Here is a 288,358-nt window from a genome sequence, read left to right on the forward strand (position 1 = left end):
CCTACAGATCATGTTAGGCCAGCTCCCCAATTTCCTCTAAGTAGAACAGAGGCTTTTGTTGCCTTAGTTACTGGAACGATCTAGTAGTCAACAGCAGAATCCCAGTCTCCAGACAGAACATCCTTCTGCATTTTTGATGGCAGCATAGGATGGGAAATATTTACTTTTCTATTTCTTTTGTTGTAAAAAGGAAAACAAAAGAGTGGGTTATTTTATTTTCTGCAAAGATTTAAATAAAAAAAACCCCAATGCTTGCAAAAAAAATCTGCGAGGTCACTGAGTGGAGGGAGCGTTGCCTGGTACAGGGTTAGAGCTTCCATTAAAGCAACATTCCTGGATGCTTTATTTTCTATTCCTTTCTTAAGAAAGGAGCAAGCACTGGAAACTGCATGCTAAGTTTCAAGGCTTAAATAGACAACAGCAGCTACATTTGTAGAGCCAGATTACTGAAGCTTCTCTAAAACTCACAGTTGCTCCAGACAGGATTTAAAATTGTTCTTCTCCTCACCAGAGGTGTAGCTATTGTAGTACTATCATCTTTTCCTTGGACACAGAAGCTGGAAAACACAACACATCTGTTTCCCCTGTGAGGCATAATCAAGTCCAAATTCTTCCCTTTAGTTTTGAAAACAAGAATTTCAGTACAGTGATACTTGGGTGATAATTTACACTGAAATGGGTAACCATAATAATAATTTTTAAGAAAGTATAGAGTCCCCCAAAAATGATGGATTCTCTTCTTTCCCAGAATGGTGTGATATGAAGTAGTGGTTCCGTGGTACCTGAAAGGTATCTTGCCTTGTGTGGCCATGGGCTCCCTTGCCCTGCTAATCATTCTTCTCACCCCAAAGTGGTCCCCAGATACTCTTCACTGAAAACATTTATTTTTTTTTGGTGGGATTAAGTTTTGGCCATTTTAACTCTGTGAGCTGATAGTGGAGCAAGATGAACACCAGCACCAGAGCAATGAAGGGCTCGGGGTGGCTGGCTGGGATGGTGTGGCTGAGGCTAGGGTGAGTTCAAGGAGCTTGAACATGGGAGTAACACCACAGAAATACTTAGGCTACTCTAAATGAAAAAGGAAACATTTTCTACCATATGTCATTGTCTGCAATACAGGTCTAGTCAGAATGCTGTTGATTTGTATGATTTTGAGTAAATCTGGAATTTTCATTTAGATGAATTCAGATTTTAGAAGTTAAGAGAGTTCTTTAAGAACCTCAGATTACCATAAATCAACACTGAAGCTGAGAACACTAGGATGCAATTGTAAAGCATTTTAATAAGTTTATGAATATTTACTTATATCATAGTACTAGTATAAACTATACATATTAAGAGCGTCCAAACCTATTTCACCATTAACTCCATTTTAAAATACTTGTGCTTTGTTCAGCTTGAAGGAAAATATTTTTATTGGTACTTCCAGTAGTTTTCTGACATTCATGCACTACAGTGTTGTTACATCATTCAAACTGCAAAGTATTGTTTAAATCTACCCCCCTGCTGTTGTTTAAATGGCAACGTATTTAATACAAACATCACAAATGCGCATTACTTCAATTATTTTAATGTCAATTTCTACATATGTTTTTTTTTTTTTTTCCTAAACAGAAACTTCAGCTGAAGTGACCTGTCATAGTTCCTTTCCAAAACTAAGGGTTGATTCAAGGTAGAAAGTTTTTCTTTATTTAATGACTGGCAGGATTTAAATTGTGGCAAAATCCTTTACAGCAGGGTGTACAGTCCATTTCTTCTGCGAAGACCGTATGTGGAACTGAATGTCTGAGATGAAGGGGTTGTTGGGGCATTGTGTTATTTTATTTCTGGCTAATCTATTTTGTCACAAAGCTGCTTATTTGTACTAAAGCCAAACATATCAAGTTCGACTGACAAACATTTGAGAAGGAAAATTCATGCTCCTGAGCTTCAGATTGAAGGCCTGAACGTACAAAGCCTGTCGTTATGCCCGTTTCTAAAAGTAATTTACTACAAGCATCTAGCACACATTTGTTTTCACTGTTTCTTTTTATTTGCCTCGTTTTTATTCCTTCGTAGATGAAAGCATAATAGATGGCTTCTAAGGGTGACCTTCAGTACGGACATGTTAATTGGAGCTACATAAAACCGAGCTGCGACAAGCCCTTCTGCAAGTTTAAAAAATAACAACCTCAAACGGGGAGGGTGCCGGGCTGACCCTACAGCTGAACAAAGGAACCCACGAGCACAGCTCAGCCTGCTTCCCCAAACCCTTAACAGTTTAATTTTACAAAATTCGGCTTTTTATGCAGAAGTCAAGAGCCGAGCCGTATTTCTTGCGCGTGGAAACCCGTGTGAAGGCGAAAGGGGGTGGCCGGAGCTCTGCCGTTTAGCTCCTCGGGGGTGAGGGGGGAACTGGGCCGCGCAGCCGGTGGGCGCGCAAGGGCCTTCTCCGGACGCCCGGAGGCGGGCCGTGCACCTGATGACACATTCAAAAAACCCCCAAACCGAACCCAACGAACCAGAGCACCCCAGAAAACCTCCGAAGCGGACGGGTCGACGAGAACTAAGACACCCGAGGCCTTCCCCGCGGCGGCCCTCGAGCCCCCCAGCGCCGTGGGGAAAGGAGGGAAGGGAGCCGGGCCAGGCCCACAGCCCGAGGCCTGCGCCGCCCCGGGCCGCAGGCGCCGCGCCGCGGGGCGAGGGGCGGGAGGGCGCCGCGGGGCGAGGGGCGGGAGCTCCCCGCTGTTCCTGCGCCTGCACTTGCCTCAGCGGCGCCGGCGCGGAGCCCAGCGCAGCCGGGCCATGGGCGGCGGGGCGGCCGGGCCGCGGGCCACCGCGCCGGGGCAGCAGCTCCGCGCTCTCTTCTACGCGCTGCCGCCCGGCGAGAGCTCCTTCCGCACGGTGGAGGAGGTGCCCGACTACGTGGAGAAGGTGAGAGCCCCCTCCCTTCTTCCCCCGGCGGCATCCTTCGCCGCCCCCTCCGCCCACCCTGCGCGCAGCTGCCGCCTGCCTTTCTTCCGAAGCCACGGGCGGTCCAGGGGAACGGTGTCCGCGGAAGGGCACCTAAGTTAAGGTTAAATACCTTGTCTTTCTCTGACGGCTTTCACTCCTGGGCTCTCTGCAAGCTGCCCGTGTAAGCCGCCTAGGTAACCGTGCGCTCTATTTTAGCTTATTTTAAATGGAGGCTCGGATGCTTTCTCCTGATACCAGGCGCTAAAGTTTTCGGAGGAGCGCCCCAGGCACCTGGGCACCGATGCTAACGTTGTTCAGCTTGTCGGTGCTGCTGGACATAGTGACAGCGAGCTGAACGGAGTAAACCAGAAAACATGATACTGTGTTTGGCTGTTACAGTTCTCAAAGCAAGCAAAATGTCAGGTCTCTCTGTGCCCTTGAGGCAAGCGCTACAAGCTCCGTCGAAAAAAAGAAAAATAAAAATTTCTGTTTAAAAGAAAAAATAAAGATTGTTTAAGAGAATTGAGAACAAATATTTGTGTTGGGACAGTGCTGTCTCCTAAAGCTCCAAGGCAAGAGTACAGAGGTCGGGGTGAGAACGCCCTTGGCAGCAGGCAGCAGCTCTCCTCCCCTGCTGCCCTGCCAGCTTGTCCACTCCTATGAAGGTACCTTTGCTCCCTTCTGTCCTTCCTATTGCACATATCTTGGCACACAGCTCCTGCTGAACCTGGAAGCCATGTAAGCTTTTTATGGAGAGAGCAGATTAAAACCTGTTTTGCCCTTGTCAAAGTAAATTCAGTCCAGCTTCACTGAAGATCCACACTTTTCGTATGCGTCCTGGTAGCTCTCGCTACCTCCTCTGCCAGGTAAACCTTGGACTGCTGCTCAGCAGCTGCTGTTGGGCTGCAATGGAGTTGTCATGGGTTGCGCAGAGCAGTGCAGCACTGTCAGCAGCTTTCTGGGAATCATAGCATGCAGCAGCCCCTTGCTGATGGCTGTTATCAGCAAACATTGCCCTTTTGGATAGGGTAAGCAGGCAGCTGCTGCAAACCCAGCCTGTGTGTGCAGTGTCTGGTCGAGGGACCGCTTTCCTCAGAGGCATTTTGCAACTAAGCTATAGCATCGTGGTCGAGGAAGACTGTCTAGAGCTTGACAGTTTTGCCTAGTCAGCTGTTCTCTCCCTCCAGCTCTTATCTATTGCCTATCTCAATCCCTTTTACTGTTCGCACATTTCCAGCCGAGCATCATTCACTTTCTTGCCAGCAGGGTTCCTTAACATCCCTGGGCTTTCTTCTCCCATGCAGACCTGTGCAATATTCATCTCAGACCTTGGCTAAACCTGGAATCTCTTTTACTTGGGCACAAAACTGTAAAAGTTTGTGGAAGGATTCTTAATACTTCTTCGCATTACAAAAGTGCCTGCAGGCTTCTGCTGTTGTAGAGCACCACTGTGATAAGTTTGTAAGGGAATATATACCTCGCACAAAAACTACACTAAAAAAAGTTTTCCCATTATGGTTATACTTTCCTATAATTGCTATCTTTGGTTAGTTGTACTAGAATCCCCTACTAGTGCCTTTCTTGCCAGAACAGATCTTTTGATGCTTGGTTAGGTTGGTGTGTAAAAATCTTTTAGTGGTATAACTGTTTTAACTCTATGGCTTTGGTCTCAGCGTAGGCAGTGTTCACACCTCTTCTTCTGGACACGTGTTTGTGGGCAGAAGGTAACTATCTACAGTCCCTCTCCAGCTGCTTGTCACTGTTCTGCATTTGAACTACTACTCTGGCAGCTTCGCTTGGACTGTTTAGGGAACAATTGCAAGAGCAGCAGATGTATTGGATTCAGGAGGGCTAGATTTAATAGTGACCTGAGGAACCATTCAAGGGGGACTTTGAGTGGTAACCCCTTAAATTGGTACAAATACAGATGTGGATGTCTGAGCTCAACCCAACATAGAACAAAAAACCGTCTAGTGTAGAGCTGGTAATAAATGAAGGCCTCAGCTCAAATAATTCACTCTAAAAGACAGTAACAATGATGTGGGTGTGAAACAAACTACTGATGACATTGTCTCCTAAATATTTTTTTTCTTTTTTTTCTTTTTTTTCTGAGACACCATGTAGAAGTGGGATTTAGATCTTGGCTCTGTGTTCTATCATGTGTATCATATGGATGAAGGTATTTCTAGTACATTAAATCACATGGCTACAGTTGAGGGGATATGCACCTTCCAACTTTAAGCAGGTGGCAGAACCTCCTAATTCACACAAATATTCATTTTTTTAGTGATCTGCAAAATTGAGCACTTTGGAGATTTACAAAATGTATGCACTTCATAGAAGTAGCTCCCTTGAGCTGGTCAGCTGTGCTGTTACATCTGGGCAGCAAATGACAGCACTGGGTGAAGCAACTCTGATTTTGAGAACAGAATAACTTAGTTTAACTTGTGTCATGTATGTTCTGGCTGTGGTTATACTACTTCCCTTTTCAGAGGCAGGACAGCTCCTGGTCCCTGCATTGTGCTCTGTATGTTGGCAGAGCTGTACATGAAGGCCCCAAGTTCTGTTTAAAACATGAGCTGATCAGCTACCAGTGACTAGTAGCAAAGCTCTGCAGCACTGCCCAGGGAAACATCACCCATCCAAATAATGTCCAAAATTCTGGGAAAAGGGGTCCAAATCCTAGACCATAATCATAGAATTTATTTTTATGTGAGCTTTTGTCACATAGAATTTGAAACCCTTGATTTTCCATTATTTCTAGGAAGAGAAGAGAAAGCATAAGTCAATTTTCTTCCTCCAGGGCAGAACATCCTGACTTTTACAGTGTATACTGGTGGCTTGCCCTGTCGTTTCATGAGCATCCTATTTGCTATGGGTATAAGATTATGCTCTGTTTTTTTGATTCTCTCATAATCTACAGATGGGCAGACGGAGTGCTGCTTTTTGCTTGCCAAATATAGTTTTCATGAACAGTAACAACTTCACTTTGCTCCTTGCTACATTCTGAAATTATCGCTTGTGCTCAGTAAGGACTTTCATGAGTCAGACTCGGGAAGAGAATGCACTGTTCCTTCTGCTGAGAGCCCCAAAATGAAAGCTTTAAATTTAATAATCACTGTTTTTCTTTTCTATTTTCTCTCTGCTTTTGAGAGCCTAAAGATTAAGTTCACATTTACACTCAATTCACATTTTAGGCTTTGCTTCTAAATAATGAGGCACAGAACCTTCGTATTTAGTTTTACATGAAAGTTGAGATTCTTATGTTCTAAGGACCTGGGACTTTAAGAAAACAGAAACTGTTTCAAGACTTGCAATAAACCCATGAATTTATGCTGAGTTTCAACTTAGAATATTATTTTTTGCAACTGTATAAAGCAGAAACTGATTTTAAATGGTCCTTTGCATTCTGTAGGAGTTGGTTACTTTTAAGGGAACTCCTCTTAGTGCCTCAGAGTAAGACTTTCAAGTTACGGATCAGTTATACAATTAAACCACAAGCTAATGCAAATCTCCATTAAGTATTTCCAGTGATGGGTGATGAGAAAGAAACATGAAACAGAGAGAGAGTAAAACATTTATAAACCAGAAGGTATCAAAAGGATCCAGCTTCTGCCTCTGACCTGTGATGCCAACAGTAGCTATTTCTTAACTTTGTGCCATTTTGTTTGTAGGGGCAATTCTTGAAAACTTTTGCAGAGCTACCCATCCTCAACAGGTTCCTTAAATGTCTTCATTGTCACTTTAACTTAAAAAAGGAAAAAAAAAAAGTAATGGTTAGTCTAGCAAGACTATTGTCTGCCTTACTGACTGTCTCCTTTTTTTCCTGAATTAGTCACATTATCCTTCTGCTATATTACATCTCATCCTTAGACTGCAGGCTGTTTGGAATAGGGAGTGACTTTTCCTTCTGTTTGTATGGCATCTAACATGGTATGATCCTGCTTCATGACAATAGCTGTTGGGTGTTACGGTCACATAAATAATACATACTAACCTGACATATTTGATCCCTTTGAACTGCTTTGGACAAAGCTTAATGTGGGTATGTGGGAGAGGGATAGTAATTTCTTAGATACTAAGAGTATGCCATAAATCTTTCCTTTCGCAAGCTCCTTGATGGGCAGGAGGTTAAGGCTGTCTGAATGTTTCTCTATCCTCCTTGCCATGACACTCCCTATTTGTGAGTCAAAAAATGCTGTCAAATGCTTGGCTGTCTCACAGCTTCACAGTGGGAACAAAATATTTAATGAAGTCAATGGGAAAGAAGTTATATTAATGCGTATTAGTATAAAGTCAAGTATTTTAACCATTTCAGAGGTTGCTAGGTAAAGTGAATCACCACATAGAATACAGGCATTGTATATTTCCTATTCACTATTTTAATTTAATGAATAAAGCATCCCACTACTTCTGTCCTGAGCCCATTCAATTTGCTGCGCAGCTTCTGCTGTTCCATAACTGAAACTGCCTGTACTCTGTGCTAGACCTGGCTCCTAATATTGTGGTCAAGTGTTTCTTAGTTGTTCTTAGTAAGACTCTTTTTATCTCTGCTGGAATGTACAGCTGTGGTCATCAACCTTTGTTTGATAAGTTAGGAATCTGTTCTTTAATTAAATCAATTAAGAAAAGTACATTAAAAGTCTTGTCTACTTAGAAATGAAGCAGCTAGAGCAAAACAAGGAGTAATTCATATTTTCCTAGAATGTTCCAGTGTTTTCAAATGGAAGGTTGCGGGGTTTGGTTTTTATTTCTTTATTATTGATTTCAAATATCCATAGATTTACCACATTGCTTTTCTTGGGTAGTGTTTAGGCTTTATCCATAGGTCTTCCTTTGCTTTCAAAGGTTTTTATATCATCAGTTAGTGCATATCCCAAACAGGCTTTTAGATACCTGTTAAAGAGCAAGCTAGGCATCTAAATTAAAAAGTGCCATGTTGGTATTAATCTCTGTTCATCTGCTATTGTAACCTAACCCTGAGCTGCTGAAGTTTATGAACTTTCACATTTCCTAGACGCTATAAATCTCTTGCTGCTTGCATGGTTTGAATCATCCAATTCTTCTTCGACTGAGCAATCTGGTCTATATCCATCTTAGTCTCTTTAGTGTCGCAGCCTGGTAGGAATTCCTGTATCACATCTCACTTGGCAACAAAAATGAGCACCCTCCAAAATGCAGTGGCATTTGCAGAGGCAACATGCTTCTTCCATTAAAATGTTGTATAGGCAGGAGCAGCCTCTCTTCTACAGCAGTGCAGTTTGAAGGATTCCAGTCTGTGAATCTATAGGTGTTTGCAGGTCATTTGAAGCGGGCAGCAGAAGACGACTAACAGGGCAAGTTTGGCAGTGTGATGCCTTCCATAATGGTACAGAAAGTCTCACTGGTCTTGCATTTCTCTTGCCCTGCAAAACATGATGGGAATTTTATGCCTTAATACCACTGAGAAGGAGTTGTCTGAATGTCTCCACAGTCACTTAAAAGTTTTCTACAGAGCGAGGGAGGCAGCTGAAAGAACGTTCATGTGCACAGAGATCTGATGCAAGTAAAACAACTCCTTCCTATTTTTCTTGCCATAGGCTGCCTAGATTTTGGTGGTGGTGGCTGATATGCTGCCACTGCCTCACCATTCCTTCCACCCATGAAGTGCAGGGACTGTTAGGACTCCAGTGTTAGCAAAAAAAATACACTCTATCAATTACTGTTATTCAGTCCTTTTTTCTTGCTTATGCTGATGAAAATTTGAGAACAGCTGTAACAATCTTTCTCCACTGATGAAAAGTTGTGTTGTCACAATAATGTTACCAGTCCTACCACTAGTCACAGCCATACTTTTCTCCATTGGGTGCTGCTGTTGTGCATTTTCAACTTGCCCGTTGATCTGGGATGCAAGATGGACAGTGTGAATTGAATCCTAGACTGAAGCAGTGTTGTGAGTGAGAAATGTTTCAGTCTCACTCCTCATTATACTTTTCTTCAGAAAGGCAGAAAATTATTTTACAGTTAGTACAACCCAAAAGAAAAAAGGGAACATTGTATCATTGCTGCTGGGTCTGGAAAGAGAACATGTGGTATGGCCCAAATCGGAATGGGCTGCATAGTTACTGGGTTCTCTGACGAAAATGCGCACAGAAGAGCTGTTGCTATCTGCAGCAGAAAGCATGGCAACAGAAATGCCGAGTAGAAGGAAACTCACTTTACTACGTCTTTCAGATAATATTGTTGGATGCCAAATTCAGTGGCTGAACACATTCAAAAACTGCTTACATATCAAATCAAAAGCAGATTCTGTTTTACCTTGTTGTTGCTGCTCTCACTGATTTACTTGAATATGAGAAACCTGAGTTTGGAAAGACTTTTGTGTTTTGTTTTGATGCCATACAACAATCTGTGTGTAGAAGATACAAAAGAAAATAATATGGGAGAAGGTTAGTGCACTGGACTTATGCTTGTGTTGTGGATTAAATGGTAGCCTTGGTTGTTCTGATGCTTAAGGTCCACGTGGAGCTTTATCATAGTAGTAGCTAGTAAGGTGCCAGACAACCTGAGAAGTATCTGGCTGTATAAAGTGCTTTTAGGAAAGGTGAATCTAATTCTATTTGTGATGTGACTTCTTTTCTTCAAACTGTTTTTCAGAGTATTCCATTCTTCATTGCTTTTATTGGGCTGGAGTTTGCTGTCAGCTGGGTTCAGAAGCGTAAGCTGTCAGGTCGGATCAATGATGGCATAAGTTCTCTTTCCTTAGGCATCCTGTCTCGACTGCCAGAGTAAGTATATGTGTTATATTAGCTTAAGATTGTTTTTTAATCTCTAAGAAGGAAGAAAGGAGAATTATATATCGAAGTTGTTACTGCTAACCCAAAATGATTAAACAAGGCATCTGGATCTTACTTTGCTAAAATGAAGTTGCATGAAGAGTGTAAATGTCTTTCTAATCTGTAAGGCTAAATATCATACTTGCAGGGTATTTTCCAGCTCCAATTATATTCATCTGTATTTGATCTTGGCTGATTCTGGGACTTCAGCTGACTTGACCATATCTTATGTTAGACTGTATGTTAAAATCTGAGTTTCTTTCATTAAACTTCAGAAAGAAGAAAACAAAACCAACAAACCAAGCTAAGTCCATTATTTTCATTAGCCTTTAAAAATAAAATTGTGTGCATTTAAGCAGATTGATAGAACTGTGACTATGCGTGTGATCCAAAGTTCTTTGAACTCAGTTGTAATCTTGTGTTTGATTTCAGTGGATTTTAATGCCTGAGGGAATTGTTGCAAACATGATCATCTAATCTACTCTCCAATGTAAAGGCCATAAGATTTACCTGAATTAGTTCACCATGAACAGAGTTGTGTTTTAAAGAAATATCCACTGTGGATTACTAAATATCCAGTAACAGGGAATCCAGCAATTTCTTTATATAAATTGCTCTAAATGTTTTTCAGGAGCTCTAATTACTTCTAAGGAATACCATGTTTTAGATCTGCCTTTGTATGATATGAGCTTCCAGATGATAGTTTTTTATTACATCTTTTCTATTAGAATGCGATTACATTTCTATTCCCCATGTATAAATTTACAGATTACCATCAAATTGCATATAATCTGTTCATTGCATGAAGAAAAGTTTCTATTATTTGAATTTGACTATATGGTGTATTTTCAAGTCTTTCAGTTATTCCCACAGTCCTCTTTCTGAATCCTCTGCAGTTTTTCAGCCTTCTTAGTGTTGATGTCTCAAGTGCACTCCATATTTCAGAAATTACTACATCAGTGCCAAATAATGAAGTCATTTGTTCTCTATTTCTACTTGTTGTTCCTCACTTTATATATCCCAGGTCCTTTGAGCCGTCCTTCATCCCCAAATATTTTTTTAGATTCTGTGGCTTACATTCCTCATTCATAGGCAATATGTTCTTATATTTGGCCACATAGAAATACATGGATTGTACATTTGGTCATCCTAAAATACTTTGAATCCATGAGATGTTGTCTTTGTTACTTAGAGATCCCCGGTTTTTGTCATTGCAAATTTTACTAGAAATCTCATCTTTCAATCCAGGTTATTGATAAAATACATTCAAAGAGCACAGCAACAAAAACATTACCCCTTCTGGCAAGTAGCACCCATTTTCTGAAATGTGTAAATCACCCACTTTGTAATTTATTGAACATTTGACATTTACCTGATTTTTTTTTTAAACTTTCTAAGAAAAGTTTTGACAAGATCTATGTCTGTGCCTTTAAATTAGGTACAAAGACTACCTGTGATGGATTATATTAGTTATCAGTAGTAAATACCATGTATGAAGCCTTTTAAGGAATTTGGTAGATAAATAATGTCACTTAAAGACACTCTCCTGAACTCTTCGTATATCTGCAAATAAGAGGCATGAGCTTTCAGCATGAGAAATATTCAAACGTAAAGTAATGTCTAAGTTATTCGAGAATGTCATTAAGCTATTTTTGCGTCTAGTCTACAACCTATATTCAAACCATTTTGTTGCTTTTAATATGACTTGTAAGCATGATCTTGAAGGAAAAACTTTCAATTTTTCATTATATTTTAAGCTGTAATAAATTAAATATTTATCAATACATTAGACTTGTGTGCACCAACACACAACCCTGATAAAAGCTTACTCTAGTTTGCAGGCAGCTAATATTGAAATAGTTCAAACGATGCTTCTGCAACTTAACCCAAATTTTCTAGACAGTCATATGCTTCACAGGTTTACCATGCTAAACACATATTTTTTAATCTGAAATATTCAGGACTGATTAAGTTTAAACACGGGGACTGAGATACACGTAAAGTAAGTTTGAATGGTTTTGCAAAGCCTTTTGGCTTTATTTTAAGAATACTGAAATGCTTCAGATGCACTTATTCATGGAAGAAATGATTGTTAAGAGAACTAGCGTTGCACGTGTGGAATGCAGCTTTGCAAGGTGCTGAGTACTTTTATTATTTTGGCACTCAGTACTTTGCTGTAGAATTTGGCTTGTGGGCTACGCAGTTTTCTTTTGGATAAGAATTATTTTGAAGGTTGTTTCAAGTGAGTGAACCAAATGATCCATAAGGACACAAACTTTGCAGCATCAGGCAAATCTGCAGGATTGGTACACTTAACTCATTGCTACATAAGCACAAGAAGTCTCCTCCAGGTCACTTGTGTGGCTCTCATGGCTGAAAATACAAGACCCTTCTCAACAGTTCTTTCCAAAAAAGAGTTCTGTAAAGCTTTTAACTTTCTGGCTGAATGTGAAAGCAGCAGGCAAAATACAGACTTCCTAAATTATTTAATTGCATGTTAATATCACAATTCTGGTGGTGACTGCTCAGTATAACACCTCTTCTGTGAGTAAGAGGAGTTGTGAATAATAGACTGGCTAAAAAGGCTCTAACTGAAAAAAACCAGAACAGTTTACCGTTCTGTCTTCTGCCTCCATGGTGTGAAAGAACTGGGTCAGATAAAAAAGGGGGGTAGGGGGAAGCACATGCAAAATCTGTTGCTAAAACTTTCACTTCAGTCTTTCCTGTTCAGGCAGAAAAAAGGTAGGGAAAGCTGACAGAAACTGCTAAAACAATATTTCAGCAGAACCCACAGCATCAGGGGAAATACTAGTGCAAATCATTAACAGCTGAAGGTTAGATTAACACACCATTGATTGTATCCTCTCCCAGGGACTAATTTTCATTTTCTCAACTAGCAGCAATGGTTTGCCACTTCCTTAAAAAAATCTGTGGTTCAATCTAAAATGGTGGGCTTCAGTCTATTAGTTAGAATGAAGCTTCAGATGCATCATTGCAAAGAGGTCTTTATATTTAATGAAAAAATTAGGAGTCACAGACCATATTCAGCCTCTAAGTATGTTTTTCCATTTCACAGCCTGTATAACAGAAGTACTGCATATCTTGAGGGAAAACAGTATTTATTCAGTGTTTCTTACTTCATTGTTGGAGAAAATGCAAATCATAAATTGTTGATATTCATATGCCAAATATTAAAAATGTAGGTGTAAGTGGAAAAGTCTAATTGGACAAGGCAATGTGTTTTGTTTTTAGGCTTATTAGACTCAACAGCATACAGTAAGTTGAATTCCTTTATGCGCACATACTGTCTCTTGTAAAATAGCCCATACATTTCTTAAATATAATTTTCTCTGCCTTAATGCATACTATGCATTCCGCTGTATGTATGAACACTAAATGTTATATGCAATGAAAAGTAATTTGGGGGAAAGGGAGAAACTTGAATTGCTAAGCTTACTCTCAGCATTCTAAATGTTGGTGGTTAAAAAATTTCTGAGAACTTTTATTCTAAATAAATAAATAACTTTTCTAACTAACCATTGCCAGGAGACTTGAAATGCTGCTTTAAAAATATTCTCCCAAGAGAAAGTTTATTTTGGGTATAAATATCCACTATACAAGTATGTGCATTATTTCATATTGGCCCATTTCTTCTTTTAAAGCAGCAGAACGTAAATCAAATCAAAAAGTGTTTGGGGGATAACTGAGGTAGGTACATTTTCAAACTAGTTGGGAAAGTCTCCGTTCTTTATGGTCATGCTCAATTGCCAGTTTTTAGTGTTCAACTCTGCAACACAGTCAGACAGTGTGTGAGTGTGTATATATATGTCTAAAAGAGTTTTGTTGGTCAAGCCTGCAGTAAACTTCTCCATTGCTAAAGAGAACATTACCATTTGTATACATTATTTACTTTGGTTTTTGAAACAGGAGATTAGAGTTCTCTGAAGCGTTGAACATCAGAAAGGAATGAGAAAATGCTTTTTGATTGGTTCATGCTATTATGCATCTTAAGATATCTGCACATCAGCAATAATTGAATCAAAAGAGTACAAATCCTGTTTCTGCTGTAGACCAGCATATTCAGAGTTTTGTACACATCTAGATTTTAAATAATCTTCCAGAAGTTAGATTGGAGAGGCAGTTTCATGTACATTTTAGACCAGCACCGCTGCCAGATGAAGCACCTTTGACTTGTATTTCTGGTTGCTCATTCCTGCCTCTGTACCTTCTCTCCCCTTTTGCCAGCATCAGTGTCGTGTTGCCCTGTGGTAAAGTGGCCAGGAAGCAGGTCCAGCACCCACCCATCATATTAACCTGCATCAGTTCTTACTATGGCTGTGCAAAATCTTGTCAGTTGCAGGACAAGAAGTCCTCAATTCTTTTGTAGCATTACTGAGTTATCTGCTTTAAAACATATGTAAAATTGCAATCTGAAACCAGAAGTTTTCAATTCTTAATAGTAGCAATATGCAAAGCTGATTAGAATACACTTGATTTAAGTTGGTGCAAGCAGTTCACAACCCTGTGGACTGGCAGTGTCCTGACAGAACACAAAATAATTGCCTGCATGGATTTATCTATCTAAAGTATGTCCTGGTTTCCTGAAGTATCTACACAGAAAATTATAATCTCATAAATTAGTGATTGCATCTCTCAGAAGAAAATTTGATACATGCAGTTTCTCGTAAATTATATTTTCACTTCAAGACTTATTAGGTACATTTTTTTTTCCACATCTGTTTGACTAAGGCTTTGGACAGATGTTTATTTAGAGCATGGTCAGATGTGTTGCTTCTGATCCAGCTGCCCCCTTAGATCTGCCAACATAACTCCACATTTAATTGCTCCCTAACCTGGTCCTGACAAAGTGATCCAGCTAAAAGCAGAAACAAAAGCCCCCAAGAACTATAAAAGAGGTGTTTAAGCTCAGCTGCATTCATTTTGACGGAGCCAGGTCAGGGAGCAACTATGCATGCAATTACGCTGGCAGGTCTGAGGGCTGGTAACCACCACACTTAGGGTAGTGATGAGCAGATGGAGCCAAACTGGAAAGGTAATCACTTAACCTGATTAAATGGCAAGTAGAGCTGCTGTGCCATGCCATGCCCCTAAACCAGCCTAACTTCTGGCTACTGCACTTCTGTCCTTCCTGTACTTACTTACATAGTCCTCCCTTTCTCTTGTGTTGGTTCAGGTGCTCATCTGATCCCGTGCGGAGTTGATTTCAGTTCACTGTGGGAGCAAAAAGGTATTTGCTTAAGGCAGAGAGATAGGCAAGCAAGTGGGAACGGGGCAGCCAAGAGCTGTCAGGCCCTAGGATCCGGCTCTACTGAACCTGCAGTCATGACCATGCCTGCAGCAGCTAGCTATGGCAATTTAAGAGACTACCTGTCAATAGATGTTTCAAAAAAAATGGGATTTTAATAGGTAACAAGCCTGAAGAGACAGAATCTACTCACTTCCCCATTCCTCCCCACTCCTCTCCAAGTAGTGCTAGGTAGTTATATATTTCATAAGAGCATCCCTCTGGCTGCACTGTCCCATATACACCACTGATTGTTCCCACATTTGCCAAAGGTCACAGCCCTCACAGCTCTGTCAGAAGAATAACTCACTAGTCTTCTGTAGGTAAAGCAGTCAGAGTAGGATAAACAGTTTCAATACGGGGGTAGTACTGTGCAACAGGAACTGGTAGCATTTTCAGCAGGCAAACCTGACTCTGGAAGGGGATTTTCTAAATCAGTTCAGTTAAGCTTGTGGAAGTGACTACATGAACAGTCTTTGTTTGGTCTAATTAGGTGGTTTTGATCTGTTTTGTCATTGATGAATTGAGTGGAACTAAATCAGTAAAGTTAGGATAATTAATCCCCACAAGAGTTACTATTTTCTTACTGCATCAGTTTAACACAGTTTTATAAATTTGGTGTAAATCATGCTGCATCCTCAAGCAAGTCCAAATCCAGCTGTGCCCAGTAAAGATGCTGGTGCTTCCTGCCTGCTGTCAGGTGCTCATCACCACCTCCCCAGTCCCCTGTTACCGTCTCCGCTTCTCTCAGTGGTGAGTCCTCCCCGGGCATATCAGCAGCATTACCATGATTTAAACTGTAGAATTTTGTTAACCTGGTTCATTTTGTTTGAAGCAGGATGAAGAGCACTGGAGTACCAACGAGCAGCTCTAGACAGCCTGGCATGCAGGGAGTGCTACTTTTTGGTGATGACTAAAGAAAGCTCTGAGCCAGAGTTTAAAACTCTGGAATTTCTAATGAAAAGACATATAAGCTACTAACGTTAAAAGGAAGGATCTGGGAGAGAGACTTGGAAGAGTTGGGATGTTCTCAAACTAATTGACTGAACCAACTGGTAGTCCCAACTTACCATAATGTTCTAGAGATTGTTGTATTTCACACAAGCCTGTCAGGGAGCCAATTACTCTTTTAGGTTGTAACCACTTACACAGACACAGCTGTTTACAGAATGCGTATTTGTCTACATCCTTAGTATTGCATCATTGCCTTTTTCTATACAGCGGGGCCAGTAAAAGGCTCGGTGATCGCCCATTCGTGAATCTTAGAACCCAGCTTTGCACCTGCCATGTCTTTGGAAACAAAGGCAAGCTGTCACTGTTTGTTCTCAAATATACCTGTGCTCTTCTGTGAAAGTACAGACTGTGAACTGAGTTTACCCTTATTGGAAGTATGTTGTTAATTAAGTTCAGTAGTCTCTGTAGCTCACAAAATATACCAATTTCTTAAGCCCATTAAATGTTGTGTAGATTTTTATTCCATGTTTCTGTATTTTTCATTAAGATAAATTGTGGCAGTTTGCACACATTTTGAAAAAACTAAGGAACTGCTGCTGTGTAGAGAGTACCCTTCTGACTGAAGCACTTTTGTGCTAAAAGATGCATTAAGCTTAAATCAGGATTCCACTAGATGGAGCACAGGGGTAGCATTTTTAGAGCTGGCCAACCTAGTTTCCTGGGTCAACACCTAGAAGTTACGGAAATGGGGGAAAAATGTCTCTTAACCATTCTGTAAATCAGTGTTACAGATCTGAAAAGAATAGACTTTCACCACTGTGTATGTCACTTCAAAAACAAACTATCATTTTAGAAGTTCAAAAGTATGACCAAAGCAGTTCAATAGAAATTCTCATGTAAATATTTTTCTTCATTTCATCATTTGATGTGCTATGATGTCTCACTGAAGTTATTTCACTGTATTTTTATAGACCATAGGAACAGTCATCCGTTACCAGTTCCTTTGTTCTAGGTAAATTCAGAAGAACTAATCTCAGTTGAATAGAATACCCTTTTATCTTTCCTCATTGCTTCTGTTTATATGTGACCTTTGAGAATATTATTGGCTTATTCCTAATCTAACTTAAACTGTAATGCAAATTTGCTGACTTCAATGGAACAACCTTGGAAAAAGGTACTAAGTAAGCATTTGTATTAGACTTACATGGTACTATTTATGCAAATATTGATGTCAGGTCTATTGCCTCACAGAAGACGACGTTCTAGAATCTCCCAGTATTGTGTGTCCTGAAGTTACTGGAACAGAATTTAGTGCCCTGTGTGCTGGGCAGGTATAAATAGGTCTAAAGAAATATAACTTCCATTTTCATAAAGAAAGAAGAGTAAGCTACAATGCCAGAAGCTCAGCTTCTGAACTGAACTTTTTAAACTAGGATTTGTCATCTTTTAAAGATCACATGTAATTAAATTTACTAGAAGACTTTCCGTAAACTTAGGGTAGAATGTGTTACTACTATGGATTATATTACTAAAGGCAGTGGAACTTCCCATGAAAACATTGAAGTTGTTCTGGATTTTTAATTGGTTGCTTACTTACGTATGAAAGTGCAAAGATAAACAAGAAGTGACTTGAATTATATAGACAGGACTTGGACTTAATAATAAAAAAGCATAACACTGACTTTAGTTCTTTTCCTTCCAAAACCTGTTGTATCATGTTTTATTTCACCCACTACTGAAAATTAATATTAGTGTCTTAAATCAGAGGATAAAAAGTGATGTGCAAAAGGAAGAGGTTTGGTGAAGAAAAGGTCAGTTCTGTCAGACAAAATGTTATGCAATACTGCATACAGTACTGCTAGTAGGGATACCAAATTCACCTCCATTTTACTTCATTTTGCATTTGATAGGTTTTTTTTCTCCTTGAGGAGAACTGGGGATTTGCATTATTTAGGCTAAAATGCTAGACAAGAAAGCCATACTGAGGAAGAGGAGAGGCTTTGATTCAGCTTTTGTGTCTGGTGGGAACATTTTCTCAAAATGTAGGTGCTATTTCCTGTAATCAAGGGCTTCCAGAACCTGATAATCATTTCCCAGCTGTATCATTTTGGTGAATTATTTTTTAGCCTTGGGTTATTTCATGACTGGTTTTGCATATTAAGAATGGGAGAGGATCATATTCATCTTGATGATAGAAAACAGGGAATAGAACTCCCACAGCTCCCTCTCCTTTTCCCTCCACCTTGTGGAAAGTTTGGCTTTGTGCTAAAGCGTGAAAAAAGCCTTGACTGCAGTATGTCAGGCATATTTCAGCTCGATTTGTGTCAACCCTAATAAGTCAGCTGACAAGGTAATAAATTGGGTGTCTGTTCAAGACCTGGCACCTGTACAGGAAATAAAAAGGGATTTCAGTTGCAGGAGGTTTGCTTTGTTTTGCAAATGGACCTTTTCTCAAGGCTCCTCTACCTCCTCCCCCCTTCTCCTCTTTACTGAAATCATGTTATCAAAATGTTTATTTCAATTGTGACTGGAGCCAGTTTTTCATCTGGAAAAGAAAGCTCTATGAGTATCCTTGGAAATGGAAATCCTTCTGCTTTTCACTCTGAAACAAAGGCTTACAGAGCATTTAATTATTCATGTATCCTGCTGTTACATATATGGTCTGAATAATTTCAAATTATCAAGGAGAAACTGCCTTTGTTCAACATTTTGAAACTTTACATTCATGTATTTTGAATCAGGCTAGAAGAACTGAATTTATTTAACCCAGGGAAACTGTATTAGTAATATCTCACTATTTTTAATGATAATATAACCTTGTGACCAGGGTGTCTTAACATGTTTCCCTCTGTGTCTGACCTCCAAGGATGCAAGTCTGTTAGAGCCCTTGAGAGCTGTGCTTTTGTAGGTCCAGCTGTAGAGTTGTGTTTTTAGCTCAGGGGCCCCGGGTCAGTTCCCAGTGTGATGCGAGGTAGTGACTGCAATAGTGGCGAGAGCCGAGGTGGTTTCCTTGAGGTCTTCACTTTTGATACACGGATCTTTCTCCGTGCACAGAAGAGAGACGGCAGCTACTATCTCTGGCCCTTTTCCCTTTTGGTGACTGTCCTGGCCACCATGGAAGAGGTTTCCTAAAACTTTGGTTTCAGGCTCTAAGGCTGATCTGTGCGTTGGAGGAAGCAAAACAGGACCTTGTCTTCTTTCAAATGGGCGGCTGCCGTTTCTTCCAATTGAATTTTCTCCACCTTTTCCCTCCTTCATTATCCCGTAGGGATCTACCATAAGTAGATCTTCATTTCCACATGGAGAGTTCATCTCCCAGAATTTCCTTCTTGGACTTTTTTAATTAGAGGAAGTGATAATCTGACCCAGTGGAAGGAGAAAGGGGGAAATGATTTATTAAAACAAATATTATCACCTTTGAGTAAAGTATGTATGAACTTCAGGAACAAGGAGACGAAAACTCTCAAAGTCAAAACAGTTGCCTAAGTGCATACTTTGCACATAATAAGAAAATTTTCAGCAGAAATGTTAAAAATCCAAGAAGATAAATCTGTGCAATGTATATAATAAGGTTTTCTATACAGTCTGTCTGTTCTAGGATTTATTACTCCTTATGCAGAGGATTGGACTAGATGACAAAAGTCTTGCCTATCCGCTTCTGTCATATTTATGGTTAAAACCTAACATTTAAATGAGGAAAAAGTTTTCTTAAGTTCTCTTCAGTATTTTCAAGAAGTGAAAATGGAACTTGAGGGAGAAAAAAAGGGGCAATATAAACCTTTAAAACTCCAAGTGAACTTTCAGAATTGTAATTGAATGCAAGCTCTGGACTTTCCTATCTATCACACTGTAAATTTTAAAAAAATACTTAGCTAAGCAGCTCTTCTTTCTCCAGCATTGCATAGTGATATGATGGATTACTCTAAATTAATTACAGTAATCAGCTAGTGTTTTGTGCTGCAGTGTTGTGATTCGAGCATGAAGGAAAGAATGTGCAGCAAATCACATATATAAAAAATGTGTTGCAGGGTTAGCTCAAGTTTTACACCTTGGCCTCAGCCTCTGGAAAAAAAAAAAAAGGACTCGAGGGTGAAATACTGAAAGCTGATCAAAAATGGAGGAAATGTACCAGTTCACATATCTTTGGATGTACTGCAAAGGCATTATATGTTAATAAAAGCAAAAGAATAAAGTAAGAAAACAGTACCTAATAATAACTGATACTCTATGTTGCAAGAGGTGTTTTAAATTTCCTGGTCATTGAAAAGATGTTAAGAAATGCCCAGTTCTTTGTGTTTGCATAATATCTGCTCCCTTCTGACCTGTTGTGAAAGGGATTGAGAATTTATACTGAACTTTACAGATGCCTCATGAGGTGTATTGCAAAAATCTGGTTGGTCACATATAATCTTCTTTAAAAATATTTATAGAACACAGCTCTTATGAAAATTAAACATGTTCCAGGTGTGTATGGTCCAACTTCTGGGCATAGCTAAGTTGTTTTCGAAGTGGTAGATACACCTGTCATTGCTAGTCAAGAGAAATTCTTCATCTGCCAGCTGCTAAAATGAAACTTCATGGGTTTTCTTGTGTTTTGGTTTTGTCCAAGAGAAAAACTGGGATGATTGTAGTAAATGTAGGAAGGAGTTGCAGGTAAGGTGTGGCAGCTGGCTGTGGAAAATATATTAGTTCTCTTCTTCCCAAACAACAATTCCTTGTAATGCTTCAGCTTCTTGGGATAAAATGGTGGATGTGACACTATTCTGCTTGCAGGCTAGTATTGGGAGCTTGGAATTTTCAGCTGACTTTGTTCCATGTTAATAGAGAGGCTAGCAGCACAGAAACTCAAGATGTTTCCTTCTAGCCTTATTCAAAACACTGTTATGGGAAGAGGTGCTAATGCCAGAAGTATAAAAGCTCTGAATGGGTATCTCTGCAAAAATACGGAGGCAACCTCGAAGTTCAGTCATAGAATTGGGTGATGGTTCCTAAGCTGAAACAGCCATGTTTGCTGAGGTTCCCTTGTGTTTCAGTGCAGCTAACCAAAAGTACAAGGCATGGCCAGACTGTCCTCAGGGATGTTTTCCAAGTGTGTGAAACAAGGCTTTAGAGGAGAAAGAGTATATGTCCTTTTTTAGTTTTTCAGATTCAGGTGTTTGCGGGCCATGCCATAAACTGTGTGAAAAATAATCTAGCTGAAAAAAAAGGGGGGAAAAAAAAAAGGCAGGGTTTGGGAAGAAGTACCATTGAGAAGTGGCACTGAGACAAGAATGAGCAGACCTAGACAGAGAGATGCATGGAGGCTATTTTAGCTGAGTTCAATATAAGGTGAAGTTCCAGGTGAGACTAAAGTGAAAGAAAGATGTTGGTCTGTGACAGTCTTTTAGCTGAGGTTTTGCAAGGCTGTGACACCTATGTGCAATTTGTTACCATCTCTATTCAAGTAGTGTCTTGCAGGTACGCCATTTGCAATCTCCATTTGAAGTTCCCTGAATCTAAATCCCTCAGTCTTCCTTCAACCATGAATGTGATTTATAGATTACTAAAAATCTTGCACAACTTTGGACAAAGGTGTTGTTCTGCTGATAATTTCAGTCCAATCCCCCCATCCCCCCCCCCCCCCCCCCCCCATATACCAGCAGCAAAACATCTGAGAACTGGATTAGTTTTTTCTGTGTGTAGGTGATGGTGCTAATAAAAATAATCCCATTTCTGACTCTTAGGCCCTAAACTGAGGTGCATTTGATCCATTGATATATAAAAAAGGTTATGTGTGACTTTCCTACAGTTAGTTAGTTTTCCCTACTTTTTTTCTGCTTGCTGCTTTTCAGAAGCTGCCCCAGTTCAGTTCTCCACAGTCCCACAAACATTTTCAGCAACACAGCAAAGGCGGGTAGCAGGAGGGGCTGTGAGGAAGTTGCTGCGGATCATGCTGTGCACTACTCTCTTCTACAAAAAATGCCAGTTTAAATAGACATCAATCTGCAGCTGAGACACCATTTCACAGCTACCTAAGCCAACTGTGACCTGGGCAACCCCAGTGCCCACGGCCTCTCATCTCTGCCACACTGGGGTTAACACTTACCAGTCTGTCCAAAAACTCACCCAGCAAAACCAAAGCAATTTGTTTGGACACAGCTCATCCTCCAAATCAGTGGAACGAGGTGGGAGGTGGTGGGGCACTGAGGAGAAGGTATGACTGTGGCAACCCAAATTTTTCTTAACCTAAGCAGCTGTGGAGAGTTACTGCTGGATCTGGCCTGCCCATCCCAGAGCTACTTTCATTCTCCTTCTCCTGGTCTCAGCACTGACCTGAGTTAGGTCAGAGGTAGATGCTCACTCCCTGTAGTCCAGGAACTTGGCAGCAATAAAAGCTGCTGACTGGTGGCTTTCCTGTCTTTGCAAATTTGTGGCTTTTTCTCCCCCTTTCTGGCAGTCCTGCCGTTTTTCTCTACCAATTTCCCTTTCCCTTCTTTTCAAAGGCACTGGGCTTTGTCTCCTCCTGCTGCATTTATCCTCTTAAAGTGAAGTGATATGCTGAGTAGATTGACTATCTCACTGCTCCTAAAAGTCCTGTCACCTTCCATGCCCTTCCCTACAGTGGAAATAGTCAAGGTATTTTAATGTCATACATTAGTGTTTGAGCATAATTGCTGCTATACTTCAGTCACTTCTGACTTGTGACTTAGCAAGGATGGGTTTCTTCCAGATTTGGGAGAGCAGGATCACTACAGCAACTGCAGAGCACAGGAGTGCTTCAGCCTTTGAGGGTGCCTAATACCACAACACGGGTGGTGAGTGGCTGACGGTTGGTTTGAAAAACCTCGCAGACCTTAAGTAAAGGTTCCATTGAAGTCAATAGTAGCATTACTTGACAGAAGTTGCAGAACTTGGAGACTGGTTTTATGTGTTACAAAAAGACTCCTACCTGATAAATGGTAAATACATAGTAGAAAGGTTCTGTAATTCAAGTTGAGAAGATTATTGATAAAATTTTTTTGATCTTTATTTCAGTGTTTTATTCAGAAGTGTTGACTTAATTAGTTATATCTACATATGGAACAACTACAGACTCTTCGAACTGCCCTGGGACTCACCATGGACGTGGTATTTGACACTCCTGGGAGTGGACTTTGCATACTACTGCTTTCACCGCATAAGCCATGGTAAGAGTTAATGAGTTTTTCATGTATTAAAATACAAAATTTATTAATTATTAATTAATAAAATGAGGTATTTGGTTTTTGTTTCTATACTTAATCTGCTCTAAGCATATATAGCTGCTCTTCTTCCCAAGGGTTAACAAAGACTCACTTAGGCATGGAAAACAGTTTGTACATCATACTGTGTATAATAAACATGATTTTGTGAAAAGATGGAGTATCATTTTGAAAGCAGTACCACAGCGGAAGTGAAGTATCATAGGAGAAAAATAGGAAGTATGTAGAAATTTAGGTGTAGTATCCCTGTATGCCTGTATGAAAAATCCAGTACAGTACAGGTAAATATTTCAAAAGAATGTTGTGGATGTACAAAACGGAGAGCAGTAAAAAAGCAAGGTGGCTGAAATAATGACAGGAAAGCTGGCTAACTTAATTTGTTTCTGTGTGTTTTTAAAAATCTTTTTAAACTTTCAATCACTCTAATTGGTAAATGAATAAACATATTTCTATACTTTATATATATATATGGACATAGATACACATGTATGAACAAGGTATTTTAGAAATCCTGTCTGCAATTAACACTTGACTACATAAACGCGAGCCTTGCCTTGGTTTTTTTAGAACTACATTTTTAACCCTACTTGCTTTTATACATGGAGGAGCAAAAGCACAGTTTAGAAAGGATTTAACTCTTACTTATTGTAACAATGGAGCCCGTGTAAATCGTGCCAGTCATTTCTGTACTTACTTACTATGAAGATGTAATAATATCGATCCCTACGTATCTGTCTCATTACATATTTCTGTTCTATAGTGACAATGTATTTTTGCTCTAGCCTTTTATATCCTATCTGAAAATGCAGTAACACTTTCTATCAACCCTAATTTTGGGCCTGATCTAGAGTCCATAGCAATGAAATAAGAATCTTCTTGTTGTTTAAGAGACTTTGGACTGGGCTTCTCAAGGCAGAGCGCCCACAGCTCACAAAAGCTGTGGGATCTAGTAACGACAGCTTATGTAATGCGCTTTCAGAAAGGGAAAATGTTTTGATGCCAATACGTCAGCGGAATATATGGAAGTAGGTAAGAAAGGAGCCTGAGCTGCTGCGGGGAGTGGGAGGGAGGAAGGGTCCCTCCTGGGTGGGGATGGCAGGCGGGCGTGAGAACAATGCAGGGTGGGTGCAGGGGGACAACAATGGTGGGGGGACAGGGCGGAAGGCGAGGAAACAGGGGGAGCTGAAACAATGCGGCGGGGGGGACATCTCGGCTGGGAGCTGGGAGCCCTGCGTGGGTGTACGCGAGACTGGGAATACGCTTCGCAAACAATGACATTAACAGTGCTGGCAGGGCTACAGCCTCAGGCTGAGAACTGGACCAGAGCGGGAGGCTATTCCTGCATTTTAAAATAAAAATAATTGCCTTCAAGTGTTAGAAAATCACTAGCCTGGCTGTACTTTCACTGGAGTCAGTGGTAAAATTCCCACTGGCAGAGAAGGGAGTAGGGTCAGCTCCGTGCTCTCTAAAGCAATTGCACGTATTTCCCTTCTTGCAGCAACTTTGCATTTACTCTTGTCTGTTTTTCTGTATTTTGAGGAGATTACATACATTGAAATGAATCTCGCCAGCAGTTTTAGAATTTAGAATTTAGACCAATTCTGTCTGTATGTAATGTAGTTGAGGAAACTGCATAAGAAAATGCTGCTGTTGCCTTAAGAAGGTCAGTGCTGAGCTAATCTATAAATGTTAATTTACTCTTCTTCAGGTTACAGAAATACTGTTCGCTATTAGATCTGTGCTGCTTAGCAGGGAACTGATGCAACATTGTAGGAAATCACTCTAAATGGAGATTTTAGCTTAACCAACACTCTTTTCTCTGGTCAAGCAATGATGAAATCCGTAGCACGGCAACACAGCTGTGAAAGTCAGCTGCTTTGGAAGTTGCTAAGGAAATTTAAGTGTAGGAGATGGTTTTAAAAAGTAAAACGTAAACTCCTGAAAAATACCTTTGCACTTTGAGGAGCCAGGGCACTGGAACAGTCTGTAGTACAAGCGGACAAAACACACCCTTGCGCTAGAAAGTAACAGGGCCTGGTGATTCAGGCTTGGATCCTAGAGCAAAGTTAAAAATTAATAGCACATGTATATCCCAGGAAATTCAAGCTGTGTGGGCTTATGTGTGGAGATGTAAATAATAGCACTAATTGTTTCAAACTGGAAAATAAAATTCAGATACATTTTGCAGGTGTTTCTTAATACTTGATATAATTTTGATACAAAGAATCATCATCATCATCATCATCATCATCACGTAGCTTTTCCTGTCTCCAAGCAGTAATTTGATAACTCAAGCCCCTGGCTTTTTACTACCTTATTTCATGTTGTCCATGCTGTAATTGGATTGTCCATTCTGATATCTGAATAAATAGTCTGAATCATCAACAGATTTTAAAGTTTATTCTGTAGCAGAAACTCTACGATACAATATCAAGTTTTTACCCAGCACTTGGGAAGCTATTTTTTCCTCTTCACTATATGTGTGTAATAGCTATTATCATAAACTGAAGTTATACAGCAACAAGAGGAAGTATTTTTAGGTGTGATCTCATTTTGCAAAGGATAGAGTTATTCTAAGTATGTGCTTGTATTTTCCATTGTTTGCAGTAGCCACTAAAAAGTTAGAAAATAAAATGTTTCACCACTTATTCCAGCATTCTTCTGGGCCTGATCCAAAAGCTGTGGCAGTCAATGGGAGTACTTGGTTAGCCACTGCTTTTTCTCCTGGTATTTTAATGACTTTATAAATCAATGTAACTTTTCACTTTGTTTCAGTTAAAAACACCCGTTATGGCTGTACTACTAAGAAAAGTAAGCTGTAAAATCGCAGGTTTTACTTTAACTTTTTTTCAGGGAAGGATATGTGTGGGTTTGAGGGATTTTTACCAGATATTTTAATCTAGCATGTATGGATTACTCCTCAAGTTTCCTCTCCAGGTGCAGAGTCCTTGCAGAGTTACTGCTGCTAGAAAGGGGGATTCAGCGGTCCCAGAGCAGTGCCGAGCCCTAGCCGTGGTGCAGCACACCCCTCCCCACGCCCTGGCCTCGCGGTTACTCCTGTTGCAGACATATGACAACGGCAGTAAGGAATTTGGAGGCTCTGTAAACTAATTTCTTCAGCAGCCACACCTTTTAATCAGGGGAGGAAATCTAGAGACTTCCAGATCCATGCAAAAACAAGAGGGACGCACTTGTTTGGAGCCCAGGTCCCGGCTGCGGGGCAGCAGGGGGTTTCATGGCCGGCTCTGGTGTGGGGGCCTCTGCCGGGCCCAGAGGCACCCCAACTTTGAGCGGGGCCCTCGGCAGTGGCTGTGCTCTCAACCCCGTGCCCCAACGTGCGATAGTGGGGAACCGTGAAACTCTGGTCCTCTGTGTAAGGGAGTAGTTTTTCACCTACGCTTCCCGGGGGATTGCATCCTGCAGAGCAGTGTGGTTTTCTGTCAGCCAGAGGACCATCCACTCCTCTTTCAGGCCCTGGAAGAAGCTGACCAAGTCTGGCAGCCAGCAGGTATAGGGAGCCTGTCTCTTTTTAACGGCAGCTTCCAACACCTCTTCTTTTGTTCTCCTTTACTGCTGGGGAATTTCCATTGCTTCAGTGTCCCTCCCCTCAGACAACCTGGGAGAAGCGCGTTTCCTTCAGCAGGGCCAACCTCCGCAGCAGCTGCATTGTTCTGCCAGGGCCACAGCGGCCCATGTCAGCCGCTCGCCCCCATTGTCCGTTGGCGGCTTCCAGCTGCCCTGGGGGATACGTGACATGGTCCCTGTCAGCGCAAGGCCGAGCCAATATGAGCTGATGGTTTGAGTTATGTGCAGAGGTCGTAAAATAGACCTCAACTGATAAGTATGTCCTCGGCAGATTCCCCAGCTGCTACATAAAATTTTGAGTTAATGGTGTGTCTCTTAATAATTCTGAATTTATTTATGGTGGATGAGCAATAAGCCTTGTACTGCAGCAGGCATATTCTGGAGCAATAGACTCCAAGCTTCTCACATTCTCCCACCCCACAGGACTGACCTTTTGTCCAAGGCCAGCTTCTGAAGGGTCAGAGGGCAAAGAACAGACCCTGAAAACTCACTTCAGCTTTGTCCCTCAATAAGCCATGCCTCAGATCTGTGGCAAAATGTCTCGCCTGAGGATGTTGAGGAGGTTTTCTTTCTAAGATGTCCAAGAATTGGAAACTTTGTGAACTCTTCATCTCTCGTTTCGCAGAATTTTTAAAAAAGGGGGTTTCTCTTAGCCATGACTTACATTGCTTCTGTCTCTTCTCCCAGGAAGCATCTTTTCTTACAGTTTCATGGAACAACTTCTTCAGCAGCAGAGTTGACTTCAGAGGCGTCTGGCTGCTCTTTCCTACACCGTGCTGCAGTTCACTACCCACTCAGTTCTGGAAAAAACGTCCTGCACGGAGACTATGTGCATAAGATCACTGAAACAGTCCATGTTAAAAAACAGGGTTGTGTTGGGTTTCTTTCTTAAACGATTCAACTCAGTTCAGTAGTCATGGGTCAGCTTAGCCATGGGGCAGGACATGTGGTCCTGCCCAGTGGCCAAGTACATAAGCAACACAACCTAGCCTTGCTAGCACAGAATCTAGGGGTTAAACTGGAGACTTCAGAGAGAGCAGAGAGGATTTTCTGCATCAGTAGTGCACAGACAGGTAATTCGTTCTTTTATAAGGAGACAGAGTGGATAAATTGGGGAAGGTAATGTCTCAAGATTCATGCCATTAAAATGACTCAAATGGGCAACAGTAAAACCCAGTCCTATTCTTTCTGCTAATTATATACATAATCTGCAATAATAATCCCAATATGTTAACACTTTCGACACCTGTGCAATGCTATGTTCACTGTTGAACAAGGAGATGAGTTTGAACTTGCAAGCTTGTTAAAGGAAAAGACAGCAGGGCTCAAAGTCTCTTCACCATCTACATTTATTGCTCATTTTTGGAGGATGTATTGGAATCATACGATTGTGCTATATTTATTTATCTGACCCATTCCTGCCTTTGAAGTGCTCCTTTCATCTGCAATTTATAATGTGCTTGTCTGAAGTCAGTATATTAGAATGGACTTGTTAAGTAGATTTTATATTAAGAATTGATAGTATATTGAAATAATTTTGGATTTAAAGGATTTCAGATTTATGGGAAATTCATTATAATAAAATGATGTCTGACTTTTGTTATTGGGAACATGGTCAGAGACACAAGGTTTTCCTTTCAGGAAAATCTGTATTCCCCTAGAAATACAGTAAATGACAATGTATTTTTATATGCCAAAGGCTCCATCCAGAGGGCAGGGGTAGAGGATTGGGTGGTGGTGGTTTTTTAGGCTTGTCCTTGCATGTGGGAAAATGCCACGGTTTACCTGGCTAGAAATTCAGTACCATATTGATTATCCAGCATGAAACAAATTTAATTCCACCCCAGTGAAAGATAGAAAACTTTGGGAACTGTCAAGTGACTGAATGAGGCTCTGCTCTTTTTCTTGTCACAGCTTGTGTTGATTGCAAAGGGAATTGATACCCAGTGATTAAGAGAAAAATATTCTCTTCTTGTGAATTTTAGAGAAAACATTTTTTGCCATTCTGTCGGTTGTTTTTTTTATTTTTTGAACAGGCTTGGGAGAGCAGGATGTTAAAATGCTGACTCTGCTTGCCTCACAAAAATAGCAAAAGCAATAGCTGGTTATCATATTTTCTGTTCTATCTTCTGATTGATTCTGGTCTAATACCTGCAGACAGCATAACATGAATTGAAAATAAATAGAGAGTTCATGTGTTTATGATTCATTCCTTGCCTTCCAAATCCACTGTAAGTAAACTACATCATTTGTTATTCCTATACACTTGTTTTTATAACTATGTCTTTTACCTTTCTCTTACTTTTCAAAATTAAGAGGTGCTCCTTTACCACATGTCATGTAATTTTCTGAGTGGACACTGAATTTGTAGGCGGCCATGGTCAATCTTAGCAAACCAAAATGTTGCCATTCCTTCTGACATTTAAGTGTATATTTTGGTTGAGAAAGTTCACCTGAAAACTACCTCAGCTGCAATTGGGCTTCCTGACGTGGAGTGGTCTAGGGTCCCGTAAAATTATAGGAGCCTGCTTGTATTGTTTTCAGGTTGTTATTGTTCATAATAAGTTCCTGTTGTTTAAAAGACTGATTTCTTGTATACTGGCAAGAATCATGTCCTGATAGGAGGTGAGGTTGACTCATTTAGTCTGCTAAATTTATTGTGGCACATGCAGATATCACAAGCCCCTTCCTGTTCTACTTTAGAAGCTGTGAGATAGTAAGTGACTTTCTGAAAAATCTCCATAACCTGAAGAGCTCAGAAGATGGAAATAAGAGGAAATCTACTACAGAGTTTTTACTTAATTTTAATTTCTGAATATCCAAAAGAGGTTTATGGGTGAATAGATTTTATACATATGTGAAATGCCAGAGGTTATTAAGAATGATGGTAGTAACAAATCTGCCAACAGGTTGGACAGCAGACAAAGTGGTTGGCCATGGATTTTTGGCTCTTTAGAAGTGCTGTAGGATGTGCTCTGGAGTGGGAATATGACGTAGTGGGCGGTAGGACAGGGCTCATTGCTATAGGTGAGGAATTAAACTCCATGGTATGGGTTAAACATCTAGTCCAGGAAGACATAAGCGGCTTATCTTTGGATGATGGAAGGGTATCAGGAGAAAAGTCGTTATACACATGCCATGATTCTTGTAGGTTTTCTGTAAATATCTGGTAATTGCTTTTCTTTGCCACAGGATGCTAGGAGAGATGGATCTCTGTGGTTGTTACGAATTAGGCCTTGATATGAGTATAAAAGCAATCTTTGAAAAATTTTTTTTGACTATGCCAGAGACAATGTATCTTTTAAATATCATGAAATACGTATTCATGAAAGCGTGAGCTGACACTATTATGACAGTTTTTATACCAAAAATTCAGATGGTAATTCCATCTCCTCTCAGCACTGTTTATCTTTTCTCAAGCTCCCACCATGAAGAGATCTGGCAAACTCCCCAGTACAAAATGAAAAAGAAACCATATTCTTCCATTTTCCTTGTTACTAGTCTTTTCTTATGGTTGGGAAAGGGGCCAGCACAAGGTTAATACTTCTCTTAAGTATCACTCAAATCCTGCTTTGAGGATTTACACAGTACATTGGCGTTCTCAAGGCTCTCTATATAGATATGCATTAGCTAGAGGTACGTATGAGTGTCTGGAGGGTAGAATCTCATCTTTTTCCTACCTGCAGTGCCTGGATTGTTCCTGATTGCACAGACTGGCTCTGCTTCCACAAAAGCAAGTTTGTAACATGCTTTTACAGTAAAACATTAGAAAATGTAAAATAAATATCCTTAAATATTCAAAACCTTGGGGAAAATCTCTGCTCTTTTTCATCTAAATTTTTCTTTAAGGTGGTAAAACCTAAACTTTCTGAGGCTTGAAATGAATTCCGAAAGTCATTTGTGAAATGACTCTCTTCTGAGATCCCCAGGAAATGTGCACAGAGTGTGGATTAAACAGGTGGTTGTAATGAAGAAACTGATACATTGCACACATGACTGTTGTGATTACAGTCATGCTTCTGACTAATAAACTAATCTGATACAAGTGTCATTGCACATGAACAACATAAAACAGTATCTTATGGGATGAAGTGGGAGAAGAAAGTTTGTTATAAATTAGCATGGGTTGACCATTCAAAAAGTCGGCTGTCTTCACACATTTGTATCCTTGGCTAGTGCTGCCCTCTAGTCCGTGTGTATGCATTTTAAACAGGAAAAAAAATAATCCCTTTTTAGTCTGAGTGAGTAGAGACATGAGTATGAAAGCATCTAACTCACTGTGCGAAGAAACAGTTCATTTGACATACTTTTCCAAGTGTGTTGCTGAAAACCAATGCAATGGTGCATAACACTTGTACTTCTTAAGATGTTATAGAGCATAAAGTAAAATTAGAATTATCCAAGTTTTGAAGTGAACCTTTTTGCAGTGTGGGAAAGGAGAAACTAGTTCTTCCGCAATAGTTTAAAGATTTTATTTTTATGGAGTTTTACCTGAAAAAAAGGTTTGAAATAGTTCTATTATACACTATTTGACCTCTTAAATATTATGGAACTGCCTTCAATAGAGTGACTTCATAAGTTGAAGAAAGAGACTGTATGTTTGGAAGTTCAACTACTTGTTCATGGAGAGAAGTCCAACTATGTCCGTCTTCTCTTCCTTTTTTGTTTCTGCTTACACTTTGAATATGTATCTTATGCTAGAAACTTATATTTAGAGTAAGTGAAAAACCCACCTGAGAATATATATTCTTGTTCGCCTTCACCTAATTTTAAGCCATGTTATTACTTATGTCAGCTAAAGGCTTCTTACTAAATTGGAGGGAAACATAAAAATGCTCGCTAATATCTATTTCCTGAATAAGTAGCACACAAATCACTTCATCCAGGCTCATTTTAAACATTTATTTCCTAAACCAATTGCAGTGACTTTGGAGATGCTAGCTCTTGGTTTCTCATACAGCAGTTTTGCACACTGCCTTGCTAGAGGGCTTTGTCCTGGGCTGGAGGGATGTTCAAAGAGGGGCAAGGTTCATTTTTTTGTCCCTTTCATGTTTGGCCAATCTATTCAAATCAGCAGATCAGCAATAAAAGGTACCAAATGTAACAACAGTTTTTAATTTGTGATATGAAAATGTGATTGTAAGGAATTAGATTTAGAGTAAAAAGTACACATCATATAATTTGTCAAACAGCAGCAATGGTAATTATTTTTTGTCACTAAGTTTTAAAGTAGAAGCAGAGGCCTAGAGAAATAAAAGGCATTGTTAAAACAGATGGCCCATTGAGATGCTTGTGCTTTTTCTGTTACAAAAAGAAGTTGTTTTTCTCCTGCTGTGCTAGTAAAAATTGCCTGGTCATTATTGCTCAGTTTGTCAGTCTGTATAGTTTTAGCATGGAAAAAGAAATGCACAGAACACTATCTCTCTGCATCACTGCTCAGAAGCAGCACTTTAGCTAATAGGCACTATGAAGACCTATAGTACTCTGCAATTTCAGATAGTTCTTTTGAAATTTCTTTTCAAACTGTGCAGAATTTAGCTTTGGAGCACCTTCACAGCCTACCTGCAGGGAAAGGTAAGGTGGCTCTTGGAGCATGTATGCGGTTCTGTGGCTGGGGGATGCAAAGCAGGGACATGGATGCAGCTCTTCTCCTGGGGAGATGGGCTGCTCTGAAGGGCTTGGGCTCACACTTTTCTTCTTTAGCGGGACATTGCTAAAAACTCCCATTTCCGGAGTAATAGGACCAAGGTCGTATCAGAAGTATCATTGCTATTCCCATTTCTTCCATGCTTTTTATGCAAATTTTTCAAATTTTTCTGCATTTTAAATACAGTTTTCTAGTGTGTATCCATCAATACATGTGTATTTTATGCATGTATGCATAGAATTTTTTTTTAATTATATTTGGTATCAGGTTATGTGACTGACTGAAATATTTCCAAGTGTGTATGTACAATCGATCCTTATCAGAATTAGCTAAAATAAAAAAAAAAAAAGAAAGAAAGAAAAAAAGATTGTTCATTGCTAATTGCACACTCAGTTTTACTCACTGATGGGCACTCCTTGCAAAGAATAGGTGCATGATTACTTGCAAATTTGAAAAGGATATTGGTTTTTTGCTATAAGAAATTTAAAATGATATTTTAAAGCAGACTAAAAGTGCATTCCACCCCAACCCCCAAACGGTGAGCTGTTCCTTTCAGGATATTACTCAGATTTCTAGAAGCTGGATGTCTGCAATCGTTTTCTTTGCATGCTAAAAATCTAGTGAGGCCATTACCATTTCAAATACTTTATTATACATTTCAAGATTGGCAATTAACATTTAAAGTGTGTTTGGAGCACACAAAACATTATTGTGTCTGGACAATGTTCTTTACATGTATGTTTCCTTCAATGCGTCTTTATTGCCTTAATGAAGGTATTTAAACTGCCAAAAATGCTTTTTGAGTGTAGGAATAGCAGTCTTTTCCACATCACACTCTATCTAAATTGATAGCATGCTGGTGGAAGATGTAACTTAATAAAAATCACTAACCAGATTTTTTTCCTTTTTTCTTTTTTTAATAGCTAATATTATCAGTAAATCCTTTTTTTTTGGCATAACTTCTCTTTTTTTCCAACCAAAGATATTTAAATAACCTACAGTATTTTTCAGTTAGTTTTTCTCAAGAATCAGTAATTGTCAAACCTGAATAAAGTCAGTGTGGTTAAATATTTTAAAAGTAAAATAACTTTTTTAATCTTAATGAAGAAATGCTCTAAACAGAATGTAAACATTCTGTTGCAAGAAGATATCTACAGTGTTCTCATCTGTAAAGCTGTATGAAAGATGTATCTTAAATAAGAATGACTCAGTTGTTACAGTATTCATAGTTGGAGTTTGTAAAGCACTTGGATTTGAGCATTGGATGTTGGCCTCTGGGCTACTTATTTTAAGGGCTAAATGGGAACTGAAATATTCTGAAAATTTCTTTCTGTTGCTGGCATGCAAAGATTGTGACTAATCAAATCATGTTGGTATGTATGCATGGGGAAGTGCAAGGTTTTGTAGGGTCCAGGAGGAGGACTTGTGATTCTATCTAGTGATTAACTTCCCAGAAACTCTTTTAAACTTGTCTTCTGAAAAATTCATGAACATGCTTAGCTTCTCTGATGAGGACAAGTATCTGACAGTCATTACGCAGAATATCACTAAAATGGACAGGGTATTGCTTCAGACAATTTAGAGCAACCTGGGCATGTGACCTTGTAAAACACAGGTGAGATTTTCCCTTGCTGCTTTTAACCTTAATAAAATTAGGATAATTCCTTTCTATTTAATGAACATACATCACAAATATCACTGTCTTTCTAAGCATATCTTGCCATTTTGTAGTTGTAAGTTCAGCTGTGCAAAGTTCTTGCTAAGACTCTCAGACTGTAATAACACTATGGCATGCGACATGTTTTCACAAGGAATCATTTCAGAAATCAGTGATGTCAGGTTCATGCCTTCCATCAACTGGAAACTGGCCTATTAAATTGAGACAGAAGGCGGCATAATTTTTTTTATTTTACAGCACAGAGGTGTAAAGAAAGTATATGCTTTATTTGTGCATCGGGTACTTTACATGCTTTTATGTTTTCTTTTATTGTCTTTTAAATTATAGTCACTAGTAACAGTTATGGATGCTGAGATCCTGAAAAGTTTGTAGTCATAAAAATAAAATCTTATGGGTTTTTTTCAGTAAGATAACCTATAGTGTGTTACAGAAATAAAAGTAAAAGGAGTTTTTCACTCCAAACTGTCTTTTAATTTAATATATTTTTGACTTGAAATTACCTTCTGTTTAAAAGAAGAAAGAAATTAAAAAACAAAGAAAAAAGGAACTGTTCCTGAGTTGTGTTGTGGTTTAACCCCAGCCACCAACTAAGCACCATGCAGCCGCTCACTCACTCCCCCCCATCCAGTGGGATGGGGGAGAAAATTGGGAAGAGAAGTAAAACTCCTGGGTTGAGATAAGAATGGTTTAATAGAACAGAAAAGAAGAAACTAATAATGATAATGATAACACTAATGAAATGACAACAGCAGTAATAAAAGGATTGGAATGTACAAATGATGCGCAGGGCAATAGCTCACCACCCGCCGACCGACACCCAGCCAGTCCCTGAGTGGCGATTCCCTGCCCCCACTTCCCAGTTCCTATACAAGATGGGACGTCCCATGGTATGGAATACACCGTTGGCCAGTTTGGGTCAGGTGCCCTGGCTGTGTCCTGTGTCAGCTTCTTGTGCCCCTCCAGCTTTCTCGCTGGCTGGGCATCAGAAGCTGAAAAATCCTTGATTATAGTCTAAACGCTACTGAGCAACAACTGAAAACATCAGCGTTATCAACATTCTTCACATACTGAACTCAAAACATAGCACTGTACCAGCTACTAGGAAGACAGTTAACTCTATCCCAGCTGAAACCAGGACAGTAGTTTTTTGTTGCCTAGAAGTGATGTGAGCCAGGAATGAGTCAATCCGTCAAAGCCAACTCTCAAGTCCTTCGCACTTTTTGCTGCTTTGCTCTTCTGCTGATCTCTCTTATCCACTCATTCTAACATAAAATTTTAGATTTTTTTATTGTAAATGTTGTTCTGGTACTTAAACATGTATTTTATTTGTTGATTTAAAGTTGAAAAATAAATCTAAAAGTGTTATGGAGAAATGCAGAGTTAAGTATGTAAGTTGTTATATCATTAGCAGCTTCCCTTGTACCCTATGGTTAAAATGAATTTGAATTGTGAATGCTTTGCAGCATTCCTATGGGACAAACGGCAGTGTGCAAAGTGCCCCCAGTACACATATAAAATAAATTCATACTGTCGTGGCTTAACCCCAGCCAGAAACGAAGCACCAAGCTGCCGCTCACTCACTTCCGTCCCACCCAGTGGGATGGGGGAGAGAATTGAAAGAAGGTAAAAATCATGGGTTGAGATAAAGACAGTTTAATAGGACAGAAAGGAAGAAAATAATGATGATGATGATGATAATAATAACAATAAAAATAAAATAATTGGCATATACAAAACAAGTGATGCACAGTGCAGTTGCTCACCACTTGCTGACCGATGCCCAGTTAGCTCCTGAGCAGCGATCCCCCCCTCTGCCCTGGCTGACTCCCCCCAGTTTATATACTGGGCATGATGCCATATGGTATGGAATATTCCTTTGGCCAGTTTGGGTCAGCTGCCCTGGTTGTGTCCCCTCCCATCTTCTTGTGCCTCTCCAGCCTTGCTGGCTGGGCATGAGAAGCTGAAAAATCCTTGACTTTATATAAACACTACGTAGCAACAACTGAAAACATCAGTGTGTTATCAATGTTATTCTCATACAAAATCCAAAACATAACACTATACCAGCTACTAGAAAGAAAATTAACTCTATCCCATCTGAAACCAGGACACATACTAAATCACATAATTTTAAGAAGCCATAATATTAATTTTTGCTCTTTTGTCTTTTAATATGGGTATGATTTTTAAGTTAACCTTTCTTCTAAGCGCACTTCAACTTCACAAAGCAGAGTTAAGTTGGAAAGCATGAAGCTGGTTCAAAGAAATAACAAAAGAGAAGTGAATGCAACCTCAGCTAAACAACAGACTTCAAAAAACCTCATTGCATAGTTTGAATTCTTTATTACTTGTCCAAAACATTTTGCTAAGCAATTTCAGGTTAGAATTACTGAATAGTAAGAAAAACTAAAATCATAATTAGATAGATTCAGAAATGATTGATGTTTTCCTTTGCTAAATATGTATCTTTGGTAATAACATTTGAGTCTCTTAGAGTGGTTTTTTTCATAGTTACACTGCAAAGTGTTTTGCAAAGGAGATGAGTTTCATTATGCCCCTCTGTAATAATAGGGGAAGGATGGCACAGGGAGGTGAAGAGACTTCCTAGACAAACTCAGGGGTGAGCTCCTCAGGCTGGTGCCTCCAGTCCAAAGGCAGTGCTTCCATTATGACTATGACAATTCCGTAAGTCAAGGGTTTTTTAAAATTTTCTTTTTTTTTTAAGTGAATTGATACTCACATTTCCTGTTTCGTGACTATCCCAAATCTGAAGTTTAATTGGCATAAGTTTTGCTATATAATTTATTCACAAATCAATCTGTATTCTTACCTGTGATTTGAATGATTTCTTCTGGATGTACGTAACACTTAAAATAAAAAAAAGCCTGTTTAAAGATGTAGGATATTTTGCATGAATTGCAGATATGACTGTGTAATAAATACAGTTGTATATGTATGCTCCCTGTGGCTACAGAAGTACATATTCACAAGAATAAAAGCCACAGTCAGAAGAATCCAGACTGCTTATTTTTATACTTACTGATATCCCAGGGAAAAAGGTAAAAAGCAGTTTGTAAAACCTGGACAAAAGAAGGATGTAACTTTTTTTTGTACTCCCTTGGGCTGAATCTCAGCTGAAATAACTGACAGTTTTTGGACTTACAGAAGGAAATGATGAGTGAAGATAAATATCCAGATGTTTGCTGGCCAGATGTGTAAGGTTACATTTTGGAAGGCATGAATGCTCTACCTGTGTCTTCTGAGAAGGAAGTTGTAAATAGTAAACATGCTAAATTTTTATTTCTACAGTTTGGGGGGGAAAAAGGGGGTTCAGAGTAAAACTTTGCCTTCAATCTAGTGTCTTAAGAACAGATGCAAGTTGCACATGCAAATTTGCACAGCTTACAAGTGGGATTTTTTAATGGCCATTATGTCTGCATGGCTAACTTAACACCCTTTGTGCATTGTTTTTAATTTAGGGGAGATACAGCTTATGGAACTGTCTTAATTTTCCAGCAGTAGGAAATAGGTGTGTCGAGTCTTTGAAAGTTTCCTATTTTCTGTTCCCATGTTTCAAGCTGCTTATTTACGACAACAAAAAATTTAAACCTTGACTTTTTCCACTCTTTCCCCCGCCTACGCTAAGTCTCTCCCTTTCCCACCTAACATACAGATCTGCTTCTTTTCAAATAAATTGTTGGAAGCGGCTGCCTGCTCATACAGCAGCACAGCTCATCTCAGCTTGTGCTTGCTCTCAAACTTGGGAAGAGGAAAGAAAAGTCTTGTTAAAGTCAAGTAAATAACTTAGCTGCTAGGCAGTAGGAAAAATATTGGATTTGATTGTGTATTATTCCCATATGGGTGAGATATATTTAAAATTGAAAAGGAAACCAGCTCCCTTAAAACTTAAAGGGACAGATTTTCAAAAATTGGCAGCCAATTTTCGCCTATAATTGTACTTAATGTGGAAGGGATTTTCCTCTGCCGATGAGGGATAAGAGGGTCTTGCCACCAGACTAACAGTGAGGCAGAGGAGGCCCCTTCCAGCACGTAGATGTTGTTACTGGCCAGATCTTTCTCTCCTTCCTCGGGCTAAAGATCTCCCATGGCCCACAGGGCCCTGGAGAGGGGGGTGAGGGCTGGAGGCTGCCTTAGTGCATGGGGAGGCAATGAACTCATTTATGTGAACTCCCCGCTCCTTTAGGAGCTCCAAAACAAGCATGTCAAGAGTGAAACTTTTTTCTTTCTTTCTTTCTTTCTTTCTTTCTTTCTTTCTTTCTTTTTTTTTTTTAATATTAGAAAAACATTTTTAAATGGGGTTATCCTTCTCCTGGGCAGGCAGTGTTGCAGCATGTTCCAGCACTGCAAACTCCCTTAAATGGCATGGCCTGTAATTTTAAATGGAAACAGCCTTGAAGGGGTTTTTTTGTTTATTGTGTTTATGTAGGCTTGTTTTTGTGTTCCCATTCCGCCAGTGTGTAAACATTAGAAAACATAATAACCATATAATTACAGAAGTCCAGTCTCTTCCTCCTTAGAAAAAATAAAGAGCTTCCAGAAATCCTTGTCTCAAAGACACAGGCTGTCCAACCCCAAATTTCTTCAATGAGTTATTCATTTCTTCCCAGTCGTGTATGAGAACAAATAGGCTCTGGAGCATGATCTGAAGGTCGGCCATTGCAAGCATGTAGAAATAGTTTGTTTCAACTTCAGTGTAATCCTCAAAACATTACTTAGAAGTGTCGTATGCCCAGGACGAGGAAAGATGTTAAAAGCTGCAAAAAAAGTGTGGAGATACCACCAGATGCAATAACTTGCTGTCACGAGTCTTTGCATATATAGAGAGAAGGAGAACAGTTAAGAAGAGAGAACGACTAAGAGGGATGGAGAATGACCACAAAGAAGAAGTGATTATAGAAGTGGTATAATCCTGGTCCTGGGACTTCATCCCTGCTCCTGGGGCAGCTGCTGCTACCCATGAGGAGAGAATAAATTGTCAGGCCCTGGGAAAAAACTCTTCAGCTAAAGGTTGAGTAACCAGGTGGCACTTGGAAGCTGCCCCAGTCCAGGACTGTGGTTACGGTGGGCACTGCAACCCCCCAGGAAGGCAGGGGTTCTGGACCCTGCCACCCACCTGCTCTTCCCACTCGTGGCCGTGGTTTCCTCATGCAGGTGGAGGGATGGAAAAGTGGAGTGACAAAACATGTAGTTCAGGTTTGCTAGTCAAACTAGTTGTTTTTCAAGCATGTCACGGTGGCTTATCTTCATGTGTTGCCAGTGTTGTCAGGTCTTGCAATATTATCATCTGTCTCAAGAACTTTATTTGCGGCGTTGGTTTCAAAATAATTCTGAGGTTATTTTTCTTTGGCTTTGATTTTTGTGCCTATAGGACACATTTACTTCATTTTTTTTCCTGCGTCTCGGAGGAGTGAAATCGTTTTTGTAACAGTGGAAAAGGCATAGACAACAGCAGTTGAAGGACTAAGAGAAATCTTAGATATCACAACAATAACTGTATAGAAGGAGAAGACTGGGACAGGCAAAGTGGGGTACATTCAGATAGGAAAATGGTATGGATCTGCCTGTGTGAAGGGATATAGAAGTACCGCTGGATGTGAGGGAGAGCGTGGGAAGGGCTGGATGGAGCAGAGGAATGTGACAGAAAACAGTAGGCATTGGGGCGGTATGGAGGAATGTCCATGGAGTCAGGATGAGTTTAGGAAGAGTGGTCTGAGGCTAAGGGAGGAAATTTATGATGGATAGATTTATGGCTACTGCATGACAAAGTTGAGGGATAAAACCCTGCCCAACAGATGCCCACAGAAGTTTTGCTGTTAATTACAAAATGAGAGTTTGCACCTAAAAAGAAGGAAAGTCCTCTTTTTATCTCAGGCACTAAGAAATCCTGTATTTTTGTATACAGCTAAAATGAAATTTTGCCATAAAGTTTGGGCAGTCCTCTCTAGTCTGCTGAAAATACTCTAGTCACTTCCCAATTAGTTATGCTTCAAAAGCTTATGATTGTCAAGCAAATATAATGATTTTTCAATGTGTAGACTGTCGATAGTAGTTTTTAGTGGCAATGGCAAGTGCTAGAGGACTGTATATTATCTATACTTTTTGGTATATTTTTTTATCTCTTTAGAGATATCTAAGATTTTTCATTTGCTTATGTTCAAGAAAAGGCTGTATTAATATTTTTTAGTTACACATAGATTTATATCTATTAGTCAAGTAATACAAGCATCCCTTGAGAGGTGCGCTACTGAGTGTTAATATAATTGCTGAAAAGTTTCACACATTTTTTTAGTTGGGAATAATATCCAATATGTAGTGTCTTTTGTGTGAGGTGATAGCACAACATTTTACACATTAATCAAAATAATTCACAGAGCTTACTTCATCTTCCACTCTAGTAGGATATGGTTACTACACAAATAACTTTAGGACAGGAAGTAAGAATATTACTGTAATTAACTGAAATTGCAGGGGAACTTAGGTAGTCAGAATGTAATTATGCAAGGCAGAACTCAGTCAGGAAACAGGATTAACTTTCCTGTTCTTTTGAAAAATGCCAGATGATTGCTAATATTTATAAATGGTTTTTACACATCAACTGAATGATGATGCTGGTGACAGAGGAGCTGCCTTTAAAATTATGCTAAGCAGTTGGTTCCTTTCTGACTCAGTGATAAAGATTCTTCCTCCACAAGCAGCTGTTAAATTTCCTTCTTGCAAGATAGATTTCCTTAACAGTGTCACATCCAAACATTGGCCCAATCTTCATTAGTTTGTCAGGACTAATTTGATTGCAGTATATCCAAAGTAAAGTCAAATTGAAAATGACTGAGTAAAATTGTTTTATTTTAGGGAAAAAAACCCCAAAACTCCAAAACACAGCAAAAGTGCATATTCTATGGTATGTCAGACACTGATACAGGCAAGTTCAGCATGGCAGACACTGGCTCAATAGTGAAATGCACAGTTATCAGTAACTTTCAAAGGATTCCAAGGCCTCTCCTTACTTTAGTAGAAATTGTTTATATAACCTGTATCATTACTGAAAGTATTTGCTATGTGGTTCAGATGTAGCACAACAGAGGTAAAGTTAGAATTAAACTGTGCCAGAAGAAATAGAAAACAGGAGCAGCTACTAAGTATTGTCAATTAAAATCCAAATGCAGGGAATGATACCTCGTTCAGGAAGAAATTCACTGTATCTGTGATTTTCTGTAAAGAGAGCTTTGGAATGCTAATTGAAACCAAAGTCTTGCAGCCCCCAAGTCTGGCTCAGGTGAATGCTGTATTGACAGCGGCTTTGAATGCTAAATACTGACAAGGTCAAATGAGCCACAGTGTAGTCCTACTGTATGCTATCGATTCCCACACATGAGCCACAGCAACTTTAATTGTAAACCTGGGGCTATTCTCCAGGCAAGTCATGAATTTCACCTTTGATTATTTGATTTATTTATTATTTATTTTTAAAATTGTTTTTGCACTACTTTTAAGGATTTTAAAATGAAATAATTGACTATTGTGTTAAACTTTGAAAAATTTTACAGTTTTTAACTATTTTGACATTGGTATCTATTTTAAACTAAAAATTCAATTTCTTCTTCTAAATTTCTTTTCTATCCATAACTGTGAATAACTCTGTGAATTCTTCATAATCTACTAGGTTGATATACTACATTTACAATATGATGACCACTAAATACATTATTTTGTAAAAGAGCGTGATGTTATACTGATTATATTTTGTAAAAGAGCGTGATGTTATACTGATTACAATTTAGTGTAAAATACTTATTTTTAATACTGTAATCTGGCACTTCAAGAATATTATTCTCAATGCAAACTAAAATTGTTAATTGTACACCTAATTTTACAGTGTTGACTGAGTTAGTCTACAGGTAAAATCACAATAAATCCACTGCCCACTTAATGATCTTGAGAGGTTTTTTTCTGCTTTTGACATGTATATTTATATGGAAATAAGATTTCAGTAAGCAGTATTGGTTACATTAGATGCCTAAGTGCCAGTCTTTCTGATCAAATAGCATCCTGAACTCAAGGGCTGAGCTGCAACAGTTCTGTATCTTGCTTTAAGGAAAGCTAACTGAAAGCTTACTTCTGCCTTTTTGGATTCCCATAGTGGCAAGCAGATCAGCAGAGACATACAAAATGTTAATCCTTCATACTCACTAAAGTATGTCTGACATCATGAGCACAATTCTGTGGTATTTCTTAGGCAAAGACTTGCCAAGACTGTAAAGAAAATGTTTTTGCAGGGAGCCTTACTTTGTCCTGACATTTGTGTGAGGACACAATTCGCCATGAACCTTTTAGTCTTCCTATTCCTTCAGAGAATAATGAAAGGAGCCTATTCATCCTGGTCTCTTGGTGTTTTCATGGAAAAATAATAGTTCAACTGCACAGGCCCACTCCTCATCTGAAATATGAGTAAGCCCTGCAGCCGGAGCAATCTGTGCCTACTGCATATTTCTACCAGGATGCTGGACTGTTGCCATTGTTAATAATGTTGAACCTAAAACCAGCATTGACAAATGAAAGAAACAGATAAAAATACTTATAAAAGATCAATGCTTGTAGTATAAATATACCAAAGATCACATTAGAAAAAATATGTAGGATAACTGTTTATTATTACATTAGGTTTTAAAATATTTATGCTTAGGAATGGACTTTGCTCATTTTGTAGTTGGGGAATATTCCTTTGGGAGCAATGGCAGGATGTTTTCTGTTAACCTCATTTTTTTTTTTTTAACTAGAAAAGGAAAACCTTTTCTAGCCAACTTTTCTTTTTTTCTCCCTGTAACTAGGTAATAAACTTGTATCTAAAAAAACACTTGCTAGAAAGTGCTGTTATCTGTTTAAAATTTACGGAAACACTGTAGTTTAATGGTACAATAACTAATGCTCAATTATAGAGGAATTCCTCCGGAAGAACAAGTCATGACTGCAAGTGCCAAATAAATGTGGTGGTGTGACATGGATAGTAAAATTTCATAACAATAGTATTCTGAGGGTTATGTTTTCAAAGCAGATTGTGTTGATATTACTACAGCTGACCTGGCCATGTTTGATTTGATGTGTATGTGAGGTATAATGCTACTAAAATATTGAGGATTGAACAGGGTGAGTCACTGTATATGAGGTGAAGACTGATGAAGTTATAATACATATTAAGTACTTTAAAAAAAAAAAAAAAAGGTATCGTGGCTGTAGAGTTCTCCAAAACCTGAGTCTTTCCTCAGATTGGTATCCTTAACTGCAGTGTTGTAACCCAAATGAATGACTATCAAAGCAAAACAGTTTTATAATGCCCTATAAAAAGAAAAATATCTAAAAATTGAGGGGGAGAGAGAAATGAGGAGAACCCCTTTCAAAATTGGAATATTATCATATTGAATGAATTTAAAAACTGAATCACCACAGGCAGTCTCCAGGTATAATATATAGGAGAAGAGTTGCAACGTCACTACTACTGTGAGTTTCAAGACTGCTACTGTGAGTAGTATTGGAGTTAGCAGAGAATCAGGTAAAAATTTTTAGATTCACAAAGCCCTCAGCCTCCCTGTCCTTGTGGTATTCTCTTTTATTAATGCTACTTCTTTTCCCCACAAAGATTCTTAAAAAGTGAACCCTGTTCTCAGATAACGGGTCTATGTTTAAGTGCTTATATTTTTACTAACACATTTAACAGAACAAAGTATTACTCAATTTATTCTTTCAGATAATCTAGAAAGACTTTCTCTTGCTGAAAGTTCTAAATACAAACCTGCAACAAAGTTTAATGCTCCTATTTTGTTGCTTGTTAATATATTTGCTTTTAAGATTTGAGAAAAAGTATTCTATACCTCTGTTAATGTCGTGACTTAATTTTTTTTCAGAGCATCTGGTAAAAGTGCACAACTGACTTCGTAAAGAAGTCCATTCCTCATTTATATTCTGGAAATATGATAGAGTAAATTACTGAAGTTTTCTTACAATTTCAGATTTCCAATTAAAGGAGACAGTCCCGGCAATTGAAGACATACTTTGTAATGAAATAAGATTAATTGCTTTTAGGATGAAAAGGTTTGTTTTTTTTTTTTCAGATGAGAGTGTTTTCATTGTTTTCATTTAATAAGTGAATCAGAAACTTTAATTTTCTAGTTGACTGAAGCAATGTGCTAAGGTTTTGTATGAGCATGATTTACAACAGTATAAATTCCATACAGGGTGCACAAAATAAGATTATTTTTCATCTTTAAGAAGGTGAAGAAATGAAGGACTGGGGAATTTGTTTAGCACTTTTTAAGTGAATATAGGTGACATAAGAAGCATAAATAAAAACAGTATCTCAGAAGTCGCTCATCATTTGGTTGCCGGAAACATTAATCCATAGTACAGCACAGGGAGAAATTACTACAGTGAATGGTTATTTTGCAGTGTCTTCAATATGGTGATGGCACTGACATTTTAAAAGAACATGAATAGAATTCAAATTTCATTTAACATACAATTTATATAATGTTCAATCATACATTAATTTTAAATAATAAGTAATCGCTCTATAGCAAGATTACAGTAGCAAATACCCAAACCTAGATTTTTAAATTCTACATATCAGAATTAATTATCAAGGTATGTAAGTCTATGGAAATAGCGTCGCTTTGAGAGGTGGCTCCACAAAGTCAATATTTAAACATTTCTGTTCTGGGGGGGTGGGTGCGGGGGGGGTGGGTGTGGGTGTGTAGAGAGTGTGTGTGTGGGGGGGGATGTTGCAAGGATTGCAATTCACATCAATTTGAGAGCCTGGTACTTTAGGACCTTAGTGGAGTAACTCTCCGCTAGCACTACCTCTGTGGCTAAAGTGAAAAACAATTCCATTGTTCAGAGTTCCCATCACTTTGGAAGATTAGGTGATCTGAGGAAAAAGTACAAACTTAGCTGACCTTGTGGTGGATCAATAAACAGGCATGGCAAAGAAAGGGCTGAATTCCTTAAGAAGATTCTAGTTTGCCTCACTTCTTTGGGCAAGAGACTGTGACCTGTTGCAAGGTAAGGACTGAGGATAGTTGCTGCAGTTGCCTGAGGAATTAGGGGGTCATTTGAGTTGGAGCCTCCTTTACATGTGGAAAAGGTCAACGGAAATGTTACTGGGGATGTGCTGAGGCTCTAGCACTTCCCTGCTGGCTTAGCAGGGTGGGCCTTTCCCTTACTGTGCTGTGACTTGTAATGTACTTTACATCCAACCGTGGTGGAGGAAGTATGGAAAAGTCATCTTTGCAGGAAGAAATGTTTTTGAACCTGTGCACATTTAATGGATGTCTATTTTTATATGTTCATAACATTATAAATATATGGAGTGTTTCCTATTTTAAAATGTTTACTTGAGACGAATGAAAAACTTTAGACACTATGAGGGGTAAGGCCGCTAGGGTAACAAAATGTATTGCTGCCTAAAAATACATATTTAAACTTGAGTCATGCAACTGCTGAATGACAAACAACTCCTGATAGTCAATGTCCTGAAAATTTGAGAGCATCCCTGGGATTTTCTGTTAATATATTAACTTTAACTGTTACTAAATTATACAACTGTTGAGTTGTACATATAAAAATATAACCATAAATAATGCCTGTGGATGCTAGTAGATAATATTCTTGCCATAGTTCTTAATGCCATGTTCAATAGATTTTAATTGTATTTAATTATAAAAGATGAAACATTTATTATTATATATTGGTGATATCCTCAATATGGCGATATCTAGAACCAGAACCAGGACTTTCCATTTGCCAGCCCAAAGTGAATTGTCAGTGACTTTTTCAGGTTGTATCTTGGACAGTTGTGGACTTCTGAATCACTAGGCTCTACTTTTTGGTGCAATAACCTGTAAGGTGAGACAGATCAGTTCACTGAGATAAGCTGAAATATGATCAATATAGTTTTCTAATTCATTGGATTGATCCCATGCTGTGATCCTGAGTCAGTATGAGTGTTAAAGGAAAATTTATAGATCAGTGTTTGTCCTGAGCACCAATTTCTCATATTTTTTGAAAAAGCTTGGATTTAAGGGAGAACATTGTACTACTTTCTCATGTCTCTCCTCTGAGAGACTGAAGAACATTGTCTCTTCCAGAATAGCTGTGTTCTTTACTAATTCCACTTGTGGAATTAACTGCTGCTCATGGGGACATCCTTAATCTAGCTGGTTTATTTCTGATAAACATGGAAAAACAGAGCTCATTGCAAGCTCTAAGACTGTTCTGACAAAGCAGGATTAGTTTGTGTTACATTTTGCTGCCTTGGTTTGCAGTTCGCAAAAGAACTAGTTGCAAATTAACTTGGGTAATTCTACCCAACCTGTAGTCACCGAGCAAAGTCTTCACACTTGGTGGCTTTTATCTCATATTGCTTTAAGCAGGAATTAGTCTATCCACCAAGGACACATAGAACATATACACCCTCTGAAAGCATATTGGGCTGGCTGCTGTTTCATTGCCTATGGAAGAGTTTAACCGCGGATTAGGAGAAGGACATACCTTAAAGCAACTTTCAAAATTTGTGTTGCATGGAATGGTGATTAAGTTTTTGGGAATGGTTTTATTTAAGGAAGGCAGATACATAATTGCTAATATTCTCTTTGTAAAGGTTAGCATGATTCAAAAATTTATGGTTTTATGAAAAGATTTTTGTATGTGTGAAATGGCTCAAAAGAGAGAAAAATATGGGTTTGTACAGCAAGAATGTTATTTTACTACTGCCAGGTTCTGATTCAATAGCAGCATGTGCATATATTTTTGAATGAAAGACTTTTTCAGTTGCTCAGTGTTCAGGATGAATTTATTATGAAATACGTAACTGTCATTAATGTGCTCTTTGAGCAAAATAAAAGCTTTTGTGGGGGATCAATGTTCATTCAAATTGTTCCCTTACTCTTAAATTGTCCATCATGTGAAGGATTTGTTTCACTGATCTACTCTCCTACTGGCCAAAAAAAAAAAAAAAAAAAGCAGCAAATTCTAAATTAAGACAAGTTAACCCCCACTTTTATATACAGTAAATGAACGTGACAGGGACAAAATCTTCATTCCCTGTATCTGTCTTACTAGACTTTGGAAGCAGTAGTCTTTAGTTTAATAAAGGCCCTGTCCTCCAGCTGGATTTGTGAAGGGAAATGCTCCAACACAGAGCTGATTGAAACTAATGCTTCTTTTATGTGAACACATTATACCTATCTAGACCTTATGGCACTCAATACAGTGAATGCAATCTACTAGTCATCAGTATTTATAAAAGTGAACAATTTAAACTGTGATGTCTCAATACCCTGTCATATTACAAGCTTCTATTTATCATTTAAATAATTTGCATTGTATAGTGCTCATGGTTTCTTTATGTTGTTCATTTCTGTATTCACTTTAAAACTTGATTTAAATTCCTTATGCCTTTTGCAGTACATTACCAATAAATGCTTCTTGCACATTGTTCAGTTTATAGCAAAGAATATTACTTTTTTATTGGTAATTGCACAGCAGATTATTATGTGGTGAAAAAAAATCCATTCTTTTCCTAAGGCATAAAATCAAGTTCCTGTCTGTTTTGCGGATGTTAAAAATCCCTTGACACTCAAAGAAGAAGAGTGGGAGTATTAACTCTCAGGAACCCTTGGCTGAGTATCCATGAAAAGAGTCTTTCTCCTCCCAGCACAGGGGACTAAGCTTGTTAGGAATGCTTACTGTGAAAGAAACACTTTATGTAATCTGAATAAATAAAATAAATTTAAGAGCATTTTCTGAAGCAGGATGGGAGGAATGGGAACAAGTTCAACTTTTTATGTTATTAAGAAATACACAGTGTAGGACAGATTATCTGAGGATTTGTCCAAGCTTCTAAGCATGAACTGCTTTGCGGAAAATGACTGTAAAAATAATTTTCCCTACCTATTTTTAATATTTGATAACTTCAGTGGAAAAAAAAGAAAAGGTAATTTGTCTCCCTCTTCCAAAACGTATATGCAATAAATAGCCAAACCACTTGCACTGTAAAGGTCATAAGGGCCTTGGAAGTAACTTTTAACATGGTAGCAAAGAATCTCTTAATTATTAGAAATGACAGGAGTTTTTCAGTGTGACTGCTCTACATACTCAAATAATATTAGTGACTGGCACATAAAAATAAAGGGTCTTGCACTGTATTTCAGTATAATCGGAGCCTCTATAATACTTTCATTAGTTCTCCTTGCAAACTTTTTACAGATTTTACAGATTTGCAAATTTTTCCGAATGTGTAAAGGTATAACCCCACCGACTACAAGAGTCAAGCCTTTAGAAACGCAGAGTGGTCCTTGGAGGTAATGGGTTATCTCGGCTGACACAGGTCTGGCAGATAGCAGGAGACGGGGCTACCGTGCCGAGGGGAACTGCTGGCCGCCCTTGCTAGAGCCGAGGGCTTTGTGTGTGCCGGTTGTTAAGACAAACAGGGAAAGCGAGTGCCAAGAGAGACCGCCCTGCAGAGCTGTGGATAGATGTTATTATTTTTAAGAAGAAGCCCTCTGGTGATATAACAGGGCTGACCCTGTTAGCGGAGGCTTCATAAATCTTTCTCAAGTGAAAGTTCCTGGCCGCGCAGGTTGGAGGGCAGACAAAAGAATCAAAAGAGCCAGGATGTGAAGTCTCTGTACTGTACATGTGAGGGCTGCCTATGGGACTCTGCAATAATATAACAATAGCCAAGATTGCAAGGCACAGCTTCAGTTCACTGCCTGCTTTCAACTGCTTCTAATAACAGTTTTAATTTTAGATTCCTCACGACCTTCTGCATCAAATCTTAAAACCATAACGATTCTTTACCCCCCCCAAAAAAAAGAAAAAAAGAAAAACCATTGAAATGTCATCTTAGAAAACTATCTTAGTTGTCTCTTAGCAGTATAGTAATAATTAAAGGTGGTGATTAGAATAGAAAACATAAAAAGATAAAGTGGCTAGAATATAAATATGTTTGATTCACTTTGACTTTCCACACATTTGCCATGCTGTGATGAAAAGAACTTTATATAATGCATTGTCTGTCAACCTACAGGAGACCTTTTTATCTTGTTATCATCTGCTAATCATTTGAGTTAGATGCTTTGCAGTACAGGACCTTCTCAAAGCTGACTGAAGAAGCCTCCTTGGAGCATACTGATGACATGCCAGTCTCACAGTCCAGAATGAAACTGAGAAACTTTCTTTGTGGTTAATACTTGCACCTGTTCAAACATGATCTATGTATATGGAATATACATAGCCTCTCTTACTCCGTCAGTACTGAAGCCGCAGGCCTTGGTGTTTGCCAGCTGTGTACTGTTGACCCTGCAAATGAAATAGACACTTTTCAGGTCCAAAAATCACAAGACTTCTGCCATTTGAGCTAACTGGGCTTACAGAAGCAGTTAGGTGGTTTTGTGTTGCAGCAGGTATTAGAGATGACATAATCCCTAATTCTGGGCTGTACCTGAAGCTTTTCTTTTATCCCTCTGTGGAGTTGTGCATAAACAGTTGGAAATTAGTTGTGTTACCCTGGAATCCATATTTCTTGTGCAAGAAGAAAGGGAAGGGTTGAGAAGTGAAAGTATAATATGCAGGGCCAGCTTTAAGGCCGTTTGAATTGCATAGGGAGACTCTTAGGTTTTTCAACTTGGAGTTGGGACAGGAGCAGAATGTATGTTGGTAGAGTTTATGTGCTGTAGTATTTCTAGGGCAAGTTTTCCTTTCTTTATTTGCTATTTTAACATTTCAGCATACCATCATTCCCCCAAGTGCAAAATTTACATGAGGTGAAACATAATGAAAACAAACGAGCAAGTCTTGATTGGCTTTGCAATTTACGTAAAATGTTGGCAAGAGCTTTGATTAAGAGTTGAAATTCACACAGGCTTAATCAAAAACCAATTAAAATCCTATAAAAAGGCTGCTCAGGATTCCCTTACAGAAACCAGAATTGTCAGAAAGAGCTAATTTTGTGTGTTTATATCTAGACTGGGAGAAAGGAATGGAAAATAGAGCATAATGGGCAGTTGAAGTGTAATTAATACATGTACATCAGTGTACTCCCAGAAAATATGATAAATGATACACTCTGTAGAGCTGCAAGTATGGGGGCAATACTATCCAGTGGAAGACCCAGCCTGATCTGGTTGACAGGGAAAGGTACCGCTCTTGTGGGTACAGCCTCATGACATGAGCTGGGAATGCACCAGGACAACCCTAACAGCTGATAATGGGTGGACTTAATGTTCCTTCGCACTAAATCTGCCCAGACTTTATCTCCTTATGTTATAACCTATGCTCTTTTGTTCAATTGTTCAGGAAATTCTTACCATACATGTTAGAAATTTTTAGGCAATTATACCTAAACAAAATCAGACTATGTTATTCTCCATATGACTGAGTTATCATTCACATTATCCATCATCAGGAATGCAAGTTGTACGTTGCAGTGCATTTTAATTACATGCCAGGAAAGAAATGGAAAAGTCGTCTAATAAGTTCAGAATGAAAGAAAAAAATGGAGAAAATAGGAAAAATTTGAAAAAGAGTTAATGCTGATTTGACAGAAAGATTCTCTGCATTAAAGATTTAGGCAGTCACATTCTTTTACACAATCTTTTACAGCTTAGCAGACTGGAGAAATGTGATTTTTAAAATGAAAGATAGCATGTCAGGAAAAGAACTTCATTATTTCACAAGTGAAGATTGAATTATTTATGCTAGTCATTATTGGTATTTTATTATTGTGGCCTGAGCCATCTATTTTATAGCAAATTTCGCAAAGGTGTAGATCTGAAAAGAATTTGGCCCAATAATTCTCATTGTAGATGCCCTGACACACCTGTGCTTTCCAGTCTTTACCAAATGAAGACTGTTTCCAGTGTGCGGATTTATGTAGGTCAATAAGATGCAAAATGAGCAAGGTCTGTATTCTTGATAACTAATGGTCACCAAAACTTTTGAACTTAATGATGGAATTTTTAAATGGAAAATAAACCCCAATAATTTTACTAGGAGCATGTTATTACAGGGACAACTAATTATTTCCCTTTTGAGGGTGTGAGCCTTCAATATGTTTGAAGCTATTTTGTAGTTTTGGCAGGTATTTCACAATTGTAATTAAATTTGAAATATGCCAAATGTATGATCCCAATGGACTCTAGGCAGACAATAGCTTATAGCAAATAGGAGAAAATCAAGGTCCTACATATTGGCATGTATGTTGCTGCCATACTAGGAGATCTTTATTTAGGCCAGCTACAGACCTTTTGTATTATGGGGAGAGTAATCAATAAATTGTGTGCTAGTAACAACTGTCCCATGTATCACATCATATTTCTGTATTTCAATACCCAGCAAGGGTAGAGGGTCCCCATGTTTTATTATACTGAACTGTACCTGTTCAGTCCTCAAAGCCAGGTTAGGAAGAGTTGTTTTCCAACTCATAGTAATTGCAACAACAAAAAAATCACTTCCTTCTGCCGAAGGGGAACAAAGCAAGGCATTGAACAGAAAACTCCATTTACCCAACATTCTCACTTCCCCAGCGTCTGTGCCTTTACTAAGGAATTGCAAATTGTGCAAAATAAACAAACTGCATTCCTTATAAGAAATCTTCATTAGTAAACTACTCAGATGATAGTCATAGTCCCTTAAAAAGAGTCAAAGGTGCTTTTGACAATAACAGTTTAGATGCTTTGACATTGGGCCTGATATATCTAGACTGATTTAGCAGGAAATCATTTTTATATAAAGTTCCGATTTTTATTTTTTTTACGTAGTTAAGAAGGGATTCAGTGTACAAGCCCCCAGATTATATTGTAAACTGTAGATACCAGACGTGAATGCATATACCATGCATGTGATTCTGCAAAATACATTGACTCTTTAAACCCTGCAAAAAATGGGCAGGGCCCATCATCAGCTTTCAAGGACATGTTCATTTAGTAAGTGTTCAGAAAATACCAGATACGTCAAATCTGGCTTTGGCAACAAGTTTCTTGGAGATGCTCAATACTTTCTTTATGACTAAAGCAGTGAGGCTAGAAGGAGGAACCATAACAAATGCAGAATAAAATGGCTTTTGTTATGCTTTCTATCTAACCTTTAGGTAGTCAGTGTAAAGAGTTGAATGAAGAAAGAGACCATCTTGAGTTAATCAGAGTAATTGCACACAAGTAATTTTTTATTAAAACTGATTTGAAAAAGTCTGCATTTAATATAAAAAGCAGGCTTTTCTGCTGGCATGGGAGTGAGAACAGCAGTGTGATCTGTGATGACAGCACGTGACATGTCCAGTGTCCTAGGATCCAACGGTTGTTTTGCTTGGCCAGTGTCATGCAGAAAATTCCATAGGATTTTGTACCCCATTGACTGTGCTGGTGACAAGATCTGAAGTCACTCAGCAGACAGAAAATCAACAGCTATTCGGCATATTGCTTGCATGTGCTTGACTCTACTGTTTTCTGTAAGGTTTATTAGCTGCTTTCATTATTTTTTGCAGTAAGCATTGCACTTTCTGATCCAGAACAAGTTTAGACAGCAATAAAAAGTGATTTTGTGCTGCTTTGTATGATTTTAACTGTGTTTAAAAGTAGAAGCACATGACAGTTTATTGAGTTGCATTGATTTTAATGAGTTTTCAACAGCTCATCTTGGATATTTTTTTTAAAAAAGGTTGCAATTCCAATGTGAAATTTCCTCCCTGAAGCTTCTCGGTCAGTTGTTCAGCTTACACTGTAAAATGAGAGATTTAATTTTTCTTCTTTACTGGCAAAAGTTGGCATACTATTTATTTCTCAGTGAAAAAATTGCTCAAACAAATATCCATGTTTGTGGAAAATAATTTCCAGTTGTGTGTACTGGAGCTTCTATGGGCACACCTGTAAAAAAGAGACAGAGAACTGTAGTTGAACTCTCGCCCATTAATGAACAAAATTCCTTTTTGAACTGTACAGTGATTCGTATGCAATGTTTTTGTATGGCCCTTACAACTAGTATATCTCATTACCTCACAAATGATATTAAATATTTCCTCCCAAGGGGATATTTTCTTTTCACAATACCTTTTGCAAACATCAGTTTAATAAGAAAATTATAATTATTTAAATGTCTTTCATTTCAGTGTTTTTCTGAAAGAATTTTAACAGACAAAAGCAATTTCATTCTATATTCTGTCTTTATTAACAAATAATGTGCTATTAGGAAACTGAGAAACATTTTAAAGTACCATTTCATGGATGACTTTATCTCTATTGTACTGATCCTGATTTTGATTTATGTGTATAAAGTTGCTGTCAACAGAGGGCATATATATACCAGTTAGATCGAAGGGTTTTTTTTCAGTAAGCAGTAATTCATGAATGCCACTGAAAAATCACCAATTTGACTTGGCAATGACAAAGAATGTCAAGAGTTTTCTTATTGTGGAAGGCCCAGGCATTGTTTTTGTGTTGCATGTTTTCATGCCACGTGTGTATCACTAGCACGTTACTGTCACCTTTAAATCTCGCACAACTGTTTTCCAAAGCACACTTTTCTGTGGAAAAGGAAGAAGCCTTTTCTCTTACGTATTTACTGTCCATGGTGGGAAGTGGCAAACAAGTGCTGGAAGTTAATCTACTCCTCCCACTCACCTCTTCCCCAACAACAAAAAAGCCCCATCCATATATTACTTTTATCCCCTCTTCCACTGACTCAACATATGGATAATTTGTAGGAACACTTATAATTACTCATACTTGATTTCTTTATAAGGAACAGTTGGCTTTGAGTAAGCTCATAGTAATATTCGGAGGGAGAAGTGTGTATATACATGCAGATTTTTTAGGTGTCTAGGTTGATTTTTAACAGTCTGACACTTTTTACAGATGATAAATGAGCGGAGAGTGGTCACCAAAGGACAGACACGTGCATAAACAAATATATCTTCAAGGAATTAAAAAAAAAAAAAAGCACGCCAGAGCGCAGGATAACTTTAATGTGAATATATACACACATCTCTAAAGCTTTTTTTCATGATTTTCAGTGAAATTATGTATTGTCCAATCTGTCTTTCTTTCTCCTTTGTACAAGATCTTTGGCTGCACTTCTGTGATGAGTTTTGAGATGTAGTTCTCTTATTTTTTTGGTCGGTCTTTAAGTATGCAAAATGCTGAAGTTATTAGCTCTTCTACAATGACAAGCAATTAAAATCTTGAGATGCATTTTGGAGGAAGTCTGGACACACAGTCCTACCCAGGACTGGGTAGGGTTCACAGTCCAGGGATCCCTGCACCTACAGAGCTGTTACTGTTTGCACTGCAACACCTCTTGCCATCACACCAGAGAAGAGCAGATCCGTTGTCTGTATCCAACTGGATGACTTAAGTACTTTTAGCAGCAACCTTTCAGGTGAGGGATCCTGCTTTCCCATCTAAGGCACGGATCATGGGACTGCAGGGAAGTGCTAAAGCATGAGGTAGGCAGGGTTTGAAAACTGCTTGTTTGAAGTTTACTTTTTTCAGTTGTCTTAAGTTCAGAACAGTTCCTGCCCTTCTGGACACCCATACCTTTCCCTATGCACGTGATGAGGGGTAGGAGCACTCTCTGAACTTCATGCCCGACTTTGAGGTGTTTCTGTGCTCACTGTTGCTAGGACTGTATTTTTATAACTGGGTCCAAATGCTATGCATCCTGGGAAAAGCAAGGGTTAAAAGGAAAATGAAAGAGATGACAGAGCCAAGGATGACAGTCCCACTTCTCCTCTTGTTTTACAATCCCAGCCAAAAACTAACCCAGTGAGCTGAAATACCCTGCTGAGTTTTGTCGTGAGCGCCAGAGTGAGCAAGAGCGTGTGTGGGTGTACAGGAGGAGAGAGGGGAAGAGCAGCCGAAGAGGGACGTGTGATCGCTGCTTTGGTTAGAGCAAACTACCAGATGGGCTTTGCCGTGTGGTCTGACTTGTCCCTGGAGCTCTGTTCCCCTTCTGACAGAAAACATTTCCTTTCCGTGTCTCCAGATGCAGACTGAAGCGGGACTTTAAGGCCTTTCCGCTTAGGGTGAATCCAGTGCAGCCAGCGTGGCACAAGGGAAATCCCTATGGAGCTGGATTTGGCAGATTTTCATGTCCCTCTGTAAATCCCCGTATTTCCATTATTTTTGATGGATGCACACTATTCAGCGCTGCCAGGGGAATCATCACGTCTGCAGAGAGAGCTCGCAGCTTTCCGTTGCTGCAACAGGCAAGTGCTAACCCCAGGTAGCACTGGCAGAGGTGAAACGTCACCACCTCCTTCCAGGGCTTTGGAGGAGGTGAGGTCAGAAGGAAACCCGTCTCAGGCTTTTGAGAGGGGCTAGTCTGTAGCTGAACCAAAGCTGGTAATTGAAGAGAAGAAGCTGCCAATCCACAGGGCTAGTAGGAAGAAGGGGTGAAAGTAGCTGCTGGCAGGAGCTCTAGGATGGGTGGCAGTTTCCCAGGTACCCAGATATCTTTCTAGTTTTTCTCTTGCTTCCCATTTCTTCCAAGATGCAGTTTCACTGACTGCTAAGCATTTTCCACACAATTTCATTTGCTTTTTTATTACTTGGCTTTCGAGTGAGGAAGTAGGGGGTGGGTTGGGTGGGTTTTTTTCTGTTGTTTGGTTTCTGTTAGAAAAAACTTAAGTGACTATCCCGTTACTTTGTCAAAGTCGTGTCACTGGGGCTTTAAGTCGCTGGCATCCTACCAGAGGGGAGGAGAGAGGAGTTCAGAATAAAAGCTCCATTGATAAATGGCAACTCTGATAGTGTGTTGCCATTTTCTCTTATCCTTAGTAATGCTGCTGCAGAGTCAGCAGTTTTGATGATGTTTGACTGTTGTAAGTTCATGCGAAACTTTTGGACAACGATTTTTAATACATCGGCTCCATAAAACGTGTTAAAGTTAGATTTCTTTCCTGGCTTAAAATCACTTTTAGCTTAAAACCGCTGTGAACTAGACTGGTCCAATACTTTTTTAGGAGTCTAAGTGAATCCGAAACAAAATAGCAGAGCATGATACCCTGGGATGACAGCTTGTCCTAGGTAATAAACTGTATTGGGTTCACATGGCCAGGTTTTAGTAGTCGGGGGGTTACAGGGGTGGCTTCTGTGAGAAGCTGCTGGAAGCTTCCCCTGTGTCTGATGGAGCCAATGCCAGCCGGCTCCAAGGCAGACCCGCTGCTGGCCAAGGCTGAGCCCATCAGTGATGGTGGTAGCGTCTCTGGGATAACAGATTTAAGAAGGGGGAAAAAATAGGGGTGGGGGAAAGGTGTTTTTAAGGTTCGGTTTCACTTTCTCATTATCCTACTCTGATGTGATTGGTAATGAATTAAACTAATTTCCCCAAGTCCAGTCTGTTTTGCCTGTGACGGTAACTGGTGAGTGATCTCTCCCTGTCTGTATCTTGACCCACGAACCTTTCAATGTGTTTTCTCTCCCCGGTCCCGCTGAGGAAGAGGAGTGATAGAGTGGCTTTGGTGGGCACCTGGCATCCAGCCACGGTCAACCCACCACACAAACAAATCATTTTAATTCTGTAGGAGGCAGAATGTTGGCTTGCTGTTTTATCTAATCTAAAATTTTAAGAGTGGAAGGAAGAGCCTCCAGCAAGGCCCAGAAAACATCAGCAGACACTTGTACCTTCATATATTGTCACCGTTTCATTTTCTAAAATCATTTTCTGCTTTACCTCTCAAAGTAGCAGAAGTTTCACTGCTCCACTTCATTCACTGAATGTTTGTATTTAAAATCCTTGATGTAAAACTAAGCTTCACAGAATGCAGAAATTAACCTCGAATAGGACTCAGAAGATGTGTAAGTAGCCAAAATTATTTCACATTTGAAATATATCCATGAAGAATTAAAGAACTGTGAAATGAATCTTGCTTTGTTTCATCATAAATCTTTTTCAGCAGATTGTGGTTAAAAAAAACCCCAACCATTTAAGCACAATAAGTGTTTAACTGTAGATTTCTAGTATGTACTGTTACTATGTTCATTCCCATAACATACGACAAAAGCCTCCTCATAAACTTATAATATGTACTTCTAGTGGCCCAGCAGGATAGAATAAATATATCCACTTTTTGTTAACAAAGTATGTACTAGCTGCTTGAAAAAATTCCTAATATAAAGAGACTCAGAAGGGAAATGAATATTTTGTCTATTTGTTTACCATTTAAAGTTGAAAATGAAAGTGAAACTCTTTCTGTCCTTAATAAATTCGGATTTCCTAGAAGGACATGAGGATTCTTTTGCATTTATCTTTCAATTTTGTATTCAATAACATAATAAAAACCTTTCCTTTACAACCAGGTATTTGTTATTTCTGAGTACTTCAAAACCAGAGGCTTGAGGAATATCCTTCCTAGGAAGATAGGTTCTCTGGCATAGCCACATGTAAGCTTCGAAAGGTCTTCTGTTTCAAGCCTCTGCTTGCTTTTAAATCACTCTAATCTCTGCTGCTAAAGTCACAAAGTAATGAATGTTTTTTGGTGCCGACTGGTGGATTTTGGAGACGGCCAGAATGCCATGATGCCCTAGAAGACATAGTTAGGGGTCAGACTAGAGAAAATCTTGCAAAAAGCTGTTTAAACCATTCAGATTTGAGAAGAAAGCTGACACTTTGTTTCCTTACATCAGTCAGCAGAGCTGGCCTGTGCCATCTCCAGAACTGTGTCCATTCAGATTATACACAAAGAAAGTGTCCTCTCTTCAGAGGAGCGTGAAATTTCAGTTTGTCATGTTTGTACTCCCAGCAAAATGACCAAGTGTTTAATTGCTAATCCAGACGGGTTTTACTCTTCCACACTAGATATCCAGGGCTATTTTTGCCAGCCCTCAACACACCTTTTGTGTTTTGGCAGAGTACTGCACAATCTGCTGAGCCAGAAAGATAAAAAAGTCCAGCTCCTTTCATTTTCCTGGGAGTCTCTGGGATTGCATGTGTCATCACAGAAGGGCTGGAGGACTTGACCAGAAAGCCCACCATGCTGGAAAGATGCTGGAGGAACAGGCTGTGAGGATGAGGAAGGTCTCCTGGGAATGGCAGTGTTGGGCCCCTCTGTGGGGGCCTGTTTGGAGGACCCCCTGTTTCCAAAGTGTCTTCCCACTTGACCCCAGGTATAAGCTGTTTTTCTGTTCTCTGGTTAGGGGAAAGGCTGCAGCAGGAGATTAAAAAAAACCACACCAAACCCAAAAACAATTAGGCTTCATTCCATATGCAGTGGATTATCTGTGACTTTGGGGAGGACAGTGCATGCCCAGCCCTATTTCCAGGGTGTTTCCAGCCACACCAAATACTTTCTAGAGAAGCCCCAGGAGCACAGTACTTTGCAGGAACAGGATGTATTTATTTGCCAGTGTGTGGATTTAGAGACTGATCACATCAGAAAATCTTGGGCTTGACCTTGGGTTACATGCATGTAATTTGTGTATGTATCTACACAATATATATGCATTCATGTTATCTGTGTACATATAACATGTACAGTTCCCGCGATTGCATGTATCTATTTCAGGATAAGAAAGACAACCTTGAGCCAGTGTCACTATTTTTCTCTTACATGAAACTTAAAATTTTGGTAGTACTGCTTGATTGATTCCAGCTATAGCCAATTTGGCAAATAAAAAGTAAATTTTTCCAGTTTTTTAAGCAAGCCCATAGAAACGATGTTGAGAAAGGAAATTGTATCTGGCAAGTTAAAGCAGCCTGGATTGCTATTCTTTACTTCACTACAACATACACCCACACAAACTTTGAACTCCATTGCATCCTAAGTTCCTGCTGGCTACATTTCCAAAGATTCAAAATATTTCTAATAAAAGAAGTCATCAGCCAGCTTTTCCCTCTGAGTTCTGAAATAGATGGTGTGACCTGTAGTTACCAGTTTCCAAAATTAATGGATGAATCATAAGGAGGCATACTTTATTCTTGTTTATAACTTGAAAATGTTGGCCCTTGTGTTTAGGAACTTTTTTTTTTTTTTTTTCATTATTCACAATTTCATTATTATGAATGTGGGAAAAGTTCCTAGTGGGAAAAGAATGCTGCAGACACACACACAGATCCCAAAGCCAACCCCCGCATTGCAATTTTCCTATTGCCTCACATCTGGAATGTGTAACTTGCAAACTCAACCATAACAAGAATTATGGTTGAGCAAGTTAAAAAGTTTGCATTTGATGAGGAGAGGAGTAAAGTTGACCCTGATAAGGACATTTTTTTTCTTTACATGAAGCCACATCTTTTTTTCTTAAAGGAAAAGAAAAAGAAAATACGTGATAACTTTTAGACTAAACCCAGGAAGTTAAAACCTGGCTAATGAGAGCTCAAGCTCACACAGCTGGCTTGTAATCAGGACTGACTGTACTCCACATTGTCTTGCACATATATCCAGTCTTTTTTTTTTCTTCCTCTTCTTTTAAACAATCATCTGTACATCACAGCTGGGACATGGTGATTTTTTCAGTTCATAGTTCATAGCTCATATTTATTGAATAGCATAGTGAAGGGTAAGTTGAAAAAGGGGTATTGGATTGGAGATTTTGACTAGCTTCCATTAGGCATAATTCAGAATTTCTGTACTAATACTTGGATGGAGTAAAACAAGACCCTTGGATGGAGTAAAATAAGACCAAAGGCAAAACAATGTAATTCACCTAAAATGATTATATATTTCAAAGTATGCTACAATCAGCAGCATAAAAAAAATAACAGGTTTAATCTATCCCTGGTATAACTCAACTGAATTGAGTAAGTGTACTTCATAGATTATTTTCTCATTTCATCATTTATAGTTGGATAATTAAGAATTATTATATTTGCAGAAACCTTTGTAAACCTGATGTGTCTGAAATCCTGATTATAGATTTTGTGCAAATTGACAAAATCTAGTTCATTACAGGTGTCCAAATGTGATTTCACATTCCCATGAGCTATGCAAGTATGTACAAAAACTTAATCTACAGTTGAACAGTAATTTTTTATCTTCTCTAACTTACTTTAATAGCTAAACTCTAACAGAATTTATAAACATCCATTACAGGACTACCTGAGCCTGTTTCAACAATCTTACAGTCTTTGTGGAAAAAAAAAAAAAGAAAAAAAAAAAAAAAAAAAGAAGATCAAATGGATCCAATTTCCATTTTCCATGGTCAAAGTTATGCATGGAAAGATTACACAAAAATTCCATGAGATCATAACCACCAAGTTATAAGATTATGATTCTGTTTTCAAGGCTAATACTGCCAAGTAGAGATTTGAGTCTTGCCAGAGATGTACTCCATCCTGCATGAGTAAAGAAATGGAAGATCTGCAGGCTGACAGAAATCAAACAAAAAGCTTGCTAAAGAACTGTAGAACAGTAGAAAATTTTCACTATCATCACATAACAAAAGTCTGTCAGGAAGTTATGATTCAATAAACCCACAAAGACCTACTGCATTTCCAAATAATAGGAACTGGGGAGGTATTAATTGAAAGGTTTAATTATATAAATATAACAATGATGATGATTATAAGCAAGAAATATAATCAAGAAAAGGGAAAAGAAGAGATGGATCAATATCAAGCTCCAGTGAATACTGAGGGATATGGAGGCAGCGCTTTATGAAGTTAGTAATGCTGAAGATGAATACATTTTTACAGATAAGTAAACTATTACAGAAAAGATCTCCACAGCTACAGACTAATCTTTCTATTAGCTCCTGATGAATCTACATGAGTTATTTTGTAAAAAAATTGAAAGATTCCCGACTACTGCAGCTAGACACATAACATGTGTTCGGCACACTTCTTTCAGATGTGTGCAATGAAAGCATCGCTCATGGAATAGCTCCCAAGCAGGAGTATGCTATACTGAGAGCTTAAATCCTCCACTCCCAAAGTGATCAGATCAGCATGAAGAATGATTGAACCATTCTCCCTATCTGCTCCCATTGCTGATCTGTGAGAGAACACTGTAAAATATGGGTGGACATAAGATTAGCTTACCAAGCGCACACTGGAATTTGCTCAGCACCTGAAGTTGAAAATGTTGGATGTTCAGGATAAAGATGTTCACAGCAGACTCCCTTTGGTGAGAGACACTGTATCTTTTTCAGAACAAATGGAGCTCCGTAGCAACCTCCTAAAGAAATGCAATATATTATATTAACCTGGCTGTCACTTCCTTTCAATAGATTCATTTCCAGATTTTTCTCATGTCTTACAAATTCACTGATTTTTGTACTTTATGTAGTTTTGATGTTGGGGGTTTTTTTCCAGTTTAACTGCACAGAGGCAGCTAAATAGTTTAACAAGGGCAATATTGGCTGTGCAATAAACTTGGGCAAAATGAAAATCATTGCACTCATGGATGCCTAAAATGATTGACTGCAAAGCACTCACTTGTGAATGGTACAAATTTCAAGTAATTTGATTTCCAGGTACTGAATCTGACACTTGGCATCTAAACAAATCTGTTGTAACTATAAGCAAGATGGTGAAATGAAGGCATTTCCCTTTTCACCAGGTTTCCTCTTCACTACTTCCAGGCAGGTTGTTGTCATTTAGAAATCTGAAACTGGTTTGTGCTGACAAAGACGTTGAAAACTATTAATAATATTGGCTATGCTCATATTCACGTTGTACTGCAGAAAAGGAGTCAAACTTCTTCTGAGTCCTACAGAGGAGCTGGTTTTCCCAGCTTAGTATGAGCATGTGATGTGGAGATTGAAACACCTGCTTCAGCATTTGACTATTCTCTTGCCGTATGCTCCGATAATGAGGAAGTAGAGACCTAAAGGAATCTAAATCCTAGAAGACTTGGTACTTTCTATATATTTGACAGCCCTTTCCTGATGGCAGGAATTAGCTGCCTTACAAAGAAAACAACCCAAACCCACAAACCAAAAACCTAATACTTACAGATTGTTTTCCATTTTACAAACTTGGATCTGATGATATGATATTACCAATATATCAGTAATTGTCTATGTTTAAATATACATACATAGGTAATGTGATACAGATGACACATGATGATATTTGAATATAAATTGTTTATTGCTCAATACAGTACCTTACCACATAAAAGCAAATAAAATACCCAAAATGCTTACCTGAAACTTAATAAGAACTTTCATTTTCTGTACTCCATTTTCATGTTATGCTTGACATAGTGGAAAAACAGTTTTCTCCCAGAAACTGATGAGATTAGGCTCTGCACTCATTGTGGCTGTTGTCCTTCCATCAAATACGTTGTTAGCTTTAGCATGGGCTTGTGGACAGAATTTCACAACTGGACTGGAATAAAGTTCACATATTTAGCATTTAGACTGATGCTTTGAACCTGAAGGATGCACAGGGTTTGCAGTCCCATAAGGAAGTGTTATAAGCATTGTAACATTTACAGAAACAGTTCCTAACATGTATGTCTAGGTACAAGTAATATTTGTACTTTATTAGTTACCGTACTTCCTCATTCAAACTGTTTAGTTCATTATTTAGAATGTAGCATTGTTAGATTGCTTTTAGTTTTAATTTTTTATTTAACTTGTACAACTTGGCTGATTGCAGGGAATATAAATTGGTTTACGTTAGAATGGATGACATTAAATAGAAGTGACTGAACCTTAAAAAATTACTTTCTTTAAAGGTTTTATTTGTTTATTTGGTTGGTTTTAGTCAAATTAAAGAGCTGAGCAAGTTTTCTGTTAATTTTTATCAAGGTTCTTTTAAATTTGTGTGCCCTGATTTTTAATTCAGGTGTGGAGCCAATACACTGAGATACGCTTGGACCAGTATTGCTCAGAGATAACTGCTGGTGTAGCAGCATCACTATGTTGTGACACAGAAGACGGATTTTACTATTAGTAGGTTCTAATACTGCGCTATTACTAAACTGCATAATTTTGCTACAGCTGATGCAACAATTGTAATATTGCTTAAGCCTTACCCCTTGTTCCTACCAAATATTGAAGAAAAATCTTCAGCCTCAATAGAAATATTTTTTAAACAGTAAAATTCTAGACTTTGTGGTTTCAATAAAAAAAAATAAAAATCGTAGCAAGTGTGACTCAAGTGCATTGTACACATTCTGAAATCCAAAGGAGTATTGTCACAACCCCAAATTAATTGCTTTGTAATCTCATTGATTTAGTGTAATGTTTGTGGGACTTTCCAGAATTATGTTCCTGATTTCATAGGGACTGTTCTCCAAGGATGGGTTAAAATGTCTAAAGGACTACCTTGTGATGATGGATGAAAATCAAACATTGAAGAATTTGATCAATCTCTTTTTTGTTGATTTTTTTAAAATTTAATTTTAGTGGGTTTTCTAGTCTTTTAATTATTGTTACAGTGACAAGTTGATAAGGTAATTCCAAGTCACTGCATCTGTATTTTTATTAATTTTCATCATTTAAAGATGTTTAAAGTTTTGAAAGGGAAATTTTGCCTTACTTAGGAATAATCCCTTTGAGGGAGTTTTTGGAAACTTTAAATCCCTGTCAATAGCCCCATGCACAGGAAAAAAAAAAAAAAAAAAAAAAAAAGAAAAAAAATTGGTCATCTTTTCTGCAGCACTGACAGCTTTGGCTTATGTTAAAATTACAAAAACACCCTTAAAACCACAGCCCAAAATCTGCCACTGGATTTTATTTGGAAAAATAGCCACATGTTCACCATCCCTTGCTATTATTAAAAATTAGATTATTTTAGCAACAACAGTGTTTGCTCATTTTTGGTTGATCTTGATTTTGAGTTCAGGATACAAAACGGCAATGTCATGCTGAGGGAATTTCATTATTTTGAGGCCAGTTTCTGTGACGAGGAAGACACTGGAAATGTTTAACATTAGGTTTTAAATTTTTACAGCAAATTTTACTTCTACAAAGCTTTATACTAAACTTCCTGAAGTCAGTAGAACTCTAATGCCATGAGTTGTTTTGCAGTTTGGATTATAATAAAAAAAATCAAGATAACTATGTTTTATTTTCTGATGTGTCAGAATAACATGAAACTCAAAAGTAAGATTGTGCTTTTCTTTGTTATATGCAAATTTCTTATGGACTTACAACAGTTGTTTGTGTGTTTAACAAAGAATTAGGTTTCTTGGATGCAGGCAAAATGTGCAATGGAAGATACATACTTATTTACTTTTTCTCTAAATTTAGCCAATGTCATTGCCTTGTGGAAAACTGTATTCAGAATTTTAACTTTAAACAATAAAAGTATTTTGATGTTTGTTAGTTTTAGAAGAATATATTTCCTTCCGGTTTTTCTTACCCTTAAAACAAAAAACCCCTTCAATTTCTAGTCCTAGCAAGCAAAGAAGCTTAATACTAAACACCTTTAAATCAGAGTTTTTCCACATATGCATTCCAATCTAAGGAATTTTTACACAGAAAATATACGTTTAAAATACAGTTTTTTCTAAACTAAAAATCAAAATTAGCTGTGCAAATGAAACTGATGCAATCAGCTAGTTTCTTGGAAACGATAAAAAATGGCTGTCAGTAACTAGGAGAAAGATTACACCTGTGTAGTGCTTAACTTGTTGTTGTCATGGTCTCCGAAAAAGAAATCTAAGTGGAAGGCAGAAAACAAAGTCCCATTTCTTTTTCCATGCACCTTTAAATACATCAGTAGCATCTGGACATCAGTTTGATCTCTAAAATTGAAACTGGGTTCAGTAGAGTAGGGTAAAGTGGGACTTTCAAAACGGCAGTAAAAGCAGCTGTTGGATCTCCAGCATAAGGGTGGCAAAGGGGTGCCTCTAAACGCGTTAAGGCTGATTGAAGAGCAGACCAGAAAGTTACTTCACAGAAAGTTTATGTAAAGGTAAATATTGAAACTATTCTTGCTGAATGTGAGGAACACCTGCCAAGTGAATCAGATTTACGTTAGAATGCTCTGTGTGCTGTGGTCTTTGTCACCAGCCTAATTAAAAGATCCTTCTGAATCCACTATGGTACTTTTCTTCACCATGTGCCTTCCAAAGGGAATTGTATGTATGGGGGATGCTGCCTCGATGGGCAGTATGGCTGTGCAGAGGCACCGCAGAGCACAGCTGCCTGGCAGATCCCGCCATCAGTGCAAGGCGGTGCCTCGGGTCAGGACGCAGCCGATGCACTCCTGTACCATGGACATGAGACCTCTGCTTAAAAGCATTTGGATTCATAAGGCTAAACCGGGGAAGTTTGTTTGCGTATATGGGTGGGAAGCATCGTTTTGTGCTTTGTCTGCCTTACCTCTTCGAACTTTGATGCCGCTATGGCTTAGGTACACGTTTGCCTTTCAATGCCATCAGCGCTTACACGGTGTGAAGTCAGGTGGTTACGCTCGGTTTCTAAAGGAGAAGAACTACCTCTTTGTTCTTGCTTCATTTTTCCTAGTCACTTCAAGCCCCGCTCACTGTGAGCTGTCTCTGAAGGGAGTGGCCCTGATCCCACGCTCCCTGTCACCCTGTGCATGGCTGCCCATCGCTTCCCCCACCGCGCGCAGGCCGCTCGGGGGGATGATACAAATCCTCTGCCACGCCATCATTCTCCTCCACTCACGCCCTCCCCTGGCATTTTCTTCTCCTTTAAGTCCAGCTGCCATCTCACCCTGACTGCTTTGTTGCTCAGGTGCGCATCAGCTCTTTCCTTGAGCTGATTCCGTTTAGTAGTCCACTCTACTGTCAAGGAAAGGCATATTTCTAATTTTCGATAGGTGTAAGATCCAGAGATAGAGGAAATCTTAAACTAAAGGTAATATTATAGTTACCTTTATTACCATCTCTGAATCATCTCATCTGGCTAAAACTGTATACATATTAACTTACAACAGTCTTGTAGGAAATAAATGAAAGTTTTTTCTTACTTTAACTTCGATATCCATTGTATTATATTGTCTTCTGTATGAAATGAACAGAGAACAAGTTTTCAATTAAAAATTACTTAACTGCATCACAACATATCTATGATAAATTTCATTTTTACTGAAGAAGCATTAATACTTTATTTAAGTAATAAATTACCACTTAATCTGTATAAATATAATATTAAAAATCTGAGGTTCTTATGTATGCTTTAGTACTTAGTATTAAGTCTGCACAATCCTGCAGAATGCTATCCATTCACGTTAGCAAGATAATTTACTTTTTACTTAATCCTGCTGTCCACAGACAAACATGGTTGATCGTCTGGACACCACTATAGGTTGTTAATATGTATGTTGTTAATCAGCTTATTAGTGCTATTGACAGTTGATCCTGTCATACTTCCTATTTTTAACTTAAATTCCCACAGATTATTTTAAAATAGTAATTATTTTTTAAATATTGACATATTTAAATTTATCATGATCTATTGTAAAATTTGTTAGCAGTACTTTTCATTAAAAAATATCCATTGTCCCTAACATTGCATTGATTCTCCCCATTAACTGCTTAACCAAGTTGTTGATTACTTTTCTGCAGCTATAAAGAAATTAAGATATTTTGGATTTAGTAAGTAAATAGTTAAAGTGCATACTTTATTAAGTTGTTAATATTATAACTGTTAAAGTCTCCTTGGATTTATAGTATTAATGACTTCTTTGTTCTTAAGTTACATCCCCTAGCCTCTTTTCTGGGAGGCTTTCCTTCATGGCTCCCTCAGCAGTACTGAGGCCACACATAGCAAATACGTAGCTGATGATGCTTATTTATAAAGGATTTGACCTATTCCTTTCTGCTCGCCCCTTGCAACTTCTCCCTTATGACCTCAACATTTCACTCAGTCAAGCCCTGTAAAATTCTGCTTGGTTGTGGGAAGTGCTTTTAATGAGAGAATATAGTATCATTTTCCTGGTTTGTTGGTCATTGTCCTCACAATTGCTATGGTAGAGTTGGTTGCACGGATGTTGTATTTTGAGCTGAAAATTTTTCATGACAGTTGTGTAAGGCTGCCTTAATCGCTACAGGCTTTCTCAGCCGTCCCTTGGCTGTGACCCGTGACATCTTCACTCCCCTACTTCTGAAACCATTTCCTAATAGAACCCAGCAGATCTTGTCTATGATAAATTGTAATTCTGGGTTGCAGCTGGAGATCTCATCAGATGTGCAGTGTGTTCTGGGGCTCATTCATTAATCCAAAATAGTGGCCACAGGCAAATCCCTACATGCACGCTTGAAGTTTTAAAGCTCAGTTGTGCCGAAAACTGGCCTAGTAAATTAGGCTGTGAGTAGGATCCATGTTCATAGTCAGTCACCACTACCTGTATACCAATGGGTGACTGTACTGCAGAGGGGATGCCGTTAGATAATACATAGCAACATACTTACACAGAAGTACACAGAGTATGGTATGTTTATGGACTCAAAATCTTATGTGCACGTTGCTCAGCTTCTTGATTTTACATTTATATAACTTTAACTTCAAAGGAGCCGTCCTGTTAAGAGCACAAAATCATACTTAATCTCTTTGTGCGTTGTCCATAGCCTGCCTCTCTTCCATATTTTAAGTGATTTTGTACTAATCTTCTGGGCCGAAGAAGCACGAAATCCGTCTCGACATGCAAAGTGATAGAATGAAGAGCTGAGGTGCAGAGGAGCGTTATTGTTCTTTGTCAAGAGCTTTACTAGTCGGTAGAGGATGGCCATGAATGTAAGGTGATGTTTTTTAACCATGCTCTAACTGCCATAAGCGTCATCTGGATTCATAGCAACTGGCCTAATTCTAAGCCAGAGTTTCCCATGAATATTTGTTGAGGTAGGGCAAAACCATATTTGGGAAAATCAGCAGCAGTGTATGAGTTGGGGCTGGTGAGTTGCTCGCACAGGCCTTGGAGCTGTAGCTTGGCCATTCTAAAGATCTGATTGACACCCAGAGATCAAAACATTAGGCATCACACCGAGAGAATTTGTATAGATTTGGGAAAAATGATTGGGGGGGGAGGAAACTTCAGGGCAGAGCAGCTGTATTTCTCAATAATTATCTCATTGATCTTATCTAGTAAGACCAGAGATTAGTCAGTAGGTTAATTTTTCTTGTCCAGGCTTCCTCTGATATTTTGACATACAACAAAAATGTTATGAAGACAACCGATTTTTTTAGTAGTGTGCCATCAGCAAAATTTTTCTATGCAGAAATAAAAAATTAATGTACGCTTCTGAAAGTGACTAGGAACAATCTTCTGGATCTTTATGGTTGCTGATCTTCTTGATTTATCTGATAATTTAATACAAATGTTTATCATTTGTGGTTCACTTTTTAAGCTGCAAGAAAACCGTCCCACCTGTAGATTTTACGGTGCATGAGCTCATAAACTGCATACTCCTTGGGTAATAAGGTTGGCAATTTATATGTAAGCTCCTAACATTCATAGGACACCAAAGGTATGAAATTATTCTAGAGTTTAAGTTCAAGAAACTTTATTTATGGTCTCTAGAGAGTCCCATTGTTTCACAGGCTTTATTATCTCCTGTTGCTCTAGTCTAGCACTGCAGCTCAAGAGAAGACTGACACAGCCTACTGTACATGCACACTGCTGAGGCCTCAGCACCTTGCAGGATTAAGCCCTATCTGAAAAACTGCTTGTGAGTGAGATGTTTTTCCTGAGCTCGATTTATACGCCATTTTTGTCTACTCTAATTTGATAGAAGAGATTATGATAAAAATACCTAAACTATCTCAAAACTACTTAAGTAATATAAGGGAAAATGCAGAAAAACTCAGTATAATAATGAAACCAGATCACCTTTCTGAGGTTTTTATTTTTTTAATAATAAACATAATTATGGAAAGAATAATTTCTTTTAATCCTTAAACTGGATTGAAATTAAAGCTTTTAAGCAATTTTGATAAAAGGAGACTGCAAAAAAATCTTTAAACGTTTGAAATATGCCAACACTCACAGAAAATCCACTCAGAGAGTTTCTTCAAACAGCTCTTTGTCCCTGGTTATGCTCATGAAACCATGAGGTCTGAGTCTGATTTGATCCATTCACTTGATTTCTCTACTGGAAGAGAAGAGAGTTGAATTAAATGTGAACAGGAAGTTGTGACTATGCTATTTATGTAGTGTTTTTGAGAATTCTCTGAGAAATGTGCTTACTATGTACTTACCATTTTGTGCATGTTCATCCGTTGATCTAAGAGTCAAGTAGAATATTGATACCCTTGAAAATATGCTAGAAGGGTCACAGAAAAGACTGTGGTGGCTGGCATAGAGTATATTGGTTTTGCCCTTGAATCTTGTCACTTTTTAAGTGTTCTTCCGATATTCAGACTGATTATGTATGAGCATTCTGCTCTTCTCTGCTGCATTAAAACAAGGGGACAGTAAGTAGTCCAGAATAAATTTCTTCATTAAAATATGCAAAGACAGAATCAAATCTGCATAAATGAACATCTGTATGTACCGTACACTAACATAATGTTTAGTCAGATGATCACACAAGGATTATGGCTGTGGACTTCAAGAGATGCTCCCCAAAACTACCTCTCTGTGTGTTTTGCTGCATAATAAGCTCTTTCAGCTCAATTTCTTGCATAAATGCTTATTTTATTGTGCTGAATTAATGAGGATGGCATTAATTGATGTAATACACGGATATATGCTGTTTCAGTTGTTCAGTTACTTACACAAAGGCTATCAAGACTGTACATGGTGCAAAATAAAAGAAGCATTTTTAAATCTCTGTGAATCTGATTGAACAAAACATTTGAACAGACAAAGAATCACATCTCCATATGTAGCAGGTCCCAAATTAATGAGACCTTTGAGATACAACTGCTCATCTGACTTTCCTTGAAATGCGAGAAAGCTGGAATATAGTGAAGGCTTCCAATATCTAAAGCTCTGCCTTACCACAACAGTGGATATGTGCATAAACTAGAACAAGAAAACTGTCTGAATACAGATACCCCCAAACTTTGAAATGTGTCAGGCTGGAAAAAGATGTGAAAACCCATGTATTTCCTGCCCACTGTGTCATTTCAGGGAGGGGTGCAACTCCAAGAAGTTTATAGTGATATCCTGATTTGAATAACCCTCATGCAAGGTTTATTCTGTACTCGTTGGAAAGTCTTTCCATCAGCTTTGGCTATACTCACTCCACCTGTTACTCCATTGCCAGGCCAGCCCAGTATGTTTAAAGAAAATGTGCTGTCACTATAAATCGTAAACCAGCCAAAAACCCATGCCATGTATCAATGAAAATGCTTGCATGTCTGCAGAATCAGGATCAAGAAAAAGTGTGAAGTATGTTGTTAAAGCTATTCCTGAAATGTGATCTATACTGGGAGCTGTAGTATAGTTTTACTTTCAAACTCTTCCTCTGGCATTCCTCTGGAATAATTATGAGGAAATGAAGCAGCAATCCATAACTGAATATTAGTAGCTGAAGGAAGTACCATGTTCTATGCCTACTTTAATAAACATATATGAAGAATAGGTATAGCTAGTTTATACATTTTTGTAGTTTGCCCTAAGGCTCCTGATAGATGTGAACTGGAATTTAGCAGTTCACGTGGCCTCATGCTCCTGCACCTGGAATGCTTGGAGAACCGAATCAAAACTCAGACTCTAATCGACCAAGATGACATTTAAAATGTAAATAGACATAAGTGCAGAATAATTTCTAAACTTTTATGAAGTGTATGATAGGCACAGTTTATTCTGTCTTAAATATTACAATGTATGATATCAAATTACATCGGAGAACGCTATTTTGGAAAGTAAAGATAGGTGTTGAGTGGATTGCTCTTAAGTCCAGTTGTAATACTGTAAAGCTTGCACTCCTGTACTGTTTGTTAACTTATTCACTGGATTATTAGAATCTTTACAGCATGAGTATACCCCACAATTGGTAATAAGTTTGCTTTGCTAACAGTAATTTAGGTCTGCTGTCAAGCAAAAGCCATTCTCACTTTAGTTTGAGTTATAAAATAAGCTTTATCTTATAAATGAAAATTGCTTGTATAGTTTTGAAATAAATTAATGCAAATTGGGAGCTTAGAGATGTTAATTTTTTTCTTGCACCTGTGAAACACCTTCCTGAATTTAAATTTATAGCCTCTGAACTGTGACCCATGTTAGATGAAGGAGAGATTTAGACATGGTCGGTGCAGTTGTAGATTAATGTGTCATGCAATCCGTGTGACTACAGGTTAGTCATGCCCATTAGTTTTCCTTCAAAATGTCATCTTTTCATACAGGAAATATGGTTTAACTTTAGATTTTGTTTTTATCTAGTAGCACTTAATCCTCTACATAAAGTTTTTGGTTGTTTTTTTTTTTTTTTTTTTTTTTTTTTTCTTTCTTTCCCTTTTTATATGGTTTGCTACATAATTTGTGTTGTAAAAGGCAAAACTTCTGTTACACCTACCAGTTTCTCCTCTGGGTATGCAGCATTGTAAATTATTAAATACAACTACAGACAGTGTCATGATAACTTTTAATGTGATGGTGAAGTGAGAGCATTGATCTTATGTAATTTGAGTCAGAAAAATCTGAACAGGTAAACTATTTGTAACTTCTTACAGCTGAATAGGAACATAAGTAATATTAGTAACAGAAAAAAGACCATCTGGTCCAGCTTGCCTGAGTTTGTTTGATTGGTTGATTATAATCTCAACCACCTGCTTTTCCACTGAGTTCTACTTCATCAGTCCTATCCTATTCCAGAAACAAATGTATCTGTCTCTTGTACACATTTATAAATCTTTCCTTATAACTTTGATTATTCAGACCTTATGTGGTCTTATAGCACAGGAGATCCCAAAGTCTCAGAAGAGATTGGAGCTGGTAGGTTCTGGATGCTCAATAAATGCACGGAAAGAAATGCTCCTGATCTAAGGGTTTGTAATCTAGTTTCAGAGAAAATATGTGGATGGTTAGAAGAGTGGTGGGCTAGAATTAGGTGAACATCTGTGTGGTGGTATGATATTTTCAACTACAAAATGCAGATGTTTATTTTGCTTTTAGATTTAACAACAGACACCTGTACTGTTTATAATCTGTACTGACATCCTGCTAAGACATTTATTATTCTTTTCTCCCATTTTTACCAAGGCAGTACTACTTTTCTTGCATTTTTGAGGGGGGAATAAGAAGAGTAGCACTCTTAAACTACAGTTCTTTTTGCTAGTAGCAGAGGGAAGTAAATGATAGCCCTGTGAAGTAACACTTAAATTCTATAAACTAATAACCAGAGAAATTTACTGTTCTGCCCATGTCTCTCAATTTCCATTTACTTTATCAGACATACTGCTTCTTTATGGCAGTGGTTAAATAATTGGGAATGTTATTTAAATGGGATCAAAGTGATAAAACAATCACTTAAAAAATTGTTTGATCTGTTTCTGCAAAATAATGTCAACTTTAATATCCTTCAAGTTCTTTATAAGCACACATGAATTTACTGTCCTGATGTGTTTCAGCAATGAAATCTAAATTATGGTCACTTGTGTTCATAAAAATTTCATTTTTATTTTTTTCCCCTTTCTTCCCCCTCCCTGGAGGTGAAATGTGCTATAGCCACTGTCCTAGATTGTGTGATACTGGCACCAGGTGCTGTAAATTATACTACGTCGATTATCTGGGTCTTGATTCCCTAGTGTAAGCTCCTAGCAATTCCTCTGGGGTTTTAGCAAAGGATGTTCTTAGCCTAGAATGGTACTGTTGTGCTGTGCCTCTCTCTGGCTATTTTTCAGCTGCTGCTGAGTGTCTCCTGGCTAAGCAGCTGAAAAAAAAGACTTCATCCATTGCTGGGGCCGTCTACCAAATAATGTAAAGTAGCGCTGGGTTGAATACAGGGTAGTCATTTAACTTACAAGCTTTGAGAGCTCCCATGCTGGGTATAGAGATAATGGGTACTGGCACGCATATAAAATACCCTATGAAATTATACATAAATGCTTACTGTTCGATTTGCCTTAACACACTGTAAAACTTTGTACTTACAAGTATGTTTTCCATAAAAAAATCAACACTTTGCAGATAAAGAGAGAGATTCTCTGTTTCCCTCTCCTCCCCTGCTAACTGTGGGAGGAGGTTGGCTGTGGAGTAACAGGATTTTTTTGGTAACTAGAGTTACGTTTGGCACAATATGCATAAAGAGGCCAACAGCACACTTTCATTTTGGGTCAGTTCTTTTGTCTAGCAATGAATTTTAACCAGAGATCTCAAAGCAGTAGAAAAATCCTATTTTTATATTGAAAATAAAATACTCTACCATTGCCAGATAATAATGACACTTTATAAAATAGAGGAGCCTTTTTTTCTTAGGCAGATCTGTTTCCTATATACAGTTTTAGTGGTTGAGGTAAGTCTGCAGTCCAGTGTCTTGCACTTCATAGCCTTAATGCTTATTTTTGTGTGTTTGGAAAGTACAAAGTACAACAGATGCATCCTGCATTGAGCTTTCAATCTTAGCTTATTTTATAGCTTAGAGCAAACAGATAAAGGATAAAAATTAAGTAATTTACAGTGGGATATATTAAAATGTCATAATTAATCAGTTAAAAATCACTCTTTTCTGTACTTGGTATTTTCTGTCTCTGAAATCCTTTCCGTTCTGTTAGCTCTGCTACTAATTATCCAGCCACTAGCTGTAGGCCTTTAAAGTCAGAAAATGCAACATCAGTCAGGAGACATGTGGCTGCAAAAACCAGTGAGCATGTAGGAGGAGTGCCTTTACAGGTCAAGTGCTATAGCTGTACTTTGACAAATCAGTCTGAATTAGCATCATAGAAGCCTGTTGGTATTGCTGCTCCCCCGCACCTCCAGCTTCATCTGTTAGCTGCTGCTGTTGCCAACCCTCATTTTACGCTCCCAGACCTGTCATCTGTTTCAGTGTTTGCTGGCAGTGCTGGAGTAGCTTCGTCCCCACAAATATCACTACCAAAACTTACGGCAAACGTTGATATGAATTCCGTACCTGAAAATCCACTGCCTATGGCTTCACCAGTCTTCAGCTAGTAATAATTTATTAATATTTTAGGAAAAGAGGAGATGGGCTATAATGTAATTGCTCTGACTGGTGGTCAAAGTTCAACAGATAGCGTCAGTAGCAACAGACACTCAAGTAAAAGGCTTTCTTAAAGGCTGTTTCGTGCCTTTTTTGCTAAATGTGTTTGATCATACTGCTGGTACCTGTATGCCCATGGATGACTCCAATGTAAAGACCTAATTGTGTAGACCCAATTTAGGCATGTGTCTTTGTGCCCTGCTGAAGGGACAGAGCAGGGAGTGGTGGGAGAGAGAACCTTAAAGATAGCATTTTGGTGCTAGAGGCATCTTCTAGATAGTCCTAGATGACACACTTATGGGTGGGCTTTACCAGATGGATCCCAGCTTGGTGGGGTACGGAGGCAAGCTTATATGCCCCCTTTCTTTTTCACCTTTAAATTGAGGCTGCGTGCTTTGACAGTTGCTTGTGTTCTGGTTTCTTTATCTAATCTATCTGTCTATGTGGCTTCCATGTCCTCCTTGTTAGAGTGATAAATGGAAAAGGCTATTAAAGTTTCAGCACGCTTAATAGTGTCCAGAGACAATCTATCTGTTGTATGACAGATGCAGCGATAGGTATTTACTCAATGGACACAAAGGATCTAAGGTTAGCTATATGCTTTTAGGAGTGGGAGTATAATATAAGCACTTACAACACTGGTGCAAATGTAATCTGTGGAAGTGCAGGTTTCTTTTTTTATGCATCACATACGCTATAAATAAGCAGTATGACTACAAAATACAATGGCTCTATCACTGTTAAATAAGCACGTGGTATCTGTTACTGTATTGGCTCTTTTTATCTCTCAGAGAAATAACTTGACACTTGTTAAACAAATACATAAATAAATATGGGTGGCCGATCTCACTAAATACCTGAACTTGACCTCAAAGCATCAACTGTCCTTTGTTTTGAATTGTATAATATATAATGAACTTGTTTCAAAATCTGTTAAAGTTAATGGATATTTTTCAACTGAATTCAGTAAGGTACATGTCCACAGAAAGTACAAAACTCATGTGCATTTCCTAAAGTGCCTGTCTGGGTTTTTCTATCGTTTGCAATTCTACAAAGGAGTGGGACAAAAGTTGGATGTAAATGGTTTTTTTCTAGAATATTTTAAAGTTTATTTAAGGGTGGTGGTGTGTCTTGATGTCCACCAGCTTCCCTGATATCTCAGTAAATTTCAATAGAATCCTTTGCAAATCTTGTCTATATTTCCACACATCTATCATTCAGGAACTTGGCTTAATAAATCACCTAAAACAATCTGCAAGAGAAAACTATGCAGAGCTAATTTTTCTTTTATACTAGAATAACTCCATTGACTTACCAGTGTTAATTTTTACTTTATCTGGCTTGGAAAAATGAAGAACCAAAGAAATGAATGCAGGAAATCAACCTAAAAGGTAAAAGTTACGTGAAGGGGCCATGGATATTTCCTTTGAAAAAGTATGTTTATGCCTTTGAGTTGGAGGACTTTAATTAATTCCAGTTCATCTTTTTTTTTCTTTTTTTTTTCTTTTTTTTGTTTTGTTTTGTTTGTGTGTATTTCCCTAGCATTCTTTGAATGTATTGTTCTGAGGGGCAAAAAGTAAGATTAATGTGGCTGAGTTAGTATCGGTTATTGTTTTCTTCTCAATATCCTGCAGCTTTATGTTGCTTTAACGTATGCACATTCAGAGTTTTGAACATTGTGGGAAAAGGTTTCACTGGCATCCATTCTTGCCATTAAAGTGCTTCCCATCTGAATATTGCCTGCCAAAATATGTGGTATCCTGCAGAGCAAGAGGATGAGGACATAGATTGCAATGAAGCTGAACAGTTTGCACTTCCTAACGGTGACACCAGACATCAATCTTTTGTAGAGACAGCCCAGAATACAGGAGCATAAGAACTCTCACCCCCACTCCCCCACCAAAAAAAACAAAAGGAGAATTATCTTCTCTTTTTTCTATTTAATTCCAGCAGTTTCCTTCTAAGATCCTCCAAGATGAATATGTTCTCAAATTGCATAAGCTGACATTTCAGTGGCTGAGACGCTTATGAGGAAGGAAAAAAAATAAGAATTGAAGTAAAAAATAATGTAGGTTCTCTGAAGTAACTTTTTTTTTTTTAAAAAAAATTATTTAATTTAGTCTCAGTTCTCTTTATCATCAAGCTAAGGAGTAGAGTGCTAATTTGGTCACAGTTAATGTGTTTCACACGTTTATACCACAGTTTGACATCAGTATTCAGTAACACCAAGTTATATTATACAGGTTGGCAATGGCTCAGAACTAAAGATTGCCAGTGCTGTAATCGGCTATATTTGGAGAAGCTTGAGTCAAGTCTGCAGCTTGTATAAAGTGGCACAGATCTGTAGAAGTCACTTTGCACCAGCTGCTGAGGATCTTCTTTACACAGAAATTTGTTGCAGGTTTTTATTTTAATATATAAATCTAATTTCACCAACAGGATGATTTATAGTTGTGCAATTAATGAGCCATATGCTCCTCTTTGTAGTAAAAAAGGTGCAGAAAGAGCTAAGTGCTGTAAAAAATTGCTACATCAATGAGCTGCAGAAGTTAACATATATTGTGTCACTCAATCAAGAGGCTGTAAGGGTGTAAGGTGGATAAACTGCTATAACCAGTAGGAACCCTCACTGAAGAAGGGATGGTTGAAAAACTTGAGCCCAATATTGGTGGGAAATGCTTGACAGGGCTTGGGACTGGGTTCCCAAACAGGATTTCATGCTATGATTTAGTGATCCTTGAAAGTGCCACGGCACCAATTTATTTTTTGGTACAAATCAGAGCTGTTTTCAGAGTCTTACACCTGAAGAATCTCTTACGGAAGCCAGAACTGGAAAACAGGGTACCTGAATCAAGCTTTATACACCCATGAAAGAGAGAAGTGTCAGTGTAACAGCTGCCACTGTCATGGTTTCTCATGATCCAGACTCAGATCTTTGCTACACCAACCATCCGGAGCTCAGACGAACAAAACTTTAACCAGCTGCAGAGCTGCTCCAAGCAACTAGAGAACTCGAACAATTGGCTTCAGGAAGGTGTGTGAAACAGGTTGGTCTGGCAAGTTGGTATAGCAGAATTTGTGTGAGAGACCTGCTGTGTACTGAAAGACTTGCCAAACATTGCACTATTTTCAGAGGTAACATTTATACACATTACTAAAACTTCATTCCTTCTGTGTGTTTCTTCATCTTTTGAATTTTTCCTATTTGTCTTTGTGAAAGTGTCCAAATCCAACATTTGCATGCTAAAATTGCTTTGGATCATTTATCTTCACAATATCTTTTCCCCACAAAGGAATGCACATTCATTTTCTATTAAAACTATGAGTGAAGTCAGAGATTGAGTCACTGTGAATTAATTTCTGAATCCTTACCTAATAACCTTTATTCCTTTGTGGTTTTCCATGGCATGTGTGGAAAGAGGCAGTTTGATTCCCGCCAACTATATGAAAAGCTCACAGGCCATGGGTTGGGACTGTCCTAATGCAATTAGCAGAGACTCTTACTCTTGTTTACATGGATATAACTATGTTGCATGAAGTTTGATCCATGCAGCTTAGCTTCTGAGGGAACTAGTCCTACTAAAAGAGACTGAGTCTTTGGGAAAACTGTGTTTTTTTCTAGCCTTTCCATTGATGTCCTATGCTTATGAGGATGCCAGGAAATAATGCAGGGCACGTATGGGTTGAGAGGACCATTATTTTTGACCTGGCAAAGCTCTGCTTTTCCAACCACTTGATATCTTAAATATTTTATGGATTCAGAAGTGTATCTGAGTATAATTCACAGTCCCCCAGATTCTTGCTAAGAGGGGATATGATCTGGCCCATTGTTTATTCTGGGTAGCATATGTAATACTTTGGCTTGTTTTGATTCTTCCCACGTTTCGCTAGACCATTCTGCATCTTAAGTTTTGCAGATCTTATTGTGGATTTTTCGTGTGGGAGCAGTTTTGTGTTTTCAACTGGTGTGGCAGCAGATCAAGCAGGAGGTTTTGGCTTGTGCACTGATTCTGGAGACAGGTTTTGTAGAAGGTTGCTCCAATTTTTGGCTTGTAAGCCATGGGAGCGTATACCATGTATTACTTGATTATAAGTTAGCCCACTCACTAAATAGTTTGCTGACCACATACAGTAACTTAAGAAGAGGGCTGAAAAACAGAGATAATACTGAACAAAGCACAGAAGAAGCACATCTTGCATCACAGAATGATCAGATACTGAACGCCTAGTGAAATTTCCTAATTCAGCTGCTGGATTGCAACTGCGTAGGTTACAGAGTGTCTCATGATAGCATTATTTTCTGTTTGACACTGGCTGTGTGACATGGTGTTATGATTGCCTATCCTGGAATTGTCTGGGTACCGCAATGTATTTCATTGCAAAATGACCAAAGAGGACTAGATAGTGCTGAGGCTGAAGAGGTGCTTCTGAGTTGTTCCAGTTCTCCTCCTGACACACAAACACTGGGAGAAAAGGCTAACATAGTGTGTTTTTCCTATTATTCTAAACACTAGTGTAACTCTTTACTTTCTAAATGCTGAGAACTGGTCTATGTCAGGTACCTGCACAGATAGGTGCTTCTCAATAAAAATGTGCAGAATAAAGTTAAGAAAATAGTTTGAAGCTCTATAGTGAATCAAGTCTAATTTACCACTTCAACTCAGATCTCCGTACAGCTAGTCTTTTGATTTACATATGTGATCATCCTGAGAATACAAACTGCTAATGCTCACTGTAGCCAAGGCCACAGTGTAAGAAAAATGTACACTTTTTTTTTTTTTTTTTTTTAAGACACATTTCCCTGTATACATACTTCTTTGTGTGTGGTATGTAATACAGTCTTCCAGATAAATTCCTTGGATTTAATCCTGTTCTCATTAAACCCACACAGCTCTAAGCTTACACTAAAGTAACTGAGGAAAGAATTTGTTCCTATAAGAATTATATTTCAAATAAGAAGGAGGCAGAGGCTTTTGGCAAATAACCTATCTTGCAACTCTTATTGAACAATGCCAAAACAAAAACCATAAAGCAGAGTTGGATCAGAAGAGTAACAAATAGGGACTACACCACAACAGACTAAACAGAAGAGTCATGTATGGATCATATCTACTCCTGTAGTGGAGGTAATTAACTAGTCTGTGTAGGGATATTTCTATTTTCATGTGGGGTGGAATGGATTCTGGAGTGACTTCCCAATTTTAATAAAGGCATCCACTCTGGGTCCCAAAATACAGCTTTTTAGCCAACTTTATTAAAACAATCCAGTAATTGTCCCTCCCAGTAACAAAACTTAAGTGGTGCTCTGTCTCGGTGGTTGTTCATCCAATGCAAGTGTAGAATCCAGCAGGGAATAAAAATCTTTGAAAAAGCCCTGCATGAGAAGAGATTTATTCAAACGTTTCAGAAGCATCAATAGAACAGATCAATTAGAACAAGGCAGGAAGGTAGTAGGTAATCAAACAGTTGTTTTGTGAATAAGAAAAGCTAATAGTTTAGTGGAGAAATTATTTGAGTACTATGTATTCTTCTCTGTTTTATCTTTGTAGGAAGGGTTGAAATGCATAGAAAAGGGAAGGGATGACTGGAAAATTTACCTTCCAGGCCATTTTTCTTTCCTCGGTTGTCCTGGGGTTTCTACTAACTCTGACTGGAGAGAAGTAGACCCATGAGGTGATCCTTTTACTATTGCTTGCAGGCGAATGCAGCACAGTGTACCTGCCTCTGAAGCGCTGCAGGTTACAGCTGCTGTAGGAAGCGGCAGTTTCTGCGCTGGGGTCAGCAGGACCATGCCGTGGGCGAGGGTTTTCTTGCCACATGCTTGGCTTTGTGGAGGTCATTGTAATGTGGTAACCTGTGGCACAGTCAATGTAATTTTGCTATCTTCTAAGCTTCTAGCTAGGTAAATAGTAGTTCAGTTCCTCACTGAATATGGAAGGTATCTAACCTTGTAAGAGATGGCAAGCATAGTCAAACTGAAGGTTTTGCTTAAATTTAAGTAGATGCTGAGGGGAAACTTTCACCTGTTCTAGCTACAGTCAGCATTGACTGAAAGAGAATGGAACCAACATGACTCATCATATGGACGTATTTCTAAATAATCTGTATTTTTTTTCCACTTTACTTTAGATCCAGGTCTTATAAAGCTGTGTGCAAAGCTTTAATTAAAAGGTCTATCTAATCTTTTTTATTCACTAAAGATTCATTAAATCTTTACCATTTCACTGATTTTGAGGACTGTGTAAAAAGGTTGTTTTCATTGACCTCACTCTTTGAAATGACTACAGGTTTTTTTGGCACGCATATTTTCTCCTGATGTTAATAAAATGTGTTGGGCTGTGGAAATCACTGAAAGCTACAGAAGTTAATAAAAAAGTCTCATTTTGTACTCTATGCATTATGTATTCTTAAAGAGAAATCTTACATGCACGATGACCAGTTTCTACTGCCACAAAAGAAATGCTTCAGAAGTAGTGAAATATGGCCCAGGCATTGGATCTATCTTTGGGTCTCATAGAAAGGGATTTGATTAGTGTCAAAGAGAAATTTGAAATAGAAAAAAATTAAGGCTAAGTAGAATCATTAGTTGCCATACCAATATGTTTGTGACAGTGTGTGAAACCTTTTATGTATTAATTAGGAGGAGGAGGGAGGGAAAAAGTGGAAAAGAAGGATAACATTGTTAATCTTTATTACTTTTGAAAAACCCAGAAAAGAAGATAAAGTGGGACTGCTGCAAAAAGCTTGGCTCCAACTTCTTGGTAACCGATGCTTAATTGGTGCTGCAAGGCTACTATTATGTTCCCCCCCAGCCTCCTCTTCTCTAGGCCACTTCCTTGAGCCTCTGATTTTCTTTCCTCTATCCATAGAATTCGTATATTGAGCTAATGCTAAAAAAGACAAATCTTAATTTTCCTTCAGAATTAGTATTAGGACACAAATATCTCAATCGCTTGGAGCCCACTGATTTTAGCAGCTGCAAGTCTGACTCTTGAGAGAACTTCATGGAGACTTAAAGAGCTAGAGTGAAAACTGAGGGCCACATGATAATCCATCCATCATCCAGCAGCTCCTGTGTAGCACCAATTTTCTTTCCTTCCTCAACTATCTACATGGCATCATTCATTCTCTTTTGGGATTACATGCTGATTCTTTTACAGTTTATATTGGGTGATGGAAGAAAATATTCATTGGTTCTGTACAATGGTAATAGTAATGTATTAAACAATAATTAACTCCAGTAGCAAGATGTAGTTGTTCTATTCTTCCCCAGATGTGAATAGCTCATCAGGTCTCCACCTATTAATACGAACCTGGGGAAAGCCACACCAGGAAAGGAGGCCCTTGCTGTGCTAGATTATAATAGTATAACTTTCCTCACAACTACATGAAAGGGAAATACCACCTTTATCTTCTGTTAGAGATATTTCTTCATAACAGCAGAAGATGCAGAAGGTTTCCAAGACCCAACTGGGTGTAGTACGCAGGAATGTAAAGCTGGTCCCACTGTGAGCAGGAGGTTGGACTAGAGACCTCCTGTGGTTCTCTCCAGCCTGAATTATCCTGTGATTCTATGATGTTCGCTCTCCTGAATCAAAAATAGGGGGTTTGTGCATGTGTATTGCAGTTATGTATTTTTTTAAATTGTATTTACCAATCACATTTAACTTGGGAAACATCAAAAATTCCATTATAGCATTGTCTGAGTGTCTTCTCCACTTCCATCACCTACTTTTTTCCTGTGGCTTCATGGGAGAATTTGGCTGGAAAGATCTACAAAATGTGGTAATACTTCCCATTTTCTACACAGATTTTTTTACAAACTCTGTGTTGGAATTGGCCATGTCTTGGTCTTGCTCTCCTTTTTTGGTCAATATGTAATAATACGTATGAGAAAGTGCATGTGAGAGAGTCTTTTACAATTTCATTCTCATTCAAATAACTGTTCTTATTTTGCTTCAAGTTATCGTCATTATGAATGAAAAAGTGAAACCACAACTCTTCTATAGACACATACATTTTGGTTTCTGTCATGGGTAGTTGGTGAGCAGTCAGCTGTGTTCCTTGAAGAATGCTTGGTCTGTTTCTTACATTTGTGAGATGTCTTTTAGGCTTTATGATTGTAATATTTTTAATGTACTAGTGCTTACAGACTGAGTTTTGGGGTGAACTATTTCACACTTATTCATGATGTTATTCTTTGGCTTCAAATAAAAAGTTATTGATGATCAATTTCGTCAGTTAAATTTTGAAGACAAAAATTATTTCTGATCAACAACCCTGCCTCCTTAGCCAAGGATTTTAACATAGTCTGTGTCATTGATGTCAGCAAGAATAGGATTAAGGAGCAGGATTTAATTTACTTAGCTGTAACAGAAGTCAAAATCAGCTTTAGCAGTTATTTTACTTGTGGCAGAATTGTTTGTTTATGTCCCTAATATTCCTGTGGTATATTTTTGAATGATAGATCGTTTAAGCTGACTCACACATCTGAAAGATTAACATTTTACCAATATTCAGTTACCTTGTTCCATATTCTTGTTAGTGTAAGAGGCAGTTTAACTTAAAAATGAATGCTAATAAAATGCCTTTTTAGTAATTCATTTTGAAAACCATTTGACCTTAACTACAATGAAAGTAGACTGTAAAAATCATCATAGATTCCCTTCCTTGAACTTTTCATAATGCTGAAAAATGACTGAGGGAAAGAAGCAAGATCCAGTTACTGTACCCTGTTTGCACAGCTGTACCTCATTGAGTGGAGGCTTGTGTTACACACAGTTTGTGATAGGAAGTAAATGCTTTTAAAACAACTAAGGAGACAGGTCTTTAACCTCCACCTTTTCAGATGCTTTGTTCACTCATTTAGCTTCTGTCCAGGTCTTGGGAAACATTTCAAATACAAATTATTGCTGAGTACTGAAGCTCACCTGAATAATTAATCTCCTAGTGAGCTCATTAAGCAGAGATGTATTAAAGCTGGTGTTGGGGTTTTTTTTGAGAGAGGGATAACTAATTCTTGATGTAGTGAACACTTGTTCCTTCAGGAACAAATGCATTTAAAGAAGGAAGATTTCTCAGATTTAGTGTTAAGTGTTTTACGATAGTTGAAATTACAGGTTTAATTCAGCAATTGTAAGGATTTTCAAGGACTTAGAGCACATTCAAAAATGTTGTTGTCATGTAAATTACCAAACTGTCAAAATTCATTAGATTTTAAATTCTCATTTTCTAGCATACAAAACTTACTTCCTGTTTCAAGACTATCTAGTCCCCTGAAATAGTGAAGACACCTTGAGATTCATTAAGAGGATTTTTTGGCATTACTTTACATTGCAAGTACATGTTAATCACCAGACCTAAACTATTTGACGTAAGCTTGGCACCAGAGAATGTGTATGTAAAGTCCTGAAACTATAAGATCATTCTGTGAATGGGGTTCTAGTATCCGCCAAAGGCACTTGTCTAATTGCTCTGGTGAAACAAGTCAGTGCCAATGGGAGCGTGCAGCTGGCAGCCAGCCAGTTAACTTTTAATTTGTCTAATCAGCTGAGGCTTTGTGTATACTTCATCCTCTGAAATACCTGTGACCTTAAATTTAGGTTTATGCTAAATAAGCATTACTCCCGGCTGCAGTAACTTCCCACTTTCTTGTTTTGCTGTAATTAAAGTCAACCTCATAGCTGTACACCTGATGGCCTTGAACATTTCTGTCTTAACCTCCCACTTAAGACTGTCCAGATATCAATATACCATGCAGAGGGGCCACCCAGATCTGTACTTAATGAGAAAATGCCTTGAAATACAGTCGGGATTTTGAAGTATTCTTCTTCGCGGCAGTGTATTAGAGGTATCATGCCTTCAGGGGACATGGCTGACACTCATTTTGCCCTTACTCCAGCAACTCTTTTTGAACTGTAACACGATAGAGCCACTGCTCTCCTTCAGCTGGGTCCAGAGTTCCCAGCAAGTGGCCATTTGTTCTTCCATTTGTCACTAGTGGGCAGGCAATGGCTGTGTTTTGTGGTCTGTGCTATAAGTGGGCTTGAAGATATACATGTTCCAGAAAACTTTAAGCATAACAGCAGACAGCGGTTGGAATATAACTTCAGTGGATAAATGCAGGCATGAAGCATCTTCAGTCCTTGTCCCTCGGAACCCCATAACAGAGCTGCTACTGACTCATGTTACCAGGGCTTGGCTCAAGCTTTCTGGCTGTTTAACTCTCATCTCACACATCCTTCTGCTCTTCCAGCAATGATTTCAGTTCCTGCCACAGCCTCGCCTTCCTCAGCATGGAAGTTACACTGACTTGTGTCCACTTACTGACATTTAACCCAGCCTACCCAAACTCAGCTCTAACCATTAGGTTTTATTACCTGCTATTCTATGGTAAAATAGCAAAGTGTAAGTTGGGGGATTAGTTGCTTTTAGCTTAAGAAAAAAGGCCTTGGGAAACAAATGTTGCTTTGTTCTCTAGTACATACCTCATTAGAAATTATGTGTTTTGCAGAGGTTAATATACTGTGGGCAGCGCACCAAGTACATCATAGTTCTGAAGATTACAACTTATTCACAGCCTTGAGACAATCTGTATTGCAGAAATACACCTCCTGGGTAAGTTGCACAAGATATGACAAACAAATTAATATCAACAAGATTTAAGGTAAAAAACCACTGTGTTTTCACTTTCACTAAAAGAAAAACATATAAATTTTTTAAGATGTTTGACACTGAAATCACAGAAGTTGAAACTGATGAATCTGAGAATCATAAGCTTTAAAAATACATTCACTAATGGTTTTACAGCAAACTTGAAAAGAGATACACTAGTTAAGCTTAAGAAGGCTAATTATAACCCTGCATTTATATTTTCATAACTTTTTGAGTATAATGGGACAATTTTTTTCATTCGGTTATTCATGCGTAAGTACAGGAAAAGATCAGAGTATAACATAACCACTCTAGAATATGTCTGTATAATTGAAAGGAGCAGGGAGGGAAATCGTTACCGAAGATTGCTTTGGACATGCAAATGTATTTATTTGTCTCCACTCATTCATGTCGTGTACTCTAGGAAGTTAGGGCAGTATGCCACTACTTTTACCTAGTGTTATTTCAGAGATAATTTATTTTAAATGGTGAGCTGCGTACACATGCAATATAAATTGAGTACTCATTTACAGATTTAAAAATGTATATTTCCAAATACATTCATAAATGTAACATACTATTCAGTGTTTTGTTTTGTGCCCAGGATAACTGCTGATAGTTCCTTAGTTGTGCTCTCATGTTCTCTTTTGACTCGATTTTTTTAACTCAGATTGTAGTTTGTTTTTTAAAAAAGAATAATAACTTCAGAGTTTGAATTTTCAGAATTAGAGTTGAAAAGCAATGTTCAACGTATTTTTATATATATAAAATATAAAAATGCTCTTCTCCACTGAGGTATAATACTGGTGGTGGAGGAAACCCACACTCTTGTGGCAATCTCTAGAGCTAGCCTGTGAGCAAATGACTCAAAGCCAAGAGTGTGTGCTCACACATGCAAATCCAGTGTAAATCCATTAACTTCAGTAAAGTTAGTCTAGATTTATGCTCACGTAACTGAGCATGGACTTAGCCTGTTCATAACTTTTTCAAGCCCATAACATTAAATGACTTAAAAGTTCTAGGCTCCAGAAAAATGAATAGTTCTTCTGGAAATCATGAAACAGAAACCGTTTCTTAGATTTGTTTCTTAAAGTCTGCTATGTAAATTCTAGTTATTTTTTTAATGTAGAAAATAATCATCTGATGTTAGTAGGAGTGACTCCAATTTAAATGACCATAATGAACAATAGCGGAAGGGATGCATCTCTGTCACAACTCTGCTTCCTGTGTAAATACTGCCATGTTTAAGATTTAACCTTTGCATATTTACCCATTGGGACCATATGTGCAAATGCTTAACAAAAACAATAATTCAAAAAAGACAAAAAGACTGTGTGTATATATGGGTGTGTGCATGAGCACTTTGCCTGCCTGTGTGATTTTGAGGATGATACCTCAGAGAGCATAAAATATTCAGGAAGGCCAAGATGTCTGGCTGCCTTAGATTCTGAAGACCATCCTCAGGACCACACTGGTACCACTTGACAAATTCTATATCGGCACATTTAAAATTCATTTGCTTTGAGCAAAGGGAAACGAACCTAGGACTCCATAATACCTTTGTGTGCAGCTTTTTTTTTTCACCAAATATTTGTTATTAGCCAAAACATTTGGTAAATATAGATACTGGTTTGCCTCCCCCCCCGAACTTTTGAGAGGCATGCCGGTTTTCTTTCTCCAAAGCCTTACTGTGCATGAACACAATTCTTGCTAATTCTTACAGCACTGCTATTTTTTTGGACTGCCAGACTTGTCCAGAACCCCATGGATGCATCTGCCTCAAAGCTGAAAGTAAAGCCTTTAGTTAATCGCTGAGAGTGATCTGATGTTGCCGAATGTGTACTGTTGAATGCAGTTTGACATCCAGTATTATGCGGGCTGTGAGAAAGTCGTGGTGGATGGTTTGGGATTGTGGGATTGTTCTGCTGCCAGCTCTGTATGCATTTTAAGTTAAATGTTTTAAGATAAATAAATCAGCATATTAATCTGTGTGGGTTGTGCTCGAGCTGATTGAAAAGATGTGACATGAAAGAGAAGAGAAAAACATGCCTGAAGTACAACCAGCGGTGTGAGAAGTACTCCTGAACTTGGAACCAAATGTGTATTGCTTCATGTCATTTGCACACACAGTGTTTCCGTTACTCCACTGGAGGGGCCGTAGAGAAGCAGACCTACTGTTAAGACCGAGAGATGGTCTTGAGGGCAATTGTGTGGGAAAAAGATGTGGGAAAAATGTACATTCATTTTTAAGAAGAAACCGGCAATCTAATGCTGTATAAACTTGTGCTTCTGGTGAAATACTTAGTTAAAGTGCAACTATGAAAGGAGAGAGTTGCATATACACCTTGAAAAGCTATGATTTCATTCTTTGAGTACCAGTTCTCAACTGTCCTCCAAGGGTAAGGTTTAATTGCAAATATTAGATCCATAATAATTTGATAGCTTTAGACTGTGCGTTTAGATAAAGGGTTGAATTGTGTCTTGTTAGTTTAAAAGCAGTGGAAACGTCTATACATACATCTGGAAAGGGAATAGGTAATGCTGTTCTTTTCAGCAGAGAGCCACCAAGTTCACTTGTTATCTGCTGAGGAGTCTGCCAGGTCTGGGATCTGTAAGGGATGGGGGTTTGTGGGAGGGTTTTTTTGTTTGTCTTCTTTTTCATCCTTACCTTTAACTCCCGCCGAATCCTCACAGCAGTATAGCCCCCACGAACCAGGTGTCGGCCCCTCCGCGGCCTGCGGGTCAGAGCCGGCCGCATCGGCAGGTGGCCCCAGAGACCCAGCGCGGAAACGGAGGGGCTCAGCGCAGGAAACTCAGCCCTCCTGCTATACCTCAGGAGTTTCAAGGTTTTCCCTTTCTGCAATGGAAGCGTTTATAAGCTTTTACTGGAAATGGGAGGGAGAAAGGTAGAGCATGGCCACGTTGGCGAGCGTGCAGCGGACGCACACCCTTCAAAAGGGGCAATGCCTTAAGTATGAAGTGCAGCAGTGCAGCAGCCCCAGATATGAATCCCTCTCCACCCCCTCGCTGAGCGCCTTTCCCATCAGGTTATCAGTTATTGTGGCACGCTTTTAATCTCCGTTGCTGAATCCACAAGTGGGAAAAGATCTGTGAGTGTGATAAATGTTCTTCTGCAGTGTTAACCAGAAATTCCATCTTGGAGCCGGGAAAGCTTTTCCTCTACAAATTAGTGAAAGCTAGTACATTCGCATGAAATGTTTTGATTTCGTGAATTGGCATTTCCAGTGGAAAGCTATTTAATGATCCCCCCTCCCCCCCCCCCCCCCCCCAACACTGATCTTGCTGTTTCAGAGGAACCACAAATAGGAGAAACCAAATCTTTTGTATGGGGAGGTTTTCATTCCTCCCTATGGGTTCTACTCCTGTAAATGATCTTTGAAATCCTTTCTGTGCAAAATAAAGCTTACATTGCAAGGAGACATGAGGCAGTTAGGAAAGCATTCTCCTTTATCAATCTCAAATTTACCTGTGGATTTATATAAAATTTCCCTCATCTCACCACTTAGCAGGGACATCCTAGTACTGATTGTGAGAAGTAGGTTAGAAAATAAATATGAAGATGATCCTTCCTTCCCCTCTGAGTCATCTGTAAATACCACCAAATTGCTCCTGATACTTTTAGGGAAATAGCATATAATTTTTAACCCTGCTTTCAGTCCTGCAACCACTTCCATGAATAATCTGAAAAGCATGTGTTTGGGGTTTTTTTGTTTGTTTGTTTTATTAATCAACTTCCTTTCCATTCCTTTAAAAAAATTTCCTGCTCTTATCATGTCATAAGACAGGTACAATCAATAATAAGAAAAAAACCCTGCAGTAGCTTTACTTAAATGTGGCCGTTTGTTCTACTCCTTTGTTGGCTTCTTTGTAAGATAACCTTTGAGAAAAACCATGCCAGCCTTCAGGCTGTTGTGGGACAAATATCTCTCAGTCTCTTTCTTTTTTTTTTTTTCCCCTTCATAGCTCACCCACTTTTAATAATTAAATACTAAGGGGGTCCAGGTTAAAGGGAGGAGGAAAAAGGAACTTGGAAAAGAGATTGACTCCATGCTGGTGTTTAGGGCATTTCTTCTAAAGTATGAGACACTTGCACTACATTCCTTTTTCAGAAGGTGGAGAATTATGGGTTTGAAAGTCACTCTTCTGTTTAGTAGTCTTCTGCACAAGGCTGTCTGATCTGCATTTTTAATTCTTAAAGAAGTCTCTTACCCACCTCTACTCCAGAATTTCACGCCTAAATGCCACATCCCCCCAATGGCATTTACTATCTCCCACCTTAGGTAAAAGTTGCTGTGAATTTTTGTGAGTTTACTTAGACTGAGTGATTCTTAGGCATTGAATATGCAAAATTCAAATATATTTTTCTTTCTTTTTTGTTTTATAAATCTTATGCGAACACTTCAGCCTTTGAGGATCAGACTGATTAAAACAAAATAGCTGTTCACATTATTTCCCCAACTTCCAGAATCTTAGCGTAATCCTCCTACCACCTTTGAATTCCTTCACTTCTTGGGAAAGAATTTCCAAGACATACAACCAGAAATGCCCCACTTGTAGTTTGTGGGGCAGCTGTGATCCATAAAGCCTTTGAATGTAGTTTTTGAAATCACAGCTGTCCCAGCCCTACCAGGTGATAGTGCAGTGTCTTAAGGGTTTCTTTCTAGTGCTTCAGTCATTATCTGGGGTTGAAGCCAGCAGACCAAGTTGGGATTGTAGGGCCTTCGTCCTCCATTGGCTTGTGATAGCGAGATGCAGCTGTGATGACTTTCTTGAGAGCATCAGTCACATCATGGGGATGGAGTTTCACAGCCCCAGTGTGATGCCTTACCTATTGGGTAGGCCTTTTGACAAAAACTGAGAGCATATCAGAATTAAATGCTATGTGCAGATTTACACTGAAGGAATTCCTGGCTCAGGAGGCCTGACATGGCTATCAAATTGCTTTCTCTGGTGTTCAAAGATTTGATTTTTGTGAGGACAATAGGAACTTGAAAACAGATTTTGCTAATTTTGCTGTGTTTCACAGGGAGCTCTTATCTGCTGCCCAGATTTTCCTGGAGTGCTAAAGAGATTTAAAGTTTTGAAGATACCTCTGTTACTGTTTGGTTTGGAAAAAAATCTCTGTATTTTAGGGAAGGATTAACTTCTTAATGCAGCTGGTATAACACAAAGTCAGGTAGAAAAAAAAAAAGAAAAAGCCTTTTTCTGAAGAAAGTAGACTGACTTTTAACACATGAAGGTCTTGGAAGTCTTATTCTATTGCTCAGCCAGTTAAGCAATTAATTGTGAAACTCCGAAGACTTTACTCTGTATGTAAGGTACCAGTGTCTTTCCTAAGTAAGCAGTTTTCTGAAGCTGTCTTCACACTAGTACATCTTTAGAACTCAGTAATAAATTGGGGCTTCAAGGGAGATGCCATGAGTAAGTTAGGGTGAGAATTTATAACTAACTTTGAAAGCCAAGTAAGCTGCCTTGCCCTTATGGTGCTCATGTAGAGAGTTTGGATGGAAAAGCTATAGTGTTACACACTGATACCTTGCTTACTCTCTTAATTCTCCCCTATAAGTGAACCCTTCATGTCAAGGATATGTTGCTGTCTGCTCCATATAGTATGCAGAATAAACATCTAAGCTCAGGATTTCTGAGTTCTTTTCTTGATTTTTCTACTTGCTCAGTATGACTTTTGGGAAATCACTTGTGCATCAGTTTATGTTTCATTTGCTATAGCACACCTAGTAGTAACATAATAATCAGTATCTATTCTATCTAATGCCTACATTATGGAGCTGTTAGAAGAAGCAATTATCTTTTGCAGTGCTTTGAGCTCCTGAGATGGTACTTCATTATATCATCATAAGTTTAGAATTATATATCTAACATATATTTCCTTTCTATTTTTTTCAGATTTTCAACTTGCCCATGGCTCTTTTCATTCCACCTTCAGTGTTTACTGTTCATCTACAGTTTAATCTACTTTACCAGTTTTGGATACATACAGAGGTAAACTGGGTTTTTAAACCATGCCTAAACAGTTAGCCTGGAGCAGTATCCTGGAAATCCACTAGCAGCTGATTTATTGTGTAAGAAAAATCTTTGTCTGACTTCTTTAAGGAGAAACATCTGTTCATTTTTATTCCTTTTTCTGAATATATATTGCTAAGTTTATAAGAAGCAATGAGGCCAGTTGGTCCCAATTAAATTTAAAAAAAACCCCAAAACTGTAAGGAATCAAAACTTTTTGCTATTTTAATACTATATTTTCCTATCTTGCAGCTTATTAAACATTTGTGGCAGATACTGAAACGGATTACATTTCTAAGATAAAAATTTTAGGGAAAAATATCCAAACCCCACTGCTTCTTAAAGATCATTTATTGTCGCATCTGAAGTCAGATACTGTTTCCTTCTTAGTGCAAGTAATTGGATGAAAAATGTTCTTTGATTATCTGATGGATATTTGTTTATGACTGCACCTATTTATTTGTGTTTTGTGAGTGCATAGACCATATCTAGTTTACATACATGTACAGCTAGTAACCCACTGTAATTACTAAGCAGTTTCCCACACTTCTGAGGTAGTTGAGGAGCCTTCTGCCTTCTCCCTTGCACTACAGTAGAGGTATTTCAAGGTATGCCATGTCATGTGTCAGAAGCATATTCCTCAGTAGCTCCAAGTGGGTTGTGGGCTAATTATCTGTACAACACTTACTCCTTTGATTATTCAGACTACACAGATACCTTTTTCCCTCTGTAGTTTCATTATGCGATCTGTAGGACAATTCTTTTGGAAGACAATTTTATTTTCTTTATCTGCTATTTTAGATGATTGTGTTGCTTAAATTACAGTTTTTTATTTTCTCTTTTCTGTGTGTTTCCTTGGAAAAAAAAAAAAAAAAAAAAGGGAAAAAGCTACTTACAGTGACCCAATAGCGAACTTCTGTTGTTTAAATTTCTACTTCTGTTGGGCACATTTCTAGAATCATTAATAAGTCTGATGCTCTGCAACACTGCATGAATAGGAAAGGCTTACACTAAAATGTCACACATCACGAGAACTGGCATAAAGTCAAGCAGTACACAATTAAGTCTGTCAAAATGTTTCGAACAAATTTGAACACTTTGAAATTATAACAAGTGAATATTCTGAATCACATGGTAGCAAAGTTTCTATGACTGTTCCTTAGGTTCCCCAAACTGGTTTTGGTGTGTTTTATCACTGAGAAAAATATAATATGCCTCATCTACGTCTTCTCTGCTGTCTGAAGCCATTTCTTCCTTGGCTGAGGGGTTTCTAAGGCTCTGCTGCATAGTAGTAACTCAATGAGTCTCAGCACTGGTGCCATCTAAAGTTTCTAAAGTGAATTTCAGAGGCTTATGAATTGCCTACATCCCTCTAAAGTGCTAAATCCTTCATAGGGCTGAAAAGGAATTTTCATAGCATATGTGCAATGTGCTAACTTTAGACACTAGTCTAAACAAGAATGAATTTCAGTCTCAATGAAAAGATAAGCACTCCTTACTATTAAATTATTGTGCCAGTAGAAAAACAAGATCTTTTGTACTGATCTGGTTGATCCAAACATAGATCTTTGTTTACAAGGGAATTAATTCTTAATGTTGATATTGTTGATTATGTAGCACAGCTGAAATCAGTTGAAGTATGTTGAAGCCATGCTTTAGGGTCAAAAATTATGTCAAAATAGAAATAGGGCTACACCATGTATTAGCAGATTTCCTGCTCTCAAAGGCAAGGGCATAACAGAAAAGAGAAGGGAAATAGTAGCAGCCATTGCAGCCATGCAGGTTTATATTAGCCAATATTTTTGGTGAAATTTATATGATGCTTCACCATTATACTGGGGTTTTTTTGCAACAACTATTACAATTTAACCGTTTAAAGCTGTGGCATCTCTAATTTTTTTTTTTTTTTTCAGCAATCCTTTTCCTGAATTTTAATGGTTCTAATTATCTTGCACAGATTATAGTAAAATGAAAATGCTTTCTGTAAATCTCTTTCTAGCAGTTTCCCAACATATGAAGTTTGTTTGGGGCTGCAGGCCTGGGGTTATATAGAAAACAGCATCCTGTCTCAGTGACTGCTAAGAGCCCTTGCTCTGAGCGCTGAGATTCATCATCCCCCAGCAGCTCTGATGTCCTCTGGGAGCCTGTGGTGGGTGCTGTTACAGGGTGGCAAGCCATGTCTTTAGGGGCCGAGTGGAGATATGCTTCATTATTTCTATTCTGCCAGTGCAAGTTGTAATAGTTGGCTTCTAAAATGCAGTGGCATTTGATAAGAAACGTTAAGTTTGTCCTCAGATTTCTATTGCTTTTAATCAGTATCAATATTTCCGAGTGTGTTTAGAAATTGTAACTTCACAACTTTTGATTACTCATCTTTCTCCTTCAGAAAAAGAAAATCCAGTAAGGTACAGGGAAAAAAACCCCTCTTTTCTTTAACAGGTGATTTTTTTTTCATAGCACTGAAAAGCTTAATGAAGGGTACGTACAATTTATTATTTTTATAAAATAAAAGAATACTTGATATTTAGGTGATAGGAAAGAACAAAAGTGTATGAAATTTTCTGAGAGAAGATGCTTTGTTTGGGGAGTAATTTAAATTTAATTCAGTAATTACAAGAGAAGGGTCATGCTATGCTGAAACTTGCTATGCCATGTTTCAGCCTAGAGCAAAAGTTTACAGCCAAAGTGTGATATTTTCCTGATATTTTCCTATACTTCAATTTTGAATGTGTCCAGTGTTGTCTAAAACAATACTAAGAGAAGTTTCCTGTGTTATAACTTTGATCTTATTTGTTATGTCAGTTTTTGTCCAGCTTTCCTACCAGCAGATCAGACATGGTCTATTTTATGTTAACTCAAGTGGCTTGTATATTCCTGTGAAGACAGTATACCGAATCATAAAGATCAAAAGTACCCACTTGTTCTATCTCAGTTAGACTTCTTTATTTCCTGCATACTTGGTATGCATTAGTTATTGGCCTTTTATATAAAATAGTACAGCATTTTTAACACCGTAAATCTTATACAAAGATTATACTATACCATTCTTTGGGTGCTAGAGATCTTCTATTATTACTAAAATCAGAACGGGCTATTGATACAGGAAAGACATTACTGTAATTAAGAAATGTTGGGTATGTTAGAGTGAAAACATGACTTTGTGACTTAAGTTATGCATTTATATATAACTATATTCTCCCATTACAAGGATTTTTGCAGTCTGAAGTCCACTTTTTTTCCCACTACTTCTGTGCATTATTGCACTGTGTACATGCCAATCTGAATTATATCAGAATTTTTCCAAAGATCTTTTAAAAATCTCTAAGTAGCACCAAGGTATTGAAATAAACTCATAAAAGTTTATTTAAATGAAAAATGAAAAAACACAAAAAACCACAAAAAAACCCCAAACCCAACCAAACCGAACCCAAAAACAACTGAAGAAAATACTTTAATGGTGCATAAAGATAGGATCTCAATAAATCAAGAGAAAACAATTTTTGGTCCTATCCAATACTATTTAGGTCAATGGAATGAGTCAGTAGACCTGCTCTTAAATGGTCTGGGAGAAATGTTTCTATGACTAGACCATTCTCATCTAGATCATAAGGAGAGTAAAAAAAAAATACTTTGGTCAAAGAGCACTAAAAATGTAATTTTTCAAAAGCCACAAAATGTTTCAGGACTGTTACTGACAGACAGAAATACTCCATTTCAGTTTATTTTCACAGGTGATTCGGAAGGTCTATGGCTCATATTAAACTATATCCTTCCGTTATGCATTTATTACAACCAATAAGTTAGGTGTGTTTATAACCTGATAGACACCTGTGAAAAACAGAAATTAGTTTCTGTTGGTTTAGCTGTAATTTTTATGAGATGTCAAATTGCATTTGGAAAGTATCAACTGAATCAATCCCTGTTGGTAGTAATTGCAGCAGCAGATTATTCCTTGCCTGTTTGATCTTTGACATGCATTAGTTTCTGTTTAATTTTCTAATTTAAGGCAAGACTGTAATCTGCCCTTTGCCATACTCATGGAAGTCAGGTTTCTTAAGGCATCTCTTTTTTTTCCCCTTGTTTAAGTCTTTCTACCTCATCAAACTCTGGGAGCACAAAAAGGTGAGCCACTACTATTAACTAGGAGTAACATGGGTGAAAACAGGCAAGGAATGGGAAAAATTTTGGCAACACCTCATGCAGGCTGGAAAAAGAGATGTGAAATTGCTAAAGGTATAGGCCAAAATACATTTGTTTTTGTCAGAAAACACCAATTCAGTAAAACTGAAACTTGCTGTGGAAGTATATTGTATTTGTCAAAAAATATTTTGCACTTATGCACAGTGTGTACTGATCTAAGTTTCTGTCTGTGACTTTCTTTAGCTTTGACTTCTGCTCAGTTTTCTTTCATGAAAAGTTTTGAAAGAGAGGGAAATTGGGGAGGCTTCACGCTTTCATGAGAAGGAATTCTGTTCCTGGCAGGAAGCCACGCACAGCCCATCTGGGCTGCCTGAGTGCAGGTGAGCTGGTGTGGCCCAATCCTGAAGTCCTTACATCAATCAGCTCTTACCTAGGAAGATGGCCAGATTCAGAAAAAAATCTTCTGTTTTGTTTTGGTTTGTTTTTTCCAAATATAAACACAGGTTCAATAAAGAAATTAAACAAGCAGATTGAAGAACTGAGTAAAATTAAGTAAAATACATTATAATGTGATTACTGTATCAATAGCAAAAGCTAGTCTTGAAACTCTAGAGGACATATGTGTCTTTTTAAGCAGAAGCTCTATGAGACGAAAGTCTATTGGATGTTAAAAGAATCATAAAATCTTTAGGACAGTGTGATAAATAAGTGACAGCATGAGAAAATAGAGAAAATATTCAGTTATTAATTCCCAGGCCCTAAGAATTGAGATTGGTCCTCTATTTCTTTGCAAATTTCATTTTTCCATTTTCTTGGACCTACCTTTTCCACATTGTGTGCTGTAGTGTCATTTAAATAAACAAGAAAGGAACACAGGAGTAAACAAGTGTAACAAGGTTTATTTAAAGTATTTTCAGTAGTTTAGTAATTTAGAAGCAATTTAGTAATCATTTTATTAAAACTGAAAGGTAAATCTGATCAAGAAATGAGACTCTGAATTTAAAAAACATTTTAACAAACTTATTTGACTATAATGCTTTTGAGTGTTTGCAGTGGGAAGAAGATGGTTTTAGTTTTGTGGTTGTTTTGTGGAGTTGGAGAAAGATTCTTGGTGATGAGCTAAAATCTTTGATAGTTTGGAAATGAAAAATGGAGAAGCTTTGCTGGTAGGTAAAAAAAACCCTTGAGGCCTTGTTTACAAAGGCATGTATTTATGCTTAATTTAATATACTGTGAATAGTTCCTATAAGGTCAGTAAGTAATGAGTCAAATGTAACATGGAAATTTTTGCAAAATGGTGGTATACAGGTGGTATTGAATGGATCACAATGGAAACAGAGTGTGGTGGACTGATCTGCTTTCCTGGATGAGATGAGAAGTGCGGTTTGGTTTTTTTTGTTGGTTTGGGGTTTTTGGGGTTTTTGGTTTGTTTTTGTTTTTTTTTTTTTTATGAAGATCATCACCAGTAAAAGGTAAAATCAGTAATAATCTGATGTATTGAGTATAATTGTGAAATTGCTGTCTCTTTTGAATTTGATGCTGGAAACTCATTTTGAATTCAAATAGCACATGCCAACAAAAACTTTCATGTTCTGTATTCTAATACATTGGTTCATTTAATGAAAGGACAAATTTAGTTTCTTTAATTCAGCCACTATAGCCAAAAATATACATGCGTCTGTCTGATATGCCCTTTCAAATTAGAAACACACTCATCTGTCCTAGTCAGGTTACAAGGGATCAAAAACTTACCATTCACAAGACTTTTGCTAAAAGTCATGAAAAAGATGAATGTAATTAGGGGTGATTACAGCCGTTCTCCTAGTCTGATGTTCAAGATTGTGTCTGACAACTCTCAGCGATGCAGATGATTTAAGTAGAATTCCTAGAAACAGGTCACATTGTCTGACAGCCTACTGGCTTTTAGAAGCTGGATTTTCTCACTGTTGCAAAGATCCAAGAAATTATTCTAAAACCAATGGGGAATTAACTAATTGCTGATTTGCATAAAGAACAAAATTTTGGTTTACAAAAGAAAGTTCTGGTCCCACTGCTGATAGCTGATGCTTTTATCATTTAGACATTCAGTGTTTGCCTGCTGCAAGCTTTCAACTCAAGCATTTACTGTGGAGAGGAGGAGAACAAATAAATCAATAAATACCAGGGAGATAAAAATACTTTCTTTAATGCAGAGAGTGCCTTTGTAGGTCCAGATAGGATATATATACAATACAGACAATAAAACTCAAACATGATTCAAAGAAACAGATCTCACTGCTTCAATCCAGCCTGTCTGCCAAAATGACTTATTAGATTTTCTGACGAACCTACAGAATGAAAGTCTTGTCATCAGTGTACTTGCCAGAGTGCGGAGAAGAGCAAAACTAACACCACTATCACTAAGCAGGAATGCTAGCAATAACTGCAAAATGTGTTCCACTTTTCTATGTTTCACTCCCCCCACGAGGGGAGAAAAGTATTATCTTTCTAGATATATAAAGCTTATAACTTCGCTTGTGGTTTTAAATAAAAGAAATAACAAGAGGGAGAAAATAAAACATTCATAAGAGAGCACACTGTTCCTGTCCTGCTAAGTGTAAGCGGCACTTGAACACAATTAGGAAAAACATAGTAAGATGAGGTTTGGAGTTCTGTCCTTGGCACCTAGGACCTCAGTGATGATTAGGAGTGCCGACTTTATGCCTTAGTAGCCCCAGAATGAGCCTCCTATTTTAAACCAAAGTGCTCCTTGGCACTTTTAGGTATCCGAGTCTACACAGAAGTGCCTTGACATGGTAAGTTAAGTATTTTATTCTTATCTAGCTTCTCTTTCACCTGAACTGCAGAATAGAGAGGGACTTAAAAAAACATGTAAGGAATTTAAATGAACTGAGTAGCGCTCTGCATCTGGTAGCTCCAAGTTCAACATGCAGCACAAGAGCCGTGATCTTTTTCATTCAAAAAGCGGCTGCTCCACAGTAATCAGCTTACATCTGTGATTTGTGTTTGATGGGCAACAGTCTCGGCAGAGGAACCCTTCCCTTTCCCTGTTGAAGCTGGGTCACTGGTGGGGCCAGAAATGCAAAGTTTATGGGACAAGAATATAAGCAGAAGCTTCAATTTTCATCCTAATTATTAAGTCCTTGAGTTTGAGTGCTGGCTTCTGGTCCTTGCACCAAAGACTGTTCTTGCAAGAGACAGCTGTGAAATCCTTACTTCAGCAGCAGTGTGCCTGACTATTGCTAATCTGTCTGCAGAAACCCTAAACCTAAAAATTGTACTTAAAGCATTTTACTTAGGCCACTTGTGTCTCTGGAGAATTACCAAGATAAAAGTGAAATAAGCTACTTAAGAGACACAACACAGTTCAGTACATTCTGCATCCTGCAAAACAATCTAAACAACTTATTTGCCAAATAAAGTGTCCTGGTTATTATATTAATGAAAGGATGCCACATTAATGTGGAGATAAGCTAGAGATACTGCTTTCTGTCCAAAAAAAAAATAAAAAAAAATCCAATTTTCCATCTTAACATATTGCATGTAATACTCTTGAGTTTTCCTCATAGCTTGTACTCATTGAGAATCTGTTTAAATTAGTTATGGCTTCAAAGCCAACAGCAAATTTGAAAGACCCTTATTTGTTAAAAACACAAATTGTAGGCTGCTGACTATATTTTGATCTATTTAAAGAAGGAGGTGAAGAGCTACATTTGGCTATATTTTAGTTTATTTCAGGACTGGCATGCTGATTTATTACTTTCTGTTTTTTTCCCTGCAATTGCCAGCATGTATTTGTCAAGCTGCTGAAAAATACTGAAATTGTATAGCAATTTTTCTCCTGGAGTTTGTTTAAAATGCTTAACTTGATATATGACTGAAAAAGTGACTTTCTCCATGCTCTGCTATTTGTAATGCTGCAATTAAAACAACCAGTTAGTGTAGGCTTTCTCTCATTTTTAGTGGACAAATTGATTGAAACTTCCTGTATGTGCTCATCTTTCCCACAAGGCTTAACTGGACATTTAAAGAAAAAAAAAAGTTGCATCCACTTACTGAAAGTGTTAACTGAAATATTCACTTAAGATGCCAGTTTGATTCAGACCTTACCTCCTGGCTGAGGTGTAAAACAATGAAAAGTGACAACAGCCTGACTTCAAGATAATTTATTATAAATACATTTCTTAAGTCTGTGTGTTTATTATATAAATATGCCCTAAACCAGACTATCCATTAAAACTAGGCTTTCACCTCCCATTCCTACAATCCAGATTTATCAGAAATTCACTCCCTATGAAACTCTTTATGATCCCAACAGGCCTGATTCCTTTCGCTTGTTTTATTTCTAAACTATAAATATTGTTTTTTCGCTCCTCAGTGTGGAAATTTGGCTACATCCATTTTACATGCTTACTGGAGTAGAAAACTGCCTAATCAGATAGGAAAACAGTTGGCGGTGTATAAATCAGGGTTTGCTGAGGATTTCAAAGTGTGAAACTGGCAGACGAGCACATATCCTAGGAGTTCTGCCTTTCCCCAGCTTCCCTGTAGAGATTTCACATGGCAAATCTGATCACAGGGGCCATCTGTATAAATACATGGGTGTGTTGTCCTGAATTAACACAGCAGCTCTACCGGGGAATGTAATTAAGGTCTTGTTTTTAAATTTCCCCACCAGACTGTCTGAAATATAGTTTTATATGCCAGGAATAAAAATCTTATCTTGATTTTGATGAGGAAATCAATAGTAATATGTGTTTTACTACCAACTAGTCTAACAGAAACCCCAAAGTTAAGTTCAGAGTGCTCCTTAGTGATGCTCCGGGGATGAATTTACTCTCTCCTGTTCTGCAGATCAGTAATACTATGATATTGAAAGTAATGCTGTGCTACAAACAGCTTTTCTTATACTCAAAGAAAAAAAAAACCAAAACAACAGAACTTTTTACATACAAATGGTTTTACTGTAACATTGCCTGGTCTACTCAGTCAACATTCTTTCCTAACATTCATGTTGAAACAGAGTTAAGTAAAGATTCATGTTGTAGTGGTGACAGGAGGAGTTGTTACACAAGATGTAAAGTTTCCCTTGGATTTCATGTCACGATTTTTTCTCATTATTTAAACAAGAACTACATTGAAGTGGTGCAGGTACCAGGCAATAAAGATTTCCCTTGGTGCTGACAAACTCTGAGACCGCAAATGGAGGTGCTTACATGCCGCAAGAGATATTGCATAATGTTCTTTTCCTTTAGGCTAGGGATTGCTGTCACAAAGGAAACATCTTTATATAAGAGCTACTATTATAGGGAAAAAAGCATTTAGTTCTCATTATATATGAAGATTTCACTTCCAGCATGTTTTATTCAGTAACGTATGGAAACCATTTCTAAGCATGTAGCTTTTAGCCTGCCTTATTTATTAAACTGTTCTTGGAATTGCTTCAATTATTGTCAGTAATTCTGCTTTATTATTTAGTGATAACCAAGTACAATGGAGAGAATATGTTGTTTGTTTAAAAAAAGAAAGAAAGGAATACATGTTTTGTGGAGAGATCTGACAAAGCTTTTATATACCTAAGATACCTACATATTTGATTTGTAGGTAGTTTTTCATGTCCATTTGTAAGGGTTTTGGCAAGGAAAAATTTTTTTGTGTGGCTATGGGATGTTAAAAAATAAAGCAAACAGGAAAAGAATTTTGCTGGAATGCTGCAGTTCATCTGTGGGTCACTGGCATGGGAGTTGAGGTGCACATGATGTGTTAATTGAGAGAGGAAAAATTGGAGACGGGAATTGATTTAGAATGGTAGATATCTGTATCAGGGAAACAAAACATAAACGTAACCCCCCACAGCCATATTGGTCAAAATACAGGTAAGGTCATCATTGGACAAGAGTTGGGAATTTCACTCTTTAGGGGATTGGTAGCTATTTTTCTGTATTCCCTAAATCACTGCAAGATGATTATATAAAGAACAAGAATATTTTATATTCACAAACAGACTGTTTTTCCTTTCAATAGTATGAAATAGTGTTTGAAGTACAGTTGATAGGGATATTGAGTAATGACATTTCCACTATTTTTTTTTAATTTTTTTTTTTGGAACTTCTGTCCAGTAAAAAGGTCTGAAACGAAACTTTCTACTGCATAAAAAATTATAGTAGCAGAAAGCTGCTGCTTTTGAAAATGAAAATCCTGATTACAAGCCACAAAAACTGTCCTGTTCCGATATTCTTATCACATTTTGTTAATTTTTTAAAAGATTAATTAAAAAAAATAATTCCTGAAATGTGAACATTGTGAAAGTTCTTATTCTAAAAAGCCATTTTGAATACAAAGCTATTTTAAGCTGAAAAGGTTTTGCTGCCTTGAATGACTGAGACTAGTGGTGTATATGCTTTGGTGACTGGTTGCAACTGCAGTGTGAGCCTGGTTACTGCTACCATGAACACTTATGAACTCCTTTGCAATTGCCATTCTCCAAGGAAAATGTCTGGACACAAGGCACGGAAACAAGGGTAGACTGACAGCTGAAGGGTAGATGGGTAGGTGGAGTACCTGCCACTGCCTTTCTCCTCTCTGTTGCCTGTCAGGCATTCTTTTGAACATGGACTGTTGTTACAGTACATTAAATTTTGTTATGACTCAATTCCTACAAACTTCATTCCTTTCACTGTGATTGCAATAAGTTCCTGTCAGCCTGACATGACAGGGTCAACATCTTGCCTGGCAAAAATTGTCTTACTGTCCTAGCCTTGACAATTTACTTTGCTGAAAGATCTGCTTTTAGGAGTTTTGCCCCTAGTAAGATGGCAGAATATAGAAAAATTCAACAAAATTCAGCTTTCCAGAGGTGATATGTCTCTGTTTGTCAGAATGATATATAGATATAGTTATAAAATACACATTTATAAAATATTTATAAAATTTTTGGCACCAACAGTTTTCCCCTGATAACAGGTTTTTTCTGTTTTTGAAATATATAGAAGTAAACTTACTGATAGCAAAGGAAGTTTCTAGAAATAGCACTCTGTACCATTTTGAATGTCTGGTGAAAAAATATTTTTTATGTGCTTTAGCCAAAGTGTTGATTTATGGTTTGCTAATTTCAGCATGCTGGATTTTTGCTTGGTCAGGTACAGAGTTCTGTACCACCTCTGAGCTTAAAAGTCATGCGGTTATAATTGTTATCTCGGATGATATTTCCATCAGCGTGTGGCTAGTATGTCTTTGCAATGGAGGTAACCTTGGCTGAATAATGAATCGACGTGGGCATCAATCACTAATGATGCTGCAGAGAAGATATATCAGTGGATTTGTAAATGTCGTCGCCCAAAGAAAGACTGTATTAAAGGATGAGAGAGGTTTCATTTTCCAAAGAAAATACTTTCTCTAGGATTAGTCAGAAGTATTTGTTTAAAATTTTACATAAGTTCCTGAGGTCCTTCAGGAGCTCTGAGACACAAAGTTCTACTTTAGCATACCAATGTATTATATGGACTTTCAAAAGGATGAATTTTGGGTTTGAAATATGAATTTAATCAGCTTGATATTGATGACTTGAAGTCATTCATTCTGAGGACATTTTATTATAATCCACCTGTAGGCTAAAAGCAAAGACTGCTATTCCTTAGTGATTCCCTGCTCTCCTAGTGCAGATTTGGTTTATTTTCACAAAAATTGTTAAAATACTGAGCTAAAAATGTATTAAAACCAAGTGGATCAAAGTTAGGTGTGGTCTAATAGATAAATTACTGTGCTCTCAGGTGCTGGACTGCAGTTCAATCCAAGACATTTGACTCAGATTAAATTAATTTCGTGGTCACATCTCACAGAGTTTAAAACAGTGGGATTTTCTGCTTGAGAAAGGTGGGGAATGGAGCTAGCATGAATGACAAATCATTTCTCACATTTAGGTGGTCTTTTCAGGCTTGAACTTATTTTGAGGGAGAACTGAGAAATACAAATGGTCCTATTTATGTTGTCCTTGTCTTCCGAGTTACACAAAACAAAACAAACTTGTCCCAGAATTCTGCTTGTGTACAGATGCATTTTGAGGCAGATGCTCCAAATGTTACAGTTCTCTCTATCTGAAGAATTTGCTCATTTCTATACTCCTTTAATTACAGAAATGCTCTGCTTAACCTATTAAGTTCTTTGAGCTGTTATTAAAGATAAAAATGAACAAAAGGTATTTATCCCTTTTATTGTGATATTTGCCTGAATCATGAAAAATTAAATATATCTGAAGAATGTCCTGTGTCTACTTTTTGAGTCCAGATCTACTTTCACAAGTGTGAATTAAACAAAAATGGAACTGGCATAGTTTAGGACTTTGTTCTGTAAACTTTAAATTAATAAAAATCCTTGTGTGTTTAGTCATTTAGGTAACTGGGCCTGCTCTCATGAGTAATGACTGTCTGCCTCTCTACTTAATGTAGTGTTTGTGAATATTATCTCTGTTACTATATTACAGATCACCCGTTTTGGCAGTATGAGTATTAAATTTACTAATTAAGTTCTGTAAAAGACAAAGTGATAGGTTCTGGGTTTTGTTTCATAATGTCTAAGCATTTTTATTTAGCTGCCTTTCTCCCCCCTGCCCCTCCCTTTTAATTGCAAAACTTTATGGTCCTAATCAGACATGGTGAATAGATACCATTTTAGGATATATTTTGAACATAAATAATTTTTGGTCATGTAGCGATTGCATCTGTTTTGACTGATGGTTTTGTGTTTGGGATTAAGCAATGGTTGCTGTGTTTGGGTATCCACACGCTTCTGTTGAGATAACCAAAGCACAACATTTGAAGTTAATGCTGGATTTCTTCTGACTACATAATACAGGACAGTACCTAATTTAGCATAAAACCTGCTGATACAAACTTAATTTATCAGCAGTTTCTGACAAAGCTTTAATCATTAGAGTGCATTTATGGCAATCAACACTCTCTGTCATTTTTGGTCTGGTACTAAAATGATCAAGGCTGGATTTTCTGTACTGTTGAATCATTGCCTTAGATCGCAGCTCCACTATGAATTTATGCTGGTCTACTTTCTTTTCATGCCTCTGACTCCTGTTGGTGTACTTGTGACGATATGTTGGATCAGATTCGGGAACTGATCAAGTTAAACTAATTTAGAAGAACAAAACAAAATTAGTTTTAAGTCGCATCAGTTCCCTAATCAGGCTTCTTGTGTTACTGCATACGTGCCAGGGTAAAAGAAGGGTATTGACAGAAGGAACAAGCAGTCAGAGATACTGAAGGAGGGAGTATTTGTTTCTGGGTCAGTACCAGCCATTTGCTGATGTAAATTGTTCACATAACCACTATCTTAGAGTTACAGTGGATCCCAAGCAGTGCCAATGGATATGGGTAAAATTGTGAGTGAAATGATCTATATGGAATCACAAACTGATAATAAAAATAAGAAGAAAATGTGCTGCTGGATCAGAAAGAAATTTAATTTTTAACTGGCATTTTACTAAACTTCACTTTTTTCATGAAAATTCTTGTAACAGTAATAGAGTGAAATGGTTCAGGAAAAAAAATTGTGTTCTTGTCTCTTTATGCAATTATTCTTAAGATAAACATCCTCGTAATGCATTTCTTCCCCCTCTTTTCTCTTCTTCTTCTTGATTTTATACACCATTTTCAAATTAATTGAAACATTACTTTTTTTAAGGTTATCACCAACCTTGGACCTCTGGAGTGGATTCTTAATACTCCCAGTCATCACAGAGTTCATCATGGTATGCTAAAAGCGCAAACTCTTGTTCCTCAGTGTGTTTTTTCTCATGGTCACTATCTGTATAATAAGACTAAAATTGTACTGCAAAATTAGTTTTACAGAAGGATTGTAATTTTGATCATTGTTTCAAACCAGTCATTGTTCAGTTAGAAATTTCACAGTATTTTAAAAAACTTTTTTTACAACTTTAAAATTTTAGATTCAAGGTTAATTATTGAGCAGAAATTAAGCCTGGATAATGTGAAATAATTTGAAGACTTTGAGCAAAACAATTCAACATTTGTAAATATGAAGAGTGATAGAAAAATATCTCATCCTTCCCTGACTACTAAAACATCATCAACTTGTCAATCAGTAACAGATGCTTTTGCATTCAAATTCAAGCACTGAACGTGTGAAAAGACATAGTTACCTTTTAGAAGAAGAAGTGTTAAATGTTTTAGTGGAATTTGGTTTCAGCTGCCTGAATTATTGAAAAATCTCACTTTGCACAAGTGCACGATGATTGACTTTTCATCAATATTCAGAGGCATTCAAGACTGTACTGTGTATGTAAATTGGATTAATAACTCCACTGCATACTGAAAAATGTCATGAACATATCTGAGAAATAGAAGTGGATTTCATAGATGCCCTTGGCTCATTCAGTGTGCAGAGATAACAAGTATAAAAGTAATAGGGGAATAGAAGAACAAAATAATTTGAAACAGACTCAAATGCAGTTATACATACAGAGGATGTTATTAATATTTATTATATCCTCCATGTGTAAAGTGTTTATGGCACTGTGTAGACTTTTTAAAAAGACTGTGGTGCTGTAAGTGTCTAATCCTTAAAATTTGCACAAGTACTGGTAATCCTGGAGGGAGACACTCTGCTCTTATTTGCCCTGCTGTAAATCCAAACTAATCCTCTGATCCTGATTGGAGTTAAGCAGAATCACCCTGGAGCTGATCAAGTGCTGTACATTTGCTCCAGACAGTCTCCACAAACTTGGGGATATGTTATCAATGTTTCTTTGCTCATACTTTTGATAGGACAGCTTATATACAAATACATTCCCTAGATGAATAGAAGGATGGGTTTTCCTCACACTGAAGTTAATCATAATAATGAAGACAGGATCAGACATATGGCATAGAAGATAGAGACAACTGAAAGCCATTAATAAGATGATTGCACATAAATATATTTAGCATATATTTTCTTAGGTATAAACTGGTGAAATTATTTTTTGTTTGCTTTTTAATTTGTCTTTATAAATATATTTTGATTTGAGTTTACTCTCCAAATGAATCCTTTTATTTCACAGAAATTTGGGATATGACATGTTTGATTTGTGTGTTTGAATCTGAGTAGAAAGAGGGCAATAAGCCTAGTAAGAAAAAAGAACTTCTATAGATGTATAAGGATTGGTAGGTTAACTACCTTTTAAATTTATTTTTAGATTATAAATTGATGCTAATGATGAAGATTTCCCTTCATAATAGAGTTGCACATATTCTTGTATATGCAATTATTGGTCTCATAAATTATTTTTATTATAGGTAGAAATCCTTACTGCATTGACAAAAATTATGGTGGCACACTCATTATCTGGGACAGGATATTTGGTAAGTAAAAAAAAGGTTTTCTCTCTCATGTTTGGTTAGTGTGGCAAAGTATGTATACTTTTGAAATTGATTGTTGGTTGTTCTTTTTTCTTCTTCTTCCATCAGGAACATTTGAGGCAGAAGATGCAAAAGTTGTATATGGCTTAACACATCCAGTAAATTCATTTGATCCCATCATGCTCCAGGTGCTATAGTTTGTATCACCAACTGGTATCTTCAACAGGCACTCATGTTCAAAAGAAACTCCTCTCAGGCACAGTTGAGGCCATCCTTGCATTGTTGCACAGTCAATTGAATGATTACAATTTTTTAGTATTTTGTTACAAAATGATTATTTGTACTCACTGCATTGAGCGTATATGCAGAGCTTGAAGTCATCACGAAAATACAATACAGTAAAATTAACAACTAATTACAATGGCAATATATCAGGCCTTGGACTGAGTGTTGTGTATTTCGCCATATGCAGAGCAATATGCAGTGAAACACAGACAAAAATATATATTTTCGTCTGTTTGCCTTCTCTAAATATTGCTATTCCATAAATAATCCCATGGTGTAATATCTTTTCTATTTTTTCTCTCTTCTGCATATTTGCTGTTCAAGGTACTCCAGAATGATTTGTGTTGACAGCATTATATAGCAGTCATCACGGTCTCAACAAAACCTCCAGAACAGGTTGAATATAGTTTTTTTAATAAAAAGGAAAAGAAAAGAAAAAAGAAGAAAAAGTACTTAGTGTGGTGCTTCTCAGATTTATTGGTCCAGGCTTCACTTAAGCTGGATAAAAGTTCCCTGTAAAAACCTCAGGGACTGAGGAGAGTTGAAGTCCCCGTTTGCTTTTCATGACTGTTCACCCAAGAAGGCATCTCAAAGAATGAGAAATTCTACCTGCAGGGGTGTCTGGGCTGGAAGCTGAAAGCATGGCCACAGCCTGTGCAATTATATCCATTGCAGTAAGATACTGGATAAGTAATTTAGTTATTGAGAGTATGTCATGTCAAGGTCCCAGAAACCGAATTCTAGTTTAAAACTACCATAAATATAGCTATACAGTATACAGTTGAATACTCTGGAGAAGCAGATTTTCCTCTGGGCAGAAGTCATTGTAATCCTCCCTATAAACCAAGGGCTTGATACAGCTCCTACCTCTTTCAGTCAGGTTGTCTGAACTTCTGACTGTCTTCATCTATTCCTAATTTATTCTCTTTACAGACTTTGAAAAATCATTAAATCATTTACTTGAGAGCTAAAAGTGAATAAAATATAATGTTTTATTAAATTTTATTTTACTAACAATGAAAAATTACTTGCTCTTTTTTTCAGCTACGTCCCTTGGCTCATATTTGGAACACGTTTTGGGCCACACCTGGATTCTGCAATAAGCTTTCTGTCATATTCAAAGGGCCAGGCTGGGGACCAGGCAAACCTAGACTTGGCCTTCCTGAGGAAATCCCAGTGGTAAATAGAACATGCACAGGCTTTCAGTTTTGTGTAATTTACTTGGACCTCTTAATGCTACTGGATCAATGTTAAAAACTCTACGCATGCTATTTTAAATTAGCAAATTAGCAGTCATAAAGCATAGGGGAAGATGAAATGGGAACAGAAACTGAAGGAAATGAATGTTTTAGCTGTGTTTTTTCTTTTTATTTGAAGGAAAAAAGTATATTTTTTATTTATCTTTTCATTATTCATTTCCTGAAGAGATTTTAAAAATTGTTCTATAGAGTATAGTAATTTCTCTTTTTCTTTTAGCTGTGAACATACACACACACACAGAGTTAAACTCTGTCTCACACTAGGTAGTACATAAGTTTGTTTCTAGATTATCTTTGTGCAATTATCTATGTCCCTTAATCTTTTTTGTAAGTATGAAGAATACTAAGGAATAAGAGGCTGGATCAGGTCACTGTTGAAGGCTATTATCTGTTTTGCTTCATACAGATCACTGGAAAAGAAGTTCCCTTCAATCCAAGTGTACCAGCTTATCTTAATTGCTATGCAGTTGTACATTTTGGTGTAATACTGGACTTGTATATTGAACTTCTTGGTACCGTGACTGTAAGTAATTCCTTTCTTTATAAAATAGCGTCTCATGCTAACAGTAATATGACACACAACATGTTTAAATAATAAAGTATTGAGTAGAGGGTCTGCAGCCTGACTCATATCTTATTTAAGCTCTTGTAATAATAACAAGATTATGTAAAAAACCCCAACATAAATGGCTAAATATACAATATAATATTAAATATATAATGTTTGGTATAATTTATTAAACAATATTTAATAACCATAATAATTATTTTTATATTAATATGCTTAAGTTAGGCAATTAAAATAAAAAATAATAAATGTTGCACAGAAGACATATGTGTCTCCTTCAGTTGTTAGGACCTCATGAGAGGAAAAATGTATCTCAGGCTTGAAACTATGTAGGTTTTAAGATGTCAAGGTTGGTCACATTGTTTGATGTCAACAATGTCCAAGCTTTTGAAGGAAGATTGCAAAGGCCTTGTGGTGCTTGCAGGTGGGAAGCTTGGTGTCAGCTTGAGTTCAGAGTCGGAGGAGCACAGACTTAGCGCAAACCCTTCTTCCAATCTTGAACTGTCCTGGTTTCATCTGGGATAGAGTTAACTGTCTTCTTAGCAGCTGGTACAGTGCTATGTTTTGAGTTCAGCATGTGAAGAATGTTGATAACACACTGATGTTTTCAGTTGTTGCTCAGCGGTGTTTAGACTATAGTCAAGGACTTTTCAGCTTCTGATGCCCAGCCAGCAAGAAAGCTGGAGGGGCACAAGAAGTTGGCACAGGACACAACCAGGGTATCTGACCCAAACTGGCCAACGGTGTATTCCATACCGTGTGACATCACATCTAGTATAGGAACTGGGAAGTGGGGGCGGGGAATCGCCGCTCGGGGACTGGCTGGGCGTCGGTCGGCGGGTGGTGAGCAATTGTCCTGTGCATCATTTGTACGTTCCAATCCTTTTATTACTACTGTTGTCATTTTATTAGTGTTATCATTATCATCATTAGTTTCTTCTTTTCTGTTCTATTAAACCGTTCTTACCTCAACCCAGGAGTTTTACTTCTTTTTCCTGATCTTCTCCCCCATCCCACTGGATGGGGGGGAGTGAGTGAGCGGCTGCGTGGTGCTTAGTTGCTGGCTGGGGTTAAACCGTCACATGAACATACAGCAGCATTGATAGAAATACAGCAAGGAGAGGCATGTATTTATTACCTTGCGTTTGGGCTGACAGGATGTCCCTGGTAACACAATGTGGTCCCTCCATGGATACCTGGCAGTCTCTGAAGGTGATCTAGGAGGCCATCTCCACCTACAAGAAGCAAGACATTAATTGCTTCCATGGCTTCACACCCTTCCAGCCTCCTTTTCATTCTTCCTTCCTTGGCAACTCTTTCTGTTTTACTAAAGCTAAAATCTTCTAGTTATGAAGCATAATTTTAATGCATCTGATATTCCCGCAAATGAGTCAAAGACCTACCAAAACACCACAAAAGTCTATCAGTTTGATAAAACACCCTTTGGACACCTTCTTAAACCCTTTCTAAGACCTCCTTGGTTAAAAAGCATCTTCTTGTTGTGTTTGTGTCACCCACCTTGCTACAGGCCTGCTGTCTGTCAGGGTGCCAAGGGCCCCGGGTTCTTCAGCCTCTGCTTGCCCGCGGACCTGCCTTGTCCCAGCACGCTCACCTGGCGATCTCTGACCCTCGGCCTACGGTGGTTGCTGTCCCCTGCCCACCTCGATGGATGCTGCAGGACAGCACCCATCCCGCTGGGGCCACGGCCCTGTCCGCTGGCTGCCACTGCCCCCCCCCCCCGCCTTCCCCAGGGAGCAGGCCCTCCCGCTTGCACCCCGACGCCTTGGCCCGTGACCAACATGTCTGAATCAATCCAGCCAAGAGGCAGGTCTCTAGAAATAAGTCTCTCTTGCATATCTGACCGTGGTCATCCAGGAAGGATTCCAGAGGACTGCAAAGCCATTTCAAAGGGGTCAGAAATCTTGTCCGAACGTTGACGTTTTGGTCTTGCAACTCAGACATTCCTCTTGCGTCCCAGGGCAAGAAGGGCTGGAAAGGGACTCTGCCTGCAATAACTTCTTGGGATATGTGGCAGCAGGTTATAGCAGCTCTGCATGTTCTAGCTGCTACAGCCCTTGTTTTATTTTTTTTCCCCCCACATTTTTGGTTAGATGTATTCTGAGTAGCGCATCAGCCCAGCAGAATGATGCAATTCTTTATTAAAGTTTAGAGTATTTTATATAGCATTCCCAATACAATGTGTAAAGGCTACCTCCGGCATACTCTTCTGATTAATACTAAGTTATTCTACACATCGTGTTCACCTCTATAAAGGGACATGCTGGAACTGCAGGGAATTTGGAGATTACTAAGCCATCTGAGGCTTAGTCTATTCTAAGTAATTTCTGAGAACAGGAAATTAAGCCAAAGATAAGGATAAATACCTCCAATGTATACAAGATATACACTATACATGATTGCCAATGTTCTTACATTGAGAAAAGCCTCTGCAAGATTTTCTGGATATGCTTCTAGATTCCTACATACCAGAAGCAGGTCATATTTGCGTAGGGCTCAAACTGTGGGTTTTTTGTTTGGTTGTTTTTGGGTTTTTTTTTTTTTACTTTGTTGCTGTTGCTTTTAGGAGCAAGAAGTAAGGAGCCTGCTCATGCTTTTTTTCCTATTTTATTCATTTCTCTTTTTGCCTTTTTCTGGTCCTGGAAGGAAAAATGGATGGTCCAAATTATTTTCTCTGCTGATAACTGCAGCTGTTTAAGAATAAGGAATAAGGGAAGCTGAAAAATGCACCCAAGCCCAGATGATCATTAAATTCTTGCAGTCATGGAGGAAACATCCTGAAGATCCACCATTTATGAACTTATTGTGGAAAAACAACTAGAAAATTCCCTGCACAAAACTGCAGGGTAATAAGGTAGTAGGGATAAGAAGGGGAGAGCACAGGGGACTAGAAGCACCTCATCTCAGGACATAAACCTTCAGCGTGGGTGTAGAAAGTGCTGGTCCCAAGGCAGAGTTCCAGCATTGCTCTGCAGTACAGTGGGGAAGCTGTCATGAGAAGGAAGCTTGTATATGAATAACTTTACTTGGCAAAAATCTTTCTTCAATATCAGCTTTCCACTACACTGAGTTATGAAATGTCTATGGATACAACTGGAACTTTCTGTCTGGCTATGAATTATGTCATAACTGTGGCATAGTTCCATAAATGGAGAAAGCTAACTGTTTTCCTCATTTTTAGGTATAAGTTCCATTTCATAATAGCCATAAGACACAGCACACAGCTATTACATTTCTCAAGTGATTACAGTTGCTCAGTGTTTGGTCTCACGCCCTGTAGAAGTGTTAAATTTCTCTATTGGTAAAGAGCAACCATATACCTTCAATCTGAATGACCTACATTTAGCTTATGAAAAGAGCAAAACAAGAAAGAACAAATATATATTTTCCACAGGAGAGAGCATACAGTGTTTATTTTCAATATAGCAATCTGCACTACATCCAGAGAATAAAAATTACTTCTGAGCTCTCCACATCTAGATCTGATCCAAAGCTCATTGAAGAAATGGGATTTGGATCAGTCCCAGAGAGAGTGCTAGGAGTGTAAAACTGCAGTACATTCAAAGCAAAAGTCTCATAGCTCCAGAACTGCATGTATCACATAAATCAAAGTGAAGTGTACTTTAAACACATCTTGCAGTGTCTTTTTTATTGTTGATAGATACTGTAACATTTACTGTGCTAATAATGCTATGAATATGTGAGCAGTTTCAATTAGATGAAAAGTAGTAAGGGGTAAGATAGATCTCTTGAAAGCTGAGAACACAATTAATATATCCATTAAGTAGGATATCAGCAAGTACTGTATATGGAACATTGCTAAGAATTTACAATTTTTTTAGGAATTCTAAGTTAAAATAAATTCATACAAAGACACCTAACAATACAAATTTCATAGCATTGTATTAGCATTCTTCATTTGAATGTCGAAAGTGTCTGATATATGACAGCAGGATATCTGTTAACTTATGAAACATGCTGACATCGTTCCTAGCAGTTCTTTGGAAACACTGAAGACCTCAGGATGAGAAAATGCACCCATGTTATTCTTCAAAAGGAATAAAAGAATCTGAGTTCTTTGAAATCTAAAAGTCAATTTGCAATATTTTGGTGTTCATCTAAATACATATCTGGAGTAACATGTTTCCTTTGTTTAAATGAATTATTTTTTTCATTACCAAAACCCCATAAAATAATAATGCTGTGGCATTCTGTTGATTACAAAGCTACGTAAACGTCTTCCCAAAATGTATAATGGCCCCTTTTTTTTGAGGCTCCAAGGTGCTTTTAAAGCTTCAATGAAATCAAAATCCAACAGAAATATTTTTTTCTGTTTGATTGCAGCCAATAACCACATTGCAAAGTTGTGGCTGACTTGTAATTGGGGAACCTGCTGTGGTCCCACAGGCTTCTTTGTTTATACAAATACTCCAGTATATAAATACTCATTTATTTTATATATACATCCATGCACATTATGTTTAAGTGGAACGAGGATGCTAGCACTAATGAAGGTGTAAAAGGCACATTCTTTTCACACTGCAACTTGCAGTATGTAGATTTAATATATGATGTTTAGTTTAGTGATATAACCCACTGAGTATTTTGTTGATTTTGGTAGAGTAATGCCTAGAAAATGGATGCCTCAGCTGCCAGCATCCACTTCATAGGGTGATACATGTTTGAAAGTAAATAAAAGAATCAAGACAGCATGTAACTGTACCACTGGAGCTGTAAAGAAAAACTTATGGAAGCAAACTAATAATGCTAAAATTTATGCTACATGGCTGATTTTCTAAAAGTTGTTATTCCCAAATGGCATCGTGGTATATTTCACTGCAAATTTCTTGGTAGTCCTTGACTAGGAGCACAAATGAGGAAATTTTTGTGCTGTATATGAATGTGGTTCGTGTATCTACAGTGAAGGGTAACTTATAACTTCTACCTTCATGGTTCCCAGTAAGGCTTTATACCTCATCCTTCATCACTCCAGAAAGCTGAAGTCTTGGGAAGTGGAAGGCTGCAACACTGTACTCGGGCATTACAGTGCCATGCATTTGTGTGAGTCTGATGATAGTGCCATTTTGCAATTAACTGTGAATCTGCAGGTTGTGCTTTAGAGTCTTCCAGTCCTTCACATTCTGAGCCACAGATGGTATTGTTATGGCTCAAGTAGGAGAGCATCTGAAGAGAAATGGAAATTGACCTGAAAACAAAATCTGTAAAACATGATCATACCTGGCTCAGGTAGTTATTATGCCGAAAAACCTCATATAGCATTTTAACCATTTAAAGATAAAGGCTTGTTTATATTTGAGTTTGATTTTCCTAAATTATAAGGTTGCTTCAGTTCTTCTGATTTACTAACATACATTAAAATGTATTTTTATTCTCTCTCTTTTTTTTTTTTTTGTTTTCCTGGAAATCCATCTTTAAAACTGAACTGCAATTTACTAATTTCCTTTCAAGTTCTTAATCTATGCTTTTTTCTTCTGTGGTTAGATAAATGTGGAGAGTCAAATAATAACTCCAGGCTCCAATTTTGCACCTCTTAGAGAAAATGTTTAAGAGATTTTTGCAGGGTCATACTCCAAATTCTTGTATTCAATCCTTTCTTTCTTTGTATAGAGGAAGTTAGAGTCTGAATTACACTATTACACTGTCACTAATATCAAGCTTATCATTATTTCAGGGTCCATCAACAACCATGTAATAGAATAACAATAATAAAAATCGTTATTATTTCCTGAAAATATGTTAACTTTAAAACAGTAATTTTAAATTTTTTTCCTACTCTTCTAGAAATGGCAATTAAAATATATCTTTAAGCAAAGAAAAAATATTGATAGAAGTTATGAGAGAAAACACTACTAAAATATGACCCAGAAGTGTCTGCTTTGGAGAAGTGTTTCCATCATCCACTCAAATCCAGCTCTTAGTGCAGGGACCAAATTTAGCCTCTAGACTTGCAGCCTGGCTGATGGCAAGAAAGAGAATAATTCAAAAAGTGCTCTCTCCCCACTGATTACAGAGAAAGCTTAGGTTAATAACTGGTTTTTAGGCACTTCAGTAAAGGTACTTAATGGAAGGTAGAATGAATCAGCACCTCAGTTTTCTGAAACTGGAATCACAAGGAAACCCAGACGCCTAGGACTTAGTGACTGGCTGTCTAATGCCAGCCAGCTCAGAAACACTGGAAGGGGAGAAAAGTGTGAAATCATGCAGCTCTTTTAAACTGGAAATTGGAGACACCCTTATTCATTCATAGCAGGTACTGCTGGAACCTTCCTGAAGATAAATATTAACATTTGTTGTCTCAAAACCGTTGCAGGTTCATTCATTTTCCATAAAGTGTGATTTTTAGCCATATATTGTAATGTAGCAATTACATGACTTAGTTAACATTTGGATTTGGTGTTCATTTCTCTTTCCTGACTGAGGGGGATACAAAGCCTTACACTCCTTTTCTCAGAGTAGTGCCCTACTACTGTGGGAACAATTTTAGGGCAGTCTGTAGAAGCTAGTGCATTGCACTGGAAACACAAAGCAAAATCAGACCCACCTGGTCAGAAGGACTACATTTAAAAAAAGGTGTAATTCTCCAACTTAAAAGTGAGGACAGTCTCTAAGGAGAAAAGTCTTGAATTTTCCCTGGAAAAATCCTTTATTTGACAAGTGACAATAATTGAAAAACATATCAAAACATTTCTAAGAAATTTATGGGTGAGTTCCCTTATGCCTGTGGCAAATCATGTTTTTCTTTGTCCACTTGAATTTTTGTGTGACCTAGTTTCTACAGGAAGCTGAAGTGGGAGTTGAACCTACTGTGGCTAGATGAGCAGTTTAAGAGCTACTCATTTTATTAAACTGAAATAGAGTGTGTGCCTGATTTTTTATAAAAAAGCTGTGTCCAAAAATTTTGTCACTTCAAATTGCTTCATGTTAACAGTGGAAAGTCTTTTAAACTTAGAGTAGCTGTGGGGTTTTCAGATTCTAGAAACTGAAGTTCTCAAAATGAACACCCTCAATTTAATCTTTTATTGACAAATTTTATAACTTGCACCTGGAATTTGCAAATGTATTCCAAGTGATACAAACTTTGATAAAGGATTATAAGCCCATTAGAGCATTATTGCTTTCTGGACTTGAGCAAGACTCTCAACATACAACTGCTATACTGAGTCCCTCCAGTATTCAATATCTAGCTCAATATACTGTCTCCTGTGATGGCCAATAGCAGATGCCTAGGATAATAGCATAAGAAAAGTGTAAAGAGTATCCTTTCTCAAGGTCTCCATGTAAGTAGATGGTGGTGGTAATCATCAGTCTGTGGTTTTGTAAGCTTATCGTAAGGAGGGATGGAACAGATTGGAAATGTAGCAATGCAGTAATGAGTTTGATCTGTCCTGGTATAAATCTGTGCAACAGAGTGGCTTGACAGGTGTCATTTGTGAGAAGTGTGTTCTGGCTTGTAAACTGGTAAGGCTGCTGTTTAGCTCTCTCATTGCTGGGATTGTGTTTTCTTTGTTCAATAACTGTTTGTTAAAGATATCTAAGTAGGTGCTTGTGATTCTTCAGTAAAACAACAGAAACCTGCCCAGCCTGAGTGTGTGGTTTGATGTGTTTTGCAAACATGGGCACTGTAAGTTCACACAGCTGTAAAACTTGAGAATATCCTCCTGTGGCCTCCCACGCTCACAGATAGTTACCTTAGATCTCTTCGAGGGGTAGGGGCCACCACCGAAGGAAGGTGGGCATGCCACTGAGTGGGATTTATTGAAATCAGGGCAGACATTCATAGATTTTTATTTTTCCAGTGCCTGCAATCTTGAAGTGCAAGATGCTGTTCATAAACCCCATTGCTGTTGAAGCCAGAAAGGATTCCTATAACTCAGCCAGATCCACTACTTTTGTTTTGGGGTTTTTTTTGTTGTTTTTTAAATGAAAAAACAGAGGCTTTTCAAAACTAATATTTGAAAGGAAGTCAGGGAGGGAACAAGAAAAGTGATTAAATATTTGATTTTCAAAGGCAGCTGTGTAGAATACACAAAATATTTAATAAACGAAAAAATTCAAACTTCACAATGAAAAGAATTTCTGTTTTCCTGAGGTTTGTTTATATCATTTTGATGTAAATTTTAAGGACATAAATCCTCATGCTGCTATTCATCCAAGTACTAACACACATGTTAATGTTTAAAAGTGTTTTAAGTCTGGTTGAAGTTAATGGTATGAGTTGAAGAGTTTTGCTGAATTGGGAATCAAGTGTTGAGTTGTCATGAAGGGACAACATTAATTTTGTTTCTTCTTAAATATGGTCATATTGTCATGTCATGTGAATTCTTATTCTTACCAGTGTATTGGTTTTGGTATCCATTGGGATTCATGGATGACTATCGTAAAGACCTGGTAACATAAGATTAAGAAAAAGAACAGGGTTTCTGGGATTTTTATCTAGAAATAAGTTTGTCCCCTCTTGGGTAAAGGCATAAGGGAATCAAGTAACTTTGGGAAAACACATAGTGCGGAAGAGAATATCTTAAACATTATTTTGGAAATACAGCATTCAGGAAACAAGCATAAAGGTGGGTACTCCAGATAAGTGTGCTATCCAGAGCAGATATTTTTGTTGTAAAATTTAAAGTAACGAATTGCTTTAAAAGCAGACGCGAACATCACCGACTGAGGAGTTGAAGCTCCTGTTCTGTTAAAACTCCATTTCTCTTCAGAAAATTACTCTAAATGAATTCTTTGTCTAATTTTAACAGGCGTTATCACAGGGAACTGTTCTCCTGAGAATTGGCTTTATCATTCTGTCCTTGACGTCTTTCGGACTGCTTATGGAGAACAGGTAAGATACAAAACATGCTTTTCTTTTTTTTCTCTCATTATGCATTATTTATCGTTACATGGAAATCTCAAGTGTGCCAGAAACTATATTGATAAAGAAATATAGATACACTCGGACACATATGTTGTTGTCTGTTGTCTAGAAAATAACACATAACTAGCCAGCACTTAAACCCAGGAGTGTTCCCATAGCAACAAGTGGCTATATCAGTGTTGTGCCTTGCAGGAAAATTATGGGATGGGCTACTTATGTCACCCGCTGTGCTTGCATTTGTTGGGTCCGCATCTCTGGATTTGGGATGCTGGCAGGCCAGTGAGACCTGCAGGCTGTCCCAAGGCCGTTCAAGCTCAGACTGCAACCATATTGTGCCAGTCCTGTGTAGCATGCCATAGGTGTCAGATACAGCGATGGTACAGGAAAAGCACGCAGCGTAGCTCAGAGTAGACTCAAAATCATGTGAAGGACGTTGTAGGCTTAAGACTAAATTTAATCAGTATGGATTCAAATCATATTGGAGCTTGAATACACTAGCCCACTGAGGCATACACTACGGAAGTAGTCCATACAGGCACCGTGACCCTACAGAAGAGTAAATAGCAGCTATGGTTTCTTACAAAGCAACTATTTGCCTGCCAGAGCAGAAATCTGGAATAGAAGCTTCCTTTGAGATTGAGGTGCCGCTTTGGCTTTGCACCTGCTGTTCATTATGTTTTCAGAAAGGAATTCCTTTAACTTGTATGGACTGAACAGCTTATTTCAGGGCAGGTAAAAATCTGTCAGTATGCCAGAGAGGTATACCTTAGCAAGTTAATAATGTGAATTAGTAAAAATTTACTAATTTACTGAAAGTAGACCAATGAAAAGATTCTGAACTGCTCATGTAGTAGTTTTCAGAATTTTGCTGTTGTTATTTTTGAGGTCAAAAGACAATAGCTATATATACAGCTACGTTTGTGTTAGCTCATATATAGTTTGTGAGAATGTGTATTCTCCCCTCCCCCAGGAAATTCAGTGTTATAAGTCCATGTAAGGTGTATACTATAAAAACTTAACTATAAGGTTGAGAAAGATGACTTGATCTAAGTACAGGACATCACAAACTGTTTCTACATTCTCTTTTTCACCAAATTTAACAAAGAAGAAAAAATTGGATGTTAATCTGAATTACTTCCTGTTTCTAGGCCCAAAGCAGGAATTTTGGAAATCATCCGCTGCTTAGTCTTCGTAGGTGTGTACAAACATGGTTACTTAAGGAGTCAGTTTTCTTCCTTGGGCTATGCATATGAGGTAAGGCACTTATTTTGAAATGTCAGCGCTGATGACTCTAGATTTTTTATCTGTTTAGTAAAAGAGGAAACACTAAACATTTATATTTTGCTATTTGAATAGAATATTGATTTTTTTTTCTTTTTTTTTTATCTCTTTATTTCTCACTTTTTATGATTAACTTGTAAGCAAATTATTGGGTTTTGCTACCAATTCCAATTTCCATTGCAAAAAAAGTCAGGAAAGTGTATATTTACCATTTCTTGCAAAAATAATATATCAGTGGCCATATGCTTTGAAGTAAATAACAGAAATGTGTTGCTGAATTTGAACTGATTAAGTCACCTTTCATGAGACAATTCTGAAAATGCTTGGAGGCTGGAAGAGTCTTAAATATCAAATATTTTGTTTTGTACTTATACCTCAGAAACAGACTTTTAGCCATTGACAAAGATAGGTTACTGGACTAAATAGACCTTTGATCTGATTACGTATGGTTGCTTTTGTGTTCTTAGGACTTATTTTTACCCTGTTTGTGATTTTTGCTTTTTAATCTACCTTTTTCTTTTTTCAGTGCAGTTGGTATTTCATAATAACTCTCTTAATATTATCTGAATTAAATAACACTGAATTATTAATATGATTCTTATATGAATAACATTCACAAGCTACCTAGTGCTGGTTACCAGCAAAGACAGTTATCAGCAAGGTTATGAACAGGTTGCTAGACTAGTAGAACTGTTATCAGAAAGTTACCTTTTGGCTTAAAACCAGAAAAAATGAAATAAAACAGTAGGGATTGAGACTTAACCAAGTTCAAAATGGTTCCTTTCTTTTGAAACGTCTGCAAAATTTATAGCAACTTTCCTAATTGGATGTTTCTGGTAGGGGTGCTGATTCTCCTGCTTTTCTGAGATGAGGCAATAGGAGAATGGAAAAATATCTTATGCTACTGTGGGTCTTTTTTTTTTTTCTTTTTTCTTTTTTCCTGGGATAGGAAACAATAAGTATTGGACAATATTAAAAGCTAGGTATATACCACTAATCACGAATTGTTTTAATTTTTTTCCCTTATTGTTACATTGTCAAACTTTTAGTTTATAAATCAAACAGTTCTTGAAGTCCTTTGATAAGTCTGACAGAACTCAGCAGATATTTGAAGGATTTTACTTGTATAAATATCATTTGGAAAATTTTTTTATTATTTACTGAGTAGCCCACTACAGTAGATAGGCTTGAAGCAAAAAATTCTAAAATTTGGCAATTAATTCTTAGCCCTTGAGATATAGCTCTCAGACTTGAATTATTTGGGTATTCTAACTGAATTTGGGGAGAATTATATGTCAAAATATACACTCTCACTTAAAAAAATAATAATCATGTGCTTGCCTTGCTGAGCTCTGTGTGTGTGCACATATGTAAAAGTGTCTCTTACTAAGAAACTAGTAGAAGTAAAATTACCAGATTGTTATTTCTATTGTTTGTAGGGAACTATACATTTTCCTACTCTTTCATGAAGAAGGACACAAAATGGAATAGTTCTTATTCTGTTCTTTACATGTATCTGTCATTAAAATTTTAACTTTATTCCCATCCTGAGTTCTTCCCTACTGTACTTTCCTATCCCTTCTTCTGTCTAATGTTTTTCTATTTATCCTTTATATTATACTTCTCTGTTACTCCTTTTTTAGTCCTTTGTTTGGCACTAAGTAGTCCATTTTTAACAGGAAACAGGAGTACCTTGCTCATATTTTTTTCTTTGAAAATACTGAAAGAATAGGTGTCTGTCTTATAAATTGTTTGCTCTCAGTGAGAGCAGAAGAGATAATGCTTCTGAGTAATGCCAATATGTCACCCCTAGAGACTTACATTTTATTATAAATCAACAAGTTTGTGATATTAATAGCTTTTGTGATCATAGAATAACAAAATAGTTTGGGTTGGAAGGGACCTTTAAAGGTCATCTAGTCCAACCCCCCTGCAATGAACAGGGACATCTTCAACTAGATCAGGTCGCTCAGAGACCCGTCCAGCCTGACCTGGAATGTTTCCAGGGATGGGACATCTACCACCTCTCTGGGCAATCTGTTCCAGTGTTTCACCAACCTCATCATAAAAAATTTCTTTCTTATATTTAGTCTAAATGTTTGTGATAAACTTCAAAGGGTCCCCCTTTTTGAACATAAATGATCCACTTTTACTCTCAATGCGTTATACAATTTCTGGATTCATTGTAGAAATGTTCTTATAGGTGGTAATATTGTTATAATGGGACTTAAGATAAAATTCTGAGCAAAGGGAAACTGCCAGAGATTTGTCAATTTGTGTTGAAAAGTCTTCAAATTTTAATATTTTAGCTCAATATTGACCCCATCATTTTGAACCAACAGTACCAGAAAGCATAATAAGTAAACAAATAAATAAATGGTTTTCTCAGAAATTAGGTCAAAAATTTGTCCTAAAAATTGTTTCTGTTCAACATTCAAACAGGTTATCTATCCTTCATAATACCTGTATTTCATAGTACAATAGTGTTGATAAGTTTGAACATCTTGTGAGACTTATAAACATAGATCTAGCTTATAAGCAATTTTTTTAAATTTCTGCTACAAATGTCCTAGTAATTTTTATCTGCTTGCTTTTCAACTTCCTTTGCTCTGTTTCATTTTCAAATCCACTCACAATTTTTGAGAGATGTAAATGAAAAAATTTATTTAATCTTTTTGTTTGCCTCATGTAAATATTCTATCTTTAAAATACACCTAGATTTAGCTGACTTTGATCTTTTTAATGTTACTTTTCTAGTACTCATAATCTGCAATATACTTAAATAACATCCTCCTTACATCATCATCCTTATATGTTACCAAATAAACAATTTTTTTGTAAGCCAGTATTCATGAGCAATAGGAATGAATGCATGACATCATGTAAAAGAATTTCTCTTGACTTTTTTTCTTTGGTCTATAAATTATGCCTTTCAGGACACTGACTTAGGGATGAAGAAAAATGAACTGCAGGAGGCATGATGGCACTACTCAGTGTGTCTAGAATTTAACAAATAATTCTTAAGTTAATGGTGCATGTTGCAGCAGATAAGTGCAAGACTGATCTTGCCAACAGCGTGTTGAATCATTAGTGAAAAAGTATGTGACTCCTGTCTATACATGTTGCTTTTTTCTGTAACTATATTTCATACGTTCATATTTCTCATGAATATTTTAGAACCAGTAGGTAAGATTTCAGAAGTAAATATCCTTGCAGTACTATTTGCAGGTACTCTAAGTAGCAAAAATAGGTGATTTAAATTGCAAATGATTGCATTTGGCTCATAAGAAGGTGTGACAGTTACCAGAACTTCTACATGGGAGGAAGGCCTTCTGGGTGAAAACTAGAAGGAAAATACAGATGAAATGAGAGAAAACTAGGGGAGCAGTGAGAGAGGAGAAAAGAGTTGAGGAAACAAGGAGCCAGGCTTTCCCATTTTGCCATTAAATTAGCTCAGGTGGGTGTGAAAAAAGCAGCTAAGGACTGCAATTCCAGCAGGAGGAGCAGTGCTGCCCGCTGGCTCCAGTCTCTAACTCTCCCTGCCCAGCTAATTGGGTTGGCCAGCTGGTCTGATTTATGCAGCCAACGGTTGTTCTTCAGGTAAGTGATGCAACTTTCTGTGGAGCAAGAAAGATTCCTAATGCTGAGGCTCAGGGAGGGTGGAAGTAAAATGGAGCTAGAGGTGTGTAAGAAAGACTTCTGCTTTTGCTGAAGCTACAATCTTAATATGGTTGTTAACTGTGTCCACAGTCTAGTAAGCACAGCATTGGATCTATTGATACTTTAAAGTTGTATGTTACCAGCCTCGATTCCATGTGAAGATTATGTTATTTTTCTGATCATTTAAAGATATTGTTCTCCCTGCTATTGTATTTGAAGTCCTTCCAAGATATACTCCTGGGGGATCTCTCCTGGTGTCCTTTCCTTCTCCAAATAAGACAGTAATTGGAAATCATCAGACTTAGAAAAGTGATATTTTTTTTTTTCTTACGGGAGGTGGAACAATGAACGTTTCTCAGCGTGCGCTTTCTGTTCGTTGTGCTGTATGTATTTCATATGGGTGGTTAGGTGAAAGAAGCAGGGTTTGTTTTGTGCTTTTTTTTGTTTTTAAGAAAAAAGGCGGTGATGTTTGAGGAAATTTTTAAATCTTAAGAAAATTGTTTCTTGGATGGAGGTCACTGAAAACCTTGATGATAGAGCACAGATCTATTTGACTGGTTATAGACAGTAAACTGAGGAGCTAATGTGTTTCTGCTTGAGGATCCTATGCTAGTTAGTTTCCTTTAGGCTGATTACTTCATGCCTGTGTAATGTGATGATCATGTGTATTACTGAAGCCAAATCATTTTCTGTCAGCCTGGGCCTGGAGTCTCCTAACAACCTGGAGGTAGCAGAAAACATTGCTTGTGTGTTCAGTTATGTGACAGTTCAGCCCGCACGATATGTAAAAATAAATCTGTGATGATGGTGCACCTCTTCAAAGTGTTTCCATCCAACTGCTCTGGTTTGGCATAGGCCAGCATATTCCATGAGCTGATTTTGGTCAAGCACTGGCTGTTATTTGACAGTAGTACTAATGAGGAGCAAGTAGAAATGAGAGCCATTGACATGTTGTTGGAACTCTTGTCTTAAATATTTTCACCAACTCTCATAGTGGCTGCAACTCAGTCCTGAGAAAGACTCTTAAACCAAGGGGCTAGGAGTGAGGAAGCTGGAGGAGGAAATACAGGTGTCTGACTTGATGTGCTTGTTTGCCTTTTATCTTTGTTTCAGCTAAGGCATTGTATCTGGGAGTAAATCTCTTCATCCAGACTCCTCCCGCACTGCAGCTTCCTGGGCTGCCTGGCTATGAAAGCATTGGCAGGCAGTATTAATTTACAGGTAGGAAGGACAACAATCTAGCAAAACTTTCGCTGGGGAAAAGAGAGAAGAAGAGAGGTTGTATGCACGTGTGCTATTTTGAATGAATAACTTGTTTCCTTTTCTGTTTTATGTGGGCATGTGTTGCATTAGAAATATAACCAACTTTGGAAGACACATAAAATCTTGTGCTGCAGGGTATAATTCAGCCCTTAACTAATGGAGGCAGAAATGGACTTCGTTGTGGCCAAATTGCTTATTTACTCCTCCTCAGTATCTAAACTTGGTAGATGCAGCTGTTCCAGACACTTTTGGAGACAGTATTCTGTACCAAATGGACTGCTTCTCTGATGTTTGATGCAATTCTGGTATTTCTTACGAGTGTGTCAGCTAATTTGTCTGGATAAAATATATAATATCTCTTTATTAAAGAACTGATTTGCACTGTATTCTGTGTTCCACAGCAGTCCCTCTTAATGTGATGTATTACCACACTACTTATTTCTCCTTTCATCGTACAAAGACTTGCTGTTACCTCACTTGTTTCTTAGTGTAATTTACCAGCGTTGGAATACTGACTTATGAGTACTAACTTAAAACAAACATTTACTCATAAGAACTTATTTCCACATCAGCGATAGTTTTCTGCTCTGTAACATTTTTCCTTGGTCCCTCATTATGATCATCTGTGCCGCATTTCAAAGAGCAGCATATCCCATATTTGGTTTCCATTAAGGTGAAAGCTCCATGCCCTGTGCTATGATTTACGACCTCAGCATTTAGGCAGTCTCTGTTCCCTAACTAGATTGGCTGGTGTATTTGAAATGTATTTTAGAAATGAAGCTGGGGATGGAAGGAAACTCTACTGCCTTATGATAAAAAGCCTTGTCAACACACATGGAATTAAACAAACAGGAGTTGTAATCTGTATTTTCTATGTTGGCTTCATTCAGAAAAGTCCACTATACCATGCAGTGTATCCCAGGGACTGGACTTTTAATATTCTTGACAACTGCCCTAAGGGGAATAATGTCCCTTAGAAAAAGTCACAGTAAAATCTGGCAGTAGATTAAGTTAGTTTCCACTTAGGTGTGACAGCAGAGTCATTACTGATTTTAGACTTAGCCAGTTTGAGAGTCGGCTTCACCACCATCAACTAAAGACTATGATGTATAGTTCCAGATGCTCTGGCCAATTGACCGTAAAATTGCTCCGCATTTCTGGCAGAGCAGCTAAGCTGGAGCTTTTAAAATCTCCACTCCCCGAGCTCAACACCCTCCCCCCTCTGCTTAAAAGCTGCTCATTATTCTTCTTCTGCCCGCTGATCTTAGCAAAAGAAAAACTTCTGGAATCAATTAGAAGTGTCTGCACTTGATGAGATTTGCACGTGAGTTCGGAATTGCGAGGCTTTGATAGTGTCAGCCAACAGCTGCAGTTTCAGGTGGTAAAATGGGGGAAGGAATTTTCCAGGGTTTATTTACAATCATAAAATAAAACAAAAATCAAGACAAGTTGGAAACCATCTAATGTGTCGTTAAAATGAAGCCTGAATTGGGTTATATATTTATTTTGTCTGAAAAAAGTAAACTGGTGGTTTATTATCAGGATCTTTTCAATTACCTTGCAATTATTAGGCTGTATAGAGTGGTTGTAATAAAATGCAAGCTATGGTCTGTTGCTGTAGCTCTAACTAGGAAAGAGGCATCTGCTATTACTTTTGTCACTTTAATTGCTTGACAAGACAAGGAGGTAGTCATACTTAATAGAAATCAGAAGCATGCAGTCAAAGATGAAGCAAAGGTGTTACTCTGAAGATAGAAAATACCTATTCATGTATACTGTCTGAAATTTTGTGGTTTGCTCTGTCAACACTCACGTTGATAGTCATAAAGTTTATTTTCTGACCCTTCTTAGCCCAAAGAAGTTAGCGGTTGGCTTGTATCTGTATGCAATGTTTGCATTTTAAAGATAACAGTCATGCCAATTGAAATTATTAATGTTCAGTTATACATCCGAGGGCATCTTTGTAAAAATGAAACTGTGCCATTTCACGCACGTTGCTACTAATTTGCATTGCAGACTGGTTTGGTTCATAAGTCAAAGCAAACTTTTTCTAAAAGCCAGTAATGCTGCAAACCCATCGAACTCCATTTTTTTCCTACATCATAATAACACATGGATAATAATGAAAATCTCCATACCAGTGAATTGCTTCACCGATTTTAAACCCTGGTGACAACTGAGATACTCCACATGGGTAGATGTTTCTGTCTGTGTAATTGCAGTTCCAGTACTAGAGTATTAACTGATATCTTTTTTGTAAATGCACAAATGCATATATTTGTTTCATACCTAGATTTCTTCTCCAGAGGTTGTACTGTTAGGAAAAATAAACTGTAGAGTTTTGGTTTGTTTGGGGTTTTTTTAATCCTTTTAAAGAGCTCAAAAAAGTACTTCCAGTGAAGGAGCGCTCAGAGAATGCCTTGTTTGCAGTATTAGTCGTCTGTGTAAGCATGGAGGCACCTCTGCATCGTAACACAGGCAGCACTGGCATACGCCGGAGTGAGAGGCAGGCATACATACAGGCAGACCCTGCACCGTTTGGATTCTGTGGGAGAGATGCAAAGGCAGTTGGAGCAGACTTGTGTTTCCTATGCTTGACAGAGCCAGCACTTACTGATCAGTTTACACTCTTACACGTTTTACGTTCAGAGTTGATTTAAAGCTATAGCGTAAAGCACGCTGCAGTCTCTGACTCAAAGGCAAGGGTAAAATGGTGATTGCTGCATCCCGAATGAAAGACACTGTCCTGCCTGCTGAGGTCTCCCATCCGCGCGCGTGGTGCGGGGAGGAGCAGAGGATACCTTCTGCATCCGTCAGATTGCGTCCTCCAGCCCCGCTGAGCACCCCAGCGCGGGGAGCCTTCCAGCCCCGCCGTGCACAGCTGGTGCGTGCGTGTGCTCTGCAGCCCAGCTGTCTTTAGCCTATCAAGCTCACCTGCGTGTATGTGTTCATTAGGGCAACCTGATATGCAAAATTAGTAGACTTCTTTCCAAAATCAGATAGTCTGCCACCAAAACTATTGCAAATGGCAGGTGGGAATTGTCCTAATCTTAACGGGAGGAGAGCTGTACCGGTGCTCCCAAGACCCTGAAGGCAGATGGCTTAGTCTGAAATTATCCTCAGCGTGACAGGCGGAGGGATTGAATTGGCTTTTAGGAGATGACAGCTTTAATTAAGCTAGCTATTTCTGATGGTGTATAAATCTGGGTTTGGCAGATACAAGGTGACCACAAAGAACCAGCCTAGTATTTAAAGCATTTTGGATATTTTGTCTCACAAGATTTAAATAGAGAAAACGCAAGTGTAAAAAAAGACGTGCAGTGCGGGGTTACTCAATTTATATGTCTTGCAAGGGAAATGGAGGTACAAGATTCTTCTTCCCATAAACGTCCCTTCCCACTTCTGTAACAGTGAGCAGAATGTGACAGCTGTGAAAACTTAGCATTTCTGGAACAGAATGTCCAACATTCAGGACCCTCAGAATTGGGCTGTAATATAGGCCATTTGAAAGCCAAATCAATACCTCTATTTAGGAAAGCAGAAATTAACTCCAAATATTCTATAATATATTTTATTAGAATTGATGATTGAAAAAAAAATATCTTTTGCTCAGTCTATTTTTTCAGAAGCTTATTATGAACAACAAAGAAAGAAAAGCACAGTAAAAGTCAAGCCTCTGTTTTTCTACTAGCAGCACCTGAAATAACCACAGAGACTAAAAACTAGTTCATGACATCTGGGCAATTGCATGCTAAATTCTAACCAGCCAGTGCCTCTTGTCTAATGTGGGCAATAGATCAGTAAGATAAAATCAAGCCATTATCTGTGCTGTGATTTATTACTGCCTTGTTATATCATTCCTTTGTAAGAGTTCTGTTTTCTATGATGTTTAGAGTCAGGGGATATAAAGAAAGCAACAATGCTATATATATATTTATATTTGGGTATTACGCAAGGCAAAGAGAATGTTTTAAAATTTCCTTCTCCTGCCAATGCCAAATAAAAATTGCCTGATGAAAGAAGATTAGCAAATGCTATGTTTAACAACTGATTCCCAAATGCAGAACACACAAAACACTTTGTATGTTTAAAAGTTGGAAATAGGTGTTATGGAGCAAAAAGTACATGTAAAGCTCTAGTTATCACTTGAAACTAAGGCAAAATAATGCAGCAACCCCCTATGGAGTCTGGGAGTGATCCCATCTGTCCTGACAGAATTTGTTTGGTTTATCTTCATGTGGAGCCCATGAAATGCCTGGAATAGGTTGTTTATTTTGTTGATTGGAAGCTAATACACAGTTGAAAATGCCTGGGTTTAGTTTGAACATTTTAGATTTTATGGACAAAAGGATGCTATATTTTGTCCTTAGCTATTACCTGGATTCATTGCACATCTGCATGACTGCAAATCTCTAGATATAGTTATTTCTCTTCTTGTTGGCTTCATGCAAGTTGGCTACAAAGAACAGTCAGATATTAGGAAATGGTTAAAAGTGGTGGTTAAAGAGGATGTTAAGAAGCAGAATCTGGCCATTAACTGCATTGTTTTATATCTACATGTCTCTATACCTATCTCCACTTTCCTTTGCAAACGATCTAGTTAGATTATAATGTCTGCCTTCGTGCATACATAAAAGGGCCTACCCCACTTCTGTGCATTATGTAAGCAGTGAATAGAGCCGCCATCATCCTAGTTAAATTCCTGGTCATTTTTTATTCCTGACTTTCAAGTGAAGCATATTAAACAATTGCCTTGTTTAGAAAACTTGGGGGTTTATGTATACATATTTTTTTAAGTTCTCTGTTGTCTTCAGCTGAGTATGTTCTTGCACAGTATGAGATGTGTTCAGGAGTCTAATTCTAATATCCTGTTGGGCCATCTTCGCTTTTAATGAAAGTGTTGGCATAAACCAAGTCCATTCCAAATGTATTCTCCACACTATTTGTATGGCTGGTAATTAGCTTCTGGGGCTCCCTCAGACTTATTGAAATGCATCCCCAGACTATAAAACATGTAAAGAGCAAGAATTCAACTGCCGGACTTGTAAACTGGACCTAAAAATGTGTTACCAAGATATCAGCAACTGAGAAAAGCTTCATAAATTTTAAAATTAGGGTACAACTGGCTAGATTTGCCATGCCCTCTGGATAGAAGTCTAAAATGTGCAGTTGGCTGAAAAAAAAAAAAGGCATATGCTTTTATATGTTTATATTTCAAAAAGCACTGAAAAATATTTGAGACTTTTCTAAATAAAGGGTTCCAATTTTTAACTTTCCTTTCTCCTTCTCTTTCCTTTTATTATTTTTGCTTTTTTTTTTTTTCCTATGTATGAAAAAGGAAATGGAGAGGACTAATATGAGGACTTACACAGAGGAATTAATTTAAAAACTTGTAAAATAAAAAGCAAAAAAGTAAATAATACTCATGGGGAATTTCCAAAAAGAAAAACTTTAACCAGTTTTAGCAATTGTGTATTTGCATCCTAGGCTAAGATTTCTGACCAAATCTATTTGCTCCAGACAGAATTCTTCATACCATTTTATGGCCCTCTGTCAGTATCTACACAGTAGTGAACATATTTTGTCCTAACAGTGTGCCTAGTATTTGAATTGGTCAATAAAGACTCACTTAAGAACTCTGCTGGAGTCTCAAGCTGCCCTTGCTCAATGTGCTCTGCCCCATTGACTCAAGTAATAGAGAGCTATAGGAAAACTTCTGATTTGCTAATCAAATCAAAATAAAATAAAACCTGCAAAATAATTTGAGGTCCGTGAAAACTGGAAATCTTTTAACTTCTTTTGCAAAAATGGAAGACAAATGCAAACAAGTGGGAGGTTGAAGGTGGGTAATAAGAATGTTTCGGTCTACCTGGGCTGATATACTTTTATTTCACTTTACGTTTTTTTTGTTTCCCCACTATTATAAAATAAGAACAGTCAAATGCCAGAAGAAAGTATTGCCTGAAATAAAAACATCTCATGCAAAGTTCTCCATTTAAAATAAAATCAAGTCTTCAACTTGCTGCAAGTTCATTAATCTTGAACTGACACGCTTCAAGAAATAAATTGATAGAATTCTCCCATCTCTAATTCCAAGAGGTGAGGGAGATTAGTGAGTGTTTTGTCTGAGTGGCTATATGAGCATCTTGCTGTTGGAGTTAAGCAGCTTTCCATTAGCAGAGGGATACTGCATATTACAAAAAACCAAACACTGTGAAGTTTTAACGCAGTCCTTGGTATTGGTAGAATATTAGCACCTGAGATTCAGATCAGCTTTTTCACACCCTGATTTTTTTTTTTTTTTTTTTTTCCTGTCATTTTACATTACTCAAAGGCAGCTCACTTGAAACCAATAGATAATTCAAGAGTAAGAAATTCTCAGTAGAGGCTCTGTGAAGATCTCAAAAAACCCTTTCATAGCTTGAAGGAGAGGTGGGTTCATCTAAGGGGGGACGGGAAAGGGAAGAGTCTCTGTTGTATGTGTATATGTAGTGCATAGCCACCAATGAATTATATCAAAGAACAAGAAACAAATTTAAATAATAGCATGGTGTATTCTTATATAACTTTTTTCCCCACTGTAATGTCAATTTATACAGTGTTACTCTGATTAAGAATAGTGATAGAACAATAATAGTTTTATAGACTTAATTTTTAAATAAATTGATGCCATCTTAACATGATGGTTTTGAGTATCTTATTGGACTATTTATCACCTTGTAAGTGTTTAGTAATTTCTGCCAGGTTCTTGTAAAGGGTCTTAATCCACTAGATGAACCAATTCTGCTCCTTCCAGCGATGTAAAACGGATAGTTCCACTCCTGGCTGTTGGAGAGTTAAGAAAGAGGAAAACAGGATCTTTAGTGGATCCAGGTTTTTTTTTTGGCTTTGTAAACTCTGTGGCTTTCAGAACTTATTAGCATCAAATAAAAATCAAAAGCATCAGATTGCAAAACTAACAAAAATAATAGCTGTGAAAGCAGCATGCAAGCAAAACTGGTCCATTTTTTCCTGGACAGTCCACATAAAATCTGCCTGACAAACTACTTTACATCCTCTGCTGTTTTATTTTGATCTTTGTGAAGATCAAATTGCATGGTCTTCATGATTTTGTTTTGTTTTGTAATGTGCAGTAATCCATACTATTAAATTCTACACAAAAGCATATTGCAACTGTAAAATCTGCGTGTGTTAGACTGTGCATATTTGGGCATATATGTCAGTAATTTTGGAGAACCTGTAGTATGTTTGGCAGTGGAGATTCTGGTTTTCAGAACTGTTTGTGTGTGGACAAATGTTTCCCTCTTGGTTTAGATGGAGTCTTCACAATGCAACTCATCTTTGGAAAATTGTGGTTGAAAGGGAACCATGTTAACTTAATTGCTAAGAAACTGAAGCTATGCTTAATACCATTCAAAACAAAGGTAGGTAGGTCTTCTGCTGAATGTCTGTCTGTTTGAAGGAAAACTCAGCTAAGACAGGTCACACTTTTGCCTTCAGTCCAAGGTATGGTCTTCTTTGTGGGAAGGACTTGGAAATTGGTGACTGCCAAGTGTATTATCAAATGCAACATTATTCTTTTTTTGGACGGAGTATTCATATTCAGTTATTAGCCAGGTTAAAAGTGGAGTGGAAGGAAATGGCGGGGGGCGGGGGGGGGGGAAAGGCAGATATGATAGACCCTCTGCCGTCCATGCAGGGCACAGCTGGTCCAAAGGGTACCTGTAATGATCTGGGAGAGAGTTAGGGTAAGGATGGAAAGTAGGGAGGATCTGTACATTCTCCCAAACTCCTTTTATTACTTCCTTTGTAAATGAACTGAATGATAAGAAGTTGCTTCTGCGATCCCACTTCTGCAATGCTGTACAATTCCAACTTTACAGAGAGAATGGGAAATGAGAGAAGAGCCTTGGGTTTATACAGCTTTATCTGCATAGCTTATATTACATCCTTCCAGCCCAGCTGCCCTGATTTCTAAAGTATTTAGTCATGTCCTTGCAGACAGATTATCTCTTTGTAATTTGGAGACAAGGTCAAGAAACCATGGTTGGATATACTATAGGCACATGCTAATTTTATTTCCCCAGTGCTCATGGGTTCCTGAACCAGTGATTTAAGGCTGAAGGCGATGCTGGATTGTAGTTTTGTCCCAAACTGCAGAGGAGAGACATTGCTATTGTTCATGTTCATTAGCAGAAGTTTTCTCCCTTAAAAATTGTATGAAGTTATTAAAACTGCAGGTTCAGCTAATGTTGTACTAATGCCAGGCAAGAATGCTGCATGACTTTTCTCCACCATCGTTTCCCTATTACGGTTAATGCAGTCCATCTTACTGAAACCAAAAAGCTATTGCCAGTACACCTCTTAAATTATTCTCAAGCTGCCAGCTGTGCCATTTGACTTTGATCCTTTCTTTCATGGTAATTGTCATGCTGAAATGTAAAACTAAAATATATTCTGCACCAAGTGCCACCTTTTCATACTTTCAGAGGATATTCATCTTCATGAGATTTCTGCAGATTTTATGTGCTATTAATAGACTTCTCTATGTGCTATTGCTGCCATCAAGTGTAATTATATAATTATGCATGTGTAACTATTCATGTACAGTAATTTTTAAGGAATGCCAGCTGTCTGGAGCTCATTCTCATCCAGCATTTTCATACTGCTTAGCTTAAAAATAACACTTAGCATTACATGAAACGCATGAAACACCTCATTGTTTTATTTTAATGAGAGCTAAAAAATTGAAAAATTCTGGTTGAATATGCACTTTGAAGTATGTTGCTGAACAGACTAGATTGCCTTGTTATTAGATGAAATTTGGTAGTTTAGTGGCTTGCTTTCCTGGTCTTTTTTGCTCTCACTGTTAAGATGATAGAGGAAAACTGTGGAGTCATCAATGTAAATAAATCCCTCCATTACACAAACAATTATATTCACCTTACAGGTGTTACATGCCAAGAAGAACAGCTCTAAAATATTCTTCTGGACAATCTGGTTTAAAAAAATGCTTTCCAAATATGAAAATTTATATTGTATCTGATGAAAAATATTTAGAGAGGTAAATACTTTTTAACTGTTTTAGTGCTTTAGGGATCTCATTGTTAACAGTTTGGGTGGTTTTGACCTTTGCTGTGTTAAGGAGGTCCTGAAGCACCCCGCTGTCCATTCACTCTACAGTACTTTAATGCACTAATGAGAGGCTGGACTGCAAGTAGCAAAATACTTCTTCACTACAATCCCTGTTTGCAATGTACTGCGTAAGAGTAAATACATCCCTTGTTAATTCTGAAGTCAAGCTAGCTGGCATCCAGGTATTTTAACAGTTGTTCAAGGTACTGTCAAGTCCCAAAACAAAATGATAGTCCTGCTCCAAGGCACTACAGTGTAAACTGAGATAAAAGGCAGCAGATGAATGTGGACAAGAATTGGGGCCAGTGGAGAAATCACAAAGTATTTATATGAAAATCGAGCATGTTGATAATGGGAACTAACAGAATTAGCTCAGGGAACAGAGAGATATGCTGCAAAGATCCTTAAAATGTTGAAACTTATCTTACTTTTGAAAAGGGAGCCAAAGGAAAGGTACCTAGAGAGGAATGACATAGCCAAATGGAAGGTCTAAACCACCCATTTATTTCAGTAGCATTCTGGGTGGACATCAGTGATGTATAAAGGTTACAGCAGAGATCATTGTGATGTTGGAGATATGAGAAGACAAGGGCCTGGATGAGAATCCTAGATGCATGAATGAGTAAGACTAATTATCTCAGGTATGTTATTAGGAAAGAATCTGTGTATGTGGATATGGGGAATCTCAGGAGAGATGGGAATCGAAGATGATATAACAACAGTGATGATGATACCTAGAATTATAGGGAAAGAAGGAAGCAAAATTTAGTGGGAAACAGTGGACATAAATAATTTATTTAACTTAAACTGACAATCAGACACACAATAATATTGGGAAGGCTGCAATTTAGTTGGCAGGGGAGGGGGACAAGACTTGGAGAAGAGAGTGGGATCTGCATAGAGACGATAGAATTTGTGCTGGCGGTATTAATCTCTAGAGGAGTACAAAAACAGAACAAGGACAGAGCTTGCACAAAAACTAGGTATATCTTGAGTTGTACATGATGGCATAAAAACTTGATGTATCTACTGAACCCTACATAATGGCATAAAATAAATTTTCTTTATATAAGATCTACACAACAGATCTTTTCAGTAGAAGAAAAAAAATGATAGAAATATCTTGTATATTTGGACATTTTTCTTTACATAAAACAGGTGAATAGATTTATCCTTGCCGAGTTCATGGTGGTGAGACTTTTGGGGGTTGGTTTTGGTTGGGTTTTTTTGAAGCACATAAAAATGAAATTTTCTGGCAACTGGGACCCAATGTGATCCCTGGTCATGCTGTAGTAGAGTGCTCTATTACTACAAACAGACTTTACTATTGTCGGAGAGAATTGACAGAGTATTAATCTGTGATATAACAATTGTTCAGCCACCATTGTCTTCTGCAAAAGCAGGAATAAATTGAAGTAGTGTTGAGAATTCAGTAAACAATGCTTGTAACAAATCAATAGCCAGAAGAATTAGAGGTCAGGGTGCTAAAAAGGAGTTAAATCTTTGCCATTAGCTGTCCTGGCTAGTGCACGTAAGAACATACGCTTGCCTTTAACCTGGGCAAAACTTCATTTATTAGCTTTCTTCATATGAAAAAGGACCTTCTAAAATAAGCCTTAGTATTTACAAAACATTTCCAGAAAGAAGGAAAGAACAAACACTGTAGAAAATCTGAAGTAATATATGGGCAACAATAAAGAAGGGTTTCGGGAGAGGGCTTCAAATAACTGAAGTGCTACTGAGACATAAGGACACTAGAAGACTTTATGATGGGAAGAGGTGAGGAAAAATAAGGTGATGAAGTTGTGTGAAAGGATGCAATACAAGGAAAGGAAGGAGAAGAGAAAGCAACCTGATTTGTCAAGTAAATGGGAAAATGTTATGGAAAAAAATTATTGCTAAATGGTATTGCTATCACATGTTTGTAGGGATCAAATATTAATTCACTGGATTGTTCTCATGTAATTCTAATAGGTGAAAGCAGTGGTAAAATTAAAGTGAAAATTAAAACAACAACTTCTTGAGAAGTTTCATAACAGTGAGTTTGGTGCAATTTTGAAAAAGTGAGTAGTATTCTGAAGTGAGATAATCTGTGTTGGTGGGCTTTTTCTAAACAAGAGAGAATGAAGATGTATAAGCAAACATTTATGGTAAAAGGGGTACACACTCCCTTCTAAAATGTTTTCATTTTTTTAACAACTGTAACCCAGTGCATGATTTGGGACTATTCTGGAGGATCTACCATGCCTGAGGGAATGTCTCTAAAGTTTCACTATAAGAAATATAAAGATAGTATTATTTTCGCATTGATTTAATATATGTGTACATTTTCAGAGCTGGAAGACATTATACATTGACTTACATTTAAATATATTATAGAACCCAAGATTAGCTTCTTGAAAAGCAGTGCAGCAAGAAAAGACTTAGATAATTATAACATCTACTGTGAAATTCTGCATGTGATATTACTATTCAAAATAGGCATAGTAAGTACTTTGTGTGTTAGTGAAAAACATAACTTGGAAATGTTTGCATCTGACAGTGATCTATTTTAAGCAAAAGAAGAATATTGTTTAGGTGCTAGTGAGAAGTGTGAATATTGTGATTGGCTACTGCACAGAAACTTGCAGACAGGTAATATGTGGAGAGCAAATGAATTGCTACTGTGTAAGCTTAAAACTGTAGATGCAAAACCTAAAATAATATTTACCTATACATGGTATAATGAATCTTTATTGGCAGCTGGTATTCACAGACTATTTGAAAGGTGGTATTGGCCAGACACAAGTTAGTTGGCAGAGATCTTGCCTAGTATATATTTGCAGAGCTTGTCTGCATAAGGATGCTGGCAGGTTTACCCTGATTTCTATTCCAGGTGACAAATTTCTATCCAAGCATATGAATGATCAAATATTTTCCACTGGAATCTGGGCACTGTAAAATTTCTGAAGCCGAGTAGAAAAATTGCAGGATTTGCTTAAACTATAATAGCCTCTGCATACCAGTGTAACAGCAAAATATTTCCACTTGGACAACATCAGGGCAAACTGCGCAGAATTGAACTAAACATTTTTCTGGAAGACTGATGGTATTTTGTTGCCACTTGTCAATGGCATTCTTCTCTTAACCTAGAAGCTGTGATCACTGTAGTCTTCAGTTAATTTCTGCGTGAAAAGTAAGCAACAGCAATGGAAAGTACTGGTGCACTAACTTAATCTACCAAAGCAAAGAACTCTGTCCAAACCAGATGAAAGCTATACCATAACCACATTAGCTTATTTTTTTTCCAATGCAAAGCCGATTAAGAAATAGAACAGTTTCCATTAGTTTATTTGTCTTTCCTGGAGCAATTACAATTGCTAAACTTTCCTAAACTATACAAATGTGGAGTCTCCCCTTGTGACAGGTTGTTTAGATTTATAACTAAAGCTAGCATTTCCATCTCCAATAAAAGCCAAACAGACATTTAATTATGATGCGTGACATTTCTGACTAAAATAGAGCCAACAGAGCCTGTCAGACAGCCCTCATTGTTCATGAATTTTGAACAAATTGGGGATCTGTGAATTTATAGCCAGGTTTTTCTCTACTATTGTTTAAAATAGCACACATGGAAAACACGCCATGGGTGTGTTGTAATTCAGCTTTAATGATGTAACACTTGGTTTCAGTCAATTGTTGGAAGATTGCGGTAACACTGGTTTAGTGCTTCAGACATTGCATGTTCCTTAGCAATTATAGTCCAGCTTTCAATAATGGCTGTTGGCGGGATATCCACAAGTGAAGTCATAGCAATTTTGAAAAAGAGCTAATAAAAATACACCTGCCTTGTAGTGGAAAACGAGCCTTTAATATCTTTGCTTTGAAGTTGAGTGAAGCCCACAGCATTAACTAACAGATACCAGTATTATGATGCAGTAATCCACTCCCCCAGGGGAAGTCAGGGGATTGCAGTATGAAAGGCTACTATTTTCTAGTCACATATTTTTTAGTCACCATAACATCATGAAGGAAGAATGAGCATAATGAGGTGATAATAAAAAGTGGAAGGGGTGTTAGCTGTAAAAATTAGGAATATGCAAAGCCATCACAAGCTGTAATTCAGGGATGCTACAACTTAAGTGATGTAGTTGTTAGTTTTAATACAATTCCTTATTTAAATACATCCAAATCCGCTTTTTGTTTGAACAACGTATGGAATATTAAAACAGTGTTTAAGAAAAAGAATAAGAAATATTTTCTTCACACAACTTCTCAGCTTTCTATTCTGTTTCTATTCTGGATCAGTTTAGCTTTTGACAACATTTTTCACAGCCACTGAATATTTGAGGCCATTAATAATCCTCAGTTGGTTTTCTTCACCAAAAGATCCAGGGTGGATTCCTTTTGTCCTTTTGTTAAATTCTCTTTTATATTCTCTCCTGATACACTTCATATGTTTTGAGTTCTTTTTCATTTTAGGAAGCATGTGTGGTTACGTCTTATGGCATATACAGTCAAGTTACATGTCTTTCTAGGGCAGTCCGTAATGCAGTAGTTATATGCAGTTATAAACTGTTTGGAAGAAGTGTAACAAAATGCATTTTCAATAAAAATGGTGGGAAAAAATCCAACCTCTTTAACTGCTTCTACAATGAGAATAGGAAATTGGAGGATCCATTCCTGCCTATTGCTAAATTAGTGACTGCTTAGGCAAATGACAGAATCTTTCTTTGTGTTGGTTCAACTGAGTGGAAAATGCATCCAAGAATGCCCACATTATAATGCGTTTATTAGGTATGATTACTGTGTTTGTAAAGAGCCTCTAGAATTACACTATGAAAGGCCTTAAGCCATTGGAAGTTACACTGTTGAAGGAAACAGTTCCCTGCATTCTCTTTTTTATTCTGCACAAAACTTTGTTGTCTATTGTGGCACACTTCTCCCATCACAGAGACGGTTGTACTAGTCTTACTGTAGTGAACATGCCTGACAAAACTTTAAGCCAGGAATGTATAATGAGAGCTCATCTTAGGCTTGCAGTTCTGTGTGATATATTATGCAGCTCTTTTGCAATCACTGCTGTTGCAATTAAGATCCAAACTGCAAAAAAATTGTATGGGTGTATAAACAAATGGGCCTCTTGTCATAGTTGGAGGGGAACAGAATATAAAATGATTGATTTCTTAGCACAGCAGGATTAATCTGGAAATCGGCAGAGCTACTTCTGTATTAATCACTAGATATAATTTATGAAAAAAAAATATCTAAAACGTTTTGATCAGGAATTTGTCTGCAACCCAAAGCAGCTCAGGAACCCACAAGATACAAATCCTACAGTTAGACCTTCAGTTTCAGCTGTGTTAGAGGTTCTTCTTAAAATAACCAGAATTTGAACTGTATACCTTCAGGGCTGGATGCTGCTTCTCTCATCCTTATCCTCACCCCCACCAAGGTAGTAGGGTCCTCTAAGTGGAGAGGTGAAAGATAAAGGGCGCTTAACCCCATGCTGGTCTGATCAAACACTGTTCCCTGCTAACACAGGAAGAAACATTCATCAAAGGGATATCACTTGAGTATGATCCTACAAAGACGTGCACACATGCTTAACTTCACGTTAATGGGACTATTTAGGTGCATGAAGTTAAGCATGTGTTTTAAATCTTTGCTGGATTGTAGTCTATATTTTCCTTTCCACTAACCTGAGCCTTTACGCAAGGCAGTTACCTTACTGGTCTGAAATGCTGAAAATTCTCTCTGTCTATGGAGAAGATTTTATATGTCTGAATGTACTTATTGATCTTCCCTAGTTGCCATGGGATTTTAATGTTATTATGTCTGTGTTTTCTATTTTTGTTTAGGGTTAGTAGCACATTTTCACAAATTTCAAATTACTTTTATAAACTTGCTACTTTTTCAGAGCAAGTATTTGCATAATTACTTTTCAAATAAAAATCCAAATAATTCTTGGTTTATATTTTAAAAAAATCTATTAATAAGAATGCGGACTTCTACATTTTGTACTAGTTTTTACTCTTAAATAAGTCTTTAACTTTCTCTCAACCTTGCTGTAAAATAACTAAGGGAACTATCTATTTTACTGATTTCTGTTGTATCATTTTGGGAGTGAGCGAACTTGGGCTGGGATGGGAAGATTTCCTATTCAGCATTCAAATTAGTAAAAAGAATGTAGAGAAGTGCTGAATCAGAGCAAAATATTTAGGCTCTGGAAAGAGGAAGAAACATAGTGAGCTTTTAAGCTATTACAATGCTCAATCCCCTAGCTACATTTAAGTACACTCTGGACTGAGTGCTAGTCACAAAGATTTTGTTGTGCTGGGTAAACCAGATATATCAGGAAGCTGATCCGTGTCACTTCTTGCAAACTTCATAGTACTGTCACTACATATTTTACTGCTGTTCTGTCCTCTGTAGATTTCAAGTGTGTAATTTGCATCATTACTCTGAAAGTAAATTGCTATTGAGTCTTGACACCTGCCAGCACTGGTATTCATTTCAAGCTGTAAAGCACTACTTTGAAATAAATATTGGGACACTCATTAAATGTTGTCAGCTGTATCATCCATGTTAGCATAAACTAATATATAGTGAAATATTTCTGGATTCTATTTTCTACTAAAAAACTGAACAAAACTCTTTTTGAACACTTTTCTCTACTTTAAAAGTATTTTCTAAAGCTAAGTTCTCTAATTTTTATCAATTTTATACACACACTGTTTTTCCCATATGTTCCTATATGAGAAGCATGTACAGTTTCTGGTTTTATACTTAGAAAGTTCAACATCCAATTAAAGGATTAAGTGGGCCAAATCTGACAAGAACTCTGAAAGTGAAATTCCTCTAGCCTCTGTTATTTCCAAATTCGGATATAAACTAAATTTAATGGAACTATAGAGACTGCATAGTGCTTAAAGTCAGTAGAACCTAGATTCTGACCCTGGCTGGTCCTGGATAACTCCCAGTCATTTCAGAGGAGTGGAGTGTAAGTATCCGAGGAAATAGTTTTTTGTTATTTTAGGAGTTGCATTAATGCTTATGATCATTTCTGCTTTACTTATTTCTAACAGAAATCTTCCCTGCCTTGTGAAGCATATTTACCTGCTCCATCTTTAGGTAAACTGTGTCTAACCAGCTTTAGTGAATCTGGCCTGAGATGTGTCATAATGAAAATTACCCCTACAAATGTAATATATTAAAACAAGAGTGTTTGTAATCACACATATTCAGCAGATGATTGCAGCTGAAAAGTGTATATAAATTAGTATTAATTTCCTGTGGTGTTGATAGACTTATTTTTAAGAAGGTCAAAGGGAGAATGTGAGAGGAAGATAAACACTCTTATCATTAGCTTGATGTGTCCCTTCATGCTAGTGGTCCTACAAACCAGAGTCACCAATCCAGTTCAAAAAGATTCTGAATTTTTTTTTTTTTCCCCAAAGGGAACAAACTGCAACATAATAATGCCTGCCAGATAACTTGTGATGATCCCTCTCTTTTCTTGACCTTCCACCAACTGCAATCCTAGTGAGTTCAAACTTGTATCAATCTTCAGATCTTCCATGCAAATTCTCACCTTCCTACTCCATGGTCCTGACTGCATGGAATTAGTTTCCCATCACCTCCCATTTCATCAGGGAGACCAATCTTGAGCCTGTGCCTGATTGTTTAAGTGTTCATTCTATCTGGTTACTCCTCACTTTCGTTGAACTGATCTCTTAAGTTGCTATTTACTAATGTGTCCCTTAAATCCTTTCTCAGGATCTGCTTCTTTCAGGGCTCCTGAAAGACAAGAATCAGCGTGTTAGAGGGCTAGCCAAAAAGAAACGTTTAGATGGCTGCTGGCTGAAGGCATGTGCTACAAGCATACCTCACAGTTGCCTCTCTTATGTGTAAGCTCTTGTTTGTTGTTATAAGATCATGAGAAAAAAGACAGTTTAAGGCTTGTTTGTAGTCCTTCACTTACTGAAACCCTCATCTTCATTTCAGCTGCAGAAGTTGACTGTGGTAAAATAGTAAACTGACAAGGCTACCCAAAATGAATTGCTGAATTATATGTTAGTAGGCACTGTTATGACTTAGTAGATGATTTTCCGCTCCAGATACATTAAGAATTTACAAGGAGGGATCTGACCTCTGCAAGGGCCCTGCCATGGTCCGTGCAGTGGATGCTTTGCTGTACCTGGGAGGGAGAAGACCTGAAAGCGAGCACACAGATTCTAGAGAGCGTTGTTATAATGAAACCTTTGAATCTCTGTATAAGATTAGAAATGGAAATTAGCAGCTAGGAGGGGAGCATATGGCTGAATTTATGTTGGGAGGACAGAAAAGTGTCATAGATAACAGCCCAGTGGCACAGACCTTTCATGCTGAGAATCATGGCCTCAAGCAGAGGTGTTAAATCACCATTCCCAGACTGAAAAATTTTACATTACCACTGAGACAAATTTAAGCTTCCTACCCTGATGGAGCCATCTGATGGAAGCTTTGAGCAGGGAGTTGCACCATGATCATATAAATTAGGCCAGATTTTCTGAAGAGGAAATAATGAGTCTGTATACATTTACTGAGTCATCTTTGGAGTGCAATGTCACAATAAGCTATACAGACAATTTGCAAGTTCCTTTGAGGTATAATTTATATAGCTACTAGGCATATTAAGGAAGGGAAATTGTATATTGAAAATCTAGTAGTTAATATCCAATGACTAAGTATTAACCAGATAGCCAAATAAGAATTTTGCTACTATTGGTAAGTAATTGTGCTTGCAATTTTACATATACAGCTGACTTCAAGCACAAAATGAAAGCCACTGAGCTTCAGCCTCTTAAAGAATTGCATTTTCTTGGATCTATCTAATAAAGCCCCTGCCATTTATGTGTCCAAATCAGTTTAATCTAGGCATAAATCTGTGGAAAAACCCACTCCATATTGTTGTATTTTCAAACATAAATCAGACAGTTTTTTAATGTTTTCTGCTTTAATGTTTTACATATAGAGTGGTATGAATCTCAGTATTGTAGTTTTTCTGTATATTCTGTAGTTTATGCCTGGCTGCCTGACAGAAAGCTGTCAAAGTAAATGACCAGAATTAGTTGCCATTCAGTGGAGTAAAAAATTAAATAGGGATGCATAACTCATAGAGCTCCACAGAGTAATATACTCCTATACAGCTCTCTACGTTATGGTTCATTAGGTATACAAATAATTCTTTTCAACACACTTTGGCAGTATGGAAGTAAATTGTCGTTTTAAATTAAAATCTCATTAGTGAGCTAGTATACACCTTGATATCTGAAATATGCTTATTTTTGTATTGATGCCATGTTATTTACTCAACTGTCAGTGTTCTCTAGTCACCTGAACTGGATAATAATAAGAAAAGATGTGAAATGATTCTATTCATTTTGGATTTGAACTTTCTTATACCTCTTCCCAGTGCTGCATACCCAAGGGAAAAGAATTACTTTATTAAGTCTGAAGCCTAAAATTCCACTGCCTCAGCTCTTAAGAGGATTTTAGAAAATGAAGAACCCCGCCTACAAGAGAGGCTGAAGAAAGGAAAAATAGCCAGTTTACAGGCCTTGGGGGATTAATAAGTCTTCCCATATTCCTTGGAATCCCATTGAACTAAAGTTACAGTGAGGCCATGGAGACAAAGGTCTTATGCCTCTTGCTTTCCTGATCAAAGTGGAAAATATAATTTTTTGGAGAGCAAATGGTATTTTTCCCCACTTATCTCTAAATCTCTGTGCCACTGTTTGTTTCATAGATTGGAAATTCAGAACTTCAGGTTAGCAAATTCATTTACCAAATAAAAAATGAATGATAATGGCTTTGATGCTGTAATGGTTAGGACACCCTACCTATTGAAAGTACAGATTTCTGTGTTAATGTGGGAGAATTTGGAAAATATTTCTGTAATCTAAAAGTACACTGTTTATGTCCATGCTGGAAAGACTGAAACAGATTGTCAAACTGAAAAGGTAGAATAGAAGAATTAAAGAATTTGCCTCTACTTAGACCACTCATCTGAGAACTGACATGATAATACCCCTGGAATGTGATTATTTAAAAAAAAAAAAAAAAAAAAAAAGAATCTACTGAATGCAATGGAAGGATTGGCTGAACTTTAGTAAACCTAGCTGAAAGGACAGAAAAGAGGGGGAGGTCAGTGGAGAGTGGATATTTGGCGGGGGGGGGGGAGATACTTTTGGATAAAAGGAGCCACTTTCAAAAATAATTTTCAGGCTAGCCACAATTAGGAGACAAATACGAATGGGTGGGGAGCTGCAGAACAGGCCAGCAAAGGAAACAAGAAAAAAAAAAAAGTATGAAAAAAATTCCAGGAGAAAGACAATGTTTATAGTCCAACAGGAAATGAACAATAAAATCATAGTGCTTGTGAGATGAGTTGAAAGGAGAAAGTGGAGAGCACAGAAGGGCAAGCTAAGATATTGCCTTAGCTTTCCACAAGCAGCAGAATGCAAAGGGTGGTGAAGGAGTCTTCCTGAATGTAAAAGGGTGAGGGCAAAACCACAGTATGTGTAGCTATGTGCCCATCTTACCCATTTTTACGGCTATGTTGCCAAAGTAAGTTTGGGTATTTTACCTCTGGAAATGGGGCCACCTTTGAAACTGCCAGACTCTGTATTAGACTAGCTTAAATCGTGCCCTTGGAATGGGCTGCAGACTTGTAATGGGTGCTGTGAACTGAGAACAGAATGCAAATCTGAAAGAGCATCATAGGTGCTACTTAGATATGATGGTACCTGATGATCTCTCTTTGTAAACTGCGTGTAGCCACTGTGTCGCCGTTGTGGCTTGCTAGCATTTCTATCTGTTTGCACATGACTTGCACAGATAGAACTAAGCAAGTTACAAAGAGGGCAGAAAGCACCTGTGCAAAGACTTTTTGGTAAGAAAAGCAGGGTATGGAGCAGAGACTATAACACTCCATATGTAAGAGAGTAATATGGGTCAATTTTTGCTTGTGCGTTTGGCCATTCTGATAAGACTTTTTGTATACTTTGCATACTAATAGTGGTTTGGCAATACTGTAAGGTGCAATCTTTTATTCTAGTAACACATCACTTTCACAGAAGTCCTGTATTTTATTTTTTTCTGGAAGTTCCTGAGTTGCCTTATAGAAAGATGAGAAATTAGAAATGTACTGATGGCAAAAGACATAACAGCAGATGTAGTTTTAGCTCAAAAAAGGAAAAAAAAAATGCATAGACATCTTTGTGAGAGATTGTTGAGTATGGTTTGGTGTAGTGACATCTAATTTAATGCATCAAAGTCTTTTATTGGAGCTGGCCCCAAGTGACTTATATAATTCTGTCTGTCATCTCCCATTAGCATGGGCTAGTTGCTAAAGGATGTGGGAACCAACAGTGGATTAAAAATTAAATGAAGCTTGGATCTAATGTAAAGGAAATGCCTCCAACTACCAGAGGGTCCTTCCACAGCAAATCAAAGCCCTTCTTTCCTACTCCCAAAATGTATGTGACTTGTGGCCATTAGCTTATGTCGTTATTATAAACTTGATCTTTTTTTATATAGTGCATACAACTTTAATGACAGTTCTTTATAGAAAGCTCTTTCTGTCAATAACTGTTTTCTTGTTGACGCTGTGAAGTAATTTCAATGTCACAACATAATGTGTACTCTCAACATTGTCACGAAACTTTGAGACATTCTTGTATACAAGACTAAGCAAATTCCAATAAAGATTTAGGAGCAAAATCTTGTCAGATTTTCTTCGTTATAAACTTTTCAGGGAAAATGCTATGTGTCTTTTCATAAAATTTAATCTTAGAGATTTCAAACAGAAAGATTTAACAATATTCTTACCAATATATTCTAGCAATTCAATTGTACATATTCAAAAGGTTTATCAAACAAATCATGAAAATACATAGTGCTAAATGTCTTCTTTCTACTCCTGGTTATAGTAAAAAAAACATCCATCAAGTCACTGACATCATCTTCCCCTTCAGTTGAAGTGTGGTGAACCACTTGTTAAAGCACCAAGAAACGTTTTAAAAATCAAAGGTAAAGACAAGAAGGTCATTCATGGCTATTTGCTCCCTACTGGAATGAATACCAAGGAATGTTATCTGTCATGAAATTCCACTTTTCTCCACTTTTTAAGAGACAAATGGAGAAAATAAAGAGAACACAGACATAAACGTAGAAATGGAATGAATGTCTATGTGTTCACATATATAAAAATAAAATATACATGCATTTGTTGAACATATATAGTAACACACATGTACGAACATGCTGTATATCAAAGAATATAGTATACAATATGTATCATAGGAAACGCATTAAAAATTGACTTAGTATTTGTCTTCATAATGATAAGCCGGATTGTCACTCATCCCTTTTCTTGCCTCTAGACTTTCTTCTGAAGTCCTTTGAGTTTGGTTTTGCCTATCAAAAATACAGAAATAGAGGTGGGGTCACAAATTGCTAGCACTTACAGAGGCATTGATATTTCTGGATATGTTGTTTAGCACCACAGGTTTGTTTTGCCAATATTATGATTGAGAAAGCAAAATCCCTGAAAAATATTAATTAAAATTTAAGTATTTTTTTCAGGGTTTTGCAAAAGAAACATTTTGATTCCTTTTGTTAAAAAATGCAGAAATTTTTTTTGTTTGAAGTGAGCCTGAAATGACCAACTGTTCTGTCCTAATTTTTTTTAATTTCCAGGTGAACTAATTGAGTAATTTATGTACCAATTTACCTATGTTATTTTGTCTCATGATTGTTCATTAATTTTCTTGTTACTGCTCCTGTCTAATCCTTAATCTGCTAGACATGACTCCTTTCTTACTGAATACCCACCAACTGCTGGCTCATCTGTCCAACAGCATTATTTTTATTATTATGGCTATGTTGATCTCGTCTTGAGCTATTCAAGAGGGAATATTCATAAGTATTAAAATGTTATTGCATTCTTGATTTGGGCTTTTTGATTCATACTTCTAGATTTTTAAAAGGATTGCCCTACACACATCTCATTTTTGTGTTTAAAAGAAACCCCTAAAACCCCCCAAAACCAAAATTAAAATTCACATGTTACTCCTGCAAAGCTGCTTTGTTCTATAGCTGTCAGCTGCAGTTATGTTCAACAGATGGGGTAATTAATAAAATTAGATGGGAATAACGTTCAACCTTTATCTTATAGATTAGGTGTGCTTCTTAAAAACACCCCAGTAAACAGAATATTGAACTACTGACACCCTCTGAATACACCCTTAATCAACTTTAACCAATCTGCTGTCAGGTGCATAGATGTAGAGGCTGAGCCATGTGCGTGGGACACAAAAACTAGTGATGGGACATAAAAACTAACAGAAATGAGAATAAATCAGCTGGAGATGGTAGCATATTAATAGCATATTTGCCCACTGGGTAATGTTCTCTAGTCTATAGAGATGCAAAATGTGAGTATTATTGTAAATTAAAAAAGGTAAAGCCCTGAAGTAATATTTGGTGCCTTGTTATTGGTAGTATTTTTAAGTGTTTGGGAGGTTTTTTCCCATCAAACTCTCAAAATTTTCAGCTTAAAAAGTCACTTTACAAACCTCTCGAGTTATAGGGAATCCACAGCTGAGGAACATGTGTTAGCTCAATGTGGCAGTGAAAAATACCTGGTTATGCAGTTTCTATATGTTTGCATTGCCAGGTTCCACGACGGACCTCTGCTTCTTTGGTGCAGCATGTAATGCACTGCTTGCATGGGAAGACAAATGAAAAAGTACTAGACTGCTTATCATTAACTGAAGCTAATATGTCATGTGGTCAATGCAAAACCAAAAAAAGAAAAAAAAAAATGCGAAAGGATGTGGCTGATAACAAAATGTGGTTTTGGCCTTGGAACTTCTCACAAGATTCTGTAAAAACAAAAAGTTCACAAAAGCTTAAGAAGAGACTAGAAGAGTTCACGGAAAAAAAAAAATTCATAGAAGGTTTTTGTATATGTAGAAACTGTGGCTGGTTCAGGGATTCCTTCAGCAAGAAGGACTTGACAATTTAAGATGTGTGATGTTGAATCTCATTTGAATTCTTGTGCATAATATCTGATAATTATTTTTTTACCAACACACAACTAAGAAAGAAGAAGTGCTAATCTGGATTTAGAGGACCTGAAGGCTTCTTTTTATTTGAATTCTAAATATCATTTTTCCATGAAACTTTGCCATTTTGATTTTATATTTGCAGTCAAGAATGGTATTGTTAATTCCTAGCAGATATCTGCTGGTAATACAGTAATTTGTGTTCTGTGAGAAGTGCTGGTATTCAATACAGACAAGCCATCAGTGATGACACTTAAACAAAAAGCAGCTGAAAATTACTGATTCAGAAAAAAAGCCTGATTTCTTTAGGAAATTGATTGTCTAATTTGCACAGCAACACAGCACAACTGGCACTTATAGACAGATGTAGCTATTTTACAATAGTACAAAATGCATTGCTGATTTTGGGTAAGGAATGTATACAGTTGTACCCCAAAAGCTTTTCAAAGCACACAAGAATAGTCAGAAATAGTAAATATCTTAAAGAAAAACACAGAACCCTATTACTACCTTTGCCATTTGTATCTAAACAGCCTACTTTTCAGACAGGAATGTGAATTTTCATTGACTAGTGTGTTTACAGTAAAGTTTATGGTAGCTGCACAGGTGAATATGGATATTTAAAGTACTTCAGATTTCAGATGTATATGTTACTTATAAGAAGCTTTCATATGGAGTTAGAAGTTGTGACATTGTTATTGGAAGGGTCTTCAGATTATTAGACGATGAAAGTCTTGTCCTAAAGTCAACAATGACAGCCATGTAAAAGAAACTTCTATAAGTTTGCAGATACTTAAGTGGAGTTATAGATACTATAGGAGTGTTGTCAAGCTGCACATGGTTTAGGAAATAGTGACAGTAATGATTCCATGACTGCCTTCCAAAATTTTTACGTGGCTGATTGTCTTAAGATACTTTCCATGTCCCTCAGAGAGCTCAGAGTAAGGGAAGGTGAGGCAAGAGAAGGCAATCTGCTGGCTTCCAGAGCCCTGCTGCTCCGGGGCTAGACAGAGTTCAGGCTCTTTAGTAGCTTTATCACAGGGGGACTTGGCAGCTTCAGCCTTGGCTGTCTTCCTTGGCTAAAATGCATTAGGGCCACCACTGTGCACGGCAGATGAAAGGTAGGCTCAGGGATATGCAAGGAACTTTGAGATTGTCCTCTAGCCTCGCACTGTTGTCTCCATTAATCAAGAAACAAATCACTGTTTTTATTGCAACTGCACTCCTAGGGATTCAAGGACACCTAAAATGCATTGCATGTAGTAAACAAAATAAGAAACGTTACAGAAGTCGTTGGGGTTTTTTGGCCCTTCATTAATTGCTTTTTAGTAAAAGATTCCCCACAGACCAAGAACCCTCAGACAAATATTACAGCTATTTAAAATTCCATTGTTTGGCAATCAACCCACTTTTTCTGGAAAGGTTTAAAAACTAAGCAAAAAACTCAGGTATGCGAGACACAACAAAATGCAAGGCTTATTGTCTTGGTGGAATGTCATGCTAACATGGCATGGTCAGTGCTATATTGCTTTGGTGCCTAAGCTAGTATGTTTGAGTTTCCTCAGGCAACACGTGGCCTTTGCCCTTGTGGGCAAGCTCTTTATTTATTGATCACTTCTTACAAACTGCAATGAGCATTTCCTTCAGGAAAATAATAATTTAAAAAACTTTCACGTACTCCATAGCAGTGTGACATAGTTATTCTAGCAGAAATCCAACTTTTAATAAAACCTTCGATCAGGTATTTAAAAAGGAAAACACTGTTCAGTGAACATCATGCACTGCCCTTTCATGAGCAGTGATATTTTTATACCAGTGAATGCATTTCATGTGCATTTGTGTCCTCTTTACCCTTATACACACTCAACACAGAAACTCAACTCCCTCCTTGTTTTCCTTCCCGCTTATAATCCTCTCCAGCTCCTGACTGCAGTATAACCATGTCCTTCTGATGTCCCGTGCCCAGTCTTTCCCTGCCATACAAACAGGGGTATGGGGTACTGAGGAGATAGACCAGGTCCATCCACCCTTAATGTAATACTGGGGGGAGTATGGTGGAGGGCCACAGGTTTGTAGAAACAGGATAAGTGAGGTGATGGGTTGGGCTCTGAAGGGTGCAGAATACCATGCAAAACTGATAGAATTAACAGAAATGGACACTGAACTGTAGGGCTATAAGAATCACAGAAAGAGCCTCCAATCCTTCTGCCTTCCCCAGGGCAGGGTCAATAACACTTCCAAACAGTCATCCTGGCAGATGTGTTTCTAACCTATTCCAAAGAATTTCAGTGGTGGTGATTCCCCAGGCAATGTATTTCAGTATTTAATTGTTCTTGAAATTTAAAACAAAATTACTAAGCCTGAATCATAGTTGCTATCTCTTGTCCTGCCCAACATGGATATAGTTTTATTCAGTTTGTTTTTCATATAACTATGTTATTTGTTATGCTTTACATATGTATTTGTGAGGGTTTTTTTATACATATATGTCTATTCATAAATAGTTGATTTGACCTTTTGTTACAGTATGTTTCAAACATTTCCTGTGCATTCCATCTTGTGTTTGGAATGAGGAAGAGTTCATGATTTAGGAGAACTTATATTTTAATATTCTTTCTTCGTAATGAGGGGGGTTTTTGTTTTGCTGTGTTGGTGTATTTTTTTTTTTATCACTTACTTAATATTGTTTTTTTCTCAGTTATTATGAACTATCCTTAACTCCTTTTCACCTTAAGCAAGTTTTCCTTGAAAACTTAGAACCAGTTCTGTTCTGAGGTGAAGTTTGTTGGTTTTATTTCTTTCTTAGTCCTCCTTCCTATCCCAATCCTCACGAGGTAATATTTCATGGTCATGTGACCCCAGTTGTCAAATTATGTTTTGATATTCTCATTGTGTTACCCCTGAAAGTAAGAACCAAATACAGAAGCTCATTCCTTCTTACTGTTTTTACACTTTCTGTATCAAGAAATCATATAGTAGTAAAAAAGCTTAAAAGACAAGCTAGGTACTGCTTAATTTCTTTTTCCCCAAAAAAATGTCATGATAGGTACAATTTTGTGTTATTACCAAGAGTCATATTATGGATTTTGCCAGTTAGTTGCTCACAGAAAACCTCATACTCAATAAAATAAATTATTAAGGAGATGAGATGTTGGATATGATTTTCAGTAATATCAGCTTGGTCTTGTCGAGTCTTATAAGTAAAATTGACTCAAAATGGAAATGCAGACTTTTATGAAGATTTGGTATCACATTGACTATTTTTCTAGTCTCTTTGAGCAAAGGCAGCAGATTTTCATGTGTTCCAAACCCTTGCAGGTAATTATTTTCTTTTTTTATTTTTCTATTTTTTTTTTCTTTTTTAACACGGTCTATAAGTTAAATATGTAAACTAAATAAAATATTATTCAGAGCAGCTATATTACTCTCTGATTTTGAACTTAATCTTGAATGACATGCTATAAGCAGTAAGAACTAAATCACATGAGAATCAATTAATTGGCATTATCAAGAAGTCTGTAAAAATAATTACTAAAGCAGAAGTCTTTAAGATTCTGAAGCATTGCACTACCTGGAACACAAGCAGCAGGCAGCAGAAATTCTATAAACCAGGAATTTTGCCAAGCCTTCTCAGGCTGAAATCCAAACGAATTTTTTTTAACCCAGCCAGATTTTCCATACTGAACCAAGGAAATTGCAGCCCAGCAGAGTCCTAGGAGCCCTTGCAAGTGAATGTCTGTCTGTTTTGTTGTTGTTTTTATTTAATGGTGTCTGTGTTAGGTACAAACAAAAATGTACATTAACTGGCTGACAGAAAATAAGATGTGAAAATACTGGAAATGGTGCTTGCATAACACAATTTATGATGTGATGTGCATAACGTACAAACTGAGATTTTGGTGCTGCAAAAGTTTACATACATTATTAACATTATGTACATGGGTAACTCCTGAAGGATCAGATCCTACAAGTCTCACTCAAGTCACTTATTTCAACATGTTTATGACTGCAAGTCTCAGCTTGCTTATCGGAAGGAATGAAAGCACAGTAACTTCCAAAGGTCTATAACAAAAACATTGCTCTTTGTTTATTATAATGTTCCTGTAAGCATTTGTTTTCATAATGCCACAGAACAGTTTCCTTCATTTGACAGTCTCATCTCAGCACACTCACACATTTGAGTCCATGATTTAGACTTAGTTGTCACTGATATGCTTTACCAATTATGCTGAAATTCCAAAATAATCCCTAAACAAAACTTAATCATTCTTTGTGTTAGCAGACCTACAATTGTCTCATAAAGTCATCAAAATACGTTAGGTGATTACAGTTCTTAGATCTAGGTTAGAAAAGGGAAGTCAGGCAGGAGCAGATAAGAGAAAAAAAGAAAAAGGAAAATCTGTGTGCAGCATCACCTTAGCAAGTACATCATGATGGCTGAAACTGTGTCCTGACATGATAAATGGGCAAAGACTAGCCTGTTCTGCCGTGACTGCTGGGGCAGAGGTCGCTCACACGGTAATGACTGGGACAGTGCTATCCAATTATAATGGGGGGAAAAAAAAGAATGAAAACCATTGCTAATGTGGCTGTAACCATCCTGTAACAAAGGAGCCTAAATAACCACAGCTTTGATCACTTATTGCAAATGAATCTTTTTGAAAGCTTTTAATGTTTGTTTAAATAACATTATGGAGTAAAAAATAATTCTTTAAATGAAAACCAAACCTGATCCACCAAATGTGAGCCAAGTTGTTCAGATACATAGCTGCTCTCTGCTGCAGATGCTTCTGAAATAATTACCCAGAGAGAGAACAGAGATAGATTTTACTATGATGTGTAACTGATGAGTGATGACTTACTTCAGTGCAGCAGATGATTTGCAGTTTTGACTATAAAAAGGGTACACGTGGCCATGTATACTGGCAGCATTCGTATGCCCAAGATATGCAAGTGTTCAGTATAACCATACCTATAAACATGATTTAAACGAAAATTTTCTTACCCATGGAAGGAGGATGGGGCCCCTTATGGGTGTATGAGTCTGCATGCGTGTGCTTAGGAGAGGCAGAGCTGTGTGGAATGATGAATAGCACAGAAAAGTACTTTTGTCAGAATAGCATAATTTGCTGTCCATGTGTTCTTGGTACAAAGCTGATTTCAAATACCTGAATTATGGAGACTTCTCACCCAGAACTACATTCCAACAGGTGTTGTGGATCAGGTAAAATGATTTAACTGGCACTCTTTCAAGTGGGGGCAGGAAAGCAGTCATACAGCATGGTAGAGTGTCAGGGAGCAGCAGTCTGTAAGATTCCTGCTGGGGATGCCTGTGATGTGAGGAAGTCCTTCAGAAGGTGTAACCTGATTCTTGGGTCTCCTTCCTATAACTAGCGAAACAAAAACCAGGGGGAAGTGTTAAAGCAACTGTTTTTAAAGGTGAGGGAATACCATTCTCTGATAACGTCTGTCAGATAGCGAACATAAAGCCAGTAGTCCTGGCCTGGTTTGACACTGATGTGCGTGGCCAAAGGAGAAACACCCATCAGGTCCTGGTGGTAGGTCTGCATATTAGATTCAGGCTTTTCTGCATGCAGTCATTGCAGCAGCTGAAATATGCCTGGTTCAAACCGAGGTATTATTTTCATACAGTTTGAAGTAAGTATCTTTAAAATGTCATGGCAAGGCAGGGCAGCTTTGGCAAATACAGGTTATCCAAGGATGGGACAGCAGTCTCCTCTCTCTGACTTATTTTCTTTTTTTAATTGCAGGAGTGGTTGGTTGGTTTGTTTTGCAGTTGTTGTTTTCCCCTTCTCACAATTAGTGTGTTAAATTCTAGTGACTTAAGGGGTAAATTCATAGGCACGCTGGCACAATCTGCCTAGCCCTCTTCAACGTGTGAAAGTTTGGAGTGCTCAGTCACAGGTGCTCCTTCAGTAGCCATAGAAAGAGTCATTGCCTAAAAGGTTTTATGTGTTTAACTATTCATGCCAAAAAAGGCAGTTTGTCCATTTTCTCTTTCCTTGGGATCTTTTTTCGTGAGCCTCTGTCAGTTGCCAGAAGGCCAGGACCGTTGCCCAGCAGCAGCACAGGCTGTATTCTTCCCTTTCACAAGCTGCGACAGGTCAATGAGAACAGTGACTTTCCAGCAGCCCTGGCAGGTCTCATTCCTAGTGAAATCTTTTAATTTGTGGAATCGTCTTTCTAGCTCCATTCCTTGGGAATCCTGAAAACATGTCAGTGCAAGACATTGGGAAATGGCGTCTGAAGTGCTTGTTAATGTTATGAGCAATAATTTCATAATGCTGATGATTATTATTATTATTATTATTTCTTAAAGCATCAGCAAAGCCTAGGTAGAACAGGAGCACCACTAGGGCTTAGGATAGATAACTCCATGCATTGCTGGGACTGGGGCCCGGAGTGGCTATGTCTGTGAAGAGCAGCGAGGGGCAGATGCTCTGTGACAGCTCGACCCCCCGGTTCTGCTGCTGCCTTGGTGGCAGGCTGCAGAAAACCTGTGTGTGTGCAGTCTCATCTGTAGGACTTGGGCACGGAAGCTCCGGTGAGGCTCAAGTCCATCCCAGCAGGCCCTTAGTTCATGTGATAGGCAAGTCCGTCCTGTGTGAAGAGCAGCTTCGGGGCCACTCTTGGTTGTCGGTGCGAGCACTCCCAGGGACTGCATCTGTGTTGCCTGGGTGCAGCTCTGAAACTCCTTGTCAGACCTACCCACCCTGCAGGCAGTGAACCTTTCGGGAGACTGTGAGTAAAGATATAAAGAATGCCCTGTGGATTGGTGTATGCAGCAGAGACATTTCACGCTTGGAGCAGTTGCAGCCACTGAAATAACAGTTCTATTAACGTATTAATTTTTACTGAATGAAGATAATTTTTAGAATTTAGACTATTTAGCTGATGTACTGAGTAACAGCCATTGCCTCTAGCAATGGATATTGGGCATAATCATCTTTCAGATAAATCTTTGTCTTCAATTTGTGAATTGGAAATCACTGGAGGCTGGGAGGAGCAAAGATATCACTGCATGCTTGCCCTGTGCTAACACTCTTCCCTAGGCATTAGCTTTTGACCACTGTTATAAATCAGATACTGAGCTAGACAGACTTTGATTTTACTAAGTACTTCCTTCTTAATAATCTTAAGCACTGAACAGATCAAAAAGAAACCTGGCAATTTGTCAGGTAAATTCATTCCAAAGTTACAAATATTTTGTATCGTTTCACATGCGTTGCTTGTTCAGCGTGGTCTATTTCATTCAGTCTTCACGTATGCATCAGGCAGTGCTACTGCATAAAGAAAACCCCCAGAAAAAAACTAAACTACTTTCAAGCGCTGCCCTTCCCCCACCCACACCCCCCACGCCCAAGCTCTGTCCCATATTTATCAAAGACTCTCAAGTCAATTCTAGACTTTTCTCCCTTCTGAAAAGAAATTCCAAATGCCCTCATTCCTAGTGTCTAAAGGTATGCTTGCTTAAAAATAAATAAATAAAATCTTTCTCTTAAAATTTTATTAGGCAACCACACATTATTGGTTTCAGATTTTGGTTTTATTACCAATATTTATTATTACAGTCTGCTTTGAGTTATCCATGACAGTTTATCTAGATCGTAGATGTACAAGCTAGATAAATACAGAGACACTGAGCTTGATGCCTGCAACCTGTATTATTGGCTCAGTCCTGGCTCTTGACAAACATGATTATACTTCTTCTACAAAGTTTTTGTCAAAGAGCAGGATAGCAGTTTTTGCTCAAAGGAGCATAAACCACCAAACCCAGTGAGATGTGGGTTACATAGTGAATTGCACGCATCACCACCTGAGATCTCCCTGCCTATGTCTGTGAGCCAGTGGAGCTGGGAGTGCACAGAGGCGGCATTCCCATGGCTGCCTGGAACATTCCTTAATGCTACCAGTTCCAGGAACACTTGTCATCTGGGCTGTTGCCCTTTTTTTTCACAAGGAGACAGCTCACATCCCAGTTTGTGCCTGTGCCAACAAACCTGTTTTCTCCATAAACACTGTTCTTGGTGAATCACAGTCTGAAAGTACCATGTTCTCTGTAGGAAACTGGTCAAACAAAGAGAAATCGTTGTTTTTTGTGTCTCTGGATGGACGAAGTTTCACCTGGGCTGACCCAGCATGAGCTTGTCTCTGTCTTCTGCTCCTCTGCATTTTTCTATTCCATATGGTATCACAGATGCCCAACATTATTGTATATACCAGAGAGGTGACAGTATTTGTGTTGCCATTCAGTTAGACTATTGGAGTGCTTTCTCAGAGGCCTGAAGAATTCTTAAAGTAAGGAAGAGCCATAACTAAGGGAAAAGAGGGATCGGGACAGAATCAGAGGAGAATACATGCTTAGGCATATTCTTCAAAGTCACCCATAGTATAGAATTGAAGCTTTAATAATTGTTGTCCTAGGGAACTTTTTAAAACATCATCATCGTTGCCGAGTAGAACAGAGGATGTACAAGACTTTTCTAGGTGAGGACTAGAGACCACAGAGACACGGAAAGACCGTTGTTCTACAGTTCTTTTTTCTTAAATACAGGAGATATGTGGGCTCCAGACTTCAAACAGAGCCTGTAAACATGAAAGAGTTTTTCCCTACGCTTCAACAGAAGAAGGTTTTTTCTCTGATGTTTTGATATGGTAGGGAATTTTCGTGGTTGCTGTGTGTGATTTCTGTGCATGTGTAATTTCCTCAAGCTTAATGGCTTTCTTTAATGGCATACATCATTCCATCAGTTGTTTGTAAGTCTTCTCATGTTAATAAGACATTTTCAGTTTGGCCTGTGTAAGAAACCACCATTTTTGAGCACAAACTGAACTTTATGCTGAAGGTCTGTTCTGGCACCTAAGGTTTTCTGTGCACTTTTAAACAGATTTGAGCCTATAAAATTCCAGGTTTTAGATTTTTCAAAAGCTGCTTACATTCTTCATGCTGATAGCAATAGAAAAAATTTCAATTAAACAATTCTGAGTAAACATAACACTTTACGAAGATCCCAAACTGCATGGGACAGCTCTTATCTACTGTTGCATCTACATACAATGTAAAATTGCTATTAATGGGCTTAATAGTAGCCTGTCTTCTATATATTTTGTTGTAAATATTGCAAAGTAATGTCATACACCCAGAGATTTCAATACATTTATTATTTATGTTTACATTAATAAATGAGCAATCACCATATAAGCAGTTTTCCAGAAAACCAATTCTGAAGTTAAAAGAACCTCAATATTTATCATTCTGAGTGATAACAAATGGAACCTTCACTTTATTTTAATAACTTAATACTGTAATGTGTAAACCTCCTTATATACCTTGTATAATAAAATAACTGTTGCTTTTGCATGTGGAATTAGGTATGTGGTGATTATATAAAAATGAACATTCTTCTGATTCTAAATGTGAAAAGCTGACCTTTTAAAAACACTTTAACAACTTTTAGTGTTATCATAAATCTTACCAATTCTTTAATGTTGCAGTTTTTTGGTTGCATATATTACACTAGTTCTTCCACGAGTCAACTTTTGTTACACGGAAATTTGGGCCTGGGGCCAGGTAGAGCTTTGGAGAGCTTTTAAGTTTGAGAGCCTGTTTCACAGCTGGAAAGCTCCCCAAAGTGAAGTGATCCCAGAAGAATATGTTTCCCATTACCCAAATCTCTACCAAATCATGCCTTGTAGCTCTAAAATAATTAAGACTTTGGAAGCCCCAAGAGGTCTTTTTTGATCCATGAATGAAGTTACCCCAGGTTCAAATAACTAAAACCTGACTCCCTCTTAACCAATGAAACACAAAACCCATCCATTTGTCAATGTAACATAAAGAGAATGCTCAAAAATGTCAGAGTCTTTACACTTTAATGGTTTCAACCTCAGGACATGTCAAGAGTTTTGATTGCAATTGTTGGAGATCAGGCTGAGGTGTCTGTGCAAGTCCCCAGGGCGGAAGAGTTAATGTTCTATAAAATATGATGTAAAAAGACACGTTGCTTTATTTTGAAGTTTGAATGATGATGAAATTGATAAAATCAGAAGGAACCCTTCAAGTCCCTTGCATTTCTATTAGTAATACATTCTTTTGCAGAGTAAGAACACCGTGATTAATTTTAAGAGGTAGGCCACTGCTTCTACTATAAGAATAAAATAGGAAATAGGTATTTGTTGGAAAAGGTAGCATACCAAGGTATTATGAAGCCTTTTACTTATTTTATATTCAATTAAAATGATACAAAGACTATGGAAGATATCTTACTGAGAGAACATGTATAACTAGGAAACACTTCCAGATTCACTAGAGGAAGAAATTGACTGGCAGGATTTTGCTGTAAAAGTAACAGGACAGGGTTAATACAGGTATCCAAACTTCACTGAGATTCAGAAGGAGAAAAAGCTGATATTCACAGGCTGTGATTCCTACAAGATGAAATTTGTAGGAAACATAACAACATAACTGTCTTTGCATTTCTTTCAGTATTTATTATAAAAATTCAACACTAAAAAGTTTATTAGAACCTGCTGTGGGATTATGCAATGTCAATGTAGTTTCTAGTCTACTTCTAAAGTCAGTGACTTCAAAAAGGGGAAAATTTTGCAGGATGCTAACTTCTGAAAATTTATTCCTGTATTCTTGTGCTTGTTTAGTGATTTGTGGACAGCTGAAAAAGAAAGTGGGAGATATGTATTGTGAGGGGACAACTGATGTCACTTGAGCATCTCAGAACTTAAATGTGCTCGCAAATCAGCCATCCATATAAATTTAATAATGCTCATTTGTAATTGCTGGTGAAATTTTAATCTCTCAATTATTGGCACCTGCAAAATCTGAGAACTAAAAGTATATTCCTTAACTTGACAATTTTTTTCTGAAACCAGTCTACTGACTAGAATTTCTGCTGTGTAACAGGTGGTATTAATTTATTATACTTCCATATTTTAAAACAGCATAAACACCACAGTAGTTAAAAGTATTCATTTAAACAGCAAAGCTGTAAGGAAACTAATCAGATACAAGAGAGATATTTACACACCTTTCCTTTAGCGTGTGCATATTTATGGTTAGACTACCTACTGGATGATGATACTGAAATAAATGTGGCTTTTACAACATTGTTAAGTTGGTCAGTGTGCCTTATTTCTGGCCAGATGAAAGTATTCTTTTCTTTCTATGTTCACTGCTTAGAATCTATTTTGGAAGAAGGCATGCCAGCTGATGGAGATTTTTTGCAAATACAATTATGTTCCCCTCTTGAATTGCCAACGTTCCATCAATTGGCAGCAATTCCAGATGCTGGTGATTGATAGCTAGACTAGACTGGTAGCTAAAAATTTACAACCTGAAGAGAGACTATCTGAAGCAGATAAGTCCAAAATTGTCATTAAAAATTCCTCCTTACACTGGAAGTACCCAGACTTCAGCTGCTTTGCTTGTTCAATGCTGCTGCAATCTGAACATGCCTAAGTCTGGTGGGGACCAAGACAAAGCTCCCCTGTCTGTACCATGGGGACTCCAATTCCAATATACTTTTACAGAATACTGTCACGGCACTGACAAGTTCAAGCTCCCTTCAAGATGCAGCAGCATTTGTTTTGTTATAGCGTGCATACTGTTGGTACTTCCTCTCTCCCCTGAAATATAATAGGCTAGCAAAGACAGAAGTTGTTCAGGAAGCAGAAGAACCAGATGCAATTATTTTTTCTTTCTGAAGAGACAAATATACATCTTCTACCTTCCAGAGCAGTACCTGAATCAGCAGACTTTATTTCATCTGGTGAATGTTGTTTTAATGCAAAGTTCCTTGCTGAAGTTGCATAAAAAGCAACAAAAGCATGGACTGGAATTGAGATTTCTCAAGTCAGCTGTCTGTGGAGTCATGTTCACCTTTTTTGGTAGACATTTTCTCTCATTTCTTAAGTCTTTTATTGTAATCCTGTGTAGAGGTATAATTTCAGCAGGAGTGAAAGAGTATTTTCCCTTTTTCAGTATGGATTTTAATATGGCAGCTGGAGCATGCAAAAGAATGGATGCGGGTGTGGAATTCCTTGAACTGAGGAGAAAATTGAAGTAATCTTCCTAAACAGTTTATCTCATGACTTTATAATAGATTAATTTTTTGGAGGGCGACTTTGTAAAAGCTTGGTACAGTCATCACCACCTGCTTCTCTACCTACATTTTAAAAAGTGTGAGTCTTGCTCAGCTTTTTGAGGCACCCATTTGTTGGGTGCCTCACTTTAGGAAACAGGCTTGAGTACATGACCCTGGAGATAGACTCATACTATAGATCATCACTTAGGTCCAGAAGTGTTCAGTTGCGCTATAAATTGAAGTATTTATTCTCTGGAGAGAAAAGGTATTTTTCTGTGATTGCTGGTTGCAGTTCCCTGTTTGGTGTCCTAGCCCTCTTGGACCTCCTTTTGAATATCCTTATTTTCTCTGTGTGTTTATAAGGTGTTTTAAGCATCTATGTAGAGTGAGTGACATCTGGGTTACAATTTCTTAGCAAGTGCCTAAAGTTTAGGCATTGCACTGTGGATCCTGCCCTGGGTTACATTTGAACCTGTGACCCAGAGATGTAAAGTTCCATGTTATATTTCCTGTCTTCTGAGTCATCCAGCTCGACCAAACTTATTCTTACTGTTGCTAAAAATGTACTGCATATTGACTGCTGACAGGTTATACTGTCTTTGTCCAATTGCTTCATATATTACCAAGATTTGTACATCAGACCTGGCAGTGTTACTATTTTGTGCTTAATGCTAGTTTCGTGCTTATGTTTCAGGAGTAAAGTATTCCAGAAAAAATAGCTGCAATATAATTAGATTTATTATTACATTCTCTATTTTCTGTTAGGCACTTTTATAATTGGAGGCCAAATTTTCAGCTGGCATGAATTCCTTTAATAAATTCCTTTCCTTCCAGAGTTCCCTTAATAAATTAGCCTTCCTCTTGAATGTGAAAAGAAGTACGTTGATTTGTGCTTTGAGATTGCATGGATTAAATGTGACTTCAGCTTTTCATCTGTTGTGTTGATCATATTTAACAAAAGACCTACACAGACAATATGTTTATAAGGTCTGGATATTAAGCGTGCTGTTTTCTCTACTATAGATAGCAGACATTGTCAATGAGCAACCAATTGTATTTTATTTTACTTTAATATTACCACGTGGGAAGGCTGACAAAATCTCTCATGTGATCATTTTTCAGGAACAGTGTGTTGTATTTATACTGATATTAGAAATATTTATGCATCCAACTGTTGGCAAATAAGAGTGCTTTTTTTTTTTTTTATTTAAAGAAAACGATGAGTGGAATGGGTGGTTTCTGGATGAGAATGATTAATCATTCTCATCCATGTGCTGAGTTAGAAGTACTTAATTTATAATTTGAAGAGTTATACAAATATTATAGAATGCTGATGAATAATGTTCCCAAATAGAGTTAGATTAACATTTCAGTACTTTCATAATTATATGGGACAATATTTGGGTTATTTATTGCTTTAAATTCTATAATTAGCAGCTCTAGTATGTTTTTAAGAGCAATATTAGTCTGAGGAGGGACAAGGAAGTGGCATATTCTTTGATTTGTTTCTAGAATAGAAATAGCTTGGTTATGCGTATGTTTATTTTAATTTTCTTCTTGTGTTTCTTCCTCTTCCTTCTCCATTTAGCCTTTCATACCTACCTGAACAAACACACTTTCACTTCCACAATCAATATTTCATTCTGACTTTCAGCATCATTCATATTCCTTGCATTCCTTTTCAGCAATGCACACTTGCTCACTCTTATAACAAAAAACATGCATTGTGGTTAGGCAGCAGAGGTCAGCACTAGTCTTGTGTCACAGGTCAAACAAGATCACTTACATTCTTTATCAGGGTCATTTCTTCTCCCTGGGTGGGATATGAACTTTTCTTTTTCTTAGAGAGGAAACAGCACAGATGTTCACCACTCCTTGTTCAGAATTTCTGCTGCATGGTTTACCATCATCTTTCATGTAAACTTCCAAAACAACAAGACATGAATCACACATAACTTATCCTACTAGTTATGTTCAATATTCTAACAGCAGAGTAACTGCACAGTGTATTTAAGTACACTAGTGATGTATGCAAAAAGTTAATTCCATATTTTTTAAGATATATTTTAAGATATCTCCAATATTCATAATAAATATTTACGAAATGCTCAAAGTGTTTATTTCTGGATTTTCATAGAGGCATATATTTTTCTGTTGCATATGATTTCACACTTCCTAATATAACTTGACTTAATATTATAAATGTTATTTTTGTCCATTTTTTGCAATGTTTGTGCAACATAATAACATTTAAATGTAATAATTCTAGTTAAAAATGTTTACATCTTTTGTGATCGTTTCTCTCTAGCTAAAAATAAGCTCTTCTGTCATTTTCAGCTGTAGAAATACAATGTTATTAGTATTTCTTATTATTCTTGCATTTCATTGATCCTAAAGGAAATAGGGTATTAATTATGCTTTCACCACCAAGTATTCCTCTTGCATGGATGAATGAGGTAACACATAAGAAGTTATGTTCCTAATCTTCCAATTCATGACTGAATTTTTTGTCAGTATGTTTCAGCAACTTCCCACTTCTAGGTAGTTTTATGTTATAGGCATTTCCTCAAAGATATGTCATTCTCTGTTCTGTTTACTCCGTGCTTACCCTTTTTGTTCCCAAAAGTTGGAATATGAAACTAGCAGTATGAAAAAAACCAAAACCAAAGCAACCAAAGTCACAACAAAACTTTATTGAGAAGTTTCAACATTTCAGATGCTTTCTCCCACTTTTAAAAAAAGTGTTTGGTTTTGTTGGTTTTCCTCCAAAAACAGTAGGTGTTTGTGTTTGCTATTGTGTTCATTTGCTTCAGAAAACATTTCCTATTGGTTTTGAGGCATCAGTACAACTAATGAGTCTTTTGGGTTCTCTCTCGAGTGCCTGTGCACTACAAAGTAGCGCAGCGGGACAGGAAGTGATCTCTAGAGCAAACTGGTTGATGCTGAGGATCTTAGTCTATGCCGTATATGTTTTGCTTTGGCCTGGCTGTAGCATTAGGAGTGCTGCCAGAGGGCATCTTCTAGTTGCGTTTCATGCCAAAGGAATCCAGTTCTAACACTCCAGAGCTGCAATGTGAACCAGACCTCAGCAAGTGGGGATGACCAGGAGTTTTGCTTTTAGACTATACTGACCTCAAATAAAACACTGTGGTAAATGCATCCTTTGCAGCTTAGCATCTTTCTAGGTACAGGAGAAATTCAGTATTTATATCAGCTGAGACCAGAGTTCATTTTTTTTTCCCTTTATGGACATTCAGCTGGGTTTGTCACCTTATATTCTCATATGTTCTGTCTCCAGGTTAGTTTGTCCCTTCTTGCAATCAGGTGCTGAGGAGCTGAGTTTCTTATACTATTTTAAATGCCTTGTCACACAAATTGGGAGTTTTGGTTTAGGTTTTGAATGACCTGGGTTTTCATTCCTTAATTTGGTATTCACAAAGAAAACAAGGGGGAAAGGAGAAAACCAAGGATCATGGGAGGCTGATATCCCACTAATATCCCAGATTACTTCTGGGAAACCATACTCAGTACAGCTGAGCTCATATCTAAAAATTACTGACTCATATAACAAGAATAGTTAGGTAAAGTCAGTTTCCTGACTTAACAGCACCACCCTATGTTATTATTGTTTGTGTTACAGTAATACCTAGGTGCCGGTTAAAGTTCATCATCCCATCATGCTAAAAGAGTCTCTTTTCCTCAGTTCAGGGACAGGACAGAAATTAATGAGTAGGTAAGACAGAGGGGAAAATGGTCAACCAAAGATCCCAACTAATTTTACAAAAGATGCAGTAGTTGTAACATAACTCATTGGCAAGATGTTGGAACAGGCTAGGTGTTAAGAGTAGTTGTTGATGTGAATAGTACCAGGCAAACAACATTTGCATGGACACATTCTTAAAATTGCTGTCTTCAAATCACCAAAAAAAGCAGGGTATGTGTACTATGTGTTGGGAAATATGTGCAAATATTTTCATGAATGGCAGGCTATGTGCATATAGGATTTTGCTATAGGGGAACGTCTGTCTTGCTGAAGTTGTCTTGGTAGGGTTATCAACTCAGACATAGTTAATGGATATTATCATTTAAGCAAAGTATTACTTTTTTCTTATAAGACCTGCTGTCACTGTACAAAACGGTGTAGATGTACCCTATATGAATTATGATGTTCATGTCACCACAATGTGGCACACTTACTTACTTCACACATATGCTTCTTGACAAAATGCCTGTGTCTGACTTCCCTATTTCTTAGTATTTCCCTAACTTGACCCAGAAAGTTACAATGGAGTCAAACTTACCCAGCAATGCCATTTTCTTTCAGGCCAGTATTGCACCTTAAAACCACATGGAAGTGTGAGCCATCGACTTTGTATTTCTACTCCAAACCTTCCAACATTTTTTTAAATTTGTGTTCTGGTTTTGGCTGGGATAGAGTTAATTTTCTTTCAAGGAGCTGGTATAGTGTTATGTTTTGGATTTAGTATGAGAATAACGATAACACACTGATGCTTTCAGTTGTTGCTCAGCAGTGTTTAGACTAAGTCAAGGATTTTTCAGCTTCTCATGCCCAGCCAGCGAGAAAGCTGGAGGGGCACAAGAAGTTGGGAGGGGACACAGCCAGGGCAGCTGACCCAAAGTCTCCAACGGGGTATTCCATACCGTGTGATGTCATGTCCAGTATATAAACTGGGGTGAATTGGCCTGGGGGAAATTGCCACTCGGGAACTAACTGGGCATCGATCAGTGAGTGGTGACCAATTGCATTGTGCATCACTTGTTTTGTATAGTACAATTCTTTTATTATTATTATTGTTATTTTATTATTATTATCATTATTATTATCATTATTAGTTTCTTCTTTTCTGTTCTAGTAAACCGTTCATATCTCCACCTGTGAGATTTACCTCCCCTCACCCCCCCGACTTCTCACCCCGATTTTCTCCCCCATCCCACTGGGTGGTGGGAAAGTGAGTGAGCGGCTGTGTGGTGCTTAGTTGCTGGCTGGGGTTAAACCATGACAATCCACAAGGTTTCAGGGTGCACACGCTTATAATTTGTCTCTAGTTCTGAAGAGATAACACTTCATAACCCATCCATCCTAATATTTTTAATACCTTTTTTTCTATAAAAATTATCTGTGAAGATTTGTTAAATGATCATTAATGCTGGAGTACGTTGACAAATTCTTCTGTTTAGTGAAAATCTAGATGCAGGACTTTGTTGATTTCTGTAAATGGAACAACTATGTGCAACTTTTGAGCACAGAAAAATGAAATACAGATATGTAGGGGAGCAGCAGACTTGTCATCACTCTGCCTAACACTTGCATCACAGTATAATCCTGAAAAAGCTTACTGCCCTATTTCCATTAATTGTGGTAACTTCTTTTGGCAGTTGCATATTCCAAATCTTGCAGAGTCCTAGCATTTAATTTTAAAATTTATGTGCTTTGAAAAATTGTATAAGGCAAGAAATATTCTTTCACTTTTATGCTGTAGATCAGATTTACATTTTTAGAGCTTCCATCAGCTTTGGCAAAAAGAAGATTAGTTTGATCCAACTTCTGAAGCTGGGAGCTAAGCCAAGACTCTGGTAGTCAGAGATCTGCGAAAGCGTATTGCTGCTCTATTACCTGACACTTTTGGCCCTATTTTCAATATTTTTATACACTCTTTTCATTTTCTTGTGTGTACAGGGCTCATATTTTCTTTTTCTCTGAGGCTGGAACCTGATACTCGTTTCACTTAGTATCTTTTGCACATCACTAAATGCATTATGAAGCAGTTCCCCAAGCCCAACTGCACTACTCTGGGGATATGTCAACAAACAAGCGGTTGAGCTGGCTTAACCGTGGACATTCCCATCTCTTATGAGTATTTCATCTTAATTAATAAAACAAGCCTGAACTTTTCCAAAATGCTGATGCTTACAAGGAGTAGCCTTTGTTTCACCCCATCAGTTTTCTCGGCACCTGAACGTTGATTCTGAATGGAAAAAAAGTTTCATATAATATGCAGACGTACACTTGAGCATTAATAATCCAGCTATAATCAGTCAAAGTAGGAATGGTCCAATTATTCCACAAGTATAATTTACTGAATCAGTATCTGTGTATGAGTATTAAGTTTGTCAAAATGTAACTAGCTCTGCTGGAACTATTAAGTAAGATGCATTGTGAAAACACCTATTGTTAAAGGAAATGTCTTACCTGCTTGTTTCCATACTTGCTCTGGAAACAATATTTAAATTAATTTATCAAGATGCTACAAGTTTCAAATCTGAAATTTGCAGACCTGAGTTCCTATTTAGATATATTTTTGAGAATTTCGTCCTAATCTTATATATAATGAAGCATTTCAGAAATGGCTTTGAAGGCCATTTAAAAGCCTTCATAGAGAGCTTAACCACAGAAGCTGTATTATTTTTTTTTGAGGTAGAACTATCTACAGAGATAATAATACAGAGGAGACAAAGGATTTGTTTTTACTATTTCAGCTATGTGTTGTTTAGTTTTTGTCTGCAATTAACTGCAACAAAAATTGTCAGGAGTTGAAATACCAGCAGTGAGATAAGATGCAACCTTTGTAAATGAAAAGTTTTCAAGGTATTTTAGGGATTCTTTTTCTCACACAGAGAAAAACCAAAATGGGGAAAGAAAATGGAGAAGTTGGCAATTGGTCGTTAAACGCTTGTGGTAGTGATTAGAAAAATATCCAGAAAATAAAAAGGTTCGTTATAAAACACACTGAATTAAAACAAATAAATTTGTGTTGCCCTAGTTCTCCTATTCCAAATGAAATGGAATAAGAGGCAAAGTTGCTAATTATAAACTATCACGTAGTTCTTTCAGTCAAAACCATGAAAGAATTAGTGGAAAATTAGGATGCTATTACTTTGCTTTCTGATATAAGTTAATTTAATATCTGATACTTTAGCAGTGAATTTTCTTCCGGTGGAATACTTTGAAAATGTAATATTTTTGAGGTTTAGAATTCTGCAAAAAGGGTATCTTTTTCTTTGGGGTGGGGGAGGTTTTTTTTCCTTCCAAGTTCCGAATTACCATCCACATATTCTCTGATTTGGAGGTTTTCACCTCCTTTTGGTTTTGGGGTTTTTTTTGTGTTTTTTTTTTTTCATAGTGTCAAAATACACTTTTTGAGCTCTAAACCACAGTCCCTCCCAGTTTGTTCCTCTTCCCTCACACCCCTATCAATGCTCATTTTTAGGGAAAGAAAAAGGAAATTAGAGGTATGGGGTGCAGGGAACACTACACACTTTGCAACGCAACAAGAAATAAATCGAACTCAAATGACTTCAGCAATTTGTTGCAAATGTTTTCAGCTAATTCTCCAAGGCTTTTCCCTTGACACCAGCAGAACTTCCCACCTTTTTTAGGTTCACCCTGTTGCAAGTGGCCTACATCACATGCATGTACTTCAGCTTGACAGGTCATGGAAAGTATAGACTAGCCTTTCACCTCCAGCTGCCCCTCCACTCGACTTCCTCTAAGCAATATTGGCTTCTGCAGCTAAAAACTGCTTTTCACATATAATGAAATTCACAAGTGCATTGGAGGAAATGTGATTTTTTTTTCTTTTTTTTTTTTTTTTTCCTCTGCCCCCACAATTTCAATAGCAGTTTATTCCTTTAAAAGGCAAATTGCAGAAGGGAATAACTTTGAAAGCAAACTGGAAATATAAAGACAGGAAATGAGTCTGTGACTGTATAACTGAGTTCATAAATGGGTCCTTTTTTGGTATGAAACTGGGCTTTTAAAGTAGAAAAATCACCTACTTAACAAAACCATTCTCTGTTTCAGCACTGCAGGAGCATGAAATAAATCCATGTTTCTTTCTAATATATCATTCAGTCTATCAAACTATTTCCAAATGACCAGAGTTCTAGCAGTGCAGCAGAAGGTTCCATACCTCTGTTAGGATGGTGAATTTTTTAATATAAGCCCTTGAATTTCCATGTTCATTCAGGTTTACAAAGATGCCTATAAATCCTCCCTTAATCTGAATGTGAGACAAGCAAATTCTTTCTCAAATTATGAGCTACAGACACCCTAACTTCCCTCAGAAACTCCTTTCAGTTCTTCTGTAGCGAGGATGTCTGTATTTTAATGTATTCAAACGTAGTCTCCTATATAAGTCTCAGAATGTCTGTACATACTCATTCTACATCAGCAGTTATTCAGAATCACCAGGATTGTCCCTAGTCACTGCATTACAGTGCTATCATGTCAAATGGCATTGATGGAACACCTAAATCACTTTATTAGCGTGGCATTGAAAAACCTCTTGCCTACACCGTTTATGGCAGCATGTAACCACCATAAACTCTTACAGTTTCTCTCTAGCTTGACTCCATCTCCCAGGTGAAAAATACAAGTAATCAGTTGCTTTGTGTTTCCTCTTCCCCCCTGAATCAGTAAGTAAAAAGCATGTACACACAAGGCATGCACATTGTAAAACAGTTCTGTAGGATTTAGACTTAATTGACTAAGAGGAACATTTTCCTCAAGATTTCTAAATTTTTCTGCTTGTTGAGAAGTATTCTTGTTTCCTTTTTCTGAACTTTAAGATGAGACACTCTCAAGTGTCTTTCTCTAGTCCACTGCTCCATCACAGTTTCTTACTATTCTATGGAAACAACTGTTCTTACAGAGGTTTGAGGAGAAAGAAATATTGCAAAAGCTGTTTATGCTAAACATAAAAAAATCTGAGGGACTTTTGCAGAGTTGGGTTGCCTTAGATTGTGTTGTGCATCAGAAGGTGAAAGTGCTGCATAGCAAGTGTACCTTGCAAGCAAATGGAGAATAAAGGCCAAAATCATTCTGCACATTAGAAGAGTAGGGATGGGTTTTGGATATCCAAAGTCTTTAAAAAAGAGAAGGTGGTGAATGAGCTGGGGATGATGCCTATGTCCTATTCAGTCCATGTGGCTGAGGCTAGCAGCTATGATGGGTCACTGGGATCTCTGCAGATTCAGATATTGTGCTTTCAGTAGAACCAGACTTAACCATGGAGCTTTAGATTTTATTTATTTTTTTCTCCTTAGAAAGCACCCCCTGTGCTCTAAAATGTAAATATACTTTTGATATGCTGTATTTAAGTTATGTGAACTGTAGGGATCACACATAAGGTGACTGACAAAACGATTGAGTAGTTAGGAAGAACATCCTGTATCTCAGAAGATCTCATATTGGTCTTATTTAGTCTTTAATTAGTTTTGTATTTGGGTTTTTTTGTTTGTGTTTTTTTTAATTTTGTAAGGAGCTATGAAACAGGGAATGATAATTAGATTTTCACTCTAGGCAGAGTAACAAAATACACTGCAATCTCAAATCATGATTAGCTACAAAGAAAGAAGCTATAGAAGAAATATCGTGTGGGAGAGAAAGTGGAGGAGGTTGTTAATGACAGTTTTTCTTTGTATTTTTTTTAAATAGTAAAGGTGGCACTGCTGGGTCTACAGTGTATCTTAAAATGGCAGATCAAAAAGCATGACTTGTATTTGATTTGGCATTTAATTACGGTTAGCAAAACCTGTGAAACTATCATATTGCTTCCTCCTTTTAATTTTGTTTTTAAAGGTGATTTTGTCTGTCTATCATATTAGAATGTGGGGGTTTCTCTCTCTTTTGATAGTTTATGTAGGAATGGTATTTTCATTATTCCTGTGCATGGGAACTTTGAGAAACACTATAATTGTCTTCATTGACAGATGAATTATATTTTTTTGAAGGAAAAAAAGAATGGACTGGATAACATCTTAAACTTATTTAAATATAATTCTTTTTTTATGCTGTTATAGAGAAAAAATGTCTTCTTGAGTAAAATAGAATAGACTGAAAACATCTTAAACTTATTTAAATACGATATTCTTTACTATGTCTTATGGAGAGAGTTTCTTTTTTAAATTCTGAGCCAAATTCCACCATGTTACAGTCATACAGTTTGTATTATTTTTAATATTAGTGTATTTAATGCAAAATATAGCCTTCAACAATACATTTTGCATTCAAAATAAAGATACACTACCTACCTCATAATTACCCCAGGGCTAAAGTAATTAGTACTGTTTAAAATTAAATAGTCACTCTTCATCCAGTCTTAGACTTGTTAAAACATAAAACTTTTGAGTGGCTTGCAAAACTCAATCAACTCGAAGTTGATTGAAATATTTTCTTTCATAAGATGTTTGATCTTTTTTTTTAAATGTATTTTCAGTAAGTTCTTATGCTTAATCAAGTGGAAGAATTTTGGTGAGTTTTTTTTTTTTCTGGACAGTTTTCTCTAAAGTGTATTTGAAAGATATCAACTTAAGTTCTAGCCAGATGAGCATGTATGTATGGTAAGTTTTGGACGCTGGAGTAATCTGTATAAGCAGCACTACTTTCTAAATGACTGGTTCTGTTTTCCACTTACAAGAGGATAACTTAAAGTTAGTGTACTGTCTTTCCACAAGATATTTTTATCAGATGTCTAAATTTATTTAAATGCATTCATGTGGAGAATATCACTAGAAATATTTTTGAAGTTGGACAGGGATATATACACATCTGACTACTACCTTTCATGCAACTATGTCCAACTTCTGCGTCTTATCAAAACTCTCCCCTTGCCCTTCTGCCCTTCACTACACTTAATGCTGCAGGGACATTTGTCCCTAAGGCTAGGAGGTAGCCAGCTGGGGAGGTGGCTTAAGGCACCAGCCTTTCAGCTTTGAAATATATACCAGGCAAGTTCAGATACAGCTCTGCTGCTTAGATACAACGAAAGTCTCAAACAAGTTATCTCCCACTTATTCTGCTGGAGTATACTAATTCAGCAAGGTTCAGAGCACAGTTACCTGAATAGCGCATCAAGGATAATCATAAGTTAGTTGACTTACAGCTCTCCATGTCTGCCCGTTTTTTATGTCTGCCAGAGAAGTGAGTTTAGCTACTTTTTTATTGACTACTGGTTTAACCCATGAAACATAACAAAAGGTTAATAGTGATAATGCCCTGCTTAAATTTGTCTAGGACTTGAAAGGAAGATTCAAGTTCACCATGCTTTTCTGCTGTCTGATTTTGCCCATGGTTTTAAAATTAGGACCCCCACCGATCAGGAGAGGGCCAGAGTACCTTCTGGGGATGCTTGCACTCAAGCTTTTTTGGTTGAAGCTCTTCAATTTTGTGTCAAAATCTTCAGTATTCTATGATGAAATTAAACTCAAGGTCTGAGGGCTAAACAGAGCGATCGAGCCACCAAGTTGTACTGCTTGTTCCTCTGGTTCAATGGGCATACTGAGCATATAGAAGGTACAAGAATCTCCTCCAATTTTTACTTTAAAATTAATAACATTTTTAGGCACTCAGATCTGAGGGACAGTTCAGAGTTGAAAATATTGAAGGGTGAGAAAAAGTTTCCTTTGTTCCTACATCTTTGAGAGACAGGCCTTAAGCCTCCTACTGAGCGGCTTAGGTGGATTGCTCCTCCATTTGCCTGTATTTATGAACTGGGTTTTGATACTTTTAAAACTCTGTGTGTTCTTTATGGAGCCTGGACACCTCAGGCAGAATATCTGAAGGTGTATGTGCCTTCAGGTGTTTGGTTCCTAGTTCCCATTATTGTCTATGAAGGTTAGTCCTCTGCTACCTAAAAAGTAAAAATAATCTTTACAACTTTTTTTGTTTGTTTATGCACAGACCTTGCAATTTTTAAAGTTCTCTGAGACACCAGAGAAATGTTTAGTCCCATGGCTTTATGTATTCTAAAAGTTCACTTCCTATCACTGAAGCATTGTATTGCTGGCCGGACTATGCTCTTAACTTCTAACTTGATTAACAAAACTCCCCAAGCTAGCCTGAGTTCAAACCTGGATCCCTCACATAAGCCTTCTTCAAGAATATTATTCCACACCTATTTGCCAGCTGTTTCCTTCTGACCTTCCTGTTGCTGAAGCCTTTATCCACCCTTGAGAAAGCTTGCAGATCATCTTGCACATCTCCCTGGATATGCATTATCTCCTACGCTCCAGGCTTTCTTCCCTCCCATAGCCATCCTGGTCTCCCCACCCAGCAGTGTTATGAACTCCCGGGCTTCAGGACACATTCTCTTTCCATATGTCATTTACTTAGATGCTAGGACATAGTTTAACATTATTAATTGATGTTATTATTGAATAGTATTTCTATGATATTTTAATTTTTTGTTGTTTTTCTTGAAGTAAGAATCATCATTATGCTTAACCTTGCTAAGGAAAAAGAAAAAAAGTATTCTAGGTTTTTTATTACAATATTATGTGCTGAATGAGTCCATGAAGAAAGTATCTATGTAGAGAGAGAAAAGGAAGATAGAGAAATCAAAGATCCTGTTCTATAATTAGGCTTTCATGATGAAATTCAATAGAACAGATTAATTAACTTTAGCCTGATTTTTCAGGGGGGCTTCAAAACTTTTGTGCTTCACCAACACAAACAAACCATGAATGAAAAACATTTTCTTGAATCATAAGCTAATGTTAAATGACTCCAGGCCATCTTCAAAACCTCCACGCTGTTAATGAAGGTATGGTGATCATAAAGAAGGGAATATGGCCAGCATGTCTTGAATATAGTGCTTTTTAACTGGCTGCACATATAACTTTGAGAGCAGTTTATAGGAGAATGAAGTTACTATGGCCCTGTACATTTCATTAATTACTTTTCAGGGCTGTGTGGGAAGTCTAAAGGTTAATAGTAGGTTATGGTTATTTCCGAAATTCTTAAGTGGTGAAAAACACCTATATTCCGTCTAAGAACTTTGTTAGGGACAAGAAAAATCACCCTAAATAGCTTTTTGCCCTCAAAAAAAAAAAAAATAAAAAAAATATCTTTTTTGTGAAGAAAATAATTATCTCAAGAAATAGAAATGAGGGAATATGGCCTGGGAATATCCTGATAATCATTTCAGGCAGGAATCAAATGTTTCACATTAGGTAACTCTTCCTGCCGAGGTCCATTGCACCAGAGTGTCTGTTAAGCAGATGAAGAAAAGTTGCTGGAAGTCATTTTTCTAGAAGATTTTTTTTACATTTCTTCACTGTAATTGGTTACCTCAGTGCACAATAACAAGAAATTGAGAAGAGTGTTCAGAAGCTGTAGTTCTTGGTCCCTTGTTACCTCTATGAGTTGTCTCATTAAAGAGGATGGGACTACAGGCATGAGTCAGTTCAGGATTTTGCCCAGTGGAACACACTAATTTTCACAAGAGAGAAAGGGAATTTTCTCTAGTTTGCTGGTCCTTCTGGTTACTTTCCTACACTCTAAATCTGTCATCTGCTTACAGTTTTGCATGTGCTTATGTGCATCTAGCTGAATCTTAAAGAATTGCAGATGTATGTGTATTTCTGAGAAAGGCATGCCTATCATTCCTCTTTGAGTTAAATGGTCTTTCAGACATCCTTCAAATACACATTTTTCTTCATGGAAAAGCTTTCTGCTGCGTGAGAGTATTTCTTCATTCAAGCTAGGTCATGATTGTAGCATTGATAATACTTAGTTATATAGTCTTAGAAATTGTAACTAATAAAAGTTCTGAATACATGGTATCTTGGATACTACCCTATGTGGAAAAGAAAGTAGGTCTTTTTGATACACTTTTTGTTTCATATACACTGAGCTACCTGATTGCATGCTTTTGTGATCTATACACGGTTCCATTGGCTTGGCTTTCTAGTGTTAAGCATTATTAGAAAAGTTCATAATTGTGCTTTAATTATTCGTGGTTCTATCATTCTGAGGGTTTTTTTCTGACCTTCTGTCATGGGTGATTCCTAGTAATAACATCAAAAAAATGCAGAGGGGGAGGGGGCAAAACAAGATGAAAGAATGAAACAGTCCTGAGAAATGAAAGCTAAAACCTAAGTATATCACCTGCTTAGAACTAATCCCGTTTCAACATGGTATAAAGACTTCTGAGAAATTTGGCGATGGCATTATTTTTCATATTTAGAGCTGAATGCAGTTCCGAACTCTTTTATGCTTGCAGCTTTGGGGGCAAAAATGCCATACCAATATCTTTAGGTATCAAACAGTATTTAACTCTGAATTCAGACTTTATCTGAACTTTAGGTTAGTATTATTTTACTCTGACTCTTAAAGAAGAAGTAAGATGAAATGGAATGAGGCTTAACCATAAAGCTTTTCAGTCACTGAGGCAGGTGTAAAGGAAGCTGAGACTTTGGCAACAAATATGTTGTGGTTTAGTATAACACCTCTGGCTTTTGGCAGTGTCGTGGTTTAACCCCAGCTGGCAACCAAGCCCCACACAGCTGCTCGCTCACTCCCCCTCTGGTGGGGTGGGGGAGAGAATCAGAAGGGTAAAAGTGAGAAAGCTCATGGGTTGAGATGAGGACATTTTAATAGGTAAAGCAAAAGCCGTGCACACAAGCAAAGCAAAATAAGGAATTCGTTCACCACTTCCCGTCGGCAGGCAGGTGTTCAGCCATCTCTAGGAAAGCAGGGCTCCATCACGCGTAATGGTTACTTGGGGAGACAAAAGCCATCGCTCCGAACATCCCCCCCTTCCTTCTTCTTCCCCCAGATTTATATGCTGAACACAATGTCATACGGTGTGGAATATCTTCTTGGTCAGCTGAGGCCAGCTGTCCCACTGCATCCCCCCCACCCTTTTGTGCAGCCCCAGCCCACTCACTGGTAGGGCAGTGTGAGAAGTGGAAGAGGCCTGGACTCTGTGCAATCACTGCTCAGCAACAATGATACCCCTGTATCATCAACACTGATCACAGCACAAATCCAAAACATAGACCCATACTAGCTGCTATGAAGAAAATTAACTCTACTCAGCCAAAACCAGCACAGGCAGGTAGCTGGTATTTTCCGTATAGCGTCTTTGTCCTCTACACTTTTTCACACAAAGTCTCTCAAATCTGATTATGGGTAAGAAAAAAAAAAAAGGAAAAGGTACTATTTCTGTAATCTCACTTTCTTCTCAACCAAAACCTCTTTGCCTTGGGCAAGCCACCTTTTTTTCTAGGGAATTTTATGGGATTTGCAGTTCTAAGCATTGGCAGTGCAGGAATGAGCATGTGTGCCTTACCCAGGGATATTCTCACATACCCTGGAAGCTGATCAGTTTCTTTTGGTACTTCCACAGCTAATGGTATGACCACTCTGCTTTCTACTTCCACCATTTCCATTCCCTAGATAAAGTGTACAGGATTTACTCACATTTAACGTGCAGAAAGATACATTCACTGAAAATTTCTGTGTGCATTATAATGTGTTGGCATTCCACATAGGTCACTTCTGGTGTAGATAATACAAATCAAATATATTTTGATATTATGTCAGTGCTAGTATTTGATAATGAACACTCAAATTAACCTTTGTATTAATTTTTACATTTTTCTACTGTGTTGTATTTTATTAAGATGAGAAGTGCATCAAAAATAGCTAAAAATTAACAATGCATACAGGAAAAGATTAAGTGATTTAAATTACATTTTGTCTTCAATAGCAAATGACCTCTTAGAACATGAAATACCTTTCTGCAAAACTGAAGGGTAAAGGACTGCTGTGAGATCTGCTACTTACAGCCGTCTATACAACGTGAAAAATTCTGGTGCACTTCAACTTAATTCTGAAAAGAACTCATCTGTAATATGTATCCTTTGAGTCAATATCTTTTGATATCAGTTTGTAAAGCTGCTGAGTATAAACTGTTGAATTTGGTTTCTTTGTTTGCCAACAAGTCAACAGCACGTTTTTTAAGTTGACAGAAAAATCGTGACTCGATGGGAGAAAAATTACTTAAGTAAATTGCTAGTAAAAGCAACAACTTTCTAACAAACCTTGCGTCTGTTCTTTCATGTACTTTTTTTTTAATATCTCCAGAACTTCCCATGGTGTCAGATGGCAGAGTTTATAGCACAAGTGATCACAATTTGAGCTGTTCAGCAATTTCTAAGTGTTAGTAAAACAAAAGCACCAGCAGATCTTTGCACAAAAATGTAACCAGACTTTCCAAAACAAAGGCGGCCCTTGATTTTTCTTTTAGTAAAATCCTAATAATGCACTGGGTGAGAATGTGTGCTGTATATCCTTTGAGCACATCTCAGAACTGGCAGCTGGGAGCAGGGCGGCTGTAAGTCTTTGTTAGCGCTGACTCCGGTCTGCTCCGGGAGCGGCACCACCAGCCCTGGCATGATTTAGAAAGTCTTGAAAGGTTGGGGTTACAAGAGGCCTGTCTCTAGTTATATCTACTCTGCCTTATAGTAGTCTGTCTCTGTTTCCTTACGGGCAAGATCATGACCCAGCGTCTCCACGGTGCTAGCAGATTGTCCCGATATACATGTCAGTGGCCCAGCACTATCCTGAGGTAGCTGCGTGATTCTTGAAAAACAACTCAGGAGTGGACTTGTATGCATCTGCCCCTGGGAGAATATTGCTGGTTTATGCTTTATGTTGTTTTATACCTGGGATGGAGAGTGGACAAAAAGCTGGTCCTTTTTTAGCATTTTAAGTTTTATGTTAGTATGCAGGCAAAATATATATGTGCCAAAGAAAAAAGCAGAGAGTCATTCTGACAGGTTCTGAATTTTTTTTTGTTGGGCATCCTTATATTATTTTGACTTATCTGAAATAATGGAACTAAGCTTGAATATTAAGTGGTGCAAGAGGTGCATTTGCAAGCTGCTGTCCTATTATTTAATAATAGTCAACTAATTAAATTCTCTCCCTAATCCACTTTGTCACTCACTCAAATTGTGAGGGGGGGGAAAGATAGCATTTTGAAAACTCAGTAGATAGAAAGCACCATACCTCGGCTATTGTATTTTGTAACTAATACTAATGGGGTAATGTATCACACCAAAGCAACTCATGTTGAATTTAAACTGTTTCAGAAAAGGTAATTTAAAGACGTTCACACAAAACCACTGATTTGTGTGGGCAACCAACTGTGCAAACCAGTGAATTGCTGCATAAATTCTGGCATTTTCAGTCATTCATGTTCAAAAGTATGACCACAAAACTGAAGTAATGGAAACCAGTGAAGGCCTTAATTCTCAGAAACAGGTAATTAAATGGTCTACTGAATTAATATTTGGGGGACCTAATCTAGAGAAGTGACTGGTTGGTATTTGCCAACTTTGTCTGTTCTTAACAGGACCTCTAGCAGCCTGCCTGTATTACTCACTGCATGAGCTTCAGGGCAGACTGTTCATTTCCTCTTTATTCCATTATATTTTTTTAAGAGATGAAATAATTTTCTTACAGCAGATCCTAATCTCTTATCAATAGAAGAAATAATTGGGTTTGATTTCAGCTTCTACAAGTAAGTATTATGTTATGATTTGCCTGTCAGCAAACACATTTGTAAAGGGGGAAATACTCTAAAACTAGGCAAGAGAGAAGATGAAATCAAGCGGAAATGCGTTCCTCACAGGAGATAGGCTAGTTTTTCTTTTTTCTTTTTTTTTTTCTTTTTTTCCTAAGCAGTCGTTAAAATCTGTTTCTGAAATCTTTACTTTATCAACTGCAGATAGGAGGGTGGAAATATGTGTGGAGAAATTCTTTTTTGAATTAGTTCCATTTTCCCATAACTCCAGTTGGGATGCATGATAAAATTATCAATGAAACGTCCTAATTTGATCCTTAACCAAAGAGATGTTGTCCTATGAATCATCTGTGTTTGTGGGAGGCAACGCTGAAGCTAACAGGGCAGGAATGGGACCCAGATGTTTTCTGGGAAGCTGGTTGCACTGTAGGCTCTGTGTATTACCTAACGTAGGCGACCATATGGAAGAAAAGGTTGGAAACATCCCATTACAAGTCATATATCACTGAGCTGACAGCAAGGATTTCAGCTTATTTTTATTTAAATCATGAAAGCAGCTGCTCAGCTGTCCAGCTGTATTAAATTTAACCCTTTTTCTTAGCAAATGAATTTTGCTTTATGAAATGGCAGCCGAACAGTTGGTGTGCTTGCAGAAAAACCCAGGTTAGACGGTGCTGCAATAACCTTTGCCCCGTCCAGCAGGACAGCACTAATGATGGCTAAGTCTGGCGCTGGGTGACAGTGTAGCCCCTCGATATACCTGTACTTCATGAAACACCAGCAAGACTCTTGCCCTGCAAAGGTTGCAGAAAAAAGGTATACACACTATATAGAGTGTTTGTAGATTTTTTTTTTCCTTTTAATCTACTTATTCTTCAGTTGTTGCACACCTTTAGAATGAGTAATATTTTGTTTTCATTTCTTATGCTCTTGCATTTTCTATTTTTCTTTACTGCTATTATTGATTCTTCCTTTCCTTAATTTTCCTTCCTCTTTTCTTTTTGTGTTTTTACATGGTGTTCATCTCACTCTGTCTCCTGTAGCCTCTCTTCTCTCCTTTTCCTTCTCCTGGCTCTATCCTTTTTCTCTTCCGCTCTCCCCCATGTTGTTTTCTGTGTGTCACTAGTATATAAGTTCCTTTCAGGGATCGTCCCTTTGCTGCTTCTCTGTCCCCTTGTATACACTGTATACACTTTACTGTGTCTTTTAAAGAATTTCCTCTTTCCATAGTTTTGATATTTATATAAAAAAGCACTTAGTTTGCAGAAAGGCTGTTCCCATCAGTAGGAAACAGTCTTTGGCCTCCAGATCAATCCTTCACCACATGTGCCTCAAGCAGTTTATTGATTTGTTATTTTTTAGCACTCTTTTGCTGAAGAAAGAGACTTTAACTGAAGCCTAACAGTTACAGTTAAGTAACAGCCATACAGTAAGTACAGACTTTAATTTCCTGTGTAGAAATCTGTAGAAGAAATATAAGGAGTATCCAGCATAATACTAAACCAGATTAGTAGTTTTGGCATGCTAAAGTGTGCTAAAGTAAGTTTGTCTCTTACTGTTTCGGAGGCTTATTCTGTGCCATGTCTACCCTGCTCACCTCCATGTCAGTCCTCTCTTTTTCTGTCAGAGCATGAAGGTTTTCTTATTTTACATTCTTCGTGTTTTATATTTTAAGACTATAGAATATTTTAGAAGGATTTCTTCCACATCCGTCAATATGAGGCTTTGGCATAATGAAATGGTTAGTATTTGTATTTGATAGAAATATTTACAGCCAGATTAATTCTCTCTTCCTTAAATGCAGTGGAAACACAAGGAGCTCAGGAGCAATGGCTTCCAACCAGTGCTTTCCCTCACTTACTGTAAGAGCTCCTGGTGTAGACACAGCCTATAAACCTCCACTCCGGCACGGAGGTGTGGCAGTATCAAGGCCCAGTTAAATTGGGGAAAGAGGTACGATCAAGAACTGACATCTTCCACTCCAGCTAAGAGCAACAGAAGGTGTCCTTACAGGCCTTGCACCTAGCCACAGGAAGGTTCTTCATGCCCAGGTACTGGACAGGCAGCCAAAACACTGCCCTCTTGCAGGAGAAGTAACTTCTGTAATAATGATCTGTCGGTAATTCCACGTGATTTCTCTAGTTCCTGGAGGTTCAGCTTTCTTATTATTGAAATAACTTGATTAGTTTTTTCTCTCTTTTCCTGTTTCCATTTCCCTTTCTATCTCCGTAGGGTATTCTTCTGAAACACCCAGCTGTACCTAGGGCATTATTTTCATGCCTGTAACAGGTGGTCTGTTTTCTGCTAAAACCTACTGTTCTGACTTTCCAAGATTTTCCTCATTGTTTTATCTAGTTCACACTCATCCACTATGTAAAACATAAGGTTTAAATCTTTCTGTTCCATAAGACTAAATTTTCCCTTCCAGCCTGTTAGTCAGACCTCTGATACCACATTAACCCTCTGCACCTGTGTCCAACTTATGGTTTGTCCTCGTTTCATCTGGGATAGAGTTAACTGTCTTCCTAGTAGCTGGTACAGTGCTATGTTTTGAGTTCAGTGTGCGAAGAATATTGATGACACTGATGTTTTCAGTTGTTGCTCAGCAGTGTTTAGACTAAAGTCAAGGATTTTTCAGCTTCTCATGCCCAGCCAGCGAGAAAGCTGGAGGGGCACAGGAGCTGGCACAGGACACAGCCAGGGCAGCTGACCCAAAGTGGCCAAAGGGGTATTCCATACCATGGGACGTCCCATCTAGTTTAGGAACTGGGAAGTGGGGGCGGGGAATCGCCGCTCGGGGACTGGCTGGGTGTCGGTCGGCGGATGGTGAGCAATTGCCCTGCGCATCATTTGTACGTTCCAATCCTTTTATTACTACTGTTGTCATTTTATTAGTGTTATCATTATCATTACTAGTTTCTTCTTTTCTGTTCTATTAAACCGTTCTTACCTCAACCCAGGAGTTTTACTTCTTTTTCCTGATCTTCTCCCCCATCCCACTGGATGGGGGGGAGTGAGTGAGCGGCTGCGTGGTGCTTAGTTGCTGGCTGGGGTTAAACCACGACATGGTTAAAAAGCATTTTCTTTGCATTCAAAGTAATAATCCAATCACTAGTTGTAGTTATCTCCTGGACAATTCTGATGGGGGATTTGTCACTCATACTGATCCCCCTCCTGCTGAAGCAGCCTTTCTTCCCTGGTGCAGCAGTGTCATCTCTGTGTGTTGGGTGGCATCTGCTCTTTTCACGAATACACCATGACTTGACTCTGTGGGAAGACTGTGATCTGCACTGATTAACATGTATCTGCTTGACCAGCTAGACTTGCAACCGAAATATGCCTGCAGTATTATGTTCCTTCAGGGGATAAATGGAAAAGTTTTCAAGTTTTCTGAAAAGTTTTGCTTCTTGCAAATATGGCAGTTTTGGTGACAACAGTTAAGTTTGTTTCGTGCTATCACACATTATTCTCTAGCTTTCTACAGAGTGACTGTATTTGCATTATTTTAAAAACTTTTTGCTTTGTTCGTTATAAAGGGCCTGTCTTTATAGTCATTCAAAGTAGCATCATCTTATTTTCCTTCCCAAATATGATGTCTTAAGGGTATGTTCTGGAGGTCGATATATTCCTGAAGTTTCATTTTTCCTAGGGATGCAAAATTCTTCAAATCTCTGTTGCTCAACCTGATAGCATGTTCTTCCTCACTTGTTTCCCAGTTTTTATGTAAATCTAAGGCCTCAGAGTAAGCTTTAGTTACAAAAAGCTACCATTTCTTTAATATTTAATCAGAAGGGGGGGTTGTTTTGTCTTTTTGAAAAACAGACCAAATTCATGACTGAATTTTTTCCAGTTATTTGCCACAAAATTAGGTAGTCCAGCTGAACTGGAACGCTTAACTTCTCTGTCTTGCCATTCATCAGCTTTCAAGGATCTGTGTTCTCTTTTTCTCAGCTTCTCATATGTGGTAACTAACTGTGAGCTAGTGTCAGACCTTTATGATTAAGACAACTAATATAATTAGTATGTATGCTGAGATACATATTTCTATATATAAATAAAAGTATATATAAGTATGTATGCTGATGTAACAATTAGTAATTCAACAAATACATGAGAAAAGACTGTGGAGAAGAGGGGAAGTTAGCGAAGTCTATCTCCTATCTACACGGATTACCAGATACCTGGTTAGGTAACTGGACATCTTCCAGGCTGTCTCTGGACTTTTCAGGGCTCCCTCTTGCAGGAGGCAGTTGGAAGCCACGGTGGGTCTTCTGCAGCACAACAGGCTGCTTTAACACAGAATCCCACCCAAGGAATTCAACCTGATTTTGCTGTGAGGTCCTCCAGGTGGCAATGCAGACAAACTAAAAGGTCAGAGTGCCAGTTTAAAAATACTGAACCGAGAACATCTAAAGTTTAGATTACTAAAGGGGTCATTTTAATTGTGTTTCATTTAAAACGTTCATCATGCAGACAGGATTGCCAAGTTCATGTAAATGAGAATTGGGCACAAAACAAGAGGGATAAATTTGGGTTGTGTAATCCCATTTAACATCATTAGCTGCTTCATAGCTAAGATTAAAAGATGAGGTATTTTTAATGTAGAAAAAAACCAACCAAACCCCACAAATAATCACATTTGAAGGCACTAAAATGAGTCACTTTATTTTATTTTATTTTTATTATTGGTGCTTAATTCCCCACAGTCATGTATATTGGTAGTCATTTATCCCTTGAGGAATGCATACAAAATGTTGCTATTATGATTTTATGACATTTGTACCAATTTTACAAGATAGAAATATGTGTGTAGTCATAACAAGATGAAGATGCAACTTCTAGATCATTTAAAAATTTTAAACATCAGGAAATAAAAAGCAGCTAACATGTTTACACTAAAGGTTTTCAGACAATGAAATTCAGTGTGCGTATATTTTGCAAATTAATTTTTATGTATCAAAAAGGTCTGGCTGGTGACAGGATGTTCCATGTCCTAGTTCATAAACTTTAACTTGCAAGAAAGCCAAAACCAAACTCTTAACAGTAAGAAAACAAAAACTCAACCCTAAGTTACATAAAATAATTAAATAAGACTTTTCTCTGTACTCGCTATAGAGATGTTGCAACAGCAAACAAAAATGAAAACAAGCCCCCAGGGCCAACCTACAGGAATTGATGACTTAAATGACTATTAATTTTTGTGATTATGTAAAATGGTGATTAATTTTCGTAGCATGCCACAATGTCCACTCCTTAGAGTACCAACTTGGCAAGATTGCTTTGTTAGGGAAAGGAACTTTACAGGGAATTTAACCCTCTCAATGAGACTTATATTCCAGATGCACCTATTTGAAGCTACCTGTAAACCTTTTTCAGAAAATAAAGTATTCTGGAGTTTCATGAAATGATATCTTATTTCTTAAAGAATCTTTTGCAACCTGATCTACCATCTGTTTGAACTGCAATACTAGTTTCTCCCATGAAAGGAACAAATATTTCACTTTAAATTGGCCATTCAGATAGCTAGTATCAATAAAACCCCACACAACTTTTCTAATTTGGAGATTTATGGGTTTTCTGATAAGATACAAGATTTAGGATTTACTACATGCATTTTATTTCCTTGAAATGTTGTACCTGTTTATGTCAATTAATTTGTTTTGATTTCACTTTTACTTGTAGTTCCATGCCACACTGCTATTCTATCTGTACAGAAAACTTTTAAAGGAAATGTTCCTGACATACATGTTTTGTTTTCCATCTTTTGTTCTGCATTCATTACTATGATATTGAGTGCTGCTTCAGCTAAGCATTCCACAAAAAAATGTGCACAATAAATCTTTTGTGATGGATTACCAGGCCGCATAATTATTTACAGAAAGCAAAGCACACAAATGCTCCAAGGGGTAATTCAGTAATGTGAATTAATAAATATAAAAATTAATTATATGGATTACCATAATGCTATGTAATTTAGAATATGTACCTCCTAGAAAATTCCAAAGCACTCTCTAGGCTACATTAGTCACTTCAGATACTCTGGTGTGGAAAATATATTTCTATTCTGTAGCATGTTATTAGATTTTAGCCAGACCATGAAGAGAAAAGCTGGCTCAAACAGCCAGGAGTTTGAGGATCTGTAATCCCCTTCTATATGTCTACCTTCTTAGAGTGCCACTATGGCTTCTCTGATCTTTTGTTGTATATAGCAGTTGTATATTTTGTGATTTTATTACAGACTAAAGTTCAGCAAAGCATTTGGGGAAATATTTTTAGCTTGTGTTATGTTCCATAGGTTTTTCTGGACAAAATATTTGTTTGCATGGTTTCTTATCACTGCGGGAACTGAACTTGATTCAGAAAGTTCTTCCAGTCATATGTTTCTAATACCCATATCCCATGTAACTCCTGTACATTTGTGTTTCATATTGTGGAATTGATACATGTAATGGATTTCTAGTGTATATATATATTTGTTTGTAATGTTCTCATCACTACAATACCTGAGCAGCGATAACAATCCAAGTTCCAAATTGGTGCATCATGTCCACTTCACATAGAGGTGATATACAATACCATATCTGTCCTTTAATGCCCTAGGTAGAGAAAATTACACCCTACCTGTCAGGTCCTCATTTGCACTTCCTTGTCTGTCTGTCTTTTTTTTTCTTTCTTTTTGACCCAGAAGTTACTATCATTCAACCATGAGCTAAACTTGTTGAAACCTTCTGATTTTTTAGCCACAGTTTTCCTCCAGGCCTTCAGTGACATACCAATATAAATTCCTTTTTCCCTATTCAAAGCCAACATATCACTTATGAAGGAGTTCAATGATATGAGTATATAAATCCTTAATACTGTTTCCATTAGCTAAAATTATTTCTGATCTTTTTGCCCCATAATTTATTCTGATATGTTATCACCATCCATGTATTCATAGATGGGGTCCAATGTGACCTGTACAGGATGGGAACTGGGTATGTGAGGGGTGAGGGGCTGGTACATGATAAAAACAGGTATATAGTTCCTACAAAAGGTGGGATGCCAGGCCAGGAATTGGCACACAAGTACCAGCAGAGATTGACACAGGCTGCTGTGGTTAAAGGGCAGAGTGACAAGATAGTGATTGAAGAGGCAAGAACTAAAACTAGCAGGGGTTTACTGTTTGTTTTTATTGCTGTTGTTGGTGAGCTTCTTGGTGTAATAGCAGGATGGTAAGCGTAACAGTGGAAATTAAAAAGAGACAGAACTACAAAGGGAGTTATAACTCATTAGTGTGTGACGAGCATTTTCCTCACCAGAGCAGCAAAAATGAAGTTATGAGAGTTCTGCTGTTCTGTGGAAGAGGTGTTTATCGTGTTTTATATGTTTATTTGTTATGTGTCCCAAGAGCCTGGGTTTTTATCTTTTTTAACTTTTGTAAGCTTAACAGGGGATATATATTGACATGCAGATGCTGCTGACCTGTTGGCTTTTTGTTATCTCTTTAACATTGAGAAGATAGTACTGACTCACTGTATGAGTAAATAGGCCTTCTTGTGCCACTCTGCATATATGAGGCAATTTTTTATTCTTTCTGAATGGTGTTTCTTCCACCATATGTTTGACCTGGCGATGGCAGATGGCAGGTCTTTTCTTTCCCCTATAAGGCCTTAGGAAACCTACCATTCCCTGAATTAGGAGCCATCTTTAAGTGAGCACTGGTAGAGTGGTTTGCCTGCTTGCTATGGCTTGAGAAACAGGAATTCAAGTCTCACTCCATAGAATCATATAATCATTTAGTTGGAATAGACCTTTAAGATCACTGAGTCCAACTGTTAACCTAACACTGCCAAGTCCACCACTAAACCATGTCCCTAAGCGCCATGTCTACATGTCTTTTGAATACCTCCAGGGATGGTGACTCAACTACTTCCCTGGGCAGCCTGTTCTAGTGCTTGCTTTTGGTGAAAAGATTTTTCCTAATATCCAAACTAAACCTCCCCTTGCCACAACTTGAGACTGGTTTCTCTTGTCCTATCACTTGTTACCTGGGAGAGGAGGTCAACTCACACCTCGTTACAACCTCCTTTCAGGTAGTTGTAGAGAGCAATAAGGTCTTCTCTCAGCCTCCTTTTCTCCAGACTGAACAACCCCACTTCCCTCAGCCGCTCCTTATAAGACTTGTGCTCTAGACCCTTCACCAGCTTCGTTGCCCTTCTCTGGACATGCTCCAGCACCTCAACACCTTTCTTGTAGTGAAGGGCCCAAAACTGACCACAAGATTCGAGGTGCAGCCTCACCAGTGCTGAGTACAGGGGGACAATCACCTCCCTGCTCCTGCTGGCCACACTATTTCTGATGCAGGCCAGGATGCCACTGGCCTTCTTGGCCACCTGAGCACACTGCTGGCTCATATTCAGACAGCTGCCAGCCAACACCCACAGGTCCTTTTCTGCCAGGCAGCTTTCCAGCCACTCTTCCCCAAGCCCATAGTGTTGCATGGGGTTGTTGTGACCAAAGTGCAGGACCTGGCACTTGGCCTTGTTGAATCTCGTACAATTGGCTTTGGCCCATCGATCCAGCCTGTTCAGATCCCTTTGTAGAGCCCTCAAGCAGGTCAACACTCCTGCCCAACGTGGTGTTCTCTGCAAACTTACTGAGGGTGCACTCAATTCTTTTGTCCAGATCATTGATAAAGATATTAAACAAAATTGGCCCCAATACTGAGCCCTGGGGACCACTACTTGTGACTGGCTGCCAGCTGGGTTTAATTCCATTCACTGCAACTGTTTGGGTCTGGACATCCAGACAGTGTTTTACCCTGGACATCCAGACAGTACAGCGAAGAGTACGCCTGTCCAGTCTATAAGTAGCCACATTCTCCAGGAGAATTCAATATTTAGGCCAAAGATTGTTTCCAGTCCATAAAGCTGTAAATTTCCATCTGATTATTTCAGCTGGAGAATCAGGGTGGTTGGATACTGTTAAACCTGTGCATGCTTTTGCGTAGTTACGAGTAGCTATAGAAAACGTTGTATTAGACTTGATGCATCAGAGAGGTTCAACTGGACTCAAGACAGGAGGGGCAGTTCTTGGAGGCTTCTCAGGAACTGCCTTCCCAAAAGTTGTCAAGCACCTTGTCAAGTTTGTAGAGGGCAGATGTCTGGAATATAATAGGATGTCTTCATACAAGGTTAGACATATGTTTAACATAGATGTAATAGAAAATTGAATTAATAATATGATGCAGACACATCAACCATTTGTAATAAGGCATGATCTGTAGGAAAAGCAGAATCCATAAGGAAATAGCCAAATAGTTTTGATTAATAAAGCTATTGTCAAGTCATTCTGTTTCCATAAAATCTGTGTATAACAGAAGGGTTGAAATGTGTTGAATAAATTATTCTTATAAAAGTACATCTAAACATACCTTACAGAAACATAGCAAACTTTTTCATTAAGATAAATCATTTTCAACTGCATTTTTAATGCAAAAACCAAGAAAGCAAACTCAATCCACAGTTATATCTTTTGTGTTGATAAGTTCTTCCTCCCTATCCCTCATCTCTGTAAAAGGCTCCAGCCATATCAATCCTACACAAGAGCTTTAGTATGTTTTGACAGAATAATGATAGGTGTATATGTGTTTACCCTTGTATCCTACTTCCAAATATACATGTCATACTACAAATTTTATTTCATTTTTAATCAACCACATCTTCTGCACAATGCCCTGGTTAAGGTTTTATACCGTCAGAATGGAACTCTCATTTGATTTGGTTTTTAAGTTAATATATCCCATTACAATGCTTCATAAAAAGAACATGGGTTTATGGAGATAGAATCATTAATATAGGTCTGATTGGGATTTTTGCTTTAAAATTGGTTAGCTATGTTAAAGATATATAAATAAATATTACTTCTTTCTCTCTCACATTTTCCAGACAATTGTATTTCAGTACTGAATATAAATTCACATAGGAAACAACAGACTTTGAATTCATAAGACTGACAAGCCGCTGGGCAAAATTACAAAAACATGACAAATATATTTTTCACTTTACTATTTTTATTTGTCCTTATTATGGATGTGTGTGGGAGAAGAACTTTACAATAAGCCCCTTCAATGTCCGTGTTGTGGTTTAACCCCAGCGAGCAACCAAGTACCATGCAGCCACTCACTCATTCCCCCTTGCCCCCAATGGGTTGAGGGACAGAATTGGAAGAAAAAACGTAAAACTTGTGGATTGTGATAAGAACAGTTTATTAGAACAGAAAGGAAGAAACTAAAAATTATAATAACAATAATAAAATGACAATAATAATGAAAGGATTAGAATATGCAAAACAAGTGACACACAGTGCTCACTACTCACTGACCGATGCCCAGTTAGTTCCCAAGCAGAGATCTGCCCCCCAGGTCAACTCCCCCTAGTTTATATATGGGGCATGACATCCCATGGTATGGAATACCCTTTTGGCCAGTTTGGGTCAGCTGCCCTGTCTGTGTCCCCTCCCAACTTCTTGTGCCCCTCCAGCCCTCTCGCTGGCTGGGCATGAGAAGCTGAAAAATCCTTGACTTGGTCTAAACACTACTTAGCAACAACTGAAAACATCAGTGTGTTACCAACATTCTTCTCATACTGAATCCAAGACATAACACTATACCAGCTACTAGAGAGGAACTCTATCCCGACCGAAACCAGGGCAACCTGATTTGGAAACTACATAGGGATAGCATCGCAAAGTGGCCTTTGCTATTGCTCCACAGCAGCCTGTGGAAGATGCCAGGTCCAGCTCACCCTGAGTGTATAGAGAGATCCTCTGGGAGCCACTCCTTGTGCTACAGTTCCCCAATATTTTAGCACGGCATATAACCTCGTGAGCTGGCGTAAAGCATGTTGACACAGTTCCTCTTCTGTTGATCATAATCAGCCCTGTAATAAGGTCCCACAGAAAGCTGCTAGCTACAGCTAGAACAAACCTATGCATTTAAATTCAGTCATTGTGTAGGTTTAGTTAATGAAGAACTCGTGTTTGTTTATTCAAAAATACACTATCAGTGGCCAGACTTGTTTGGTGGTTCTTCATTTTTGTCTTTGTTCCTGAACGCATTTACATAATACTGTAGACTGCGATAAGCTTTCTTTAATGGATAGTTCATTCATTTCTTTTTCTCTGTTTAGTGGCAGCTAGAGCTGCTTTTAAGTCACTTTTTAAACCAGTTAGCTTCTCCTTTATTCCAAAAATCAGTTCTCTGATGGTGTTATTGTATCAGTAGTAAATCCCTTTAGATACAGACTAATCTTCCTGCAGTATCTGACAATAATTTCTTTAACAATCAGGAGACTCAATGCCATACTCCAAATTGTCTGTAATATGCTCTCCTTAGGTTCTATTATCTGTCATCACTATAGACGTGCCTATAAGTCTTCTATAAGATTATCTTGTTGCTAAGCTATTTTACTCATCTGGACATCATTTGTTTTATGATGCAATATTTGTTCTCATAGCCGAAAAAATAGGCGGATTTATTTCAGGCTTTCAGGGTTAATCCTGTATTTTTTATGTGCGTACTCCTATAGACTTCAATAAGATTACTTTTGTGTGTAGGGGTTGCAAGATTAGTTCTTGTATCATATATATGTGAATTTGTCAGAAATGTGTCTACGCTTCTGTAACCCTGTTCCCTTTCGCTCTCCTGCTTTAATGATTTTTTATGATGCCACACTTATTTTCCATATTTTCTGTATGATTCAGTATTTAAGTATGCAAGCTTTGAACAAAAAAGAAAAGTAATGTTGTGTGTTTATAGTATTGCTGAAAGTATGATTTGTCTGATGTATATGCATAACTGCAAAAACTTTCTATTCTGAGAGTGCTTGAAGGATGTAAAGATAGGAAATACTCTCAATAAAAATTGAATAATTCATTATGAGTCAGTTGAAGGATAGGTAAATAATTAAGAGATGGCATAGAAAAATATTTCAGATAACTAAACTAAAATTAGATATAAACATATACCATTACCTAGGTTAATTCTATGTTAATTAACCATCAGTAAAACCTCTTTGATCCTTAACGAACAATTGAAAGTTATTACATTCTTAGGTAAATAAGTAGTGGGGGATTGATTCTTATTGTCAGAAAGGGGCACTTTATCTTGGGCAGCCATCTGACATTTTTAAAGACTTCTGTGACTTAGTTTGGAGAAAAAAGGGAGGATTGCTCACTTTTTAGCTGCTAGGGTGTCACATTCTGTGTTATAAATACTAGGAGAAGAAAGCAGAAAGATCAGGCACTGGTTCTTTTGGAAGTGCAACGAATGAGCTGCAAACGAGAAAGTGAGACAGGGCAGAATCAAGCTCTAGTGTATAATACAGGCAGAAAAACTCCCATAACTCTTTCCCCATTTGAACAGTTTTGGGCAAGCTGTGGCTTAAATACAGTAGTTCTTTTTCGGAATTTGTGACTTCCTTACCAGCTCAGACTCACTGGCTTCTCATGGTTTGGTCAAGTGAAACCACTTTCTTCCTCTTGTTCCATTCCTACAAGGATTCTTACATGATCTGTCTTGCTGGTGGTTTCTACCTCTCAGAGGGGAGCAGCAGCCTGCGTGGCTGAGCTATGAGATCACCACTCAGAGCGGATCTAACTTCTTATCCTTATGGCTTAGAAATATTGTATCTACCATGCTGGACTTGACTTCACCAGCTTTAAAGCTTCTCTGGTCTGAAGGAGCGCTCAGACACTCAATAACAGAATATCTTTGTGGAAGCTGTCAAGCCAAAGCTATTGCCCTGTCTGGGGAATGTACTGGCTGGGAAAGCAGCTTAGCTCTTAGTGCAAGAACATTGGTAACACACTTTGATCATTGAGCTGAAGTAGAAATAGGTGTCTAGGCAGCGATCAAGACAAAAACAACAAAAAATCTTTGGGATCGAATGTAAATGAAAGGTCTTGATGAACAACGGGGCGGACAGGGGGAGCCCTGAGGAAGACTGGTCAGTGGCTGTTCAAGTAGCCTGCTGCCAAGTCTTTAAGCAAACGTCATTCAGCCATCTGGTGGGGAGAATGAATGCCTTTTTGATTGTCTGTTGGGGAGAATTACCACCTTTATAGAGCTGCTCTTTCCCAAAGCACTTTCCCAAAGCTTTTTGCAGACAACGTTGATCATCTGCTTACTTCCCCTGTTGATAGAAGTTTCTTTGTTTCATAGGAAGAGAGGCTGTGACAGAAGGGGCAGGCACTGACTGAGCACTGCAGGTAGCAAGCAGGTGCAGCTATGAATGAGACTGACAGAGCTGTCCTTAAAATACGCACATAAACTAGTGAACTGTAAGCTTAACTGATAGTGCTCCTGTTGATTCACTGAGCAATGAATAACCATTAAATCCAGGGGGCTTACAGTCTTGTGTATGTCCTGTTCTGCTGTTTACTTATCAGCTATAACTATCGACTATTCCATTTTTACTTACATTAATTAACTGTGCTTTAATTGGGCTAATTAAGTCCGTTTAAGAAATACTTATATAATACTTCAAAAGGTAGAACTGGAGAAAAATGTTGAATAGTGTCAATAGAAGGGCTTCAAACCAGCTATGTAACCTGTCCAGAACAGAAGCGTAGACTTTTGACCAAGTATATCTATGAAAAGATCATTGGACATCAATATGTATAGGCAAAAAAATGGTAGATATGAATAATTACTAAACAGTTACTAAAGAGTATCATAAGCCACATCCTAATGTAATGTAATTTCGATGAAATTTATGAGGTAGCTGATGTTATATATAATTCTGGGCCAAATCAATATATAAAATAACTCTGCATGTGTATTTTCTTTAACTTCAGAGAGTTACACTAGGGATAAATACAGCCCCACAATTCAAAATCAAAACCATATTATGACATTCAGCCTACAGTCTGATGGAAGAAACAAATTTTTTTAGAAAATGCATAGGGTATATGTATCTTATATATGTGCTTGAATTTCTGTGTACATATATTTATATATAGATAGATACACACACACACTCTTATGACCGATACCTTTTCAATAGTAAGCAGTAGCATTTTTTCCCTGAAATAGTCTCTGCTTTCATAATTAAGGTCTTTATCCTGATCACTAACTTTCTGCTCAAGATGGGAAGATGGGGAGCGTTAGTGCACGCTCTTACCTTTTTTATAGTTTGAAATGCAGAAAAAATCCTTTTTCAACATTTTTAGTGTTTAGGCAATCAGTACCTGTGCTGCCAAGGCTTATTGAAAGCAGCTGGATGCCTGCCTCTGTCCTCCCCCTTTCTCGGAACTGCTGCCAGAACAGGTAGTCAGAAACGGAAAGTAGAGAAATATTTGAGCATCTGTGCTCTGTCTCTCTCAGGAAAACAGCTGTGGCTTCCATAGGAAGCACTCATTTTTTCCCATCAGCCAAGACTCTGGATACCCTTGGGTCCAGTTTTGGCACAGCAAGCCAAGTAGGATGCAGTTTATGGCTTAAAGCTTACGAGAGAAACCGTTCAGGCGGTCCCATCCCTGGCAGAACATTGAGAGAAATTCCCCAGGCTGCAAGCCACATGTGGGCCTCTGACCTTTTATTAGCACACCATGGGAGAGGTTAACAATTGTTGAGACTTCAGTCCTCCCTTTGACATACAAATACAACAATACCAAGTAGGCTTTCCAAGACAAGCATATTTAGGGCACAACATCCTTTTTAATCTAGGATTCAACATGGGGGGGGGGGGGGGGGGGGCGCAAAAAATCAACCCCAAAACTTATTCTAAGAAAAGGATATATTTCTATAAAACTGAAGCCTGGATTGGTGTTTTTTCCAACATTCTGCAACAGTTAATTATATAGTGATTTCTGACTTTTAAAACCAACATAATCATGAGACGGAAATAAATTCTCACACCATTTTTAGCTCTTCATGCGGTCAGTGCCATGAATTAGGGAACTAAGGTTGCTCAATAGCTGGAGCGATGTAAGAAATGCTTGCAGTTATCTGATTTTTAAGGATTTCTGTTGTGTTTATCCAAGTACATAATTGTTGAGATTAAAAAAAAAGAAGGTACAAATTCAGAGTTTTTTCATATGAAAGAAAAAAATCACAGAGGGCCAACTCTGTGCCTTTTTGACATGCCTTTGTCTTCTCAGCATTACTTCTCAGCATTACTGTAGTGAATGAAACTTAGTTTTTATTAAGACAGGGTTTGGAAAGTAACTTCTTTTTGGGGAAACAGAATCATTGTCTGTTTTGCAGCTAAGGAGCAGTAAAGGCTAAAGTGTCTTGCTATATGCTGCCTAATCTATGGCAAAGAATATAGATTGAATACCGCAGCATCCCAGGCTTTTACTGTAACTGATTATCCTTCAAGGCAAATTATTTTGACTAACTATGCAGTCCCATGATTTTGATGTTGAGAGTATGCTGAGTATAAAATAGGGCTGAGCTAGCTCATGCTTCTGCCGGTAGTCTGCAGCTATCATCTGAAGAACGAATGCAAGCTGATCTCTAAATGTAATAATCGTATGACTGCTCTGACGGGAAGCAGGTTCAACCCTGTCCAATGCCAGAAACTGGAAAAAAAAAAAAAAAAAAATTAAAGCAGCAGCAGATCCTGCTTTTTGTCCTTTTACTAAGGTGACAGCCGCATCTGAGAATGAAATCGGTGAAGTCTTGCACAAGGTTGGTTACTGCAAAAAAATAGTTGCTAAGTAATGGTTGTTCCATGTGCTAAGCAGCCTCATCTTTATTAACCACTGTTGGGTAAGTAGAACTTAGTGAATGTTGGTTAGAGGTGAGGAGTCCTTTTTTATTCATTTTGAATAAACAGAAATACCGGGCTGGTTGGGAGCCTGCACTGAAAAAGGATCAAGTACAGCTACACCATAGACACATGCCTATCTAACCATCTACATACCTTTTGCAGCTTCCTTACATAGCTGATTCCAATGCTACACCATCCTTATAGCCAGCTATTATCTAATGAAAATTTTAGTTAAAAAATTTTTGTTGTTGTTGTTTTTATTACCCTGAGCAGTAGCTTATTATCTTCTTTTGGTTTTGTATTATTCTTTTACATGTCAGAAAATTCATCTTATTGCCCCTTCTGAGTCTTTTTTTTTTTCTTTTTTTTTTTTTTCCCCTCAAGAATTCACAGTAGCATTGCTTCAAGCTTTCCTACAGGTCAGCTTTTCTAAACCTTTTATCATTCTTGTTGTCTACTTCATGACTATATCCAGCTTATCTATGTTTTCCTTAAAGACTTCATCACCTTTCAGTAGGCTGGATCAATACCTATGGGCTACATAAAATGCTTCTGTTAATATCTTCCACATTGATACTGGCATATGGTTGAGACATGTTTTATTTTTGAACTGCTCCAACTCTCCAATTTTTTCTGATGTACTCCTCACAGCATATTTGTGTATTTGGTTTCTCTTCAGTCTAGTATCTTCCATTTCTATTAAGTTACACATTTTCTCCAGTATCTCCAGATTTTTAAAAAACTATTATGAAATCTCTTCCTGTTTTCTGGGAAAAGAAAGATGTTTCATAGCTTTTCTGTATTTTAGAAATGTTGTTATATACATGCCTGGTTTTTTCATCTAAATTCTGATTTCCCTCTCATTTTGTGATATAATAATTGATTCTTCCTTTCTGGAGGTTTCTTCTTCCACTCAGTTCTGTACCCTCGACACAGACACTTCATTTGGACCATATTCCCCTAGTTTTCCTAGTAGAAAGTCACACTGATCACTTTCATTAATTTTATTTATTTTTTTCTATGAGCTAATTAAATAATACAACTACATTGGCTTGACATAATGAGTAGGAATATCAGTGATTTAGCCCATTTGAATATATCTGTGGTTAATGTCAATAACAACAACTTTTATAAAATCAAAAGATGGTGAGTTTTGGGAATAGGAGTTTCCGTGGACAAAAATAGAAGCAACAAGCCAGAACACAGGAAGAATGTCTTGAGAGCAAGCAAGCAAGCGAGACACCAATAGCCAGAAGATCTACTTTTCCATGTAAAGGGATGGACAGAGGGCTGGACTGACCTCAGCATATTTTTCTTCTCCTTGGAATGTAAAAACAGGCATAGCTTACTGCTTTTGGCCTCAAAAGAGGGTTGGCTGGAAGGATGGGTGTGTTCTGTCTATCTTTAAATTGGACATGTATCTTCTATGGCAAGATTTTTCCTTTATGGTATCAATGAATATTAACCCATTTCCTTCATTCAGAAATTGTTTCTTTTTTTTTTTCTTTGGTTGTTTTTTTCTTTGATTGGTTGTTTTGGTTTGGCTTGGGTTTTTAATGCTGAGAACAGCCATCTATGTTCTCCATTTTTCAATGAAAGGATTCATTTCTCCTTACCACATGTTGGCTTTAAGAGCAATCTTTGTCTCAAATGACTTTTAGCCTTGATCTTCCTCTGTCTTTCTTGAATACTTTGCTGTTGTTTGTTCACTGTGCTGGAAATCCCTTCTGCTTGTCACTCAATTGTTTTATCCCTCTCTGCACATTCTTATTCCTTTCTTTCACGTTTGCCATTAGTCGCAATAGCCAGCTTTTTCCTATCACTTCTTTTCAACATCTGCAGCAAAGTTTTTCCCGTCAGTGATCTGTCTGTGGGTTCTAGTTAAAGGCTGGGATTTATTTCCCCCCCCCACACACACAGTGGGAGAATTCCCATTTTGGAGCTTGTAGCTAGTTAACTTTCTCTCGAGAGGATATGGAGTATACCAGTGAGTGGAGATCTTCCACTTTGCACCCACCTTTGTCAGAGCTCTCCAGGCTGTCAGAGCGCTCTTGTTTCTGTTCACCACCCTGCCAGGGTGCTTACGCACAATAGCCACACTCTGAAATGAAACCCTCTGTGTAGAAACATACAATATTTTATCTCTGCTAATGATGGAGAGATTGGATGCTGACTTACCTAACATTTTTCCTGCAATGTCAGTATAGTATTGTATTAAACTGACATAAAAATGAAGGGATTGAAGAGATTGAATTGTCTATGTAGATGCTTATTTGGTGAATGTTACATAGCTAAGTAATATCCAGTCCGAATTCGGAAATGCTATGTTTGGCAATTTTTCTTCTGTGTTCAAACTACAATCTTTTTTTTTTTTTTTTGTAGCTGTAATTTTCCTGTATTTTCAAGCAAGAATGCAAGCATAAAGGAGACATCCCTCCTGCATGGACTCCTTTAAATGAATTTGTCCCATCTTTTAAGTAAAAACTTACTTCAGTGCAGGATTAAGCAGTACAGTACCTAAACTTTTCTTAAACCCATGACTGTATAAAAAGAATACCCTTACTCTTATCCCAGAAATATACATGTCTAGCCTTTCTCGCATAGAATAATTCATTTAAAGGCATTCAATTCTTTAAGCCTAAGAGAACAATTTGAATTTGATTAAATATAAGATCTCTGCAGTAAACTATAGATTAAACTAAAATGAGCTTCATATATCTTGAATAAGGGAGATTAAACTGCTCTTTACATATAATTTAAATAATATCTTATAAAGTGAAATAGTTCTTTGCAGATGTCCGTTTTACCTTCCAACTTGTTTGAGCTATAAGTGATGCAATTCGGTGTATGTAATTATGCTACAGTTGCTGACAGGCGTAAGTAAATGAGATGTTTCATCTCAGTGGGTACATTTCCTCTTTAAATGTTTAAGAAAATAAACTCGACAACTTTAACCAACCTGAGACAGGACTATCTCAGATATTTCATTTCTGCAATGAACAGCTATTAATAACTTTCAATCTCGTTTGGCCTGTTAACCTGCAACAGATTAAACTGATATGTTTACAGATTGAGTAAGTTTTTTTCACCTTAACTTCTATGAAAGCTTTATTTTTAATTGTTCATTTATAATATAATAATTGAGAAAATTTCCATGCCTGTTGTTTGTCAACTTTGAGGGAAAATGGAGTGTGAAAAATTGCAAAATATTTAAAATAAAAAAGGTAAAACTCAGAATTAAGATCTTCTAAAACTGTTGATCTTTGAACTTATTTTTCAGTACTGTGTTGTCAAAAATGAAACTAAGGCAATATGAAAGAACAATAAACAGACGTTCTAAAATATTACTATGCTCTGGAATGTGTAACAAAGTGTATATTTTGTTTGCAGGTTTGATGAAATTTTTTAAGCTCAGATAATGGTTGACAATTTATAATTACTAAATATATTTTTTCTAAATGTATTTGCAAAACAATGAAACAGACTTGGTCCAGAAGTTATTTTTAAATGTTCATTGAACAGCTGAAGTGACTTTTTTGTTTAACAGGGTTTAACTTTGGGGACAACTTGAAATGGCTAAACATTTTAGAATGATCTAGGAATTTATAGATGGCATTAGGTAACACTGTGGGAAGTTTTCTCAGATGTTTCAGTAAAATATTGTAAAACAAATTCATACTGAAGAGATGCAGAGAGTTGATGTATATGTCAATGAGTATAACGTTGATACTGTTTCCAGCTTGCATTAGCTCATCGCAAGGTGAAGATTTAGTAATCATTAACATGCCTTGGAGTTCCTATTCACATGACTGACAGCAAAGCTTCCCACTTTAGTGGGGTTTTTTGTCTTTTGGGGAATGAGGTAAAACCTTCCTAATCCTAGTGCTTAGGTTGTGGATTATGCTGTGACCCAAGAGAGAAGGAATTTCATAGGTAACAGTTCAATAGGATACATCTATCTACACAAGTGATTTGAGAGGTAGTGGGCTGGTTTCTCCAGAGTGAAGGATGTGATGCAAGATACCATGCTGGATGCACGTAAGCCATTTTAGGTCTAAATATAACTGTAATAGTGCTGCCTGTGTAAAAATCCACATGTATTTAGCTGAGGGATGTGACTAACTAGCTTGTGTGCAATGCCAGGAAAGACAGAGTCAACCTGGTGCTGTGCTGAGAGAGATTTAGCAGCTTATGTCCTTGCTAGCTCAGGCATCTCTGCAGTGCACTTGATTTCGTAGTGGGGATGTGCCCAGCTGTGAAAGCAACTGAGGACTATATATCCTTTCTCCAGATCTTTCTTTGTATTTCCTGGATAGGTAATATAAGCCTTTTAAGGTATGGGGGCTTTTGCAGCCTATGTTTTCATACATTATCTAGCTTTAGAGTCTCAGACCATATTTTAATAAAAGAGGGAATGTTTAAAGCATTTAACAGAATAGGAAGGAGATGTATATATCGCTTCTCTATTATTTTCTCATTATCTATTAATAATGAAGTATAAAACTAAAGGTGTATCATGGTAGCAAGAAACCAGTCTATGAGTGAACTATCAATATGCTTCGTGGGGGTTGAACATACTTGGCTTAATCCTGTGTGCCAACAGTCTCTTAATACACACCTTGTTCTAGGTCAGGGACATGCTGAATCTGTGAGGTATGTGCTGCACCAATAGTCTGAATGTGTGTCATGAACCATTATGGAGAATTTCCAAACATCCTGCTACTTTTACAGAAATCTTGGGCAAATGCTGTGAAGCCACTACTATCGTAGTTATACCTGTTCCCTTCTATCCACAGTTCCGTCAAAAAAAAAAAAAAAAAAAAAAAAAAATCAGCTTCCCACTACTTTCTCCGTATATTTCCACCTACATGGAAAGCATCACGCAGAGAAGGAACCTTCTTCTTTCTTGGTTTCCCTTTCCAGGTATTGTTATTGCAGCTTTTTTGCTAGTGCAATCTTCTTGATCCCTGCACTATACAAGATTAGTGATTCCTGGATCTGCTGTTAATGCCATGGCATTTCTTTACTAGCCTCAGACTGCTCATCTCCAAACATTGCGCTAAGAATGAAGATCCATGCATTTATTACCCAAATCTTGACTTCCAGAAATATTGAACTTCTTTCCCCGTTTCTGAGACATGTATTTTCCATCTCTGTGCAGTTCAGCACCTGAAGCAGTCCTGTGTAGAGAGGTGGGAAAACAGTAATGGTATTAATGAAAACTGCACCACTTAGGTACTTGTGAAACCTGGAACAGTTTATTCAACCATTTTGCTATTAATATTAGTATTTTTTATTAACTGTTATATCAGTTCATTTTCTCCATCTTTACTAGAAAAGGACAATTACATTACCCAGACACAGCCTTCTCAGGTAAAGTCTAAAAATTACTCTATCATTAATATTGATAGTATGAAAAGATTTCTGGTGGATTTGAAGAAGCTGTGTCCAGATTTGTAGATAAAGAATACAAAAAGAACCTTAATCATGTTTAATTTGCAGTATCAGTTAAACAATACTCAGCATCACATTGAGGGGGCTCATTGTTTATCACATTTGCCAGTACCAAGTCCACTTTATGATGTGAAGAGCCAGCCTAATGAAGTATGTGGATGTGCTGATCTTCCCAAGCCCTCTCCAGAGCTAGGAATACATTGCCCAGCACAGAGGTGTTTAGAGAAGTCACTGTCATAAGCACACCCATTCCTATGGTGTTGTACCCCAGACATAGCCAATTTGTTGCACAGTTGCAGACTGTCTCTGCAGTGAAATTTGGAGTGAACATGTCTGGGCAGAATCTGAAAAACGTTAGAGAATCATTGAATGATTTAGCTTGGAAAGGATCTGAGGTGGTGTGGTTTGAGCTTTCCCCTCACTTAAAGCAGGGCTATCATTGGACGGTGGTCTGCATTTCTGCACCAATGTCTAAAGCCTTCTAACTCTATCCAGATGAAATCTGCAAGAGGAAAGACACTATGTCTAGGCCACTCAGATATAGAAAGCCGTTACAAAAGAGAATATGGCAGAAAACAACATTAGTGATCAGCAACAAAATTAATCATGCAGAAGTGGGTACCTGAATTTGGCTAATGATTTTCAAGTTCTTTACAGCCTAATAAACTTTGATCACTCCAGTGGGAGTTTCCTGTGAAGAGCAGACTCAGTCCTGCAGTCAATCCATTAGTTAAGCTGTCTTTGTTCTTGTGAATAACGTTATTTACATTTCTGTAGGCTTATTCAGAGACAGAATACAGGTTGTATGGAAGTAGAAAGGCTGTATGAAAGGAGGTAATGTAATGTAAATATTTGGAAGAGGACTGTCCTCTTCCAGCAGTCTAAAGGACAGTGTATAATTAATCTGCAGTTACTTCAACAGGTAAATGTAACAAGTGCTTATATTAAGGTGGCAAAATTTTGCATTTAACTTTGTCGGATATATGGTTGTGAGAAATTCTGCTTTTAGGCCTAGCGGTTCTATATATGACCACTATCCAGAGTAATTTTTCATTTGAAAACAGAAGTGAAACTATTGTTCTTATGTAATATTCTTTGTGGGGGAACTTTTCTCAGTGTAAAAATAGAAAATGTATACTATTTAACTCTATTTTTTTATTTCAAAACTGGCTGAATTAGGAAACCGTGAATATTTTTATCAAAGGTCAAATATTAGTTGGCTTGGACGATATAAGAAGGAATGAGAATTTCTGTGATGATAATTTAGAAACTGCAAAGGGAAAAAAAACCAAAACGCACAAAGCCAAAACCCAACCTGTTAGGGTGCAAGAGAGTTGAACGGGAAATACAGAATATCTGCACATAGGATTCAGGAAATATGCTTTCCCGAGGGCATTAGGAAAATACTGGTCAACTGTAGTTCAGGTTGCCTGGTGGAATGCTCTTCTGCTGCTTCCTGCTGCCCACACTATTGTCTGCTCAAAATTCTGTCACGTATCGTCTCGACTTTCCATTGCTGACATCACCTGATTGCACCATTTGTTCAAATGGGTCAAGCCCTGCAACTCCAAAGTGTGCAGTAGCAATCAAAAGAAACCGAATTCCAACCTACACAGCAAGTTTCTGCTTGGTAGCCCCATACAGCTGGCTCTGTTCAGGGTAGGTCAGCATTCTAACAGTAGAGCCAGCCAGAATGGCTGTCATGCAAGGGAGGATGTGGCCCCTTAATTTTTTTCCCTGATGTTTGGGTTTTTCTCAAACCCCACCCCTCACAACCTTGCAGCCTTATTGCTTCATGAATACGTTATTTCCATCGAGTACTGGCAGTCCTGACATTGATAGGCAGTGAATCAATACTTTTATAGAATCATGAAGCCAAACTAGTTCTGCAGATCCACAATGTGCAGTATGTAGCTTTTCATTCTGGATGTAATAACTGCAGTTTGAAATAAGCCCCCGCAAGTATTGAGCATGCTTTAAGAAATTCACAATAAAGAATTTAATTAAGAAAAAAAAACCCTGCATCACTCCATTTTAAAAGAAAAATTCACCTGAGATTTTTTTTTTTTTTTATTTTTGGGCTATAATAGTAATAACCATCTTTAGCTGAGGACATTTCCTGGGGCTTAATGGCCCATGGCTGTGCTTCTTCAGGTGATCATCATCTCCCAGCAGTCATTAATCCCCTACAAATGCCCTGCACTTCAGTCATTAAATGTGCTTAAATGTGCTTCTTCTGAAAATGAAATACTTCTATATTTAATGCATCTTCCAGGAATAGGAGTGATCTTTCTGAGGTGAGGAATGAAAGGAGTTTTGTAACGTGTCAGAGAAGTACTAATTATGACAAGTGGATAAGATCTGTTTCTGGAGATAGCTCGACAAAGAATTTTTCCACAGTAAGAGCATGTTATATGTAAGTCATCATTTTATGTACGTCACAATTCACACTCATCCCAATTACATAACAGCCAAATCAGAAATACAGATAGTTATTTGTGGTTGATTTTCTTCTATGGGTCATCTCAGCATAGAAATAAAACATCTCACAAAACACAGACAGTGTGTGCCTGCAGCACTGCTTAAAAAGTCTTTCCATTCCATAGCTGTGAAATAGAGCTATGCAGTTTTACAAGGTGTTTGTGATAATGCAAGAAAAAAAAAAAAAAAAAAAAAGAAGTTAAATCTTTCATACCTAAAGGTCTGAAACTCTTGTAGGTAAGTCTTCTGGTGAGAATTTTATGAGGCTTTCTTACAAAAGGGACCACAATTACAGCACCAACAGTGCCATCAGAAGTTTTAAACAAAGTAGACAGCCTACCCTTGCTCAAGTAGAATTAAAGCCTTCAATGAAAATAGTTAAAGAGAATTTGTCTTGATACTGGTTGAATGGGGATTGGATTATTTTTTTCTTTGGAATTCTACTTATTGATACATTGTGTTATTTCCATCTTGTGCTGCAAAGTATGTAATGTATAGATTGCATGAAGCCTGTACATGTCCCAAACAGGTTGTGAGAGGGATCAGACCTGATCCCATTACATTCCCTTCAATGAGTACAAAATGAGTACATTTTAGGTATTATGGTCATTTATTATTTATATTGGACACTCAGCTCTCATGTACTTCAGTGAGTGACTGTGTAGATGAGGACAGAAGTAGATTTTTGGGCCATGCATTGTTAAATGTTGAATGTTAAATAACGTTAATGTTAAAATTGGAGCTTTCCTGGTCAGTACCTTTTGACTGCAGATTAACCTGAAAGAATTATTATAACCTGACCCCCAAATTCCTTTTCTTTTCAATTTTCTCTGTCCCTTCAAATAAATAAAAAATCACGTGAACAAAATATACAAAATATCTTTCAGTATAAATGGAATGTTTCGTTTAACTCAGTAAAAAAATTCACTTACTTCAGTAACCCATAACAACTGCCTTAATTTTGCAATTTTCTAATTTAGAGAAAATTTTCTACATGAAAGACATAGGTTTCTTTCAGAAAATTTTAAATACAAAATTTCATATACACACATGTGCACACATTTTTTATCTTTCTTTCTTGGTTTTTTGGACAAAGCTATTACCTGAATTAGACTTTACTCTGCAAGTATTCCTGCTCGTCTCAAAGCAGTTTTCAGCAAATAAACTAATTAAAAAGAAAAAATTAGATTTCTCATTAAAATTCACTGACTAAAAAAAAAAAAAAGATGCACAGAGCCAAGAACAAGATAAAGAGTATTACATCTTTAAGTTGTTTGCAGTCTGATTTATATCTCATCATAAATAGCAGGTTGGGGAATAAGTACTGATCCATTGTACTGCAGCCAGAACACTTCTTTTGCCATAGATTCTCTTTAAGTCTACTTTGGGTATTTGTACCCTAACATGCAATTTACAATGTCAGCATTCTTCAGACCATTTGTCAAAAAAACAGTTAACTTTTTTGCATGTACTTTCTGTCACAGCTGGTGTCATTATTGTCCTGTCTTATATATGACTTTGAGTACTCCAAATCCAAACTCAATTACAAAGTAAGGAAGGTCAAGCAGACTTTGCCAGTTACCTTGTTTTGGTACCATTCAGAAAGAACAAATTCAAACAGGAATGTACACAATAAAGAGTAATAGAAAAAAGAAAGCATACATTCCTAAAGTGAACTTATCAGTATGCCTAGAATTCTTGTATAGTTTTCTATTTGGGAGCTCTTGGTTTTCACCTATTCATTATATTTGCAGACAAGTATAATTTAAAAAATCTTATATTATCTTTCTCATGTTAAATTCTGTGTTGTAGGTCTTGTTTTCCCTCTGCGCTGCATTCTGGGGAATCCAAATTATGAAGCGGATCACTTCATCCAAAGATAAACATCACTGAAAGAGCAGTTCTAACATCACTAATTATGGAAACAGCACTTTGGAATAACCTTCTAAGTTCCTTGGAATTAATCAGCCATGAATCTTACTGAATCGCAATCATTTTACTTATGATAGGAGAGGTTTGTGATTTCGTATGAAAGTTTGAAAGATTCATTAGGACGTGTATTCATTTTTATTTGATTTTTAAAAAAATATTCAATTTCCTCCCGATTTAAATAAAATGTTTGTTCACAACATATATTTTTACATTCAAAGGATTACAAAGTCTTAGAAACCATGTAAAACAAATTGCATTTTTGCAGTGATTTTGGTAGCAATCATACGTGAAAAGTATTTTTCACAAGAGGAATAATTAAAATCATATTTGTTGTAACCTGGTATAAAGTGACTGACTGTCTTCCTATTGAGGCTAAACATAAACATATGTGAATGTCAGTTTTTCCGTAATGATTGCATTACACTAGAATCTCAATGTCATGCCCAATTCGGTGTTCATAACATACAGCTACATGAGGATGAGTAGTCGAGGCAAGAAAATTATTAAAAACAGCATGATAAAATAACTCGAACTAGTATGAGTTGAACCATCTTCAATAAAATTGGCTGATGTATATGTTGTATAATGCAGACTTACAGTTTAGACTGAATTATTTAAGGAGTACACCTGTAGCTGCCAACTTTAGATACTGATCAGGCCAGCACTTACATATGGGTATCCCATTGACTAATGTTACTCACGTGACAAAATATTTGCAAGGCTGGGCCCTTAATTTCTGGTAATTTCCTGCTGGGGTGATCTCAGGGGAGATGCACATCTTGTCTTTCAGGAGCTGTTGGAAAGATGGTTTGTACTAAGATAGGAAAATTAAATACAAATGGTAAAGGGAGTCTCCAAACAGCAGGACTGGCAAAAATACTAGAGCTAGGTTGTTTTTCTTTCCTCACGCTCTTCCAACTTTTTATTTGGCTCCAAGACTTTTAGAAGTGCTTAAAGTCAAGTAGCTGAAAAATGTAGGCTGTCTTGCATGCCTCAAACTAGTAATAATACCTGGATTAAAAAATGGATTTAAGTTTGGGTTGGGTTTTTTTCCCATTCCATTTTCCTTTAAGGTGTTAATGACATGCTAACATACATCTCAGATTTAGACAGATAGCCTACTGTTAACTAACCCGTATTTTCAGTCTCTAACTGTAACAGATGCCACTGTCTACATAATTGGATATTTCCAATAAATTGTCAGAAACACAATAATGTTATAGAAATAAAATTGATCCAATGTTTAGTGATAGTATCACCTTAATTTTACATAAATTTTTATTTTGAAACCCAAGTTTTAAGTTACTCCATTTGTGTATCAGATGCCTTGTGCCTATCATTTTCTGTTCGAAGACCTTGAAATATTTGACTGAGAAAGTGGGTGTTAGTTTGATTAGATGTACTAATACCTGGGATGCAAAGTAAGGATAATACCTTCCTAAACTGAAGGTGTGTTTAAATAGAGGACTTGTGGATCATCTTCGCTTTACATAATGAGAATGAAAAATAATGAAAAAACTGGCCCATGAAAAACCTAGAAGAAATAAGATTTTAGATACTTGCTGAGAAGTTTAATTCAAACTTTTATTCATAACAAGGTAGGCTTCCAATGTCTTTTTAAGAAATGGATAAATACAGTTACATACCTCTGAGTTCCAGAGTGGAAATATGATCTCATGACCAACACACCGGTGTGACAGCCAGGAGCTTTCTCTGGTACTACCAGTTCTGACCAAACCTTGTCATCTCTTTGCCTGAATTTCCCCATCTGTGGATTGGGGGTGATGGCAATACTGATGGTGTCTCTCACCATAATCAAATTATTGCTTTTGGGATCTTTTCCTTATTAAGCTATGCTAGGATATTTAAGAAAATGACAGAATCTGATTCCAGAAGTACAACACAATCTACAAACTTCTTATGTGACTTATGTGACACTTAAGTTAGTGTACCTATATTTTCAAAATATGTAACGGTGACATCAACCTCACAGGAATATTTTGAGGTCAGTTTAATATAATGACTCAGTAACATAACGAAGAGTCATATTGAAGGTCCTTTTCCTTATCAAAATAAATCCTTCAAAGAGACACAACAGGAGAAAAAAAATTTAACATTTTCTGCATTTAAAAATCTGCAGTCTTGGAAGGACAATAATGAAGATCTGAATTAAATTAATTTTAAAGATATCCTTATGAATTTCATTTATTTACATGAAGTAATGAAAGGAATGTGATTTCAAAAGTAAATTCAGATTAAGATGTTCTATGTAAATCACCAGTTTCTCATTCTAGTCACTATCAGTTGCCTACAAATAAATTAAAAAATACAGATAAACTAGTGACAAATATAAAAGGCACAGTAGTTTAACTAAGATATTATCCAAAAGAAAACAGTTGTACTCATGAGGTAAATTCTAATAAATGAAATATGCGAAAACCAGGCATAAAGTATAAAGCAAATATACCCCTGCTACAGCCTACTCACTTAGAGATCCTGAACTCTACAGAAACCTTACTTTCCTACCTTAAAAGTGTCTTATTTCTCAGCTTGATGGGAATCTGGAAATGAAGCATGGCTTAGTTTCAGTTTGGCAGCCCCAGTTTGGCCAAATGAGGGGGTGCTCTACCATAGGGAACATCTAACATGTCTAACAGAACTGCGTCCCTTCTAAAAAGTGGCTGATGAAGGCAACCTAGTCATTAAAGCAGAGGCCAAATAAATTTCCTCTTTCCCAAGGGTTTTCAAATCCCAATTTCCTACTTGCAAGGATTTGCCATTGTGTATAGGTTGTTTGAAAGCAAGGTGTAGGAGAAGAACAACGTTCTTCCCATTGTATAAGGAGCAACACAGAGCCTGAGAATGACTCCTCTGGCTGAATGCTTGAACAGACTCATCATGGGTGTCCGAGACTCTTGTACTTTACAATAACATCCACTGGGTATGTATAAGCAATTTTTTGGATACAGACTGGAAGCTAGGGTTTGCTTTTCCCAGAGAAGGGAGAGTTTCAAGGACAAGCTCATGGAAACACCCTTGACTGCATCATTCTTCCATTAGCTATGTGGTAGGTAGCTATATCCCTGTCAACTTTCTTGTCATGATTTTTTTTAATATAAACTATTTCAATATTTTAGGCACCTAACAACAGTACTGGATCTAGTTCATACTGTCTTTATAGCCACTGCATAGAATGAAACAGTCATCCCAAAGATCTCTGGGTTTGAGTAATCAAGAGTCTCTAGAGACTAGATGGCCAATGAATTGAATTATGTGCAGTTAATATATTACATACAGTTAATTGAATGAATTAACTGCTAACTGCAAACATTGCTTGTTGCTAGGATGTATTAGTGATATTTTGGTAAGCCACCCCTACTCCCCTCACCTTTTTAATAATCCATTGCTTATTTCTTTAGAATTTGACCATGTTGTGTGGTTTGAACAACTGTATGGGATCAAGTGAAATCAGGTGAATTACGTGAGGAAATTAGTGAACAAAATATTGATGCAAAACTAATAGATTTTGTGCAAGTAACTATTTTTCTTTTAGAGAGCCACTGTTTCATGTCTCTGGAAACAAAAATATTCTGCAGCCTAAAACCCCAGTGTCACATGTCTAAGGGAAAAACTTCATAAATAACTTTGGTGATATTTGCAGTATTGCTTAAGACTTCCTTTTGGTTTTGTTTGTCATTAAACTCCCTAGTGGCACACCTTGAGGGAAAAATGTAGGTAAACAGAACTTATTTTCAGCAAAAGTGTTAAAAAAGTGACTTCCCCTGCTCTTTCCAGCTGTTGTAGTCACATCCCTACACATGGCCTTTCCCGGACTATGTACACAGCAATATCAAGTTACTGAAAACCCAGAAGTAAGCAGCTGATCCTGCGTTCGCTTGAGACCTGACCCTGCACCATCCACATCACTGAAAAACTTGCTTCTGACCTCACGATCAGGGCAGAGCATTCCCTGTATGGAAACAAGAATGATGCAATATTTACTGCAACTCAAGCTTTGGTACGGTGCATTAATTAAAAGTAACACAGTTGCACAATTACTTGTTCCTGTAAGTGGCTTACATGGTGTTCTTTGTGTTATATTAAAATTAGAGCCCTTTGATGGATAAATGGTAACAGTTAAAGCTGTAAACTATGCATACTAGATACAAAGGGCTCAGGTGCTTTCTCTTATCTTTCCTATCTCCAGTTTTCTCTCAAGGCTGTGGGGTTAGGGACATCGTTACCTAAACCATTATCTAAAAGGAGATAGTTGATCTGATATTTTAAAGCTTCCTTTTTACAGACAAATTTCTGTGAACTTTCAGGATTTTATGTCATGCGATTAGGCACGAGTAAGCTGAATGGCACTGAAGGTAACAGTTGTTTGGAGTTTTCTTCTTTGCTCTTTAATTTGTGATAAAAAGAGCTATGGCTCAGCAATGGGGTTCATCAAGAAGAGCAATAACTCTCAGAGAATGCTCAAAGCAAAGCATTGCCACATCTTGCAATACTATGCAAACTATGCAAAATATGTTGCCTATAGTTGAAGATTTTCTTAAAACTCTGGCTCCTGGAATCCTGTAACTGCTGCTTTTTTTTTTTTTTTTTTTTTTTTAAATACACTCATATGCTTTCTTTAAAAAATGTTTCTGAGTGCTGAAAACAAGAGCTATAGAAGGTTCAAAATCTAAGAGGCAAAAAGAAGATTTTAATGGGTAACATTTTAAAATATTTTCCCTTTTAAACCACCCTAGTGATTACACGAGGCTTGACTCATGATTTTTAAACACTTGGGATTGCTAATGCTGAATGGGAAAAAACTGTTCTTGGTCTATCCTTTTTCCGTAAGACCTCTGGTTCCATCATAGGCATATACAATGGCCACGACACAGAGTTTTGCTGGGTTTCCTGGTTCCCTGCTGGTGTTTGACCTGTTCAGTTTGGAATTAAAACAAAGTGGGCCACAGAGCTGGCTCTCTGAGGGCCCACAACCCTTAGTAACTCTCAGCACACTCAGACCTCAGCCACAGTATGTCGTCTTACCTGTCACTCCAGCAGTTCTGGGCAAAGCAAACAAGAGATGTACTGTGGACTTCAGGATTTTCTATTTCTACAGAGGAAACAAGTGCAAAAACACTGAGTTTGAAACTCAGATACAAACCACAAGGGAAAGCAAAAATAAGATATCTCACATACTGGAGAAGCACTTCCATATTAATATCAGGGCCAATGGAAAACTTGGCTCGGTCCTTTGTCATTTTTGCCCCACCTATGGAAAACAGCAGAAAAATGTGGAAACATTGAGTAAGAATGAACTGCTGAGTGTCCTTGAGTTTATGGTTTGGCAAAGAAGAGTGATACAAAATGAATCCTTCCCCTCCCCCTCTGCCCCTTGCTATATTTTTAATGCTTCCTCCTTCATTCTTTCTTCCCATTTTTCTGTCACTCTCTCTCTCTCTCTCTTTCTCGTATTTATTTACCTTTGAAAAAAATCCTCTCTTGTCTTGCTTTAGGTTTGTTATGTGTGGAGGTACATAATGGCATATTTCATATCCACAAATACGTTATTTTATTTTAATAGATGAGAGCTGAACATACTTACCTAAAGGTGACTACTTTCTTTACCGTTCCTATGAGTCAACAGGCTCTTCTAGTATTCAAAACACACAATACACTGCTCATACATTGTTAATGTTATCTTTATTTATTTCGTATGTGTCTGCCTAGTGTCCTCTAATGATTCATTTTCTATTTCCATTTCAGTAACATAGCACTGTCCTTTTCTCAGTTTCTACTCCCTCTCCTGTTTCTGTGCTATTAATTCCTTCTAGTTACTTGTCCCTTCAGTGCCGTGCTTTAGCTGTCACTGTCTCTCTCTGTCTTGGGATGTACTATTACAGTTTTTATGCACTGTTTTCTAACCTGCTGATTTTAGTGTGGCAGAGGCAGGCAGCCCAGTAGTAATAATGTTTGATTAAAAAGAGATTAAATAAATAAATAAAATCATGGAACATTTTAAACACTATGGAATTTGTGGTGTTTCTGCTACTTACATTTTTCCACAAACCTGGAATGTAAGTACTTATCGGCACATAAATTACAATTATAGAAATGTTTGCCAGGAAGACAGTTGAACTACAATTTTTAGATCAAAAAATAGCCTATTAACTTACTGAGTGTGATCATGTCTTTTGCTGGTGTCTGTCTGCATTGAGGTCACGAGCCTGTTATTTGAAGATAATGGCATTACTTCTTTGCTTCAAGTAGCAGCATTTGTGATTTTTGTTCTAACAGCCCTTTACCTTCTCTTCGCTCATGACTCACAGCTGACTCATTACCTTTAATCATTCTGAAAGCACAGATTTTATTTTTGCTCTTCTTTTAATCACAGTGCAAAAAAAAAAAAAAAAAAGAAAAGCTTTGGGGGAGGGTAAGGCGTTATACACTACAGCAGTGTAGGTATGTATCAACATGCTTATTTTCGGAAAACCTCAAGTACTCCCAGTTTCCTATCCATCACCACAAACTGGATTTCACAGCGATGTCTAACAGAGGAAAGCCTGATGATCAGGGATCGGTGGGAGAAATGAAAGGGATGTTTCTGAGATTTTTGACAGCAAAGTTTGCCCTTGAAGGTCAGATCACCTTTGGTTTTATTTTATATATGATTTATTTTCCCTGAAATACAGCTGTAAAAGAGGAGTAATGTATTCATGCCTTCATAGCTAGTAATAAGTTATATACTTGAATATATTTTTTTCTTTGACAGCAATATTCCTATTATTCATGGGAAAATCTAAGAGTGTCTCATGCCTATGGTTAATTATGGTCAATTATGCATGATAGTTGGACTACAGTATGTCTGTAAATGGTCTTATTAACGAATAACAACAAATAACGGTTTGTGCTACAGAAGCAGAATTATTGCTCAGTATTTTTTTCCCCAGGATTTATCCTTGCAAGAAGCCCTGTGGTAGTGTTGGAATTTAGTTAGCATAGCATGGAAACTTGCTGTACACTACTCATGGCTTCCTCTTTGCACCTCTTTATGGAAGCCCGTAATATTTTCCCTGAGGAATCAACCAGCTCTTAAGATGTTACATGAAAAACAATTCATCTCTGAGTATGGCTGAGAGATATCTGAGCATTGGCAGAGGTGTGTGTTGTACCGTATCAAGCAGCCTAAGCAAGATAAGATACCTGTCTCCCTTCTCCAGCGTCTCCAGGTGGGGAAGTAGAGATTGACTTGAGCAGCAAAAGTTGCAGAGTGAGAGAGGAGCACAGGTTATAGCAGACCCCGTCGGGCCAGGGGGGCGTATGCCCTGGCAGGGGGACTCAGCAGGAGCTTGCCAGTTACAAGTCTATTGGGCACAGAAGTGAATAGCACAAAATCCCTCTCGTTCAAAATAGAAGGTTAGTAAGAACAGATATGACAGAGAAGATGGTCCACAAACAGTGCCTGTGGCCTATTCGTGGGTGGTGGTGGTGGTTGTTATTCTTATTCTTTGGGTTTCTCCTGTTCAGGAAGTTCTCCGTCACACTATGCCTTGGGTAAGTGCAAAGCACATGGGTCTTCTAATATATAGCAGGGATTTTTCTACCAATACTTTAATCAAGAAGATGAAATGGTGTGCTGGTGGGTTTGAGCATTTGACATGTATTCACAATACCTGTCTTTATGGTCCTGTCAGATTCTATTGCACTTATATGCAAGATAATGAAAACAAGCAAGTTGTATGTAGCACTGGCCATTGAAGCTGGTTTAAATACATCCACTAATGTGCATAGTTTAGTACATTTCCTACTCTAATTTTCTCATTTAACAGGATGAGTGTACAGGGTTGTATACAATGCTTATGAATCACCAGCAGAAACCACTTCTGGTTAGTGGATGCAGAGGTCCGGTATTGTAAAAAAATGTTTTTCTTTTGAATTTTCAGCATGAACAAAAGTTCAGATAATATTTCCTCTAGATAGTATTTCACAAAAAATACAGCTGTAGGCAGCATACACAGAGTAGTTGCTATGAAGTTAATTTTTATCAGTGTGTTGAAGAAATTATCAGAGATGTCTTGCAGTCAGATTTTACTGGGCAACTGCGGTAGTGACCAATATTACTGTTGATAAGAGTTAGAAAATATTGGTCACTGCATTATTAATATTAGTAAAAGTAACTCAACATTTCAAGTTCAGTTGCACAGTCTGAGATCAGTCAAATTTGCCAAAAATGTGCACTGGGATGTTTTTGTTTTTTCTGGAAGATTTTCTGGAACTTATGGAAAATGTAGTTATGTAGTCTAAATATATTCTGTGGAAAATACTCAACTGTAAGGCCCGTTTTCCTTTTAAGGAGATCTCAGAGCAACAGAATTAATAGTGCCTGAGTCCTTGAGCTTGTCTGGTTGGAAGATATGCATTTGGTTTCTAAGATGCAGAGATTTATGTCTGAATTCTCACAGAATAGGATATGTAGATATACTTTCATGTTTTACAGAAGGCATAGTCATATTTCTCAACCGCTCTGTAGTATTTCTGGGTAACTGCAGTCATAACCTCTATGTTTTTACTGACTACATATGCATCAGATGCTAAGGTTAAAGAGGTGAAAAAGAATAACACTACATGGCTTTGTTCTTACATTTGGTTCCTCTGGGGAACAGCTTCTGATTAGGGAGAAGTGAGCTAAAATTATGTAGAAATATATTTTTCTTTCATGGTTTCTGAATCTTATTTCCTTGTCTGGAGATAATATGTTAATTTTTTTCAACTATGCATTGGAAGTCCTACCAACCTTTTCCTTTTTGGCTTTTTATAGCTGTGGTCATTGCTTACTTCACATTTCATTTTCTTTATCCCTATAGCAAATATGGAATTATAGGCTAGATAAAATCCTGGACTTTTTAGATGTTTGAGAAAATCTGGTTAATAAAATCCCATTAATGATTTTGCTGCACTGTGGCAATTGCTATTGGAGGCCACTGCTTTTGACTTTTTCTCACTGGATTGTTTGAAAGGTCTCGGTGCCTTTCTTACACCTTCTACAGGGAAACTACAAAAATGGGGAAAGCCAGCTAGGCTGAGGATATCATCTCCTGTGTATGGATTACTCATGCAAGATATTTTTAGAGTGAAGAAGAGTGATGCTGTGCAGTTTCAAGTCTGCTTTCTGGATGCCCATTATACAAAACCTCTGGAGGTGGTCACCCAAGTAAACTGCTTAGACCCAATGTGTGAGGACCTGGGGTCTACTTTTCTCTGATTCCAAGATGAAGAGAGTCTTGCAGATAAGGTTCCTGCTATCAGTAGCACATCAGAAAAGATTAGTGAGAGATGAAATAGAAACCCTTCTTCTAACAAGAAACAGAAGGTAAAAAGCAAATGAAAAAGCCCCTAGCTGTGTTCCCTAAGAACTAATTCTAGACTCTACGTGCTCAGGTGCTGACATTTCTGGTGGGAAGAAACCCTGTGACCTGTAGTGTGTGCTCATACATAGTGGTCTCCAGCATGCACTGATGCTTATACCTTTTGGAGTTTCCCATCATCCCAAAGCAAAGCTGGTCTTGGGAAAAAAAAAAAAAAAAACAACAAAAAACCAAACATATTTTTAGGCAGATGAGACAGAAGCAGCAGCTTGGTCCTATTCCTACAGTGTTTTACTAAGAAGAGCCTGATCCTTGACTGACATAAATTGGGTAGCTGTGCTAACCTTTGTGTTTGGTTGTGTTTTTTTTTTGGCTCATTGAGTTTCCTCACATCCTAAGCTCATTAAACTGGGGCTCAGCCAAATTCCCTGTAAGAAATGGTTTAAAAGGTAAGTGCAGTAGCACATTGTAAATTCTGTAGCTTAGGGCAGAAATTTTTTACAAAGGCATTTGCACTATAATACAAAGATTCTCTAGGCTGGGAGCCACAGGCTTGTCATTAGCAGAACCCTGCAAGTGTCTGTGTCTTCAAATTAATGCACGGGTCCAGGATTCTAGGCAGAGCAAGAAGACTTCCTACATAAGCAACAGGGCTCTAGGCCGGACAGGTCATTTGCAACAGATTATTCAACTCCTCTTGTCTCTTTGGTCCTTCAGCTAGTTGCTTGTAAATAGACTAGCAACCTTTTGGACATATTTGTTACTCAAAATAACTCCAAACTGGAACAAGATTGACAAGCAGATCATAAGGAGCCATGAACATGGGAGCTGTTTGCATTGGATACTGACATCTTGTGGTACAATTTAGTTTGGGGAAGGATCCTGATGCAGTTTTTGCAAAACTTGCACCAGCAAAAATGTCCTACTACTTGATCAAGATGACATTCAACATATGGGCTTACAGAGATTTATAGAAAAAGTCACTAAGATTTCTAAAGGTAGAAACCCTCACATTCCTAGGTGTGTTCCCAAGAATTACGGGGTACAAACTGTTTTTTCTTTTTTTAAAAGTAGCTTGTTTTCCAAGGCAGTAGAGCTGGTAGAATCATCTCACCATCATGTGGTAGTAGAGTGACACAGTAGCTACATAGGATTTTGCTACTCTATTCCAAGCAGTATAAAAAAGACATTCAGAACAATGAAAGATTCCAATATTCACAGAGAAAATATGCTTTTTTCCAAAGATTTAGGGTATAGACAAAAAGAACAAAGTATCTGCTTGGTCAGTACAAAAGCTGAAAGATTTCTGTAGCACGGGCAAATAGTTTTGAAATCATTTTACTCATAAGCTTTACTTATCCATTTCAAGAAGTGCTGTCATGTTTTGACAGGTCATTCCAAAAGCAGTAGTAAAGCTTCAGAGCAGACTTAGTCCAGATACAATTCAAAACAACAGGAAAAATGAGTATTTGTAAAACACAGCACAGTAATGTGAAAAGTGAGCTAAAGAAAAGATACGCCATTTTTTGTAGTTGAATCGGGGGAGAGCAAAAAGCAACAGGAAAGTGCTTATTAGCCCAGAGACTCAGTAGGTTCAGTCTTACTCTCATATTCACTGAAACTATTAGATATTTTTGATCTAATAGAAAGGGCTTAAAGAATGAAAAGACATTCACTGTTTGGCTGGCAGCTGCTCGCTTCAATGTCTAGCTTAATGAATTGTGTTGTCGTGCTGGGATTTGAAGCAGTCCAGTGAGTAAGGCTTCCCTGCTGCCTTTCTCTTTGACTGCATTACACAACCAGCTCTCTTTTATATTTTGATAGTGACATCTATTGGAGCTTTGAAGAATAATCTTTTGAAAAAAATCCAAATGTATATTAGTAAAAGAAAAATTGTTTGACGAAGAAAAATTTCAGTTAAAACAAAAGCACCTATATACCTGTTATCAAAACATATACAAGAATGAAAATACCAATGTGAAAAGAAAAATGTGGCAAGAGTTCAAATCAGATTCAGGAAAAAATGTGCCTTTCTCTCTTGTGATGATGGGGGAGTTCAGGAACTTACTCAGATGTCTGAAGTTTGTTTAGAAGAAACCCATCAACGAAAGCTGCAACCTCAAAGTGAAACAAATACAGGATTTGACTGAATCCCCCTATAGATATAGGCAAGACTTTGACAAGTATTGACAAGACCAAATCTAAAGAGTGGGTACAGTAGCAGTTAGCCAGTCAGCAAAGCCTTGACAAGCCTTCTTTGTAAGCAACTGAAGTCTATGCTGTCAAATGGACACAAGAATTCAGATTATTTAGAATGAAATTTGCTCTGGCTTTTCTAAGCAAGCCATCTTCACACCTCTGGATTATATTGGGAATATGGTTTATGTCTGTTTAGAGCTTATGGCAAGGATCCTAGACTTGTCCAGAGATGTAAGACTGGTACACAATGAATAAGTGTGGCCAACAAATTTACATTACAATAAATTAGCCAATGTATTTACAGTTTTTAAATGTTTATGTACTATGAGAAGACTCTAGCATTCAATCCCTGGTGTCAGCTGTAGGCAGTACTGAGTAATGCTTCCTCACAAAATCTCCAGGAGAAATTAGGAGATCCGAAATACACGAGGAGAGCATGCTGTGGCAAGCATAGTCGCCAGAACAGCCCCTTTCCCTTCTGTTCCTCATTCTCCTGAGGACTCCCAGAGTTCCTTCATGGGTACCAGAGATGTGCCTTATTTTCCTCAACCCCCGTCTTTCCATAACATCTGGCCCATGCTGAATATCCTCATATGAAAGTTTCATGTTTATTTGCTAGAGATCGTGACTCTGGGGCCTTTTTCCTGGCTTCTTCTTTTCTACAGGGATATGATAAAGAATTCCCCAATATTTCAGATGATGAAAGAAGCAGGAGGCTTCTTTGTTGCCTCAGATTATAGATTTCGGTAGGGTTTTATTTTGGTTTGGGCTTTTTTGCATATGATTTGATTTCAGTTAATTCTGATTTTTAAAGGAAATTAATTTTCTCAAACAACCAAAGGTTTTAATTACATTTTACTTCTTAGTATTATTTCACATATCTTAAGATCTGGTTTTGCTTTTATTTATTCTGGTATATCTTCACCAATAGCAACAGGGCTTATACCGTATTGACTCCATTCACAACTCAGTCAGGGAGCTAGTCACACAGGGATCTTACTATGAAATGAAGAGGTGAAGTATGATCTTAGAATAGCAAACATAATTGTCTCAAACAATCTGAGTGCAAAAGTACTTGATAAAGCCTCAAATAACTTGACTGTTTTCTGAACTGGATGTTTTGCAAATCTCTATGCATAAACCCCTTCATATACCATATAAAACAATTGATAATGTCTTCAGTTATTGTTCTCATACAAATAATACATCCATTTCTCCTGCTGCTGGGTGAGAAATATTCAATTTTTACAGCCAGCTTTATGTTCTTCATTCTTACTCAGCATTTACAGAGCCTGAGGGAGAAATAAAATGTTAATGATGTTGTAAAGACACTTTTTATAATGAAAATATATCCAAATTAATCTCACCTTTCATTTATTTAACAGGAATTCTATCACATTATTTGGTGCTTTAAGAGTGTAAAAGGATAAAATAGGAAAGAATCAAGTAGTTTAGTCTACTGTTACTTTTCTGAGCAAATATTGCTCCAGAAGAATAATCCTGGTTTGGTACTGTATCCATTTGGCTTGTATTAGCAGTTTCAGTGACATCAGTTCAAGCGAGCAAACTCCTTAGAGTCACTTTTCTCTGTCTAGTTGTGCCTTCAAGATCCTTGATTGCTCACGTGAATATAAGGAGAGAATACCAGAAGCAGCAAATGAAAGCTTCTTTCTCTAGGCTTGAAGATAGATATTAAGGGAGAGATTTATTTAACTGAAACGAGTAAAACTCACTGAAAACTCTGCTGGTTACTTAGCAAATAAGATCACAAAAAACAGAGGGTAAGGACGCCGCAGAGGTCTTTTATATAGGTACCTAGTTCTGGTATAGCCAGTCAATACTAATACGCCTGACCATCCTCAAGCAGACCCTGAAAAGGTTTTTAGGGCTCTCTGTGCTGCTCTTCTACCATACAATTGGGTGCATTAAGCTCAGAAAGGCTCCAGCCTGCATTGTGTGATGCTGTGCTAATAAGCCTGCTGGAACATTGTGTCCTGAGAGCACAGGACAGAGACATCCTGCCTGCGCCTGTCCTGTCTTATTAAAATCCACCTTCATCTCAGCTGTGGCAGACCACAACTGGTCAGAGCCACCTGGATGCCTGCTACAGCACTTTCTCCAGCATTCGGGCTGCAGCGATAGCGTGTTGGTTCAGGCACAGCACCAGATCCATGTTGATGGAAGGTAGTAGAAAGGGACTGCATTGAAGTAATGATCCCTCCCAATGACACCTAAACAGGTCACACAACCAGAGCTGCAAAGATGAAAGAATTATTTGTAGACTGCAGGAGGAACATAAATAGGTAGCAAAAGTTATAAGCCTAACTAGATGAATAGTCGTGTTAAAAATGTATTAGGAGTAAATCTAAAAGGAATGGGAAAAAAAGAACTCATCAGCAAAGAAAACTTTTCTAGGAAGTCAGACACTAGTAAGGATCAACTGAGAGCTGCAAAATTTGAGCTCAGAAGTTGGAAAAGGAATGGAAAAATAAATTCAAAAAGTGTGTCTACAAATACAAATGAATGCCTTGTTTCAATTTTAAATTAAGAGGAAGATATAGAACATGAAAGCAAAATGAGGACAGTTCATGAGTTTGCATGTATAAAAAAGGAAATAACTATTGGAAACACAACTAAGTAATCTTAGTGAGTTCAACTTTGGGCACTCGTCATTCACTGTTCCAAAATAATGAAGAAATAAAGACTCTTTAATCACTGGAGACTCTTTAATTTGGAGAACAAATACTACACTTCTATTAGATAAAATGAGACGATTTTTGAAGTAATTTGATGCTCATTAGCCTGACCTCAATAGAATTCAAAAGTGTTTGAAAAATTAAATGAAAGAAAAGTTAAAAATGTGCAGGTAAATAGGAAACAGCATAAAATGCAGCATGGGTTAACCAAAGCAAGGTGGTGTGGTTTAACCCCAGCCAGCAACTAAGCACCACGCAGCCGCTCACTCACTTCTCCCCCACCCCCAGTAGGATGGGGGAGAGAATCAGGGGAAAAAAAAGTAAAATTCATGGGTTGAGGTAAGAACGGTTGAATAGAACAGAAAAGAAGAAACTAATAATGATAATGATAACACTAATAAAATTACAACAGTAATAATAAAAGGATTGGAATGTACAAAGGATGAACAGTGCAATTGCTCACCACCCGCCGATTGATACCCAGTGAGTCCCCAAGCGGTGATTCCTCCCACCCCCACTCCCCCCAGTTTATATACTGGACATGACATCCCATGGTATGGAATACACCGTTGGCCAGTTTGGGTCAGGTGCCCTGGCTGTGTCCCCTCCCAACTTCTTGTGCCCCTCCAGCCTTCTTGCTGGCTGGGCATGAGAAGCTGAAAAATCCTTGACTTTAGACTAAACACTACTTGGCAACAACTGAAAAGATCAGTGTGTTACCAACGTTCTTCTCATACCTAACTCAAAAACATAGCACTGTAGCAGCTACTAGGAAGACAACTCTATCCCAGCTGAAACCTGGACACAAGGTCATACCAGACTAAATTGCTGCTATTTCTACGTGGCGTAACTGTTTTTTTAGACAACAGTATAATACGTCATCTATCAATACTTTAACAAATAGTTTTATATGATGCTGCATAGGAAATTATTAGCAAAGCTGGGAGTGATTATGATAAATGCAGAAATTGTAAGGCAGGTAAGGAAACAGACAGAATGGATGACTAAATACACTAGGTCTTTTCATCCTCAGGAAAAGCCTGCTGAAAGGGAATATGATTGTGGTCGATAAAGTCACAAGTAGAAAGGGTATCAGTAGGGGATGCTTATTAACTTTCTTTAATACTGGAAAATCTAGATAACATCAAATAGAGTTATAGGCTGTTAGGTTCAAAATAAAATGGAATACTATTTCACATGTCACATAATGAAGCTGTGAAGTTTACAGCTATAGAATGTTATAAAAAGTGTTTATGGACTTCAAAGATACTTAGATGGATTTATGGAATAAAAAAAAATCTATCATGGGCTATTCAGCACAAAAACATGTACTTTCCCTAAGCAATAAGGTAGAAGGGAGATTTTGGTCTCACACAGTTCACCTGTTCTAATTTCCTTAGGAGGAGCTGATAAAAAACACCCTGGGAGTTAATACTAGAACTCTTTAAGACTCAGTCTTGGGGTTATTATTATTTAACTTTTCTCTAATTACCTTGGCACAGAATGTTTGAATGCAGAAATGAAAATTAGCTGATAAAGCTGAAAGATGTCAGGACAGACAGATCTGGATATAGTATGATCTTAAGGAATAGAATAACAGAAATTTAATGAACTTCAGTAATATGAATGGCAGTGTCATTCACTGAAGGGCTAATGACAAAAACCTGCTGTTAACTCAAAACACAAGTGGCCAAGGGTAATTGAGAAGGAAGAGTTGGGTTTGCTAGTCAGTTCCAGGGGTCTCTAAAGGGCTGTGGTTGAGAAAGGAGGTGTTCAGTGAGAAATTCCTTGTTAAGATGGAAAAGCCCCAACACTATTTTTACAAGATGCTGATCAGATCTTGTCCAAAATACCATACCATACTATTAGATATAGTTCCAATGTCCTATACACAGAAGGCAGCAACAAGGCTATTTAGAGACTGCAGAAGGACTCATCTTTCAAAGATATAAAACAAAAGCTAAGAGAAAGTATGATTGCTTTTCCTAGGTTGGCTGTAGATTGCATGGTAGCTGGAATTAACAGGGAATTCCTCTTGTTCAGATTGAGGATACAACAAATGCTGCTTTAAGACTGACATAACTGGCTGTCTGAACCATAGGGATGGAAGAAGAGTGGAAAGCCTTGCCGTGTGCCAGCAGGTAGTCAGAACGCAACTGGGAGTAAAGATCAAAAAAGAGAAGTTGGTATACTAGTTGGCAAAAAAACCTTAAAATAGAATGGATAAAATAATCAACAAGAAATTTAGAATAAAAAAATTGAAAGTAGACGTTTTGGAATTGCTTGCTAATACAACTGGTTGTCTGTAGTATCCAAGTTTCTTGCCCTTCCTGTCCTAAACAGAGTAATATGTGCATTTTTACAACATAAAGTGAGAGAAAGAAATTAAGTAGCTATTTCCTTTCTTAGCATCTCTTGCAAACAGAAAAGCAGAATTATTCAACTGACTAAAAACTCACTCAGATTGGGTGTCATTAAGTGCAGACACCGTGGAAGACTTATTCCATATTGGAAGAAAGCAAAGCTGAGGGACAACAGAGAACTTTTAGTCCAATTGTGCGGATGGATGGCTGGGGAGGGGGAGCACTAGTGGAGACACTAAAGGTAAAAGTAGTGGGAAATTAAGATTTCAGATTTTGAGTCTCTTCCAACTTCTATAGTAGCCGCTATTAAAAAGTAACCATTTCCATATATGTATTATTGTATCCAAAGGAATACAAAGATTTATATAGGAAATAGTATTGCTAAATTAGACTTTTTAATGTCACTTGTATACATTCATATACAAGCTTAGACCTTGATATTTAACAACAAATGTGGTCAAGGTAAAATCTTTTGCAGATATAATTTGGTGCTTGCAGCAAGGAGATACTACTGAAGGATGATATATTTACTGAGTGCAAGTGATTCTGTCATCCTGACACCTAGCATGCTCTTCATTCACAACCGGCTTATTTATGGGTAAGTTTATATTTAAATGAGGCTTTATCTTGACTACTTAGACTTTGTGATATTGTAACAGATTCTTTTCAACTTACATCACAGGCTGTGGGCTTTATTTGTGTGGTGTAACGCTTCCAGATACACTATACTTTATATATATCCTCTGACTTTATTGATATTGATAAACTTACTGCAATGCATTCTTTTCACAAACATATCAAACTGTGTTTTCTAAACTGAAATCAGAGGGCTTGCTTACCAGCATGAGTCACTGTTTTTCTTTTTTTTTTTTTTTTTCCCTGCAGTACAGGCTAGATGAATTATTTGGTTTTCTGGGAATCTTAAATAGTACTTCATTATAGCCTGTAACTGTTCTACATTTTGTTTAAATATATTAGGATAACACTATTTATAAACATTAGAGTTCTTGTCATTTGTTTAGGAAAGACACCAACAAAATATTTCATTAAATAAGGAATAGAAATTTATTTTCATTCTTATTAACTGAGGTAAAGCTTTGCTAGCATTTTTTGCCCCTCCTCTCTGTTTATATTGCTCTAAGATGTGTGGCTCCTTTGCAATTCATTCACTATTTCGTACTGTTAAGAAACTGAACACACTATTCTCATTCTTGTCACTGCATTTCATTTTATTTACTACTTTGATCTCTTTCATGATGTTGCTTGATGCTGTGTTAATCCTTTGGTTTATTGCTATTACAGTATTTCACAGCTCTCCTTTGTTGCTAAGCTCCTAGATAAATGAATCATACGACCTTGGCAGTTTCTCTCTATTAACACTGCTGTTGTTTTTCCTTGAAATTTTGTTCTTCGAATTGTAACAAACAGTAGGTTTAACTAGGGCTTTACAGCTGGATGCTTGTGGTTAATTGGGGCTGTTAATACACTAGGTGGAGAAATTTGGCTAAACCAAGAACACCCGGGGAACATGCTGCTCTCAGCATAGATGATTGCACTGGTTCAAGGGTAAATTGTGAGGGATTTTTTTTCCAGTCTTCCTCAGACTTTTCACTGGTATAATGACAAGAGGTATTCTGTGCTGGAGGTAGGTTTTATGACATGCTATTACAGTAGTATTAATAAAGAACAACTTTGGCTTTTACAGTCTTTTTACTATAAAAGAAAAATTATTTTGGTGTCTCTAATGGTGGTTTTGGGGTTGGCTTTTTTTTGTGAACTAGAGCTAAGGACCTTTGCCTTTAGCTTGCTTGCAGGTTTGTTTTGTTCTTGATTTTGTTGTCGTTGTTTCATTTTCTCCCCTTTCTTCTACATCTTACTGGCTTTCTCCTTGCTTTATTCTCGGACCTTTTTTCTCATGCAGCCTCTATGAAAGAGGGTTGGAGGTCTGCTTTTAGAGATTGGGGGTTTTTGTTTGTTTACTGTGGGGTTTTTTGCATGCTCTTAGAAATGGGCATTTAATTTTGTTATTATTCAGATAGTTGGTAATATAACATTGTTCTTTTCATACCTGAGGACTTATGTTTTCAAAGATTATCTGTGTAATTTTCAAGTATTCTTCTGAGCCTTGTTAATGACTGACTGGTGCAGAGGGCTGTAGCTCTCCTGTCTGGAGTGTCTTGGTAAACACCTTGTCTTACTGTGTTAAATGACAGTGTGTTATTTTGTCTGTGCTAATCTCCTATCTCTTTAGGACAGGGGCCATGTCTTCCTATTATAATTTAAAACCATAAATGTGAATGGCAATGAGAGTATAACTTGTAACTTTCTCTCTCTTTGCATGTTAATTAACTTAGTATAATTGAAGTTGTAAGTGTCTCGGTATGTGTCCTGGGCATTATTTTTACTGAAGTGTGTCACTTTTCATTACATTAAATGAATACTCATTTAATTTCCTATCTCACCTCTAAGCCCATTTTGTTAATGTCAGGATTATTCTTACATCCCTCTGAGTCTTAAATACTCCCCCTATTTTAGTATCATCTGCAAATTTAATGATATGACTTATTACAGCTTTATCCAGACCATTGAATAAAATATGAAAATCTGCTGCTGTTAATCTACAGCCCTGTGGGACGTCACTTCTCAGCCACTGCCTTTCCATTTTCCCTCCAATCTGATGTTTTTCTGTGTACTGATTGGTACCTTGGTACTGCTGATCCCTGAAGGCAGGCAACTGCATCAGATCTGGAGTCAATTGAAGTTATTACAGTTTTACAGGAAAAGCAGGTGCCCCCCAAAACCCAAACTAAAGATTAAGGATGGCAAAGAGTCAGACTTTGGGATACTGACCTTCAGATATGAATGCTGGGTCACAAGTGCTTGATATTGGAGAAAAGTTTAAAGTCCATTTTTAATAAAGACTTACTCCATCCACAACAGAAGTTTCTTAATGATAACAATGATCCATCATTTTGAATTTCCTCTGAACCTTTTTAAAAACCCAGCTGTGTCAAGCCTCTTGGTTTATCTAGGCTAATAACATTTTTCATTTTTTAAAAGTAACTAGATTTCTTTAACGTGATTTACTCTTTCCATATCCACAATGACTCATAATGATTAAATTGTGCTTATATAATTACATCCTTTAAAATTATCTATAAATGTAACATCTCTTAAAGATCAGTCTGAGGCATAAAACTTCCTTGATTTGTCCCTACAGACAAAAAAAAAACCTGCTAAAAATGTTCATCGCAGGATTAGGCAAGAGACTGACAGCTCTGGAAAAGACATTTGAAAATTGGTACTGGAAGGGATTTCCATTGTTTTCACTGGAGTAATGAGGAGAATGACACTTAACGGACTTAAGAGCAGAAGAGCTGAGGCTCAGCTTGATTTGAGATTGTGCAAACAAACTAAGGGAAGTAGCTATGTGAAGTATTTGTGTGTGAAGATTAGAGACTTGTGAACGTGGACAAATAGAAGAAAGGCAGCATGCCTTGGAGCTGGAGGCTGGGGAGCCTGGGCTGGCCTCCAGCTTGGTGAGCAGGAAGAGGACAAAGCTAGGGAAGCCTGGGTATTCATGTAATTAAACTGTATCATCATGTCAAGAAAGAAGGAAGCTGAAAGTTTGAATGCTTTTTGTGAGTAAATTAATGTATTAAGGTGTGGGGGTTTGGTTTTTTTTTTTTTTTCTTGAAATGGTCAATACCTATGGTCAGGGCTTATAGAATGCTTCCATTTTTGAGACAAAATAATAATAATTAAACATTGTAAAGTATGACCACTGTAAGTCCAATTGTAAATCTGTCTATTAGGTGTAATCATATTCTTCCTAAGAGTTAGAACAATAGTGCATGAAAAGATGCATAATTTCTAAAATTATCATGCACTCTAGTCTGGATGTGGTGGGGATGGTTTGTTGTTTGTTTTGGGGTTTTTCGGTACTATTCTTTTGCCTTTGAATTATGTGTCTGAGTTATCGTCTGTTACAAATACTAAAATCTAGAGAGCTGAATTTATCAACCAAGAGGCTGAAGGAAAGAAGACAACTGAGAGGAGACTTGACAGTAGTACATTAGTAGCACAGGGAGTCTGAGCAGAAAACTGCTGCCATATTTCTCCATTCTAGGAGTGGGGGAACCAAAAAACAACAGAAATCAACAAGTAGGCATTAAGTAGTCAGAGCCAGGCTCAAAACAAACTAAAGGACATGGTCCTTAATGTACATAGCTGATCTGTAGAACCTCTTGTCAAAGAATAAGGTGTGTGCTAAATATTAGTCGCTAACAATGGACATCTCTTCCATAAGCTCGTTAGTGACTAAAATAAAGGAACCAAGCGCAGCTCAGGAGGGCCTTAAAATGAAGCGCTGAGGGGTTTGGAGGCTAGTAGAAAGCTAAGAAGTTCCCTGTTCTTATATTTCCTCCTTTATTTGACTTTGGCTTTTTTCCCCTCAGCCAGAGTAGTTGCTTTTGTGTTGTGTTGAACTGCAAAAAGCCACAGAATACCCATTTTCTTGGCTGTGGGGAGAACAGAGGTCCAGTGAGTGCATATTTTGATCTATTTCCCTTTCTTCTCTGACATGATCTGCAAGATGAGCTATTAAGACCCTGTAGCTGAATATTTTATAGTGATGGTGTTGGCAATTGCCAATATTAGGTGATGGTTACTAGCTGTAGTCTTCTAAATTCTGTTGTAGTGAGGTTGGTAAGTGGAAACATTTTAAAGGGAGAAGGTACCTGGGCTGCACATATCTAAAATGGTTGCAGCTGCTGTCCTTGTCTTCCCCGTGGGCCTTTCACAAATGCATCTTGATAGAGTAGACATACTGTGCACCATGCAGAGGAAACACAAGTAATGTCGCGGGTGGTGTTGACAGTGGGATCCAGCCTTGTTAGGGAGTCAGTAGCTGCAGTATTTGCTTTGCAGGTGCCTATGGAACCACCACCACACCACCCACGCTCTCCTTCTGTTATATCCTCTATCTTGCAGGATAATGGCAGCGGGGGGCGGGGAGGGGGGTGGTGGGGGAAGTGGGCATTAAATCCCTGATTTTAATTCTTGTATCTTGCAGCTTGGGAACTTGGAGTTCTATCTGTATTTGTGCCTCTCTGTGGGTGAACTCTAAGGAGAAGGTGGGGGAGAGCACGATTTTACAAGGCTGGAAAACTACTGTTCGATAGCCTTTAGTCATCTGCAGGATCTTTTGCCAGCTGATATACCTTATTAACAACACAGGCTAGGCATTTATAGAGCCACCACATCCAGAGTCTCTTTCATAGACAAGCTGTTCATACTCTGCAGGACCACAGCACTTGGTGAAGGAGGCTGAGCAATCTTTATTGAGGCAGCAGTGTGACCTCATACCCCACTGCTCACAGAGGCATAACAGCAATGGAAGATTAATTTTCTATTTCTTTCCCCAGAGTGTGAAAGTGTATCGCTTTTAGGTTCAGCCTCAAATCAAAGAATTAGATGGAAAAATTCCGTTCTGTTTTCACTGTTCCCCATTTATTAGGTTGACAAACAGTTCTTCTATTAAGTCAGATGATACATAGTTACATTCAATCTTACATTTTTATCAACTTATGAACATTTTTAGGTCACAATGGGGAAAAGAAAGTATGAGAATCCTAAAGAAGAGGAGAAAAATAAGTTCTGAGGTTTCATTTCTTTATACATTCACACTTGGTATTAATACCTCCTGGTTAGAAAATGCACTGCATTTTTTCATAATTCCCTTTTCCAGTCTTCGGATGGACCATCCGGATAAAACCATGAGATCTGGATGAAAGAACGGTGTAGTACACTTCTTGGACTTAATTTAACCTCAACTTAGTTGATAGACTGGTAGAATAGTTGTAGCTGATGAAAACAGCAAGAACAGAATAGCACATCAAAATGCAGTGGTTTAAAACCACATCGGCACAATTCAAGAGTGCTGGGTTCATAATAGTAGAAAGTAGGATCTGATCTTTGAGAATTACAATGGTGACATAGATTAATGAGCCATCTACTGTAGTGCTCTAAGATCAGTCTATATTTGATGCTGTGGAAGCTGATAGCTTAAATTTGTACTTTCAGAAACAATAATGCAATGCTCCTAATTTGACTCATTTCATTCATGTCAGTGAACGTGCAATTGCTTTTTTGCTGGAAAAAAAAGTAGAAGCACAGAAATTTCTAGACAGAGCTTTTCAATGAAGGGGGTAAGTTTTTAAAGATGTTGCTGTTTATTCTTCACAGAGGAGGTCCATAGATGCATTACATTGTTTGTAGATCTTTGAGGCACTAGACTCATCAGCCACAGCATTGTAAGAGCAGCCATGCTCCTAAGCAAGCCTTCAGCGATTCATGACAGTTTCAGCAAATGCTGGGAGATGTTTCCAAACCTTTTCAAGCAACAAGAAAACAAAATGCTCAGTCAGAAAATGGGTTAATTTTTGGTTACTGGTCTACTTAGCTTTGGGAACTCTGAGGCAGTAAATTATTGTAATGCTTTTCAACTGAAATCCAAATTCAGTATTTTTGGTGAAAGAAGTTGCAAAACTTTAGAGACCATTTTCCTTACCTGATTCACTCCTTGACAACTTGAGTCAGACTTGCAAAATGAACAACTGTTACTATGAAGTACCATGTTTAAATTTTCTGGGAGCTAGCATGAACTGAATGTTAGTTCTCTTTGGATGCTTAGCTGAGGGAATAGGTAGAACAGAAGACATACTTGAAGATTGGCATTAAAAACACTTTTTACCATCAAAGAAGAATTCTGCAGTTCCTCCTCTGCTTTCTCTGGTAAAATTGCAAAACAATCTTTTTTGCTGACTTGATCAAGAACTTCATGCAATCTTTGTGCGTTTAATTATTATTATAAGTTATTATTATTGTTAAAAAAATTCTTTAGACCCTGAAGGTGGCAGCCATCCTAGACTCCCTGTTTTCTCTATGCCTCTCGCAATCAGAAGTTTGTCAAGGAAAAATATTCTTATATGAACTGATTTGGAAGTAGCTATTGTTTTATAATGAGTGGTCATTATGGGGTTATCTTTAACTCTCATTACTTGGTTCCAGTTTATGTGATAGGAATTGCACCCCTTGGTTTAATTGCATCAGCAATATACATGTTATTAAGGTGATGCAATGTGTGCTGCTAAGGTTGAAGAGGTCACTTTGGTTTAGGTGGTGTGAGCAGCATCTTTACAAATGTTCCTTTCCCAAATGGCTGTACTTATCAGTGAGCAATTAACATCAAACAATTGTGTCTGGCCTCAAGTTACATCTGATGTAACTGATGATTCTTATGATCAGCTCCCTATATAGCTGGTGCTAAACCTTGGCACTTAGAACAATAGGATGTTTCAATAAAATAGCATGATATAGTTAGCTTTAGTTTATGCCTTTAACATGAAATGTAATTCCAAAGCTATACGTGCTGACATCTGCTTTCTCGTGTCAAACAGAAGGGAGAGCACAATGCCTGCAAACAAAACATTTGCTTCAATCTGGGCAAATGTGGCTCTTCAGAAAACAAAACTTATGACCTGCCTTCTGCTTCAACCAGCACATTTTCAAAGATGTTTTATTCTAGTCTAAGGTTATTGGTCAGATCCCTCTTGAAACCCTGTTGACAGCTGGAAAGTAAATTCCAGCACCGCAGAGATTTCCAAAAAGGAGAACTTCATTCAGTTTGATTGGGGGGGTTGTTTTTGAGTGCCAATTTGTGCAAGCATTGGACTTATGCAAAAGATATTTCTGTTTCACATGCTACAGATAATACTGTTGTTATATTATGTTTTGGTCTATTTGCCTTTTCCTGCATGGTCATCTTAAAATGCATTATATTTTCTTCAGTTACTAAAAGTTTCTCAAGTACTTGGAACAGTCATTTTAGTAAAAGGTAGATTAAAACACTGTAGTTTGAGAAAGCGTTGACCTAACTGCTGTAGTTGTGCAACTGAAATAATGGTTTAGAGTGAAACTGATAAGAAGCTGGATAATGGGCCAGTAAGCAGGATGTCTGTAGTCCATCAAGGACTAAATGAGATCTATATAAAGCACCAGTGTAATTGTAAAATCAAGACGCATAGACTGGAAAAGATCCAAAAATAACATTTGAAGATATGTCATAAACAGACCATGTGGTTCTGATAAAAGACGTAGAACAACACTGTGTATTTAGCATATAGGTAAAGCAGATAAACCAATTCAAAAGTCTTAATAGTTGCCTGATGATATCCAGTAAAAAACATTAGTCAACATGGAAGGAACTGTTCACTGTGTATGAAATAGTTGTGGCTTTGGTACTTTTTATTCAAGCTGTAGGAGAGGTAGATCCTTGTAGCGTTTGGACCCAGTGTACAGGGCTATGCTTATTACTTGGCATGTTGTCTGAAGAAGGAACCCACCTGATAAAGGTCAAACCTTAAGGATAGCTGAACGAATATGGTCTCTGGTTGGTGCAGAAACAGTTTCTTCTCTAATTAAGCCACTGGAGTGGCTCGTTAGTGGTTGGATTGTTGACCTGGTGGCTGCAGACATTTGAAGAGGCAGACCCAAGTGGTAAGAAGTAATCAAAGTGGAGCACCCTTTCTGGGAACCAGTTCTGCGACACTGGCTTCATCAAGAGCTTTGACAGATTAATTACTGCATACTTGGATATCAAACTCTGCCACAGGAAGAATTCCGAAGCCACCAGACAAAATGTCACGTGCTCTCCAGGAATTAATACCTGTTAGGGCTCTGGCATCTCTGTTCCACAGAATTGTCTGTCTCACTATGGTGAGAGATATGTCTCCAGACACAACAGTTCCTCAGCAGATAAGTGTCTTCTAACGTCTTGGATCTATCATCTCAGCCTTACAAAGGGCAGCTAGAAGGCAATGATATGTCAGAATTCCAGGAAGTGTGGGTTTAAAAAAACAACCAACCACAAAACCAAATAAACAAAACAAAAAAACCCAACCCAAACCCCAAACTCATACCAATTTCAAAAGCATGGAGTTGTCCAGGATGGTTTTCAGATGGTCAGAAAAGAAATACCAACAAAGTCTTGCAATACCATGTCATCTGTTCTTGGCAACAAGAGAGTTACCAACTCCTCAGATAAGTTGTGCCCTTCTAATCATCTCAGCTCCTGTCTGAAGGTACAGAAAGTAGTAGCTTATGTATTGTACAAACAGCACATACAGAGAAAATAGAATGGAAATGTATAATCTAGTTGAGTATTGTCTGTTCCTCAAAGACTTTTGAATGAAGAATGAGTCTGTCCTTTTAGTTAACCTTAGTAGTAACTGCTGTTCTGAATGATTTATTCTTCAGTTAAAAAAAAAAGATCTAGCCAACAATGTATGAAAGTTACAATTTCAAACTTTTTTTGCAATGTGTAGGGACCACATTTTAGGTCCAAGAAAGTATTTTGTTAATGATGTCTCTGAAGGTGGTCCATGACTTATGCTAAGCATTCAGACTCCTACCAAAGAAGAGGCAAGACGTTTTGAGTGCAGGAAGGAGAAGGTTTACAGAAGTCTTAATCTGAGCCTCTGTTCTGACTTTAAAGCATGAGAAATAGCTATATCCAGTTCATTAGATACAGCAAATAATCACAGGATTATCATTCTATCCAGGTATAAGTTTTCTTAGGGTAGCTTCACTTCTCATCTTCACTGCAAAGAGAGGAGAGGCCTTTTGCATGCTAACTGCCTTGAGAAAGAATCAAAAAGAGATTAAAATTCAGAAGTATCCTTTGAATTGCTATTTTTAGGGTGTGTAATCTGTATTGTAACTGCTTTAGCAAAGAGAATGTCAGAAGGTCAAGGTCTATTCAGGAAGCATCAGAGCTACAATCCTCATGGGATGAAACACGACAGTTCTTCCAAAAATAAACCCAGTTACAAGAAATCACTTTTTTATTTAAGGCTTTTTAAAGCCCATCTATTAAATAAAAATCTGGCATGTTCTCTATCTTCCCAAAGCTCTAAAAATTGTCAGGGAATGCATATTCTCCCTAACTGGTTATTTAAATTTCTTTGCTTTTGTGAGGTCTGTGAAGTACAATGCCTTCCCGTTAACCTTAGAATGTGGATGTAAAATTTAATCACAAGCCAAGTGTGATCCAGTCTCCCCAAAACCCACTTAGGCACTAAGAATTGTAAGCATAAAACATAAATCCCAGGCAGAAATCCAGATAGTTAATCCTTCATATATGAAGTCATTAGGCACTATTTGGAATGAAAATTCCCCCGCTATGCAAATTTAGTTGTTGGGGGGGATTTTGTTTGGTTGGGGTTTTTTTTTTGTTTGTTTTTTTAATGCTTGTTTAGAAATACAGACACGTACAGCCTGTTCTGATCCAAATTTAGGCAGATAGATGTAGTTCAAATGTTTAAATTTCATGGAAAACAGACTTTTTTAAGGCTTCAGTCGGTCATTAGGAAGAAGATCACCTGCTAATCTAATTCCTTTAAACTGACAGGATTGCAAAAGCTAGATTACAGGCCCTTGTTGGAAATCCTTGTCTTTCCTCTAGCTAATATAGCTGTTTGAGGCTATCAATTCCATCTGTTTTACTCTCACCTTAGACCAACCAAGATGTTCCTGCCTTTTGGGGGAGCCTGAGGGAGTGGTTATGTTGCATTCAAAGTGAGCCACACAGATATAGATGAACCCCGGAGTGATTTACAGCAAACTGCCTGGAGAGGTTGAACTCTGTGCCTATCAACAGAAGAACGACATGCCTAATTTAGTCATCCAGGACTTTCTTTCAAAGGTCTTCAGAGACATTTTACTCTCTCATTGACTGTGTATAAAACATTAGGCGTACCAGACAGGCCTGTTTACTTGATCCCATAAGGAACTCTTGCATTTCTTCTCCCTGGAATATTCAATTTCCAGGTTTGCTGGGGCTGCTGAGCACTGTGAAAGTGTAACCCATTTGCTTCTGGTAGCGTAGCAAATGTGGAATATTTTTTGTTATAATAGAAGTTTAAAAGCCAATGGAGAAGTGTTGATTCTGTTTGTGGCAAAAGCTGTTTTGTAGATAAAGGAGCACTATACAATTAAGAAGCTTATGTAATAGTGTCTAAATTATATAAAAGTATTATTATTTAAATCTAGTATTAAAAATACTTGACATGCCATCAGTTAAGCTTTAGGACCTGTAGTCAGTGTTGCTAAATTGAATTTTATTGGCTTAAGATTTATCAAAGAATATTAAAAAAAAAAAAGATAATTTACTACTAATACAGGATGCAAAAATGAGTTGAATCTAATGTGATGGAAGGAAAAATATTTCAAATAATCTTTTTTTCAAAAATTGGTAGTCAGTATACTCTTGATGCAGAAAGTTGTTGGTAGCTGCACACAGGGAGTAGTTGTAAAAACCTTCTTATTCATTCCTTGAGCCTTACTTTCTATGGAAAAAAGTTACACTAAAATAATCCATAGAAAGCATTTCCCTCCCCCAACCCCCCGGTATTTCACAGATAGGTAGTTCATCAACCAGTTCTCAAAATAAGGAGAAAGATTTTCTTCCTTTTAATTATAATGTACCTCTTACAGTAGCTCCTATTTAGGACCAATTTAAAACTTGAAAAGGTGCAGGAACAAAAGTTCCTTTCTTCTGCCCTTTCCCCTTTCTAATCACAGTGAAAATGTTTACTGGAGGAGCTTCTAGAAACTATTCCAAGATAAGCAATTGCCACAAGAATGTTAGAAGTTTGGAAGAGTTTTAAAAAGAGGGGTGGGTGAAAACTCTAAACTTTGCTTTGGGGACAAATCTGACTGTATCAGAGTCTCTTTATGTAACTTAGCAGCATGACTTGTCATATAAAGCAATTAGTCATCAGTCACAAAAAAGGAAAGAAAGGTAGAGACTGGTGTATTAGAAATCTGTGCTGTGTTAGCTACTTTTCATCTAGTGCTTTTCCAGGCAAACCAGTTGTAGTGGATCGCTATGTGGTGATTTAAAGCAGAAACATTTCACAGCCCTAGTGGGTCTTAATGTTGAAATATTAATGTCTTCTTCCTTTCTACCTTCTCTCATGGTGCTGTTTCAGTTCTATGATATATTTGACACAAAAAGCTTTCACATTTAGGAAAAGCAAACGATTCGGCAAGACACCTGGCTAAACAAATAAAATATGATTTTATTTTTTGTGGTTCACTCCAACACATGTGAGTAAATTCATCTGTGTTTTATCTTAGTTGATCTGTCCTTATTCAAATCTTGACCTAGTCATGTACTGACAACCAACTTTGTATTCAAGTACAGGCACTGAGCTGACTTCATAAACCTGCTGCAAGTACAATAGCCAAATGTGACTACATTAAACAAGACAGTGATGGAGTCTTGTAATGACTCATGCACAAAACCAAATAGGCCAGGTGAGAACCTGTCCAGTACTTTTCCCTAGATTTTGAGGGGGAGGAGGGAGGAAGAAAAGAGCAGAGCCATGTGAAACTGGCTCAGCTGCCAGGGCCTGCAGCTGTGTCAACACCACATCCTAACTGCCAAATGTCTCTGTGACTGCAGAGAGCAGGTCTTATTCCATCTGGGAATAAGGAGCTATTTTTCACAAAACATTGCCTTCCTTTTAATAAATGAGATATGTTGGGATCTGCTTTAATGGTCTAATGGACTTAAGATTACTCTTTACAGTCAAATTATGATCCTGTTTTGAAGTCTGCTGGGGTCAATGCAGACACATTGCACACATAAATGAAATGACACTTCTGAGCAATGAAGCATCTGGAGAAGACACCACTGTCACTGCACTGTCACTGCACTCTCCACCACTCAGACAGTGGTGGAGAAGACACCACTGTCACTGCATATCTAGTCCTTGTTTCATGCCTTCTCCATATATCTCATGGGTTATTAACTAAAGTTAAATAACATGCAGCAAAGAAACTTCTATTAACCTTTTACCAGACCGCTTACTAACAGAATTAATCATAGAATCATAGAATGGCCCAGGTTGGATGTGACCTCAAAAGATCACGTGGTCCAACCTTTCAGAGGAAAGGGACTCAAAGTTGATTATCTAGCACCCTGTCCAATTGCATCTTGAAAACCTCCAGTGACAGGGACTCTACCACATCCCTAAGGAGGTTGGTCTAGTGATCGATTGTTGTCACTGTAAAAAATTTCTTTCTTATATAAAGATGAATTAGGCAAACTTCTTCAGCCAAATTCATGCAGTTACTTTAACAGATGAATTGGAAGGGAATTAGGCTAAAGGCTCACTATTATTCTTGAGTCAGTAAAATCAAGAATGACCTAATCATCCAGCTCTGCTGTCCCTATAACTTCCATTCCCACAACATTTAGCGGTAGTTGTCAGATAATTAGGCATATCAGACAATGTGTGAATTCAGGCATAACTTTTAGACAAGCCTTCATTGTGATCCCTTTGTTACTTTCTCAGAGAGGTCAAAAATTTCCTTTAAATCAAGCTTCCTATCAGAAAGAGCCCTAGTATGTGTATCTTTCTTCAGCTGTCAATGACAGTTGTGTTTGGGAGCTTACAAATTCTCTGAGTTAAATATCAGTCTGTTCTGTTGTTGATCCAATACTTGTCTTTAGACAATTGCAAATAGAAAACTTCAGTTACCGGTTATTGTTACTAAATACTTCAGTAGAATAACTGCCATTCCTAATAGTTTATTGATTGCTAACAATCTTTAATGGTAGCAGAGCATGTGATAAAGAGTCTTAGATTCAACTTTTTTTTTGAATGATGACTTTTCTGACTATAGATATAAAAGAACATAAATAAATGAGGCTGCTATTTATGGTTAAGGTAGTAGGAGTTTTTTATCTTAATGTTGTGGGAGATCTGTAATGTAGTCTATGCTTCTGCACAGACTTCTGTGGCATTTTATGGACTCTGTATGGCCTTCCTCATTTGTCAGGTTAAGCTAGTGCATAGGTTTATGTATGTTCCCACAAAAATTAACAGACAACATTTGAAAGAACTTTTGCTGGCCTTAGTGAGAACCTAGTTTGGGTATTGGTTTGGTTTCGTTCAGTTGTCAGTTTCTTGAAGAAATATATTTGTGCAATACTGCAATGGGATCAACACAAGCAATTTCTATCCTTTCATCTACCACATCCATGCAAAGAAGAAGTCACACTCCAGCCCTATGTCCTTTTTTTTATTCGGATGGAGTGTCAACTCTTGGACTGCTAAAAAGAAAGTCTACTTGTCTCCCTTTCTTTAGAAAGAAACACAAATAGCACCACTTTGACATAGTTTTCATACCAGTACTGGTATCCAGTGTTGGGGACCTGCAGTATAGACCGTATTTCCAGGCTTTTTAGTGAGCTATTCAGGCAGCAATGAAAGGAGTCACATGATAAGCTGCATGTGGAGCACTGGACCTCAGAGTAAGAGGAGAAGGTTTGAGCATTGGTTCATACTACAGCGGCAGCTCACTTAGTGCCTTAGAAGTCATCTAGTTCAAAGAATCACACCTTGAGAACCACAGATGTAGACCACAGAAATAGCTGTATATATTTATATGTAAAATCTTTTTAAAAACTTTTAAGAAAAGAAATACCTCGAAGTTTGTTTTTCCTTTGTTGTTCATGGGCATTTGATATCACTTTAGAATGGATAGAGTATCTAGATAGATAGAATAGGTATTTTTCATTTGATGAAAACTTGTTCTTTGAATTGAAAGGGAATGGATTTGGAGGAGTGCTAAAAATGGTTCCATCCTGAAGATCTAAAGGGAAAATTTTTTTAAAGTGATATAAATGTTTTCAATGATAGAAAAATTAGATAAATTCAACCAAAGTTCAGATTTTTCTGTCTTAAACAAGCAAACAAAAAAACATAAAACCAAAACAAAAACTAACAACCTGTCTTTCCTGAGTTTCTTATTGCCAGTGTACAGATATTGGTACTGACTTAAAAAAAAAAAAAAAAAAAAAGGCACACATTTTAATTTCAAAACAATGCTTTCTTAAATTAAAGAAAGCATGCAACTATATTGGGTCAAATTACCTAATAATAAGGAATTGGCTTTGCACAATAACAACTATAAAAAACTCTTGAAATAAATGTTACTGATTTAATCTTTCACTCGTAATATTCTGAAGTTAATTTATAGTAATACATTACTAAATATTAAAACACCTAAATCAGCAAGTCAGAAATTTAGCTTTAACAATGGACTAAATTTCCTCTCTTACATGCAGCAAAGAATTGGTAATGAAGCACAGAGTGTTTCACAAATATATACATATTTCATAGGATTGTGTGTCTGTCCATGTGGAAGAGATAAAAGTATTCTGGAAGAAGTTCAAAGGAAATATCCTAGTAGCTATGGAAACAAAAGCCCTTCTGCACTATGTTGAGAAGAAAAAAGATTAAGTTAGCGTAAATGAACATCTTCCTTTTAGTACCAGTTTGGCCAAGACAGATTTGTCCTCCAGACTTGATGAGGCTTTGAAAGAGATAATGATGAGATATCTCCATAAAACTTCAAATGCTTTTCTTATGACCTGGGGACAGACTTGAAATGAGCGCCCTATAACATCATTCGCTCACATATGATTGAAATCAAGGTCCATTTCAGAAAAGCTCTTCCTTACATTTGGCTGGAGTTCCAGTTTTTGTGCCAAATATGGGAATTGGCCATTTCAGTTTTAGTATGGCTCAGACTCTGGACTTTTTAGCAATAAATAAATAAATAAACTTCATAAGGTCAGTATTGCAGAAATTTCAACTTCGAATGAACAAATGAGAAACATAAGCTTCTATATTCCAGTCCTTACATAAACCTTTGGATAACATTTTATTATATTAAACATAACCTAATCATAGTTACATAAAGATGGCAATATAAGAAAATGTTACAAAAGGACTGGAGTCATACAAGATGGAATTTATACAAGAATTGTGGTTCACCTAACATTCTTCAACCATTTCACCATGTAATAGGGGTGGGCAGCAAAAGCATAGGTGTAAAAGTTATATAGTACAACATTATGTATCCCATGCTACTCTGAAACATCTTTTTTTTCTTTTTTTTTTTCTTTTCTTTGTTAAATAGAAAAATACAGGGTTTCATTTTACTTTTGTCTCACTTATCTGTCCTGGCTTCATCCCAATTTTTTATTTATTTTTCTTTTATTCTGAGAAAGCTGGGGGGGGGACACGACCTTGTCTACTTTGGTTGAAGCTACACCAGTGTCAGAGTGTGGCAACTGGGAAATATTACTTGTCCAAGATCTGGAAAAAATGTATATATATTTTTTAATTTCGTTAATTCTCTGAAGACCATTCTTGAAGTGCATCTGTTCTGTATGGCTTCTGTCATTCCTTGAAAGTCACATTTGCCCATTTGTGAATTTTTTTCCTTCAACTTAACTAATGAAAACAGAATGTAATGAAAAGCTATCAACTGAGGTTATATACCATATTATAAGGAGGATTACATGCTTTTGTATCTACCAAATGTAAATGACATGAAGTTCTGAGTAGTACTTTTGTTCTGTATTAATAGTGTTGTGTAAAAAGTATACTGGACTCAAAGTGAATTGGAAGATACTTCTGTAGACTCATTTATACTGTATTTTAAAATGACAATAACTGGTTTTGAAACTTGAAGGATTTACTCTGAATTTTGAGCATTTTCTTCCCATGCTAATGAGACACTAAATATTATGAGTAAGTTCTCTACAGGTAAAATTTTACAGTCAAGTTTTAGAGAGACTTGTACCTTTCTGCCATCTCTTCAGGATTCTTACAAAGCCCATAGGGCCTTAAAGCTCTGCGAGGGTTGAAATGACTGCAGAAAAGCAATATTACCCATTCCAACAGCCTCATCCCTGAGGCAATTCAGGATGCAGTTTTGCAAGAGAGGTCTAAAGCCACACTTGCATTTTTTGATTCTGCATTATGAGTTACAACATACCAGCTGTAGTGTCTCTCAGAATGAATGAAGTTTACTGTAGGAAACATATCAGAAAAACTTTTAATTTAGCTAACAACAATGCCTTACCAGGGGAAGCACCTCAATGTGCTTTTCTCAGATTTCAGGAAATAACTAATGAGGCTTGGTTACCAACATCTTTTCTGTATGTCAAGAATAGAACTTAAGATAGCAATGAAACGGTTAGACTGCTGCGCTCAAAAGTACAATCAAAGGTGTTATTGTATTCTGTTTTCTTCATGTGTAGTTAATTATGTGAATGCTTAACCTGTGCCCACAAAAACTAGGCAAAGTAAAAAAATCTCCGCAATATACCTTTCTGGTCTTATTCTCTGTCCTTAGCTTTCCCTGTGTAAAATGAGAATTGTTACAATTACCACCCTTCTGCAGAAGACTTGGCAATTGATAACTCGGCAGACATAATGAATAGCTTTTTCCAATTTGGGTCTGTGGCCTTAGGCAGAGATAAAGCTCTAAGATCATCCCATTATCCTTTTCTACTACATAATTATTTCTGCTACAGCAGCACCTTGGAGCCATAATCGAGCCTGAGTTTCCTTGATGCTACAGAACATACAATTACAGAACAAAAAGAGGTCTCTGCCTCACTGCACTGGTGCACAGAGTAGTAAAAAGAGAGACATGAGATAGGTAGAGACTGATGCAGGAACAGAATGAAAAGAGAAGTGATATTAGACAACCCATGGCAGTTGGAGGTCTCTCTGTGTATGTGGTCAGGTTTTTGCACTGCAGGGGTTAAGTTTTGCAGGCTGGCTTGCAGACAAAAAAAGAAGCAACTTTACAGTCCTTTATGGGGTGCTCCTCTCTGGTGGCTGCGGGTACTGAGGCTGTGATTGCACTTGCAGGTCTCTGGCAGAGCAAAGCACTTGTAGGTGTTCTAAAATCCTCAGGCACACTGCTTCAATGGTTGGTTTCCTCAGCAGAGGGTGCTTGAAAACCAGAGCTGTTGGTAATGTATTTCCTGCACTGCAGGGCTTGAAGAAAGAAATCTCTCCATTTACAATTTACTTTACATTTTAAAAGTGAGTTTACTACACTTTTGAACTGTCCTTAAGCAGATTAGTGTCATAACACAAACAGAGCGCTGGCTCTGTTGCACACAAGATGGTGTCTAAAGACACAAGCAAAGTATTTTAAACTTGCTCAAACCTAATTAGCAATGAGAAATTCTGCTTTCTCATCTATACTTTTCTTGTAAGTATATCTCTGCATTCATAAACTGTGAGAGCTTGTGAATATTATTCTGTTCATAATTATTCTTCCATGCAATTCCCTAATTACAGGAGGTGAACTTCTTAAATGATGATTCAATTTTTAAATTGGCAAAAGAGCCCCTCTGATAAAGTTAAGGTTATTTTTTGAATATGTAACAGGATCACAATACGTCTTGTGAGGTTTTAAAGGCAAATGGACTGATGAGGATGAGAAGGATCTTTTGATATTGCTACTGTGCTTTCAGAGAACCCACAGGGTATCCTCATCCATACTGTGCCATGAATCTCTACTTTAGTTTGAGTAATCTCAATTATCCAACAGCAGTGCACTGGACAGGCAGCAAACTAGTCTTCAATTCCAAAACAGAGGATAAAAATAATCTGTTCTTTTTCCAGAGTTATTTCATACCCTTTATTTCAGCTGACTGCTTCTATTTTCATTTATAACCTTAGTGTCAGCTGTGTTATTTCTATGTGAAGAAATAGCCATGGAAAACTAGACTTGATATTTCCACTTTTTAAAAAGAGATCTAATAGTCTTATTCTACTATTTCTTTTAGGTTACTTTCTAAGCCATATTACTTAAAAAATTGTACTATACAACCTGGTGACCTAGCTGTAACTTGGAGTACTTTTCTGCACCATGTTCTCTCACTAGTGTATTTTCTTTATGCTATTCTGGAATCTATTATAATGATGGTATCTGGGTGCTAAGCAGGATGTGCTTCTCCCCTTCCAAATCAGTCTAAAGTTAGAAAAAGGTCTTATGGCTTTTCAACTTCTCTGCCAACTAGTGACATGCACTATGCTGTGTCCCGATCCAATGTCAAGGAAGTTTCGATATGATCCCAAGAGCGAGATTAAGACACAAACGAGGTCAGTGCTGTATAGTCAAAAAAGCTTTTATTATCAACAGTATCAAAAGTGGAAAATGGTGGCAATAGGATAGAATGGAAGAAAAGGTAGAAATTAAGCAAGCAGTCGGGATAGGATTGCTAGGATGGTCACCACAACGGATCCAGTGGCATCCTGTTGGTCCTCAATCTTCAATTGAGGAAGGTGAAGAATTGAGGAGGTGGTGAAGAAGGCCGCCACAGCTTGTCTCTATGGGTTTTTATAGGGCATATTGCGATGATGTCAGGCGCTGCAGGTTTCGTTTATCACGTGACCTTTGCGTGATCAGCACCAGATCAGCTCCAGCCAGTTTCCTTCCCTGGATGCCTCAATGGCCTGGTACTTGTCCTTATGGACAGAGGAGTGTCCTGCTTAAACAGGCCATCTTAGAGACAAAGGGCTGGAGATAAGCAGTTCACAGTTCTTGAGATGACAGCCCAGTCCCTCACACCTGACAATCTCTGAGGCAAATGGTTCAAGATAACAATTCAGTCTCTTACACGCTGTTCCAAATTAAACTTATTTTTATATCTCAATGAGGGAGCTAACATTGATAGGGAAGTTAAACATACACGGTAAGATGTCATTGTAATGAATAATTTATATCATACTGCTGCTTCTTTAACCCCTCTCATTGTCTAAGGGGTTTCCAAGTTAGGGAAACAGGTGCTTTAAGGTGGGTGCAAAGCTGATGGTGTAACTTTACCAAGAGAGTAGAAATCAATTGCTAGCTGACCCACTGGAAGGATGTGTTCATTTAGGGTTTTCATTGATCATCTTTGGTTCTGGTACTTTTCTGTATTTCAGCAAGGACCAACAGAATAAATAATATGTTCACTGAACTGTCCAGCAGTTTCAAGTGATGACTAGCTACAACTTTTGGAAGACAGGCTTGTAATTCAAAGTATCTCAGTAAACTGGAGAAATAATAATAAAAATAAATAATATTATAAATCATATAATATTATTATAATATTATAAATAATAATTATAAAATATTTTAAATAAATCTGTTATTATTGTTATTGAAATTTCCTTTTATTTTGTGTTCTAAATATGTGCAAATTTCTGTCCTTGGTAGAAATCATCAGATGTGGAAAGACACGTTGGGGATTTGCTGTTTAGTAGTACTAGTTCCTTAGAAAAGGATCTTGTTTACCATGAAGTACAAACTGAATGTGAACCAACAGTTTCAGACTGCTATTAAACCAAACATTTTAGGAATTGGATAAAGGAACATCATTGTAATGCATTCAGTACAGCATCTCTGGTTTACCTAGTACTAGTGGTACAGGTAATACTGTACTTACCTAGTACACTATTAGTAGCAGCTGGAGTTCTTTGTCCCCTTTTGGATATCACATTGAGGAAATGCCATTGGAAATTGTACAGAGGAGAGCAATGAAACTTACTGGAAATTTTGAAAACATGACCTATGAGGAACAGCTGAAAGAAGTGGTTGTTCAGTTTAGAGAATAAAAAACTATAGGGTGATGGAAGTCTTCCAACATCTCGGTGTCATCTACAAATAGGAAAGGAGCACATTTTCTCTCCATTGTGGTTATGATGAGGAATAAACAGTAGGCAACACAATACTACAATAAGGCAGATTTAAACAGTTTATCTAAGCATCGAATGCAACAGTAAGAACAGTGAAGAATGGGAACAACCCAAAAGTTCAGCTGACAGTTTAAACCAATTGGACAAACCTACTGGGAATGATTTAGAAGTAATTAATTCTGCCACAGACCAGGAGGTTGGACTAGATAAGCTTACACGGTGCCTTTCACCCTTATTTTTTTGTATTCTATTAAAAATTCCTATGACTCTTTAGCAGAATATCTAAAGTTACTTACATAAGACTAACCAAAAGAGACTAGAAGGTAAAGTTAGGAGAGGGTAACTTTTTTCTTTTTAAACAGCAAGTATAGTTTGAGAAAAATCTGTTTAATTGAACAGTAATTAGGAAAACTGATATAATTGAGAAATTTCAGTGTCAAGGAAGAAAAAAAATATACATCCACAACTGTTGTAGTGCAGATAGCATGTGTTTGCCCTGTGTGAAAAGGTTAATTATAATTCTTGCCTTTGGCAAAGACACAAAGTGAATTTTTGCAGTTTGATATTTCTAATCACATCACAATTGCAACTAAATCCAACATACTGTATCAACACCTGCCAAAGTCTCATGTTTGCTGTAACACACTTTATAGCAGTTCTATTCCAGTCTATTTCAGCTCAAACGGGTAGCCCCTAAAGTAATTGGAATATATGGTAGATATACAAGAAATAAAACTTCAGATTTTAAGAAATGGAGTAAAAAGACATGAGCTCTCAACAAAAATTTAAGGGATGGGGAATTTACAGTAGCAACATAGGAACTCAGTACAGAATAGCTGTTGCATATTAAATGCAGTATATCTTTCTCTACTTTTAAAACACATTGGGAGTGTCATCGTGCTGTACCGGTATAATGCAAGGCTTGGTCTAATCCACATTGCTGCACAATCCTTTAAGGATAAAGATAAGAAAAGTTGCTTGAAATTGGGAGCTAACTAGCAGAAGGGAGAAGAACATAGAATTACATCAAATATGCCAGTGAAAAATTGCAGAAAATGTGGTGAAAAGAATTATATTGCAATGTCTGTCTGTTCTAAAAATATATGATATTAAGGTGCTGAAAAAACAGCCTGTGTGTACGTACCAACCAGAAGTAAAATCTGTTCTCAAATGCATGGCTTGCTGATACATTGCCATATTTCATCCTTTTTTTCCTTTACTAGTGATATATAGGTCCGTCAGTGAGCTAATGTTTTGTTAAAAGATGGAGAAGTTTTTCTCTTTTAATGAAATATATGAATGAAACAAATTCAACTGCAAAAAATACACCAACCTGAAAATTATTACAAAATAAAATAAAGGCCACATATAAATTATCTTCAGTTATTCTTTTGACTGCACTTTAAAATATTTGTAGAAAGTAAGCAATTATCCTCCAAAGCCCAGATGGAAGAGGAAAGCCGGTACACACATGGGCAGAATCCATCCTTGCAAATTCCCCAGCTGAGGCTTGTGAATGTTCAGGAGGAAACCATACATCTTTTCAGCACTACTCAGAGTGAGGAAAAAGGGGAAAAGAGACTAGCTTTAAACCAATTTGTACAAGTGATCCTTTGGTTTCTCCGGAGGGCCAAAGAAAGAGAAAGCCTTTTTCAGTTTGTTTATTGACAGTAGAACTCCCCAGTGGCTTTCCACCAACCCATTCCCAGTTTGCTCCTTCTACAGCAGCTACCCCAGATGGTGGCCTTGGAAAGGGGGTGGGAAGAAAAATAAATGCTTGGGGGATTGTGGGCTGCTGTCCAATTTTGAATCTGAACAGGGTCTTAATGGGTTTTTGGATGCCTTTCCAGTCCCTTTACTGTAGGAATAGACAAAAACACTTGACACAGGTTTACTGATGCTTAATTAAATAAAACTAGAAGTCTTAGGGTTTTCTTGGTTTTGTTGTGGGGGTTTTTTTATTTATTTATTTTTTGCATGCTACTTTTTATTTCCTAAAGAGTTGCAGGTAGAAACTAGCAGTTCCACTGGTTATCCCAAGGGGGAAAGAAGAAAAAAATAATCTCTGCAGTAAGCTCAGAGAGTCAGAAAATTTTACTCTAATGGAATAAATTGTATTCAAATAAGATATACCTGTGCTTTTAGAGAATAGGATGTGTTTTGTGTTTCGTAGCGCTGAGTAAAACATATTCAGGTAATATATAGGTAAGGGAAAAGGTTAAAAGGGAAAGAGATATTGACTTTTATTTCCTTTAGAGCCTGCCTAGCTTCAGATTTTCTTGGTCAAGTGGATTTGCTCTCAGAATAACATGGGCAATCCCAGAGGGTGAAAAAATTCTATTCAAATATTTCTTCTCCATAAAGTGACTCGGTACCAATCCTATCTCTTATTCAGGAAATCAGGTCCACATGGTTTTAGCTGAATCTGCTCCCTTTCAGTAATAACGTCACCAAAGCAATGTCTGTCCTGAATACTACATCTTCACATGCATCGCCAAAGGAATCACAAGGCATAATCATTTGTTATGGTGATGTTTCAGGAATGGCAACAGCACTTTATTAGGGACACCAGAACGGAATCAAAGAACGAGGGGATTATAGCATGCTAGATATTAATTTCTTTTTTTGTCATCATTGTTAATCCAAAAGAAGAAACTTTATATCTTGGGTTTTAGATTTTTAAATGTGATTGTTTAAAAATGCACTTATTACAATTATCATTAAATTTGTTAAGAAATCAAATGAGAAAAAATACAGAAATGTCTTTAAGAAAGCATTATGCTTACCTCATCTGTTCTTCATTATGAAACACAAGAAAAATGAAATAGAACAAAAAAAACCCAACATATATTTTCAAGCAGTAATTTTTGACACACGCCCAGAACTTCTGTCTAAGTGAAAAGATAAGTTTTTAAAAACTCAATCTTTAATTAAAGATTTCAAGTTATCACCTTGGGTAAACTGTTGGAAACTTCATTGTTTCTTCTTATATTGATACCCCTGTTTCTACTAGAACATCAAGTTTCAGCCTTTGGCTTTTTTAACTTTTCTGCTTTTTAAAGACCCTTTTGCTGTTGATAATCCACTCAGAAATATATTGATAGGTGGTTTCTTTCTTAACCCAGGAAATTTAATACAGCTTGAGCATTTGAAATACCATTTCTGTGAAACCAGTTTTAACTGCTTAATTTCAATGTATCCTCAATATTCAGTAGTAGATCTGTTGGGTTTTTTCCTCTTGCTTGTGCTTAAGAACTTATTTACATGACTGTACCTAGGCTTCTGGAATATTATTCAAATATCTAACGCTAACCATGCACACAAGTGCATTGACTTTCTGATAGCTGGACTCTGTGTGGAATGCAAAGATTTTCAGAGAGCATATTGATGGCAGTTGCACACTTAATCATGAATGATCTGATTTGCACACTTCAAAAATTATTTAATTGTCAGAATTAAAAACGATGCTATGAAGTGTTATTTTCAGATATAGGACCGCTGAATGTTGTCAGGCAAAATTTAAAAAGAAATTATCTCTAATTTTTTTTTTTTTTTCTCTGCTGATTCCTGCTTCAATTTTCAACTAATTTTAACATGACCAGTGGTTATAAAACAGTATAGCAATAAGGCACTAAGGAAGTGACTTACAAAAACTTAAGGGAAATTAAACAATGAAAACCACCGTGATGGTTTTTGGCTCAGAGAAAAGGAACCAGAATACAATGGAATTGCATTAATCATTACGTTTGCCAGCATGTGTGAAATAAGTGCCTAACAAGTAATACCACCAAGGTAGTAAGGTATGTGTTGTAAGTCTCTTACCTGCTAGAAACAAGGGACCTTTCCTTTTCTCCTGGTCAGGCACTTATACTTGTATCAAGCTAGAATGATGGCACGGAAGTAGAGACAGAAATTCCAGAGCTGTCTAAAATGCTACCAAGACGTGCAGTAATAAAACCCTGAAAGCGGTGCTCTCCTGGCCAGAGCTGTGCACAGAGGAGCTAGGAAGGAATCCCCCTGCCTATGGGCAGTCAGGCTTATGGTAGGTGTATGGCTGCTGCTCAGGCCTCTATGGCAATAGGGCAGAGTGGAGCTGGTGGCATGAAAAAAGACCTTTACCATAGTGTGGCAATTCTGCCACCCCCTGGAACTCTCCAGTTTACATTGAGAACCCACCTGGTTTTTTCAGAGGAATATGAAGGAAGGAACAGACGAAAGAGCACCTATTCCTCCCCACTGCCTTAGGGACCAGGCCTTGGCCAGCCTCTCACCACAGGCAATGTTCTCTACAAGGCAATGAATCCTACAGTTCAGGGAGATGTATATATATCTTCCTGATTATTACCCTGACCCAGAAAGCCACCAAATTACACCCTTACTGCAGTTGTGGTATAGTGTATAAATATGATTAAGACATGGTTCAAAGGAAATTAGCATGAAATAAAAGTACATTAGAGACAAATGAGAAATCCTGATCATTAACTACACTTTCCTTAAGTGTTATTCGCTAATGCATAAGTGACCAAGGAGAAAAACTGTGCAGAAGAAGGATGAATGAAATCGTGGCATTGGCATAGTGGTAATGGAATTTCTTTCTTTCTGTTTAACAAATATGCTCTGTAGGATCAAAAGAGCTACTGGTTTTCAATGATAAACACAAGGCTGGGTTATAAATTGTTAGAAGTGACAGATAACCTCAGTATTTATTTAAGAAATGTCTCAAGAAATGCAGTCTAGATCCAGCTAAAGATATATGAGGACGGCTGGGGAGGAGAGTTAAGAAGTGAATATAATGCTGTAAAAGTATTAAAATCAGTTTTTTCAATTTTGTTTCCAGAAGAATTTCATGTTTCAAACCATGTAACTGATAAATCATTATAAAGAGCAGGAACTTTGAGAAAATAGCGACTTGGAGGTAGTATTTATTGTAATAGAGATCTGTACCTTTGTTTGTAAAACAAATAGTCAATTTTACCAGCAGGGTGAGCAATTTAACTGTTTCAAGCCCTGCATGCTCTAGAAATACAAATCAATGATGGAGAACATGGTAATTCAGGACCCTAGTCCATTTAAAGGCATGCAAGAACTAGGAAGCCTTAAGGTACTATGCAATAATTAGTATTTGAATAGCAATCGAAAGACAAACTGTATCTATGTTTTTTAAATGAAATGGATCAAATTTAATGTTTTCTGAAAGTAAAAGACTGAAGCCCTAAGGGTGCTCTCTGATTGCTTTCTTGAACAGCATAAAACATCTGGACTTTACTTGTCTGGAATATTAGAAGAAAAAATGCTGGATGAAAGAGAAAATCGGAGACCAGAAGTTCCAGGCATGTAGCCAATTTTTTATTATACTCAAAGATTGTGTAGCTGATTCAAAGATTGGTATGCCTCCAGGATATTTTTCCAAAGAGAGACACTAGGGAAATTAGGAGGAATTAGCTGAAGGTGTGAAGTTAGACTGCACTGCATTACATCTGCATGGACATTCTCTTTCAGAAGAGTGGCCTTAAGTTACTTTAGTCAAGTCAACCTCTGTATGAAATAAACAGCAGCACAAGAATTGGATGATGCAGTTCAGTTCACACCTTCAGTTAATTCATTTTAACTTCCCTGAGTGTCCTTTTGCAGACAGGTCCAAATTCTTGGTCAGTGATATCATAATGTCATGCAGGAGAGCAAAGAAGAAAAGGCAACAAATCCAGCTGAAGTGTTCAAGGTTTAGTAGGGGACAGCCTGAAGTTTCTAAAGGTGTTGAAGATTTGGCAGTATAAGTGGGTTTCCCCACTTTATGCATTTCAAAAAAAATTTTAAAAAATTCTGAAACTCCCACATAATTACTAAGTGTATAAGAATTTATTGCCTCTCAGGGCTTTAGTGTCCTTTACTAAAGAAACTAAAACACAATATTGCAAAACACATCCTAAGACATCGACTGAGTTGTGGCATACTCCTATTGTTTCTTCTCGCAGCGTGCTGGACTCACATCCTCACATGTCTCTTAACAACCATTCCTATTTCATATATTTGCAAGTGTCAGATTATCTCATCTCTAGCAGTCAGTTCACAGAGCTCAGTTAATTTAATTCCAAAGAAGTGACTACAATCGCTCTTTCAGTAAGCATCAAAATATCATACATGATATAAGAATATTTTTTATTTCAAGGAAATATATATGTTTTCTACTGCCCGATCTCCTTCAGCTCTTTTCCAAATCAACACCAAATTGATTTTTTTATAGTTACTATAAAGCCAGTTATTTTATACTATCTTTTTTTAGCAGAAAAGAGAAACCATTTGCAACAATAGACTTATAACACTGTGTGGGTTTTGCCTCTTCAAGAACATGCTATACCATACTGAAGAAGCTATGAGACAATTAGGCAACATCCGTGTTTTCTTCATTTGTTTTCCATTGATTTGCTGAGCTGTTAGCTGACCTTAACTATGGTGTTAAGATCAGTTTAAACATCCAGGATTTATATTATGATTTCACCTGTTAAAAGCGGTAACAGAATGCAAGGACACTGTCAGACAGATGTATGGGAAATGCCTTGAAATGAGAGCGAATGGGATTAAAGTATCTTTATGCATATCTGTTGGGTTGGGTTTTTTTTAATGATGGAGAATGAAATTGTATTGTTAAAAATGAACAGGAAAGAAGGCAAAGTTTCTAAGTAAACTGACATGACCCATGTTTGTAAAAGCTTATTAATTACTCTTATTTTTCTGAATTTGCACTCTAGATATGGAACACATGATGTTTCTCAAACATCTAACCATTGCATTCATGCAGACAGGGGCTGAGTCAGTGGTCAGTAGCCCAAAGCTAGACACCTAATTAAACATGTGTCTCTTCACCAGACTTATTCTTCAGGTGGGAGACCAACAGGACCTTTACAAATCCTGCCCCAGATTATTGAATAGATATTGCCACTGAGAAATATTATGCTTCAGTTTCTGCTTTGGGAGATGGTTCATGCTTTTTCAGGTTTCTTAGCTCTTGTAAGGAAGAGGAGATCCCTTATCTTTACTGGCTGATGCAGTAGCAGTTGTCAGAGGAGAGCTGTTGGTGTTCCCATCCTCCTGCTGCAAAAGTAGATCTTTGGGGAAGAACTGGGTACAGCTATGGCCCCGTCATCCTGCCCTGGCGTTGCTTGGCAGAGCTATGAGAGCAGTACCTATAGATGGGTTATAGGTTGGTAGCCCAGAAGGGAGAGCTGAGCGGGAGAGCCGCGGTGTTTGATCCACTTCCCAAAGTATTGATAGACTGCTTCTCATCAGGACAAGAATACTGGTGAGGAGGCCACAGATTGAGCCTGCAGATTTTGAATCCATTTTATTATTTCACCTGTCTTTTCCTTTCTTTTTTGTTATCCTTTTCTTAAGGAGCTTAAGAACACATTGTTTATGTCTTAATGCATTTTCTTTACTATAAACTTCACCCTATCGTATTTTTTCCTGGAAGTGGTGAAGCACTCATTTTGTTTAGTGAGTCACTTGTAATACAGGTAAATAATAGTTCATGGGATGAATTCAACATTTTAAAGAAATCAACTTTTTTTCAAAATACTTAAATAAACAATAATATTCTAAGCAGCACTAAGCTGTCAGTACAGTCATCACCATGTAAAAGTTATTGTTTGGGTCCCTTAAAAACAGACATTTAAAACTGCTCTTTGAAATCCTTTCCTGTCTCTCCTCTATATTGCAGCTTTTATATTTTTAAGTTTCCCTAAACGTGTGGATATATTTCAGCTCTTATAAAGTCACCTATAGTGGTATTTCAGCAGCTTTTGTTTTTTCACCTGGATATCAGAAAATGACAGAGCACCCTTGGCTCTTAATAATCATACTTCTAGAAATTCTTCATATTGCTGTCTTTTTTTTTTTTTTTTAATTCTTTCATCATATCTGAAAGGCATTGTGCCTTTCACATTACAAAATCAATTTCCTGCACTTTTTAAGTGTAAGGAGAGAAAGAATGAGAGTGAGTGAGAAGGATGAGTACAATAAAGTGAACGTGTTCTCTCTGTCTTCATTTGTGCTTTATAAACTGTTCAGAAAAGCATCCAGATATTTTTCTTAACAAGTGGACAACTCCTTGTTTGGTATATGACCATATCCCACCAGTCACTACCTTGGTACTTCAGTTTAGTTTAGATAGTGGGGGCATGATCATTCCAGTTCCAGAGAAGGAGAACAGTCCCTAGAGAAACTGAAAGGAAGATGTATACAAACAATAGATGGTTTGGTTCAGTGGTTGAGCCAAAAACATTGCAAAGTGAAGAAGGAAAATACTGCAGTTATATTTGAGGTTGTTTTTCAGCCTGAGTGGGAATATTTGCTTTTATCTGGGGAACGTTCTAATATCCTAACACTTCAGGAGTTAAAAGCAGTTTAGAAACAAAAAACAGAAGTTGAAATATTACCTTTTGAAAATGTGAAAGGAAAAATTTTTATTATTCTGAACACTCACCTCACCTAGTTGTCTTGTTCCCCCCCCCCCCCCCTTTTTTTTTAGCTATGAATTTGCTGAAACTATACCCAAATTCAGGAATTTATCTCCTTAACTTTGCACTTCTTTTAAAATTTATTCATTCTAACTGTCTTTGCTCAGGTCTATCTAAAATTTCTTCTAGAGTTAGAAGTTAGTTGGGTGAGTCATCCACAGACTAAAAGATCAGAGTGACTATATTTCCCTCCATTATGTTGTCAAAGACACTGTAGCTGAATTCAGTGACATAGCACATAATGTTGCATATTACTGAAATGGGTGTATAGAGATGTATTCCTAAATATTTCTGACATTATGCCATTTTGAAACCTGTACTTTTTCTCCTACATTTGCACTGTAATTCTCTGTAGTCAAGAACAATAAGTCAAACTATTTTTCTCAAGTTCCCACTGTGATTTTTATCATCTACTGTCTCTTACAGCTATGAAATGCCAATGAGTAAGTGCTAAATGTTCAACATCTCGGAAGGAAAATATTTTCATTGAAACAGATGCTTCTCAGATTCTTCAGGAGCCTAAAACATTGCCTGAAAGTGTTGCTACTCCCCACAGGGTAAATAAAAGCTTTACAAACCAACCATTTCTTTGAAATTAATATGACCACCAGTATAATTTTGTGCAACACAGGAAAATAAAATTACTTTTTATATGAAATGAGCAATCAGTGTTCAGAAAAGATTTATTCCTTCAAATTAAATGTTCTGTTGCAATCATAAAAATTGCTCCAATGTTCATTAGCTCATTTATGTGAACACCTGAGTAACTGCTTCCATCACGTCAACCTTCCCACTATGGTTTTGATATTTATTTAATGAGTTGGGGTTTTTAATTTCTTGTGCTGAGGAAGCGCTAGAATGAGACCCTATCAGTAATATTTAGAAAATTTCAATGAAATGAAACCTATGAACTAATCATTCATTGCAATGACATTAATTATATGTCACATTCCTGTGTCATATAACTATGATTCATCTCTGCTATGAATACTAGCTGCTTATGAGTTGCAACCCGTTAAAACAACATATCTCTCACACAAAGATATAATATTTAATTAACTGAAAAATGAGTCTGTGGTTTTTTATAGCATTAAGCATAAGTGACACAAAACATAAAAAAAAAAAAAAAAAAGAAAATTAAATGGAAGTTCAAATTATGAAGTAGAGAGCCAAAACACATTATTATTTAAAAAGAAAGAGGCTTAGAATGTAAAGGCAATAAGGAAATAGGATAATAAGTTTTGTGACTGTTTGGTAGTTCTACTGAAGGTGTTCACTGCAATATTAGCTAGTGATCCTCTGTCAGGCACACTGCATTAGTAACCTTTTTCAACCCCTTAAAAAATACTTGTAGTAAACACATTAAAACAACAGGAACTGCTCTCTTACAAACTGAATTTTTTACTTCAGTGTCGTCACTGTAATTTACTGGTTAGATTCAGACTCCTCCTTTCTTTGTATACACCTTACTTACTTTAAATGAGAAAGCTTTCAGACCTTTAAAGGCAACAATCTTGAACTGTGAAGGAAAATTACTTTGTATCTACTGACATTGCATTGCTGAATGTTATGATTCTGTTATATTACAGATCAGCAATAACAGTTTATTGAGAGGTTTGAGCATAAGCTTCTGGTTTACCCTGGAAAACCTGTGGGTGTCTTTCTTTTTTTCCCTCTTTTTTCTTCGTCTTTTTTTTTTTTTTTTTTTCTTAATCAGTATTTTCTCAAAGTTACCAGTAAAAGATGCTAAAACCAATTGTAAAAGCAGAAGAGGAATTTCCTGCCCGGCCAGTTCTAGGGTCAGTGTAGATACACATTAATTGTAAGTTAACAATCCTAGCTAGTCCTTAGCCGCCTGGGGCCTGATCCAAAGCTTGCTGACGTCAATGGGAACCTTTCCACTGCCTCCATTTTGGCTCAGGTCCTAAATTTCTGTGGCAAAATATAATGCTGTGAACTAAGCTGTCACAAAAAAAAAAATGTACTGCAACTCTTCAAATCTCAAAATAGCAGTGTGGATAGAATTTGCAGTAAGAATTGTACTGCTGTTGTTCCGAGATACTCAAGCAGAAAGAATACTGCTGCTTTTACCTCCAAATTAATGGTTTTCCTCTATAGAATAAAATAACCTATCTCAGTCATGTATGTTCTGTATAGGGAGAAAAAAAAATCACTTTAAAACTGTGCCATGACACTGCTTCTTAGGCAATTCTAACGAGATTAAGAACATTGAAAGGGTGGTGAAATAACTCTTGTGCTTCTCAATAGTAAATTCAGTAGAAGAATTAATGCCAAATGCTTCTCTTTTCAGTTGCCATAGAGTCATTTCACAAAAGTAAAGAGACATTTTTCCCTTGCTGTTTCAGAGAAAAATGATTCATGCAGTCAGAGAATTTAAGGATAGCATGGATTATTAAAAGCTTAACTTTCTGAATACTGTATAGTTTTGTATAGAAATTCCTGCTTATTGCCTTTTTGTTCACTGGAACTTTTTAATGACTCATCTGGATCCGTGTTCAAAGTAACGAGGCTCAGTGTGTTAGCTTGATAAGTGCAATCTTAACATGCTTTTGCTGTTACATAAGTAAGCATTAATTAATAGGAATTGTTCTGTATTAAAAGATAAAACAGGAATACACTGAAAAGGTCATCACAGATAATTACACCTCAGATAATATATATAACGATAACTTGTTAGTGTTTTGTCATGAGGCTTACAAAAAATGTAACCTGCTCAGCTGACTCTATGACTACACTTGTATATTGTACATATCTGACTCTCAGGAAAGACAGAACAGACATTAAAACTTGGAGATGAAGCATTGTGGGATGAAGAAATTTTAGGTGAGACATTCTCATCTGACATGATGGTAGTTTTGACAGACTTGTACTAAAATTGGATCTGCCAAAAGGTATGGGGTTTGTCACATTTCTTTCCACTTTGGAATTGCTGCCTTTTGGATTTAGTGAGTAACAAAAATATGATTCCTACCATAGTTAAGAAACTTGCTATCCTCTGGGCTGGTACAGACCAATTTCAAGAATATCAAGCATTGTTTTATCGACAGGAACATTATTTAATATAATTTAGCAAATTGGGGAGGATAGCACTGAAAATGGGCAATGTTACGCAATGGATTTGGGGAAAACAAAGGCTCTGTTTACTTTAAAAATAATTAAAAAAAAAAAAAGCTGGACTCTCCGAGATTTCTGTATGATTTGGGGAATCTGACATAAAGCTCACTTTTTCTACAAATAGAGACAAGTGGAGTGCAAGGGCAAAACGCTGCACATTATAACCTCTCATCATTCTATACACAGGCTGTGAATCACAAGGTACGATATGAACCAGTTTTAACTAAAAAGTTCATTGTTCTCCACTCACCCTACAGTGTAAGAAACCTTACTGTTTCAGAGCACGATTCACTTGCTTTCTGCATGAAGATAAACCAAAAAGGCAAGGTTTGGTGAAAAGATCAATAATAACAAATAAGGAGACACAGTGCCCCCGAGAAAAAGTAAAATAATTTCTCATATATTTCCTGTGAATATTCCAATTTTTAAAATTTTTTTCTATTTTAGGGAATCAGGGTTTTTGCAAGACTGTTCATTCACCAGCTGTGCGAGCTATATATCGCAGTGTTCGCTGCTACAGTAACACCTAAGCAAGCACCTTTTTCTTTGCACATCTAAGTCTGTCTAGCCCATTTTAGACTAGAAGTAGCTCTGTTGCAGCTGTTGAATGTGACCAATTTGTCTCCCACACACTCTCTGCTCAGAAGTGCAAACTCTTCTCTTCCTGGAGAATTTTGCTGAGATTGCAGGCATTAGTGCATTTGAAATAGGGTCACAGTGTCTCAGAGAGGCATGCCATGGATAAAGTGGAAAAGGGATTATGGATATGAAACTTTGCTTCCATCAAATACCACAAAACAGTAACTCGCATATTTAGTTGGTAACAGGAATAATGTAAGTACAGGATTATGGCTTTCAGACAAGGTCCTGAAACACTTCAGCATCTGTGGTTTTATAGTAGATCCACAGAGGTCTATTTTCAGGTATAATATATTTCAGCGATTGTTTTCGTTCTTTCAGTAAGAACTTTTTGGGGTTCAGTGTGTTGCAGTAAAAAGCAAAAAACCAAATCCTCTACAGCAGTGCTCCTTTACATAAGAATGTTGAGCCTCTTGTAAAGCAAACAAAAAGCTCCCCCAAAAAACTTAGAGGAATAATCACAATTTACAGGGCAGGTATTTGGTTGGGTCAATTTAATCAAAAGACTATATGATTAACTGATTTTGTTGTTGTTGTTGTTCTCAATTTATATGAGAAAACTAAGCTGTAAAACTAAGTTTTTTCAAATTGAAATGGAAAAGTGCTTTTTAAATGATGGCTTAATGTTACTGCAAACCCATAGGCATTAAGGATTCCCTTCCCCCCCCGAGAGAAGATAAACTCAACCTTATGCTGGGTTCACTCTGTTTCTAACCAGCACAAGTCCATTGGCTTCTGTTTGTTTAATCCTGATTTAGCTGGATATATGCAAGATTATGGTTATGTCCTTAATAAATAGAACTGCAGGTAAATCTAAAGCTTTAATTTTGAAAAGTAAACACTAACAATTCAAAGCACAGCTATAAGAATTATAGATTCTGTGATGTGGAGTAATGGTCTGTGACTATAGATAATCAAATATGACAATCCTTACCTTTTAAAGTAAAATATGCAGCATTGAAGATACAGTATATTGATATGCATTCCTAGGGCTCTGTAACTCAAACTACAGGAAAATCACAGCTGATTGTTTGAGGGCTTTTGTTTTCAAGCTAGCTGCCAGCATACAAAATCAACTCTTGATTGCTCAGCTTGATGTTCCACTTGTTTTTAATCTTTCAATGAACAGCAGTATACATGCAAAGTAATGTGGGAAAAGCACTTCAGTGATTTTTTCTGTATTCTGAAGCGTGAGCTTAGAAAAAATTACAGAAAACATTTGCCTGTTTTGTGGGATGACAGAGTGATTTCAAAATCAAATGTCTTTTGGAGAAGATGGCAATATTGTACATATCAATGTTGCTTTTATTGCCAAAGAACTAAATATAAGAATATTATTTTCCCTATAATTAATTTTATTCTTAATATGAACTCAGTTTATAAACACTAATTTAAGTTTTTGCTGGACATTCTTGATGGATGAGATTGGCAGCACCTTCAACATTTCTTTTGTATATGGGATGAAGTGATGCAATAAAACTCAGGTAGCTTCATTCCAAATTGTCAGCTTTGCAATTTTTTATTTGCATTCTGTCTAGTAGTCTGACTGAGTATCAGAGTCAGTGCATTGGAGAGAGACTTCTGCGTTTGCATCCAAAACCAATAGCCCAGATATAATGGTAGTTTGGATATGCAACTGGAATGTCTTGATGGCATTTTGAGCAATATACACAAAGTTCTTCTGTCCACACATTTTAAACAAATCTCAGCCACCTCCTTAACTTTCTTTAAAAATATATTTTCAAGCCTTGGTTCACAACTGAGTTACTGGTCAAGGTCTGAAAGGATGATGTTTTAAGAAACCTTTTTTATCTAACTGAAAACTGTTAGGAAAGTTCAGGTTTCCATAAAGCAAAGTAATTCTGATATAGGAACATATTCTTTGCTTCCCAGTGTGGCTTTTCCTAATGAAATCTGAGATTCACCAGGGGATAGGAGCTCAATATGAGCTGAAGATAACTAGATAGATTTTAAAAAGAACTTCCAGTGTTAACATGAGAAGGAAAAAAAGTAATAAAATACTGAATCTTTGTGAGCAGAAAGTAAACCTGAACCAAGCATAAATTTAAAATACTTCTGTGGTGCAAATCAAATGTTTCACATAGCATGTTAAACACTAGGAGGTAGACCATGATAGAAGTGAAAGGCTCAGTATGTCCCAAGTCATCCAGTCTTCTATCAAGAGCTTGAAGTGATGAAATGCGACAACATCTGAATCTTGGCGCTCAGCACCGTGTGTTTCAGGCGCTCGTTTGTTACTGTCCATGGTGCTGTCTGACAGCTTCTGAAAATAGGAAACGGGAGACCTGTAATTGTCAATGTTAAAAACAGTCGTTCTCATTTTCATTAATGTATTATGACATTGATCTTCAAATAAGTAATCTATTCCCATCACAACATGTCATTCCCTTACTCTTAATTCTTTTCATGTCAAGCGTACTTTCAGACACAGCATTAATTTCTGTATATTCAAAACACTGATTCTTTATGAAATTGTCTACAATGTTATTCAAGGCAACATTTTCAGGTTGAATGCTTTTGAGGGGAACTATTACAAACCAAATGTATGACTCTAAGTAAATGTTCTGATCTGTAGAAAACATACTACATCACTCCTGAAGAAGAATCAGATGCCTCTGAAGGAGAAGGCAAGAGGAGCAGGAACATGGGGGGTTGGAAGGGAGTTAAGTAAATGGAGACTGAAAATTAAGAGGGAGATATGCACAGGTGAAAGCATAAGGAAGAGGGAAAAGACAATAGAAAAGAAAATCTAGACTTGACAACAGAATAATAAAATGCTAGTATAATAAAACAAAGAAAAGAAGACATTTCTGTGTCTAAGTAGTACCAGGTTCTGCTGGTTCTAATTATTTTTTTTTCTGTAGCACCAATCTCATTATCTCTTTATCCATATCACCTGCTGACACTACCTCTCAGCACAATGTTTTACTTGATACTTCTGTCCCTTTTAATTGTCTTTCTAGTCCTTTCTACTAGCTATTTCACTCTGACAGGTTAGCTCTTCATTAGGAGTTATTGCCATGTGACAAACATGGAGAAAAAATATAGTTTTGTAAACACTGGACTTGAACTGAGTTTGGACATGTTGGTTGTATACACCAGTCACCATTCTCATATTAATGAAGAAGATGACAGCTCATATTCAGAAAACCCCAGAGTGAAATAGGTATGTTGTCCAGCCCGTGGGAAGGACTCACATTGGAGAAGTTCATGAAGGACTGTCTCCTGTGGGAGGGACGCCACGCTGGAGCAGGGGAAGAGTGCGAGGAGTCCTCCCCCTGAGGAGGAAGGAGCGGCAGAGACAAGGTGTGATGAACTGACCCCAACCCCCATTCCCCATCCCCCTGTGCCACTGGGGGGGGAGGAGGTAGAGAGAATCAGGAGTGGAGTTGAGCTGGGAAGGAGGGAGGCATGGGGGAAAGGTGTTCTAAGATTTGGTTTACTTCTCATTATCCTTGTTTTGACTTGATTGGTAGTAAATTAAATTGATTTTGGGTTTTCCCTAAGCTGAGTCTGTCTTTTACCCATGACCATAAGTGGTGAGTGATCCCTCCCTGTTCTTGGCTCAACCCATGAGTGCTTGTTTATATTTTTTTCTTCATCATCCCACCGGGGCCAGAGGGGGAGGAGTGAGCGAGCAGATGCATGGTACTTTGTTGCCAGCTGGGCTTACACAATGACACCTTCAAACACTGTGAGAAAGAGACCAAACCTTACATCTGAGGGACTTTGCCAATCCCAATTAGATAATGAGACTTCAGTACAAGCTTGTGGTGGTTTGTCCAAGCTACAGACAGGTTTTGTTGTGTTCATCACTGTTGGAGATTACTCACATATACATTTTTCTTTCTAAAATCTATCATTATTTCACTTTGAATTGGCTTCTTAAAATGTATCATATCGGTCTGATGGCTGAAAGTCAGTTTTATACCCTTTGTGATCCTCACTGTCTGCCTGATATCACTGAACACTGTCAGTAAGAGCTTATATCTTTTTCACAGTAGCCTAATTTTATGGTTTATGTCTTGTGGGTGCAAATCTTGCTGGCATTATGTTCTTTTAGTTTCTTAGAAGCAAGCAATTCAGAATGTGAAACATTTAGAGGCTTAAGGTTAGCTACATGACACATTTGTAAGATCTACTTTTCTTTGAAACAGCTCAATTTTTATTAGATTTCATAAAGCACTTGAAGCCATTTGTGCCCTACATAACACAGCTGCATAGTACCTATAAAATCAGAAGATAAATGGAACTGGTTCTAAATAGTGCAAATTACATTCTGATATAAAATCAATCTCTCTAAAATTCAGTTATTAAAATCTTGTAACCTTTCAAATGTCTACAAGGACATGTAGAACAATAGGCTGTTTGAAAGCATTAAATTATTTAAAAACATGATTCTACCATTCCTTTCTGGAAACCAGAGCTACAGTCATCCCTGAAAATCACACTGGTAATAAATTTAGGGTTCTTTTTAAATATTGCTGTATATTACTGATTTTAACACTTGTAAAATGCAAGTAACATTGATATTTTTTTATCTTGTGAGAGCAGAATATTTCAGAATTTGTGGATGCTTTATGCTGCATTGGACTGTATTGCACTGTACACTATGTAATTGTGACATGAATCAAGCAGTGAAGTGTAGTGTTAATAAAAATGTGTTACTGTATTGTCCGTTTTGTATTGCAGTGTTCAGTCTCAGAGGTTCTCATTACAGAAACTGTGCAATGGCTCTATTTTGCCTGCCATTTAGTGTTCCAAAGCTCTTTATTTTGCAAAAAGCTGATAAACAGAAGTGAGAGTCCTTAGATGTTTGTGGGGTTTTTTTTTGGTTTGGTTTTTTTTTTTTTTAGGCTAGGTAGCCCAGATGGAGAGTTCTGAGTTATGGCTGTTTCCTAAGTATCAAGGTCAAGGCCTGAAGCACAAAAAGAAAGCTGTTTGCTAAGCATTTTACATTTGTGTGAGACATTCAAAAGAGACACATCCGATGCATTTGGCAGCGTCAGGGGAAGTAGCAAATGTGATGAAAAAATGTGTCAGAGAAAGCAAAGAGCCTTCATGTAGTCTACCTCCATCTCTTTGCAAGGAAACAGAAATTGTGTGCATTTTGTATATTAATTACATTGAAGCAATGCCTAATTTCGCATTACTACTTTCTTCTCAGAACAGTTAGTTACCTACAAGGACACAAAATTTGCTGTAACTCAGCAAAGTGGTAATAGTATTAAGGTCCAAATTCTGACATCTTTTTCTTTTCTGGCGTTATTTGTTGATTCAGTGGAAATACTATGGTTTTTCAGTATCCAGAAGGCAACCCACACAGTGGTTATCTGAAACTCATTTACCCAACTTTTGCCAGAGGAGGAGATAAGTCCAGTACTGTGTGGTGATTCTTTCTCTGACACTGAGAAGGATGGTTTAAGAGGTGGCAAGAAAAACTCTGTAGAACAACAGAAATGGTAAAAGAATAAATATAAATGCTGTTTGAATCTGGACAAAGTAGTCTCCAGTTAGGCTGAAATCATCAGATTCTTAGTTATCTTGCCAACATGTATAAAGTTGCTTGCAGTCTAGCTTGGCATTACAATGTAGAGAGGAATATCACAGGAGAAGGGAATTTGACAAGTCCAGATAAGGCTGGGTACCATCACAAAAGATAAGAAAGGAAGGAAAAATGTGGAAAGAAAAGGAAGAGGGGAAATTGTTGAAAGAAATAATAATAGGGACTACAAATTTGGCTAGGCTATAATTTATGGCTATTCCAAGGGAACATCAATTTTAATAATAACTGTCAGAAACCTTTAGTGTACCAATGTAGTTCAAATCTTAAATTATAACTGAAACTGAAGAAAAACTGAATGTAGCTTGAGTACATGTTTCAAGAGGAATGTTTTTTCCAGTTATTACAGTTAAGATACTATCTGATCTGGACCAAGTTAGCTCTAGTTCATTCACATGAAATGCATGCATTATTTTTACTGTCAGCCGCTTGACAGCACTTCTGTGAGGCAGGAAAAAAGAAGAAAATACATTTTCAAGTGAAACTCCTTCACACTGAATTCAGCAGTAGTTTTGCATTCAATTCAGTGTGGCTAGTTGTGAATTGATCCTTCTTCCTAATTTGTGCGAAGAAAAAGAAAAGAAAAGCAAAACCAGGTTTTTGTGGGTGAAAAGAAAAAATCACTGGTACCTGGAACTTACGTGAAGAATTCCAGGTGCTTTTGTGGTGACTAGGAGATTGAACATCACAGGTCTTTAATGCAATGATTGATAGTGTCATTATCCCAGAGTGCCCTTGCATGTGAAATGTTGGTAGCTGACCCTCAAAAACTGTTATGACTTTACATGATCTGTTCTTCTAACTGAAGATTTTGTGTTTTCTTTCCAGTGTATTAGCCTGTTTAACATTTTATCCAGAGTGAAGTTGGCTCTGCAGTGTTTTAGCATTGCCTCCTATAACAGTTTATGTGCAGATACATAATTTCCATCAGTCTTACCTTGCATTTCAATCAAAATTTAACATAATTTAAAAAGTTCTGCTTTAAATGTGAATTGATCCATGTTCAGAATTGAAGGATCAGAAAATTTTATCATTCCTCAAATATTAAGTCTTATAAAAGACTTGCAAAGATGTTTAATGCAGAATGCCTCTGTTTACGGAAGAATGATCAATGTCCTTTATGATTCATTGATTTTTATGTGTTGGTTTGAGCATTTCTGGGAAGCAAGGAAAGTTTCACGCGCATTTTAAGGTCAAAGAGGGATTGTACTATCTCATCTGAATTCTAGAGAGAATGTATGCTAACCATTTATGTTATTCACCATATTCATACTTCATATCTGTGTTTGACAAGAAAAATGTATTCCTGCTTGACAGTAAAATGCAGTATACTAATTTGGATACTTTGTATATTTTTTTTACCTTACAAAACCATGCAGTCTGTTTTCTAGCTGAGCAGATGTCCTGTGCATGTAGAATCAAACAAACAAGACAAATATGTTTTGTCTTGTTTAACTTAATCATACTTTCTGTTGTGGAGCTTAAGTTTGATTCACGCACAGAACCAAAGGTGACATAACCATCCTTCATATATTTTCTTTAATACACTACAAAATCATTAGATCTTCAGTTTCTAGTAAAGCAAAGTTTCACAAATATAATTAAAAATAAGTGACCATCTAAAGACCTACAAATGTGTTTCAGTCAGGAGTTAATTTCAACCTCCTGCTAAAAATGTAACATTGTGGGCAGTAGAAAATTACTTATGAAATAACTTGATAATAAAATAATATTTTTTTATTATGTCTTGTTCCCTTGTTAGGAAGCACAGTCCTTGGAGTGTTATCAAACTGAAGATGTCTCATTAGCAAAATAGAATAGTAACAAAAGCTTTAAACACTATGTCTGCCTTATCTTCCCACTGTGAAAGGGCTCACAAGTTGACTAATTTCCAAGAGACATTTAAGCAAAATACATGTGAATAAGCAATTACTGAGCAAGTAACTGCTCCTAAACTGTGCTATTTTGTGTGGCAAGAGTGCCCTTGTTACAGCAGGAGAGAGAAAAGGGCTGTAATGCAGAAGTTCTATAAAATCTCTCTGTAGCATCATATTCATGGCAAACTTTACCATGCGTGGGTAAACGATCAGCCTAATCACATTTCTTATATTCATCATAGAAGTCTTATTATTTCCTTCTGTTCCCCCATCTGTCTCTACCCATCTGTTTTCTCTTATGGTTAGCCTGTAACATCTTTGGGGCAGGGGTTGTTTTTTATTTCTATGTACAGTATCTAATTAAGGGGATCCTGGTTTACAACTAGGAATTGTAAGCAGAAGAATAAAACAGGTATTTCATAATAGAGCTTGCATATGTAAGAAACTGACCTATCAGTGAGCTATAAAAATTTGAAGACCTCAAGACTTCAGATTGCAACTAAATTAAGGCATCCTTTTTAGCATATACATAACATCTGATATATGGCTAACCTCTGTGTTACTACCCTATGTATTTTTCCTTATGTCAGAAGTGCACAAGTCGGCATATAACTGTTCTATCTGCAAGTCTGCCACAGAGTCACGTTGTCGTAGAATTGTATGATTGCTGGCGTTAAAGCGTTGCTCCAGAAAACATGAAACGCGTATGCTCCTTTGGGATCTCTCTACCTAGTCTCCAATCTTGTCTATTTGCAGCATGGTGGGTAGGATGCATTTCCAGTTGGTTACCAATGACTCACAGACCCCATTTTTTGTGCAGACATATAGATTCTACTCCTTGCCTCAGCAGGATGCAATCCTGCCGTGAGTCTGGAGGAATTTATCTCTCTTTTACTTTAGGATTATTGATGTTTCACTGTCCTGTAAAAATGTTAAAACAGTCTGAGGAACAATCTCCTATTCCTCCCTAAAACAGTCTCATTTAAAGACATGGTGATGTGGAATTCTTAGAGTAGTGAAGATCTCATGAATAAAATACCTGCGGAATAAAAATATGAAAATTGATAAAAATACCAAGTTGCAACTCTGTTGATGAAGACAACAGAAGGCAAGGGTATTTTTTACATATATGTTTCATAAAATCAAATTCTTGCTGTAATATGTATAAATTGGGTACTTAGGACTGAACTCTGCTAGCTCATTGTTTGTTGATTTTTGTGAACGTGTGATTGCATAAGGTCAAAAAAATTTATCTAGGTGACACACAGAATTTTTAGTTTTAGGATTTGCATCTCCTGCTTCTCTGTATGTTTGCTAATTTGTAAGCCCTATAGCAACACTCCTAACTTGTCTAGTTAGAAACTCACATTTCCCTGTGCATGAGTTTCACACACTTTTTCTTTAAAATTTCTGTAATCATAAAAGATGCCAGAGGAAAAGGTTAAGGCTAAAAGGGTTTGTAATGGAAGCAAGAATAGTTGGGAGTTTTGAGTGTATGATAGGGGCATGTCTTGTAGATACCTTCAAAGCCTGACTAATAGAAAACCAAGTTGTGGGACAGTAAACAAGAAAGCTTAGTCCATGGCAAAATAATTTTGCTTAGTTTACCCTTTAGTGAAAGTTATTTATAACAAGTTAAATTATCTCACTTTTGCTTTAGGCTGAGCATACCCATAGGAACACTTACCATGGCTGCTTCAATAATCAAAACATATTGCATGCCTAAGCCCCTGCTATCTAGTGCTGTTGACATTTAGCGACTGTTAATGGTGATCCTCTGGTTGTAGTAATCGTGCAAGTATTTATATAACTTTGTCAATTATGTAATAGCAACTGTGTCTATTATTTCTATATAACACAGTAATTTTTACATAGGCTTTTACTTTCAATTTTATGAAAACTCCAAGCCAAAATGTGTTTTATCAAATCTCTGGAAATTTCTGATATATGTATCTAATCTTAAAAATATAAGAGTTGTTCCTATAAGAAACACAGGAGTGGCTATGTCTCCACAGTGGAGCGATGCCTTCCACAATGCACATTGGAGTCCTGATCCCCTGATATTGCAACGTATAGGACATGCCCTCTTGTATTTTCCTATCCATTCTGGCTTTCTTTCCAATGGAAACCAGCATGCACCCAGCAGTAGTTCACATACAGCTTTTCATCAACAAGCACTCAAGACAAAGCAATGATTCAGACAGCAGGGTTTGAACTCACACGGATTTCTTGGCACTTTGTATACAGCGGATGACCTGCCTTTCCCACTTCTGCCCTGGAAGCCTTTGAGTGCCTTAGGGTATATAAAACTAAATAACTTCTCTAACCAAGGAAGGATCCTAGCTAGCCATTGCTTTAAATATGGAACATAAAAGACTTCCAAACAGTGCCCGGAAAAGACAGTGGTAGTTCCTGAAGGAGGCTGAAGAAAATATTTTGCTAGTGTCCTTTAAGATTACAAAGAAAAACTTATTAGAACTTGAATCAAATCACATAGTATAGTCAGAAAAAAAAATTGACACTTTGTCCAGCTAAAAGAATAACTTCTAGGAAACTTAAATCTGAAAATATTTTGTGTCATAGAAGAGGATTTTAGCCAGTCCCAGTTCAGTATTCATGACTAAGGTAAATAAGTGAATATAGGTATACAGCAAAAGGCCATGTGTGGAAGTGACAAATCATTGTATTGAAGATAACATTGTGCATAATAGAAAACGGGTGAAATGTATATCATCAATTGTGAATCTATCTTTCACCACTGTTCACAAAGTCTTATCAGAAAATACATTTCTTTTATATTTAAAACAAAGAAAGTGACCTAATAACTTGAGGTATTTCTTTTTTCCTCAGGTCACACTGTTTCATGTGGGTATTTATAGTGCATGTGGGATTCTATTGCCTTTTTTAATCCACCTGCTTTTCCATAAGTAAGTAGGAAGTAAATTATGACTGACAGGTTTCGGAAAAAAACAAACAAACAAAAAAAAAAAACCCAACAGTAGAATAGCTGAGTTTTAATGTAATCAGAAAAAAACTTTATATTCTGTGTAAAAGAAGACATTCCCTGGTGAGCTGTAATTTCCAGAAAGAGAAATTTTTAGGCATCTGTAAATTTTTACTTATATGTTTATTAAAAAAATCCCCAAACATAATTTAATCTGCCTTTAAGAAAGAGAGGAAGGCAGAAATAACAACTACAATTGCTTGTGATACTTTTATATTTTTTACTTATTTCAGTTTAACAGTGGAAAATTATTCATACCATTCTCATGTAGGTGAATTTTCAGTTTGTAACTAATGAAATGTAAGTGATTAAAGATAAAAAAAACCAACTGAAAATTATTCTTTCCTCTTCTCAATCTCTGGAACTCTGTGACTGTCTAACAGTGCATTCTAGCCACGTTAATCATGACGGATGCTATCTGGAGTGACTCAAAAGGAATCAAACCTGTAATAATTAATTCAAGATGCTGAGCCATAAACTAACTCTGAATAATTTATTTCACTTCAGTGTATGATTTTTTTATGAATAAGCATGAAATATCTGGAATTCATTATCTTATAAATATTTATGAACAACTATTGTCTCTGTATGTTTCATGATTCCATGTCTGTTTAGACTCCTCCGGAGGAAGAAAAAAGACATATACATGCAAAGAGGGAAGCTGAAGAAAGATGGATCGCAAAGATTTCTAATTACTTCCAGAATGTTATTTCAGAAGTGACAAAAAGTTAGCAGTATATCAGTTCATTTCTCTGAGATGATTATGTGAAAAGAAATACAAATATTAGGCCATAGTAAAGCAACTGACTTACAGCTACAGAAAAACCTGCCTTAACACTCTGATTGTTAATGTATTTGTACCTTTACAAGTTGTAATGGGATAATCTGTCATCAAAACTATATATTTATGGCAGCAACCGGAAAATTGAGAGTGGAATTTTCAAGGATGTGAAACTGAATTTCTAGAAGCCAAATTGCTTTGGATGTAAAGTATGTCTATGTGTCACTTCATTGCCTAGTACATTGTCATTCACAATCAGGGCAAGATTGTTGTTTGTTTAAAGTCGTACTACACAATTCACATCTTTTCACGTCATATCCTTGCAAATTATTTTAAAAGTTTCATTAAAAAATTCTGCAGTTTTCCCCATCAGATAAACATTCTTTTTAACTACATATAAATAGCTAAATACCTTTAGTGGCAGTTAAGAGTGTAAAATCTGTTTACATTTCATATGTTATCTGGCTGCACCTCCTCTAAGGAAATGGAAACAAAGTTTAATCCTCCAGCAATTGCAAGAATTATTTTGTTGGCTCACAAAGTGTCTATCCGGGAGGCGAAATATTAAATCACTCTGGTGAAATGTTAAATTAATATTTTTTTCTTATTCTTAATAGCATATATGAACACATGAAAAATCAAGTTTGATACTGCAAGATTTGCAAAAAGTTGCATGTTGTATTCCTAAACCATTGGACTCTTTCCTTAAGAGGAAGGGTAGGATAGCAGCAAACTGGCTGGGGTTAATGAAGAGTGACTAAGAGCCCCCTGGAAGCAGCTGCTGTAAAAGGAGAGGTTCTGGTACCAGGTGAGGGGTACTTAGGGAGGAGTCATGAAAGAGGGATTTTTGTGGGGAGGGGAGTTGACTTAGGAAGGTCATAGGGAAGAGTGAAGAATGGTTGCCAGATGTCTAATTCAGATTTTGGTCTTCCGTTCCGGAGAGAGGAGATGTCTGGACTGATTCAGTTTACTTCTGAAGGGTAAGCAGTGGCAAAGGTGCCAGGAGTTAAGGCATTCTAGAGTGCTGAGTAACCTAAGGAGGGTATTATTTGTAATTTCCTGTCTCTCTGGGAGAGGAGAGATATTAAATGCAGCATGCCAGCTGTGGCCTAGGGCCCTCTGTGCCTACTTCAGGTACTGGTATTCCCAGATGTTCCTCAAACCAAGGTACAGCTTCTCCTGCTGATGGCTTTATAGACATATACCTGTTACTGTGCACATCTGATTCTTCTGGATGTGAACACCAGCTGCAGATGTGAAGATGTACGGTTTGTCTTTTGCAGGGGTCAGGTACCATTGCTATAGTTTAACCATGATAAATGCAAAGGTCTGCAGACACAAACCGGGCAGCGCAGAAGCGCTGTGGGTATTGACGGTCCTTTTCTGTCAGTGCGCCTGAGCTGGAAGAGGTTCTTCAGACCTCTGCAGTGCGTGGTGCAGGGAGCCTTGAACAGCTGTGGGTGAGTGACAAAGTGCTCTCTGGGAACAGAGAGCTCTCTAAACCTGTTGTACGATTTCTGATTACATTAATAGCCCCTGTGTTGTGCTGGTTTCAAGTCCTGCTGCTGTAATCCTTCTGGATGTGAAGGACAGACAAGCTAAGGTATGTTAGCTAGGAAAGATTTCTTTGGTTTGGGGGGTTTGTTTGTTTGTTTTTCTTGTTCAATCACCCTGGATAACTATTGTAATGAACAAATGAATTCACCAAGTCAGAAATAGCAAGTTCATTTAAGTCTGTATGCCTATTCAGTTTCACACACTACTACCTGGACGTGCTGCTGTCCCAGCCCCCTTCATAGTAATCTGAATCTTGTTTTAGACTTGTGGGGCTTTTAAACAGACTCAGAGGCCATGGATGATAAAGTGAGCAGAGCACAGCCCGGTAGACGCACCCATGGTTAAAAGCCCCCTGTGTTATGCGGTTTAAGCTGGGATGCTCTCTGAAAGTGGCAGGATGTACTGTCTTTTAATGGTGACAGCCAGATAAAAAGTCATTGCTAGACTCAAACTAAACTGATGTACCTGAAGGGCAGGAAGTGAACTGGGTCTTTACCTGCAATTTAGGATATTGGCTGTGTGTCAAAGAGGTAAGGTAGCTCATCTGATCTAAGTCCTGAACCTGAGGATGGGGTAGGGGGAAAGGAAAAGCCTCTGCTGTGTAGGAGTTACGGTAGTAAAAGTAACTAGAGGGGCCAGGTTGCTATTTATCCCTGCTTTAACTGTTGGAAATGCCTTCCAAATCATCAGAGATGTACAAATCAAATTTAATAGTAATTAAATTTTTTAAAAGTACAGATTTTTCTCTCAATTTATAATCCTGTAGATTAACTTCCTCCCATGTCTCCCATTCTTCTTTTCCACTGAGTGAATTTAGGAATATCTGTCCAAGAGGGCTCTTAGCAATGTCTATATTTTTCCTACTACTGTGAACAAACAATATTTATTTCTTGTGTTTCTCTAAGGACTTTTAATCTGTCCTTTCTTCAGTCCTTTCTTGTCCCAGATAACTGTGTGTAAAATATGACTCTGGTCTTTTTAATGGTTGATCTTCAGCACTTTCCCTCTCTTAGGAGCATGCTGTCTTTCATGCTCTACTATCTGGCCTCTCTGCCAGGTGCCTTCAATACGTAACAAGGTAAATTCTGAACAGATGGATTATAATTTTTTTTTTCCTCTCTCCAATATAATTTTTTCTCTTTGGTGTTAGTTGCCATTCATGGCAGGAGTGGAATTAAGACTTCAGTGACATATTTAGAACTTTCAGAATGAAGATGAATAGCCTTCAAAATTCTCCACCAGACCTTTTATTCTTTCTTTTCATGAAGAAAGATAATGTGATTATTTCTAGTTGAACATAATTTCCTGCATGTTTATAACGATCTTGTTAAGACCAGTATCTATGCCAAAGAATGTCACTGTTAAACGTGATTAAAATTGTACGTTACTGCTAAAGGACTCTTCACAGATAGATGGTTAATGAAATGCATGGGAAGTACCTGTAAAGATAAATGAAAATGTTTGTTTTGGTTAACAAAAACTAATTTTTGTTGGGAGTTACGGCATTTGTCTTCCCAAGTGACTGTTGTGCATGATGGAGCCCTGCTTTCCTGGGAACGGCTAAACACCTGCCTCCTGATGTGAAGTAGTGAATGAATCCCTCGTTTTTTCTTTGCTTTTTTTGTGCAGCTTTTGTCTGAGATGTTAAACTGCCTTTATCTCATCCCACAGGTTTTCTCATTTTTACCCTTCTGGCTCTCTTCCCCCCATCTGACTGGGGACAGGGGAACTGAGCAAGCAACTGTGTGGGGTTTAGCTGTCTACTGGGGTTAAAACACAACTGCAAAAATGGCTAAACTAACCTGAAAACAGAAAGATATGCAAAACTGTAGACTGACTTTCTTTCATGGTGGATGATTGAACTCGCTGCTTAGAAGAACACAAAGCAGTACATAAGTGGCAAGTTATTTTCAGTCTGTGGGCATGAAAACTACATATTAGGGAGTGGGGGAGGAAGAGACAGGCATACTTCAGACTGTGGATAACTTAAAAAAAAAAAAAAAAAAAAGCTGAAGAAGTAGTCTTAGCTACAGAAAGTGATTTCAGACTTGCCTTCTCTGTCAGTCTTTACTCTGTCAGGACCCTTGCCCATGATTCGTCTTACTGCTTTCTAAGCTGGCAAATTTCAAGACTTGATTTTTGGTTCAAGTGGTGGCTTCCTCTCTTTTTAAAACATGGCTACAAAAGAAAAATTTTAATTATAACCCATTTACCTGAAGCTTTAGTCTATATCAAGCTATAATGCTGCACTACAAATTCAACAAGGCTAAGTACCGGGTCCTGCACTAGGGTCACAACAGCCCTATTCAATGCTACAGGTTTGGAGAAGAGTGGCTGGAAAGCTGTCTGGTGGAAAAGGGCCTGGGAGTGTTGGTTGACAGCTGGCTGAATACAAGCCAGCAGTTTGCCCAGGTGGCCAAGAAGGCCAATAACATCCTGGCTCGTACGGTGTGGCCAGCAGGACTAGGGAAGTGTTTGTCCCACTGTACCCAGCACTATTGAGGCTGCACTTTGAATTCTGTGTTCAGTTTTGGGCTCTTCACTACCGAGGTGCTGGAGTGTGTCCAGAGAAGGGCAATGAAGCAGGTAAAGGGTCTAGAGCACAAGTCTTATGAGGAGCGGCTGAGGGAACTGGGGTTGTTCTGTCTGGAGAAAAGGAGGCCAAGGGGAGGCCTTATCGCTTTCTACAACTACCTGAAAGGAGGTTGTAGTGAGGTGGGTGTCGGTCTCTTTTTCCCCAGTAGTAAGTGATAGGACAAGAAATGACCACAAGTTGTGCCAGGGGAGGTTTAGGTTGGATATTAGGAAAAATTTCTTTACTGAAAGGGTTGTGAGGTGTTGGAACAGGCTGCCCAGGGAAGCTGTTGAGTCACCATCCCTGGAGGTATTTAAAAGATGTGTAGACGTGGCGCTTAGGCACATGGTTTAGTGGTGCACTTGGCGGGGTTAGGTTAACAGTTGGACTCAGTGATCTTAAAGGTCTATTCCAACTAAATGTTTATATGATTCTATGAAATAATTTAGATTAAACTCCCATTTGTATTTCTTTAATAAATAGTTCAGTAGTGTACATTGAGCACTTATTGACTTACCTTTTGCTGATGTCGTAAGTTAGTCTCAAAGCTATCTTTGAGACAGCTGAAGTTTAACAATATTGTCACGTATACCCACAAGTATATTGCTTTAAGGTTAGGGTTTTTTACAGGTGAAAATAATTCTCATTTTATAGATAGATTTTATAGAGCTAGAGAAAACCTGAGATTAATTTTGAGCTGAGAAAATGAGGACAGTACAATCTGTGGGTGATTATTGCTGTTGAAAAGCCATCCAGTCATTTGACATGCTAAATATCACTTTAGGTAACTTTGTCCAACTCAAGTTTAAGAGCCTCTGATCCTGGGCCACAGTTTATGGGCTTGGACACTTGAGGTTGCAGTTAGAGGCTTAGGAGCTCTTCAGAATCCTACTAGGCTCTTATTTGCAGTTACCTGAAATCTACAAGAACTCCAGCAGTCAGAATAAACTGCACCAAAGTGTTTGCATTGTTTAGCCAAACCCCTTGAGGAAAACCCCTTTGAAGAGAAAGGAAGGCTGCAGTAGGACTAAAAGAAGTCTTAGGAGGAGAGCTTCAAAGGAGTCTTTCTTTTCTTTTCCACTTTAAAAGTACCTTTGAGGTAATTATGTTATATACCAGCAGAAAAGCAGGCATATGCTGTGAAAATTGCTTATTGCCCTGATTGTACGCACCTTTCTTCTATCCTTGAGACCTTTCTTGTATTTTAGCTTTGCTGAATATGTTTGCTTCTCTCATCCTGAGGTTGCAAACTCTGTGTCACAGAACCATCTCTTTATAGTTGTATGTTCCAAATTTAATATGATTTGAGTCATACTCTAGAGGCCACTGCAGTTCAAACACATTTTAGAGAAAAGTTGTCACCTTGAGTACACAAAGTTGTTTTGTTCTCTTCCTAAAACTCAACTTTCTGGAAAATTAGTTTCAGTGTAATTGCTCTTGAGTACAATTTGTGGCCAAAGAACTTGCTCTTTTTCTTGATTGATACCTTCTAGGAATTGTGGTATGTATAACTGATCAGTCATTATCATGACTTGCCCCTGTGGTTCTTTTGTCAGGCAAGAACTGGGAGCTGAGACCCAGTGGGTATAGGTCCAGGGTGAGGATCTGGGTCAGCTGAAGCCCTGTTGGTGCACTTGCAGCCTTGGCACCAGGTTCAAGTAAATCTTCATGATAATAATTGCAGGAGTATTCAGGTGCTCCAAGTAGCCTGCCATGGTCATTTCCCTCACCCTCTGGTTGCCAGGGCAGCTTCTGCAGTTACCAGCTTTACCGGATAAAGTTTCCATGCTATGTCCTGCCTGTACTATAGGCCATAGATCATCCATCATCCAAGTGCTACAAACTCTGTCATAGAGGGGAAAATCCTGAAGAAGAAAGATTTGGAAAAGGCTTTCTTCAAGCTTTCATTATCTCCAGTCCCTCTGGATAGAAGCAGCCTGTTTAGTTTGTCTCGCTGTCTGTCTGGGACTACGAAATACAATCAGGATAAAACAAACTCGAGACGGCTGACATTCTGACCACCAGGATGACTTCAGTTATGCCCACTATAGCAGGAGGTGGGAAAGAGGGTTTGGACATGTCAGAATGCATGCCTTTATGTTTTCAAGAAGCTAGTGTATACAATAAGTAACGTGCTAAGCAGTGTCTTTACTGAGATACTGTAAGAACACCATCTTGAGGACATGAGTGCTGTACTGAGCATCATCTGGTTCAATAATTATTTCAGCCCAGGAGTCTGGGATCTGTGGATGTCAGAATAAAAGGGGCAGGGGAGGAATATGAGGTAGCTTTGGATTGTAGAAACTTCCAGGTAGGACTTCAACAGAAGGCTTTTTAATGAGGTACGCATACAAAATGCAGGAAGACACATATGAGGAGCATAAATGGGGAGTATAGCCGAAAATTGCTCTTTGTGTCATAAATATAGTTCTTGCATACAGAATATCACAAAATTCTGTCTTGGTATTTTGCCTATTATTTAAACTGTTTAGGACTATCAAGTGTCCCTAGGGCAAAAATAGCATGCTACTCATTTCATTCTGACTTGACACCCCCCCCCCTCCCTGCTCCCAAGGATCAATAACGCCATGTCTAGCAGAGCAGAAATATCAATGACTAGTAGCTGGCTGGTGCTCATACTTGTCTTTATTTGCTTTAGATAAATGACTAGCATGTCTCATATTTCTTTCTGTGTCTGCAGAATGCAGCTGCAACTTGACACAAGCCTACTATCAAGGTACTGCTTGGTTGTTGCAGGTTGCTCACACTTCCAGCCTGGTAGTTGGAAGGAGCCTGTGGTGAGGGGAAGAAAGCGGGAAAGACACTTTCTTAATTTAAGTAAGACCTTATCTCTGTCACCTTGGCTGTCAGCAGCTGAACTTTCTCGTGAAACAGGGCAGTGTGTCCTTCTGTTTGTGTCTTCCTGCTTGTTAAAAGGAATTTCACGCTGAGAGTATGTGATGCAAATGCTCCTAAAATTCATTGGCTTACTGGGTAGGGTGAAGATTTTAACTTTAACCTACCGAAAACTTCAATACTTTGGCAGTTTAAAATCTTAGCAGAGATGATGTAACCTTAAGTGCTGTTAGGACAACTAATGTGTTAGGTTGTCTAGCTTTATTATGCATCTGTATAACTTCAACTTAGCAATACTTCTCATGAAAATCATGGACAGTTCCTCAGGACGAGACCTACAGAATGTTTTTAAGCTACTGGTTATGTTCAACATTGTGCACATAACTGGTTAGAAAGACATAAGGCTGATTGAAGAAAAAGTAAATAGGTATTTTCAATGTCTCTGCCTCTGAGGAAATGTCTTAATTTTGTAGTGCTTAGCAGCCTGATTTGTGACTATTGAGGTGGGAAGTAGGCTTTGATGCAAGACTAATGAAATCAAATGTGTCCTATTGAAGCATACTAGAAGTCAGCAAATTTATAATCTAATAATTGGAGACTATATTAAAGTCTCACCAAGACTCTTAATCATTCTCTAGATTTCTAATTGGGTGAATATCTATTTAAATTCTATAGAATGGTTAAAAAGCAAAGCCTTAAACATAAAGGTCACTATTTTCTGCAGGGATTTCTCAAAAGATAATAAAGATCAAATCTGTTCTACTCCTTGTTTTACAGGATAATTGGTCACTTGCTGGTAACTGAAACTTCACTTGCTTTGTGAAGCCCTAGAGAAATCTTTTATTTTAACTGTGGTCCTGGTTTGGTTTTTGTTCATTTGTTTGTTTTTCCATTATTGACAACTCTTTTCCCCTTAAGTGCCCCAGAAAAATGGCTAAAAGAGAAAAAAACAAAGGCATAACGATAAAGAAGAGATGATGGAGCATAGGGCAAATCACTGAGTATTTTCCAACACTCAAGGACTGTAAACTGTGAAATATACTTTCTTTTTTTTTTTAATGCACCAAATACTACAAACACTGGATTTTTAAGTATATAAGTAGGCATGCTAACAATATAAATGATTCTCTTGTTCACTAGATATATATGATGAAGAAATGCAGTGGGGGGAGGGGGGGAAGTATACAAATTAAGCTTAGCAGAGAGCAGAAAATGTTAAGGAAACATAAAAGTGAAATGTTACAAAATAGTGAATTGCTTACAGTTTTTGCCCTAGATCCTCATTATTAACTTCTCAGCAATTATGCATAGTCTACAGGCACAGAGTTAATAAACATGAAAGGTGTTATACCAGAGTGACTTCACTGCAGCTATAAAGTTAGTTGAAAGTCGCAGACTTGCCCAATCAAAACAGAGTTTTGAGGTTTTGTTTGTTCATTTCAATGAATATTTGGATAAAGAGGATGTTTGCTTGTTGGTTGGTGTCCTGGTTTCAGCTGGGATAGAGCTAACTGTCTTCCTAGTAGCTGGTACAGTGCTATGTTTTGAGTTCAGCATGCGAAGAATGTTGAGAACACTGATGTTTTCAGTTGTTGCTCAGTAGTGTTTAGACTATAGTCAAGGATTTTTCAGCTTCTCATGCCCAGCCAGGGCACAAGAAGTTGGCACAGGACACAACCAAGGCACCTGACCCAAACTGGCCAACGGTGTATTCCATACCATGGGACGTCCCATCTAGTTTAGGAACTGGGAAGTGGGGGGGAGGCAGGGAATCGCTGCTCGGGGACTGGCGGGGTGTCGGTCGGCGGGTGGTGAGCAATTGCCCTGCGCATCATTTGTACATTCCAATCCTTTTATTGCTACTGTTGTCATTTTATTAGTGTTATCATTATCATTATAGTTTCTTCTTTTCTGCTCTATTAAACCGTTCTTATCTCAACCCAGAAGTTTTACCTTTTTTCCCGATTTCCTCCCCCATCCCACTGGATGGGGGAAGTGAGTGAGCGGCTGCGTGGTGCTTAGTTGCTGGCTGGAGTTAAACCACGACAGTTGGGGTTGTGGGGGGTGGGGGGTGTCCCCCCTAATGCTCCTCTATCAGAAGACATGTGATACCAGCAGAATCAGTGCTGAATTTAATTGGAAAGGAGTGAGATATGTGGCAATAAAGTAAAAAAAAGAATCTTCATGTTTCTTTTAAGATTACTTTTAAAATAGGAATAGCCCCTTGGGAATAAGGTATTTACTAGGGAGATTGGTGTTCAAATATACTATCTGGACCCTAGAAATCTTCTTTTCCAGCTAGGTGTTGCTCCTGTAAAAAACTGCAAGTAAGCGTAATTAGGCTGCCAACAAGAATTTATTTATGATCCTTTGTCTGTGAAAGCCCTATAAACAGGTTCATAAAATGTAATCCTCTGTAATCACCCATGTAAAGCAAAATACCTGTAGCAGAAATTCTAGCAAGCAATTTTGCACCCCTTCCCACCCCTTACTAAGATATCCTTGCTCCTGAAAGGAGTAACTTTGCAAATTTTGTTGTTGTTTTTCTGCTATGGAAAAGTAACAGTGTCTTTCCCCTATGCCTGTATTTTGAGGTTAATGCAAAGTCAAATTTTAGTTGGAAAATGGGGTCAACTTATGTCAAAAGCAAATCTGGTTTCTTAGTCTTTGCTGTCAAAATCTTTCACTAGAAATGTTTCAGTTTGTTTTCTAAAGTTACTGTTATGCCACCTCCACAAACTCCTACTCCCTAGCCCTTGCTCCTGGGGCCTAATGACGTTAATCACTGTTAAAATGGAATGTACTGGAAAGTATAGCAAAACGACACCAATCTTGATGAAGAAAAATTGTATGGTGTGCATAGACAGTGTTTAGCTTTATGGAAAATTACAAAATAATCCCTTTGAATCCCTTTGGCCTCTAGTTTAAAGTTGCTGTTTTGGTGTCAGTGTCCCCTTTCTGGAAACTGTAAAGCAGAGGGGTTTTTTATTAATGTTTGGCTTTACTGAGGTTGCTATTAGGGGCTATCATTCTGCTGAATGTGAATTGTATGTGTAGTTACAGGCTGATAAAACTACTTTCATTCATTAGTTTACAAATCTCTCAGATGAAATAGCACTGATATTTTCCAGCAACTACAATTCTAATAATACTAAGTTTTTACTGGTCCAATAGTACAACTTTAGCCTGAGGCTTGATTTCTGCTGGGAGCGGTGCGCTCAGGTGATTGCACAAAATAAGAAAAGTAAGAATTTATTATCCTTTAATATGCATGACCAATAACTCTTCTGAGAGGAAGCATATTGGGAAGGGAGAATTCTATTTACCAGAAATTACTGGGGCAGAAAGGTATGAAAAACAAATACCACTTGTGTCAAATTTGATTTACTGAAGTACTTGCTGTACAAAACTGTGTGAAACATTCAAAGCACTTTGGGTGTCAGGGAGTCCATGAAGATGAACCTTACAACTCTGCTTCAGTAGACTATAGGCAAGAACATTATCTACTTTATCAGTTTAAAGTAGAAATGTTTATATACTGTTAAATAGGTCATAATCACAGTTAACAAGAGATGAAGCGGACATTGGGTTTATATTTTGGAGATTTTGAAATGACTTTTGCATGTCTAAATATGCATTACATTACCTAAAAGGGGGCTATGTAGTCATCCAACTGTGCTCTATTCCCCCCCACCCCCAATAGCAGCAGCAGTTATACGTGTACTTCCATTAATGCCTTGACCTATGGACTGCATGATACAGCTTATCTCTAGACTACTGTGGATGCTGAAAACTTCATTAATTCCAAAAGCAACTAAACGAATTCACAGAAGAGAAATTTTGCATTAACTGTTTTATCAAGGGTTGCTAAATACAAACATCTCTTCCTTAAGGTGTTCCTGAATGTCAAATAATGGGAGACTGGAAGAGTTATTTAGCAATTGTTTCCTTATAAGCAGTAAGCCAATATAAGTTATTGTAATAAAGCCCAAATCTCTTACTGAGCTGATGCAGAATGTTGAAATAATTAATGCTGAAAACAGTTTACTTCATTCTAGAAAGAATGGAAGATATGAAGGCATTTCAATTCACAAAGTGACAGCACTCAATTCTCCTTTATAAATACAACAGCTCATAGGTTCCAGGTAATTCAATGAACAGTTGTTGCAGAGTTCAAATCAATCTGGCAAACTGTAACTAGGTTAAATTCAAGAACAGCATATAAAATCCCCCTTCACTGTAAACCTTTGTGGCATATGGTGAAGATAACTAATTAACTTTAATCTCATTAACATCCTTAATTATTTTTCATAAACTGTTTCCATTAGGATCACCAGAAAAGGCACCCATTCCTTGAAGGTGAGCCTGGAGAATTTATTGAAAGTACCTTGCTACAGAGAAGTTAGTGTTTTATCTTTAATGTTATTTTGACAACCGTATGGGATCATAAAAGACCAGAACAAAATTCTGGTGTGGTGTGGGTGTAGGAAACTTATCATTTTGGGGTCTCCACATAATGGAAAACAAAGGCGTGGGGAATTCTGGGTTGCAGCACGTAGCAGCTAGCTTGGCTTTTGCTCAAACCAAAAGATGTGCCTATGCCTTTAAGCATAGTGTGTGCACATGTGGGAATGATGGCTGCTTTGTACTGTCAAAATATGGGGATGGGCCTTTATGAACAAGAGACTACCTTCAGTGAAAATATGCATGGTAGAATCTGAGAACCAATGAACCACAGAATTGGCATGACAAAGCTACATAGGTTCTCCTACTTGGACAGTAGCTCTTCTGAGGTTTGCTGATCCTGCCTTCCAGATATGTGCAGGCACTAACCCAAGGAAACATGGTTGAATCCCATGGATGTCTGCCATTTGAGATGCCTTCACAGTGCTGAGAGCATGACCATTCGTCATGTTGTGTTGCTACTGATACATCTACTGTGTGCTGAAGTTTGGAGTTTTAATGTAGAAATACACAACTTTAACATCCACAGTAATTTGCTGTTTAAGATAAGTGTAGTTGCCATGGAATCCTAATGAAGAGATAGATACATTGCTGACACTTCTTGGTCCCCTCACCTGCCTGTTCCTTTGTTTGATTCAAGTTTGATTCCTTCCATACCCTGAATTGGAGGGGAACAGATGACCATTAAAAAAATAACTCTCCTTGTGGCATTGTTATCCAGCTTAGTATGCAGTATGATTAGATAATGTTCTGGCTTGAAATAGGAAAAAGAACGTATAAGTCTTTTTTTTTTTTTAACATTCATATATGCTAATGTATTGGCTTTGTGTGGCAAGGTTTTGGTAGCGGGGGGGGGTTACAGGGGTGGCTTCTGTAAGAAGCTGCTGGAAGCTTCCCCTGTGTTCGAGAGAGAGCGAGCCCATACCAGCCGGCTCTAAGATGGACCCGCCGCCGGCCAAGGCCGAGCCCATCAGTGATAGTGGTAACGCCTGTGTGATAACATTTTTAAGAAGGAAAAAAAGTTGGGACAGACAGAAACGGCAGCCAGAGAGAGGAGTGAGAACATGTAGGAGAAACAACCCTGCAGACCCCCAGGTCAGTGAAGAAGGAGGGGGAGGAGATGCTCCAGGCGCTGGAGTAGAGATTCCCCTGCAGCCTGTGGGGAAGCCCACGGTGAGGCAGGCTGTCCCCCTGCAGTCCAGGGAGGTCCACGGTGGAGCAGATATCCACCTGCAGCCCGGGGAGGACCCCATGCTGGAACAGGTGGGTTCCCAAAGGAGGCTGTGACCCCGTGGGAACCCTGCACTGGAGCAGGTTCCTGGCAGGACCTGCGGATCTGTGGAGAGAGGAGCCCACGGAGCAGGTTTTCTGGCAGGACTTGTGACCCCATGGGGGACCCACGCTGGAGCAGTTAATGAAGAACTGCAGCCCGTGGGAACGTGAAGGACCATCTCCCGTGGGAGGGACCCCACGCTGGAGCAGGGGAAGAGCGTGACAAGTCCTCCCCCTGAGAAGGATGAAGTGGCAGAAAATAACGTGTGATGAACTGACCGTAAACCCCATTCCCCGTCCCCCTGTGCCGCTGGGGGGGGGGGGGTTGGTAGAGAATCTGGGAGTGAAGTTGTGCCCGGGAAGAAGGGAGGGGTGGAGGGAAGGTGTTCTGAGATTTGGTTTTATTTCTCATTACACTACTCTGGTTGATTTGTAATAAATGGAGTTAATTTTCCCCAAGCTGAGTCTGTTTTGCCCGTGATGGTAATCGGTGAGTGATCTCTCCTGTCCTTATCTCGACCCACAAACTCTTTGTTATATTTTCTCTCCCCTGTCCAGCTGAGGAGGGGGAGTGATAGAATGGCTTTGGTGGGCACCTGACGTCCAGCTAGGGTTAACCCATCACAGCTAAATATAAGTCCTTTTTCACCATTGGAATCATTACACATAAAAGAAATGAAAAGCAACTGACATCCATTTTTGTGAAGAAGGAATGGTATTTACTGGGGAAAAAAATATTACTTGAATGTACTAATTTATTGTTTCATTTTTGGATTTACTAATACTTCTGCTTATACAGAGTAGAGAATCTTATTATTTGGGCCCTGTGAGATACCTAATTTGATAAGCAGGTTTTGCTGAATGTTGTAGGAGCTCTGTTTTTTGACTGCTGTGATAGTAGTTGTCTTAGCCAACAATGATGGACACTACTACATATATTAAATGTTATATTAGGCCATGACTTTTTGTGAAATAATACCTCCAAAGGAAGTGTTGTGGTTTAACCCCAGCAGGCAACTAAGCACCACACAGCTGCTTGGTCACTATCCCTGTGGTGGGATGGGGGAGAGAATCAGAAGAGTGAAATCAGATCCATCTCCAGGAAAGCAGGGCTCCATCATGTGTAAGGGTTACTTGGGAAGACAAAATGCTATCACTCCGAAAGTCCCCCTTCCTCCTTCTTCCCCCAGCTTCACATGCTGAGCATGACGCCATATGGTCTGGGATACCCCTGTGGTCAGTTGGGGTCAGCTGTCCCGGCTGTGTCCCCTCCCGACTTCTTGTGCCCCCCCAGCCTCCTCGCAGTGGGGTGGGGTGAGCAGCAGAAAAGGCCTTGGCTCTGTGTAAGCACTGCTCAGCAATAATGAAAACACCCCTGTGTTATCAACACTGTTTCCAGCACAAATCCAAAACATAGCCCCATACCAGCTACTATGAAGAAAATTAACTCTACCCCAGCCAAAACCAGCACAGGCAGCATTTATTCCTATGTGAATGTAGTCATGTTCTCTGTAAAATTCTTTATAATTTTAAAATAATGGTGTCTCATACACTAAAACCATAATGAATAAAATGGCAAGGACATTTTTCTCTGGTATATCTGTAAGGAAGTCTTGGCTCCTATAAAAATAAAAGCACACTCTAAGATTATTTTATTTTATTTTATATCTTTTGACTATTCCTTGGCCTGCCAAAGACTTAGGGCAAATCCTTACTAAAGAAATCTCCATGATTAAAATGAAATTCTGTCACTTGACTGGAGATTAATATGTCAAGCCCAAACCAAAGAGCAGCCAGATAAATACCTTCTCTTTTTGGTCTTTGATAGCTTTTAAGTCCAACTTACCATTTTGCTTGTGATGTAACCAAAATGGAACACTTTTAATATATTAAGTTAAAGTTGCTAGAACAGCTGATAAATGTTTCTTTACCAACAAGGAAGGAGACGAGGATTACATTTTTAGTCTTTAGTTATGGGAGAATGGAATTGTGTTGTTTTTTTTCTTTTAAACTGACTTGCTTTATTGGCAATAAAGCTCATTTTTCTTTTAAAGTGGTTACAGGACTGGTCTTCCAAAGGCTTTCATCTCTTAATTCAATTTCCAAATTTTCTCAATAGGCTCTAAACAGCCAACCAAAACAAATTGTTGCTGCCTGCTGTAGTCAGTCCACCTTCACTGTCCTTCAATTATAATTTTTTCAGCAGTATTACTGTCTAAATATTTATCTAATTCTGTTCCCTCAAGGAGTGGCTCACTCTAATGACTTTATTTATGCTGCAGGGGATTTGGTCCCATGCACTTACCATTTATTGGTCTTGTCAGCATACAGGTGATGCTCTTTCCAGAGATGAGAATTTTCTGTGTCATAGAAACTTGAATCAAATTCAAGTTACTTAGTATTTGTTTTTTAGAAATGAAGAGTAGGACTCCATGTATTAAAAACCCTGACACATTTTGATTTATTTTTCCAGTTTATTAACAGCTTGGTTTATCTGTTGCCTAATGTTAATTGGCTAATGCATTAACAAGTAATTAACTGATTTCTGAAAAATTTTTGGTTGCTTCTGGCTGTATATTTTGTTCCTCACTGGAACTGTCTGTTAATTTCAGGATCTATCTACCTATTTATCAACATGGATGCTTCTCCTGACTAAATTATCTTTCCTTCCCTCTTCCCAAACTTAAGGTTCTGTTTTCCTCTGATTTCTTCATCTATGATACTCTATTCAGTTACAGCACAGAAAACTCTTTTCAGTAAAGATTTGAAGAAGCACACCTTTAAACAGCTTTTTCTTCAGAGGACAAAATACACTTTTAAAAAAAAAGTGATTTATTTTTTAGAAACCTTTTCAAATGACCATTTAAACAAAATACTAAAAAATACCAAATATTTCTGAGGAGTTGCACTTCTCTGAGATGCTTCGTCTGGTCAATGGGTTAGAGAGTGAAATTCCTAATTACATTTGGCATTTTCTTTCAGAGACCTTGGCTGAGTATTTCCTGAGGAATGTATCTCTCTGTTCTCCCTGAACAGTGGTAAAGCTTCACCAGAAGGAAGAGAGAGGATATCTCTCTTCATGCACTAAAAAACCTCGCCTACAACAGGTGAGCTCCTTTCTCCTTGCTTGAGAAGGAGTTGAATTTGTGAGACCCAAAACTTCCTAAAGGAAGTTATATAGCCTGGTGGACATCACTGTTTTCTCTGGTTGGGGTTTCAAGAGAAGACACCAGCTAATCTCTCCTTCAGAGACCTAGATGCTCCTTTTGAACAGTATGGATCCTGGATGACAAGGATACCTTTTTGCCGTTGAATAGGGCACACATTTTCCATAGAGGGCATAGGTTTTCATGTGCAATTTTCTTCAGTATTTCTTGCCGCCTATCTTTTAATCCCAGTTGGAGATCACTTATTCGCAGAGTCAAGGTGGAAGTTTAGGGTTCCAGTTTAGCAAACAATGTACTAAAAATATAAGCTCTTAAATGCTAAAGTGCTATAATAACATATTCTTAATAGATTTATTGCTTCTTGCCTCAATTTGTATGAAGAAAGAACCTTCTCCCTCTGTGCTTTTTTTCTTTCCCTCATAGCTCAGGCATGAGTAACATACAGACCATACTTTTTAATACAGAACCTCCCATCTACTGATACATTAATATTGGCAGAAGTACCACCATAAAGGGTGTGTGGCAGGCCTTTGTATATCTAGGGCTTTAGGAAGGTGTTCCAAATGAGAAGAGGTACAGACCTTTATTCCTGGTATAAACTTATGCTTTCTTATATTTAACAATTTTAATTGTAATCTTCACTGATCTCTCTCACTGCCTGTGTGACTTTCTGCAACTCTCATGTATTTCGTCTACTGGGACACTTATGAATGGCAGTACTAGATGCTTCTGGAGAATTCAGCACAGACAAAGATATTAGTCGAGCAGGCCAGCAGCTTTTCAGCCTTCCTAAGCTTATTAGATGGTTGAGGAAAGGCGTACAGAATTTCCTCTGAAAATACTGAATATTGTGAAAACGTTCAGACAGCTGCATGCTGACTACTTCTTTAAATATATACAAATATATACTAATAATATTACTTCAATTACACTATGTTCTTTCCCATTGAATCTGATTTTTGTATTGTTGCTTTAGTAGTTATTCTGCTTATTCATACACAGCTAGTTCTATTATAGTCCCATGCGGGGCCATTTACAGGACCTAGCAAAATACAAATACTGTCAATTTTTGTTTGGATCTTTAAGTCTACCCTCTACACTTCAGTGTTATACTTTTCTGATTTGGAGCTAAGCCCATACAAAAAAAAAAAAAAACCTGCCCCAGATAATGCTGTTTCACTGTTTAAAAGAAACTCATTCAGGAGTTATTCCATAACCTTCACAGAAATGTTATTTTTTTTTAAAGCAAAATAATTTTTGCTTGGTAAAACTATAGTCTTCAACATTAATTTTTTATTTAATATTAAATTGAAAGTCCAGAGGACCACAATCTGAGAAGTGCTAGATGTTCCGTTTTCATTTACTTCAGAGAGAGATCAATGACGCAGGATGACATGGTGTGGATTAACCTCAGCTTGTTGAGAACTATGAATATTCAGAGTAAGCCTAATGATAAGGAGAAAATAAAGCATGTGGCTCAGTGCCTCTAATATGTTTTGCCACTGAAGCCTCAAATTAAATGGCATGAAATGAGACAAAACTATTCTTTGGCAAATTCTCCAGGTTTTTTGTTACTGTATCTGCAATAATTGTTTTAGCTATTAAATTTTTAATATCAACTGACTACTGATGCAATTAAGATCATAAAATAGCCATGACTGACAAACACCTATTGTTGTACTTTTTAACCAAGGTGAGCAAGCAACCAAGATTCAATTATGGACGGTACTATTGAGCACACAGTTGCAGGTGGAAAGGTGATTGTGTGGGGAGTTGGGGGCTTGGAACATAAAATTCACAGGGCTTGATTTCTTCAGGCAAGGGCTCCAGATGGATGTCTCTTCAGAATGTGGAAGAAAGAAGAGTATGGAATAACATGAGAACTAAAATATGTAAATAAACAATCCATTAAGTTTAGAAATCAAAAATGCTATCCACACAACTACATGGTTACTAATCTGACTTAACAGTAAGAAAGTTCAGGTAACACACTTTGAAAGAAATAAAAACTGAACAGATAATTTAGAAATTCATGGATGCACATTGCCTTTCGGCCAAAGTTAGGTATGTCTAATTCATTTTACAGGCTTCCCTGATCATTTGGACAAAGGAAACTTTGCAAATTTTACAGCAGTCTTTCTTGCACCTGATCAAAGGTTAAGCTGATTGAATTGCCCAGTACACCATGAATCTAAATTAGGAAAATAGATTCATCACAAGGTAATGGAGAGATGCTTTCAGACGGCAAAAATAGGTTGCCATCTCTTTCTGTTACCTAAAAAAAACCCCCAAAAAACCCAACCCCAAAACCCAACAAAAAAAACCCAAAACCCAACCTCTGGAAAATGATTTGGTGTGTCCAGAGGGAAGCAGGCTAAAGCCATGTAGTAGATAACAGCAGTTATAAAGGGGCTTCCCTTTCCAAGCCTCTTCCTTGCTTGAGTCCAAATGTGGAGCTATATTCTGAGAATGCAACAGAGATGGAAATACTTGATACTTCTTATGCAATAACCTTGGATTGTGATGTTAATGAAGCAAAGACTCCTGTTCTAGATTTCCCTAACCTCATGGAGCTTGAACCTAGACTTCCTATAGCGCAAGAGCTGCCTTAACCACAAGGCACAATTAGGTGACATTTTTCCTTTGCTCCTGTTGAAACTAGGAGACAGTCCAGCAAGGCATACAAATTTATTTGGCTTAGTGGGAAAGCAAGCAATCTCTTCTCTAATCCAGCCCTCCTCACTGAATTACTGTTTCAGGCCAAGGGTTCTTGTGGTTTGCGATATTTGTGTGGGGTTTATTGATTGTTTTTTCTCCCTCCCCCATCCTGACTCTAAAGTAAAATGCAAAAACATTTTGCACTGCAGCAAGACCGGAAGTCAAAACTGTATTAGAAACAAACTTGCTTTGAATATTCTTAGAGTACAGAGGCTCAGCTTCATCTGAAACAAACAAACAAACAAAAAAACCCTAAAAACCCAAAACAAACCCAAACCATAAAAGGTGGGGAGTTGCTTTCATTCAGAATATTTCAAAGACTGGATAATAAGAAAGTCTGGGATACGAGAAATGTGTGTTTAAAATCTGCAAGTACAGCCTAGAATTCAAGACTATTTCTTGTGCAAGTCTTTAACCCTTAGCCCTGCGTATAGAAAATATGTATTGAAATTCTGTTTGATATAGTTTTAATGATGCAGGTCAGGATTTGTTCTCTTACAAATGCCAGGGGAAGGAAAATGGATGTATGTTGCCATTAGCAAATATTTACCACCAAATATATTCTATGTCTCAGAGGTGTAAGTGAATCATGTTTGAGTCATCTGAATGAAAATTTAAGTGATAAGGCTGGTTCTCCATTGGTCTCAGCTAGTGATGATGTATAAGGGAATTCATGTCTAAACTTCCTTATGATTTGTCTCTTCCTAACATGACACCAGGATTTACTTTTTTGTGAGTGGACTTGACAGTTAAAGAAAAATAGTTTGTCATTTATGAAATTGAAAAGAGGGGTTTAAAATGTATTTGGATGTTAAATAACCCTTCTTCTCTTGTTTCTAACTACACTTAATTTTATTTCTGCCCTTCTAATTGCTTGCATATACAAATATTGGGTGTCAAATCAGCTGGGAAATCTAACACCAAGATGAAGTCAGGAAAGTGGTTTCTCACATTTGTACTTATGTTGCCCAAGATGTATGTGAATGATGCTGGAGAATTAGGTTTTACGCTTCCTTTTATAATTGCATATTGAATTACTTAATACAGTACCTACTTATGTACATATTAGTTCATTTTCCCTTTGGGAGTCAGTCCCTATACTGTTCCAGTGGGGCTTACTGGTGATATATTCCTGGATGCTCGTACACTGATAGAAACATTAGGGAGGGTGTACATTTATTTACCTTCTGCAAGTTGAGATGCCAGTGGCTCTTCTCTCTGTTTGACAGGCAATGTAAATCATTAAAAGCGATGTGCTTAACTTTCATAGCCTCGACTTCACCCTTACTTCCTGCACAAATAACTTGGCAGTAGCATCAGTAAGGAGCCAGTATACATCAAATACTCATATCTTACAATGGCAATAATGGTATTTATGCTCATCCATTATTTGGTCTTACTGTCTGTATGTGTTTTAGAAGAAAAGTAAACATCGTTTGATTGCTAAAATGTGTAGTTCCTGGAAAAAAACAACAACAATAAAATCCAGACTAGCAAGAATGTTTTGCTATGAGACTATGGTGCTGAGTTTTTTATGTAGCAGATGCTCTTACACCTTTGTTTTTATAGGTACTACACTCAGTCCTTCAGAAATATTACACACACACACACACACGCACCCCCAAACCAAACCAAAACAAAAACTAGACTTCTTTCTTTAGTTAAGAAGCACATCACTATCTGGTAACAACAGTGGTCTGCTCTTAATGCTGCCAACAAGTATCTTCTCAGACAAATAATGCTCAGCCTGTTCTTACTAATGGGAAATTTCTTGGATAGATGCCTGCTGTGTTGAAAGGTCTGCAAAGTTTAAGACTGCTATAGAAGACAAACACAATTCCCTCTAAAACTTACGCTGTTACCAAAGCATATCGCATCTCCTTCAATATGTTCCTTTTAACAAAATCTATCACAGACAGTTTTCACAAAAAGAAATTTTGCTTTTCAGAGGGCATTAGTTATTTATTGAAGAGAATATATGGAGTGATTCAGGAGAAGGTCTATATAGAAGATTCCTGTTACAAAGCCTTTTAATGCTAGTAGGCAAAGGCATTAAAAAAGGCAATTGAACCAAGATGATCTCTTAGTAGTAGTAAGGCTATTCTGCTTTTTAAACTTTAATCAGTATAATTATGTATTTAAAATAATTTGCCAGGGATATAATAGACTTTTTATCACATAAAGCCTTTAAATCATGACCAAATATGATCAATGGTATTGCAGCTCACAAGTTTTTCTCATTATCCTGGTTTCAGCTGGGATAGAGTTAATTTTCTCTCTAGCAGCTGGTATAGTGTTATGCCTTGGATTCAGTATGAGAAGAATGTTGATAACACATGGATGTTTTCAGTTTTTTGCTAAGTAGTGTTTAGACTAAGTCAAGTATTTTTTCAGCTTCTCATGCCCAGCCAGCAAGAAGGCTGGAGGGGCACAAGAAGTTGGGAGGGGACACAGGCAGGACAGCTGACCCAAAGTGTCCGAAGGGGTATTCCATACCATGTGATGCCATGTCTAGTATATAAGATGGGGGGAGTAGGGCCTGAGGGTGGAATCGCTGTTCAGGACCTAACTGGGCACCAGTCAGCAAGTGGCGAGCAATTGCATTGTGCATCACTTATGTTGTATATTCCAATACTTTTATTATTATTATTGCCATTTTATTATTGTTATTATCTTTGTTGTCATTATTGTTTTCTTCCTTTCTGTTCTATTAAGCTGTTCTTATCTCAACCCATGAGTTTTACTTTTTTCCCCAATTCTCTCCCCCACCCCACTGGGCCAGGGCGAAGTGAGCGAGCGTCTGTGTGGTGCTTAGTTGCTGGCTGGGGATAAACCATGACACTCATAATACCAGGTGGGCTGAAGAAGTGAAGGAGTGCAGCCTGCTACATAAATTGTAAAGAAACCCAAAACATGAAAGTGTTAGAATTTATGTCTGGAAAGCAGAGAGACAGCACGTTAAAGTGCATGTAATTGGAAGAGTTTTGAAAATCAAGCAACCTACCCTCCTTGGTTGGGATTTAAGGTTTTGCACAGCTCTGTATCCCTGCAGGGTTTGTTTCATCTAGCTTATATTCCTACAACAAACGAGAATGCTGGCACCACATACAGTGTTTTCTAGACAGAAAATCCCCTTGATGTAAGGAAGGAGATAGGAGCTGGATTCTCTAAAGGCAGATAGAGAATGCTGTGTGCTTTTTGTGGCAACACAGTGCCTGAGGTTGTGTGCAGCATGCCAGGTAGCTCTGGCTTTCCCAGAGTCACTTCAGTCTCTCACTGCTATCTCTAGCTCCAGTCTGGCATACTTTGGTTTTTTGGCCTGCCAAGAGAGACAAGACAATCCCTTCTACCTATTTCTTCAAATCCTACCTAGACATACCAGGTAGCACTCCTAATATCTTTAGTATGCTCTTTCTGGAGGTGCAGGCCTGTCGGTATTCTGCCTATGGTTGTTCCTCAATTGATACTGGATAAACTGGGATAAATATAGTTCACAAAGAACAGATACTATAGAGACTTGTCCATTTTTGGTAAAATAAAAGCAATAGAGTCCACATGCACATGAAAAAAACAAAGCTGAACTTAACATGCCAAGCACTACCCTAACATTACTAGTTAATTATATCTCAGCCAACAAATATGCACTTCAAATGAATGATGTATTGAGAGGGTCAGCCTCTGCACCCGTTGAAAATTGTTGGATCAAAATGTACCCAAACTCGTGAATTTCTAAAGTCTTATTTCAAATGCTAGATACTTTAGGGATTTGCTAATATTTTTTTTTTTATGTATGTATAGACACGTATGAAAAGTTACACAAAATTTTCACTTTTCCATCCCCTTTTCCACTTTTTTCCTTCTTCATTGCTATAGCTCACTTAACTTACTTTCCCTTTTGCTTCCTTCTTTACATTGCTTTTCCTTCTCTTCCATTACCTGAACCAGTACGAATATACAGATATATTCAGTGTAAATAACACTAATTACATGCTGCTAGACTCATAATATAGCCACAGATTTCTTTAGTATTTCAGCACAGAGTTTAAGTAATTTATATCAGTTACATAATAACCTAAACAGAACTATTAATTTAAAAATTATTCTCTGAAGAACCCAGTACCATATTGTTAAAAGTCTGAAACTCATATTGGGTTTGTACAGCAATATGTTCAGACATCTGCACAGGCAAATGCTTCATAAACTCTAAAGTACTAAAAAAATATAATACCATGAGTCACACCTAGTCAGATAAATAAGAGGCCAATCTTGAAAACTTGAGGAAAACAAGTCATAGACAGAAATAGAATTTCAGGGTGGAAGTTATAGTATGCATTTGAATCACTTACATGGCAAATCTAATGAGATTAAAATTTAATCCATATTCTACTTGGAAGCAGAGCATATTGATATAAATGAAGACTAAATCAGTTAAAAAAGATATCCTGAAAAAAGCACCAAACAAAACTTGGTGTTGGAGAATTAGGATTTAGCCTAAATGAAACAACACTGAGATGTTTTCTAGTCCACTTTCAAATTCCTTTTGAAACAACACTTTTAGGAAATTAGAATCTGACCAGACTCTGGTAAATGTATTGGAAGTGTTGGAATGCATTAGACAGAGGCAACACTTTTTTCTACCAATCCAGACACATTCTTTGACTAAAGTCATCTGAAGTACATTGAAATTGTCAAATGAATACTGTTGTAAAAATAGAATGCTACTTTATTTATTAGATAGCATGGCTTAACTGAATTTCTGAACTTTCCTGGGAGATAATTTGTCTTATATATTTTGGTTTAGATTATAAGGTCAGAACCAATAAGCATACAAGAAAGAAGAATATCTCTGCAAGAAATAGAAGCACTGAGAATTTTATGACTAAATGGAGCATTCAATTTCATTAGTAAAACAAAAAGGTTTGCTTAATTATATTTTCCTTTTAATAGCCTCAAAAGAGTACCAAACATTTTTCTTCCCCTTAAGATTTCTAAAGTGAAGACAATAATAATTCTGAATTGCAGTTTACTGCCTACTGGTTTTCTTTGCTTAACTCTTCTTTTTATCTTCCTATTTCTATTCACCAAAGTTCGTGCATTCAGCTTTCTCTTTCCTCTGGAGTGATTCTTACTCTGAAATTTGATTTCAAAGAGCTGAATAAGAAAGCATGAGGTATTTGCATTGTGAGAACAATATTTGTCAGAAAGCCCAAGACACGCTAAAGCGCCCTTCACTGTGACAGAAGCATTTTTCAGTGCTGGGTGACGCAGCACAGAGACATCAACAGGAGTTCTGTTGGCAGCAAAATGAATTAAGCATGGTTTCATAAAAACCTGTCTCCTGCTTGAATTCCCTCACACTTAGTATTGTGAAAACTATCATTAAAGGGCGTCCGTCTCTGTTCCTCCCCCTGCCCCATGGTTGGAGTTTTCATACCCTTTCTGTCCTGTTTTCTAATGAGAATTGAGCTCAGTGGGAGGCATTAGTGAGTTTTTCTTCTAACAAATCATGTCTTTCACAAACCTTTTAAGATTATAATACTATTAGGATTTGTAATTCTTTGAAAAATTGGTGGAAATCAAGCCATGTACTCAGTTGGGAGTAAAGGAAAAATCTATGCATATGTATGCATTACAGTACAAACCTTACTTTCTTAGGAAACCAGGATAAAAATTGTTTCTGTTAGCATGTTACGATGCTCAAATTTGTGCACTATAGAGGCCAGGCAACAGTACACTGCTAACAGCAAGCTGTGGACTGAGCTGTAGGCAAAAGGAATGTAGTGAACAGAGGGGAACAGCGTTAATAAAAGGTCCTCAGCTACATTCTTCTGCCTGTAGGCAGCTGTAACTGTTCTTCCTCTATTGACAAATTGTCTGACGCTTTTAGGATATAAACTGATTCTGCTTTGAGGTGTCATACTGCTCAGGTCCACTGCAGACTCCAGCTGAGGGGCATTTTCAGTTCTGTAATACTCTTACCTATTTTATCAGTGCTTTTTTGGAATTAACTTTCTGAAAATAAAAGTATTTTGCTGCTATTGACAGCGTTGTGGGGGGCGGGGAGGGAAATAAAAGCATTCAGCATGCAAGTGGCATTACAGTGATAGATAGAGCACAAAGCAAGGTTTCAATCCCCCCAGCTTCATCTCTATAGCTGCTTACCGGCTTTTAACACTTCAACCAGATTAACAATGGACAGCCTTGCTGAGTGTATACATAGAAGCAGCTCCTTGACTAAGCTCAGTGGAGGCAGAAAGATGGCAGGAACTCTTTGCTCTAATTTCTCTTAAAGCTTTGGAGTCTGAGTAACTGCAGTTAAGGAATGGCTTCTCATCCTTTTCAAATAAACCAGGAATCGTCTTCAACTTCTTACAACCAGAAACAGGGTATTGATGATTTTAGATAGGAAGCTGAGAAAGTGCCTGGCAAATCTTCAGTGGGTGATCTGGGCTTCAAACCAGCATGCTGTCAGTGCTCCAGGAGTGCAGGCGAACAAACATAAGTATTTTGGACACGTCTTTAATAGGATGTTGGAGCTGGAGAAATCTAGTTACTACAGTCAGAGAAAGGCAGAGAGACTGATGAAAACAAAGTGCATGATGACAGAGGAGAACAGGCATGAAGGGAAAAAGCTGACAGAAAACATTTGTAAATTGTGCTGATGTTGAGGAAAAAAGGATAGGAAGGGAGCACAAACCAGGCCTGTTTTGTTCCCTGTGTCATTTTAATAAGCTCTCAGATCCTAGAACTTGTGAATAAAAGGGCTGAAAATTAGGTTTGCTATATGATGGTTTTCAGAATTGCTATAACTGGCTTGAATAATGCAGTTACCTCTTTTATTTGTGTGGATGAACAACATATCTTGAAGTGAAAGCAGTAATTTCCATACTATGAGTTTTAATACCTCTGTGCTTTATTTGCTAATGAAAAAACAAGGTGATCTGGTGGTAGGACCCAGTCTGGGCTGTAAGAAGCAAAGGCTTTGTGTTTTATTCTCTGTGGAACTGTGGGTAAGTCATTAACAAGCTCACAAAGCAACGTAAGTGTTTAGACCCTATAGGCATAATAACTATT

At 37.6% G+C, this 288,358-nt stretch overlaps 1 protein-coding gene across 3 annotated transcripts; it reads left to right on the forward strand.

The window, feature by feature from the left end:
- Positions 1-2,778: 2,778 nt before the first annotated feature.
- AGMO (alkylglycerol monooxygenase) lies at positions 2,779-204,856 on the forward strand. 3 transcript variants are annotated; one of them, XM_049798760.1, is made up of 13 exons: positions 2,779-2,913; positions 9,571-9,701; positions 23,023-23,174; positions 84,679-84,782; positions 90,744-90,839; positions 104,691-104,757; positions 106,304-106,369; positions 106,475-106,554; positions 107,696-107,830; positions 108,317-108,433; positions 117,265-117,347; positions 118,529-118,634; positions 201,773-204,856. In XM_049798760.1, the coding sequence occupies exons 1-13, from the start codon at positions 2,785-2,787 to the stop codon at positions 201,851-201,853; spliced, it is 1,347 nt and encodes a 448-aa protein (XP_049654717.1). In that variant the 5' UTR covers positions 2,779-2,784; the 3' UTR covers positions 201,854-204,856. The 3 variants fall into 3 exon arrangements, with proteins under 3 accessions (XP_049654717.1, XP_049654718.1, XP_049654716.1); XM_049798761.1 differs by lacking the exon at positions 201,773-204,856 and adding an exon at positions 194,408-195,125; XM_049798759.1 differs by lacking the exon at positions 201,773-204,856 and adding an exon at positions 140,478-140,627.
- The last annotated feature ends 83,502 nt before the right edge of the window (positions 204,857-288,358 follow it).

Source organism: Accipiter gentilis, chromosome 4 (assembly GCF_929443795.1).
Source record: "Accipiter gentilis chromosome 4, bAccGen1.1, whole genome shotgun sequence".
Lineage (NCBI taxonomy): Eukaryota > Metazoa > Chordata > Aves > Accipitriformes > Accipitridae > Astur > Astur gentilis.

Bases quoted from the DNA above. Each gene is read 5' to 3' on its own strand.
- AGMO (XM_049798759.1), top strand. From the start codon at position 2,785: ATGGGCGGCGGGGCGGCCGGGCCGCGGGCCACCGCGCCGGGGCAGCAG. The intron at 9,702-23,022 runs GTAAGTATATGT...TCTTTATTTCAG, and splicing joins ATCCTGTCTCGACTGCCAGA to TGTTTTATTCAGAAGTGTTG. The intron at 84,783-90,743 runs GTAAGTTGCACA...TATTTTTTTCAG, and splicing joins TGCAGAAATACACCTCCTGG to ATTTTCAACTTGCCCATGGC.